At 45.3% G+C, this 273,858-nt stretch overlaps 8 protein-coding genes and 1 long non-coding RNA gene across 36 annotated transcripts in view; all 9 read left to right on the forward strand.

Annotated features, from left to right (window-relative positions):
* LOC308664070 overlaps window positions 1-3,448 on the forward strand; it is a 3,765-nt gene extending 317 nt beyond the window's left edge. Inside the window, exon 2 of the long non-coding RNA XR_014025590.1 lies at window positions 2,674-3,448. This is a non-coding gene — a long non-coding RNA (uncharacterized lncRNA). The remainder of the gene's footprint in view (window positions 1-2,673) is intronic.
* Window positions 3,449-39,877: 36,429 nt separating this feature from the next.
* LOC308664089 (uncharacterized protein) lies at window positions 39,878-111,324 on the forward strand. 16 transcript variants are annotated; one of them, XM_081321079.1, is made up of 4 exons: window positions 50,797-50,876; window positions 85,179-85,465; window positions 87,710-88,329; window positions 106,035-111,324. In XM_081321079.1, the coding sequence occupies exon 4, from the start codon at window positions 106,768-106,770 to the stop codon at window positions 108,469-108,471; it is 1,704 nt and encodes a 567-aa protein (XP_081177205.1). In that variant the 5' UTR covers window positions 50,797-50,876; window positions 85,179-85,465; window positions 87,710-88,329; window positions 106,035-106,767; the 3' UTR covers window positions 108,472-111,324. The 16 variants fall into 16 exon arrangements, 13 of the variants coding, with proteins under 13 accessions (XP_081177204.1, XP_081177205.1, XP_081177203.1 ...); XM_081321080.1 differs by lacking the exon at window positions 50,797-50,876 and adding an exon at window positions 83,867-83,918; XR_014025601.1 differs by lacking the exons at window positions 85,179-85,465; window positions 87,710-88,329; window positions 106,035-111,324 and adding exons at window positions 51,603-51,706; window positions 51,799-51,906 and having other exon boundaries at window positions 50,861-50,876.
* Window positions 111,325-112,090: 766 nt separating this feature from the next.
* On the forward strand, window positions 112,091-214,715 carry LOC308664077 (uncharacterized protein). Of its 2 annotated transcripts, none has more exons than XM_081321046.1 (2): window positions 112,091-112,163; window positions 115,075-119,089. In XM_081321046.1, the coding sequence occupies exon 2, from the start codon at window positions 115,806-115,808 to the stop codon at window positions 118,011-118,013; it is 2,208 nt and encodes a 735-aa protein (XP_081177172.1). In that variant the 5' UTR covers window positions 112,091-112,163; window positions 115,075-115,805; the 3' UTR covers window positions 118,014-119,089. The 2 variants fall into 2 exon arrangements, with proteins under 2 accessions (XP_081177172.1, XP_081177173.1); XM_081321047.1 differs by lacking the exon at window positions 115,075-119,089 and adding an exon at window positions 211,208-214,715 and having other exon boundaries at window positions 112,108-112,163.
* On the forward strand, window positions 120,630-139,222 carry LOC308664094 (uncharacterized protein). 3 transcript variants are annotated; one of them, XM_081321090.1, is made up of 3 exons: window positions 120,630-120,712; window positions 134,936-134,973; window positions 135,268-139,222. In XM_081321090.1, exon 3 carries the CDS (start codon window positions 136,005-136,007, stop codon window positions 137,121-137,123), a length of 1,119 nt encoding a protein of 372 aa, XP_081177216.1. In that variant the 5' UTR covers window positions 120,630-120,712; window positions 134,936-134,973; window positions 135,268-136,004; the 3' UTR covers window positions 137,124-139,222. The 3 variants fall into 3 exon arrangements, with proteins under 3 accessions (XP_081177216.1, XP_081177217.1, XP_081177218.1); XM_081321091.1 differs by lacking the exon at window positions 120,630-120,712 and adding an exon at window positions 132,539-132,583; XM_081321092.1 differs by lacking the exons at window positions 120,630-120,712; window positions 134,936-134,973 and adding an exon at window positions 132,567-132,583.
* On the forward strand, window positions 121,668-127,784 carry LOC308660915 (uncharacterized protein). Of its 2 annotated transcripts, none has more exons than XM_081315549.1 (2): window positions 121,668-121,725; window positions 124,764-127,784. In XM_081315549.1, the coding sequence occupies exon 2, from the start codon at window positions 125,373-125,375 to the stop codon at window positions 127,590-127,592; it is 2,220 nt and encodes a 739-aa protein (XP_081171675.1). In that variant the 5' UTR covers window positions 121,668-121,725; window positions 124,764-125,372; the 3' UTR covers window positions 127,593-127,784. The 2 variants fall into 2 exon arrangements, with proteins under 2 accessions (XP_081171675.1, XP_081171674.1); XM_081315548.1 differs by lacking the exon at window positions 121,668-121,725 and adding an exon at window positions 121,856-121,929.
* LOC308662161 (uncharacterized protein) lies at window positions 141,257-145,578 on the forward strand. Of its 4 annotated transcripts, none has more exons than XM_081317676.1 (2): window positions 141,257-141,287; window positions 143,603-145,578. In XM_081317676.1, exon 2 carries the CDS (start codon window positions 144,366-144,368, stop codon window positions 145,398-145,400), a length of 1,035 nt encoding a protein of 344 aa, XP_081173802.1. In that variant the 5' UTR covers window positions 141,257-141,287; window positions 143,603-144,365; the 3' UTR covers window positions 145,401-145,578. The 4 variants fall into 4 exon arrangements, 3 of the variants coding, with proteins under 3 accessions (XP_081173802.1, XP_081173803.1, XP_081173804.1); XR_014025116.1 differs by lacking the exon at window positions 141,257-141,287 and having other exon boundaries at window positions 142,431-143,739; window positions 144,366-145,578; XM_081317677.1 differs by lacking the exon at window positions 141,257-141,287 and having other exon boundaries at window positions 142,524-143,817; window positions 144,366-145,578.
* LOC308664096 (uncharacterized protein) lies at window positions 149,544-155,792 on the forward strand. Of its 4 annotated transcripts, none has more exons than XM_081321094.1 (2): window positions 149,544-149,574; window positions 151,890-153,888. In XM_081321094.1, the coding sequence occupies exon 2, from the start codon at window positions 152,653-152,655 to the stop codon at window positions 153,685-153,687; it is 1,035 nt and encodes a 344-aa protein (XP_081177220.1). In that variant the 5' UTR covers window positions 149,544-149,574; window positions 151,890-152,652; the 3' UTR covers window positions 153,688-153,888. The 4 variants fall into 4 exon arrangements, 3 of the variants coding, with proteins under 3 accessions (XP_081177220.1, XP_081177221.1, XP_081177222.1); XR_014025602.1 differs by lacking the exon at window positions 149,544-149,574 and having other exon boundaries at window positions 150,718-152,026; window positions 152,653-155,792; XM_081321095.1 differs by lacking the exon at window positions 149,544-149,574 and having other exon boundaries at window positions 150,811-152,104; window positions 152,653-153,888.
* LOC308664092 (uncharacterized protein) lies at window positions 170,388-175,211 on the forward strand. Its single transcript, XM_081321087.1, has 2 exons — window positions 170,388-170,412; window positions 172,773-175,211. Exon 2 carries the CDS (start codon window positions 173,484-173,486, stop codon window positions 174,852-174,854), a length of 1,371 nt encoding a protein of 456 aa, XP_081177213.1. The 5' UTR covers window positions 170,388-170,412; window positions 172,773-173,483; the 3' UTR covers window positions 174,855-175,211.
* LOC308664240 (uncharacterized protein) lies at window positions 178,814-193,745 on the forward strand. 3 transcript variants are annotated; one of them, XM_081321277.1, is made up of 2 exons: window positions 178,814-178,851; window positions 180,039-182,135. In XM_081321277.1, exon 2 carries the CDS (start codon window positions 180,887-180,889, stop codon window positions 181,925-181,927), a length of 1,041 nt encoding a protein of 346 aa, XP_081177403.1. In that variant the 5' UTR covers window positions 178,814-178,851; window positions 180,039-180,886; the 3' UTR covers window positions 181,928-182,135. The 3 variants fall into 3 exon arrangements, 2 of the variants coding, with proteins under 2 accessions (XP_081177403.1, XP_081177402.1); XM_081321276.1 differs by having other exon boundaries at window positions 178,817-178,851; window positions 179,934-182,135; XR_014025631.1 differs by lacking the exon at window positions 180,039-182,135 and adding an exon at window positions 190,641-193,745 and having other exon boundaries at window positions 178,823-178,851.
* Window positions 214,716-273,858: the final 59,143 nt, after the last annotated feature.

Consider the following 273,858-nt stretch of genomic DNA (forward strand, 5'->3'; position numbering starts at 1 on the left):
CCCCCCTCCTGCCCCGCAGCCCCCCCTCTTGGCGCAGCCCGGCTCCCCGCCTGGGGGCTCCCGGGGATTCCCGGAAGGTTGGGCACCCCCGTTCCCACGTTCCCCTCTCGCTGCTGGGGAGGGTCAGCCTGCCAGTGCCTGGAGGGGAGGAGGAGGAGGGAGACGACGGGGGGAGCTCTGGGCTGGGAGGGAGCGTGGCTGGAGGGGAGGGCGGGGACCCTGCGAGGAGGAGCTGAATGGCGTCTGGAAGGCGGGTGAGGGAGAGCCGAGAGGTCCAGGTGGGCTTGGCCAATGGGCAGCCCTGTCCAGGTGGGCTTCCTTTGAGATGGAGCTCCTGAATCTTAGTGGCTTTCCTTTCCCAGCCATCCGGATAGATCCAGCCCTCCTGGAAGGGGTTTCCAGGATGCTCTCCCCTAAGCCTCGATCTCTTCCTCGGTCGCTCCCTTGAGACGACATTGTTTGTATGGTTCCTAAACAATGTTTCCTTTCCAGGTTAACCACCACTGCAGACCCGGCTTAATGTCAAATCTGCCCCAATCTGATCCCTTAGAAACAAAAGCCTTGGACTCCATTTGATTAAAGCAAAGGGCTCTTTTGCCAAGAGCGTTGGTTGCCATAAATTCAAGCCAGCTCTGAAATGACCGTGCTCGCTGGATGCAAAATAAGGGGTAGGTTTGCCCGCAGCCCATCTGTCCCCCCATGACCAGTCCATTTCCAGCCAACTGGAGCTCCTCAAGATGTTTTGAGACCACTGAGATGTTTGGGGATAATATGCATATTTCTTAGGGTGCCTGGGCATGGAATATAATATTATAACAGAATTGGAAGCGACCTTACAGGTCATCTAGTCCAACCCCCCCCCCCACCTGAGCAGGAGACCCTACACCATTTCTGACAGATGGTAGTCCAGTCTCTTCTTGAAAGCCTCCAGTGTTGAAACTCCCACAGTGTCAGAACCCACCTCAACCCACATTTTATGAAAGAAGAACTCTCGGAGACAGGATTGTCCAAGAAGGAACTTTTACTAAAACATAGTTGGTAGTGGATAATCTAGGCAGGATCTGGAAAGTGGGTCACAGATCGATACTTTTAAAGTGTCCCCAAGTAAAACCCCTCCCTTCTGTCCATTTGGTCAGTCCCGGATCTGTTAAGTTTCATGTGTCGAAACCCTTCTTGGGAAAAGAGAAGCTCAATGCAGTCAGAGATGTAAATCAGAATCTGCCCCCCCCTCTTGCTTTTGTTCAGTTCAAAGGTTCTTCCTCTGGTCTTTGATGATGGCTTCTAGGCAGGCTGAAGAGACAAGCTTGCATCTAATGGATAAGGTTGGCCAACTGATATCTTCTCTCCCTCTCCTTGTGGATGGTAGAACCCAGTAAGGGGGTGAGATTTAGGATTGCGCAGATAGGAAATTAGGAGTGGAATATAAATGGAATATAATTGGATTCAGTTTCCATCTTTTATGCCTTGCCTGGCCTTCAGGTGCTTTCTGTGACAGCCGCTCAAATATTGGATGCCTGCTATCATGTCTCCCCTGGTCCTTCTCTTCACTAGACTAGCCATGCCCAGTTCCTGTAACCGTTCTTCATGTGTTTTAACCTCCAGTCCTCTAATCCTCTTTGTTGCTCTTCTCTGCACTTTTTCTGGAGTCTCAACATTTTTTTTATACTGTGGAGACCAAAATTGGTTGCAGTATGCAAAGAAGGATTACAGAGAGGTAAGTGGTAACTGAGAAATGCACTCTTCTGCCTAGCATCCCCTGCTGGAGGAGAAAATCCAGGTGCTTTTTACAGCAAGGTCATGCAGTGATCTACTCCCCAAGTGTAGTAGTAAGAAACAGTCACAAGATAAAATTTTTATCTTTAGAATTAATCCATTGGGTGAGCGAAGAGAGACAGGAGCTTGACCAGCAAGGTCAAAAGGAAGACATTTTTTTTTCTTTCACCCTTTTCTTTTACTTCTTTTGCCATCCACAACGTGAGATCTTGCTTAACTAAATGGGCTACTTTCTTGGCAAGGTCCATGTCACTGCGTTTTTTCTGTTTTGTCAGCTCAGCACCTCTCACTCTGTTTTTCTGCCAGCTGTATTGTACTCTTATCATTGTAACCAAGGTGATTGTCACTTGTCCAGCCATGTTTTGGTTTCATGTCTGGATCTACTATGATGTGCGCATGTCCAGCCACAAAAGTTTACTTCTACTACTTCTGTCCTTCGCTTTGTGCTGTCTGGTGATATAGACATGTAGTCATGAGTCTTTCTTTGTAATTAAAAGTTTTATAGTAGAATATATGCTTCGGGTTTTCTTTATTTTTACCTGATGTTCACCATGCATCAAATGAACCACGGTTCATTGCCCTCTGATAGGGAGTTTTTTGATTTTCTCCCTGACAGTCCAAGCCTTACATACTCCATGTTCAGCGCTGGCCTACACTTTCTGTGAAACCCTTTCCATCTTCTACTGTCAGGTGATCTTTATTCTCAGCTGCAACATCTTCATTTGCAATAATACCTTTATTCAGACAATGCCAACTATTTCAAAACCATACAACCTCTTAATTTAATTGGGAAGAATTAATTGTATTAATTAATAGTAATGTATACTTTTTTCTTTTTCTCACATCTTCTGAAGCCATTTTATAAACAACTAAAGTTACACTTTTCTTTGAATCTTATAGATAAAGAGGATGGCAATAAGAGCACCCTGGACAACTGAGAATAACAAGCAGCTTTTAAAAGGAAAGGAAATCAAGCCAGAAATTCAAATATTTTCCATTTCCTTCAGAAAGCCACAAAATTCTACACTTTCCTCAGCAGGCGAGAGAGAAACAAGAGAAAAGCAAGAAGATATTTGAAGCAGGTAAAAGTACACTTCAGAAAACTCCATGATACATTACACAAAAAAAATCAAGGAAGCTTATTTTTGATTCCGAAAAAGAGGGAAATATCTGGAATTCAGTGGCAAGAAAAGGCCAATTAGACAGGCATGTACAGCATACAGTAAGGCAGGCCTCAACCTGTGCAGAAAAAAACCGACTTGAATCAAAGCACTACTAAATAAGGAATCGCCCATATTTTTGACCCCCTCAAGAATATCATTGGTGGAAAAGCTGCATGGATGTGCCAATTGTGGAAAAAACCCTAATGGTACATAACAACTGATTATGCACGAGAAGATCCACACTGTAGAAAAGCCATTGAAATGCTAGAACTGGGACAAAAGGTTTAGTCTGAACAGCTTTCTTGTGGTTCGTGGAAAGACACAGGACAGATGCCCTACAAATGCTCTCACTGAGGTAAATGCCTTAGCAACTAGAGCAACTTGGTGATACGTCAGAGGACTCACATCAAGGAGAAAGTGTTGAGTGTCCAGTTTGGGGAAAAGTTTCATTAGACATTCCCACCTCATGAGTCACCAAAGGCCTCGAAAAGGAGATAAATTCTTTGAATGTCTGGACTGTGGGAAACGTTTCAGTCGGAATTCCCACTTGGTGATACACCTGAGGAGTCACACAGGAGAGAAACCCTTTGAATGTCCTGATTGTGGGAAACGTTTCAGTCGGAATTCACACCTGGTGATACACCAGAGGACTCACACAGGAGAGAAACCCTTTAAATGTCCCGACTGTGGGAAAGGTTTCATTGACCATTCCAGCCTGGTGAAACACCAGAGGACTCACACAGGGGAGAAACCCTATGAATGTCCTGATTGTGGGAAAGGTTTCATTGACAATTCCAACCTGGTGAAACACCAGAGGAGTCACACAGGAGAGAAACCCTATGAATGTCCTAATTGTGGGAAAGGTTTCAGTCACAGTTCCAGCCTGGTGAAACACCAGAGGACACACACAGGGGAGAAACCCTTTGAATGTCCTGATTGTGGGAAAGGTTTCCGTCAGAATTCACACCTGGTGATACACCAGAGTGTTCACACAGGAGAGAAACCCTATGAATGTCCCGACTGTGGGAAAGGTTTCCGTCAGAATTCACACCTGGTGATACACCAGAGGACTCACACAGGAGAGAAACCCTTTGAATGTTCTGATTGTGGGAAAGGTTTCATTGACCATTCCAGCCTGGTGTCACATCAGAGGATTCACACAGGAGAGAAACCCTATGAATGTCCTAATTGTGGGAAAGGTTTCAATCACAGTTCCAGCCTGGTGAAACACCAGAGGACACACACAGGGGAGAAACCCTTTCAATGTCCTGATTGTGGGAAAGGTTTCCGTCAGAATTCACACCTGGTGATACACCAGAGTGTTCACACAGGAGAGAAACCCTATGAATGTCCCGACTGTGGGAAAGGTTTCCGTCAGAATTCACACCTGGTGATACACCAGAGGACTCACACAGGAGAGAAACCCTTTGAATGTTCTGATTGTGGGAAAGGTTTCATTGACCATTCCAGCCTGGTGTCACATCAGAGGATTCACACAGGAGAGAAACCCTATGAATGTCCTAATTGTGGGAAAGGTTTCAATCACAGTTCCAGCCTGGTGATACACCAGAGGACTCACACAGGAGAGAAACCCTTTGAATGTGCTGATTGTGGGAAAGGTTTCATTGACCATTCCAGCCTGGTGTCACATCAGAGGATTCACACAGGAGAGAAACCCTATGAATGTCCTAATTGTGGGAAAGGTTTCAGTCACAGTTCCAACCTGGTGAAACACCAGAGGACACATACAGGGGAGAAACCCTTTGAATGTCCTGATTGTGGGAAAGGTTTCCGTCGGAATTCACACCTGGTGATACACCAGAGTGTTCACACAGGAGAGAAACCCTATGAATGTCCCGACTGTGGGAAAGGTTTCCGTCAGAATTCACACCTGGTGATACACCAGAGGACTCACACAGGAGAGAAACCCTTTGAATGTTCTGATTGTGGGAAAGGTTTCATTGACCATTCCAGCCTGGTGTCACATCAGAGGATTCACACAGGAGAGAAACCCTATGAATGTCCTAATTGTGGGAAAGGTTTCAGTCACAGTTCCAGCCTGGTGATACACCAGAGGACTCACACAGGAGAGAAACCCTTTGAATGTTCTGATTGTGGGAAAGGTTTCATTGACCATTCCAGCCTGGTGTCACATCAGAGGATTCACACAGGAGAGAAACCCTATGAATGTCCTGATTGTGGGAAAGGTTTCAGTCACAGTTCCAGCCTGGTGATACACCAGAGGACTCACACAGGAGAGAAACCCTTTGAATGTTCTGATTGTGGGAAAGGTTTCATTGACCATTCCAGCCTGGTGAAACACCAGAGGACTCACACAGGAGAGAAACCATTTAAATGTCCTGATTGTGGGAAAGGTTTCAGTCACATTTCTAGCCTGGTGATACACCAGAGCACTCACACAGGGGAGAAACCCTTTGAATGTCCTCATTGTGGGAAAGGTTTCAATCACAATTCCAGCCTGGTGATACACCTGAGGACACACACGGGAGAAACCCTATGAATGTCCTGATTGTGGGAAATGTTTCAGTCGGATTTATAACCTGGTGTTACACCAGAGGATTCACACAGGAGAGAAACCCTTTGAATGTCCTGATTGTGGGAAAGGTTTCAGTCACAGTTCCAGCCTGGTGATACACCAGAGGACTCACACAGGGGACAAACCTTTTCAATGTCCTCATTGTGGGAAAGGTTTCATTTCCAATTCCACCCTGGTGACACACCAGAGGACTCACACAGGGGAGAAACCCTATGAATGTCCTGATTGTCGGAAAGGTTTCAGAGACTATTCCAGCCTGGTGAGACACAAGAGGACTCACACAGGGGAGAAACCTTATAAATGTCCTGATTGTGGGAAAAGTTACAGTGACTATTCCAGCCTGGTGAAACACCAGAGGATTCACACAGAACAGAAATCTTTTGAATGTCCTCATTGTGGGAAAGATTTCAGTCGCAATTCCAGCCTGGTGAACCACCAGAGGACTCACACAGAAAAGAAATCATATGTGTGTCCAGATTGTGGGAAAGGTTTCAGTCAGAATTCCCTCCTGGTGAGACACCAGAGGACTCAGACAGGAGAGAAACCCTTTGAATGTGCTCTCTGTGGGAAAGGTTTCAGTCACAGTTCCAGCCTAGTCATACACCAGAGGTCTCACACAGGAGAGAAGCCGTATGAGTGTCCAGATTGTGGCAAAAATTTCACTGACAATTCCCACCTCATGAGACACCTGAGGACTCACACAGGAGTGAAAGCCTTTGAATGTCCTGATTGTGGGAAAAGTTTCAGTGAGAATTATGAACTAGCGATACACCAGAGGATTCACACAGGAGAGAAACCATATGAGTGTCCAGAATGTGGTAAAAGTTTCACTTGGAATTCCAGTCTGGTGATACACCAGAGGACTCACATAGGAGAGAAACCTTTTGAATGTGCTCTCTGATGGAAATGTTTCAGTGAGAATTTCAGCCTGGTAATACACCAGAGGTCTCACACAGGAGAGAAGCCGTATGAGTGTCCAGATTGTGGCAAAAGTTTCACTCACAATTCCAACCTGGTGAAACATCAGAAGACTCACACAGGAGAGAAACCATATGAATGTCCAGGTTGTGGGAAAAGTTTCAATTACCGTTCTAGTCTGGTGAGACACCAAAGGATTCACACAGAGAAATCATTTGAATGTCCTGATTGTGGGAAAAATTTCAAGGAAAATTCCTACCTGGTGAACCACCAGAGGACACACATGGGAGGGAAACCGTATGAGTGTGCAGAATGTGGTAAAAGTTTCAGTCGGAATTTCAGTCTGGTGATACACCAGAGGTCTCACACAGGAGAGAAACCTTTTTTTATTGAAAAGTTTTAAAATACATTTTATCTTTAACAATCCCCCCTCCCCCCCTACCTATCCCTCCCTACCCCTCCCCCCCCTCTCTCCCCTCCCCCCCCTCCCGACTTCCCAGAGCTAAGTACAGGGTATAAAAACAAAGAACAATCATAAACATCCATATGCTACCAACAATAAATTCTTAAATCTATCACTCTCTAGCTCATATAAGATAACTACAAGCAATACTAATATTCCATATAAAAAAAAAGAAAATAGAAAGGAAGACTTATTCAAATGCTAAATGAAACTTTGTAGTCCCATATTTGTTCTGGATATATTCAATCCATTTTTTCCACTCCATAATATAACCTTTTGAACGTCCCGATTGTGGGGAAAGTTTCATTACATCTTCACACTTGGTGATGCACCAGAGAACTCACACAGGAGACAAACCCTTTAAATGTCCTTTTTGTGGGAAAAGTTTCAGTCATACGTACAACCTGTTGATGCACCAGAGGATTCACATGGGGGGACACCTGTCAAATATCCAATCTGTGGATGGTACCTCAAGCGTAAATCACCCCTTATTGAATACAAGAAATTTGACATGAGGCAAAAGTTGATGAATTTAAAGAAGGTTTCATTTTCATTTCAGATCTCCCATTGAGAGTGTAGGTGAGAAATTGACTATTTAATTCTGGCCTAATACTTTTTAGTCCACATCTCAGGATTAGACCAGTTGGCAGAGAGAAATAAGTGGAAATTATTATGAGTGTCCAGATTGTGGTTTCTGGTTTCTGGTTATCAGCAGAAATTACTGGATATTTCCTTTTGCAGAAGTTGTGCAATTTGTGAAAAAGGCTTTTGGGTGGTATTTTTTGTATATTGATTATCTTCTACCTTGGTGTCCTCCAGATTTTGAGCTCCAGAATTCCCCAGCCAACATACAAATAGTCCTCGAGATAACAATTTTTATCTCAGTTACGGTTGCATCTTGCAATGGTGGTTAAACAAGACTCCCTTGATGAACTATCCCACCTCCTTCTCTCCCTGATGAAGCCGTTAATCAAATTGCAAGTCCTCTATACCTTTTGAACCTCAAGTTTGTGAAGAAGAGCAGGACATGCATCCGTGGGCTATGTTAGTATGTCATGAAAGCACAGACCCAGATTTGCCTTCCAAAGACCTCCTTACCCTTTTAGTTCCCTCCAGGCCTTTCCCTTCCCCACAGGATCCCCACAATCTTTTTCCCACTTCCATTGGATCCTTTCAATCCTTAATCTTGACTCTCACCACACCACGCCTCACAGCCTCCTCCTCCATACCTTTTGAAGATCTCTGAACCTCAAGTTGGTGAAGGAACACAGGTGCCATATGGTGGACTTGTGGAAGAAGCTGCTATTTTGCCACGCCTGCCTCTGGGGCAAATTGGTGGCTGCATCTTGGTTACTGTCGCCTGGGAGTGTGACCGACCGTTCAGTTCTGCTACCTTAACCCTTTGTAGACTGTGTTAAGAGATTGTGGGCACAGTGAAAATGATGGCTGCCTCCAGGAGGTCTCCAAAAAGGCAGACTATGTATCCCTGGGGCACCAGATAAGTGGACAAGTACCACTTGCGCCATTATTGTGCTGCAGCTGCCAGAAAAAGCCAATGCTGTCCTAGATTGCAGCAACAGAGGAATAGTGTCAAGACAACAGGAGGAGATAGAATTGCTTCACACAGTGTTGGTGACATCACTTCAAATACTGTATCCAGTTTTGGTCACCACGATAACGAAAAGTTTTTGAAACCCTGGAAGTTATGCAGAGAAGAGCAGTAAAGATGATAAAGGGTCTGGACACTAAATCATATGGTGATCAGTTGTGGGAGCTAGGTATATCTAGGCTATCAAAGGTCATCATACTTGAGGGAGACGATAGCTGTCTTCCAGTACTTGAGGGGCTGTCACCAAGAAGAGGGGATTGACTTACTCTCTAAGGTACCTGAGGGCAGGACAAGAGGTTTCTTAAAATGAGATCCCACTTAGAAGTAAAGAGAAATTTTCCATCACTGAGAGCAATTAATCAATGGAATAGCTTGCCTCCAGAGATTGTGGCTGTCTCGGAGTGGACAATCACTTAAATATGAGCCAGCAGTGTGCTGCGGCTGCCAAAAAAGCCAACACTTTGCAACTTCTGAAGATAAGCTATTTCACTTGTTAACTGTTCTCACTCTTAGGATGTTTGTCTTTAGTTCTGGGTTGCTTCTTTACTTCATTAGTTTCCTTCCATTATTTTTTATCTCACCTTCTGGTGCTTTGGAAAATAGGTTGGTCCCCTCGTTTTTGTGGCAGCCCCTCAAATTTTGGGAACACGGCTATCATATCACCCCTGGTCCTTCTTTTTACTAGACTAGCCATACCCAAATCCTCCAACCGTTCTTCATTTGCTTTAGTCACCAGGCCTTTAATCATGTTAGCTGTTCTACTCTGCCCTCTTTTCAAAGTCTCATGATTTTGTGCCTATGATGGAAGAAAATGAAATTTGGCTTTTCCTGATTAGATCAGGGGTCCCCAACCCAGGCGTGATTGGCTGCCCAGGGCACGCACTCATCCCCACTCATGCGAGCACTGCCGCCCTGGCAAAATTGGGGTGGGGCCTGGGCAAAATGTTTGGGCGCATAGCAAACAGGATGGCACTAGCGCCTGTACGGCAAAAATGGGGCGGTCCTAGCTAGTGTCATCTGGGTGCTAGCACCGCCCCGTTTGCGTCGCAGGTGCTCGTGGCCCCTTTTATGTGCGTGCACGCACGCGCATAAAACTCTTCCCCCTCTTTCCCTCCAGTCCGCCAACCAAGAATAGTTGGAGACATCTGGATTAAATAGGTTAAGTAAGAAATGGCTAGTATAAACGACTGTGTAAAAGTAAAGTTGAAGTTGTAACCTTATTATATTTTACTATGCTAAAAAGAGTCGGAAGTCAACATTTTTCTCCTCCCTCTATGCCATTTTCCTTCTTCCCTTTTTCCTACCTTTAGTTTCCCACTATTTTCTTTGTATTTTGTATTTTGAATAATAAAAATAATAAAAAATTGAGCAAAAAACCCACTGAACCCTGCAGTGATTCACTTCACAACTATGGCAAGAAAGGTCATAAAATGGAACAAACAGGTGCACATTTATAATGGTTTCAGCATCCCACACTCACGATCCCCATTTCTTACTGTCCAACTAGCTTCTGACAAGAAACGTAAGTGGGGAATGCCGGCAGGAATCTGCAAGTCACGATCATGCTTTGCTTAACAACTACAGAGGAACGGATGTAAGTTGACACTGTCATGTGATGCTTAACATGCTTAATGACCGGCTGCTTAGTGATGGGGATGCCAGTCCTATGCCCTGAGGCCTCCAGGGCAGAGAGTAAAGAAAATAGCCTTAGGGCAGAGGTCCTCAACGTTTTGGGCACCAGAGACCGGTTGTGTGGAGAAAAGTTTTTTCACGCACCAGAGAGTGTGTGGTTTTCTGTGCTGCCTGCATCCCACAGATGGCTTCAGCTAAGATATGCTGAAGCTCACAAAAATTGAATTACGGGATCAGTGGAAAAGAGTATTATGCAATGATGAATCCAAGTCTGAAATTTTTGGATCCAATTGTCAACAATATCTGACATACAGGAACCAATTCCGTTGCATACTTGGGAGGTAATCTGGGTCAGAAATGTTAAATTTACTCAGGCTCAAAATTTAAGAGAAAATTTTTATAAAATGTTTTATAGATGGCATTTGGATCCCAAAAAGTTGTCTAACATGTACCCTAACCTACAGCCTAAATGCTGGAGATGTGGTAGTTTAGATGCTACTTATTTTCATATGTGGTGGACTTGTAGAAATATAAAAGCTTTTTGGATTAAAATTTGGTGGAACATTCAAAAGATTTTTAAGAGAAAGATAAAGTTTTCTCCACAATTGTTTTTATTGGGTATTGTTGTAGATTGTGATACTAAAAAAATTAATTTGATGTTGAACTTGATAACAGTGGGCCTTCTCAGGGTGCCGCCGGTAAAAGAATGCCGCTGGATAACACCCAGGGGGAGGGCCTTCTCTTTGGGGGCGCCTGCCCTTTGGAACCAGCTGCCCGTGGAGCTTAGGACTGCCCCCGACCTTCGATCATTTCGCCGAGACCTGAAGACCTGGCTCTTCAAGCTTTCCAGCCCAGGCTGAGTTCTAATTGGGGTTTTAACTGGGGTTTTATATTTTTCAGGGATTTAGTTTAATCTTTTTTAATTGCTCTTAATTTTTGTATTGATGTTTTATATACCCTGTAAACCGCCCTGAGTCCTACGGGAAAGGGCGGTATATAAATTCAATAAAATTCAAATTCAAACAGCAGCACGGTTATTGGTAGGGCAATATTGGAAGAAGGATAGTTTGCCTACTATAGAAGAATGGGTACTTAAGGTATCGAATCTTGCAGAAATGTCTAAGATTTCTGCTTATTTGAAGGATCATTCACAAGAAAGATATATTTCAGTTTGGAGGAGATGGATAGATTATATTCAGAATAAATATGGGACTAAAAAGTTCCATTTAGCTTATGAGTAGATTTTAGATTATTATTAATTTTAGTATTAGTATTGATTATATTTTTGTTTAAGTTATTATTATGTTTTTAATAATTTGAATGTATCTATGTTAAAGGGGAGTTAAAGCACATTATGAATTTGGTTAATATTATTTATTTATTTATTTATTTATTTACATTTATATACCGCCCTTTCCAGAAGGACTCAGGGCGGTTTACAGGGAATTAAAAACAAAAGTACAAAAGTTAAAAACCAAGTTTAAAAAAGATTAAATTTATCCCTGTACAAATAAAACCCCAATTAAAATAAATTAATCCTCAGCCTGGGCCAGAGAGCTCGAAGAGCCAGGTCTTCAGGCCCTGGCAGAATGAACGGAGGTCGGGGGCAGTCCTCAGCTCCACTGGCAGCTGGTTCCACAGGGCAGGCGCCCCCACTGAGAAGGCCCTATCCCTGGGTGTTACCTGCCGGCAATCTCTTACCGGTGGGACCCTGAGAAGACCCTCCCTGTGGGAGCGCACTGGACGAAGGGAACTTGATGCCGGCAGCAGGTGTTCCCTCAGATACCCCGGACCCAAGCCATGTAGGGCTTTATAGGTCATCACCAGCACCTTGAATTTCACCCGGAGGGCAACTGGAAGCCAATGCAGCTCGCGGAGTAGAGGTGTTACATGGGAGTATCGGGAAACCCCCATCACAACTCGCGCGGCCGCATTCTGCACCAGTTGAAGCCTCCGAGTGGTCCTCAAGGGCAGCCCCATGTAGAGAGCATTGCAGTAGTCCAAACGGGAGGTCACGAGCGCATGAGTAACTGTGCGTAGGGCATCGCAGTCCAGATAGGGTCGCAACTGGCGCACCAGGCGAACCTGGGCAAAAGCCCCCCTGGTCACGGCTCCTATATGGTCTTCAAAATTGAGTTGTGAATCCAGGAGGACGCCCAAGTTGCGAGCCCTATCAACGGGGGGGTAATACCTCACCCCCTATCGTTAGAGATGGAATAGTCTGGTTGACCCGAGATGCTGATATGCACAGCCACTCAGTCTTGGCGGGATTGAGACGAAGCCTGTTTCTCCCCATCCAGACCTGGACCGCCTCCAGGCACCGGGACATCACGGCGAGGGCATCGCTGGGTTGGTTCGGGGTGGAAAGAAAAAGTTGGGTATCATCAGCGTACTGATGATACCCCACCCCGAAACCACGAATGATCTCACCCAGCGGCTTCATATAGATGTTGAACAGGAGGGGCGAGAGAACCGACCCCTGAGGAACTCCACAAATGGGAGGCCTCGGGGTGGATCTCTGCCCTCCCGTCAACACCGACTGCGAGCGGCCCAGGAGATAGGAGGAGAACCACCGTAAAACGGTGCCTCCCACTCCCAGCCCCCTGAGACGCCGCAGCAGGATACCATGGTCGATGGTATCGAAAGCCGCTGAAAGATCTAATATAATGGATTATAATGGATAATATTAGTTAGAATATGATTATTATATTTATAACCCTGTATTGCGTTCCCACAGAGAGGGCCTCCTCAGGGTGCCACCGATCAGAGAATGTCGATTGGTGGCCCCCAGGGGGAGATCCTTCTCTGTGGGCGCTCCGGAACTATGGAATCAGTTACCGGTAGAGCTCTGGATGGCGCCCGATCTTCGCTCCTTTCGTCGCGATCTTAAGACGTTTTTGTTTGTACAAGCCGGCCTAGCCTGATGGGGGATTGGTGGGTTTTTTTATTTTTGTATTCTTAATTTTATCTTTGGGGTTTTATAATTGTATATCAATTGTTTTAAAATTGGGCAATTATTTAATTTCCTTTTAATATTTGTATTTTGTATTTTACTCTTGCCCTGTGAACCGCCCTGAGTCCTCAGGGAGAAAGGCGGTATAGAAATATTATTAAATTAAATTAAATTAAATTAAATTAAATTAAATTAAATTAAATTAAATTATTCAGCTCTGGGAAGTGGGGGGGGAAGGGTGGTGGTTTGGGGAGGGTGGGTTTGGGGGATATGTATTGTAAAAATTTTTTTTGTAAAACTCTTTAATAAAAAAAAACAATATCTGAGAAGAGATGGAGAAATGAACATTTGCAGCCTTCAGGGAAACCTGGTGGATGGTCTGTCCTGGTTTGGGGCTGCATTTCTGCTTTGTGCTGTCGCCCCCTCCCCCATTGGCTTCCACCAAGGGGTTAAAGGCAGAGAGCTTCTCTCTGGCGCCTAGAGAGGCCGGAAACGGGAACAAGGCTGTGGGAGTGACTTTCCGGCCCCTTCCTCCCCTTTTCCTGCTCTCCCAACCTTTCTTACGGCAGCGCTGCGGAGATTCCCCTCGCGGGGAGGGTCGCTGAAAGGGCGCCAGGTGGGCGAGGAGGCTCCGAGAGGGGGAGGGCAATCAGGAGGGGGGAATCCCCGGGGGGGGAGGGGAGGGGGGATTCCTGGGAGAGCCAGGTGGGTTTCCCCCAGTTGCGCCCCCTCCCCTTCCGAGTCTCCGCCTTTCCTCGCGGGCTTTTCTGCTCCGTGGGAAGCGCTGCGCCTTCGCTTCTCCTCCTCCTGGGTTGCGGCTTCCGCGAACGGCTCTCCGATCCCCTCCAGGTCCTTCCCCCGAGCCCCCCTCCTGCCCCGCAGCCCCCCCTCTTGGCGCAGCCCGGCTCCCCGCCTGGGGGCTCCCGGGGATTCCCGGAAGGTTGGGCACCCCCGTTCCCACGTTCCCCTCTCGCTGCTGGGGAGGGTCAGCCTGCCAGTGCCTGGAGGGGAGGAGGAGGAGGAGGAGGACGGGGGGAGCTCTGGGCTGGGAGGGAGCGAGGCTGGAGGGGAGGGCGGGGACCCTGCGAGGAGGAAGAGCTGAATGGCGTCTGGAAGGCGGGTGAGGGAGAGCCGAGAGGCGTCCAGGTGGGCTTGGCCAATGGGCTGCCCTGTCCAGGTGGGCTTCCTTTGAGATGGAGCCCCTGAATCTGCCTCTCTTACGTGCTCAGATTCCCTCTTTGGTGACTGCTGCGTCCCTGTTTCTCTCTGCCCATGTAAGTGAACAACCCTACATGGATGATGGTATTTTGACTGGGCTTTTTTTTAAGGGAAGGGCAGAGGTCCATTATCCCCAGCACACTGCTGGCTCATATTTAAGTGATTGTCCACTAGGACTCCGAGATCCCTCTCGCAGTTTCTACTATTGAGCAAGGTACCACCTATACCAGGGGTCGGCAACCGGAAAAAGGAAAAGAGCCACTCAGAACCGGTTCCGTCGCACAAACAAAAAAGTGGGAGCCGCAAAATGCGCGCGCGTGCGTCCACTCACGCGCATGTGGAAAAAACATTTTGCGCATGCGCAAAATGGGAGGCACCTGCGCGGCGATGGGTCTCCCCTTTGGAGAGGTGCGCGCTGTCCCGTCCGGAGACCTGCCGCGTTCGTCAAACGGGGCCAGGCCGGCGCGTGCAGGGGGGAGGGGGCGACGGGGGCTTTTCTCCTAAGAACAGCGGCTTTTAAAAGTGGGAGGGTCGGAGCGCTGCGGGCAGGTCCGGAGAGTCGGGGGACGAAGCCCCGCTTGCCTGGGGGGGGGCAGAGTAGCGAGTTGCTGCAGCCCACCTTGGGCGGCTCCCGCCCTTTGTTCAGGCGCCAGCATCCCAAAGAAGCCCAGCCAGGAAGCCCACCCCCCGCCCGCTTTTCCGGAGGGGGGCAGAAGGAGGGAGCACGTCCCTCCCTTCTTTGTCTGCTCCGTGGCTGCCCTGCGGGAGGGGAACAACGCCTCGCGTGCCCAGCCTGGCCCCTGGCCCCGGCGCAGGGGGCGAGAGAGGCGGCGTTTGGGCCGGGCCAGAGGACGAAGCCGGACCGTGTGAGCTGTGCTCCCTCCGAGCAGAAACCCGGTCCTTGCCGCTCTCGAGGATCTGCGAGGCTGGGGGAGCCGCCCTTCCCCTCGTTTGCCCCGGCGGACGCTCCTGGCGCTGCTGCTAACGGGTGCGATTCCAGCCGGAGGCGTCAGAAAGCCGCCACCGTCCTTGGGAGAGGTGCGCGCACACTCTCCAAACTGCCGCCATCCCGTTTGCACAGCTGCCGTGTTCGTCAACACGGCAGGTCTCCGGGCTTCCTTCAGGGGGCCTTTCATTCCTGTACAAGGGGGAAGGGGAATTCTCTGTGCTTTTGTGTGTGCGTGTGTGTGTGTGTATGTAAAGCACGAGAGAGGGACGAAGAGGGCGGGGAAGCGAGATCTCAAGCCCCGATGTTTCCTGCCTTCCACTGCCGGCGGCCGCCCCGCATTCTTACCATTCCTAGGCTGTGACTCCGAGGTCGTCGTCGCCGTCTCCGCTGAGCAGCGCCGCTTGGAACAGAAAGGGAGCAGGACAGGCACGCTCGCCCCAGCGGAGTGGCCGGCCCTCGTTTTAGTAGCGAGACAGTAATCGCTCCCCTCTGCCCCCCCCAATGCTCCCGGTTCTCTCGCCCACCTTTCGGGCTGAGTCTGGCGGCCGGGGACTCTGCTTCCCCTGTTTGGCGGAGCGGACTCGCTCTCTCGCTCGCTCCATACCGGAGTCTAGCCAAAGCGAAGTGGCGTCAGAGCCAGGCTTCAGCAACCTGCGTGGCAAGGAATACCCTGTGTGGCCGCGGCTCTCGGGGAAGCCCTGGCTGTCCGCTTCCTCGCTCCACGCTGCCATTCGGGGCCCATGCGTTCCCCGGGCAAATCGCGGTGCCCAGCAGGCGAGGAAACACATCCGCTCCAGTCGCCCCCCCTTCCCTCAGGAGACGCGAAGCAAGTGACCGCCCAGAGCGCGGGCTCTCCGGGAGCCGCCTCCGCTGCCCCAGTCCTTGCGGTTCCCGCTTGCTCGGTAGGGATCTTTCCCGGGACTGGCTCGCTGGCTTTTCCCTCAGCCAGACATTGTGGAAACGCTTTCCTCAACCTCCCCCCCCCCTCGGTTCTGCTCTCTCCATGCCTTCTCTGGAGAAAGTGAGGGGAAGGGAGCATCTAACCTTAAATCCTTAACCCTCCCCATTGAATCCACCCAATAAGACCCCCGATCGGGGGAGGGAGGCAGCCGGCCAGAAACCAGGAGCTCATAAAATAATAATTTCAAAAAAAAAAATTAAAAAAAGAGGGAGAAACACCCTTTATAGCACAAGCGAGTCAGTCAGCCAGTCCTCCCGCCGTCCCTCCCCGAGTGAAGGACAATAGCTCTCTCCTTCACCACCACCACTACTCGCAGCCCCTTGACACCAGAGCCCCGGGAAGGAGGGGGGGGAGTCCATTGTGTATGCCCGGGCTCGACAATTTACGAAACAAAAACAAAACCACACACGCACACACACACACACACAAAAATACAAGAGAGGGAAACGAGAGAGTGGCTCCTCCTCCTCCTCCTCTTCTCCAAAAAGGCCTGTTGGAAAACTGCACAGAGCAGAAGCGGCAGCCAGGAGCCCACCATCTCTCCTCTCCCGCTCGCTCTCGCCGCTCCAGCCCTGGCGAGCCAAAGAGACGAAAGGCCCTGAGCGATAAGAAGGGGATCTCTGCCCTAGAGCGGGGGGGGGAGGGAAAGGGGGGGGAGGAAAGGCCCGATCGCTTTGTGTTACCTGCCGTGAAACCAGTCCTTGCAGGCGTCGCACTCGATCATGAAGCGGGTTACGTCGTAGGGCAGCCTACAGATGCAATAGACGGGCACCGTCGCCATGTTAGCTCCCTTCAAAACAACACTGGATCCCAAGGCAAGCAAGCCGTGCGGGAGAGTCAGCCAGCCCAGCCAGCCCAGCCAGGCAGCGGAAAGAAGCAGGCAGGCAGGGCGCGGAGGTACGGAGACCTGCCGACGTTTGGGGAGGTTTGGGGAGGTGCACGCGCACCTCTTGGAATGGGTAGCGGCCCTGCTTCTTACGAAAGATGCCGCGGCCCGTCTGCTTTGCAGACGGGCCGCGGCAGCTTTCCCAAGAAGCGGGGCCGCTGCCCGTTCGCGCGGAGGTACGGAGACCTGCCAATGTTTGGGGAGGTGCACACGCACCTCCCCAAACTTCGGTAGGTCTCCGAACAGCGGCGGCTTGGTAGAGGTGCGCGCGCACCTCTGCCCTTCGGAAAGGTGCGCGCGCACCTCTCGGAACGGGCGGTGCCACTCTCCATTTGGAGAGGTACGCGCGCACCACTGCCCGTTCGAAGAGGTGCGTGCGCACCGGGCGGCTGGAAGCTGCAGGAGACGGCTAATGGATAGGGGTGGCCAGTTGACATCTTCTCTCCTCCTTGTGGATGGCAGAATCCAGTAAGGGGGGTGAGATTTAGGTTTGCGCAGATAGGAAATTAGGAATGGAATATAAATGGATTCTGACACAACTTCTGAAGGCAATCTGTTCCATTGGTTGATTGTTCTCACTGTCAGAAAATTTCTCCTTATTTATAGGTTGAATCTCTCCTTGATCAGTTTCCATCTGTTATGCCTTGTCTGGCCTTCAGGTGCTTTCTATGACAGCCCCTCAAATATTGGATGCCTGCTATCATGTCTCCCCTGGTCCTTCTCTTCACTAGACTAGCTATGCCCAGTCCCTGTAACTGTTCTTCATGTGTTTTAACCTCCAGTCCTCTAATCATCTTTGTTGCTCTTCTCTGCACTTTTTCTGGAGTCGCAACATTTTCTTTAGACTGTGGAGACCAAAATTGGTTGCAGTATGCAAAGAAGGATTACAGAGAGATAACTGGTAACTGAGAAATGCACTCTTCTGCCTAGCATCCCCTGCTGGAGGTCAAAATCCAGCTGTTTTTTACAGCAAGGTCATGCATTGATCTACTCCCCAAGTGTAGTAGTAAGAAACAGTCATAAGATAAAATTCTTATCTTTAGAATTAATCCATTGGATGAGTGAAGAGAGACAGGAGCTTGACCAGCAAGGTCAAAGGGAAGACATTTTTTTTCTTTCACCCTTTTCTTTTACTTCTTTTGCCATCCACAACCAGAGATCTTGCTTAACAAAATGGGCTACTTTCTTGGCAAGGTCCATGTCACTGCGTTTTTTCTGTTTTGTCCGCTCAGCACGTCTCGCTCTGTTTTTCTGCCAGCTGCATTGTACTCTTATTGTAACCAAGGTGATTGTCACATGTCCAGCCATGTTTTGGTTTCATGTCTGGATCTACTATGATGTGCGCATGTCCAGCCACAAAAGTTTACTTCTACTATTTCTCTCCTTCGCTTTGTGCTGTCTGGTGAGATAGATATGTAGTCATGAGTCTTTTTTTCTAATTAAAAGTTTTATAGTAGAATATAATATGTCCCAGTGCCTGGAGGCGGTTCAGGTCTGGATGGGGAGAAACAGGCTTCGTCTCAATCCCGCCAAGACTGAGTGGCTGTGCATATCGGCATCTCGGGTTAACCAAGTTATTCCATCCTTAATGATGGGGGGTGAGGTGTTACCCCCCGTCGATAGGGCTCGCAACTTGGGCGTCCTCCTGGATTCACGGCTCAATTTCGAAGACCATATAGGAGCCGTGACCAGGGGGGCTTTTGCTCAGGTTCGCCTGGTGCGCCAGTTGCGTCCCTATCTGGACCGAGACGCCCTACGCACAGTTACTCACGCGCTTGTGACCTCCCGTTTGGACTACTGTAACGCTCTCTACATGGGGCTGCCCTTGAAGACCACTCGGAGGCTTCAATTGGTGCAGAATGCGGCCGCGCGAGTTGTAATGGGGGTTTCCCGATACTCCCATGTAACACCTCTACTCCGTGAGCTGCATTGGCTTCCGGTTGCCCTCCGGGTGAAATTCAAGGTGCTGGTTATCACCTATAAAGCCCTACATGGCCTGGGTCCGGGATATCTGAGGGAACACCTGCTGCCGGCATCAAACGCCCTTCGCCCAGTGCGCTCCCACAGGGAGGGTCTGCTCAGGGTCCCGCCGGTAAGAGATTGCCGGCGGGTGACACCCAGGGATAGGGCCTTCTCGGTGGGAGCGCCTGCCCTCTGGAACCAGCTGCCGGTGGAACTGAGAACTGCCCCCGACCTCCGATCATTCCGCCGGGGCCTGAAGACCTGGCTCTTCGAGCTCTCGGGCCCAGACTGAGGAGAAATTTTTAATTGGGGTTCTTTTTAATTGAGTACAGGGTCAATTTAATATTTTTTAATTTGGTTCTTAACTTTTGTATGTTGGATTTTTAATTCCCTGTAAACCGCCCTGAGTCCTCAGGGAATAGGGCGGTATATAAATGTAACTAAATAAAATAAATAAATAAATAAATATGCTTCGGGTTTTCTTTATTTTTACCTGATGTTCACCATGCATCAAATGAACCACGGTTCATCGCCCTCTGATAGGGAGTTTTTTTATTTTCTCCCTGACAGTCCAAGCCTTACATTTTCCATGTTCAGCGCTCGCCTAGACTTTCTGTGAAACCCTTTCCATCTTCTACTGTCAGGTGATCTTTATTCTCAGCTGCAACATCTTCATTTGCAATAATACCTTTATTCAGACAATGCCAACTATTTCAAAACCGCACAACCTCTTAATTTAATTGGGAAGAATTAATTGTATTAATTAATAGTAATATATACTTTTTTCTTTTTCTCACATCTTCTGAAGCCATTTTATAAACAACTAAAGTTATACTTTTCTTTGAATCTTATAGATAAAGAGGATGGCAATAAGAGCACCCTGGTTAACTGAGAATAACAAGCAGCTTTTAAAAGGAAAGGAAATCAAGCCAGAAATTCAAATATTTTCCATTTCCTTCAGAAAGCCACAAAATTCTACACTTTCCTCAGCAGGCGAGAGAGAAACAAGAGAAAAGCAAGAAGATATTTGAAGTAGGTAAAAGTACACTTCACAAAACTCCACAAAAAATCAAGGAAGCTTATTTTTGATTCCGAAAAAGAGGGAAATATCTGGAATTCAGTGGCAAGAAAAGGCCAATTAGACAGGCATGTACAGCATACAGTAAGGCAGGCCTCAACCTGTGCAGAAAAAAACCGACTTGAATCAAAGCACTACTAAATAAGGAATCGCCCATATTTTTGACCCCCTCAAGAATATCATTGGTGGAAAAGCTGCATGGATGTGCCAATTGTGGGAAAAACCCAAATGGTACATAACAACTTGGTCATATGTCAGAGGACTCACATCAAGGAGAAAGTGTATGAGTGTCCAGTTTGGGGAAAAGTTTCCTTAGACATTCCCACCTGATGAGTCACCAAAGGGCTCAAAAAGGAGATAAATTCTTTGAATGTCTGAACTGTGGGAAACGTTTCAGTCGGAATTCCCACTTGGTGAAACACCTGAGGAGTCACACGGGAGAGAAACCCTTTGAGTGTCCTGATTGTGGGAAAGGTTTCCGTCAGAATTCACACCTGGTGATACACCAGAGTGTTCACACAGGAGAGAAACCCTTTAAATGTCCCGACTGTGGGAAAGGTTTCAGTCACAATTCCAGCCTGGTGAAACATCAGAGGACTCATACAGGGGAGAAACCCTATGAATGTCCTGATTGTGGGAAAGCTTTCATTGACCATTCCAGCCTGGTGAAACACCAGAGGACTCACACAGGGGAGAAACCCTATGAATGTCCTGATTGTAGGAAAGGTTTCATTGACCATTCCAGCCTGGTGAAACACCAGAGGAATCACACAGGAGAGAAACCCTATGAATGTCCTAATTGTGGGAAAGGTTTCAGTCACAGTTCCAGCCTGGTGAAACACCAGAGGACACACACAGGGGAGAAACCCTATGAATGTCCTGATTGTGGGAAAGGTTTTAGTCACAATTACAGGCTGGTGATACACCAGAGGACACACACAGGGGAGAAACCCTATGAATGTCCTGATTGTGGGAAAGGTTTCAGTCACAGTTCCAGCCTGGTGATACACCAGAGGACTCACACAGGAGAGAAACCCTTTGAATGTTCTGATTGTGGGAAAGGTTTCATTGACCATTCCAGCCTGGTGAAACACCAGAGGACTCACACAGGAGAGAAACCATTTAAATGTCCTGATTGTGGGAAAGGTTTCAGTCACATTTCTAGCCTGGTGATACACCAGAGCACTCACACAGGGGAGAAACCTTTTGAATATCCTCATTGTGGGAAAGGTTTCAGTCACAATTCCATCCTGTTGAATCACCAAAAGAATCACACAGGGGAGAAACCCTTTGAATGTCCTCATTGTGGGAAAGGTTTCAATCACAATTCCACCCTGGTGATACACCTGAGGATTCACACAGGGGAGAAACCCTATGAATGTCCTGATTGTGGGAAAAGTTTCAGTCGGATTTATAACCTGGTGTCACATCAGCGGATTCACACAAGAGAGAAACCCTTTGAATGTCCTGATTGTGGGAAAGGTTTCAGTCACAGTTCCAGCCTGGTGATACACCAGAGGACTCACACAGGGGACAAACCTTTTCAATGTCCTCATTGTGGGAAAGGTTTCATTTCCAATTCCAGCCTGGTGACACACCAGAGGACTCACACAGGGGAGAAACCCTATGAATGTCCTGATTGTCGGAAAGGTTTCACAGACTATTCCAGCCTGGTGAGACACAAGAGGACTCACACAGGGGAGAAACCCTATAAATGTCCTGATTGTGGGAAAAGTTACAGTGACTATTCCAGCCTAGTGAAACACCAGAGGATTCACACAGTACAGAAACGTTTTGAATATCCTCATTGTGGGAAAGATTTCAGTCACAATTCCAGCCTGGTGAACCACCAGAGGACTCACATAGAAAAGAAATCATATGTGTGTCCAGATTGTGGGAAAGGTTTCAGTCAGAATTCCCTCCTGGTGAGACACCAGAGGACTCACACAGGAGAGAAACCCTTTGAATGTGCTCTGTGTTTGAAAAGTTTCAGTCACAGTTCCAGCCTAGTCATACACCAGAGGTCTCACACAGGAGAGAAGCCGTATGAGTGTCCAGATTGTGGCAAAAATTTCACTGACAATTCCCACCTCATGAGACACCTGAGGACTCACACAGGAGTGAAAGCCTTTGAATGTCCTGATTGTTGGAAAAGTTTCAGTGAGAATTATGAACTAGCGATACACCAGAGGATTCACACAGGAGAGAAACCATATGAGTGTCCAGAATGTGGTAAAAGTTTCACTTGGAATTCCAGTCTGGTGATACACCAGAGAACTCACACAGGAGAGAAACCTTTTGAATGTCCAGTTTGTGGGAAAAGTTTCAGTCGGAATTCCAGTCTGGTGATACACCAGAGGACTCATACAGGAGAGAAACCTTTTGAACGTCCCGATTGTGCGGAAAGTTTCATTACATCTTCACACTTGGTGATTCACCAGAGAACTCACACAGGAGACAAACCCTTTAAATGTCCTTTTTGTGGGAAGAGTTTCAGTCATACATACAACCTGTTGATGCACCAGAGGATTCACATGGGTGGACACCTGTCAACTATCCAATCTGTGGATGGTACCTCAAGCGTAAATCACCCCTTATTGAATACAAGAAATTTGACATGAGGCAAAAGTTGATGAATTTAAAGAAGGTTTCATTTTCACTTCTGATTTCCCATTGAGAGTATAGGTGAGAAATTGACTATTTTAATTCTTCTTAGTCCACATCTCAGGTTTAGACCAGTTGGCAGAGAGAAATAAGTGGAAATTATTATTTTGATAAAGACTAGCTTTTTATTTCTGGTTTTCAGCAGAAATTATTGGATATTTCCTTTTGCAGAAGTTGTGCAATTTGTGAAAAAGGCTTTTGGGTGGTATTTTTTGTATATTGATTATCTTCTACCTTGGTGTCCTCCAGATTTTGAGCTCCAGAATTCCCCAGCCAACATACAAATAGTCCTCGAGATAACAATTTTTATCTCAGTTACGGTTGCATCTTGCAATGGTGGTTAAGCAAGACTCCCTTGATGAACTATCCCACCTCCTTCTCTCCCTGATGAAGACGTTAATCAAATTGCAAGTCCTCTATACCTTTTGAACCTCAAGTTTGTGAAGAAGAGCAGGACATGCATCCGTGGGCTATGTTAGTATGTCATGAAAGCACAGACCCAGATTTGCCTTCCAAAGACCTCCTTACCCTTTTAGTTCCCTCCAGGCCTTTCCCTTCCCCACAGGATCCCCACAATCTTTTTCCCACTTCCATTGGATCCTTTCAATCCTTAATCTTGACTCTCACCACACCACGCCTCACAGCCTCCTCCTCCATACCTTTTGAAGATCTCTGAACCTCAAGTTGGTGAAGGAACACAGGTGCCATATGGTGGACTTGTGGAAGAAGCTGCTATTTTGCCACGCCTGCCTCTGGGGCAAATTGGTGGCTGCATCTTGGTTACTGTCGCCTGGGAGTGTGACCGACCGTTCAGTTCTGCTACCTTAACCCTTTGTAGACTGTGTTAAGAGATTGTGGGCACAGTGAAAATGATGGCTGCCTCCAGGGGGTCTCCAAAAAGGCAGACTATGTATCCCTGGGGCACCAGATAAGTGGACAAGTACCACTTGCGCCATTATTGTGCTGCAGCTGCCAGAAAAAGCCAATGCTGTCCTAGATTGCAGCAACAGAGGAATAGTGTCAAGACAACAGGAGGAGATAGAATTGCTTCACACAGTGTTGGTGACGTCACTTCAAATACTGTATCCAGTTTTGGTCACCACGATAACGAAAAGTTTTTGAAACCCTGGAGGTTATGCAGAGAAGAGCAGTAAAGATGATAAAGGGTCTGGACACTAAATCATATGGTGATCAGTTGTGGGAGCTAGGTATATCTAGGCTATCAAAGGTCATCATACTTGAGGGAGACGATAGCTGTCTTCCAGTTCTTGAGGGACTGTCACCAAGAAGAGGGGATTGACTTACTCTCTAAGGTACCTGAGGGCAGGACAAGAGGTTTATTAAAATGAGATCCAACTTAGAAGTAAAGAGAAATTTTCCATCACTGAGAGCAATTAATCAATGGAATAGCTTGCATCCAGAGATTGTGGCTGTCTCGGAGTCCTAGTGGACAATCACTTAAATATGAGCCAGCAGTGTGCTGCAGCTGCCAAAAAAGCCAACACTTTGCAACTTCTGAAGATAAGCTATTTCACTTGTTAACTGTTCTCACTCTTAGGATATTTGTCTTTAGTTCTGGGTTGCTTCTTTACTTCATTAGTTTCCTTCCATTGTTCTTTATCTCACCTTCTGGTGCTTTGGAAAATAGGTTGCCCCCTCTTTTTTGTGGCAGCCCCTCAAATTTTGGAACACGGCTATCATATCACCCCTGGTCCTTCTTTTTACTAGACTAGCCATACCCAAATCCTCCAACCGTTCTTCATGTGCTTTAGTCGCCAGGCCTTTAACCATGTTAGCTGTTCTACTCTGCCCTCTTTTCAAAGTCTCATGATTTTGTGCCTATGATGGAAGAAAATGAAATTTGGCTTTTCCTGATTAGATCAGGGGTCCCCAACCCAGGCGTGATTGGCTGCCCAGGGCACGCACTCATCCCCACTCATGTGAGCACTGCCGCCCTGGCAAAATTGGGGTGGGGCCTGGGCAAAATGTTTGGGCGCACAGCAAACAGGATGGCACTAGCGCCTGTACGGCAAAAATGGGGCGGTCCTTGCTAGTGTCATCTGGGTGCTAGCACCGCCCCGTTTGCGTCGCAGGTGCTCGTGGCCCCTTTTATGTGCGTGCACGCACGCGCATAAAACTCTTCCCCCTCTTTCCCTCCAGTCCGCCAACCAAGAATAGTTGGAGACATCTGGATTAAATAGGTTAAGTAAGAAATAAACGACTGTGTAAAAGTAAAGTTGAAGTTGTAACCTTATTATATTTTACTATGCTAAAAAGAGTCGGAAGTCAACATTTTTCTCCTCCCTCTATGCCATTTTCCTTCTTCCCTTTTTCCTACCCTTAGTTTCCCACTATTTTCTTTGTATTTTGTATTTTGAATAATAAAAATAATAAAAAATTGAGCAAAAAACCCACTGAACCCTGCAGTGATTCACTTCACAACTATGGCAAGGAAGGTCATAAAATGGAACAAACAGGTGCACATTTATAATGGTTTCAGCATCCCACACTCACGATCCCCATTTGTTACTGTCCAACTAGCTTCTGACAAGAAACGTAAGTGGGGAATGCCGGCAGGAATCTGCAAGTCACGATCATGCTTTGCTTAACAACTACAGAGGAACGGATGTAAGTTGACACTGTCATGTGATGCTTAACATGCTTAATGACCGGCTGCTTAGTGATGGGGATGCCAGTCCTATGCCCTGAGGCCTCCAGGGCAGAGAGTAAAGAAAATAGCCTTAGGGCAGAGGTCCTCAACGTTTTGGGCACCAGAGACCGGTTGTGTGGAGAAAAGTTTTTTCACGCACCAGAGAGTGTGGTTTTGTGTGCTGCCTGCATCCCACAGATGGCTTCAGCTAAGATATCCTGAAGCTCACAAAAATTGAATTACGGGATCAGTGGAAAAGAGTATTATGCAATGATGAATCCAAGTCTGAAATTTTTGGATCCAATTGTCAACAATATCTGACATACAGGAACCAATTCCGTTGGATACTTGGGAGGTAATCTGGGTCAGAAATGTTAAATTTACTCAGGTTCAAAATTTAAGAGAAATTTTTTATAAAATGTTTTAGAGATGGCATTTGGATCCCAAAAAGTTGTCTAACATGTATCCTAACCTACAGCCTAAATCTGGAGATGTGGTAGTTTAGATGCTACTTATTTTCATATGTGGTGGACTTGTAGAAATATAAAAGCTTTTTGGATTAAAATTTGGTGGAACATTCAAAAGATTTTTAAGAGAAAGATAAAGTTTTCTCCACAATTGTTTTTATTGGGTATTGTTGTAGATTGTGATACTAAAAAAATTAATTTGATGTTGAACTTGATAACAGTGGGCCTTCTCAGGGTGCCGCCGGATAACACCCAGGGGGAGGGCCTTCTCTGTGTGGGCGCCTGCCCTTTGGAACCAGCTGCCCGTGGAGCTTAGGACTGCCCCCGACCTTCGATCATTTCGCCGAGACCTGAAGACCTGGCTCTTCAAGCTTTCCGGCCCAGGCTGAGTTCTAATTGTGTTTTTAACTGGGGTTTTATATTTTTCAGGGATTTAATCTTTTTTAATTGCTCTTAATTTTTGTATTGATGTTTTATATACCCTGTAAACCGCCCTGAGTCCTACGGGAAAGGGCGGTATATAAATTCAATAAAATTCAAATTCAAACAGCAGCACGGTTATTGGTAGGGCAATATTGGAAGAAGGATAGTTTGCCTACTATAGAAGAATGGGTACTTAAGGTATCGAATCTTGCAGAAATGTCTAAGATTTCTGCTTATTTGAAGGATCATTCACAAGAAAGATATATTTCAGTTTGGAGGAGATGGATAGATTATATTCAGAATAAATATGGGACTAAAAAGTTCCATTTAGCTTATGAGTAGATTTTAGATTATTATTAATTTTAGTATTAGTATTGATTATATTTTTGTTTAAGTTATTATGCTTTTAATAATTTGAATGTATCTATGTTAAAGGGGAGTTAAAGCACATTATGAATTTGGTTAATTTTATTATTTATTTATTTATTTATTTATTTATTTATTTATTTATTTATTTATTTTATTTTATTACATTTATATACCGCCCTTTCCCGGAGGACTCAGGGTGGTTTACAGGGAATTAAAAACCAAAAGTACAATAGTTAAAAACCAAGTTTAAAAAAGATTAAATTTAGCCCTGTACAAATAAAACCCCAATTAAAATAAATTAATCCTCAGCCTGGGCCAGAGAGCTCGAAGAGCCAGGTCTTCAGGCCCCGGAGGAATGAACGGAGGTCGGGGGCAGTCCTCAGCTCCACTGGCAGCTGGTTCCACAGGGCAGGCGCCCCCACTGAGAAGGCCCTATCCCTGGGTGTTACCTGCCGGCAATCTCTTACCGGTGGGACCCTGAGAAGACCCTCCCTGTGGGAGCGCACTGGACGAAGGGAACTTGATGCCGGCAGCAGGTGTTCCCTCAGATACCCCGGACCCAAGCCATGTAGGGCTTTATAGGTGATGACCAGCACCTTGAATTTCACCCGGAGGGCAACTGGAAGCCAATGCAGCTCGCGGAGTAGAGGTGTTACATGGGAGTATCGGGAGACCCCCATCACAACTCGCGCGGCCGCATTCTGCACCAGTTGAAGCCTCCGAGTGGTCCTCAAGGGCAGCCCCATGTAGAGAGCATTGCAGTAGTCCAAACGGGAGGTCACGAGCGCATGAGTAACTGTGCGTAGGGCATCTCGGTCCAGATAGGGTCGCAACTGGCGCACCAGGTGAACCTGGGCAAAAGCCCCCCTGGTCACGGCTCCTATATGGTCTTCAAAATTGAGTTGTGAATCCAGGAGGACGCCCAAGTTGCGAGCCCTATCAACGGGGGGGGGTAACACCTCACCCCCTATTGTTAGAGATGGAATAGTCTGGTTGACCCGAGATGCCGATATGCACAGCCACTCAGTCTTGGCGGGATTGAGACTAAGCCTGTTTCTCCCCATCCATACCTGGACCGCCTCCAGGCACCGGGACATCACGGCGAGGGCATCGCTGGGTTGGTTCGGGGTGGAAAGAAAAAGTTGGGTATCATCAGCGTACTGATGATACCCCACCCCGAAACCACGAATGATCTCACCCAGCGGCTTCATATAGATGTTGAACAGGAGGGGCGAGAGAACCGACCCCTGAGGAACTCCACAAATGAGAGGCCTCGGGGCGGATCTCTGCCCTCCCGTCAACACCGACTGCGAGCGGCCCAGGAGATAGGAGGAGAACCACCGTAAAACGGTGCCTCCCACTCCCAGCCCCCTGAGACGCCGCAGCAGGATACCATGGTCGATGGTATCGAAAGCCACTGAGAGATCTAATATAATGGATTATAATGGATAATATTAGTTAGAATATGATTATTATATTTATAACCCTGTATTCAGCTCTGGGAAGTGGGGGGGGAAGGGTGGTGGTTTGGGGAGGGTGGGTTTGGGGGATATGTATTGTAAAAATTTTTTTTGTAAAACTCTTTAATAAAAAAAAACAATATCTGAGAAGAGATGGAGAAATGAACATTTGCAGCCTTCAGGGAAACCTGGTGGATGGTCTGTCCTGGTTTGGGGCTGCATTTCTACTTTGTGCTGTCGCCCCCTCCCCCATCGGCTTCCACGAAGGGGTTAAACGCAGAGAGCTTCTCTGGCGCCTAGAGAGGCCGGAAACGGAAATAAGGCTGTGGGAGTGTACTTTCCGGCTCCTTCCGCTTCCTTTTTCTGATCTCCCGACGTCCCTTAGGCCAGGGCTGGGGAGATCCCCTCGCGGGGAGGGGCGAGCAAGCGGCGCCAGGTGGGCGAGGAGGCTCCGAGAGGGGGAGGGCAATCAGGAGGGGGGAATCCCCGGGGGGGAAGGGGAGGGGGGATTCCTCGGGGGAGGGAGGGAGGGAGAGCCAGGTGGGTTTCCCCCAGTTGCGCCCCCTCCCCTTCCGAGTCTCCGCCTTTCCTCGCGGGCTTTTCTGCTCCGTGGGAAGCGCTGCGCCTTCGCTTCTCCTCCTCCTGGGTTGCGGCTTCCGCGAACGGCTCTCCGATCCCCTCCAGGTCCTTCCCCCGAGCCCCCCTCCTGCCCCGCAGCCCCCCCTCTTGGCGCAGCCCGGCTCCCCGCCTGGGGGCTCCCGGTGTTTCCCGGAAGGTTGGGCACCCCCGTTCCCACGTTCCCCTCTCGCTGCTGGGGAGGGTCAGCCTGCCAGTGCCTGGAGGGGAGGAGGAGGAAGAGGAGGACGGGGGGAGCTCTGGGCTGGGAGGGAGCGAGGCTGGAGGGGAGGGCGGGGACCCTGCGAGGAGGAGCTGAATGGCGTCTGGAAGGCGGGTGAGGGAGAGCCGAGAGGCGTCCAGGTGGGCTTGGCCAATGGGCTGCCCTGTCCAGGTGGGCTTCCGTTGAGATGGAGCTCCTGAATCTTAGTGGCTTTCCTTTCCCAGCCATCCGGATAGATCCAGCCCTCCTGGAAGGGGTTTCCAGGATGTTCTCCCCTAAGCCTCGATCTCTTCCTCGGTCGCTCCCTAGAGACGACATTGTTTGTATGGTTCCTAAAGTAGAGACAGTTTCCTCTCCAGGTTGACCACCACTGCAGACCTGGCTTAATGTCAAATCTGCCCCAATCCGATCCCTTAGAAACAAACCTTCAATTCCATTTGATTAAAGCAAAGGGCTCTTTTGCCAAGAGTGTTGGTTGCCATAAATTCAAGCCAGCTCTGAAATGACTGTACTCGTTGGATGCAAAATAAGGGGTATGTTTGCCCCCAGCCCATCTCTTCCCCCCCCCCCATGACTAGCCCATTTCCAGCCAACTGGAGCTCCTCAAGATGTTTTGAGACCACTGAGATGTTTGGGGATAATACACATATTTCTTAGGGTTCCTGGGCATGGCATGGAATAGAATAGAGTAACAGAATTGGAAGGGACCTTACAGGTCATTTAGTCCAAACCCCCGCCTGAGCAGGAGATCCTATACCATTTCTGACAGATGGCAGTCCGGTCTCTTCTTGAAAGCCTCCAGTGATGAAACTCCCACAATGTCAGAACCCACCCAATCCACATTTTAGGAAAGAAGAACTTTCGAAGACAGGATTGTCCAAGCAGGAACTTTTACTAAAACTTAGTTGGTAGTGGATAATCTAGACAGAAACTGGAAACTGGGTCACAGATGGATACTTTTAAAGTGTCCCCGAGTGAAACCCCTCCCCTCAGTCCATTTGGTCAGTCCCGGATCAGTTAAGTTTCATGTGTCGAAACCCTTCTTGGGAAAAGAGAACCTCAATGCATTTACAACATCGTCCGTTACTTCCTCCCCTTCACATTAGGCAGGCTGAATAAACAACCTTGCGTCTAATGGATAGGGGTGGCCAGTTGACATCTTCTCTCCTCCTCCTTGTGGATGGCAGAATCCAGTAAGGGGGGTGAGATTTAGGATTGCACAGATAGGAAATTAGGAATGGAATATAAATGGAATATAAATGGATTCTGACACACAGCTTCTAAAGCAGGGGTGTCAAACATTGAGGGCCACATCAGCATTGTCCTTGTGCTCGGGGTGTGTGTGTGGCTAGGATAGGTGTGGCCTACTGGGTGGATGTGGCTAGGATGGGCATGGTCTACTGGGTGGGTGTGGCTAGGGTGGGTGTGGCCTACTGGGTGGGCGTGGCCAGCTCTACATCACTTGCTTCAGGGGTTCCTGGGTAGGACTGGGGCAGATCTGAAGGTCTCCGGCAGAGGAGGATGGGACCAAGGTGAGTGCCGGGACATTGTCCCTCCCTCCCTCCCATCCTCTGTTCTTTCCTCCCTCTCTCCCACCCTCCATTCCTTCCTTCCTCTGTTCCTTCCTTCTTCCCTCCCACTCTCCATTTCTTCCTCCCTGTTCCTTCCTTCCTCTCTCCCTTTTTCCCACCCTCCCTTCCTTCCTTTGCCTTCTCATCTCGAGGTAGGAAGGCAGAAAGGCTTTTTATTCTCTCTCCAAAGAATAAAGTTCTTACCTCGCTCTCCCTCTTTCTGGCTTGTCTCTCCAGAAAAGACAAAGTAAAATCTTCTACCCCCCCCCCCACGGTCAATCTCCTCTTCCCCTTTAAAAATCCCTCCCCAAGAGCCCCGCCCTGCCCCCAGCCACTGTGGAAGCCTCTGGAGCTCCCGACCTCTCTGCTGAATCCTCAGAGCTCTGGCAAAGCCTCTCAGCCAGCGCTGATCCCCCCTAATTCCCCTCTCCGCTACACTTCCTTCCTTCCTTCTCTCCTCATCTTTCCTTCCTCCACGCTTAGGAAGGGGTGCCGGGAGGGGGAGAGATTGCCAGCACTGCCATCTTGCTGCCGGTCTTGCTATCCTGCGTTGGGTGTGTGTGTCTGTCCCAGTGAAAGGAAAGCCTCATGGCTGCAAGGCTGGAAGTGCCGGTGGGTGTGGGGGTTGGTGCTGATCTACAACCGGGTTCTGTCCATCAAAGTCAGAATGCACTCAGCCTAAGATCCACTGGAATCAGCAAGGAGCTACCTTGCCACCTCTGCCCCACCCCCTGAGTGTGCGCACAGCAGACGGCCAGCGCTGGCATCCTGGGTGAAGTCAGCATGCGTGACAAGACAGCCAGCAGGGACACTGGACTCTGCTTGCGCGCGCACGCAGGAGGCGGGGCGGGGCTGCCCCATAGATTTAACACTGAGCGCGTTCTGGCTTTGATGGATGCAATCAGGTTGTAGATCAGCGCCCAGTTGGCCTGGCTGTTCTGTACCAGCCTGCTACCGGCCCTGCAGAAAAGGCAGGGACAACCCCTCCACAAACGGCAAGAGGCTGGAACTACACCTGCCAAATTTATAGCTACAAAAACAAACAAGACACGAACCAAGAAACCGGAGCTTTAAGAAACATGAACCATCCAAGCGGTTGCCTTCAGCAAACCAGCCCTCCCAGACATTCCCCTTATATAGAGTTCAGGGCGTGGCTTCTCTCTGCCTCCTTCCGAGAAGCCCCATTGCCTTCCTCTGTTTACTCCTAATTGACTGCCTCCTGCGTCGGGCGTCCTTGAACAGGGCCAGCTGTGGGTCATCTTCATCCACACTGTCAGGCTCACACAGCTGGGTCTCCGTGGTGACCAAGTGGGAGGGGCCTGGCTGAGGGCTATCATCAGCAAGATCTTCAACCCCCTCAGCAAGGTCTTCAACACCCCCCTCCTCCTCTGAGTCGTCCGACCCAACTGCCGAACCCACAGGCTGACCCTGAATCACAACACTGGCCTGGGCTGGGCCAAGATGCAGCGGGCCAGTCCTTCGCTTTTTTCAGAGCAGGTCCCCGGGCCAGATGGAACCACATGTCAGGCCTCATTCGGCCCGCAGGCCTTGTGTTTGACATGTCTGTTCTAAAGGCAATCTGTTCCATTGGTTGATTGTTCTCACTGTCAGAAAATTTCTCCTTATTTCTAGGTTGAATCTCTCCTTGATCAGTTTCCATCTGCTATGCCTTGTCTGGCCTTCAGGTGCTTTCTGTGACAGCCCCTCAAATATTGGATGCCTACTATCATGTCTCCCCTGGCTCTTCTCTTAAGGTTAAAACACATGAAGAACGGTTACAGGAACTGGGCATGGCTAGTCTAGTGAAGAGAAGAACCAGGGGAGACATGATAGCAGGCATCCAATATTTGAGGGGCTGTCACAGAAAACACCTGAAGGTGCCAACTATTTCAAAACCGTACAACCTCTTAATTTAATTGGGAAGAATTAATTGTATTAATTAATAGTAATGTATACTTTTTTCTTTTTCTCACATCTTCTGAAGCCATTTTATAAACAACTAAAGTTACACTTTTCTTTGAATCTTATAGATAAAGAGGATGGCAATAAGAGCACCCTGGACAACTGAGAATAACAAGCAGCTTTTAAAAGGAAAGGAAATCAAGCCAGAAATTCAAATATTTTCCATTTCCTTCAGAAAGCCACAAAATTCTTCACTTTCCTCAGCAGCTGAGAGAGAAACAAGAGAAAACCAAAAAGATATTTGAAGCTGGTAAAAGTACACTTCACAAAACTCCACGATACATTACACAAAAAAATCAAGAGAGTTCATTATTGAAATGCTAGGAATTTGACAAAAGGTTTACTCTGAACAGATTTCTTGTGGTTCATGGAAAGACACAGAGAGGATAGATGCCCTACAAATGCTCTCACTGCGGTAAATGCCTTAGCAAATAGAGCAACTTGGTAACACGTCAGAGGACTCACACCAAGGAGAAAGTGTATGAGTGTCCAGTTTGGGGAAAAGTTTCCTTAGACATTCCCACCTCATGAGTCACCAAAGGCCTCAAAAAGGAGATAAATTCTTTGAATGTCTGGACTGTGGGAAACGTTTCAGTTGGAATTCCCACTTGGTGATACACCTAAGGAGTCACACGGGAGAGAAACCCTTTGAATGCCCTGATTGTGGGAAACGTTTCAGTCGGAATTCACACCTGGTGATACACCAGAGGATTCACACAGGAGAGAAACCCTTTAAATGTCCCGAGTGTGGGAAAGGTTTCATTGACCATTCCAGCCTGGTGAAACATCAGAGGACTCACACAGGGGAGAAACCCTATGAATGTCCTGATTGTGGGAAAGGTTTCATTGACCATTCCAACCTTGTGAAACACCAGAGGAGTCACACAGGAGAGAAACCCTATGAATGTCCTAATTGTGGGAAGGTTTTCAGTCACAATTACAGCCTGGTAATACACCAGAGGACACACACAGGGGAGAAACCCTATGAATGTCCTGATTGTGGGAAAGGTTTCAGTCACAATTCCACCCTGGTGATACACCAGAGGACACACACAGGGGAGAAACCCTATGAATGTCCTGATTGTGGGAAAGGTTTCAGTCACAATTCCAGCCTGGTGATACACCAGAGGACACACACAGGGGAGAAACCCTATGAATGTCCTGATTGTGGGAAAGGTTTCAGTCACAATTCCATACTGGTGATACACCAGAGAACTCACACAGGGGAGAAACCCTATGAATGTCCTGATTGTGGGAAAGGTTTCAGTCGCAATTCCAGTCTGGTGAAACACCAGAGGACTCACACAGGAGAGAAACCCTTTGAATGTCCTGATTGTGGGAAAGGTTTCAGTCGCAATTCCAGCCTGGTGATACACCAGAGGACTCACCCAGTAGAGAAACTTTTTGAATGTCCTGATTGTGGGAAATGTTTCAGTCACAATTCCATCCTTGTGATACACCAGAGGACTCACACAGGGGAGAAACCCTATGAATGTCCTGACTGTGGGAAAGGTTTCAGTCACCATTCCAGCCTGGTGAAACACCAGACGACTCACACAGGGGAGAAACCCTTTGAATGTCCTGATTGTGGGAAAGGTTTCAGTCAGAATTCCAACCTGGTGAGACACCAGAGGACTCACACAGGAGAGAAATTATATAAGTGTCCAGATTATGTGAAAAGTTTCATTCAAAAATTCCAGCTCACGAGTCACCAGAAAATACACACAGGTGGTAAACCATTTGAATGTCTTGATTGTGGGAAAAGTTTCAGTCAGAATTCTAACCTGGCAAGACACCAGAGGACTCACACAGGAGAGAAATTATATCAGTGTCCATATTGTGGGGAAAGTTTCATTAAAAAATTCCAGCTCATGAGTCACCAGAAGACTCACACAGGAGACAAACCCTTTGAATGTGCTCTCTGTGGGAAAGGTTTCAGTGAGAATTTCAGCCTGGTAATACACCAGAGGTCTCACACAGGAGAGAAGCCGTATGAGTGTCGAGATTGTGGCAAAAGTTTTACTGAGAACTCCAACCTCGTAATACATCAGAAGACACACACAGGAGAGAAACCCTTTGAATGTCCTGATTGTGGGAAAGGTTTCAGTGACAATTCCAGCCTGCTGAAACACCTGAGGACTCACACGGGATAGAAACGTTTTGAATGTCATTGTGGGAAAGGTTTCAGTCACAATTTCATCCTGGTGAAACACCAAAGGACTCACAGAAAAGAAATCATGTGAGTGTCCAGATTGTTGGAACAGTTAGAATACTGTGTCCAGTTTTTGTCGCCACTATACGAAAAGTTGTTGAAGCCCTGGAAATTGTGCAAAGAAGGGCGGTAAAGATGATAAAGGGTCTGGACACTAAATCACATGGTGATCAGTTGTGGGAGCTTGGTATATCTAGGCTATCAAAGGAAATCATACTTGAGGGACATGATAGCTGTATTCCAGTACTTGAGGGGCTGTCACCAAGAAGAGGGGATTGACTTACTCTCTAAGGCACCTGAGAGCAGGATAAGTAGTAATGGGTGGAAGTTTAGGACAAGAAGTAATGGCTGGAAGCTTATTAAAATGAGATCTAACGTAGAAGTAAGGAGAAATTTTCTGTCAGTGATGGCAATTAATAATAGCTTGCCTCCAGAGATTGTGGCTGTCCCATTACTGGTGGTTTTCACAATTAGGCTGGACCGTCATTTGAGTGGGATGGTGTAAGTCTCCTGCCTTGAGCTGCGTGTTGGACTAGAAGACCTCCCAGCTTCCCTTCCAAGCCTATGATGCTATGTTTCCATGAATTTGGAGACAGTTTATAAAATAGGTGCAAAACAACCCCATGAACTTGCTTCTGATAAAGGGGCTTATTTTTTAAAAAATATTTTATCCACAAAATATTTTTTTCCAAAATAAAGCAAGCACAGACAAAACCTTTTAAAATGAAAGTTTTGTTTTAGATCTGGTATCCGCAGACTATACCTTTGCAAAGATCTTACCTGGAAAGTGAGTACAACCCAGGTGGCCAGAAAGGCCCAACAGAGACTTCACTTTCTCAGGAAGAACAGGGTAGAACAACGGCCAATGACCCACTTTTACCGGTCTACTATAGAGAGCGTCCTCTCGTACTGCATTGTGGTTTGGTGTGCTGGCCTGACAGCCACAGATAGGAAAGCATTACAGAGGGTGGTGAGCACAGCACAAGACATTGGGGGCTGTCCCCTGACACTACTGGATGACTTCGCCAGGGCTCGCTGATTGGAAGAGTGAGGAAAATTCTCAGGGATGAGTCACACCCTAGACGGTATTTCTTTACTCTCCTACCATCGGGTAGGAGATATAGGAGTATAGCCAGCCATACCAACAGGCTGAAGAACAGCTTTTATCCATGGGCTGTTAGGCTTTTGAACGGGAAATAATTTTATAAACTTTATGCATGATTGACGTGCGAGGCTGGTGTGTTGTGCAATTAGCTCACGTGGTGTAATAAGATGGAGGGTTTGTGTCACTGTGAGTTGGGGCGGGGACACGAAGGGAGGATCAGCAATGTGCGGCAGCAGCCAAAAATAATAATAATACAGTCCTAGGTTTTATAAACAGGCATAGAATCCTAATCACATGAAATATTACTACCACTTTATAAAGCCTTAGGGCACATGGAATACTGCGTCCAGTTTTGATCAAATTACACAAAAGATGTTGAGACTTTGGGGGAAAAGTGCAAAGAGCCACTAAGATGATTGAGGGCCTGGAGGCAGAAACATGAAGAACGGTTGGAAGAATTGGGTATGGCCTGTCTAGAGAAAAGGACTACTAGGAGTGACATAATTGTAATCCGGTAATCCAGCCACAAAGAAGGGGGGGGAGTTATTTTCCAAAGCACCAGAAGGCAAGACAAGAAACGATGGAAACAAATCAAGGAGAGAAGCAACCTGGAATTAAGGAGAAACTTCCTAACAGGACAGTTAGCCAGTAGAACGGTTTGCCTTCAGAAGTTGTAGGTGCTTCCATCAATGGACGGTTTTCAGAAAGGACTGGAAAACATACTTTCTGAAATGGTATGGGGTCCCCTGCTTGAGTAGGGAGTTTGGAGCTGAAGACCTCCAGGGTCCCTTGCAACTCGGTTCTGATTGATTGATTGATTGATTGATTGATTGATTGATTGATTGATTGATTGATATGAGCCAGTAGTGTGCTGCAGTTGCCAAAAAAGCCAATACTATCCTAGGCTGCATTAGTGGATAGACTCAAGATTAATGTGAAGTATTATAAAGCCTTTATAAGACCACACTTGCAATACTGCATTCACTTTTGCTCACACCATATAGTGAATGTAGAGTGCAGAGAAGAGCAACAAGAACAATTAGAGGGCCATAGGCTAAAACATGAATGGTTGCAGGAATTGGGTATGTCTAGTGAAAGGAAGGACCAGGGGTGACATGATAGCCGTGTTCATTATTTGAGTGGCTGTCACGAAGGAGGGAGGGTCAACCTATTTTCTCAAGAAGGAGAAAATGTACTATTTCAGACAAGTAGTTTTCCAGTCTCTTAAAAGCCTTCAGTGATGAAGCACCCACAACTTCTGAAGATGAGCTGTTTCACTGGTTAATTGTTCTCACCGTTAGGAAGTTTCTCCTTAGTACTGGGTTGCTTCTTTACTTCATTAGTTTCCTTCCATTGTTTTTTGTCTCACCTTCTGGTGGTTTGGAAAATAGGTTGCCCCCTCTTTTTTGTGGCAGCCCCTCAAATTTTGGAACACGGCTATCATATCACGCCTGGTCCTTCTTTTCACTAGACTAGCCATACCCAAATCCTCCAACCGTTCTTCATGTGCCTTTGTAGCCAAACCCTTAATCATGATATCTGTTCTTCTCTGCCCTCTTTTCCAAGTCTCATCATCATTTTTATAATGTGACCAAAACTGGATGGAGTGTTCCAGATGTGGTCTTACTATGTTTTTATATAGTGGTACTAATACTTCACATCATCTTGACTCTCTCCCTCTGTTTATGCAACCAAGGATTGTATTAGCTTTTTTGGTGCTGCTGCACACTGCTGGCTCATATTTAAGTGACCGTCCACTAGGCTTGAAGATGACTGTTTAAACCTCTCAGTGCAATTCAAAGTAATTGTTCCAAGTAAATTTGAAAGTCTTTCGGGCAGAGTTCCCCATCTTTGCAGGTTGGCAGCTTGGACGGGGTGGGATGATTTTGTCGGAGGGGCCGGTGAATATGAGACCACGAGTGCTGGCTATGAGGCTTAGACAAGTGGGGCCACAAGGGCCTGCAATAAGGTTCACACACCTTCGGCTGTCCACACACACCGGCCAGTCATTCACGTGTCTCAGTGGCAATTAGGCCACTGCCCATGAATGGGCCACACTGTCACGTGATGCTTAATATGCTTAATGACCGGCTGCTTAGTGACATGGATGCCAGTCCTATGCTCTGAGGCCTCCAGGGCAGAGAGTAAAGAAAATAGCCTTTGGGCAGAGGTCCCCAATGTTTTGGGCACCAGAGACCAGTTGTGTGGAGAAAGGATTTTCCACGCACCAGAGAGTATGTGGTTTTGTGTGCTGCCTGCATCCCACAGATGGCTTCAGCTAAGATATGCTGAAGCTCACAAAAATTGGATTACGGGATCAGTGGAAAAGAGTATTATGCAGTGATGAATCCAAGTTTGACATTTTTGGATCCAATTGTCAAGAATATCTGAGAAGAGATGGAGAGAGATGGACAAATGAACATTTGCAGCCTTCAGGGAAACATGGTGGATCGTCTTTCCTGGTTGGGGGCTGCATTTCTGCCAGTGATGTTGGCGATAATTGACGGGATCATGAATGCAGAAAGGTACAGAGAGGTTTTAACTTATCATGCCATTGTTTCTGGAAAGAGCCTGAATGGGAATAAACAAGCAAAAAGCTTCTTTAATGAACCTTTTTGGATTTCTTTGTAAGGAAGCCATTCCACCTTTTCTTCTTGTGATTTTTCCTTTCAAGGTATACTTTGCAGCAGTAGAGTTCCAGCATTACCAGCAAGCTATGAAATGAAATCCTGAGGGCAGAGTGCTTCTCCCAAAGCTTGTCTTTGTGAGACTACAAACAGTAGGGAGCTTCCGTGCAGACTCAATAACAACCAAACAGGTACAGAGATGAAAATAAGTGTAGAAGCTGCTTGAAACCTCCCTCAGCACTAAACAGTTAAATATGTTGCTGGCAATAAAACAAGAAAGAAACACTGTGCCTTGTGGCTTCCCCTTGATCGTCAGGATCCCTCTCCATTTGAAATCTCTGACTGCATCTGCAGATAGCAGTTAGGAAAGGAGGTTGCATGAAATTCCCTTAGACCAGACATGTCAAACACAAGGCCCCGGGGGCCAGATCCCGCCCGCGAAGTGGTTTCATGTGGCCCCCCGAAGGCATCCTGGAAACAGTGAGGGAACGGTCCCCGCTGCCTTCGCCCTGGCCCAGAGACCCTCCTTCTGCCAGAGACCCCCAGATCTGTCCCACTGCTGCCCAGGCCTCCATAGGCACCCTTGATGCCAATGACGTAGAGCTGGCCATGCCCACCCAGTAGGCCATATGCACTTTAGCCACGCCCACCCAGTAGGCCACACCCACCCTGGCCATACCCACCCGTCCCGCCCCCCCCAGGGCAACCACAATGCTGATGTTGCCCTCAATGAAATTGAGTTTGACACCCCTGCCTTAGACTGACATTGTGATGTAGAGCTTTGTTGTGGCTAATTTCTTTTTATCCTTGGGGAAGCTGGAAAGGGGGAATCATGTTTTGGGGGTGCAACTTCCAGTTTAGACAAGAAAACCCTTAAAACAGGAGAAGCAAGGCAGGGATTGCATCCCCTAACTCAGAAGAAGTTGATTTTGCATATTTTTTTGGAAGGAGAGCCGTACGGCAGCCAAAAATCAGACGAGTGAAAAGTGACTAGCCCTTTTGCAGACTAAATGATGCATTTTAATGCGATGTGTTAGTCAGAAAAAGTGCTTCCAGGCTCCTTTCAACATACAGTATAAGGGTAGATATTGTGTTTTTTTTAATAACGATGAATTCCTAATGTGCATTTAGAGATCCAGATTAACATATGCAAGTATCTTTTTTTAAAAAAAAACCTCGATCCCTGTCTTTGAATTTTGGAGGTTTCCTTGGGGGAGACGGTCTTTTGCGGGGGCCCCACTGGAGCACTTTGGCATTGCCGGCGGAGCCCCAGTCGCCCCCTCCCCGCAGCGGCTTCCACGAAGGGGTTAAAAGCAGAGAGCTTTTCTCTGGCGCCTAGAGAGGAGGCCGGAAACGGAAATAAGGCTGTGGGAGTGCAGTTTCCGGCTCCTTCCGCTTCCTTTTCCTGCTCTCCCGGCCTTTCTTACGGCAGCGCTGCGGAGATTCCCCTCGCGGGGAGGGTCGCTGAAAGGGCGCCAGGTGGGCGAGGAGGCTCCGAGAGGGGGAGGGCAATCAATAGGGGGGAATCCCCGGGGGGGGAAGGGGAGGGGGGATTCCTCGGGGGAGGGAGGGAGGGAGGGAGAGTGCTTTGCAAGGATTAATCACTGTGTAGATAGATTATTTTGAACAGAAAACATTTCTCTAAATTTAATAGCAAGCCAGCTCTGAAATCACCGCCCTGGAGGTGAGGGAGACCCGAGAGGCGTTCAGGTGGGCTTGGCCAATGGGCAGCCCTGTCCAGGTGGGCTTCCTTTGAGATGGAGCTCCTGAATCTTAGTGGCTTTCCTTTCCCAGCCACCCGAATAGATCCAGCCCTCCTGGAGGGGGTTTCCAGGATGCTCTCCCCTAAGCCTCGATCTCTTCCTCGGTCGCTCCCTTGAGACGACATTGTTTGTATGGTTCCTAAAGTAGAGACGTTTTCCTTTCCAGGTTGACCACCACTGCAGACCTGGCTTAATGTCAAATCTGCCCCAATCCGATCCCTTAGAAACAAAAGCCTTGGACTCCATTTGTTTAAATCAAAGGGCTCTTTTGCCAAGAGCGTTGGTTGCCATAAATTCAAGCCAGCTCTGAAATGACCGTGCTCGCTGGATGCAAAATAAGGGGTAGGTTTGCCCGCAGCCCATCTGTCCCCCCATGACCAGTCCATTTCCAGCCAACTGGACCTGTCCAAGATGTTTTGAGAACTCTGAGATGTTTGCCCCCAGCCCATCTCTTCCCCCCCTATGAGTAGCCCATTTCCAGCCAACTGGAGCTCCTCAAGATGTTTTGAGACCACTGAGATGTTTGGGGATAATACGCATATTTCTTAGGGTGCCTGGGCATGGAATATAATATTATAACAGAATTGGAAGCGACCTTACAGGTCATCTAGTCCAACCCCCCCGCCTGAGCAGGAGACCCTACACCATTTCTGACAGATGGTAGTCCAGTCTCTTCTTGAAAGCCTCCAGTGTTGAAACTCCCACAGTGTCAGAACCCACCTCAACCCACATTTTAGGAAAGAAGAACTCTCGGAGACAGGATTGTCCAAGAAGGAACTTTTACTAAAACATAGTTGGTAGTGGATAATCTAGACAGGATCTGGAAAGTGGGTCACAGATCGATACTTTTAAAGTGTCCCCAAGTAAAACCCCTCCCTTCTGTCCATTTGGTCAGTCCCGGATCTGTTAAGTTTCATGTGTCAAAACCCTTCTTGGGAAAAGAGAAGCTCAATGCACTCAGAGATGTAAACCAGAATCTGCCCCCCCCTCTTGCTTTTGTTCTTCTCAGTTCAAAGGTTCTTCCTCTGGTCTTTGATGATGGCCTCTAGGCAGGCTGAAGAGACAACCTTGCATCTAATGGATAAGGTTGGCCAACTGATATCTTCTCTCCCTCTCCTTGTGGATGGTAGAACCCAGTAAGGGGGTGAGATTTAGGATTGCACAGATAGGAAATTAGGAGTGGAATATAAATGGAATATAATTGGATTCAGTTTCCATCTTTTATGCCTTGCCTGGCCTTCAGGTGCTTTCTGTGACAGCCCCTCAAATATTGGATGCCTGCTATCATGTCTCCCCTGGTCCTTCTCTTCACTAGACTAGCCATGCCCAGTTCCTGTAACCGTTCTTCATGTGTTTTAACCTTCAGTCCTCTAATCCTCTTTGTTGCTCTTCTCTGCACTTTTTCTGGAGTCTCAACATTTTTTTTATACTGTGGAGACCAAAATTGGTTGCAGTATGCAAAGAAGGGTTACAGAGAGGTAAGTGGTAACTGAGAAATGCACTCTTCTGCCTAGCATCCCCTGCTGGAGGAGAAAATCCAGCTGTTTTTTACAGCAAGGTCACACAATGATCTACTCCCCGAGTGTAGTAGTAAGAAACAGTCACAAGATAAAATTTTTATCTTTAGAATTAATCCATTGGGTGAGCGAAGAGAGACAGGAGCTTGACCAGCAAGGTCAAAGGGAAGACATTTTTTTTCTTTCACCCTTTTCTTTTACTTCTTTTGCCATCCACAACGTGAGATCTTGCTTAACTAAATGGCCTATTTTCTTGGCAAGGTCCAGGTCACTGCGTTTTTTCTGTTTTGTAAGCTCAGCACCTCTCACTCTGTTTTTCTGCCAGCTGTATTGTACTCTTATCATTGTAACCAAGGTGATTGTCACAGCCATGTTTTGGTTTCATGTCTGGATCTACTATGATGTGCGCATGTCCAGCCACAAAAGTTTACTTCTACTACTTCTTTCCTTCGCTTTGTGCTGTCTGGTGATATAGACATGTAGTCATGAGTCTTTCTTTGTAATTAAAAGTTTTATAGTAGAATATATGCTTCGGGTTTTCTTTATTTTTACCTGATGTTCACCATGCATCAAATGAACCACAGTTCATCGCCCTCTGATAGGGAGTTTTTTGATTTTCTCCCTGACAGTCCAAGCCTTACATTTTCCATTTTCAGCGCTCGCCTAGACTTTCTGTGAAACCCTTTCCATCTTCTACTGTCAGGTGATCTTTATTCTCAGCTGCAACATCTTCATTTGCAATAATACCTTTATTCAGACAATGCCAAGTATTTCAAAACGCCACAGCCTCTTAATTTAATTGGGAAGAATTAATTGTATTAATTAATTTTAATGTATACTTTTTTCTTTTTCTTACATCTTCTGAAGCCATTTTATAAACAACTAAAGTTACACTTTTGTTTGAATCTTATAGATAAAGAGGATGGCAATAAGAGCACCCTGGACAACTAAGAATAACAAGCAGCTTTTAAAAGGAAAGGAAATCAAGCCAGAAATTCAAATATTTTCCATTTCCTTCAGAAAGCCACAAAATTCTTCACTTTCCTCAGCAGGTGAGAGAGAAACAAGAGAAAACCAAGAAGATATTTGAAGCTGGTAAAAGTACACTTCACAAAACTCCACGATACATTACACAAAAAATCAAGAGAGTTTATTTTTGATTCCGAAAAAGAGGGAAATATCTGGAAGTCAGTGGCAAGAAAAGGCCAATTAGACAGGCATGTACAGCATACAGTAAGGCAGGCCTCAACCTGTGCAGAAAAAAACTGACTTGAATCAAAGCACTACTAAACAAGCGATCGCCCATATTTTTGACCCCCTCAAGGATATCATTGGTGGAAAAGCTGCATGGATGTGCCAATTGTGGGAAAAACCCAAATGGTACATAACAACTGATTACGCACGAGAAGATCCACACTGTAGAAAAGCCATTGGAATGCTAGAAATGTGACAAAAGGTTTAGTCTGAACAGTTTTCTTGTGGTTCATGGAAAGACACAGACAGGACAGATGCCCTACAAATGCTCTCACTGCGGTAAATGCCTTAGCAACTAGAGCAACGTGGTCATATGTCAGAGGACTCACACCAAGGAGAAAGTGTATGAGTGTCCAGTTTGGGGAAAAGTTTCCTTAGACATTCCCACCTGATGAGTCACCAAAGGACTCAAAAAGGAGATAAATTCTTTGAATGTCTGAACTGTGGGAAATGTTTCAGTCGGAATTCCCACTTGGTGATACACCTGAGGAGTCACACGGGAGAGAAACCCTTTGAATGTCCTGATTGTGGGAAAGGTTTCAGTCACAATTCCAGCCTGGTGAAACATCAGAGGACTCACACAGGGGAGAAACCCTATGAATGTCCTGATTGTGGGAAAGGTTTCATTGACCATTCCAGCCTGGTGAAACACCAGAGGAATCACACAGGAGAGAAACCCTTTAAATGTCCCGACTGTGGGAAAGGTTTCAGTCACAGTTCCAGCCTGGTGAAACACCAGAGGACACACACAAGGGAGAAACCCTATGAATGTCCTGCTTGTGGGAAAGGTTTCAGTCACAATTACAGGCTGGTGATACACCAGAGGACACACACAGGGGAGAAACCCTATGAATGTCCTGATTGTGGGAAAGGTTTCAGTCACAGTTCCAGCCTGGTGATACACCAGAGGACTCACACAGGAGAGAAACCCTTTGAATGTTCTGATTGTGGGAAAGGTTTTATTGACCATTCCAGCCTGGTGAAACACCAGAGGACTCACACAGGAGAGAAACCCTTTGAATGTTCTGATTGTGGGAAAGGTTTTATTGACCATTCCAGCCTGGTGAAACACCAGAGGACTCACACAGGAGAGAAACCATTTAAATGTCCTGATTGTGGGAAAGGTTTCAGTCACATTTCTAGCCTGGTGATACACCAGAGCACTCACACAGGGGAGAAACCTTTTGAATGTCCTCATTGTGAGAAAGGTTTCAGTCACAATTCCATCCTGTTGATTCACCAAAAGAATCACACAGGGGAGAAACCCTTTGAATGTCCTCATTGTGGGAAAGGTTTCAATCACAATTCCAGCCTGGTGATACACCTGAGGACACACACAGGGGAGAAACCCTATGAATGTCCTGATTGTGGGAAAAGTTTCAGTCGGATTTATAACCTGGTGTTACACCAGAGGATTCACACAGGAGAGAAACCCTTTGAATGTCCTGATTGTGGGAAAAGTTTCAGTCACAGTTCCAGACTGGTGATACACCAGAGGACTCACCCAGGGGAGAAACCCTATGAATGTCCTGATTGTCAGAAAGGTTTCAGAGACTATTCCAGCCTGGTGAGACACAAGAGGACTCACACAGGGGAGAAACCCTATAAATGTCCTGATTGTGGGAAAAGTTACAGTGACTATTCCAGCCTAGTGAAACACCAGAGGATTCACACAGAACAGAAACCTTTTGAATGTCCTCATTGTGGGAAAGATTTCAGTCACAATTCCAGCCTGGTGAACCACCAGAGGACTCACACAGAAAAGAAATCATATGTGTGTCCAGATTGTGGGAAAGGTTTCAGTCAGAATTCCTTCCTGGTGAGACACCAGAGGACTCACACAGGAGAGAAACCCTTTGAATGTGCTCTCTGTGGGAAAAGTTTCAGTCACAGTTCCAGCCTAGTCATACACCAGAGGTCTCACACAGGAGAGAAGCCGTATGAGTGTCCAGATTGTGGCAAAAATTTCACTGACAATTCCCACCTCATGAAACACCTGAGGACTCACACAGGAGTGAAAGCCTTTGAATGTCCTGATTGTGGGAAAAGTTTCAGTGAGAATTATGAACTAGCGATACACCAGAGGATTCACACAGGAGAGAAACCATATGAGTGTCCAGAATGTGGTAAAAGTTTCACTTGGAATTCCAGTCTGGTGATACACCAGAGGACTCACACAGGAGAGAAACCCTTTAAATGTCCCGAGTGTGGGAAAAGTTTCAATCAGATTTCTAATCTGCTGACACACCAGAGAACTCACACAGGAGAGAAACCTTTTGAATGTCCAGTTTGTGGGAAAAGTTTCAGTCGGAATTCCAGTCTGGTGATACACCAGAGGACTCACACAGGAGAGAAACCTTTTGAACGTCGGAAAGTTTCATTACATCTTCACACTTGGTGATTCACCAGGGAACTCACACAGGAGACAAACCCTTTAAATGTCCTTTTTGTGGGAAGAGTTTCAGTCATACGTACAACCTGTTGATGCACCAGAGGATTCACATGGGTGGACACCTGTCAACTATTCAATCTGTGGATGGTACCTCAAGCGTAAATCACCCCTTATTGAATACAAGAAATTTGACATGAGGCAAAAGTTGATGAATTTAAAGAAGGTTTCATTTTCATTTCAGATCTCCCATTGAGAGTGTAGGTGAGAAATTGACTATTTTAATTCTGGCCTAATCCTTTTTAGTCCACATCTCAGGATTAGACCAGTTGGCAGAGAGAAATAAGTGGAAATTATTATGAGTGTCCAGCTTGTGGCAAAAATTTCACTGACAATTCCCACCTCATGAGACACCTGAGGACTCACACAGGAGTGAAAGCCTTTGAATGTCCTGATTGTGGGAAAAGTTTCAGTGAGAATTATGAACTCGTGATACACCAGAGGATTCACACGGGAGAGAAACCATATGAGTGTCCAGTTTGTGGGAAAAGTTTCAGTCAGAATTCCATTCTGGTGAAACACCAGAGGATTCACACAGGTGAGAAACCATATGAGTGTCCAGTTTGTGGGAAAAGTTTCAGTCAGAATTCCAATCTGGTGATACACCAGAGGACTCACACAGGAGAGAAACCTTTTGAATGTCCCGATTGTGGGAAAAGTTTCAGTACAACTTCATACTTGGTGATTCACCAGAGAACTCACACAGGAGACAAACCCTTTAAATGTCCTTTTTGTGAGAAAGGTTTCAGTCATACTTACAACCTGTTGATGCGCCAGAGGATTCACATGGGTGGACACCTGTCAAATATCCAATCTGTGGAAGATATTTCAAGCGTAAAGCACCCCTTATTGAACGCAAGAAATCTGACAGGCAAAAATTGATGCATTTAAAGAAGGTTTGATTTTCATTTCTGATTTCCCATTGAGAGTGTAGGTGAGAAATTGACTATTTTAATTCTTTTTAGTCCACATCTCAGGTTTAGACCAGTTGGCAGAGAGAAATAAGTGGAAATTATTATTTTGATAAAGTCTAGCTTTTTATTTTTGGTTATCAGCAGAAATTACTGGATATTTCCTTTTGCAGAAGTTGTGCAATTTGTGAAAAAGGCTTTTGGGTGGTGTTTTTTGTATATTGATTATGGAATTCCCCCCTGTGGAGTTTCATTCTTCTACCTTGGTGTCCTCCAGATTTTGAGCTCCAGAATTCCCCAGCCAACATACAAATAGTCCTCGAGATAACAATTTTTACCTCAGTTACGGTTGCATCTTGCAATGGTGGTTAAACAAGACTCCCTTGATGAACTATCCCACCTCCTTCTCTCCCTGATGAAGCCGTTAATCAAATTGCAAGTCCTCTATACCTTTTGAACCTCAAGTTTGTGAAGAAGAGCAGGACATGCATCCGTGGGCTATGTTAGTATGTCATGAAAGCACAGACCCAGATTTGCCTTCCAAAGACCTCCTTACCCTTTTAGTTCCCTCCAGGCCTTTCCCTTCCCCACAGGATCCCCACAATCTTTTTCCCACTTCCATTGGATCCTTTCAATCCTTAATCTTGACTCTCACCACACCACGCCTCACAGCCTCCTCCTCCATACCTTTTGAAGATCTCTGAACCTCAAGTTGGTGAAGGAACGCAGGTGCCATATGGTGGACTTGTGGAAGCAGCTGCTATTTTGCCACGCCTTCCTCTGGGCCAAATTGGTGGCTGCATCTTGGTCAGTGTTCCCTGAGCGTGTGACTGACTGTTCTGTTTTGCGACCTTAACCCTTTGTAGACTGTGTTAAGAGATTGTGGGCACAGTGAAAATGATGGCTGCCTCCAGGAGGTCTCCAAAAAGGCAGACTATGTATCCCTGGGACCCAAGATAAGTGGACAAGTACCACTTGCGCCATTATTGTGCTGCAGCTGCCAAAAAAAGCCAATGCTGTCCTAGATTGCAGCAACAGAGGAATAGTGTCAAGACAACAGGAGGAGATAGAATTGCTTCACACAGTGTTGGTGACATCACTTCAAATACTGTATCCAGTTTTGGTCACCACGATAACGAAAAGTTTTTGAAACCCTGGAATTTATGCAGAGAAGAGCAGTAAAGATGATAAAGGGTCTGGACACTAAATCATATGGTGATCAGTTGTGGGAGCTAGGTATATCTAGGCTATCAAAGGTCATCATACTTGAGGGAGACGATAGCTGTCTTCCAGTTCTTGAGGGACTGTCACCAAGAAGAGGGGATTGACTTACTCTCTAAGGTACCTGAGGGCAGGACAAGAGGTTTATTAAAATGAGATCCAACTTAGAAGTAAAGAGAAATTTTCCATCACTGAGAGCAATTAATCAATGGAATAGCTTGCATCCAGAGATTGTGGCTGTCTCGGAGTCCTAGTGGACAATCACTTAAATATGAGCCAGCAGTGTGCTGCAGCTGCCAAAAAAGCCAACACTTTGCAACTTCTGAAGATAAGCTATTTCACTTGTTAACTGTTCTCACTCTTAGGATATTTGTCTTTAGTTCTGGGTTGCTTCTTTACTTCATTAGTTTCCTTCCATTGTTCTTTATCTCACCTTCTGGTGCTTTGGAAAATAGGTTGCCCCCTCTTTTTTGTGGCAGCCCCTCAAATTTTGGAACACGGCTATCATATCACCCCTGGTCCTTCTTTTTACTAGACTAGCCATACCCAAATCCTCCAACCGTTCTTCATGTGCTTTAGTCGCCAGGCCTTTAACCATGTTAGCTGTTCTACTCTGCCCTCTTTTCAAAGTCTCATGATTTTGTGCCTATGATGGAAGAAAATGAAATTTGGCTTTTCCTGATTAGATCAGGGGTCCCCAACCCAGGCGTGATTGGCTGCCCAGGGCACGCACTCATCCCCACTCATGTGAGCACTGCCGCCCTGGCAAAATTGGGGTGGGGCCTGGGCAAAATGTTTGGGCGCACAGCAAACAGGATGGCACTAGCGCCTGTACGGCAAAAATGGGGCGGTCCTTGCTAGTGTCATCTGGGTGCTAGCACCGCCCCGTTTGCGTCGCAGGTGCTCGTGGCCCCTTTTATGTGCGTGCACGCACGCGCATAAAACTCTTCCCCCTCTTTCCCTCCAGTCCGCCAACCAAGAATAGTTGGAGACATCTGGATTAAATAGGTTAAGTAAGAAATAAATGACTGTGTAAAAGTAAAGTTGAAGTTGTAACCTTATTATATTTTACTATGCTAAAAAGAGTCGGAAGTCAACATTTTTCTCCTCCCTCTATGCCATTTTCCTTCTTCCCTTTTTCCTACCCTTAGTTTCCCACTGTTTTCTTTGTATTTTGTATTTTGAATAATAAAAATAATAAAAAATTGAGCAAAAAACCCACTGAACCCTGCAGTGATTCACTTCACAACTATGGCAAGGAAGGTCATAAAATGGAACAAACAGGTGCACATTTATAATGGTTTCAGCATCCCACACTCACGATCCCCATTTTTTACTGTCCAACTAGCTTCTGACAAGAAACGTAAGTGGGGAATGCCGGCAGGAATCTGCAAGTCACGATCATGCTTTGCTTAACAACTACAGAGGAACGGATGTGAGTTGACACTGTCATGTGATGCTTAACATGCTTAATGACCGGCTGCTTAGTGACGGGGATGCCAGTCCTATGCCCTGAGGCCTCCAGGGCAGAGAGTAAAGAAAATAGCCTTAGGGCAGAGGTCCTCAACGTTTTGGGCACCAGAGACCGGTTGTGTGGAGAAAAGTTTTTTCACGCACCAGAGAGTGTGTGGTTTTCTGTGCTGCCTGCATCCCACAGATGGCTTCAGCTAAGATATGCTGAAGCTCACAAAAATTGAATTACGGGATCAGTGGAAAAGAGTATTATGCAATGATGAATCCAAGTCTGAAATTTTTGGATCCATTTGTCAAGAATATCTGACATACAGGAACCAATTCCGTTGGATACTTGGGAGGTAATCTGGGTCAGAAATGTTAAATTTACTCAGGCTCAAAATTTAAGAGAAATTTTTTATAAAATGTTAGAGATGGCATTTGGATCCCAAAAAGTTGTCTAACATGTATCCTAACCTACAGCCTAAATCTGGAGATGTGGTAGTTTAGATGCTACTTATTTTCATATGTGGTGGACTTGTAGAAATATAAAAGCTTTTTGGATTAAAATTTGGTGGAACATTCAAAAGATTTTTAAGAGAAAGATAAAGTTTTCTCCACAATTGTTTTTATTGGGTATTGTAGATTGTGATACTAAAAAAATTAATTTGATGTTGAACTTGATAACGGGGCCTTCTCAGGGTGCCCCCGGTAAAAGAATGCCGCCGGATAACACCCAGGGGGAGGGCCTTCTCTGTGGAGGCGCCTGCCCTTTGGAACCAGCTGCCCGTGGAGCTTAGGACTGCCCCCGACCTTCGATCATTTCGCCGAGACCTGAAGACCTGGCTCTTCAAGCTTTCCAGCCCAGGCTGAGTTTTAATTGGGGTTTTAACTGGGGTTTTATATTTTTCAGGGATTTAGTTTAATCTTTTTTAATTGCTCTTAATTTTTGTATTGATGTTTTATATACCCTGTAAACCGCCCTGAGTCCTACGGGAAAGGGCGGTATATAAATTCAATAAAATTCAAATTCAAACAGCAGCACGGTTATTGGTAGGGCAATATTGGAAGAAGGATAGTTTGCCTACTATAGAAGAATGGGTACTTAAGGTATCGAATCTTGCAGAAATGTCTAAGATTTCTGCTTATTTGAAGGATCATTCGCAAGAAAGATATATTTCAGTTTGGAGGAGATGGATAGATTATATTCAGAATAAATATGGGACTAAAAAGTTCCATTTAGCTTATGAGTAGATTTTAGATTATTATTAACTTTAGTATTAGTATTGATTATATTTTTGTTTAAGTTATTATTATGTTTTTAATAATTTGAATGTATCTATGTTAAAGGGGAGTTAAAGCACATTATGAATTTGGTTAATTTTATAATGGATAATATTAGTTAGAATATGATTATATTTATAACCCTGTATTCAGGTCTGGGAAGTGGGGGGGGGAAGGGTGGTGGTTTGGGGTGGGTGGGTTTGGGGGATATGTATTGTAAATTTTTTTTTTGTAAAACTCTTTAATAAAAAAAACAATATCTGAGAAGAGATGGAGAAATGAACATTTGCAGCCTTCAGGGAAACCTGGTGGATGGTCTGTCCTGGTTTGGGGCTGCATTTCTGCTTTGTGCTGTCGCCCCCTCCCCCATCGGCTTCCACGAAGGGGTTAAACGCAGAGAGCTTCTCTCTGGCGCCTAGAGAGGCCGGAAACGGAAATAAGGCTGTGGGAGTCCACTTTCCGGCCCCTCCCGCCCCTTTTCCTGCTCTCCCAACCTTTCTTACGGCGGCGCTGCGGAGATTCCCCTCGCGGGGAGGGTCGCTGAAAGGGCGCCAGGTGGGCGAGGAGGCTCCGAGAGGGGGAGGGCAATCGGGAGGGGGGAATCCCCGGGGGGGGAAGGGGAGGGGGGATTCCTGGGGGGAGGGAGGGAGGGAGGGAGAGCCAGGTGGGTTTCCCCCAGTTGCGCCCCCTCCCCTTCCGAGTCTCCGCCTTTCCTCGCGGGCTTTTCTGCTCCGTGGGAAGCGCTGCGCCTTCGCTTCTCCTCCTCCTGGGTTGCGGCTTCCGCGAACGGCTCTCCGATCCCCTCCAGGTCCTTCCCCCGAGCCCCCCTCCTGCCCCGCAGCCCCCCCTCTTGGCGCAGCCCGGCTCCCCGCCTGGGGGCTCCTGGTATTTCCCGGAAGGTTGGGCACCCCCGTTCCCACGTTCCCCTCTCGCTGCTGGTGAGGGTCAGCCTGCCAGTGCCCGGAGGGGAGGAGGAGGAAGAGGACGGGGGGAGCTCTGGGCTGGGAGGGAGCGAGGCTGGAGGGGAGGGCGGGGACCCTGCGAGGAGGAGCTGAATGGCGTCTGGAAGGCGGGTGAGGGAGAGCCGAGAGGCGTCCAGGTGGGCTTGGCCAATGGGCTGCCCTGTCCAGGTGGGCTTCCTTTGAGATGGAGCCCCTGAATCTGCCTCTCTTACGTGCTCAGATTCCCTCTTTGGTGACTGCTGCGTCCCTGTTTCTCTCTGCCCACTAAGCGAACAGCCCTACATGGATGATGGTATTTTGACTGGGCTTTTTTTTTAAGGGAAGGGCAGAGGTCCATTATCCCCAGCACATTGCTGACTTACATTTAAGTGATTGTCCACTAGGACTCCGAGATCTCTCTCCCAGTTACTACTATTGAGCAAGGTACCACCTATACTATACCTGTGCATTTGATTTTTCCTGCCTAAATGTAGAACCTTACTTTTTTCACAATTGAATTTCATTTTGTTAGACAGTGCCCAGTGTTCAAGTCTGTCCAGATCCTTCTGTATCTTAAGCCTATCTTCTGGAGTATTGGCTATTCCTGCCAGCTTGGTGTCATCTGCAAATTTGATGAGTTCCCCATCTATCCCCTCATCCAAATCGTTGATGAAGATGTTAAAGAGCACTGGGCCCAGAACAGAGCCCTGGGGCACCCCACTACACCCTTCCTTCCATGTAGATGCGGTTCCATTGAGGACCACACGCTGAGTACGGCCTGTCAGCCAGCTACGAATTCATCTGGTGGTGATGCTATCTAACCCACATTTTTCTATCTTATCAAGTAGTAGGTTGTGATCGACTTTATCAAATGCCTTACTGAAGTCCAAGTAAATTATATCTACAGCGTTCCTCTGGTCCACTAGTTTTATCACTTGGTCAAAGAATGCAATAAAGTTTGTCTGGCATGATCTGTTTTTGACAAAGCCATGTTGGCTTTTAGTGATAACTTTGTTTGCCTCTAGGTCAGGGGTCAGCAACCCAAAACAGCAAAGGAGCCACTCAGAACCGGTTCCGTCATACACACAAAAAAGTGGGAGCCGCAAAATGTGCGCGCGCATGTGGGCATGCACATGGGCACGCACGCGCATGCGCAGAACAAAAACATACACCACCCCTACACCCGCACCACATCCTGAGCCGCACACACCTGTCGCTGCCCAGTGCCGCCAGCTTACACGGGGGGGGGAGGGACGGACTCACAGGCGACAGGCACTGGGTTGCTGCAGCGCCTTCCGCCCGGGTGCCACCGGAGCCACCCGAATGCCCTGCCCCTCTCCCGGGACCTCCAAACCTCTGCGTTTGATGAATGCAGCAGCTCTCCAAACCGCCACCGCTCCATTTGCAGAGCTGCTGCATTCCTCCGTGTTTGAAAGAAACTGAAAGAAACACGAACGCAGCAGCTGTGCAAAGAGGACGGTAGCAGTTTGGAGAGGTGCGCGTGCACTCTCCAAACCGCTGCCGTCCCATTTGGAGGTCTGCCACGCTCATCAAACATGAAAGAACGCGGCAGCTGTGCAAACGGGACGGTGGCGGTTTGGAGAGTGCGCGCGCACTCTCTCTCTTTCTCTTCCCGTCAGCTGGCTCTGGTGGGGCTGCCTGCCATCCTCTCGTTACTCGGCTCCGCTCTGCCCAGCTCGCCTCTGCCTCCCTCGCCCCCCATTACCTCAGGCAACATCCTCACTAGTCCGGAGGCGGCCACTGGAGCGGGGGTTTTAACGCCTCGCCCCCTCCCTTATCCTTCTCTCTCTTCCCCGCCGCTGCCAGAGAGAAAGAGAGAGAGAGAGAACTTCAATCTGCGCATGCCACTTCTTCCCCGTCCTGCCAAAAGCGCCCAAGCAGAGCGACGGCGCTCCATCCCAACCACCCCAGGACTAGCACCGGCAGAGATTCCCGCAGCGCCTCGCTTGCTCCTCCGCAGACTGAGGAGGGCCTGACTAGGCGCTCCCTGCCCAGAGCAGAGCGGAGGCGGCCATGGCGGGGATTTTAGCGCGGGGATCCGAGCAGTCCCACGCTGGTCCAAACAGCGAAGGAGAGGCGAGACGTGGCAGCAGCAGCCCCGGCAAGCTCCTGCCACCTCCTCTCATAGGAAGGGGAGGGCATATCACCCCTTCTCCCTGCCGGGGCTGCTAGCCTCGGCGAGAAGGAAGGGGGGAAGCGCGCCTTCTTGCTCGCCCGACGAGAAGGAAGGGGGGAAGCGCGCCTTCTTGCTCGCCCGACGAGAAGGAAGGGGGGGAAGCACGCCTTCTTGCTCGCCCGACGAGAAGGAAGGGGGGGAAGCGTGCCTTCTTGCTCGCCCGACGAGAAGGAAGGGGGGGAAGCGCGCCTTCTTGCTCGCCCGATGAGAAGGAAGGGGGGAAGCGTGCCTTCTTGCTCGCCCAACGAGAAGGAAGGGGGGAAGCGTGCCTTCTTGCTCGCCCAACGAGAAGGAAGGGGGGAAGCGCGTCTGTTCTGTACCAGCCTGCTACCGGCCCTGCAGAAAAGACAGGGACAACCCCTTTTACAAGAAGGCAAGAGGCTGGAATTACGCCTGCCAAATTTATTGCTACAAAAACAAACGGAACAAGACAAACCAAGAAACAGGAGCTTTAAGAAACAGGAACTATCCAAGCGGTTGCCTTCAGCAAACCAGCCCTCCCACACATTCCCCTTATATAGAGTTCAGGGCGTGGCTTCTCTCTGCCTCCTTCCGAGGAGCCCCATTGCCTTCCTCTGTTTACTCCTAATTGACTGCGTCGGGCGTCCTTGAACAGGGCCAGCTGTGGGTCATCTTCATCCACGCTGTCAGGCTCACACAGCTGGGTCTCCATGGTGACCAAGTGGGAGGGGCCTGGCTGAGGGCTCTCATCAGCAAGATCTTCAACCCCCTCAGCAAGGTCTTCAACACCCCGTCCTCCTCTGAGTCGTCTGACCCAACTGCCGAACCCACAGGCTGACCCTGAATCACAACAGCGCCTTCTTGCTCACCCGATGAGAAGGAAGGGGGGAAGCGCGCCTTCTTGCTCCGGCGATGAGAAGGAAGGGGGGGGAAGCGTGCTTTCTTGCTCCGGCGACGAGAAGGAAGGGGGGGAAGCGCGTCTTCTTGTTCGCCCGACGAGAAGGAAGGGGGGGAAGCGCGCCTTCTTGCTCGCCGGGGCTGCTAGCCCCGGCGATGAGAAGGAAGGGGGGGGGAAGGAAGCAGATCTCACCTTTTAGTTCTCCCGTCTCTTCCTCCACTCTGCCAAGTGCAGTTAAAAAAACAAAGAGGTTTGTGGGTAGCCCACAAACGGTTTGTGGGCGGTCCCACAAACGGTTTGAGGGCGGTCCCACAAACCAATCAATTTAAACTTTTCAAGTCTTTTGGGAGAAGTTTAAATTGATTAAGTTTTTTTAGTGCCACTTTTTTCCCCAAAAGTAAACATGGCAGAGGGAGGAGGCCTGGGAGCCGCATGGGACGGCTTAAAGAGCCGTATGAGGCTCCGGAGCTGCGGGTTGCCGACCTGTGCTCTAGGTGCTCGCTGATTCGTTCTTTGATTATCTTTTCCAGAATCTTCCCAGGTATTGAGGTCAGGCTGATCGGTCTGTAATTTCCTGGATCCATTTTTTTCCCTTTTTTGAAGATGGGAACTGCATCAGCTCTCTTCCAGTCCTCTGGTAGTTCCCCAGTGTTCCAGGATCTTTGAAAAATATAGTTCAGTGGTTCTGAGATCATGTCTGCCAGTTCCTTGAGAACCTTGGGGTGTAATCCATCTGGTCCTGGTGATTTGAACTTGTCTAGGCTGGACAGGTGCTCACTTACCATTTTCTTGCCTATCTTAACTTGCATTTCTATTCTGTTTTTTATGGCACTGGTTTTGGTAGGTTGGACTGTTTTTTCCCTTTGTGTGAAGACAGATGCAAAAAACGAGTTAAATAGTTCTGCTTTCTCCCTGTTGCTTGTCACCTTCTTGCCACTTTCCCCCACTAATGGACCAATCATTTCCTTAACTTTTTTCTTGTTTCTTATATGTTGAAAGAAGCTTTTTTTGTTATTTTTGACTTTGGTTGCAAGCCTTAGTTCATTTTGAGCCTTAGCTTCCCTCACTTCATCTTTGCAGGCATGGGCTATTTGCTGATATTCTGCCTTAGTTATGTGCCCCTCTTTCCACTTCTTATACTTGTCCTTTTTATCTTTCAGTTTATCAGAGAGTTCTGTATGCAGCCATGCTGGTTTCTTTTGAAAGCTGTTATTTTTCTTCTTTGTTGGTATTGTGCTAGACTGTATTGTGCTACCTTTTTTCAGACAATGCCAAGTATTTCAAAACCGTACAACCTCTTAATTTAACTGGGAAGAATTAAGCACTGCATTATCTTTCAAAGGCATTCTTTGCCCTGCCCTGCCCTGCCCTAGCTTTTGTTTTTGGGTAGGGGTGGTAAAGTCTGGAATCTTACTTGCAGTAATGTCCGGGTGCTGCACCAATCCCCCAAAAGCATGCTGTGGCAGAGTAGCTTTAATATTCTTAAACATGGACTCTGTTTTGGAAAGGGAACAAAATTAAACTACCAACTTCAGTTCTATTCTTCAAAAATGAAGATGTGTTCCCAATTGCAGCATTATTTGTAGCTTCAAAAAACATGCCGTGCTCCAAAGTAATACTGATGTTTCTCACCCCCCCACACTTTGTTAATACAAACAGGATCTGGCTGCTCTGGTCCTTCTCACCTGTCATTCCCCTCCTTCTCCATTTCCTATCATGTACACACAAACATTTATTGCCCTTTCAACTTTTCCCTTTTCATTCTCCCCCCCTTCTTGTTTTGATGACAGAATGCCTGTGAGGCCCCAGCCAAGCCAGGCAGAGCTGACACTGGTGCTTTACATCTTGCTAATGTCATGGTTCCAACAAACAGTCCCAACCAAATCCGAACTCCGAGGCTAGCAGTTTCCTCAAAGAACATTTATTTATTTATTTATTTTATTACATTTATATACCGCCCTTTCCCTGAGGACTCAGGGCGGTTTACAGGGAGTTAAAAAACCAGCAATACAAAAGTTAAAACCAATTTAAAAAAGATTAAACTAACCCTGTGCAAATTAAAACCCCGATTTAAAATAAATTACTCCTCAGCCTGGGCCCGAGAGCTCGAAGAGCCAGGTCTTCAGGCCCCGGCGGAATGACCGGAGGTCGGGGGCAGTCCTCAGCTCCACTGGCAGCTGGTTCCAGAGGGCAGGCGCCCCCACTGAGAAGGCCCTATCCCTGGGTATAACCCGCCGGCAATCTCTTACCGGTGGGACCCTGAGCAGACCCTCCCTGTGGGAGCGCACTGGGCGAAGGGCATTTGATGCCGGCAGCAGGTGTTCCCTCAAATACCCCGGACCCAGGCCATGTAGGGCTTTATAGGTAATAACCAGCACCTTGAATTTCACCCGGAGGGCAACCGGAAGCCAATGCAGCTCGCGGAGTAGAGGTGTTACATGGGAGTATCGGGAGACCCCCATTACAACTCGCGCGGCCACATTCTGCACCAGTTGAAGCCTCCGAGTGGTCTTCAAGGGCAGCCCCATGTAGAGAGCGTTACAGTAGTCCAAACGGGAGGTCACGAGCGCATGAGTAACTGTGCATAGGGCATCTCGGTCCAGATAGGGACGCAACTGGCGCACCAGGCGAACCTGTGCAAAAGCCCCCCTGGTCACGGCTCCTATGTGATTTCAAAATTGAGTCGTGAATCCAGGAGGACGCCCAAGTTGCGAGCCCTATCAACGGGGGGTAACACCTCACCCCCCATCGTTAGAGGTGGAATAGTCTGGTTAGCCCGAGATGCCGATATGCACAGCCACTCAGTCTTGGCGGGATTGAGACGAAGCCTGTTTCTCCCCATCCAGACCTGAACCGCCTCCAGGCACCGGGACATCACGGCGAGGGCATCACTGGGTTGGTTCGGGGTGGAAAGAAAAAGTTGGGTATCATCAGCGTACTGATGATACCCCACCCCGAAACCACGAATGATCTCGCCCAGCGGCTTCATATAGATGTTGAACAGGAGAGGCGAGAGAACCGACCCCTGAGGGACTCCACAAATGAGAGGCCTCGGGGCGGATCTCTGCCCTCCCGTCAACACCGACTGCGAGCGGCCCTGGAGGTAGGAGGAGAACCACCGTAAAACGGTGCCTCCCACTCCCAACCCCCTGAGACGCCGCAGCAGGATACCATGGTCGATGGTATCGAAAGCCGCTGAGAGATCTAATAGGACCAGGACAGAGGAGCAACCCCTGTCCCTTGCCCTCCAGAGATCATTCACCAGCGCGACCAATGCCGTCTCCGTGCTGTGTCTGGGTCTGAAACCCGATTGGTACGGGTCCAGATAATCAGTTTCCTCCAGGAACAGAGGAAGCTGATGCGCCACCACACTCTCAACAACCTTCGCCAAAAAGCGAAGGTTGGAGACTGGACGATAGTTATTTAAAACAGCCGGGTCAAAAGCAGGCTTCTTGAGGAGGGGTCTCACCACCGCCTCCTTCAAGGCGGCAGGGAAGACACCCTCCTTCAAAGAAGCAGTTATTACTGCATGGAACCAGCCTCGTGTTCCCTCCCGAGCCGCATAAGCTAGCCAGGAGGGGCACGGATCCAACAAACAGGTGGTGGTGCTCAGTCTCCCCATGATCCTGTCCACATCATCAGGGGAAACAGGGTTGAACTCAGTCCAGATAACGTGCTCAAGACCGCCCGATTCCTCCACATCAGACTCTGCCCAGTCAGAGTCCAGACCGGTCCGGATCTGAGCGATTTTGTCCGCCAGATGATGACTAAACTCCTCGGCTCGTCCCCGCAAGGGATCCTCTCTCACCTCCTGGTTAAGGAGGGAGCGAGTCACCCTAAACAGGGCGGCCGGGCGATTATCTGCGGACGCGATAAGGACAGCAAAGTAGTTAGACTTCGCCGTCCTTATCACCGCAAGATAAGACCTTATAAAGGTTCTTAACTGCAATCGGTCGGATTCGGATCGGCTGGACCTCCAACCGCTCTCTAGACCTCGTCTCCGACGCTTCATCTCCCGGAGCTTATTGGGTACATCGTATCGGCACGTTCAAAAGTGAAACCAACTCTGAATATTTCCCACGGGTTCAGCATAGTTAAAAATATCAAATCCCTTTCCCCCAAGTGTCACAAATCACGCTGTCCAATGGAGTTAATTGGTGGGCTCTTAGTCACTCCTCCCCATCTCCCATTGACACTTCTGCAGATGACCTTGGTTCCCACGGTCGTTCTATGTTATGCCTAGCAATACGTCCAGTCTCATTCCCCCTTCCCCCTTCTAAAGTGTGTGGCAACTGTGTACAAAAGAAAATCGCTTCAGCCATGTTCATTGCAGAAATTGACAGCTTTTAGGCATCATTTCATCAGTTAAAGTCCCCACATCTCTAAAAGTACCTTAGAACGTTTGACTAACCAACTGGGAGTGAGAGAGCTACTTCAACTGAAATACCGGAAGCAACATTCCAAACAAACCAAATATAATTCAAGCCGCACTGAAGATGTCTCCCCGGAGATGAAACATTTGCAACCTAATTAACAAGCCAGAGATCAAACCAACAGCCCACATTTGTATGTTTGTATATTTCTATTTTTCTCTGTACACATATATCTACAACTGTATAATTCCCAGCATATCCAGATATATTTGATGATAACGGTTTGCATTGCTAAGCATTTGTGATTGACCCAAGTCAAAAAGAGTATTTCATGATTGAATGGATATTTGAACTTGGATCTCACTAGTCTTCCGTGTGTCAAATGAATCATAATGTAGAAAGTTTTTCTTGTATTGTGGCATGTTTGCTTATTTGTAATGTATACTTTTTTCTTTTACTCACATCTTCTGAAGCCATTTTATAAACAACTAAAGTTACACTTTTCTTTGAATCTTATAGATAAAGAGGATGGCAATAAGAGCACCCTGGACAACTGAGAATAACAAGCAGCTTTTAAAAGGAAAGGAAATCAAGCCAGAAATTCAAATATTTTCCATTTCCTTCAGAAAGCCACAAAATTCTTCACTTTCCTCAGCAGGTGAGAGAGAAACAAGAGAAAACCAAGAAGATATTTGAAGCTGGTAAAAGTACACTTCACAAAACTCCAGGATACATTACACAAAAAATCAAGAGAGTTTATTTTTGATTCCAAAAAAGAGGGAAATATCTGGAATTCAGTGGCAAGAAAAGCTCAATTAGACAGGCATGTACAGCATACAGTAAGGCAGGCCCCAACCTGTGCAGAAAAAAACGACTTGAATCATAGCACTACTAAATCAGGGATAGCCCATATTTTTGACCCCCTCAAGAATATCATTGGTTGAAAAGCTGCATGGATGTGCCAATTGTGGGAAAAACCCAAATGGTACATAACAACTGATTATGCACGAGAAGATCCACACTGTAGAAAAGCCATTGAAATGCTAGAAATGTGACAAAAGGTTTAGTCTGAACAGTTTTCTTGTGGTTCATGGAAAGACAAACACAGGACAGATGCCCTACAAATTCTCTCACTGCGGTAAATGCCTTAGCAACTAGAGCAACTTGGTGATACGTCAGAGAACTCACACCAAGGAGAAAGTGTATAAGTGTCCAGTTTGGAGAAAAGTTTCATTAGACATTCCCACCTCATGAGTCACCAAAGGACTCAAAAAGGAGATAAATTCTTTGAATGTCTGGACTGTGGGAAACGTTTCAGTCGGAATTCCCACTTGGTGATACACCTGAGGAGTCACACGGGAGAGAAACCCTTTGAGTGTCCTGATTGTGGGAAAGGTTTCCGTCGGAATTCACACCTGGTGATACACCAGAGTGTTCACACAGGAGAGAAACCCTTTAAATGTCCCGACTGTGGGAAAGGTTTCAGTCACAATTCCAGCCTGGTGAAACACCAGAGGACTCACACAGGGGAGAAACCCTATGAATGTCCTGATTGTGGGAAAGGTTTCATTGACCATTCCAGCCTGGTGAAACACCAGAGGAATCACACAGGAGAGAAACCCTATGAATGTCCTAATTGTGGGAAAGGTTTCAGTCACAGTTCCAGCCTGGTGAAACACCAGAGGACACACACAGGGGAGAAACCCTATGAATGTCCTGATTGTGGGAAAGGTTTCAGTCACAATTACAGGCTGGTGATACACCAGAGGACACACACAGGGGAGAAACCCTATGAATGTCCTGATTGTGGGAAAGGTTTCAGTCACAGTTCCAGCCTTGTGATACACCAGAGGACTCACACAGGAGAGAAACCCTTTGAATGTTCTGATTGTGGGAAAGGTTTCATTGACCATTCCAGCCTGGTGAAACACCAGAGGACTCACACAGGAGAGAAACCATTTAAATGTCCTGATTGTGGGAAAGGTTTCAGTCACATTTCTAGCCTGGTGATACACCAGAGCACTCACACAGGAGAGAAACCTTTTGAATGTCCTCATTGTGGGAAAGGTTTCAGTCACAATTCCATCCTGTTGAATCACCAAAAGAATCACACAGGGGAGAAACCCTTTGAATGTCCTCATTGTGGGAAAGGTTTCAATCACAATTCCAGCCTGGTGATACACCTGAGGACACACACAGGGGAGAAACCCTATGAATGTCCTGATTGTGGGAAAAGTTTCAGTCGGATTTATAACCTGGTGTTACACCAGAGGATTCACACAGGAGAGAAACCCTTTGAATGTCCTGATTGTGGGAAAAGTTTCAGTCACAGTTCCAGCCTGGTGATACACCAGAGGACTCACACAGGGGAGAAACCTTTTGAATGTCCTCATTGTGGGAAAGGTTTCAGTCAGAATTCCAGCCTGGTGAAACACCAGAGGACTCACACAGGAGAGAAACCCTATGAATGTTCTGATTGTGGAAAAGGTTTCAGTGACCATTCCAGCCTGGTGAAACACCAGAGGACTCATACAGGGGAGAAACCCTATACATGTCCTGATTGTGGGAAAGGTTTCAGACACTATTCCAGCCTGGTGAAACATCAGATGATTCACACAGGACAGAAACGTTTTGAATGTACTCATTGTGGGAAAGATTTCAGTCACAATTCCATCCTGGTGAAACACCAAAGGACTCACACAGAAAAGAAATCATATGAGTGTCCAGATTGTGGGAAAAGTTTCATTAGAAAATTCCAGCTCAGGAGTCACCAGAAAATACACACAGGAGAGAAACCATTTGAATGTCTTCATTGTGGGAAAGGCTTCAGTCAGAATTCCCTCCTTGTGAGACACCAGAGGACTCACACAGGAGAGAAACCCTTTGAATGTGCTCTCTGTGGGAAAACTTTAAGTCACAGTTCCAGCCTAGTCATACACCAGAGGTCTCACACAGGAGAGAAGCCGTATGACTGTCCAGATTGTGGCAAAAATTTCACTCACAATTCCAATCTGGTGAAACATCAGAAGACTCACACAGGAGAGAAACCCTTTCAATGTCCTGATTGTGGGAAAAGTTTCAGTCAGAATTATGAACTAGTGATACACCAGAGGATTCACACAGGAGAGAAACCATATGAGTGTCCAGAATGTGGTAAAAGTTTCACTCGGAATTCCAGTCTGGTGATACACCGGAGGACTCACACAGGAGAGAAACCCTATGAATGTCCTGATTGTGGGAAAGGTTTCATTGACCATTCCAGCCTGGTGATACACCAGAGGACTCACACAGGGGAGAAACCTTTTGAATGTCCTCATTGTGGGAAAGGTTTCAGTCAGAATTCCAGTCTGGTGAAACACCAGAGGACTCACACAGGGGAGAAACCCTATGAATGTCCTCATTGTGGGAAAAGTTTCAGTCAGAATTATGAACTAGTGATACACCAGAGGATTCACACAGGAGAGAAACCATATGAGTGTCCAGAATGTGGTAAAAGTTTCACTCGAAATTCCAGTCTGGTGATACACCAGAGGACTCACACAGAAGAGAAACCCTTTAAATGACCTGAGTGTGGGAAAAGTTTCAGTCAAATTATGAACTAGTGATACACCAGAGGATTCACACAGGAGAGAAACCATTTGATTGTCCAGTTTGTGGGAAAGGTTTCAGTCGGAATTGCATTCTGGTGATACACCAGAAGATTCACACAGGAGAGAAACCATATGAGAGTCCAGTTTGTGGGAAAAGTTTCAGTCAGAATTCCAGTCTGGTGATACACCAGAGGACTCACGTAGGAGAAAAACCTTTTGAATGTCCCGATTGTGGGAAAAGTTTCAGTACAACTTCATACTTGGTGATTCACCAGAGAATGTACACAGGAGACAAACCCTTTAAATGTCCTTTTTGTGGGAAAAGTTTCAGTCATACTTACAAACTGTTGATGCATGAGAGGATTCACATGGGTGGACACCTGTCAAATATCCATTCTGTGGATGGTACCTCAAGCGTAAATCACCCCTTATTGAATACAAGAAATTTGACATGAGGCAAAAGTTGATGAATTTAAAGAAGGTTTCGTTTTCATTTCGGATCTCCCATTGAGAGTGTAGGTGAGAAATTGACTATTTTAATTCTGGCCTAATCTTTTTTAGTCCACATCTCAGGATTAGACCAGTTGGCAGAGAGAAATAAGTGGAAATTATTATTTTGATAAAGACTAGCTTTTTATTTCTGGTTTATTTCTCATTTTCATTCAGCAGAAATTACTGGATATTTCCTTTTGCAGAAGTTGTGCAATTTGTTAAAAAGGCTTTTGGGTGGTGTTTTTTCTATATTGATTATGGAATTCCCGGTTATGGAGTTTCATTCTTCTACCTTAGTGTCCTCCAGATTTTGAGCTCCAGAATTCCCCAGCCAACATGCAAATAGTTCTCAAGATAACAATTGTTATCTCAATTACGGTTGCATCTTGCAATGGTGGTTAAACAAGACTACCTTGATGAACTATCCCACCTCCTCTCCCTGATGAAGTCATTTAACAAATTTAAGTTCTCTGTACCTTTTGAATGTGAAGAAGAGCAGGACATGCATCCGTGGGCTATGTTAGCATGTCATGAAAGCACAGACCCAGGTTTGCCTTCGAAAGACGACCTTTCCCTTTTAGTTCCCCCCAGGCCTTTCCCTTCCCCACAGGATCCCCACAGGGTTGTCCACTCTCCCCACTTTTATTTATTTTAACTTTAGAACCCCTATTGAGAATAATAAGGAAAGATGAGGAGATTACCGGGCTTCAGATAAGAGACCGAATTTATAAAGTGCAGGCGTTTGCAAATGATATGGTCTTTGTTTTGGAAAACCCTCTGGAATGCATCACGGAATTACTGAAAAGGATTGAGGAATTTGGAAATGTGGCTGGTCTACAAGTAAATAAAGATAAAACGAAGTTATTTCACCTGTTAATTGTTCTCACTCTTAGGATGTTTCTCTTTAGTTCTGCATTGCTTCTTTACTTCATTAGTTCCCTTCCATTGTTTTTTTATCTCACCTTCTGGTGCTTTGGAAAATAGGTTGGTCCCCTCGTTTTTGTGGCAGCCTCTCAAATTTTGGGAACACGGCTATCATATCATCCCTGGTCCTTTTTTCACTAGACTAGCCATACCCTGGGCAAAATGTTTGGGCGCACAGCAAACAGGATGGCACTAGCGCCTCTGTGGCAAAAATGGGGCGGTCCTAGCGAGTGTCATCTGGGTGCTAGCACCGCCCCGTTTGCGTCGCAGGTGCTCGTGGCCCCTTTTATGTGCGTGCACGCACGCGCATAAAACTTCCCCCTCTTTTCCTCCAGTCCGCCAACCAAGAATGGTTGGAGACATCTGGATTCAATAAGTTAAGTAAGAAATGACTAGTATAAACGACTGTGTAAAAGTAAAGTTGAAGTTGTAACCTTATTATATTTTACTATGCTAAAAAGAGTCGGAAGTCAACATTTTTCTCCTCCCTCTATGCCATTTTCCTTCTTCCCTTTTTCCTACCTTTAGTTTCCCACTATTTTCTTTGTATTTTGTATTTTGTATTTTGAATAATAAAAATAAAAAATTGAGCAAAAAACGCACTGAACCCTGCAGAGATTCACTTCGCAACTATGGCAAGAAAGGTCATAAAATGGAACAAACGGGTGCACATTTATAATGGTTTCAGCATCCCACGCTCACGATCCCCATTTGTTACTGTCCAACTAGCTTCTGACAAGAAACGTAAGTGGGGAATGCCGGCAGGAATCTTCAAGTCATGATCATGCTTTGCTTAACAACTACAGAGGAACGGATATAAGTTGACACTGTCATGTGATGCTTAACATGCTTAATGACCAGCTGCTTAGTGAGGTGGATGCCAGTCCTATGCCCTGAGGCCTCCAGGGCAGTGAGTAAATAAATTGCCTTAGGGCAGAGGTCATCAACGATTTGGGCACCAGAGACCGGTTGTGTGGAGAAGTTTTTTCACGCACCAGAGTGTGTGTAGTTTTCTATGCTGCCTGCATCCCACAGATGGCTTCAGCTAAGATATGCTGAAGCTCACAAAAATTGAATTACGGGTTCAGTGGAAAAGAGTATTATGCAATGATGAATCCAAGTCTGAAATTTTTGGATCCAATTGTCAACAATATCTGAGAAGAGATGGAGAAATGAACATTTGCAGCCTTCAGGGAAGCCTGGTGGATCGTCTGTCCTGGTTTGGGGCTGCATTTGTGCTTTGTGCTGTCGCCCCCTCCCCCATCGGCTTCCACGAAGGGGTTAAACGCAGAGAGTTTTTCTCTGGCGCCTAGAGAGGAGGCCGGAAACGGAAATAAGGCTGTGGGAGTGTACTTTCCGGCCCCTCCCGCCCCTTTTCCTGCTCTCCCAACCTTTCTTACGGCAGCGCTGCGGAGGTTCCCCTCGCGGGGAGGGTCGCTGAAAGGGCGCCAGGTGGGCGAGGAGGCTCCGAGAGGGGGAGGGCAATCAGGAGGGGGGAATCCCCGGGGGGGAAGGGGAGGGAGGGAGGGAGAGCCAGGTGGGTTTTCCCCCAGTTGCGCCCCCTCCCCTTCCGAGTCTCCGCCTTTCCTCGCGGGCTTTTCTGCTCCGTGGGAAGCGCTGCGCCTTCGCTTCTCCTCCTCCTGGGTTGCGGCTTCCGCGAACGGCTCTCCGATCCCCTCCAGGTCCTTCCCCCGAGCCCCCCTCCTGCCCCGCAGCCCCCCCTCTTGGCGCAGCCCGGCTCCCCGCCTGGGGGCTCCCGGGGATTCCCGGAAGGTTGGGCACCCCCGTTCCCACGTTCCCCTCTCGCTGCTGGGGAGGGTCAGCCTGCCAGTGCCTGGAGGGGAGGAGGAGGAGGGAGAGGACGGGGGGAGCTCTGGGCTGGGAGGGAGCGAGGCTGGAGGGGAGGGCGGGGACCCTGCGAGGAAGAGCTGAATGGCGTCTGGAAGGCGGGTGAGGGAGAGCCGAGAGGCGTCCAGGTGGGCTTGGCCGATGGGCTGCCCTGTCCAGGTGGGCTTCCTTTGAGATGGAGCCCCTGAATCTGCCTCTCTTACGTGCTCAGATTCCCTCTTTGGTGACTGCTGCGTCCCTGTTTCTCTCTGCCCGTGTCAGTGAACAGCCCTGCATGGATGATGGTATTTTGACTGGGCTTTTTCTTAAAGGGGAGGGCAGAGGTCCATTATCCCCACGTGCAGGGGTAGGCAACCTCGGCTCTTTTATGACTCATGGACTTCAACTCCCAAAATTCCTGAGTCAGCTATGCTTCTTGCTTTTTTTAATTTATTTTTTCTGTTTCATTTTTTATTAAAAAAGTTTTGTAAAAATTACAATATAATCCCCAAAACCAACCCACCCAAAAAACCCCTCCCTCCCACACTTCCCAAAGCTAAATATAGGGTTACAAATATAATAATCATAATCTAACTAACATTAACCAACTATATAAATAACCAATTTCATAATGCGCTTTAACTCCCCTTTAAACAAAATAAAATGAACATAATAATAAAAACAAAGAAATTAATATCCAAGTTATTAAACAATACTAATACTAAAAATAATAATACCATATAATTAAAACTAATAAAAATTCCGCTATAATAAACTATTAATAATAATAACAATCTAAAATTTACTCATAAGCCAAATGGAACTTTTTGGTCCCATATTTATTCTGAATATAATCTATCCATCTTCTCCAGACCGAAATGTATCTTTCTTGTGAATGATCCTTCAGATAAGCAGAAATCTTAGCCATTTCTGCTAAATTTGACACTTTAAATATCCATTCTTCTATAGTAGGCAAGCAATCCTTCTTCCAATATTGCCCTACCAATAACCTTGCAGCTTTTATCAAGTTCAACATCAAGTTAGTTTCTTTAGTATCACAATCTATAATAACACCCAATAAAAATAGTTGTGGGGTAAACTTTATCTTTCTCTTAAAAATCTTTTGAATGTTCAACCAAATTTTAATCCAAAAGCTTTTATATTTCTACAAGTCCACCAGATATGAAAATAAGTGGCATCCAAACTGCCACATCTCCAACATTTGGGCTGTAAGTTAGGATACATACAAGACAACTTTTTAGGATCCAAATGCCATCTCTAAAACATTTTATAAAAATTTTCTCTTAAATTTTGGACCTGGGTAAATTTTACATTTCTAACCCAAATTACCTCCCATATATCCAATGGGATCGGTTCTTGAATATTTTGGGCCCACTTTACCATACAATCATTAACTAATTCCATTTCCGAATCCAATTCTATTAAAGCATTGTAAATTCTCTTTATATGCACTCAATTTTGATCTTTGATCTGTTTTACCAAATTTTCGTCCAGTAGTGTAATGCCAACCTTCTGATCTAACTTCCACCTAACTTGCAATTGAATATACTGGAACCAGGACTGTACAATATTTTCTTGTTTTAACTGAACTAATGACTTTAATTGCCAATCATTCCCTACCAATCTAAGTAATTCCTTATAAGAAATCATATCCAAACTCACACCCATAAATACACCTTCTATCGCGTATCCAGGAATCCCCCAAATTGGTATTTTATAATTTAACTTATAATAATAGTTTTTCCAGACACGCAATAAAGCACTTCTTAAAATATGAGATTTAAAAGCCTTGTCAACTTTTTTGTCATAAATTAAATATTCATGCCACCCATATAATAAGTCCCATCCCTCAAGATAAAGTGTTCTTTTATTTGTTAAATTAAGCCAATCACTAACCAATGTTAAAACCACCACATCATAATATACCGTATTTTTCGGACCATAAGACGCACCTGACCATAAGACGCACCCAGTTTTTAGAGCAGGAAAACAAGAAAAAAAATATTCTGAACCAAATAGTATCAGTATACTAAAACAGGTCTTTTCAACCTTTTCATCCATTGTACCACTTTTAGGAGAAGGCAATGTCCGAGTACCACCAGTTACCCAGCAAGGTGTCAAAAACTTGACACCCCCCCCAAAAGGAAAAAAAATGATAAAGTACAGGTAGTCCTCGACTTACAACGATTTACTTAGTGCCTGTTCAAAGTTACGATGGCACTGAAAAAAGCAACTTATGACCATTTTTCACACTTATGACCATTGCAGCATCCCCAAGGTCGTGTGATTTACATTCGGATGCTTGGCAATCGATTCATATTTATGATGGTCACATTGTTCCAGGGTCATGTGATCGCCTTTTGCAACCTTCTGACAAGCAAAGTTAGTGGGGAAACCAGATTCGCTTAACAACCATGTTACTAATTTAATTTCTCTCTCTCCTTCTCTTTCTCTCCCTCTCCCCTCTTTCTTTCTCTCTCCTCTCTCTCCCTCTTTCTCTCTCTCCCTATTTTTCTCTTTCCCTCTATTTTTCTCTTTCCCTCTATTTCCCTCCCTTTCTTTCTCTCTCCCTCTTTCTCTCCCTCTATATTTTTCTCTTTCCCTCTATTTCTCCCTCTCCCTTTCTTTCTCTCCCTCTCTCTTTCCCTCTCCCTTTCTCTCCCTCTATTTATCTCCCTTTCTTTCTCCTTCTCTCTCTTTCCCTCTTTCTCTCCCTATCTTTCTCCTCTCTCCCTTTCTCTCCCTTCCTATTTCTTTTTCCTTCTCTCTCTCCCTATCTTTCTCTCTCTCTCTATTTCTCTCCCTCCCTCTCCCATTGTTCCTTCCTTCCTTCCTTCCTTCCTTCCTTCCTTCCTTCCTTCCTTCCTTCCTTCCTTCCTTCTCTCCCTCTTTGTCCTTCCCTCTCTGTGTTAGAGCAGTACCCACAGAGGCGGCCCTGCAGCCCGGCTTTCTCTTGCAGAAAGCAAGCTGAAACGGAGCGAGGGAGATTGCCAGGAACGCGATCTCGCGTGGTTTCAGTTTCCCTTGCTACAAGAGAAAGCAGGCTGAAACAGAGCAAGGGAGATTGCAGCAGTGCAAGATCGCGTTCCTGGCAATCTCCCTTCCTCCGTTTCAGCCTGCTTTCTCTTGTAGCAAGGGAAGCTGAAACCAAGCGAGGGAGATTGCAGGAGTGCGAGATCGGCGTTTCTCAGCACGTGCCGATTTGTGCTCCTGACAATCTCCCTTGCTTTCCACTTGCGGAGGTTGGGGCTGGCCATACGGATCACCTTTAGACCATAAGACGCACCCTCGTTTTCCCCCTCACTTTTGGGGGGAAAAAGTGCGTCTTATGGTCCAAAAAATATGGTAATTTCATGTTAGGCACCTTAAGTCCCGTGCGTCTTGTAAAATCTTAAGTTTAGCTCTTGGTTTTTTCTCCACCCAGATAAATTTATTAATACCCTTCTGCCATTCATCCAGATTAGCATCTTTTTTCAATCTTTTTTCACTCATGCGCTCGTGACCTCCCGTTTAGACTACTGCAACGCTCTCTACATGGGGCTGCCCTTGAGGACCACTCGGAGGCTTCAGCTGGTGCAGAATGCGGCCGCGCAAGTTGTGATGGGGGTTTCCCGATACTCTCATGTAACACCTCTACTCCGCGAGCTGCATTGGCTTCCGGTTGCCCTCCGGGTGAGATTCAAGGTGCTGGTGATGACCTATAAAGCCCTAAATGGCTTGGGTCCGGGATATCTGAGGGAACACCTGCTGCCGGCATCAAGTTCCCTTCGTCCAGTGCGCTCCCACAGGGAGGGTCTTCTCAGGGTGCCACCGGTAAGAGATTGCAAGCGGGTAACACCCAGGGATAGGACCTTCTCAGTGGGGGCGCCTGCCCTTTGGAACCAGCTGTCAGTGGAGCTGAGGACTGCCCCCCGACCTCCGTTCATTCCGCCGGGGCCTGAAGACCTGGCTCTTCGAGCTCTCTGGCCCAGGCTGAGGATTAATCTTATTTTAACTGGGGTTTTATTTATGCAGGGACAAATATAATTTTTTAAAAAAAATTGTTTTTAACTTTTGTATCTTGGTTTTTTAATCACCCTGTAAACCGCCCTGAGTCCTTCGGGAAAGGGCGGTATATAAATGTAATAAAATAAATAAATAAATAAATAAAATATAGGTATCATTTGAAACAAAAAGAGAAACTTTGGTAAAACATTCATTTTAACAGCTGCAATTTTCCCCAGCAAATATAATTGTAGTTTTTTTCCAATTATTTAAATCCTTTTGTACTTTTAGCCATAATGTGTCATAATTATTCTTATATAATTTCACATTAGAGGCTGTAATATATACTCCCAAATATTTAACCTTTTTCACTATTTCATAACCTGTCAATTTTATTAACATTTCCTTTTCATTCATGGTCATATTTTTAGATAATATTTTAGTCTTATTATTATTTACCTTAAAACCAGAAACTTTCCATATTGAGTTATAATTTCCATCAAGTCTATAACCAATTGAATCATCCGCAAAAGCTCTTAACCTATAATCATTCTGTTTTATTTTTATTCCCTTTATTATAGTTGATTCACGAATTTTAATCAATGAAATCTCCAATGTTAAAACAAACAACAATGGTGATAGGGGACATCCCTGTCTTGTGCCTTTTTCGCTTTTAAATGCCTCTGTTAATCCCACATTAATTATAATTTGTGCCAATTGATGTTGATATATAGCCCTAAGAGAATGTAAAAATTTATCCCCAAAATTCATTTTATCAACAACTTTCAATAAAAATTGCCAATTCAACTGATCAAAAGCTTTTTCAGCATCCAAAAATATCAATGCCGCGGGGACTTGGTTGTTCTTGTCCAAATTTAATTTAATAATAATAATTTAATAATTTGATTTCTATACCGCCCTTCTCCCGAAGGACTCAGGGCGGTGAACAGGGCAATACACAATAAAAATCGAATACAAAAATTAAAAAGCCATTAAACATCATGCCCATAAAATCAATACATATTAAAGTTAAAACAAGTTTTAAAAACCCAACCCGATCCCGTCAGACCAGGCCAGCTTGTTCGAAAATGAATGTTTTGAGATTGCGCCGGAAGGAGCGAAGGTCGGGGGCCATCCGGAGCTCAACCGGTAAGCGGTTCCAAAAGTCTGGCGCGCCCACAGAGAACGCTCTCCCCCTGGGGGTCACCAATCGGCATTCTTTGATCGGCGGCACCCTGAGGAGGCCCTCTCTGTGGGAGCGCACTGGACGGAGGGAAGTTGACGCTGGCCGCAGGTGTTGCCGTAGGTAATCCGGACCCATGCCATGAAGGGCTTTGTAAGTCATAACTAACACCTTGAACCTCACCCGGAGAGCAACCGGTAGCCAATGTAGCTCGCGGAGCAAAGGTGTAACATGGGAGTATCGGGAAACTCCCAAGACAACTCGCGCGGCTGCATTCTGCACCAGTTGGAGTCTCCGGGTGGACCTCAAGGGCAGCCCCATGTAGAGAGCATTACAGTAGTCTAGACGAGAGGTCACGAGCGCATGAGTGACTGTGTGCAAGGCATCCCGGTCTAGATAGGGCCGCAACTGGCACACCAGGCGAACCTGGGCAAAGGCCCCCCTAGTCACAGCTCCAATATGCTCTTCCAAAGAGAGCTGTGAGTCTAGAAGGACTCCCAAGTTGCGGGCCCTATCTACGGGGGGGTAATAGCTCACCCCCCATGGCCAATGATGGAATAATCGGAATTTCCCGGGATGCCGGCACGAACAGCCACTCAGTCTTGTCAGGGTTGAGTCGAAGCCTGTTCCTCCCTATCCAGACCCGAACCGCCTCCAGGCAGCGGGACATCACGTCGAGGGCATCACTGGGGTGGTTTGGGGTCGAAATAAAAAGCTGGGTACTTTTGATCTTTTGCAGCAATGTGAGTCTCCTGTAAGCAGACAATGTCATTTTTATGTTGATTCAGGTAGTGAAATTCTTTCTTTTTGTGGTGAATTCAGGCCATTAACATTCCATGTCAGGAGCTTTGCCATCCTTAGTGGCCTGAAGCCTCTGGAACACTGCCTGAAGATCTGCCGTCGGTCTCTTCGGTCGTGCCCCTCCCATAGGCTCTGTATTAACCGGGCCTTGTGTTGTTGGTCCAGAATCAGCCTTCTGTTTTTGCTCCTTTTCATTATGTCTATACGCAGCCCGAGTCATCCTCTCTTCCTTTGGATCATCCTTTAACAACAAACTCTGTTCAATAGGCTCTGCCTGCGGTAAATCTCCAACAGCCAGTGACATTGCACCTTCAACTGGTTGTTTATCTTCCAGCCTTTCTTCTATTCTCTTAAGTCGTGGAGATGGTGGTGAACCTACTTTCAGGACATGTATAGAAATCTTTTGCCTTTGAAATTGTATTAAGTCTATATCATGTCCCTGCATAATTCACCACTATTCCAATAGGTATTTCCCATCTAAACTGGACCTGTCGGTTTTTAAGCTCCTCAGATAAAAAAGCAAAATCTTTTCTTTTTCTAAGAATTTTTGGAGGTATTTCTTTTAAAATTATAATGTTTTGATCTGCAATTTGGAATCACTGTTGGTAAAAAGCCTGAATAATTGCATTTCGAAGTGATCTCCTGGAAAAATAAATAACCACATCTCTAGGTAAATTTTTCTGCCTCGCAATCCAGGGATTAACCCTAAATATCTTATCCATCTCTCTTGATAACTCCTCAGGTTCACATCCCAAAATGGGAGCTATAGCTTTTGCCACCTCCTTTTTCAGATCTTCTCGTGGGTCCTCCTTTAATCCTCTTATTCGCAAGGCAAATTCCATATCTCTATATTGTGAGATGGTCACTTCGTCCTCTGTTCTATCAATCTTGTTTTCAACTTTAACAACTCTGCTTTCTAATTTTTCAGTTTTTTCCACAACTTCATCCACCCGATCATCCAAGCGTTCAATATGTGTAGCTAACCCTTGAAGTGCAAGCAGTGTGTCTTCCCTCATCTCTCTATTTTTATTCTCAAGGAGGTCAGCCATCTCCTTCACTTTACTGTCAAGAAGATCAGCCATCTCCTTCTTTATTTCTTGTGTTGCTTGCTTTAAAGCATCTTGAATATCTTTAAGCGTAAATGCAGGTGGTGGGGGAGAGGGTGGAGGGGATTTACGCTTAGCTGTAGATTGCACCGCAGGTTGTACTACAGGAGAGGAGATTGTACTTTTAGAAACAGCAGAAATTCTCAAACGCTTTGAAGCCATTTTCCTGCTTGTAAAAGTCCACTTCTTATAAATTTCACTTTCCCCTTCAACAAAATCAGCAATTAAAAAACAAAGTCCCAGAGAAAAAAAAAGAATATTCTGTAAGAATTCTTTCTTTTAAAAAGAAAGAGAAGCTCTAAATACACAAAGTCTGATAAGTTGTTTAAACTTTGTTGCAAAATGTATCTCTTTCTTGACACTGTCCTTTCACACAAAGAAACAGCATTCCGGCGCCATTTTTCCCCTTTAAGTCAAATTAAAATATGAAGAAGATTAATTCTGCCCGAGTTAAAGTTCCCAGCACTTGCAATTTTAACTTCTCCTGGTCAGCTCTGTCTGCTTTTAAATCACTCACAAGTCACTTTAAATGGGGGTGAGGTTTAGGTTTGTGCAGATAGGAAGTTAGGAATGGAATATAAATGAAATATAAATAGATTCTGACACACAACTTCTGAAGGCAATCTGTCCCATTGGTTGATTGTTCTCACTGTTGAATCTCTCCTTGATCAGTTTCCATCTGTTATTCCTTCTCTGTCCTTCAGGTGCTTTCTGTGACAGCCTCTCAAATATTGGATGCCTGCTATCATGTCTCCCCTGGTCCTTCTCTTCACTAGACTAGCCATGCCCAGTTCCTGTTTTGATGGCAGAATGCCTGTGAGGCCCCAGCCGAGCCAAGCAGAGCTGACACTAGTGCTCTACATCTTGCTAATGTCATGGTTCCGACTAACCATCCCAACCAAATTAGAACTCCGAGGCTAGCAGTTTCCTCAATGAACATGTTTATGGGGTACATCGTATGGGCACATTCAAAAGTAAAACCAACTCTGAATATTTCCCGCAGGTTCAGCATAATTAAAAGTATCAAACCCCTTCCCCCCAAGTGTCACAAATCACACTGTCCAATGGAGTTAATTGGTGACCTCTTAGTCACTCCTCCCCATCTTCCTCCGACACTTGTGGAGATGACCTTGGTTCCCACGGTCGTTCTGTGTTATACCTAGCAATATGTCCAGTCTCATTCCCCCTTCTAAAGTGTGTGGCAACTGTGTATAAAAGAAAATGGCTTCAGCCAGGTTCATTGCAGAAATTGACAGCTGAGACTTTAGGTATCATTTCATCTGTTAAAAGTCCCCACATCTCTAAAAGTACCTTAAAAGGGTTGACTGTAACCAACTGGGAGTGAGAGAGCTACTTGAACTGAAATACTGGAAGCAACATTCCAAACACAATTCAAGCTGCACTGAAGATGTCTCCCTGGAGATGAAACATTTGCAACCTAGAGATCAAGCCCAGAGATCAAACCAACAGCCCACATTTGTATGTTTGTATATTTCTATTTCTCTCTGTATGCATATATCTACAACTGTATAATTCCCAGCACTTCCAGATATATTTGATGATAACGGTTTGCATTGCTAAGCATTTGTGATTTACCCAAGTCAAAAACAGTATTTCATGATTGAATGGATATTTGAACTTGGATCTCAGTAGTCTTCCGTGTGTCAAATGAATCATAATTACTGTAACAAGTTTTTTCTTGTATTGTGGCATGTTTGCTTATTTGTAATGTATACTTTTTTCTTTTTCTCACATCTTCTGAAGCCATTTTATAAACAACTAAAGTTACACTTTTCTTTGAATCTTATAGATAAAGAGGATGGCAATAAGAGCACCCTGGACAACTGAGAATAACAAGAAGCTTTTTTTAAAAAAGCAAATCAAGCCAGAAATCAAAACATTTTCAATTTTCTTCAGAAAGGCACAAAATTCTTCACTTTTCTCAGCAGGTAAAAGAAAACCAAGAAGATAATTGAAGCTGGTAAAAGTAGATATCACAAAACTCCAAGATACATTACAGAAAAAATCAAGGGAGCTTATTTTTGATTTAGAAAAAGAGGAAAATATCTGGAAGTCAGTGCCAAGAAAAGGTCAATTAGACAGGCACGTAGAGCAGACAGTAAGGCAGGCATCACAAGACAAAGTGTATGAGTGTCCAGTTTGGGGAAAAGTTTCATTAAAAATTCCCACCTCATGAGTCACCAAAAGACTCAAAAAGGAGATAAATTCTTTGAATGTCTGGACTGTGGGAAACGTTTCAGTCAGAATTCCCACCTGGTGATACACCTCAGGAGTCACACAGAAGAGAAACGGTTTAAATGTCCCGAGTGTGGTAAAAGTTTCAGTCAGATTTCTAACTTGGTATCACACCAGAGGATTCACACAGGAGAGAAACCCTTTGAATGTCCCGAGTGTGGTAAAAGCTTCAGTCAGATTTCTAACTTGGTGTCACACCAGAGGATTCACACAGGGGAGAAACCTTTCGAATGTCCTGATTGTGGGAAAGATTTCAGTCGCAGCTCCAGCCTGGTGGTACATCAGAGGACTCACACAGGGGAGAAACCTTTTAAATGTCCACATTGTGGGAAAGTTTTCAGTCACAATTCCAGCCTGGTGGTACACCAGAGGACTCACACAGGGGAGAAACCTTTCGAATGTCGTGATTGTGGGAAAGATTTCAGTCGCAGATCCAGCCTGGTGAAACACCAGAGGACTCACACAGGGGAGAAACCCTATGAATGTCCTGATTGTAGGAAAGGGTTCAGTGACCATTCCAACCTGGTGAAACACCAGAGGATTCACACAGGGGAGAAACCCATTGAATGTCCTGATTGTGGGAAAGGTTTCAGTCACAGTTCCAGCCTGGTGATACACCAGAGGACTCACACGGGAGACAAACCTTTTGAATGTCCTCATTGTGGGAAAGATTTCAGTCACAATTCCAGCCTGGTGAAACACCAAAGGATTCACACAGGAGAGAAACCCTTTGAATGTCCTGATTGTGGGAAAGGTTTTAGTTACAGCTCCAGCCTGGTAATACACCAGAGGATTCACACAGGGGACAAACCCTATGAATGTCCTGATTGTGGGAAAGGTTTCAGTTATAGTTCCAGCCTGGTGATACACCAGAGGACTCACACAGGGGAGAAACCCTATGAATGTCCTGATTGTGGGAAAGGTTTCAGTGACCATTCCAGCCTGGAGAAACACCAGAGAATTCACACAGGAGAGAAACCCTTTGAATGTCCTGATTGTGGGAAAGGTTTCAGTCACAATTCTACTCTGGTGAAACACCAAAGGACTCACACAGAAAAGAAATCATATGAGTGTCCAGATTGTGGGAAAAATTTCATTCGAAAATTCCAGCTCACGAGTCACCAGAAAATACACACAGGAGGTAAACCTTTTGAATGTCTTGATTGTGGGAAAAGTTTCAGTCAGAATTCCAACCTGGTGAGACACCAAAGGAGTCACACAGGAGAGAAACCCTTTGAATGTCCTGACTGTGCAACAAGTTTCAGTCAGAATTGCCACTTGGCGAGACACCAGAGGATTCACACTGGAGAGAAATCATATCAGTGTCCATATTGTGGGGAAAGTTTCATTAAAAAAATTCACCTCATGAGTCACCAGAAGACTCACACGGGAGACAAACCCTTTGTATGTTCTCTCTGTGGGAAAGGTTTCAGTGAGAATTTCAGCCTGGTAATACACCAGAGGTCTCACACAGGAGAGAAGCCGTATGAGTGTCCAGATTGTGGCAAAAGTTTCACTCACAATTCCAACCTCGTCAAACATCAGAAGACTCACAAAGGAGAGAAACCCTTTGAATGTCCTGATTGTTGGAAAAGTTTCAGTGACAATTCCAGCCTGCTGAAACACCTGAGGACTCACACGGGATAGAAACGTTTTGAATGTCATTGTGGGAAAAGTTTCAGTCACAATTTCATCCTGGTGAAACACCAATGGACTCACAGAGAAAAGAAATCATGTGAGTGTCCAGATTGTTGGAAAAGTTAGAATACTGTGTCCAGTTTTGGTCGCCACTATACGAAAAGTTGTTAAAGCCCTGGAAATTGTGCAGAGAAGAGCGGTAAAGATGATAAAGGGTCTGGACACATGGTGAGCAGTTGTGAGAACTTGGTATATCTAGGCCAGACATGTCAAACACAAGGCCCGGGGGCCGGATGCGGCCCGCGAAGTGGTTTCATGTGGCCCACGAAGCCATCCTGGAAACAGTGAGGGAACGGCCCCCACTGCCTTGGCCCTGGCCCAGAGTCCCTCCTTCTGTCAGGGACCCCCAGATCTGTCCCACTCCTGCCCAGGCCCCCATAGGCACCCTTGATGCCAATGATGTAGAGCTGGCCATGCCCACCCAGTAGGCCATACGCACTCCAGCCACGCTCACCCAGTAGGCCACACCCAGGCCACACCCACCCGGCCCCCCCAAGGGCAACCACAATATTGATGTGGCCCTCAGTGAAATTGAGTTTGTCACCCCTGATCTAGGCTATCAAAGGAAATCATACTTGAGGGACATGATAGCTGTATTCCAGTACTTGAGGGGCTGTCACCAAGAAGAGGGGATTGACTTACTCTCTAGGGCACCTGAGGGCAGGATAAGTAGTATTGGGTGGAAGTTTAGGACAAGAAGTAATGGGTGGAAGCTTATTAAAATGAGATCTAACGTAGAAGTAAGGAGGCATTTTCTGTCAGTGATGGCAATTAATCAATAGAATAGGTTGCCTCCAGAGATTGTGGCTGTCCCATTACTAGTGGTTTTCACAATTAGGCTAGACCGTCATTTGAGTGGGATGGTATAAGGCTCCTGCCTTGAGCTGCATGTTGGACTAGAAGACCCCCCCCAGCTTCCCTTCCAAGCCTATGATGCTATGTTTCCATGAATTTGGAGACAGTTTATAAAATAGGTGCAAAACAACGCCATGAACTTGCTTCTCATAAAGGGGCTTATTTAAAAAATATTTTGTCCACAAAATATTTTTTTCCAAAATAAAGCAAGCATAGACAAAAACTTTTAAAATGAAAGTTTTCTTTTAGATCTGGTATCTGCAGAGTCTACCTCTGCAAAGATCTTACCTGGAAAGTGAATACAACCCAGGTGGCCAGAAAGGCCCAACAGAGACTTCACTTTCTCAGGGTCTTCCGGAAGAACAGGGTAGAAAAACAGCCAATGACCCTCTTTTACCGGTCTACTATATAGAGCGTCCTCTCGTACTGCATTGTGGTTTGGTATGCTGGTCTGACAGCCACAGATAGGAAAGCATTACAGAGGGTGGTGAGCAAAGCTACTGCTAAGTTTGTAAAGCTGCCCTGAGTCTTCGGAGAAGGGCGGGATATAAATGGAATTAAAATAAAATAAAATAAATAAGATATTGGGTGCTGTCCCCTGACACTACTGGATGACATCGCCAGGGCTCGCTGCCTTGGAAGAGTGAGGAAAAGACTGGAGAAGCCAAAGGTACAAGTGCAGATTAGGCAAAACCTGTGTCAAAAACAGTAACTGTGAGAGGGACCTAGGAATCCTAGTGGACGAGTACTTAAATGTGAGAGAGCAGTGGGCGGCAGCAGCCAAAAAAACATACAATCCTAGGTTTTATAAACAGGCATAGAATTCAAGTCACATGAAATATTAGTACTGCTTTATAAAGCCTTAGGGCACATGGAATACTGCATCTACTTTTGATCAAATTACACAAAAGATGTTGAGACTTTGGGGGAAAAGTGCAAAGACCAACTAAGATGATTGAGGGCCTGGAGACAGAAACATGAAGAACGGTTGGAAGAATTGGGTATGGCCAGTCTAGAGAAAAGGACTACTAGGAGTGACATAATTGTAATCTGGTAATCCAGCCACAAAGAAGGGGGGGGGGAGTTATTTTCCAAAGCACCAGAAGGCAAGACAAGAAACGATGGAAACTAATCAAGGAGAGAAGCAACCTGGAATTAAGGAGAAACTTCCTAACAGGACAATTAGCCAGTTGAACGGTTTGCCTTCAGAAGTTGTAGGTGCTTCCATCAATGGACGATTTTCAGAAAGGACTGGAGAACATACTTTCTGAAATGGTATGGGGTCCCCTGCTTGAGTAGGGAGTTTGGACCAGAAGACCTCCAGGGTCCCTTCCAACTCTATTCTGATTGATTGATTGATTGATTGATTGATTGATATGAGCCAGTAGTGTGCTGCAGTTGCCAAAAAAGCCAATACAATCCTAGGCTGCATTAGTGGATAGAATCAAGATTAATGTGAAGTATTATAAAGCCTTTATAAGACCACACTTGCAATACTGCATTCACTTTTGCTCACACCATATAGTGAATGTAGAGTGCAGAGAAGAGCAACAAGAACAATTAGAGGGCCATAGGCTAAAACATGAATGGTTGCAGGAATTGGGTATGTCTAGTGAAAGGAAGGACCAGGGGTGACATGATAGCCGTGTTCATTATTTGAGTGGCTGTCACGAAGGAGGGAGGGTCAACCTATTTTCTCAAGAAGGAGAAAATGTACTATTTCAGACAAGTAGTTTTCCAGTCTCTTAAAAGCCTTCAGTGATGAAGCACCCACAACTTCTGAAGATAAGCTGTTTCACAGGTTAATTGTTATCACTGTTAGGAAGTTTCTCCTTAGTCCTGGGTTGCTTCTTTACTTCATTAGTTTCCTTCCATTGTTTTTGGTCTCACCTTCTGGTGCTTTGGAAAATAGGTTGCCCCCTCTTTTTTGTGGCAGCCCCTCAAATTTTGGAACACGGCTATCATATCACGCCTGGTCCTTTTTTTCACTAGACTAGCCATACCCAAATCCTCCAACCGTTCTTCATGTGCCTTTGTAGCCAAACCCTTAATCATGATATCTGTTCTTCTCTGCCCTCTTTTCAAAGTCTCATCATCATTTTTATAATGTGACCAAAACTGGATGGAGTGTTCCAGATGTGGTCCTACTACGTTTTTATATAGTGGTACTAATACTTCAGAAAGGACACGGTGGCTCAGTGGGTTAGGACACTGAGCTTGTCGATCAGAAGGTCGGCAGTTTCGTGGATCAAATCCCGAGTGCCGCGTAACAGAGTGAGCGCCTGTTACTCGTCCCAGCTTCTGCCAACCTAGCAGTTTGAAAGCACGTAAAAATGCAAGTAGAAAAATAGGGACCACTACGGTGGGAAGGTAACAGCGTTCTGTGCTAGTCATGCCGGCCACATGACCACGGAGGCGTCCTCGGACAAGCGCTGGCTCTTCGGCTTTGAAACGGAGATGAGCACCGGCCCCTAGAGTCGGAAACGACTAGCACGCATGTGCGGGGGAACCTTTACCTTTACCTTTACTAATACTTCACATCATCTTGACTCTCTCCCTCTGTTTATGCAACCAAGGATTGTATTAGCTTTTATGGTTGCTGCTACACACTGCTGGCTCATATTATTTAAGTGACCGTCCACTAGGCATGAAGATGACTGTTTAAACCTCTCAGCGCAATTGAAAGTAATTATTCCAAGTAAATTTGCAAGTCTTTAGTGCAGAGTTCCCCATCTTTACAGGCTGGCAGCCTGGGGGGGGGAAGGGGATGATTTTGTGGGAGGGGCCGGTGAATATGAGTCCATGAGGCTCACACGAGTGGGGCCACAAAGTCCTGCAATGAAGTTCATAAACCTTGGGCTGTCCACACACACCGGCCAGTCATTCACGTGGCTCAGTGGCAATTAGGCCACTGCCCGATAATGCGCTGCACTGTCATGTGATGCTTAATGACCGGCTACTTAGTGATGTGGATGCCAGTCCTATGCCCTGAGGCCTCCAGGGCAGAGACTAAAGAAAATAGCCTTTGGGCAGAGGTCCCCAACATTTTGGGCACCAGAGACAGGTGTGTGGTTTTGTGTGCTGCCTGTATCCCACAGATGGCTTCAGCTAAGATATGCTGAAGCTCACAAAAATTGGATTACGGGATCAGTGGAAAAGAGTATTATTTTTTATTTATTTATTTTAATTCCATTTATATCCCGCCCTTCTCCGAAGACTCAGGGCGGCTTACAAGCTTAGCAGTAGCCTTCATTCTATGTATATGCCTGCTTATTAGGGCTTTCACACACCCCCCCAAGAGGCATTATTACAAAGTCAGCTTAATTGCCCCCAACAATCTGGGTGATGAATCCAAGTTTGACATTTTTGGATCCAATTGTCAACAATATCTGAGAAGAGATGGAGAGAGATGGACAAATGAATATTTGCAGCCTTCAGGGAAACATGGTGGATCGTCTTTCCTGGTTGGGGGCTGCATTTCTGCCAGGGATATTGGTGATAATTGACGGGATCATGAATGAGAAAAGTACAGAGAGGTTTTAACTTATCATGCCATTGTTTCTGGAAAGAGCCTGAATGGGAATGGGAATAAACAAGCAAAAAGCTTCTTTAATGAACCTTTTTGGATTTCTTTGTAAGGAAGCCATTCCACCTTTTCTTCTTGTGATTTTTCCTTTCAAGGTATATTTTGCAGCAGTAGAGTTCTAGCATTACCAGCAAGCTATCAAATGAAATCGTGAAGGCGGAGTGCTTCTCCCAAAGCTTGTCTTTGTGAGAGTACAAAGAGTAGGGAGCTTCTGTGCAGACTCAATAACAACCAAACAGGTACACAGATGAAAATAAGTGCAGAAGCTGCTTGAAACCCCCCTCAGCACTAAACAGTTAAATATGTTGCTGGCAATCAAACAAGAAACACTGTCCCTTGTGGCTTCCCCTTGATCATCAGGATCCCTCTCCATTTGAAATCTCTGACTGCAACTGCAGATAGCAGTTAGGAAAGGAGGTTGACTGGCATTGTGATGTAGAGCTTTGTTGTGGCTAATTTCTTTTTATCCTTGGGGAAGCTGGAAAGGGGGAATCATGTTTTGGGGGTGCAACTTCCAGTTTAGAGAAGAAAACCCTTAAAACAGGAGAAGCAAGGCAGGGAATGCATTCTCTCAGTACTTTTTTTTCTTAAAAAAAAGTGCCAGAACTCTCATCTTGGTGGTGGGGGGCACTGCTGTGGCGGGCTGCCCCCCCGGGGGCGGAGCCGGGGCTCCTGGTGCTGTGGGAGCAGTGGGGCCCGCTGTATAAGGTGGGGCTGTGCAAGCTACATTAATTGAACACATGGCACACATCACAAATTGGATTCCTCTTTAATGCACTCACTGTTCCTTTGCATGACCGTGGGACATTTAGAAATGCAGTTTCGTTCTCATGCTTCCAAAGCATTCTTCCTTATCTTCCTGGTACATTGATCACCATAAAAATACTCAAGGTCTCTTGGCATAAGAATAAGTATGGTATTTAAGGAACGCAATAGAAAGCATTCACAATGCACAATGTATTGAAATTTCATTTTGTTTGAGGCAACTTCTTATAAAAGAATTGCCATTCATTTGTTTTAAAAAAATAAATCAATTTTTCACTTGATTTCAAATTAAATGAATTATATTGGTTGACAGTGAGATTTTTTTTAGAACAATTGCCAAATGCAATAAACTGGTTTTAGGTATACGTGTGCACTAATTATTTCAAAACCAATACATTTTAACAACATATTCTAAATGTAAATGAATGCAAGTGCAAATTATACATTTTTTGTGCAAAAATAAAATAACAGATTTAAGAGCTGTTATCATTAGTTATCCTTAGATAAAAAATAATTCCATCATCCAAAACTTTGTTATACTGTATTTAATGAACAGATGCCTTGGGATTAAAAAAAAGACCTTGACTACATTTAATTGTGTACCACTATGGCATTAAAACAAAATTCGAACAGTGTATGAAAAATAAAGGTTCCCTAAACGTCTGCTGGCTATATCCATACATTTTCCTTGATAGCACTCTAAAGGTTCCCCTGCATATGCGTGATAGTCGTTTCTGACTCTAGGGGCCAGTGCTCATCTCCGTTTCAAAGCCGAAGAGCCAGCGCTTGTCCGAGGACGTCTCCGTGGTCATGTGACCGGCATGACTAGATGCCAAAGGCACACGGAACGCTGTTACCTTGCCACTGTACTGGTCCCTATTTTTCTACTTGCATTTTTACATGTTTCCAACTGCTAGGTTGGCAGAAGCTGGGAGGAGTAACAGGTGCTCACTATGTTACGCGGCACCCAGGATTCGACCTGCCAAACTGCCAACCTTCTGATCGACAAGCTCAGCGTCCTAACCCACTGAGCCACCGCATCCCTTCTTGATCGGACTCTATTGCCTTCTTTTTACCATTTTTTTCAACTTCCCAGCTTAAAAAAGGCAAGGCGTCCTGCACCAGGAGCTGAAAGTTTGTTTAGGTAGGTTGCTAGGCAACCTGTCCACACTTGGCCCTTCTTACCCTCCCACTTTTGAATTAGCCCGTACAGAACGCGTTTCCTTCGATTTGAGCGATCTGAGGGCCTGTCGCTGCGATGCATTCTGCTACTCTGCAATCTGGCTGCCTCGTTGGTGTGCTGCTAAGAGAATTTGGCTCTCCGGAACAGTTTCTTTAAACTTTTTTTTTGTTTGTGTGTGTGCAAAAAACAAAAAGTGGCAGAACGCCGTTCTGAGCGTTCTATGGGGAAAGAAACCCCTGCATCCTCTTACTCAGAAGGGATTTTGCATAGTTTTTGGAAGGAGAACCGTGGGCGACTACGGCAGCTAAAAATCAGATTAGTGAAAAGTGACTAGCCCAGGGGTCTTCAAACTTGGCCCTTTTATGACTTGTGGACTTCAACTCCCAGAATTCCTCAGCCAGCATGGCTGGCTGAGGAATTCTGGGAGTTGAAGTCCACAAGTCATAAAAGGGCCAGGTTTGAAGACTCCTGGACTAGCCCTTTTGCAGGCTTACGTTATGCATGTTAAAGCGATTTGTTAGTCAGAAAAAGTGCTACCAGGCTCCTCTCAACATACAGTATAACGTTAGATATTGTTTTTTAACAGCGATGAATTCCTAATATGCATTTAGAGATTCAGATTAACATATGCAAGTATCTTTTTTTTCTTAAACCTCGATCCCTGTCTTGGGATTTGGGGGCTTCCCTTGGGGGAGACGGTCTTTTGCGGGTCCCCCACTGGAGCACTTTGGCATTGCCGGCGGAGCCACACTCGCCCCCTCCCCGCAGCGGCTGCCACGATGGGGTTAAAGGCAGAGAGCTTTACTCTGTCGCCTAGAGAGGAGGCCGGAAACGGAAATAAGGCTGTGGGAGTGCACTTTCCGGCCCTTCCCTCCCCTTTTCCCGCTCTCCCAAACTTTCTTACGGCAGCGCTGCGGAGATTCCCCTCGCGGGGAGGGTCGCTGAAAGGGCGCCAGGTGGGCGAGGAGGCTCCGAGAGGGGGAGGGCAATCAGGAGGGGGGAATCCCCGGGGGGGGAAGGGGAGGGGGAATCCCCGGGGGAGGGAGGGAGGGAGAGCCAGGTGGGTTTCCCCCAGTTGCGCCCCCTCCCCTTCCGAGTCTCCGCCTTTCCTCGCGGGCTTTTCTGCTCCGTGGGAAGCGCTGCGCCTTCGCTTCTCCTCCTCCTGGGTTGCGGCTTCCGCGAACGGCTCTCCGATCCCCTCCAGGTCCTTCCCCCGAGCCCCCCTCCTGCCCCGCAGCCCCCCCTCTTGGCGCAGCCCGGCTCCCCGCCTGGGGGCTCCCGGGGATTCCCGGAAGGTTGGGCACCCCCGTTCCCACGTTCCCCTCTCGCTGCTGGGGAGGGTCAGCCTGCCAGCGCCTGGAGGGGAGGAGGAGGAGGAGGACGGGGGGAGCTCTGGGCTGGGAGGGAGCGAGGCTGGAGGGGAGGGCGGGGACCCTGCGAGGAGGAGCTGAATGGCGTCTGGAAGGCGGGTGAGGGAGAGCCGAGAGGCGTCCAGGTGGGCTTGGCCAATGGGCTGCCCTGTCCAGGTGGGCTTCCTTTGAGATGGAGCCCCTGAATCTGCCTCTCTTTTAACGTGCCCGGATTCCCTCTCTGGAGACTGCTGCGTCCCTGTTTCTCTCTCTGCCCACGTATGTGAACAGCCCTACATGGATGATGGTATTTTGACTGGGGGTTTTTTAAAAGGGGAGGGCAGAGGTCCATTATCCCCAAGTGCTGTGAAACGATTAATCACTGTCTAGATTGATCATTTTTAACAGAAAACAAGGGCATTCCCCACACATGTTCCCACATATTGTAGATATATGATAATTTATTTTAACCTCTCCAAGATGTTTTGAGAACTGAGATGTTTGGGAGTAATACGCATATTTCTTAGGGTGCCTGGCCATGGAATAGAATAGAATAATAGAATTGGAAGGGACCTTACCCCGCCCCCCTTCTTGCTTTTGTTCTTCTCAGTTCTTCCTCTGGTCTTTGATGATGGCCTCTAGGCAGGCTGAATAAACAACCTTGCATCTAATGGATGGGGGTGGCCAATTGACATCTTCTCTCTTCCTTGTGGATGGCAGAATCCAGGGAGGGGTGTGAGATTTAGGTTTACGCAGATAAAAAAATTAGGAATGGAATATAAATGGATTCTGACACACAACTTCTGAAGGCAATCTGTTCCATTGGTTGATTGTTCTCACTGTCCGAAAATTTCTCCTTATTTCTAGGTTGAATCTCTCCTTGATCAGTTTCCACCTGTTATTCCTTGCCTGGCCCTCAGGTGCTTTCTGTGACAGCCGCTCAAATATTGGATGCCTGCTATCATGTCTCCCCTGGTCCTTCTCTTCACTAGAGTAGCCATGCCCAGTCCCTGTAACCATTCTTCATGTGTTTTAACCTCCAGTCCTATAATCATCTTTGTTGCTCTTCTCTGCATTTTTTCTGGAGTCTCACCCTTTTTTTATACTGTGGAGACCAAAATTGGTTACAGTATTTAAAGAAGGATTACAGAGACGTAAGTGGTAACTGAGAAATGCACTCTTCTGCCTAGCATCCCCTGCCTAGCATGAATGTCCTGCCTAAATTTTTATTTTTATTTCAAATGATACCGATTCTTAAGAAAGATTCTAATTTGGAGGAATGGCAGCGAGGTATCAATAAATTTGTGTGGGCAGGGAAAAAACCACGAGTTAAACTTAAGATTATGCAGGATACTCGTGAGAGAGGTGGCCTTAAATTGCCTAATTTTAAATTATATTATGAAGCTGCTGCATTAGTAGGAATAAGTGATTGGATTAACTTGACGCAAGGGAGGTTATTAAATCTTGAAGGCCATGATTTGTTGTTTGGCTGGCATGCATATTTGTTGTATGATAAGAAGGTAGACAACGTGTTTAGGGTGCATATTTTAAGACAGGCATTGCTGAGAGTTTGGAAGAAGTATAGACATAAGTTAAGTTGCAAGATACCATTTTGGGCAATTCCAAAACACGCAATAGAAAATATACATGCTGGCTTCAAACATGATGTGACTACGTACAAGGAGATCCTCAGTTTGGAAAGAAATGTTTGGTGTTTGAAATCATATAGCCTCTTGCGAGAAGAGAAGGTTGTTCAAAATTGGTTTCAATATACTCAGTTACGGGCCAGGTGGAAAGAAGACCAGAAAAATGGATTTGCAATGACTGATGAAAATTTGATAAAGCAAATTAGAAATCAGGGACCAGCACATATCAAACGGATATATCTTGCATTGATAGAGATTGACTCAGAACCAGAGCTTGTTAAGGATTGTATGATAAAATGGGCCCAAAACATCCAGGAAGTTATCACAATGGACATGTGGGAAAAGATTTGGGTGAGGAATGTAAAATTTACTCAAGCTCAAAATCTAAGAGAGAACTTTTACAAAATGTTTTATAGATGGCATTTAGATCCTAAAAAGCTTGCAAGTATGTATCCGAATTATCAGCCTAAATGTTGGAGGTGTGGTGATGAAGAGGCAACATATTTTCACATATGGTGGACATGTAAGAAGGTTAAGGCTTTTTGGATAAAAGTCTGGTGGAATATGCAGAAGATTTTTAAACAGAGGATAAAGTTTTGTCCGCAACTTTTTTTGTTGGGAATAATTGCAGACGCTACAGTTGTGGACACTAAGTTGATGTTGAACTTAATTACGGCGGTAAGACTTTTGATAGGCCAATATTGGAAGAAAGAGGAACTGCCGACCATAGAAGAGTGGACTTTAAAGGTTTCCGACCTGGCAGAGATGGCGAAGATTTCGGCCTATTTGAAAGATCATTCGCAAGAACGCTATATTATGGAATGGAGAAAATGGATTGAGTTTATCCAGAACAAGTATAGGGTTAAGAAGTCTTATGTAGCATTTGAATAAGTCTTCTTTCGTTTTTTTTTCTTTTCGTTTTTTCCTATCTTAGTTTCTTTTTATACATATTTAATATTATTAAGGCTTGTTTTATCATATATAAGCTAGAGAGTGATGGATTTTAGAGTTTATAGTTGTTAGTATATGATTGTTTATGATTGCTTTTTATATATATACCTTGTATTTAGCTCTGGGAAGTCGGGAGGGGGGGAGGGGGGGAGGTAGGGGGGGGAGGAGGGAGGGGGAAGGGGGGATTCTTAAAGGAAAATTGTATTTTAAAACTTTTCAATAAAAAAAAAAAGAAATGCACTCTTCTGCCTAGCATCCCCTGCTGGAGGAGAAAATCCAGCTGCTTTTTACAGCAAGGTCACGCATTGATCTACTCCCCAAGTGTAGTAGTAAGAAACAGTCACAAGATAAAATTCTTATCTTTAGAATTAATCCATTGGGTGAGCGAAGAGAGACAGGAGCTTGACCAGCAAGGTCAAAGGGAAGACATTTTTTTCTTTCACCCTTTTCTTTCACTTCTTTTCCCATCCACAACCAGAGATCTTACTTAACAAAATGGGCTACTTTCTTGGCAAGGTCCAAGCCTTTCATCTTCCATGTTCTGCGCTCGCCTAGCACCTTCTGTGAAACCCTTTCCATCTTCTACTGTCAGGTGATCTTTATTCTCAGCTGCAACATCTTCATTTGGAATAATACCTTTATTCAGACAATGCCAACTATTTCAAAACCGCACAGCCTCTTAATTTATTTGGGAAGAATTAATTGTGTTAATTAATTGTAATGTATACTTTTTTCTTTTCTCACATCTTCTGAAGCCATTTTATAAAAAACTAAAGTTACACTTTTCTTTGAATCTTATAGATAAAGAGGATGGCAATAAGAGCACCCTGGACAACTGAGAATAAGAAGCAGCTTTTAAAAGGAAAGGAAATCAAGCCAGAAATTCAAATATTTTCAATTTCCTTCAGAAATCCACAAAATTCTTCACTTTCCTCGGCAGGTGAGAGAGAAACAAGAGAAAACCAAGAAGATATTTGAAGCTGGTAAAAGTACACTTCACAAAACTCCACGATACATTACACAAAAAATCAAGAAAGTTCATTTTTTATTCCGAAAAAGAGGGAAATATCTGGAATTCAGTGGCAAGAAAAGGTCAATTAGACAGGCATGTACAGCATACAGTAAGGCAGGCCTCAACCTGTGCAGGAAAAAACCGACTTGAATCAAAGCACTACTAAATCAGGGATAGCCCATATTTTTGACCCCCTCAAGAATATCATTGGTGGAAAAGCTGCATGGATGTGCCAATTGTGGAAAAAACCCAAATGGTACATAACAACTGATTATGCACGAGAAGATCCACACTGTAGAAAAGCCATTGAAATGCTAGAACTGGGACAAAAGGTTTAGTCTAAACAGCTTTCTTGTGGTTCGTGGAAAGACACAGACAGAACAGATGCCCTGCAAATGCTCTCACTGAGGTAAATGCCTTAGCAACTAGAGCAACTTTGTGATACGTCAGAGGACTCACACCAAGGAGAAAGTGTATGAGTGTCCAGTTTGGGGAAAAGTTTCATTAGACATTCCCACCTCATGAGTCACCAAAGGACTCAAAAAGGAGATAAATTCTTTGAATGTCTGGACTGTGGGAAACGTTTCAGTCAGAATTCCCACTTGGTGATACACCTGAGGAGTCACACGGGAGAGAAACCCTTTGAATGCCCTGATTGTGGGAAACGTTTCAGTCAGAATTCCCACTTGTTGATACACCTGAGGAGTCACACAGGAGAGAAACCCTTTGAATGTCCTGATTGTGGGAAAGGTTTCAGTCACAGTTCCAGCCTGGTGAGACACCAGAGGACTCACACAGGGGAGAAACCCTATGAATGTCCTGTTTGTGGAAAAGGTTTCAGTGACCATTCCAAGCTGGTGAAACACCAGAGGACTCACACGGGAGAGAAACCCTTTGAATGCCCTGATTGTGGGAAACGTTTCAGTCACAGTTCCAGCCTGGTGATACACCAGAGGACTCACACAGGAGAGAAACCCTTTAAATGTCCCGAGTGTGAGAAAAGTTTCATTCAGTTTTCTAACCTGGAGACACACCAGAGGACTCACACAGGAGAGAAACCGTTTAAATGTCCCGAGTGTGGGAAAAGTTTCAGTCAGATTTCTAACCTGGTGTTACACCAGAGGATTCACACAGGAGAGAAACCCTTTGAATGTCCTGATTGTGGGAAAGGTTTCAGTCAAAGTTCCAGCCTAGTGAAACACCAGAGGACTCACACAGGGGAGAAACCTTTTGAATGTCCTCATTGTGGGAAAGGTTTCAGTCAGAATTCCAGCCTGGTGAAACACCAGAGGACTCACACAGGGGAGAAACCCTATGAATGTCCTTATTGTGGAAAAGGTTTCAGTAACCATTCCAGCCTGGTGAAACACCAGAGGACTCATACAGGAGAGAAACCCTTTGAATGTCCTGATTGTGGGAAAGGTTTCTGTCACAGTTCCAGCCTGGTGATACACCAGAGGACTCACACAGGAGAGAAACCCTTTGAATGTCCTGATTGTGGGAAAGGTTTCAGTCACAGTTCCAGCCTGGTGATACACCAGAGGACTCACACAGGAGAGAAACCCTTTGAATGTCCTGATTGTGGGAAAGATTTCAATCACAGTTCCAGCCTGGTGATACACCAGAGGACTCACACAGGGGAGAAACCCTATGAATGTCCTGATTGTGGAAAAGGTTTCAGTGACCATTCCAGCCTGGTGAAACACCAGAGGACTCACACAGGAGAGAAACCCTTTGAATGTCCTCTCTGTGGGAAAGGTTTCAGTGAGAATTCCAGCCTAGTGAAACACCAGAGGACTCACACAGGAGAGAGACCATATGAGTGTCCAGTTTGTGGGAAAAGTTTCAATTACCGTTCTAGTCTGGTGATACACCAGAGGACTCACACAGGAGAGAAACCTTTTGAATGTCCCGATTGTGGAAAAAGTTTCATTACAACTTCACACTTGGTGATGCACCAGAGAACTCACACAGGAGACAAACCCTTTAAATGTCCTTTTTGTGGGAAAAGTTTCAGTCATACTTACAGCCTGTTGAGGCACCAGAGGATTCACATGGGTGGACACCTGTCAAATATCCATTCTGTGGATGGTACCTCAAGCGTAAATCACCCCTTATTGAATACAAGAACTTTGACATGAGGCAAAAGCTGATGAATTTAAAGAAGGTTTGATTTTTATTTCGGATCTCCCATTGAGAGTGTAGGTGAGAAATTGACTATTTTAATTCTGGCCTAATCCTTTTTAGTCCACTTCTCAGGATTAGACCAGTTGGCAGAGAGAAATAAGTGGAAATTATTAGTTTGATAAAGGCTAGCTTTTTATTTCTGGTTTTCAGCAGAAATTACTGGATATTTCCTTTTGCAGAAGTTGTACAATTTGTCAAAAACGCTTTTGGGTAGTGTTTTTTTGTATATTGATTATGGAATTCCCCCCTGTGGAGTTTCATTCTTCTGCCTTGGTGTCCTCCAGATTTTGAGCACCAGAATTCCCCAGCCAACATACAAATAGTCCTCGAGATAACAATTTTTACCTCAGTTACGGTTGCATCTTGCAATGGTGGTTAAACAAGACTCCCTTGATGAACTATCCCACCTCTTTCTCTCCCTGATGAAGCCATTTAACAAATTTAAGTCCTCTGTGCCTTTTGAATGTGAAGAAGAGCAGGACATGCATCCGTGGGCTATGTTAGCATGTCATGAAAGCACAGACCCATGTTTGCCTTCCAAAGACCTTTCCCTTTTAGTTCCCCCCAGGCCTTTCTCTTCCCCACAGGATCCCCACAGTCTTTCCCACTTCCCTTGGATCCCTTCAATCCTTAAGCCCACCACACCACGCCTTACAGCCTCCTCCTCCATACCTTTTGAAGATCTCTGAACCTCAAGTTGGTGAAGGAGGGCAGGGGCCATATGGTGGACTTGTGGAAGCAGCTGCTATTTTGCCACACCTGCCTCTGAGGCAAATTGGTGGCTGCATTTTGGTCACTGTTGCCTGGGCCTGGGACTGACCGTTCAGTTCTGCTACCATAACCCTTTGTAGACTGTGTTAAGAGACTGTGGGCACAGTGAAAATGATGGCTGCCTCCAGGAGGTCTCCAAAAAGGCAGACTGTATCCATGGGGCACAAGTGGACAAGTACCACTTGCGCCATTGTGCTGCATTTGCCAATAAAAACCAATGCAGTCCTAGGTTGCAGCAACAGTGTCAAGACAACAGGAAGAGATAGAATTGCTTCACACAGTGTTGGTAACATCACATTTCACATGCTGTATTCAGTTTTGGTCACCACGATAACGAAAAGTTTTTGAAATCTTGCAAATTGTGCAGAGAAGAGCGGTAAAGATGATAAAGGGTCTGGACACTAAATCATTTGGTGATCAGTTGTGGGAGCTAGGTATATCTAGGCTATCAAAGGGCATCATACTTGAGGGACATGATAGCTGTCTTCCAGTACTTGAGGGGCTGTCACCAGGAAGAGGGGATTGACTTACTCTCTAAGGCACCTGAGGGCAGGACAAGAAGTTTATTAAAATGAGATCCAACATAGAAGTAAAGAGAATTTTTCCATCACTGAGAGCAATTAATCAATGGAATAGCTTGCCTCCAGAGACTGTGGCTGTCTAGGACAATCACTTAAATATGAGCCAGCAGTGTGCTGCAGCTGCCAAAAAAGCCAACACATTGCAACTTCTGAAGATAAGTTATTTCACCTGTTAATTGTTCTCACTCTTAGGATGTTTCTCTTTAGTTCTGCATTGCTTCTTTACTTCATTAGTTTCCTTCCATTGTTTTTTATCTCACCTTCTGGTGCTTTGGAAAATAGGTTGGTCCCCTCGTTTTTGTGGCAGCCTCAAATTTTGGGAACACGGCTATTATATCATCCCTGGTCCTTCTTTTCACTAGACTAGCCATACGCTGGGCAAAATGTTTGGGCGCACAGCAAACAGGATGGCACTAGTGCCTGTGTGGCAAAAATGGGGCGGTCCTAGAGAGTGTCATCTGGGTACTAGCACCGCCCTGTTTGCGTCGCAGGTGCTCACGGCCCCTTTTATGTGCGTGCACGCACGCGCGTAAAACGTCCCCCTCTTTTCCTCCAGTCCGCCAACCAAGAATGGTTGGAGACATCTGGATTTAATAAGTTAAGTAAGAAATGACTAGTATAAACGACTGTGTAAAAGTAAAGTTGAAGTTGTAACCTTATTATATTTTACTATGCTAAAAAGAGTCGGAAGTCAACATTTTTCTCCTCCCTCTATGCCATTTTCCTTCTTCCCTTTTTCCTACCCTTAGTTTCCCACTATTTTCTTTGTATTTTGTATTTTGAATAATAAAAATAATAAAAAATTGAGCAAAAAACCCACTGAACCCTGCAGTGATTCACTTCACAACTATGGCAAGAAAGGTCATTGTGGGTTTTTTCGCACCCGGCGGGCTCCTCATGATCTTGCCAATGAATGAGGACACATCTCTCTGAGCTTTCTCGGGATGAGGGCCCAGACCGAAGTCCCAAGCTCTCTTTTATTGAGATACCAGCAACGCATCAGCAACAAGCAATTAGCAACAAACAATTATCTAAGCGTTCAGCTATCCATGAAACCGTTATCTTAAGGTTGCGAATGGTTACATCTCAGCCATGCACTAAGCAATTATCTTAAGGTTATAAATCAGCTACTGTCTGTATGGAATGTCTTTGTTCTTGTAACTATCTTGTATGTGTTACTTTCTTTTTTTTTTTTTTATTGAAAAGTTTTAAAATACAATTTTCCTTTAAAAAACCCCCCTTCCCCCTCCCTCCTCCCCTCCCTACCTCCCCCCTATCTCCCCCCCTCCCCCTCTCCCTCCTCCCTCCCCTGCCTCCCCCCCCTCTACTTCCCCTCCTCCCCCCCTCCCCCCCCCCCGACTTCCCAGAGCAAAATACAAGGTATATATCTAAAAAGCAATCATAAACAATCATATACTAACAATTATAAACTCTAAAATCCATCACTCTCTAGCTTATATAGAGTAAACCAATCCTTAACAATACTAAATATGTATAAAGAACTAAAATAAAAGAAAACTAGCATCATTCCCATCTATTTTCTTCCACAATTCACTATTACCTAGACATATTCTCACTTACACATCACAAGCGCCTATCCCTATTAACCTCTCTAGCCAAAATAGGCTATAATAGATAGTTCTTACACAAATTAACCCGCATTAACCCACAAAACTTTCTTCCTCTTCCTCTGTAGTAAATTATCCATTAATTCCAAATTGAAAATTCTGTTACCATACATATCATCCCAAAACTCTTAAAAACACAACTACCACTTGACTATAAGTATATTGTGGAAGTTCCATAGATTTCTACTGGTCTTATTTTTTTATCTTTTTTGAGCGTTTTAAGGCAGCACGCGTCACCCTCTGTTCTCTAGGATCATCCAAAAGAGTTGCAGCTTGATCTCCTCCTGTACCCTTCTGGTCTATCTGTCCATCTTCATCCTCTTGATGTTCTCCTTCTCCAGATCCCTCTGCAGCTTCCAGAAGTGTTGATGGGGTTGCTTTTAAAACATTGTTGTAAAAATCATGCGCTTGCTTCACAGTACCCAAACAGTACCTTTTGCCATCATACATGAAGCTCAACCCAGCTGGGATCTCCCATCTAAACCTTATATCTCTTTGCTTGAGCTCTTGCACAAGAAATATAAAGTCCTTCCTTCTCTTTAAAATCTTTGGAGGAATTTCTTTTAGAACCAAAACTTCTTGACCAGCAATCACAACTTTAGTATCATAGGCAGCTTGTATAACTTCATCTCTAATTTCCCTTTTTACAAAATAAACCACCACATCTCTAGGCAACTTTCTCTGCTTAGCAATCCACAAATTCACACGAAACACTTTGTCCATGCCTTGTTTTATTTCAGATGCTGGATGGTTCAATACCCCCTCAAAAGCCTCAGAAACCAGCTGCTTTAAATCTTCCTTAATATTCTCTTTTAGGCCTCTAATTCTAACAGCAAACTGCATCTGGTAAAATTGAGCCAGACTCTGTTCGCTATCCATTTTGTCTTTTAAATCTTCAATTTCCAATACTTTTGCTTCTAATATAGCATTCTTTTGAGTCAAGTCTTCCACTTGGTCATCCAGCACCTCCACACATTTAGCTACTTTATGCACTGAGGACAAAATGTCTACCTTCATCTCTCTAAGTTTCTGCTCCATCCTTTCTTCCATTCTCTGCTCCAATTTCTCCAATTTCTCCTCCATCTGTACAAATTTAACACCCATTGACTCCAAAATTAACTGGGTATGTTTTTCAAGATCCTTCGATGTCAATACATCAGGAGAATGCAACGCCTGCAGTAATGATTGTTGTTGCACCGGAGAATTTCCAGCACTCCGAAAAGTTCTAGGGGGAGGTTTAGCCGCCATCTTTTACTTACAATTGTGACGCACTTTCACTTTAAGTTTTAAGCAAAGTCCATCAAGCTTGAGAGTAAAATAAAATAATCCTCTTCATCTCTTCATCTTTCCCTCTTGTACTGCTCTGCCTGCTCTTTTCCTTTCATAGTCTCTCCTTCAAGCAGGGATGGTCGCAGACGCCTGGCTCTGCTCCATAAAGTCCGGAGCAGAGACACTAGCCAGCTGGGAGCAGCCCAGGCTACGGGGGAGTTCAATCCTTCAGCCGCCCAAGCTCCAAGCTCAGGCGGCCCCGGAGAACTCGACCCCTACCTGGGGGCTCACCCCCTCCTCTTCTCCCGAGGAGGGGGCTTCAAATTCGCCCGAACAGCTGATCGGCGCTGTTTCGGGCGAAAAATCACACAGCTGAGCCGCGGGCAGCCCGGGAAGGCTGTCTCCGGCGCCGCGGAGCCACCGGAAGTCGTATGTGTTACTTTCTTGTACGTGTTCCAACGGGTGTCCGTCTGCACGTAGCAAGGTCATCTGATTTTTGGTAAAACACAACTTATGAACAGAAACGAAACTTATCTCTGCCCTGAGCCAGACCTGCGCCATTTTATGTGAGCCTAAGGTGGAAATATCACAGGTTTCCTACATCTCCTTCCTTTTTGTTTTTTGACCCAAGGGGCTCAGGAGGACAGAGATGTGGTGCATTCCGTTGCTAAGCATAAGGCTTTCTTTTGGCCCTCCTCGCCATCTGTGTCTAATACGAAGGAGGCCTTTTCAATGGCACGGTCTAGTATTTGACTCAAGGTCTTCTTGAGGCAATAACTGATATTTCTTTTCCCACAAGGCATTTACATGCTTGATGGCACGTTGTTCTGCTATAAATGAAATGCTATTAGAAATAGTTCTAACAAAAATAGGTAAAATACAAGGCAAAATAATACATCCTAAAGCAATCATACTAATTAAAGCTACAATAGCTTGCAAACCAGGTAATTTGGGAAACCAGGAGCCAAATAATTCCTGAAAGTTAAAACCATTCCATGTTTGAACAGGAACATGAGCTACTTTAATCATTTTATCTGTGATCTCCTGAATCACTTTCCCACTGTCATCAATTTCAATACAACAATTTGTAAGATTAAATTTTCCACATACCCCCCCTTCTTTAGCTAAGAGATAGTCCAGGGCCAATCGATTTTGCATAATATAAATGTTTTGGTTATTGTTGTACTTAGCTTGGTGGTAACCATACAGAGTTCACATTGTCCCTCAGTCTGAGTATCAGTGGAACGTTGACACCGGGACAAAACTTTATACATGCTCATCTGTCTTGCCTTGGTCTTATAACGATGCGTGTAAACAAACAAGTCCTGGGAGAGGGGAGGTTTAGCAAAGTTATCAGTGGAAGCAAGTTCTACCCAGTCTTTAAATTGGCGTCCTCTACTGAAACCTTGACAATAATAGAAGCCAGTGGTCCTGGGGCTAACAAGAAGTTGAAGCAAAACTCGACATGGATGATAATGATAAATGACCATAGACTCGTTGTTGACAACAGGTTGTTCCTTCTGGGTCCATGTGATGGGGCAATAAGGTTGAGAGTGATCTGAACAATGAAAATAATATCTCCAGTATGTCCATAAACAAAGATAGGGCCAAGCATCACTCCATGGTGTGGGGATCGAGAGGGGCGAGGATGTGGCTGCCAAATGTCTCGAACCCCTATCCAATAATGTTCAAAATTATCAACGATGTCTTAGCCAAAACACCAATAGTTGGCGGTTTGATTGATCATGGGTGGAAAAAGAATCAAGGTTAGCACTGAGTCTTGAATAAAAACAGTGTGAAAAGAGTCATTTTTGACTGAAACCAATGTCAAAGGTGTGAGCCATTGTAAAGAACGGGATGGGATAACTGGTGAAGTGGAGGCACAATGAAATACTGCAGGCTGAGTAGACGGCAAAACTTGACATCTGGGGTAAGCTTTCAGATGGAATTGTGTTTTAGTGGCATCAGTCAGTGGTGTTAGAACAAGGCTGAAAAAAGTCACAAACCATTCTGTCGTCTTTAGCGGGGTCCGTAGTTGTTTTTGTGGAGGCATGATATGGGCGAACATGACGACCAGGGATCCACAGCACTTTGTCTGGCAGTTGGACTGTAGCATAGCCTCTGCCCCAGGTGATAAGGTCTGCGGGGCCTTGCCAAGTCAGGTCTGGAAGTTGTCGGTACCAAACCTGTGGCTTAGGGAGATCTGAAGAAGAAGAAGAAGAAGAAGAAGAAGAAGAAGAAGAAGAAGAAGAAGAAGAAGAAGAAGAAGAAGAAGAAGAAGAAGAAGAAGAAGAAGAAGAAGAAGAAGAAGAAGAAGAAGAAGAAGAAGAAGAAGAAGAAGAAGAAGAAGAAGAAGAAGAAGAAGAAGAAAAATGCCGCTCTGCAGCTGTGGTTAAGGGATGGCCAGTCAAGTTTGAAAAGTTCAGAGTGTAGAGGCAAAGGTTAAGAGTTTCTTGCACTGCTGGGAGGTTGGGGTTTCGTTTTCCCCCGTTCTGATTTTTATAGCGATCTAAAGCATGTTTCAAAGTTTGGTTAGCTCTTTCCACCAAGGCTTGGCCTTGGCTATTATATGGAATTCCAAATTTGCGTGTGATTTGCCAATGATGACAAAATTCTGCCATGGCTTGACTGCTATAAGCAGGGCCATTATCTGTTTTGAGTTCTTTTGGACATCCCAGCACTGCAATGCTGGACGAATACAATGATTAATGACATGTTTGGTGGCTTCTCCCCTTTGGGGGGTAGCCATGATGAATCCTGAAAAGGTATCAATTGAAACATGCAAATACTTCCATGGGGCAAATGGTACATATTGTGTGACATCCATTTGCCAAATTTGGCAAGGCTCCAATCCCCTGGGATTGACACCCATAGGGATTGCAGTTGCTTGTTTACTGCAGGTTGGACACTGCTGGCGAATTGCAATAGCTTCTGCAGCGGTGATGCCACACTGCTTTTGCAAAGCTTTGGAATTTTGATGAAAATATGAATGACTTTCCCAGGGGGTGAGGGGTTGCAAAGAACAGGCTGAAGGTCCGGAGGCAGCCTGATCTGCAACATTGTTTCCTTCTTGCAAAAAACCTGGAAAAGGCTGATGACTACGAATGTGAGCAACAAAAACAGGATGTTGGCGTTCAAAAAGCAAATTTTGCAAGGTTAAAAAAAGTTGTAACAAATCTGGTTGAATGGATGGGGATAAATAAGATCCATAAATCACTTGAATTGTGTGATAAACATAAAAGCTATCTACAACAAGATTCAAAGGTTGAAAGGAAAAAAGTTGACAAGCCAAAATTGAAGCAGCCAGTTCAGCTTTTTGAGCTGACCGCTGGGGTGTTGTTTGCTTGGTTCTCCATTGACCATTTTCCAACCAGGCACAGGAGCCACACTCCTTGCTCCCATCTGCAAAAACTGTAACAGCCGAATGTAGGGGGTGAGGAGACAAGGGTGACAACCAGTCAATGGGTACAGTGCGAACAATTTGCAAACGATAATCGGGTGGTCGGTGGCAAGAAACCTTGCCATGCCAATCAGCTAAGGAAAATTGCAATTCACTCGTTTGAAAAAATGATTCCCAAATTTGCAAAGACATAGGCACAAAAAGAGTGTCTATCTCCAGCCCAATCAAGGCTTTCGTTCGGTGACGAATTTTAAAAATCAATTGAGCCAATTGTGCTTCTCTGGTTAAAATAGAAACTTTGGACGTATGGGATAAATGAATCCACTCCAAAATTTTCAATTGGTTAAACAATAGCAACATCCGACTCCCATCATGCAACATCTACCTCTCACTTTCTTCTACTTCCCATGTTTCTCCCTATCCATATTTCTATAGTACATTCTTGTTCCTTCAGCATTCTAAGGCTTGTGTTAAGGCATACAATTCACACGTTTAGGATGATCCCGTTAGTGGCAATCCCCTTGTTTCCAACAATTTTAATGCATGCAATTCACAAATCTGTGCAAACCAAGTTAAAAACCACTTTTCTGTTTCTCCCTTCTATTATCCATTCATTCACTGCCCTTCTGCCATTCTGGCCTAACTTCTGTCTTTTCTGCTTCCACAGCTTCTATCAACTTTTGCATGAGCCAACTGTTTCCCTTAGCTATTAATCAATCCTCTACATTTCTCTTCTCCAAAAGTATTGAAGATTCCATGATCATATTTGGAGTCAGTGTATATGTTCCCCTTTTCCTTTATTAACAATCTCAGAGCCTGTTGTAAGGTATAAAATCCACAGGTTAGTGCTGATTAAGGGAGGGAAATTCTCCCAGATATCACCTTCCATCAATGTGTCCTGCACACAGACACAAAAACATCAAAAACAAAAAAACAAAAACAAAAAACAACTCCACAAAAAGATCAGAGTAATTTCTTTTGGGTGATGTTTAACTAAAACTCAAAGAATTCAAAAAACTTGTCCAACAAATAATCTCTCCTCTTTCGAGTAAAAAAAATTGCAACCTGAAACTGCAAGAGTGGGTATCAAGTTTCACATCCACCCCCCTTTCTCAGACTGGAATTCTAAGCAGAGAAAAAAAAATGGTTAAAAGGACCAGCCACCCCCCCTTTCTGGCTGTCTCTCCCTTTCTCACTCTTAAAGTAACACAGCGGGGTTGGGGGGGAGTAAAAGAAACTGTACAAAAATCTCACCACTAAAAAAAAATAGTTTGCTCTCCTTTACATGCATTTTCTCTCACACATCATCCATGGCTTTTACAACAATAAAATCTGCAGTTTACTGTTCCTTTCACAGCCTGGGACGGGGTGGGGGGTGGTAGCTGGGTTTGAGGGCTAACACACTCACATTTACATATCAGCAACTTAACTCATTCACTTCCATTCTGACTGCTTGCATAAACAATTTCACATACAAAAATTCCATTTCATACTTTCTCCAGACAAACCATACATTGTTAAATAAGGCCTTTTTGTTTGGTGTTATCAGAGAGGATTTTGACCCTCTTCCAAGTCTTGGAAATAACACAGAACAACACAGACAGACATATATACACACATACTATTAAAACAACATTTATTTAAAACAGAACAAAACACACATATCAATTTGGGGTTTTAGGCCAAAACAATAGTCCAAAAAGCTAGATTAAAAGAAAAAGTTAGAAGAAAAACTTGGTTTTATTTCTTTGATTTTTCTTTTCTTTAGGTTTACAACAACTACTACTTTCCTATTCTTTGATTTGGTAGACCAGAATTGTCAATTTAGCTTGGCTCGGAGCCTGCAATGGGAAGCTAGATCTCAGACAAGTCCAGGCAGTTGAAATCAACAGGCGCGCCCCTGGATTTTACTGAGAACAGCTCGCCCCAAGAGGCTCTTTCAAGCCCCACATAAGCCAATTTTAACAGGAGTTCATTTCAGGCATATTTGTTGTCTATTTCCCTTGTTATTTCTTCCTGCAGTCTATCCACAAATTCTGAATAAGCCTGATTGGGACCTTGATAAACTTTTGCAAAAGACATTTTAGCTTTTCCGTGAGGATCATCTATCTTGCGGAAAGCAGCTAAAGCCCCTTCCTGTATCAAATTAAAAGCCTCCCTTGGGCTTTGAGCCTGTTGGTCATTTGTAACGAATTGTCCTGTGCCAAATAATTGATCCCTATCTACTCCTTGAGGTAATCCAGCAAGAATTTTTTTTCTCTATTTCTTTTTTTTTATACTCAGATTCCCAAACTACATATTGTGAAGGTGTCAGTATCATGTGTGCAATGGACTTCCAGTTCCTCCAGCTGCCGGAGCTGGTTAGATGTTTACTGGATAGCAAGACAAATCTCCCAATGTTAGCTGTCCTGATCAGGCGGCTTGTCTAACAGAATTTGCCACCATTCCTTCTTAGGATAATTGTTAATTACTTCTGGCTGAGCCTGAGGGGCACTGGGAGCCGCAGCTGAGGTGCCCTGCTGAGTTTCTCCCGGCTGAATAGGTTCCTCATAAGGAGGGGGAGCCGGAGAAACGGAAAAGGCTTCTTTAAGTCCCTTTTCGTGAATCCACAAACTTTCCATTAAGACTCGCCAGGCTGTTAACATTTTTGGAGGTGCTCGAGGAGGTTCGTGGAGCCATTCTCCAATTTTTCTCCAAGTCCCTGTTTTCAACGAGCCCTTTTCCGGATAAGCCGGAGTATTTTCCCAAATATATTCCATTAAAGCAATCAACTCCTTTTTTGAAACTGCTGGTAATTGTTTGCCACTACTTTTAAGTAAAATATTAGAAGTTCTGACTATTTCCTTTCAGGTGCGCTGCCTGTTGCTTAGAAAATTTGTTCCCCATACTCACGAATGGATCGTCATCTTCATGAGGCGAGATCGTGTGCACAGCCTATTCCAGACGATGAGTATGGAGACCGTCAGAGACGTATAGACTCGCAGCAGATCACGTTGGGGTGCTGGGAACCCGTTGCTTGAAGCAGCCGGGTTGCTGGGAACCTGCTGCTTGTGAACAGCCAGGTTGAGCACGGCCACCATCGGGTGAATGAGGATGGACGGCTGAAGACGTATTCCGCAGAATCACGTCGGGGTCACCAGTTGTGGGTTTTTTCGCACCCGGCGGGCTCCTCATGATCTTGTCAATGAATGAGGACACATCTCTCTGAGCTTTCTCGGGATGAGGGCCCAGACCGAAGTCCCAAGCTCTCTTTTATTGAGATACCAGCAACGCATCAGCAACAAGCAATTAGCAACAAACAATTATCTAAGCGTTCAGCTATCCATGAAACCGTTATCTTAAGGTTGAGAATGGTTACATCTCAGCCATGCACTAAGCAATTATCTTAAGGTTATAAATCAGCTACTGTCTGTATGGAATGTCTTTGTTCTTGTAACTATCTTGTATGTGTTACTTTCTTTTTTTTTTATTAAAAAGTTTTAACATACAATTTTCCCCGTACAAATCCCCCCTCCCCCTCCCTTCTCCCTCCCCCCCTTCCTCTCCCCCCTCCCCCCCTTCCCCCCCACTTCCCAGAGCTAAATACAAGGTATATATAAGAAAAAAAGCAAACATAAACAACCATATGCTAACAACCCTAAACTCTAAAATCTATCACTCTCTAGCTTATATAGGATAAAACAAACCTTAATAATATTAAATATATATATAAAAAAAAACCCAAGATAAAAAGAGAAGAAAAGAAAAAAGAGTTATTCAAATACTACATAATACTTCTTAACCCTATACTTGTCCTAAATAAACTCAATCCATTTTCTCCATTCCATAATATAACATTCTTACAAATAATCTTTCAAATTGACCAAAATCTTCGCCACCTCAACCAGATCGGAAAACTTTAAAGTCAACTCTTCTGTAGTCGGCAGTTCCTCTTCCAGTACTGAGCTATCAAAAGTCTTGCTGCCGTAATTAAATTCAACATCAACTTAATATCCAGAACTGTAACATCTGTAATTATTCCAAGCAAAAAAGATTGCGAACAAAACTTTAACCTCCATTTAAAAATCTTCTGTATATTCCACCAAACTTTCATCCAAAAAGCCTCAACCTTTCCACAAATCCACCACATATAAAAATATATTGCGTCTTCACCCAAATCTTTTCCCACCTCCCATTACTTGACTATAAGTACGTTGTAAAAGTTCCATAGACTTCTGCTAATCCTACTATTTTCTCTTTTTGGATCGTTTTAAAGCAGCACGCGTCACCCTCTGTTCTATAGGATCATCCAACGAAGTTGTAACTTGATCTCCTCCAACACCGTTCTCTTCTATCTGTCCATCTTCAGCCTCTTGATGTTCTCCTTCTCCAGATCCCTTTGCAGCTTCCAGAAGTGTTAATGGCGTTGCTTTTAAAACATTATTGTAAAAATCACGCGCTTGCATCACAGTAACCAGACGGTACCTTTTACCTTCATGCATCACCATCAACCCAGCTGGGATCTCCCATCTGAACCTTATATCTCGTTGCTTGAGCTCTTGCACAAGAAATGTAAAATCCTTCCTTCTCCTTAAAATCTTTGGAGGAATTTCTTTTAGAACCAAAACTTCTTGATCAGCAATCACAACTTTAGTATCATAAGCAGCTCGTATAACTTCATCTCTAATTTCCCTTTTTGCAAAATAAACCACCACATCTCTAGGCAACTTTCTCTGTCTAACAATCCATGAATTCACACGAAACACTTTATCCATGCCTCCTTTTATTTCAGATGCTGGCTGTTTCAATACTACTTCGAGAGCCTCAGAAACCAGCTGCTTTAGATCTTCCTTAATATTCTCCTTTAAGCCTCTAATTCTAATGGCAAACTGCATCTGGTAATATTGAGCAAGACTCAGTTCTTTATCCATTTTGTCTCTTAAATCTTCATTCTCCAATACTTTTGCTTCTAATATAGCATTCTTTTGAGTCAAGTCTTCCACTTTTTCCTCCAATTCTTCCACACATTCAGCCACTTTATACACTGAAGACAAGATGTCTGCCTTCATCACTCTGAACTTCTGTTCCATCCTCTCCTCCATTCTCTCCTCCAATTTCTCCAATTTCTCCTCCATCTGTGCAAATCTATCATTAATTAATTCCAAAATTACCTGGGTATGTTTTTCAAGAGCAAGTATGTGTTACTTTCTTGTACGTGTTCCAACGGGTGTCCGTCTGCACGTAGCAAGGTCATCTGATTTTTGGTAAAACACAACTTATGAACAGAAACGAAACTTATCTCTGCCCTGAGCCAGACCTGCGCCATTTTATGTGAGCCTAAGGTGGAAATATCACAGGTTTCCTACAGGTCATAAAATGGAACAAACAGGTGCACATTTATAATGGTTTCAGCATCCCACACTCACGATCCCCATTTGTTACTGTCCAACTAGCTTCTGACAAGAAACGTAAGTGGGGAATGCCGGCAGGAATCTGCAAGTCACAATCATGCTTTGCTTAACAACTACAGAGGAACGGATGTAAGTTGACACTGTCATGTGATGCTTAACATGCTTAATGACCAGATGCTTAGTGATGGGGATGCCAGTCCTATGCCTTGAGGCCTCCAGGGCAGTGAGTAAATAAATTGCCTTAGGGCAGAGGTCATCAACAATTTGGGCAACAGAGACCGGTTGTGTGGAGAAGTTTTTTCACGCACCAGAGAGTGTGTGGTTTTGTGTGCTGCCTGCATCCCACAGATGGCTTCAGCTAAGATATGCTGAAGCTCACAAAAATTGAATTACGGGTTCAGTGGAAAAGAGTATTATGCAATGATGAATCCAAGTCTGAAATTTTTGGATCCACTTGTCAACAATATCTGAGAAGAGATGGAGAAATGAACATTTGCAGCCTTCAGGGAAACACGGTGGATCGTCTGTCCTGGTTTGGGGCTGCATTTCTGCTTTGTGCTGTCGCCCCCTCCCCCATCGGCTTCCACGAAGGGGTTAAACGCAGAGAGCTTTTCTCTGGCGCCTAGAGAGGAGGCCGGAAACGGAAATAAGGCCGTGGGAGTGCACTTTCCGGCCCCTCCCGCCCCTTTTCCTGCTCTCCCAACCTTTCTTACGGCAGCGCTGCGGAGATTCCCCTCGCGGGGAGGGTCGCTGAAAGGGCGCCAGGTGGGCGAGGAGGCTCCGAGAGGGGGAGGGCAATCAGGAGGGGGGAATCCCCGGGGGGGGAAGGGGAGGGGGAATCCCCGGGGGAGGGAGGGAGAGCCAGGTGGGTTTCCCCCAGTTGCGCCCCCTCCCCTTCCGAGTCTCCGCCTTTCCTCGCGGGCTTTTCTGCTCCGTGGGAAGCGCTGCGCCTTCGCTTCTCCTCCTCCTGGGTTGCGGCTTCCGCGAACGGCTCTCCGATCCCCTCCAGGTCCTTCCCCCGAGCCCCCCTCCTGCCCCGCAGCCCCCCCTCTTGGCGCAGCCCGGCTCCCCGCCTGGGGGCTCCCGGGGATTCCCGGAAGGTTGGGCACCCCCGTTCCCACGTTCCCCTCTCGCTGCTGGGGAGGGTCAGCCTGCCAGTGCCTGGAGGGGAGGAGGAGGAGGGAGAGGACGGGGGGAGCTCTGGGCTGGGAGGGAGCGAGGCTGGAGGGGAGGGCGGGGACCCTGCGAGGAGGAGCTGAATGGCGTCTGGAAGGCGGGTGAGGGAGAGCCGAGAGGCGTCCAGGTGGGCTTGGCCAATGGGCTGCCCTGTCCAGGTGGGCTTCCTTTGAGATGGAGCCCCTGAATCTGCCTCTCTTAGGTGCCCGGATTCCCTCTCTGGAGACTGCTGCGTCCCTGTTTCTCTCTCTGCCCACGTATGTGAACAGCCCTACATGGATGATGGTATTTTGACTGGGGGTTTTTTAAAAGGGGAGGGCAGAGGTCCATTATCCCCAAGTGCTTTGAAAGGATTAATCACTGTCTAGATTGATCATTTTTAACAAAAAACAAGGGCATTCCCCACACATGTTCCCACATATTGTAGATATATGATAATTTATTTTAACCTCTCCAAGATGTTTTGAGAACTGAGATGTTTGGGAGTAATAGGCATATTTCTTAGGGTGCCTGGCCATGGAATAGAATAGAATAATAGAATTGGAAGGGACCTTACCCCGCCCCCCTTCTTGCTTTTGTTCTTCTCAGTTCTTCCTCTGGTCTTTGATGATGGCCTCTAGGCAGGCTGAATAAACAACCTTGCATCTAATGGATGGGGGTGGCCAATTGACATCTTCTCTCTTCCTTGTGGATGGCAGAATCCAGTGAGGGGTGTGAGATTTAGGTTTACGCAGATAAAAAAAATTAGGAATGGAATATAAATGGATTCTGACACACAACTTCTGAAGGCAATCTGTTCCATTGGTTGATTGTTCTCACTGTCCGAAAATTTCTCCTTATTTCTAGGTTGAATCTCTCCTTGATCAGTTTCCACCTGTTATTCCTTGCCTGGCCCTCAGGTGCTTTGTGTGACAGCCGCTCAAATATTGGATGCCTGCTATCATGTCTCCCCTGGTCCTTCTCTTCACTAGAGTAGCCATGCCCAGTCCCTGTAACCGTTCTTCATGTGTTTTAACCTCCAGTCCTCTAATCATCTTTGTTGCTCTTCTCTGCATTTTTTCTGGAGTCTCACCCTTTTTTTATACTGTGGAGACCAAAATTGGTTACAGTATTTAAAGAAGGATTACAGAGAGGTAAGTGGTAACTGAGAAATGCACTCTTCTGCCTAGCATCCCCTGCTGGAGGAGAAAATCCAGCTGCTTTTTACAGCAAGGTCACGCATTGATCTACTCCCCAAGTGTAGTAGTAAGAAACAGTCACAAGATAAAATTCTTATCTTTAGAATTAATCCATTGGGTGAGCGAAGAGAGACAGGAGCTTGACCAGCAAGGTCAAAGGGAAGACATTTTTTTCTTTCACCCTTTTCTTTCACTTCTTTTCCCATCCACAACCAGAGATCTTGCTTAACAAAATGGGCTACTTTCTTGGCAAGGTCCAAGCCTTTCATCTTCCATGTTCTGCGCTCGCCTAGCACCTTCTGTGAAACCCTTTCCATCTTCTACTGTCAGGTGATCTTTATTCTCAGCTGCAACATCTTCATTTGGAATAATACCTTTATTCAGACAATGCCAACTATTTCAAAACCGCACAGCCTCTTAATTGGGAAGAATTAATTGTGTTAATTAATTGTAATGTATACTTTTTTCTTTTCTCACATCTTCTGAAGCCATTTTATAAAAAACTAAAGTTATACTTTTCTTTGAATCTTATAGATAAAGAGGATGGCAATAAGAGTACCCTGGACAACGGAGAATAAGAAGCAGCTTTTAAAAGGAAAGGAAATCAAGCCAGAAATTCAAATATTTTCCACTTCCTTCAGAAAGCCACAAAATTCTTCACTTTCCTCAGCAGGTGAGAGAGAGACAAGAGAAAACCAAGAAGATATTTGAAGCTGGTAAAAGTACACTTCACAAAACTCCACGATACATTACACAAAAAATCAATAGAGTTTATTTTTGATTCCGAAAAAGAGGGAAATATCTGGAAGTCAGTGGGAACAAAAGGCCAATTAGACAGGCATGTACAGCATACAGTAAGGCAGGCCTCAACCTGTGCAGAAAAAAATGGCTTGACTCAAAGCACCACTAAATAAGGAATCGCCTATATTTTTGACACGCTCAAGAATATCATTGGTGGAAAAGCTGTACGGAGGTGCCAATTGTGGGAAATACCCTAATGGTACATAACAACTGATTATGCACGAGAAGATCCACACTGTAGAAAAGCCATTGAAATGCTAGAACTGGGACAAAAGGTTTAGTCTGAACAGCTTTCTTGTGGTTCGTGGAAAGACACAGACAGGACAGATGCCCTACAAATGCTCTCACTGAGGTAAATGCCTTAGCAACTATAGAGCAACTTGGTGATACGTCAGAGGACTCACACCAAGGAAAAAGTGTATAAGTGTCCAGTTTGGGGAAAAGTTTCATTAGACATTTCCACCTCATGAGTCACCAAAGGACTCAAAAAGGAGATAAATTCTTTGAATGTCTGGACTGTGGGAAACGTTTCAGTCGGAATTCCCACTTGGTGATACACCTGAGGAGTCACACAGGAGAGAAACCCTTTGAATGCCCTGATTGTGGGAAACATTTCAGTCGGAATTCACACCTGGTGATACACCAGAGGACTCACACAGGAGAGAAACCCTTTAAATGTCCCGAGTGTGGGAAAAGTTTCATTCAGTTTTCTAACCTAGAGACACACCAGAGGACTCACACAGGAGAGAAACCGTTTAAATGTCCCGAGTGTGGGAAAAGTTTCAGTCAGATTTCTAACCTGGTGTCACACCAGAGGATTCACACAGGAGAGAAACCCTTTGAATGTCCTGATTGTGGGAAAGGTTTCAGTCACAGTTCCAGCCTGGTGATACACCAGAGGACTCACACAGGGGAGAAACCTTTTGAATGTCCTCATTGTGGGAAAGGTTTCAGTCACAATTCCAGCCTAGTGAAACACCAGAGGACTCACACAGGGGAGAAACCCTATGAATGTCCTGATTGTGGAAAAGGTTTCAGTGACCATTCCAGCCTGGTGAAACACCAGAGGACTCATACAGGAGAGAAACCCTTTGAATGTCCTGATTGTGGGAAAGGTTTCAGTCACAGTTCCAGCCTGGTGATACACCAGAGGACTCACACAGGAGAGAAACCCTTTGAATGTCCTCATTGTGGGAAAGGTTTCGGTCACAATTCCACCCTGGTGAAACACCAAAGGACTCACACACAAAAGAAATCATATGAGTGTCCAGATTGTGGGAAAAGTTTCATTAGAAAATTCCAGCTCACAAGTCACCAGAAAATACACACAGGAGAGAAACCATTTGAATGTCTTGAGTGTGGGAAAGGTTTCAGTCAGAATTCCCTCCTGGTGAGACACCAGAGGACTCACACAGGAGAGAAACCCTTTGAATGTGCTCTCTGTGGGAAAAGTTTCAGTGAGAATTTCAGCCTGGTAATACACCAGAGGTCTCACACAGGAGAGAAGCCGTATGAGTGTCCAGATTGTGGCAAAAGTTTCACTCACAATTCCAACCTGGTGAAACATCAGAAGACTCACACAGGAGAGAAACCCTTTGAATGTTCTGATTGTGGGAAAAGTTTCAGTCAGAATTATGAACTAGTGATACACCAGAGGATTCACACAGGAGAGAGACCATATGAGTGTCCAGTTTGTGGGAAAAGTTTCAATTACCGTTCTAGTCTGGTGACACACCAAAGGATTCACACAAGAGAGAAACCATTTGAATGTCCTGATTGTGGGAAAAATTTCAAGGAAAATTCCTACCTTGTGAACCACCAGAGGATGCACATGGGAGGGAAACCGTATGAGTGTCCAGATTGTGGTAAAAGTTTCAGTCGGAATTCCAGTCTGGTGATACACCAGAGGACTCACACAGGAGAGAAACCTTTTGAATGTCCCGATTGTGGGAAAAGTTTCATTACAACTTCACACTTGGTGATGCACCAGAGAACTCACACAGGAGACAAGCCCTTTAAATGTCCTTTTTGTGGGAAAAGTTTCAGTCATACTTACAACCTGTTGATGCACCAGAGGATTCACATGGGCGGACATCTGTCAAATATCCATTCTGTGGATGGTACCTCAAGCGTAAATCACCCCTTATTGAATACAAGAAATTTGACATGAGGCAAAAGCTGATGAATTTAAAGAAGGTTTGATTTTTATTTCGGATCTCCCATTGAGAGTGTAGGTGAGAAATTGACTATTTTAATTCTGGCCTAATCCTTTTTAGTCCACTTCTCAGGATTAGACCAGTTGGCAGAGAGAAATAAGTGGAAATTATTAGTTTGATAAAGACTAGCTTTTTATTTCTGGTTTTCAGCAGAAATTACTGGATATTTCCTTTTGCAGAAGTTGTGCAATTTGTCAAAAAGGCTTTTGGGTGGTGTTTTTTGTATATTGATTATGGAATTCCCCCCTGTGGAGTTTCATTCTTCTACCTTGGTGTCCTCCAGATTTTGAGCGCCAGAATTCCCCAGCCAACATACAAATTTCCTCGAGATAACAATTTTTACCTCAGTTACGGTTGCATCTTGCAATGGTGGTTAAACAAGACTACCTTGATGAACTATCCCACCTCTTTCTCTCCCTGATGAAACAATTAAAGAAATTTAAGTCCTCTGTGCCTTTTGAATGTGAAGAAGAGCAGGACATGCATCCGTGGGCTATGTTAGCATGTCATGAAAGCACAGACCCAGGTTTGCCTTCCAAAGACCTCATTTCCCTTTTAGTTCCCTCCAGGCCTTTCCCTTCCCCACAGGATCCCCACAGTCTTTCCCACTTCCCTTGGATCCTTTCAATCCTTAATCTTGACTCTCACCACACCACGCCTCACAGCCTCCTCCTCCATACCTTTTGAAGATCTCTGAACCTCAAGTTGGTGAAGGAAGGCAGGGGCCATATGGTGGACTTGTGGAAGCAGCTGCTATTTTGCCACGCCTGCCTCTGGGCCAAATTGGTGGCTGCATCTTGGTCACTGTCGCCTGGGCCTGGGACCGACCGTTCAGTTCTGCTACCTTAACCCTTTGTAGACTGTGTTAAGAGATTGTGGGCACAGTGAAAATGATGGCTGCCTCCAGGAGGTCTCCAAAAAGGCAGACTATGTATCCCTGGGGCACAAGTGGACAAGTACCACTTGCGCCATTATTGTGCTGCAACTGCCCAAAAAAGCCAATGCAGTCCTAGATTGCAGCAACAGAGGCATAGTGTCAAGACAACAGGAAGAGAGAGAATTGCTTCACACAGTGCTGGTGACACCACATTTCAAATACTGTATCCAGTTTTGGTCACCACGATACAAAAAGTTGTTGAAACCCTGGAAATTGTGCAGAGAAGAGCGGTAAAGATGATAAAGGGTCTGGACACTTAAGTCAAAAACGTTACTAACTAAACCCTGCAGTATATCTAGGCTATCAAAGGCAATCATTAGGAGGGACATGATAGCTGTATTCCAGTACTTGAGGGGCTGTCACCAAGAAGAGGGGATTGACTTACTCTCTAAGGCATCTGAGGGCAGGACGAGAAGTTTAGTAAAATATCTTGGAGATTGTTCCAAGGAAATTTGCAAGTCTTTAGGGAGGAGTTCCTTATCTTTGCAGGTTGGCGGCCTGGAGGATAGTGGGAAAGGGGATGATTTTGTGGGACGGGCCAGTGAATGTGAGACTGCGAGTGCCGGCTACGAGGCTCACACGAGTGGGGCCACGAGGGTCTGCAATGAGGTTCACACACCTTGGGCTGTACACATTCACGTGGCTCAGTGGCAATTAGGCCACTGCCTGTTAATGGGCCGCAGCCCACAGGTTGGGGACCTGTTTTAGGATACATTTTTGGACTACATGGACACTAACAAAGTGGAGAATACTTTGATAAATAGAGCTTCATATTTATTTAATAGACATTCTAGAGAAGAAAAAGAGTTTATGAGAATAAATTCAACCGACTAAAATTTAATGAGCTAATTGGAGTTTCTTGGATTTTTATTGGCCTGATATGTGTAATAGAAAGCTTTAATACAGTTTTGTATTTTAAATTGGGTTTGAAAATGTTTTTTCCCCTTCATATATAATACTTCAGTAATTTTTAAGTTTGTAAAATAGAACTGAAAGTGAACTTCAAAGTGCGTATATTAAAATGAAGTTAAAAAAAAGATATACTAGAACATTGATTTTAGAAATGTTTTAAAGGAAAAGTTTAGTGTTTTAAAATGGATGTTAAAAAAATCTTAAAGGATCTTAAAGAGTTGCGTGAATTTTGTTAACAGAAATGATAGTATACAAAGATTAATAAGCCTAAGCAGAAACATATATTATTATTTCCCAAAGCAAAGAAAAAAGTACAGATGCTTAGACTGATCTCTTTATCTGAAGAGGAGTATATATGTAATTATGTTTTTATTTGGAAATTGCTTCTGGATTTTGTGCCTACGATGGAAGAAAATGAAATTTGGCTTTTGCTGATTAGATCAGGGGTCCCCAACCCAGGCGGGACAGGCTGCCCAGGGTACGCACTCATCCCCACTCATGCGAGCACTGCCGCCCTGGCAAAATTGGGGTGGGGCTTGGGCAAAATGGTTGTGTGTGCAGCGAAGACAGGGTGGCACTAGCGCCTGTGCGGCAAAAATGGGGCGGTCCTAGCGAGTGTCATCTGGGTGCCAGCACTGCCCTGTTTGCATCGCAGGTGCTCGCGGCCCCTTTTATGTGTGTGCACGCGCATAAAACTCTTCTCCCTCTTTCCCTCCAGTCCGCCAACCGAGAATGGTTGGAGACATCTGGATTAAGTAGGTTAAGTAAGAAATGGCTAGTATAAACGACTGTGTAAAAGTAAAGTTGAAGTTGTAACCTTATTATATTTTACTATGCTAAAAAGAGTCGGAAGTCAACATCTTTCTCCTCCCTCTATGCCATTTTCCTTCTTCCCTTTTTCCTACCCTTAATTTCCCACTATTTTATTTTTCTTTGTATTTTGAATAATAAAAATGTTAATGCAAAATAACCCCAACCCCGTTACTAACTAAACCCTGCAGTGATTCACTTCACAACTTTGGCAAGAAAGGTCATAAAATGAAACAAACGGGTACACATTTATAATGGTTCCAGCATCCCACGCTCACGATCCACATTTGTGACTTTCCTACTAGCTTCTGACAAGAAAAATAAGTGGGGAATGCTGGCAGGAATTTACAAGTCACAGTCATGCTTTGCTTAACTACACTGTTATGTGATGCTTAACATGCTTGGCTGCTTAGGATGCCAGTCCTATGCCCAAAGGCCTCCAGGGCAGAAAGTAAAGAAAATAGCCTTAGGGCAAAGGTGCCAGAGACGAGTTATGTGGAGAAAGGTTTTTCCACGCACCAGAGAGTGTGTGGTTTTGTGTGCTGCCTGCATCCCACAGATGGCTTCAGCTAAGATATGCTGAAACTCACAAAAATTGGATTACGGGATCAGTGGAAAAGAGTATTATGCAATGATGAATCCAAGTTTGACATTTTTGGATCCAATTGTCAACAATATCTGAGAAGAGATGGAGAGAGATGGAGAAATGAACATTTGCAGCCTTCAGGGAAGCCTGGTGGATCGTCTGTCCTGGTTTGGGGCTGCATTTCTGCTTTGTGCTGTCGCCCCCTCCCCGCAGCGGCTTCCACGAAGGGGTTAAAGGCAGAGAGTTTTTCTCTGGCGCCTAGAGAGGAGGCCGGAAACGGGAATAAGGCTGTGGGAGTGCACTTTCCGGCCCCTCCCGCCCCTTTTCCTGCTCTCCCAGCCTTTCTTACGGCAGCGCTGCGGAGGTTCCCCTCGCGGGGAGGGTCGCTGAAAGGGCGCCAGGTGGGCGAGGAGGCTCCGAGAGGGGGAGGGCAATCAGGAGGGGGGAATCCCCGGGGGGGGAAGGGGAGGGGGAATCCCCGGGGGAGGGAGGGAGAGCCAGGTGGGTTTTCCCCCAGTTGCGCCCCCTCCCCTTCCGAGTCTCCGCCTTTCCTCGCGGGCTTTTCTGCTCCGTGGGAAGCGCTGCGCCTTCGCTTCTCCTCCTCCTGGGTTGCGGCTTCCGCGAACGGCTCTCCGATCCCCTCCAGGTCCTTCCCCCGAGCCCCCCTCCTGCCCCGCAGCCCCCCCTCTTGGCGCAGCCCGGCTCCCCGCCTGGGGGCTCCCGGGGATTCCCGGAAGGTTGGGCACCCCCGTTCCCACGTTCCCCTCTCGCTGCTGGGGAGGGTCAGCCTGCCAGTGCCTGGAGGGGAGGAGGAGGAGGAGGAGGACGGGGGGAGCTCTGGGCTGGGAGGGAGCGAGGCTGGAGGGGAGGGCGGGGACCCTGCGAGGAGGAGCTGAATGGCGTCTGGAAGGCGGGTGAGGGAGAGCCGAGAGGCGTCCAGGTGGGCTTGGCCAATGGGCTGCCCTGTCCAGGTGGGCTTCCTTTGAGATGGAGCCCCTGAATCTGCCTCTCTTACGTGCTCAGATTCCCTCTTTGGTGACTGCTGCGTCCCTGTTTCTCTCTGCCCACGTCAGTGGACAGCCCTGTCTGCAGCGTCTTTCAATATTAATTTTTGTTATTTTATGAGCTGCGTAATCTACACTGAAAAAGAAGCTTTGTTTGTTTTTTTACAAACAGCTTTCCAATGAGATCAAGAGGGTTCTGTGATAATATTCAGAAAGATAACAGAATTTCCGGTCAAGGGACAGGCCTGGGAGCTCCAATAACTGCCTGCAGGGCATTTGGGGGAACAGAGACTGGTGTGCAGAAGAGCCAGTTTATTGGTTGGGCTTCAGAGAGGCTTCAGTTGTTGGACTAAAATGCCGCATGGAGAGTTTGTCTTTAGATGATGGCACTCTTTCAAAATTGGAGGGGCTGTCACATAGAAGAGGGGATTGACCTGTGCTCCAAAGTGTGGGACCAGAACAGGAAGTAACAGATGGAGACTAGAATTAAGAGAAAGTTACTGTCAGTGAGAACAATTAATGAAACATTTTGCCTCCAGACGTTGTGGCTGTTTCATCACTGGAGGTTTTTAAGAAGAAATTGGACGGCCATTTGTCCAGAACGATAAAGGTTTCCTATTTAAATGGGATTCGACTAGAAGACCTCCGAGGTCCCTTTCAACTCTCATTATTCATTTGTGGACCTGCTGTTTTCTTATCAACAATATCAGACTGAAACTGCCACTATTTTCTTCTGGGATTTTTATTTTTATTTTTTATTTATAGCAAACAAGCATGGTATTTCCTATTGTCGCCCCATACGTGTATTAACAAGGCTCAATTGTGCTTAAGCCAGCAGTTTTTAAATAATAATAATAATAATAATAAAATTAATAATAATAATAATAATAATAATAATAATAATAATAATAATAATAATAATAATAATAATAATAATAATAATAATTTTATTTGTATACCGCCCTTCTCCCGAAGGACTCAGGGCGGTGAACAGGGCAATAAATACTAAAATGCAAAGATACAAAAATTAAGAAAAGATTAAACATAATGCCCAATACAAAACAACAATAAATACAGTACGTTAAAAGCAATAATAAAACCCAAACCCATCAGGCCAGGCTGGCTTGTTCAAACAAGTAGGTCTTTAGATAAATAGCTATTGAAGACCTTTCAGGATGTTCAGTCGAATAAGTAGTCCACATTTACCACTTCTTCACTGAGCCTATGATTATGAATATGCAGGAAAAGGGTGTTGCACCAATTCAGATGCTGCCAATTGTATCTTTATGGTGGCTGCAGTATCCCAAATTCAGGATCCCCATTTGTGATTTCCCAGCTAGCTTCTTACAAGCAGAATCAATGGATATACTGGCAGGAAATTGTAAGCCACAGTCATGTGAAATTGCCTTTAACAACCTACGGTGACTTGTTTAATGACTACAGAGAAACTGATAAAAGCTTGCTAACGTCAAGCTTAATAATCAGGCTGTTTAATAACATAGATATCAGTCACAATTCCTGTCAGTAAGTGAGGATTACTTCAATTGGGATGTCAGCAGAGAGACTCCGGGGAGTAGTTTTTGCCCTTATTTGTAGCTGAGGACTTCCATGTTCAGGGGTCAGCAACCTGAAACAGTGAAAGAGCCACTCGGAACTGGTTCCCTCACAAAAGGAAAAACTGGGAGCCGCAAAAAATGTGTGCAGATGCACGTACATGCGCGCATGCGCAGAGCAGGGTTTGACTGAAGAGTGGAGCCAAGGCGAGATATGCACCTACCCCACATATTTGAATTGATTGGTTGAACTTTTTTAGTCCCACTTTTTTTGGGGGGGACTGCACATGGCAGAGGACTGGAAGCCGCAGATGGCTGAAAGAGCCGCATGTGGCTCCGGAGCCGCGGGTTGCAGACCTGTGTCCATGTTCAAATCGTGCACATCATTTCATCAGTTAAAGCCTCTCTAAAAATTAGCTCAGAAGGTTTGACAGCAATCTTTTTTTTTAGGATTAAAACATGAATTTTCCACATAGATATAGTTATATGTATTTATATTACTCTTTCCATATATCTGGAATTTTATGATAACCCATAGTGCTTTGAGTTTATGATTGATGCAAGTCAAGGGAATTTCATGATTGAATGGATATTTAAACTTGGATCATTGGAAGGTCCAATGAATCGTACTTAGTGTAAGAGGTTAGCATTGTGGCATGTTTGCTTTTTAAATGTAATGTATATTTTTTCCTTTTTTTCACATCTGCAAGCATTGTATCAACAATTAAAGTTACACTTTTCTTTCAATCTTATAGATGAAGAGGATGGCAATAAGACCACTCTGGTGAAGTCAGGATAAGTTTTGAAAAGAAAAGCAAATCAAGCCAGGAATAAAAATATTTTCCATTTCCTCCAGAAAATTACACAATTCTCTTATCCCAGCAGGAGAAAGGCAAGAGAAAATCAAGAAGAGATTTCAACCTGTAAATAGTAGAGTATGCGGAACACAAGGATAGGTTACATGACAAGGCGAAGAGGATCATTTTTCCGTTCAGAAAAAGAGGGAAATATCTGGAAGTCAGTGGGGAAGAAAAGGTCAACTGGATACTCAAATAGGGGAGACAATAATGCAGAACTCCCAATAGGAGGAAGAAAACAGTAGGTGAAACCAAAGTGCCACTAAACAAGGGACCATCATATTTTTGACTTCCTCCAGCATATCATTGAGGGAAAAGCTCCACAGATGTCACTATTGTGTTATAAAGCACAGTTTTATACCAACTCTGGTATAAAAAGCATAGGTGATTATGTAGAAGACGATCCAAACTGGAAAAAAGCCATACAAGTGTTACTAATGTAACAAAATCTTTTGTCAGAATATCTCCCTTGTGGTTCATAAAAGGACCCACGCAGGACAGATGCCCTATAAGTGCTCCTAATATGGTAACTGCTTTACCAAGCAAAGTAACACACAGGAGAGAAACCATATGAGTGTCCAGTTTGTGAGAAAAGTGTCACTGTTAATTACTACCTGGTGGAACACCAGATGACTCATACCGGAGAGAAACCCTTTGAATATCCTGAGTGTGGGAAAAGTGTTGCAAATTCTGACCTAGTGAAACCCCAGATGATTCACACAGAAGAAAAACCCTTTGAATGTTCTGAGTGTGGGAAATGTTTCAAGAAGAATTCCTACCTGGTGATACACCAGAGGACTCACACAGGAGAAAAACGCTTTGAATGTCCTGATTGTAGGAAACATTTCGGTAGGTATTTCAACCTGGTGAAACACCAGAGGACTCACACAGGAGAGAAACCCTTTGAATGTCCTGATTGTGGGAAAAGTTTCAGTTTCAGTTTCAATCTGGTGAGACATCAGAGGATTCACACAGGAGAAAAGCCATATGAATGTCCAGTTTGTGGAAAAAGTTTTATTACAAATTCCGACCTAGTAAACCACCAGAGGACTCACACAGGAGAGAAACCCTTTGAATGTCCTGATTGTGGAAAAGGTTTCAGTTGCAGTTCCAACCTGGTGAGACATCAGAGGACTCACACAGGAGAAAAACCATATGAGTGTCCAGTTTGTGGGAAAAGATTTATTACAAAGTCCGACCTAGTAAACCACCAGAGGATTCACACAGGAGAGAAACCCTATGATTGTCCGGATTGTGGGAAATGTTACAGCCACAGTTCCAGTCTGGTGACACACCAGAGGACTCACACAGGAGAAAAACCTTTTGAATGTCCTGATTGTGGGAAAGGTTTCAGTTTCAGTTTCAACCTGGTGAGACATCAGAAGACTCACACAGGGGAAAAACTCTTTGAATGTCCTGATTGTGGGAAACATTTCAGTAGGTATTTCAACCTGGTGAAACACCAAACGACTCACACAAGAGAGAAACCCTTTGAATGTTGTTTTTGTGGGAAAGGTTTCAAGAAAGGTTGTAACCTGCTAAACCACCAGAGGATTCACACAGGAGAGAAACCGTATGAATGTCCAATTTGTGGGAAAGGTTTCATTGCAAATTCCCACCTCGTGAAACACCAAAGGACTCACACAGGAGAAAAACCCTTTGAATGTCCTGATTGTGGGAAACGTTTCAGTTTCAGTTCCAACCTGGTGAGACATCGGAGGACTCACACAGGAGAAAAACCCTTTGAATGTCCTGATTGTGGGAAACGTTTCAGTTTCAGTTCCAACCTGGTGAGACATCGGAGGACTCACACAGGAGAAAAACCGTATGAATGTCCAATTTGTGGGAAAAGTTTTATTACAAATTCCGACTTAGTAAACCACCAGAGGACTCACACAGGAGAGAAACCCTTTGATTGTTTTGATTGTGGGAAAAGTTTAAGTTCCATTTCTAACCTTGTCATACACCAAAGGACTCACACAGGAGAGAAACCGTATGAATGTCCAATTTGTGGAAAAAGTTTCATTGCAAATTCCCACCTGGTGAGACACAAGAGGATTCACACAGGAGAGAAACCCTTTGAATGTCCTGAATGTGGGAAAAGATTCATTGCAAATTCTGACCTGGTGAAACACCAGAGAATTCACACTCGAGAGAAACCTTTTGAATGTTCGGAGTGTGGCAAATCTTTCATAAACAATTCCAGCCTGGTGATACACCAGAGGACTCACACAGGAGAGAAACCCTTTGATTGTCCGGATTGTGGGAAATGTTACAGCCACAGCTCCAGTCTGGTGACACACCAGAGAACTCACACAGGAGAGAAACCATATGAGTGTCCAGTTTGTGGGAAAAGCTTTATTACGAATTCTGACCTATTAAACCACCAGAGTACTCACACAGGAGAGAAACCCTTTGAATGTCCTGAGTGTGGGAAAGGTTTCAAAAAGAATTCCCACCTGGTGACACACCAGAGGATTCACATAGGATTGAAACCATTTGAGTGTCCAGTTTGTGGCAAACATTTCATTGCAAATTCTGACCTGCTGAAACACCAGAGGACTCACACAGGAGAGAAACCCTTTGAATGTCCTGATTGTGGGAAAAGTTTCAGTCAGAATTCACACCTGGTGACACACCAGAGGACTCACAGAGGAGAGAAACCGTACGGATGTCCTGAATGTGGGAAAAGGTTCACTCAGAATTCACACCTGGTGACACACCAGAGGTCTCACAAAGGAGAGAAACCTTTGAATGTCCTGAATGCAGAACTTTTACAGCCACAATTTCCACCTGGTGACACACCAGAGGAATCACAAAGGAGAGAAACCCTTTGAATGTCCTGAATGCCGGAAAGGTTTCAGTCAGAATTCCCACCTGGTGATACACCAGAGGACTCACACAGGAGAGAAAACGCATGTGTGTCTAGAGTGTGGGAAAAGTTTCAGTTACACTTCTCTGCTTGTAAAACAGCAGAGGACTCATACAGGAGAGAAAAAGCATCCAGATTTTGGAAAAGATTTCAGTATTTGGTCTAACCTTATACATCATGTATCAGACGAGGGAGAAACATTTGAGATGTTCAATCTGTGAACAATTCTTCAGGCGTAAGTCATCTCTTATTGCACACAAGGAAGTGCACATGAAGCAAACAATGAGTTTAGAGAAATCTTGAATTTCATTTCTGATTTTCCATTGAGAGTACCGGTGAGAAATTGACTACTTCAATTCTGGCCTGATTCTTTTTAGTCAAAAGATCTCAGGATTAGACCTGAAGGTGGAGTGAAAAAATACTAATTATGATGGGGAGCTTGCTTGCTTAATTACCCCTATCCCTCCTGATGCATCTATTAAATGAATGTGGAAGTCATTAAACAACTGGCTACCTCACTTGTGGGAGAAAATCTTGGTAGTCCTGGTAGTCCTGGATTTACAACTGTAATTTAGCCTGCAGTTACAGTCGTAAATGAAGAGGGTCATTAATGGGTCATCACACAATGTGCCTAATTTTATACCCTATTTTGTGGCAGCACAGAAGGAAGTGCACATGAGGCAAACATTGATGAGTTTAGAGAAGGCTTGAATTTTATTCCTGATTTCCGATTGGGAGTGTACAAATTCTGGCTTGATTCTTTTTAGTCAATACATCCTAGGATTAGACCTAAGATGGAAATTGTTAGCTTCATAATGGCTAATGACCTGTTTCTGATTATCAGCAGACATTTCTGGATGTTTCGTTTTATAGAACTTGTGGAATTCCTCAAACAGGATTTTGTGTGTTTTTTGTATGTTGATTATGAAAATCCAACATACGGAGCTTCAGCCTTCTTTGTTGTGCTCCAGATTTTGAACCCCACATTTTCACAGCCAGCATACCAGTAGTCTTCAATTTACAAGTGTAATGGGGCCTGTCAGTTACCCCCCCCCCAAAAAAACTATTTTTACAATAATAGACCCCACAAAAAGTACTAACACCATGTGGCTAACAAAACCGAGCGAAATAAAACACAACCCCAAAGGCAGAGGAGCTGCTGCACAGGGCCAGACCAGAAGCCACCAGTCCCCAATCAGAGGAACACTCCATTTCCTGAATAGGAAAGTCTGAAGGTCAGATTGAAAGACGAAAAGATCCGTTATCTGGAGAGTAAGGGGGAGCCGATTGCAAAGAGGTTGGACTGGATCTTGAAAGCTGGAGCCTTGCATTTGCTGTTGAAGCAGGAGGAAAAGGTCTAATGGGTAGGTTCTGTGGGGAGGAAGAAGATCCAGGTTGTACTGGTGAAGGCACGAGGGTAGAGACTGGGAAATGCTCAGTTGCAGTCCTGCCTTACTGGCTAAGCCATCTGTGCAACTTTGGCTAATCCTACCAGGCCTATGCCTAAGCAGGAATCCACTTGACTGACTTGAAGGCATCAAAAACAAACGTGGTGTAAGGCTGGATGGAAAGCCGTGAGTTCTAATTCAGTGTTAGCTTAGGTGTGAACATTCCTTACAAGAGCTAGGGAATATTGAGGCAAAAGGTTTTGCTCCATTTTATCATGTTTTTCACACAGTTCTTCAGTGAATCTGACTTCCCCATTAGTTTTCCTTGTCAGAAGGTAGCAAAAGGAGATCACATGACCCTAACAACTGTCACAAATACATGGCAGCTGCCAACATCTGAATTTTATCACATGGCCATGGGGATGCTGCAACAGTTGTAAGAATGAAAAGCGGTCGAATTTTTTATAGTCGTCTTCCATGCAAGAAAATTTACAGACGCACACGGCATTTCGCATCAGCAGATGTAAAGTTTCCTCCTTCAGGAATGAAGCTTCATGGTGGGTGCTCTTGGTTGCAGCCCTGACAGGCAGGAGTGTAGATGCCCCTCCTATAGTGTCTCACCTGATGGTGCTTTCCTGTCCTAAGTCCTTGGGAGCCACAGGAAATCAGTCATAAAGATTTGGGGTGTAGAGAGGTTTTGATCTCCACTGAAAGTCTCCCCTAAGAAAGTGCTGGAATGTTTAGATCGGCTTTCTGCTAACTTGTGCCATCCGAGGGTTTTGCCTGCCTGGGAATAATCTACCTCCTCTGGAAACTGGGAAGGCTGCTCAGAGCTATTCAGCCCTCTAGCGAGATTTAGACTCTGCAAGAATGAAGACAAAAAGATATTACAGGTAGTCCTTGACATACAACTAAAACAGACCAAAATTTCCATTGCTAAGCAAGACAGTTGTTGAGTGAGTTTTGCTCCATTTTATCATGTTTTTCACAGAGTTGTTAAGTGAATCTGACTTCCCCATTAGTTTTCCTTGTCAGAAGGTAGCAAAAGGAGATCACATGACCCTAACAACTGTCACAAATACATGGCAGCTGCCAACATCTGAATTTTATCACATGGCCATGGGGATGCTGCAACAGTTGTAAGAATGAAAAGCGGTCGAGTTTTTCATAGTCGTTATAACTTTGAGCGGTCACTAAACAAATAGTTGTAAGTGGAGGACAACCTATATCACCTGACTAGATGTGGATGGGAACCAATATGGTGGCATGCTTCCAGGTTTGTACCGTATTTCATTATTCTAAATTATTAAGACAAAGGGAGAGAAGGGGGGGAATAGCCAGGCCTGGAACACTGGGCTCTTTAGATCAAAATGCAATTCAGTGGTGAAAAAGGAGGTTTTACACTTTGGCATGAAAAACTAAACACTCATATATGCAAGAGTTTGTATCTTTCTCAACAGCACTGACTGTGAGGGATCTAGGACTCCCAGTGGACAATCATCTAGGAGCTAGCGATGCGAGGCAGCAGCAGAAAAACTGAATGCAGTCCTACTCTGCATTACCAGCATAGTATCAAGGTCACATGAAGCCTTAGTGATGAATTACTGCTGCACTTAGAATAGTGCCTCCAGGTTTGGTCAGGATACAAAAAGATGTTGAGACTCTAGAAAGAGTGCAGAAAAGAGCAACAAAGATATTTAGCAGACTGGACGCTAAAACATCGGGTGAGCAGTTGCAGGAAGTGGATATGTCTAATATAATACAGAGAGGGACTAAGGGTAACCTGATAGCAGTATTTGAGGGGCTGATGCATTAAGAGGGGGTCCACCTATTCCCCAAAATGCCTTGGCACAGTAAAAGAAGTAACAGAAGGGAGACTTATCAAAAAGAAGATCCAACCTAGAATTAAGGGGAAAGTTCCTGTCCGTGAAACCAATTAATCAGTGGAACAGCTTCCCTCTAAAAGTTGTCAGTGCTCCACCCGTGGAGGTTCTTAAGAGGAGACTGGACAGCCATTTGTCCAGACTGGTGTAAGATCTTTGCTCGGAGAGTTACAACTCTTCTGTTTGAACTTCCTACACTTCTAGGGCTCAGCATGGAGCTAATCTTTGTAAACTAAGCAGCAGCATCATCACTTTTCACTGTTTCACTTGGCTCAGTTGCAAAGGCCGGTCGCCGGGAGGCGAAACCGACTGGAGAGCAAATAAATCAGCGAAAACTCGCAGGGACGCCAAAGGCAGAGACGGGACAAGCGTGACTTTCGGCCTCCTATCGCGAGATGTCGGTCAGGTAGGCGGCATCTTCGACTAGAAACCGGAGTCTGTGGTGGAGGTGAGAGGAGTTGCAACCAACGAATACTGCATTGCTAGAAAGGATGGGAGGCGAGGAGAAGATCAGAGCAGCTTCCTCTTCCGGGTCACTCAAGGGGAGGAAGGAGGCGTGCGGGTGGCGGGGCTTTTGTGCTCTTCCCGGGGTCGAAGCAGCGGCTGGCAGGTGAGTTGAGGGGCGGCTCGGAGAAGAAGCCGGGAGCGAGTCGGGCTGCTCGGTTCGGACGTTGCCAGCCGCTCTACGTTCACGAGGGTCGCCGCATCCCCGCTTGAGACTTTCCCAGCCAGCTTCTCCCAAGCAAAATCCCCGGAGAGGCTGGCAGGAGGTTGCGAGTCGCAGCCACGTGAAATTCCCTCTAACGACCCAGAGCGACTCGCTGAAGAGCTGCAGAGGAACAGCCCCCCTCCTGCCCCGCAGCCCCCCCTCTTGGCGCAGCCCGGCTCCCCCCTGGGGGCTCCCGGGGATTCCCGGAAGGTTGGGCACCCCCGTTCCCACGTTCCCCTCTCGCTGCTGGGGAGGGTCAGCCTGCCAGCGCCTGGAGGGGAGGAGGAGGAGGAGGACGGGGGGAGCTCTGGGCTGGGAGGGAGCGAGGCTGGAGGGGAGGGCGGGGACCCTGCGAGGAGGAGCTGAATGGCGTCTGGAAGGCGGGTGAGGGAGAGCCGAGAGGCGTCCAGGTGGGCTTGGCCAATGGGCTGCCCTGTCCAGGTGGGCTTCCTTTGAGATGGAGCCCCTGAATCTGCCTCTCTTACGTGCCCGGATTCCCTCTCTGGTGACTGCTGCGTCCCTGTTTCTCTCTGCCCATATCAGTGAACAGCCCTGTCTGCAGAGTCGTTCAATATTAATTTTAGTTATTTTATGAGCTGTGTAATCTTCCCTGAAAAAGAAGCTTTCCACTGTTTTTACAAACAGCTTTCCAAAGAGATCAAGAGGGTTCTGTGATAATATTCAGAAAGATGAACAGAATTTCCGGTCAAGAAACAGGCCTGGGAGCTCCAATAACTGCCTGCAGGGCATTTGGGGGAACAGAGACTAGTGTGCAGAAGAGCCAGTTTATTGGTTGGGCTTCAGAGAGGCTTCAGTTGTTGGACTAAAATGCCGCATGGAGAGTTTGTGTTTGAATGATGCCACTTTTTCAAAATTGGAGGGACTGTCACATAGAAGAGGCAATTGACCTGTGCGCCAAAGTGTGAGACCAGAACAAGAAGTAACAGATGGAGACTAGAATTAGGAGAAAGTTTCTCTCAGTGAGAACAATTAGTGAAACATTTTGCCTCCAGACGTTGTGGGTGTTTCACCATTGGAGGTTTTTAAGAAGACATTGGACAGCCATTTGTCCAAATGATATAGGTTTCCTACCTAAGCAGGGGATTGGACTAGAACACCGCCAAGATCCCTTTCAACTCTCTTTATTCATTTGTGGACCTGTTTTCTTGGCAACAATATTAGACTGAAACTGCCACTATTTTTTCTGTGATTTTTATTTTTTATTTTTATTTATAGCTAACAAGCACGGCATTTCCTATTGGTACCACATACGTGTATTAATGAGGTTCAACTGTGCTTAACCCAGCACTTTAAAAAAAAAAATATTGAAGTCCTTTCAGAATGTTCAGCTGTATAAGTAGTCCTCATTTACCATTTGTTCACATTCTGTGAATGTGAAAATGCAGGAAAAGGGAGTTGCACCAATTCGGATGCTGCCAATTGTTGCACATTTATGGTGGCTGCAATATCCCACATTCATAATTTGATTTCCCAGCTAGCTTCTGACAAACAAAATCAATGGGTATACCGGCAGGAAATTGCAAGCTACAGTCATGTGAAATTGCCTTTAACAACCCATGGTGATTTGCTTAACAAGTCCAGAGGAGTAGTTGTAAGTTGGCACTATCATGCCAATGTCATGCTTAATGATCGGGTTGCTTAATAGCCAAGATGCCAGTCCCAATTGCAGTCATTAAGTGAGGAGTACTTCAATTGGGATGTCAGCTGAGGGATTGTGGAGAGTAGTTTCTGCCCTTATTTGCAACCCAGGAGTTCCATGTGCAAATCTTGCAGAGGCTTTAGACATCATTTCATCAGTTAAAGCCCCCATACCTCTAAAAATTAGCTCAGAATGTTTGATAGTAATCTTTTTTCTTCAGGCTGAAAACATGAATTTTCCACATAGATATAGATATATTTATTTTTATTACTCTTTCCATATATCTGCAGTTGTATAATCTATCCACCAGACTTCCATATATATTTTATAATAACCCATAGCAGTGCTTACCGTTTATGACTGATGCAAGTCAAGGGAATTTCATGATTCAATGGATATTTGAAGTTGGATGTCTGATGAATTGTAATTAATATTTATTTTATTTTATTAAATTTATATAACGCCCTATTCCCGTAGGACTCAGGGCGGTGTTCAGGGAGGATTAAAAACAAACATACAAAAATTAAAATCAGATTAAAACAATTAATTAAATAAAGTCCCCGAAATTTAAAACTAAAACCCAATAAAGAATTAAAACCCCTCAGCCTGGGCCAGACAGCTCAAAGAGCCAGGTTTTCAGGTCCCTGCGGAATGAGCGAAGGTCGGGGGCAGTCCTAAGTTCCATGGGGAGTTGGTTCCATAGGGCCGGCGCGCACACAGAGAACGCTCTTCCCCTGGGAATAACCCGGCGGTATCCTGAGAAGGCCCTCCCTGTGGGAGCGCACGGGGCGAAGGGAGCTTGATGCCAGCAGCAGGTGTTTCCTCAGGTAACCCGGACCCAAGCCATTTAGGGCTTTATAGGTCATCACCAGCACCTTGAATCTCACCCGAAGGGCAACCGGAAGCCAATGCAGCTCGCAGAGTAGAGGTGTTACATGGGAGTATCGGGAAGCCCGATAAGAGGTTAGCATTGTGGCATGTTTGCTTTTTAAATGTAATATATATTTTTACCTTTTTTCACATCTGCAAGCATTGTATCAACAATTAAACTTACGCTTTTCTTTACATCTTATAGACAAAAAGGATGGCAATAAGACCACTCTGGAGAAATGAGAATAACTTTTGTAAAGGAAAACATATCAAGCCAGAAATCAAAATATTTTCCATTTCCTTCAGAAAATTACACAATTCTCCTATCCCAGCAAGAGAAAGGCAAGAGAAAAATCAAGAAGAGATTTCAACCTGGAAATAGTAGAGTATGCGGAACACAAGGATAGGTTACATGACAAGGCGAAGAGGATCATTTTTCCGTTCAGAAAAAGAGGGAAATATCTGGAAGTCAATGGGGAAGAAAAGGTCAATTGGATACTCAAATAGGGGAGACAGTAATGCAGAACTCCCAATCGGAGGAAGAAAACAGTAGGTGAAATCAAATTGCCACTAAACAAGGGACCACACACATTTTTGACTTCCTCCAGCATATCATTGGTGGAAGAGCTCCACAGATCTCACTATTGTGGTATAAAGCACAGATTGCAAAAGCATAGGTGATTACGTAGAAGAGGATCCAAACTGGAAAAAAGGCATATAAATGCTACTAATGTAACAAAATCTTTGGTCAGAATATCTCCCTTGTGGTTCATAAAAGGATCCACACAGAACAGATGTCCTACAAGTGTTCCCAATGCGGAAAAATGCTTTACCAAACAAATTGACACTGGAGAGAAACCATAGGAGTGTCCAGTTTGTGAGAAATTACTACCTGGAGAAACACCAGATGACTCACACTGGAGAAAAACCCTTTGAATGTCCTGAGTGTGGGAAAAGTTTCGTTAGAAATTCCCACCATGTGAGACACCAGAGGAATCACACAAGAGAGAAACTGTATGAGTGTCCAGTTTGTGGGAAAGGTTTTATTAGAAATTCAGACCTAGTAAACTACCACAGACCTTACACAGGAGATCAACCCTTTGAGGGTCCTGAATGTGGGAAAAAGTACCGTCAAAATTCCCACTTGGTGATACACCAGAGGACTCACACAGGAGAGAAATCCTTTGAATGTCCTGAATGTGGAAAACGTTTCAGGCAGAAATTCAGCCTGGTGATACACCAGAGGACTCACACAGGAGAGAAACCCTTTGAATGTCCTGAATGTGGAAAAAGTTTCAGGCAGAAATCCAGCCTGGTGATACACCAGAGGACTCACACAGGAGAGAAACCCTTTGAATGTCCTGAATGTGGAAAAAGTTTCAGTCAGAATTCCAGCCTGGTAATACACCAGAGGATTCACACAGGGAAGAAACCCTTTGAATGTCCGGATTGTGGGAAATGTTACAGCTACAGTTCCAGCCTGGTGATACACCAAAGGACACATACAGGAGAGAAACCCTTTGAATGTCCCGATTGTGGGAAAAGTTTCAGTAAGAATTCCAACCTGGTGATACACCAGAGGACTCACACAGGAGAGAAACCCTTTGAATGTCCCGATTGTGGGAAAAGTTTCAGTAAGAATTCCAACCTGGTGATACACCAGAGGACTCACACAGGAGAGAAACCCTTTGAATGTCCTGATTGTGGGAAAACTTTCAGTCAGAATTCCAACCTGGTGATACACCAGAGGATTCACACAGGAGAGAAACCCTTTGAATGTCCTGATTGTGGGAAAAGTTTCAACAGTAATTATGAGCTAGTGACACATCAGAGGACTCACACAGGAGAGAAACCCTTTGAATGTCGTGTTTGTGGAAAACGTTTCAGCTGCAGTTCGCACCTGGTGACACATCAGAGGACTCACACAGGAGAGAAACCCTTTGAATGCCCTGATTGTGGAAAACGTTTCAGTTTCAGTTCGAGCCTGGTGACACATCAGAGGACTCACACAGGAGAGAAACCCTTTGAATGTCCTGATTGTGGAAAACATTTCAGTCAGAATTCCATCCTTGTGACTCACCAGAGGATTCACACAGGCGAGAAACCATATGAATGTCCAGTTTGTGGGAAAAGTTTTGGTCACAGTTCTAGCCTTGTGATTCACCAGATGACTCACACAGGAGAGAAACCCTTTGAATGTCCCGATTGTGGGAAATCTTTCACTCGGAATTTCAACCTGATGTCACATCAAAGGTGTCACACAGGAGAGAAATTCTTTGAATGTTCGGATTGTGGGAAATCTTTCATACGCAATTCCAGCCTGGTGATACACCAGAGGACTCACACAGGAGACAAAAACTTTGAATGTCCTGATTGTGGGAAAAGTTTCAGTCAGACTTCCCACCTGGTTACACACCAGAGAACTCACACAGGAGAGAAACCACATGAGTGTCCAGTTTGTGGGAAAGGTTTCCGTCAGATTTCCCACCTGGTGACACATCAGAGGACTCACACAGGAGAGAAACCTTTTGAATGTCCTGAATGTGGAAAAGGTTTCAGGCAGAAATCCAGCCTGGTGATACACCAGAGGATTCACACAGGCGAGAAACCCTTTGAATGTCCGGATTGTGGGAAATGTTACAGCTACAGTTCCAGCCTGGTGATACACCAAAGGACACATACAGGAGAGAAACCCTTTGAATGTCCTGATTGTGGGAAAAGTTTCAACAGTAATTATGAGCTAGTGACACATCAGAGGACTCACACAAGAGAGAAACCCTTTGAATGTCCTGTTTGTGGAAAACGTTTCAGCTGCAGTTCGCACCTGGTGACACATCAGAGGACTCACACAGGAGAGAAACCCTTTGAATGTCCTGATTGTGGAAAACATTTCAGTCAGAATTCCATCCTTGTGACTCACCAGAGGACTCACACAGGAGAGAAACCCTTTGAATGTCCGGATTGTGGGAAATGTTACAGCCACAATTCCAGTCTGGTGACACACCAGAGGACACATACAGGAGCGAAATTGTAAAAGCGTCCAGATTTTGGAAAAGATTTCAGTATTAGGTCTAATCTTATACATCATGTAGCACACAGAGGAGTTAACATTTGAAATGTCCAATCTGTGAATTATTCTTCAGGTGTAAATCATCTTTTTTTACAGGATTTTATTGAATATTATAGGGTTAGGGGTAAAATAGGATCAGGTTAGGGATTAGCGTTTAGGGTGGGGTAGGGATCAGGATTGGGGTTGGGATCGGGACAGGGTTGGGATCAACACGGGTTGTCCCCCAATAACATTTTCATTCTTTAGCAAACAGGTTATTGTCCAGGTAGATTTGTTGAATTAACAATAGTTAATATAGTAATTGATAACTGTAGAGAGTGTAATAAACAATAATCAAAAACAGTATCAGTTAATACATGTCATTCTTCTTTCTAATATATATTCAAAATAACATATCACATTCATGTCTCACTAGTTTGTTTTACTAACCATTGGTAAAAATTATCCCATGTTCTATAATAAACTGAATCTTCTCTTTAATTTCTAACGTCAGTCTTATCCATTTCTGCACATTCTAAGATCTTAATTAAAACCTCTTCAGTTGGTAAGTTTTCATTTTTCCAGTATTGGGCAAATGCTATTCTCGCTGCTGTCAGTACATGCAATATTAAATATTCATTCTCCTTCTCATAATTAGATCCTAATATTCCTAACAAAAACAATTCCGGTTTAAATTCTGTATCTCTTTTAGTCATCTTTTCCAACCATGTATGTTATCTTAACCCAAAACTTTCTTGCTTTGGGGCATGTCCACCAGATATGATAGTAAGTACCTGGCCTTTGTTTACATTTCCAACAATTATTCAAAGTTTTTAAACATTTTCGTTAGTCTTAGGTGTCATATGCCATCTATGTTGTTGTTAGCTGCGAAGTCATGTCCGACCCATCACGACCCTATAGACAGCGTTCCTCCAGGCCTTCCTGTCCTCTACCATCTGCTGGAGTCCATTTAAGCTCACGCCTACTGCTTCAGTGACTCCATCCAGCCACCTCATTCTCTGTCGTCCCCTTCTTCTCTTGCCCTCAATCTTTCCCAGCATTATTTTATTTAATTAGGCTCTTCTCCAGTGAATCCTTCCTTCTCATTAGGTGGCCAAAGTATTTGAGTTTTAGCTTCAGGATCTGGCCTTCTAAAGAGCAGTCAGGGTTGATCTCCTCTAGGACTGACCGGTTTGATCGCCTTGCAGTCTTCTCCAGCACCATAGTTCAAAGGCCTCAATTCTTTGGCACTCAGTCTTTCTTATGGTCCAGCTTTCACTGCCAAACATTGCAACTGGGAAGACCATAGCCTTGGCTATATGCACTTTTGTTGACAGGGTGATGTCTCTGCTTTTTAGTGTGCTGTCTAGATTTTCATGGCTTTCCTCCCGAGGAGCAAGCGTCTTTTAATTTCTTGGCTACAGTCCCCATCTGCAGTGATCTTGGAGCCCAAGAAAATAAAATCTGTCACTATCTCCATTTCTTCCCCATCTATTTACCAGGAATTGAGAGGGCCGGATGCCATGATCTTGGTTTTCTTAATGTTAAGTTTCAACCCAACTTTTGCACTCTCCTTCTTTACCCGCAACACAAGGCTCTTTAGTTCTTCACTTTCTGCCATTAGAGTGGTATCATCTGCATATCTTAGGTTGTTGATATTTCTTCCGGGATTCTTAATTCCAACTTTATGCCATCTATAAAACATACAAATTTTCTTTATATGAGACTGCTTTAGTCAATCTGATATTTCTATCCCATAGTTTCTGCCAGTCTTCCAAGTCTATACATTATTCAATGCTTTTTTGCCCATTTTATTATTGTTTTTTACTTGTTCTTCTTCCATCTTTAAATTTAGCAGAAATCTGAAGCTTCCTAATCAAGATTTCATGTTTTCAATAATGAAATGAATGAAAAATTATTGTCAAAGTACAATATGTATACATTGAGATTGGCTGAGCCTCCCTTCGTGTCCCCACCACCACAGCTCACAATGACAACAAACCCACCTATTATACCATGTGAGGTAATAATAATAAGTTGGAAGGGACCTTGGAGGTCATCTAGTCCAACCCCCTGCTCAGGCAGGAAACCCTATACCATTTCAGACAAATGGCTGTCCAGTCTCTTTTTAAAAACTTCCAGTTTAGGATTCTCATCCATGGAATTCTTCCCATGGTCTCTCTAAGTTTATTGAAATTAGTTCTTTTAAAGTCCAAGACTCTAGTTTGGCTGTATTCTATTGCTTGTGCTTCCATAATGTTGAATTCCAATATTGCATGATCACTTCCCCCCAAGGTTCCTGTGGCTTTGACACTTTCTATCATTTCATCTCTGTTAGTGAGAATTAAATCCAATATGGCTAATCCCCTAGTTCCCTTCTCTGCTTTTTGGGAGAGAAAGTTGTCTGCTAGGTTTGTCAGGAATCTGTTAGATCTTCCACTTGGTGCAGAATTTGTTTCCCAGTTGATATCAGGGTAATTAAAGTCCCCCGTTACTATTGCGATGCGCTTTCTACATTCCTTAGTTAACTAACTAGCAAAAAGTTCATCTATTTCCTCTGCTTGGTTGGGCGGCCTATAGTATACACCTATGGCAATGTCATTTCCCCCCCCCCTTTTATATTGACCCAAATACATTCAAGTTTACAGTTTTCATCATTGTTGTACTCTATTTCTGTAGAGATAGTTATTTCTTATATATAGAGCAACTCTACCTCCTCTTTTGTTTAGTCTATTTCTTTTAAATAATTTAAATCCCTCTAGCTGTGTGTTCCATTTGTGGGTTTCGTCCCACCATGTTTCTGTATTGGCAACAATATCATATCCGCCCTCATTTACCTGAATTTCAAGTTTGCCCTGCTTACTGTTCATACTCTGCGCATTGGTGTACAGACATTTGAGTCCTTTATGACTGACCCTGTTTACTTGCTACATAACTTGTGTGGTGCCTAAGTTCCCCTATTTCCTTAGATTGCCGGGGACAGTGATGTTCTGTATCAATTAACTCACTGTCCCCGTTGTTTAGTTTAAGTATTGCACAACACACCGGCCTCGCAAGTCAGTCATACATAAGAGTTATTTCCCGTTCAGGAGCCTGATAGCCCATGGATAGAAGCTGTTCTTCAGCCTGTTGGTGTGGCTGGCTATACTTCTATATCTCCTACCCAATGTAGGAGAGTAAAAAGCTACCAACCAGGGTGTGAGTCGTCCCTGAGAATTTTCCTCACTCTTCCAAGGCAGCGAGCCCTGGCAATGTCATCCAGTGGTGTCAGGGGACAGCCCCCAATGTCTTGTGCTGTGCTCACCACCCTGTCATATCTTCCTATCTGCGGCTGTCAGGCCAGGATACCAAACCACAATACAGCGTGAAAGGACTCTCTATAGTAAACTGGTAAAAGAAGGTCATTAGCCATTGTTCAATCCTGTTCTTCCGCAAGACCCTGAGGAAGTGGAGTCTCTTGTTGGGCCTTTCTGGCCACCTAGGATGTATTAACGTTATGAAATTAGGCACATTGTGTGATGACCCATTAATGACCCTCTTGATTTACGACTGTAATTGCAGGCTAAATTACAGTTGTAAATCGAGGACCACCAAGAGTTTCCCCTAACAGTGAAGTAGCCAGTGTAGTTTAATGATTTGCACATTCATTTAACAGCTGCGTCAGGAACAGCAGGGATAGGGTTAGTTAAGCAAAGCAGGATCCCAATCATAATTGATAGGTCCCATTACAGTTGTATCCCAAGGACTAACTGTACACTAGCCGGGGAATTTCACAACTTCTGCAAACAGAAGCATCCAGAGACTACTGCTGATAATCAGAAATAGGTCGTTAGTCTGTATCAGTGGTGGAAAACATTTAGAGACCGAGTGCCCAAACTGCAACCCAAAACCCACTTATCTATTGCCGGGTGGAAATGGCCAAAAAAGGAGGGAAGGGGGTGAGAGAGAGAGGGAGAACTCGTGCACAGCACCCTCTATTTATTTATAATTAAACTCAAATCACGCCACCCCACACATATGTTTTCTGTGGGAATCGGTCCAAGTGGCTCTTTGCGTGTTCATGGTTGCTGGTGACCCTTGATCTAAACACAAACTCTCCATGAGGCATTTTAGTCCCAACAAGTGAAGCCTCTCTGCAGCCCAACCAATAATCTGGATCTTCTGCACACCAGTCTCTATTCCCCGCCTATCTGACCGTCATTTCACACTTGTCCCGTCTCTGCCTTTGGCGTCTCTGCAAGAGGTTTTCGCTGATTTATCTGCTCTCCAGTCGATTTCGCCTCCCGGCGACCTGCCTTTGCAACTGAGCCGAGCGAAACAGTGAAAAGTGATGATGCTACTTATTTTACAAAGATTAGCGCCATGCTGAGCCCTAGAAGTGTACGAAGTTCAAACAGAAATACAGACTAAGAGTTGGAGCTCTCCGAGCAAAGATCTTACACCAGTCTGGACAAATGGCTGTCCAGTCTCCTAAAAAACTCAACGGGTAGAGCACTGACAACTTTTAGAGGGAAGCTGTTCCACTGATTAATTGGTTTCACGGACAGGAACTTTTCCCCTTAATTCTCGGTTGGATCTTCTTTTTGATAAGTCTTCCTTCTGTTACTTCTTTTACTGTGCCAAGGCATTTTGGGGAATAGGTGGACCCCCTCTTAATGCATCAGCCCCTCAAATACTGCTATCAGGTCACCCTTAGTCCTTCTCTGCGTGAAATTAGACATAGCCACTTCCTCCAACCAGCTCATAAGATGTTTTAGCATCCTAAATATCTTTCTTGCTCTTTTCTGCACTGGAAAGCGGCGTCTGGGGTGCAGGTGAGAGGAGTTGCAACCATCGAGTACTGCATTGCTAGAAAGGATGAGAGGCGAGGAGGAGATCAGAGCAACTTCCTCTTCCGGGTCACTCAAGGGGAGGAAGGAGGCGTGCGGGTGGCGGGGCTTTTGTGCTCTTCCCGGGGTCGAAGCAGCGGCTGGCAGGTGAGTTGAGGGGCGGCTCGGAGGAGAAGCCGGGAGCGAGTCGGGCTGCTCGGTTCGGACGTTGCCAGCCGCTCCACGTTCACGAGGGTCGCCGCATCCCCGCTTGTGACTTTCCCAGCCAGCTTCTCCCAAGCAAAATCCCCGGAGAGGCTGGCAGGAGGTTGCAAGTCGCAGCCACGTGAAATTCCCTCTAACGACCCAGAGCGACTCGCTGAAGAGCTGCAGAGGAACAGCCCCCCTCCTGCCCCGCAGCCCCCCCTCTTGGCGCAGCCCGGCTCCCCCCTGGGGGCTCCCGGGGATTCCCGGAAGGTTGGGCACCCCCGTTCCCACGTTCCCCTCTCGCTGCTGGGGAGGGTCAGCCTGCCAGTGCCTGGAGGGGAGGAGGAGGAGGGAGAGGACGGGGGGAGCTCTGGGCTGGGAGGGAGCGAGGCTGGAGGGGAGGGCGGGGACCCTGCTAGGAGGAGCCGAATGGCGTCTGGAAGGCGGGTGAGGGAGAGCCGAGAGGCGTCCAGGTGGGCTTGGCCAATGGGCTGCCCTGTCCAGGTGGGCTTCCTTTGAGATGGAGCCCCTGAATCTGCCTCTCTTACGTGCCCGGATTCCCTCTCTGGTGACTGCTGCGTCCCTGTTTCTCTCTGCCCACGTCAGTGAACAGCCCTGTCTGTGGAGGTTTTCAATTTAAATGTTAGTTCTCTTATGAGTTGTGTAATCTACACTGAAAATGAAGCTTTCCACTGTTTTTTACAAACAGCTTTCCAAACAAATCAAAAGGGTTCTGTGATAATATTCAGAAAGATGAACAGAATTTCCGGTCAAGGGACAGGCCTGGGATCTCCAATAACTGCCTGCAGGGCATTTGGGGGAACAGAGACTGGTGTGCAGAAGAGCCAGTTTATTGGTTGGGCTGCAGAGAGGCTTCAGTTGTTGGACTAAAATGCCGCATGGAGAGTTTGTGTTTGAATGATGGCACTTTTTCAAAATTGGAGTCGATTGACCTGTGTGCCAAAGTGTGAGACCAGAACAGGAAGTAACAGATGGAGACTAGAATTAGGAGAAAGTTCCTGTCAATGAGAACAATTAATGAAACATTTTGCCTCCAGACGTTGTGGATGTTTCATCATTGAAGGTTTTTAAGAAGAGATTGGACAGCCATTTGTCCAAATGATATAGGTTTCCTTCCTAAGCAGAGGATTGGACTAGAAGACCTCCGAGGTCCCTTTCAACTCTCATTATTCTCTTGCGGACCTGCTGTTTTCTTGGCAACAATGTCAGATTGAATCTACTATTATATTTTTTTGGGATTTTTATTTTTTTAATTATATTTATAGCTAAAAGGTAAAGGTAAAGGTTCCCCCACACATGTGTGCTAGTTGTTTCCGACTCTAGGGGCCGGTGCTCATCTCCGTTTCAAAGCCGAAGAGCCAGCGCTTGTCCGAGGACGTCTCCGTGGTCATGTGGCCGGCATGACTAGACGCCAAAGGCGCACGGAACGCTGTTACCTTCCCACCGTAGTGGTCCCTATTTTTCTACTTGCATTTTTACGTGCTTTCGAACTGCTAGGTTGGCAGAAGCTGGGACAAGTAACAGGCGCTCACTCTGCTACGCGGCACTCGGGATTCGACCCGCCAAACTGCCGACCTTCTGATCGACAAGCTCAGCGTCCTAACCCACTGAGCCACCGCGTCCCATCATTTATAGCTAACAAGCACGGTATTTCCTATTGGCGCCCCGTATGTGTGTTAGCAAGGTTCAACTGTGGTTAATCCAGCACTTCTTAAAAAATAGCTATGGAAGACCTTTCAGGATGTTCAGTTGAACAAGTTACCCACATTTACCACTTCTTCACTGTGCCTATGATTATGAAAATGCAGGAAAAGGGAGTTAGACCAATTTGGATGCTGCCAATTGTTGCACGTTTATGGTGTCTGCAGTATCCCACATTCATGATCCCCATCTGTAATCTTCCCAGCTAGCTTGTGACAAGCAAAATCAATGGGTATACCGGCAGGAAATTGCAAGCCACAGTCATGTGAAATTGCCTTTAACCAGCCATGGTGATTTCTTTAACAAGTCCAGAAGAATAGTTGTAAATTGGCACTATCATGCCAATGTCCTGCTTAATGATCAGTCTGCTTAATAGCCAAGATGCCAGTCCCAATTGCAGTCATTAAGTGAGGAGTACTTCAATTGGGATGTCAGCTGAGGGATTGTGGGGAGTAGTTTTTGCCCTTATTTGTAGACGAGGACTTCCATGTGGAAATCATGCAGAGGCTTTAGGCATCCTTTCATCAGTTAAAGGCGCCACACCTCTAAAAATTAGCTCAGAAGTTTTGACAGTAATCTTTTTGTTTTCAGGCTGAAAACATGAATTTTCCACATAGATATAACTACAGGTATGTGTATTTATATTACTCTTTCCATATATCTCAATTGTATAATGTATACCCCAGACTTCCAGATATATTTTATGATAACCCACAGCAGCGCTTACCATTTATGACTGATGCAAGTCAAGGGAATTTCACGATTGAATGGATCTCTGGAATGTCCAATGAATCATAATTAATGTAAGAGGTTAGCATTGTGGCATGTTTGCTTTCTAAATGTAATGTATACTTTTTCCTTTTTTTCACATCTGCAAGCATTGTATCAACAATTAAAGTTACACTTTTCTTTCAATCTTACAGACAAAGAGGATGGCAATAAGAGCACTCTGGAGAAGTGAGAATAAGTTTTGAAAAGGAAAACATATCAAGCCAGAAATCAAAATATTTTCCATTTCCTTCAGAAAATTACACAATTCTCCCATCCCAGGAGGAGAAAGGCAAGAGAAAAATCAAGAAGAGATTTCTAACTGGAAATAGTAGAGTATGCAGAACACAAGGATACGTTACATGACAAGGCGAAGGGGATTATTTTTTGTTCAGAAAAAGTGGGAAATATCTGGAAGTCAATGGGGAAGAAAAGGTCAATTGGATACAGGGGAGACAGCAATGCAGAACTCCCAATAGAAGGAAGAAAACAGAGGGTGAAATCAAAGCGCCACTAAGCAAGGGACCACACACATTTTTTACTTCCTCCAGCATATCATTGGTGGAAAAACTCCAGAGATGTCACTATTGTGGCATAAACCACAAATTGCAAAAGCATAGGTGATTACGTAGAAGAGGATCCAAACTGGAAAAAAGGCATACAAGTGCTACTAATGTAACAAAATCTTTGGTCAGAATAGCTCCCTTCTGGTTCATAAAAGGACCCACACCGGACAGAGTGGTCCCAATGTGGTAAATGCTTTACCAAGCAAAGTAACTCACATAGGAGAGGAACCATAGGAGTATCCAGTTTGTGATACAAGTTTCGCTGTAAATTACTAACTGGAGAAACACAAGATTTATTTATTTTTATTTTAATCCCATAATCCCAGATGACTGACACCGGAGAAAAACCCTTTGAATGTCCTGAGTGTGGGAAATGTTACAGCCACAGTTACAGTCTGGTGACACACCAGAGGACTCACACAGGAGAGAAACCCTTTGAATGTCCTGATTGTGGGAAAAGTTTCAGTCAGAATTGCCACCTGGTGATACATCAGAGGACTCACACTGGAGAGAAATTCTTTCAATGTCCTGATTGTGGGAAATCTTTCACTGCGAATTCCAACCTGGTGATACATCAGAGGACTCACACAGGAGAGAAACCCTTTGAATGTTCGGATTGTGGGAAAAGTTTTAAGAGTAATTCTGAACTGGTGAAACACCTGAGGACTCACACAGGAGAGAAACCCTTTGAATGCCCTGATTGTGGGAAAAGTTTCAGTCAGAATTCCAACCTGGTGACACACCAGAGGACGCACACAGGAGAGAAACCCTTTGAATGTCCTGAATGTGGGAAAAGTTTCAAGAACAATTCTCACCTGGTGATACACCAGAAGATTCACACTGGGGAGAAGCCACATGAGTGTCCAGTTTGTGGGAAAAGTTTCATTGCAAATTCTGATCTGGTGAACCACCAGAGGACTCACACAGGAGAGAAACCCTTTGAATGTCCCGATTGTTTGAAACATTTCAGTTTCAGTTCCAGCCTGGTTAAACATCAGAGGATTCACACAGGAGAGAAACCCTTTGAATGTCTTGAGTGTGGGAAAGGTTTCAATCAGAATTCCCACCTGGTGACACATCAGAGGACTCACACAGGAGAGAAATTCTTTCAATGTCCTGATTGTGGGAAATCTTTCACTGTGAATTCCAAACTGGTCATACACCAGAAGACTCACACAGGAGAGAAAACCTTTGAATGTTCAGATTGTGGGAAACGTTTTATGAGTAATTATGAACTGGTGAAACACCTGAGGACTCACACGGGAGAGAAACCCTTTGAATGCCCTGATTGTGGGAAAAGTTTCAGTCAGAATTCCAACCTGGTGACACACCAGAGGACTCACACAGGAGAGAAACCCTTTGAATGCCCTGATTGTGGGAAAAGTTTCAGTCAGAATTCCAACCTGGTGACACACCAGAGGACTCACACAGGAGAGAAACTGTAACAGTGTCCAGATTTTGGAAAAGATTTCATTATTAGGTCTAAACTTATACATCATGTATCACACAGGGGAGAAACATTTGAAATGTCCAATTTGTGAATGATTCTTCAGGTGTAAATCATCTCTTTTTTAAAGAAAGGATTTTATTGAATTTTATAGGGTTAGGGGTAAAATAGGATTGGGTTAGGGATTAAGCTTTAGGGTGAGGTTGGGATCAGGATTGGGGTTGGGATTAGGACAGGGTGGGGATCAACATTGTTGTTGACCCCAATAACACTCATTCTTTAGCAAACAGGCTATTGTCCGGGTACATATGTTCAATTAATAGTTAATATAGTAATAGATAACTGTAGAGAGTGTAATAAGTGATAATCAAAAACTAACCCTTAATTAAAACCTCTTCATTTATTAAGTTTTAATTTTTCCAGTATTGGGCAAATGCTATTCTCGCTGCTGTCAGTACATGCAATATTAAATATTCATTCTCCTTCTCATAATTAGATCCTAATATTCCTAACAAAAACTGGCTTAAATTCTATCTGTCTTTTAGTCATCGTTTCCAACCATGTATGAATCTTAAACCAAAACCTTTTTGCTTTAGGGCATGTACACCAGATATGATAGTAAGTACCTCGCCTTTGTTTACATTTCCAACAATTATTCGAAGTGTTTTTAAACATTTTCACTAATCTTACTGTTGTCATATGCCTTCTATAAAACATTTTATACAAGTTTTCTTTATATGAGACTGCTTTAGTAAATCTGATATCTGCATCCTATAGTTTCTGCCAGTCTTCCAAATCTATAGAATATCCAAAGTTTTTTGCCCATGTTGTCATTGTTTCTTTTACTTGTTCTGCTTCCATCTTTAAATTTAGCAGAAATGTGTAGTTTCCTAATCAAGTTTTCATCTGTTTTTAACAATGTTTGATCAAATTCTGTCTGTTCTTTATAGAATCCTGTTGTCTTTAAATCTTTTTCATATGTTTGAATTTGCAACTATGGCCACCATCCTAAATCAATACCTTGTCATTGTAAATCTTGTCTGTCATTCAATTTCCCTTAGTTATCCAAGATAACTTTATAAGTCACGACTTTGTCATAGTTAATTAAATTTGGGCAAGCAAAAGCTTCCATTGTTGAAAGCCATTCAGGTAGCTTAGTATAATTTTTTTTCTTTATTCTTTCCCACTCTAAAAGAAGTATATTCTTTATAAGCTGGCTTTGGAAATATCTGCGTGTTTTACTTTTCCCGTAGCATAGGAAGGCATGCCAACCAATTTCTAAGTCATGTCCCTCAAGGTACAATAGACCTTTATTTCTCAGCGTTATCCATTCTTTAAGCCATGGTAGAATAGCTGCTTGATAATATAGTCTCCAATCCGGAAGTCTAAATCCACCACTATCTTTAGCTTCTTGTAACATTTTCACTTTAATTTGTGGTTTTTTCCCTTGCCAAATAAATCTCAGTACTATTGCGTTTAGCTCGTCAAAAAAGACCTTTCCCAATTTTACAGGAATCGTTTGAAATAATAAGAGTATTTTTGGTAAAATGTTCATTTTCACTGTAGCTATTCTTCTTAACAGTGACAGTTGGAGATTTTTCCACTGTACCAAATCCAGTTTTATTTGTTTTAGCAGTCTTTCATAGTTATCCTCTTTTAATGTTACACATCTTGCTGTTAAATAGATTCCTAGGTACTTAACTTTTTTTAGCTATTTGCAGTTTTGTCTTTTTTGTAAGTTGACTTTTCTGTTTAACTGTTAAATTCTTTGTTAATACTTTAGTCTTCTCTCTATTTATTTTCAAGCCTGCCACTTCTCCAAACTTTTCTATTGTCTCCGACAATTTAGTAGTAGTTTTAAGTGGCTCCTCCAAGACACAAACCAAATCATTCGCAAAGGCTTGTAATTTAGTGTTAGCTTGGGCCTGAAGACTCCTTCCAGGAGCTATGGAATATTGAGAGGCAAAAAGTACGTCTCGGGATGTAGGCAGGCTGTCTGGGGGACATTTCTCCTGTAAATTACACTATGCCACACAGGAAGTGCTTTGTATGCCACCATGAGTTCTTGAATGAAAAGGGAATCAATAAAATATACATTGGGGTTATTTTATTCCAGATTCCTCCATGCAACAGAGCTGAGAGCCAGTAGCTGAAATGGCCACTATCACCATCCATACCTTATTAGACCTGCATTAAAAATGGCAGTGCAGAGTGTCCCTCTAAAAAATTTAGCCTGGTGACCAGTCGGCCATGCGCTTTGGTGGGATATTCTTCCCTTTTGTTTTCTTTTTAAAAATATAGTCTAGAAACATTTCTTCTACCATATATAGGCTATCAGCCCCGCTTTCTTAGGTCCCGTTTTCTAGGCCCTGATGCATTTTTTCCCCTCTGTGACTTAATGGAGTCTTCCATGCAAGAAAATTTACAGACGCACACGGCATTTCGCATCAGCAGATGTAAAGTTTCCTCCTTCAGGAATGAAGCTTCATGGTGGGTGCTCTTGGATGCAGCCCTGACAGGCAGGAGTGTAGATGCCCCTCCTATAGCATCTCACCTGATGGTGCTTTCCTGTCCTAAATCCTTGGGAGCCACAGGAAATCAGTCATAAAGATTTGGGGTGTAGAGACGTTTTGATCTCCACTGAGAGTCTCCCCTAAGAAAGTGCTGGAATCTTTAGATCGGCTTTCTGCTAACTTGCGCCATCCGAGGGTTTTGCCTGCCTGGGAATAATCTACCTCCTCTGGAAATTGGGAAGGCTGCTCAGAGCTATTCAGCCCTCTAGCGAGATTTAGACTCTGCAAGAATGAAGACAAAAAGATATTACAGGTAGTCCTTGACATACAACTAAAACAGGCCAAAATTTCCATTGCTAAGCAAGACAGTTGTTGAGTGAGTTTTGCTCCATTTTATCATGTTTTCCGCAGAGTTAAGTGAATCTGACTTCCCCATTAGTTTTCCTTGTCAGAAGGTTGTAAAAGGTGATCACATGACCCTACAACTGTCAGAAGTGCACGGCAGCTGCCAAACATCTGAAATTTATCACATGACCACGGGGATGCTGCAAGAGTTGTAAATGAAAAGCGGTCACGGTTTTCATGATCATCATAACTTCAAGCGTTCACTAAACAAATAGTTGTAAGCTGAGGGTGACTTGACTAGATGTGGATGGGAACCAATATGGTAGCATGCTTCCAGGTTTGTACCGTATTTCATTATTTTAAATGATTTAAGACGAAGGGAGAGAAGGGGGGGAATAGCCAAACCTGGAACACTGGGCTCTTTAGAGCAAAATGCAATTCAGCGGTGAAAAAAGAGGTTTTACACTTTGGCATGAAAAACTAAACGCGCATCTATAGAAGATTATAGATTATAGAAGCCTTGGTGGAGCAGTGGGCTAATGCCTCCTTAAGTAACACCAGCTGCCTGCAATTAGTGGAGGTTCGCATCCCACCAGGCTCAAGGTTGACTCAGCCTTCCATCCTTCCGAGGTAGGTAAAATGAGGATCCAGATTGTTGGGGGCAATTAAGCTGACTTTGTAATAATGCCGCTTGGGGGTGTGTGTGAAAGCGCTAATAAGCAGGCATATACATAGAATGAAGGCTACTGCTAAGCTTGTAAGCCGCCCTGAGTCTTCGGAGAAGGGCGGGATATAAATGGAATTTAAAAAAAAAAGTTTGTATCTTTCTCAACATCACTAACTGTGAGGGATCTAGGACTGCCAGTGGACAATCACCTAAGTAGGAGCTAGCGATGCGATGCAGCTGCAGAAAAAGTGAATGCAGTCCTACTCTGCATCTGCAGAAGGATAGCATCAAGATCGCATGAAGCGTTACTGATGAATTAATGCTGCACTTAAAATACTCCATCCAGGTTTCCTCGGGGTGCCTTCTGCAGAGACGCCAAAGGCAGAGACGGGACAAGCGTGAATTTCGGCCTCCTATCGCGAGATGTCGGTCAGGTAGGCGGCATCTGCCACTAGAAAGCGGCGTCTGTGGTGGAGGTGAGAGGAGTTGCAACCATCGAGTACTGCATTGCTAGAAAGGATGGGAGGCGAGGAGAAGATCAGAGCAACCTCCTCTTCCGGGTCACTCAAGGGGAGGAAAAATGCATGGGGGGGGGGGGCTTTTGAGCTCTTCCCGGGGTCGAAGCAGCGGCTGGCAGGTGAGTTGAGGGGCGGCTCGGAGGAGAAGCCGGGAGCGAGTCGGGCTGCTCGGTTCGGACGTTGCCAGCCGCTCCACGTTCACGAGGGTCGCCGCATCCCCGCTTGTGACTTTCCCAGCCAGCTTCTCCCAAGCAAAATCCCCGGAGAGGCTGGCAGGAGGTTGCAAGTCGCAGCCACGTGAAATTCCCTCTAACGACCCAGAGCGACTCGCTGAAGAGCTGCAGAGGAACAGCCCCCCTCCTGCCCCGCAGCCCCCCCCTCTTGGCGCAGCCCGGCTCCCCGCCTGGGGGCTCCCGGGGATTCCCGGAAGGTTGGGCACCCCCGTTCCCACGTTCCCCTCTCGCTGCTGGGGAGGGTCAGCCTGCCAGTGCCTGGAGGGGAGGAGGAGGAGGGAGAGGACGGGGGGAGCTCTGGGCTGGGAGGGAGCGAGGCTGGAGGGGAGGGCGGGGACCCTGCGAGGAGGAGCTGAATGGCGTCTGGAAGGCGGGTGAGGGAGAGCCGAGAGGCGGCCAGGTGGGCTTGGCCAATGGGCTGCCCTGTCCAGGTGGGCTTCCTTTGAGATGGAGCCCCTGAATCTGCCTCTCTTAGGTGCCCAGATTCCCTTTGCTGACTGATGCATGCCTGTTTCTCTCTGCCCATGTCAGTGAACAGCCCTGTCTGTGGAGGTTTTCAATTTAAATGTTAGTTCTCTTATGAGTTGTGTAATCTACACTGAAAATGAAGCTTTCCACTGTTTTTTACAAACAGCTTTCCAAAGAGATCAAGAGGGTTCTGTGATAATATTCAGAAAGATGAACAGAATTTCCGGTCAAGGGACAGGCCTGGGAGCTCCTATAACTGCCTGCAGGGCATTTTGGGGGAACAGAGACTGGTGTGCAGAAGAGCCAGTTTATTGGTTGGGCTGCAGAGAGGCTTCAGTTGTTGGACTAAAATGCCACATGGAGAGTTTGTGTTTGAATGATGGCACTTTTTCAAAATTGGAGTCGATTGACCTGTGTGCCAAAGTGTGAGACCAGAACAAGAAGTAACAGATGGAGACTAGAATTAGGAGAAAGTTCCTGTCAATGAGAACAATTAATGAAACATTTTGCCTCCAGACGTTGTGGATGTTTCATCATTGAAGGTTTTTAAGAAGAGATTGGACAGCCATTTGTCCAAATGATATAGGTTTCCTTCCTAAGCAGGGGATTGGACTAGAAGACCTCTGAGGTCCCTTTCAACTCTCATTATTCTCTTGCGGACCTGCTGTTTTCTTGGCAACAATGTCAGATTGAATCTGCTATTATATTTTTCTGGGATTTTTATTTTCTTAATTATATTTATAGCTAACAAGCACGGTATTTCCTATTGGCGCCCCGTATGTGTGTTAGCAAGGTTCAACTGTGGTTAATCCAGCACTTCTTAAAAAATAGCTATGGAAGACCTTTCAGGATGTTCAGTTGAACACGTTACCCACATTTACCACTTCTTCACTGTGCCTATGATTATGAAAATGCAGGAAAAGGGAGTTAGACCAATTTGGATGCTGCCAATTGTTGCACGTTTATGGTGTCTGCAGTATCCCACATTCATGATCCCCATCTGTAATCTTCCCAGCTAGCTTCTGACAAACAAAATCAATGGGTATACCGGCAGGAAATTGCAAGCCACAGTCATGTGAAATTGCCTTTAACCAGCCATGGTGATTTCTTTAACAAGTCCAGAAGAATAGTTGTAAATTGGCACTATCATGCCAATGTCCTGCTTAATGATCAGTCTGCTTAATAGCCAAGATGCCAGTCCCAATTGCAGTCATTAAGTGAGGAGTACTTCAATTGGGATGTCAGCTGAGGGATTGTGGGGAGTAGTTTTTGCCCTTATTTGTAGACGAGGACTTCCATGTGGAAATCATGCAGAGGCTTTAGGCATCCTTTCATCAGTTAAAGGCACCACACCTCTAAAAATTAGCTCAGAAGTTTTGACAGTAATCTTTTTGTTTTCAGGCTGAAAACATGAATTTTCCACATAGATATAACTACAGGTATGTGTATTTATATTACTCTTTCCATATATCTCAATTGTATAATGTATACCCCAGACTTCCAGATATATTTTATGATAACCCACAGCAGCGCTTACCATTTATGACTGATGCAAGTCAAGGGAATTTCACGATTGAATGGATCTCTGGAATGTCCAATGAATCATAATTAATGTAAGAGGTTAGCATTGTGGCATGTTTGCTTTCTAAATGTAATGTATACTTTTTCCTTTTTTTCACATCTGCAAGCATTGTATCAACAATTAAAGTTACACTTTTCTTTCAATCTTACAGACAAAGAGGATGGCAATAAGAGCACTCTGGAGAAGTGAGAATAAGTTTTGAAAAGGAAAACATATCAAGCCAGAAATCAAAATATTTTCCATTTCCTTCAGAAAATTACACAATTCTCCCATCCCAGGAAGAGAAAGGCAAGAGAAAAATCAAGAAGAGATTTCAAACTGGAAATAGTAGAGTATGCAGAACACAAGGATACGTTACATGACAAGGCGAAGGGGATTATTTTTTTGTTCAGAAAAAGTGGGAAAAATCTGGAAGTCAATGGGGAAGAAAAGGTCAATTGGATACAGGGGAGACAGCAATGCAGAACTCCCAATAGAAGGAAGAAAACAGAGGGTGAAATCAAAGCGCCACTAAGCAAGGGACCACACACATTTTTGACTTCCTCCAGCATATCATTGGTGGAAAAGCTCCAGAAATGTCACTATTGTGGCATAAACCACAAATTGCAAAAGCATAGGTGATTAGGTAGAAGAGGATCCAAACTGGAAAAAAGGCATACAAGTGCTACTAATGTAACAAAATCTTTGGTCAGAATAGCTCCCTTCTGGTTCATAAAAAGACCCACACCGGACAGATGCATTATCAGTGCTCCCAATATGGTAAATGCTTTACCAAGCAAAGTAACTCACATAGGAGAGGAACCATAGGAGTATCCAGTTTGTGATACAGGTTTCACTGTAAATTACTAAGTGGAGAAACACAAGATTTATTTATTTTTATTTTAATCTCATTTATTTTAATCCCATAATCCCAGATGACTGACACCGGAGAAAAACCCTTTGAATGTCCTGAGTGTGGGAAATGTTACAGCCACAGTTACAGTCTGGTGACACACCAGAGGACTCACACAGGAGAGAAACCCTTTGAATGTCCTGATTGTGGGAAAAGTTTCAGTCAGAATTGCCACCTGGTGACACATCAGAGGACTCACACTGGAGAGAAATTCTTTCAATGTCCTGATTGTGGGAAATCTTTCACTGCGAATTCCAACCTGGTGATACATCAGAGGACTCACACAGGAGAGAAACCCTTTGAATGTTCGGATTGTGGGAAAAGTTTTAAGAGTAATTCTGAACTGGTGAAACACCTGAGGACTCACACAGGAGAGAAACCCTTTGAATGCCCTGATTGTGGAAAAAGTTTCAGTCAGAATTCCAACCTGGTGACACACCAGAGGACGCACACAGGAGAGAAACCCTTTGAATGTCCTGAATGTGGGAAAAGTTTCAAGAACAATTCTCACCTCGTGATACACCAGAAGATTCACACTGGGGAGAAGCCACATGAGTGTCCAGTTTGTGGGAAAAGTTTCATTGCAAATTCTGATCTGGTGAACCACCAGAGGACTCACACAGGAGAGAAACCCTTTGAATGTCCCGATTGTTTGAAACATTTCAGTTTCAGTTCCAGCCTGGTTAAACATCAGAGGATTCACACAGGAGAGAAACCCTTTGAATGTCTTGAGTGTGGGAAAAGTTTCAATCAGAATTCCCACCTGGTGACACATCAGAGGACTCACACAGGAGAGAAATTCTTTCAATGTCCTGATTGTGGGAAATCTTTCACTGTGAATTCCAAACTGGTGATACACCAGAAGACTCACACAGGAGAGAAACCCTTTGAATGTTCAGATTGTGGGAAACGTTTGATGAGTAATTATGAACTGGTGAAACACCTGAGGACTCACACAGGAGAGAAACCCTTTGAATGCCCTGATTGTGGGAAAAGTTTCAGTCAGAATTCCAACCTGGTGACACACCAGAGGACTCACACAGGAGAGAAACTGTAACAGTGTCCAGATTTTGGAAAAGATTTCATTATTAGGTCTAACCTTATACATCATGTATCACACAGGGGAGAAACATTTGAAATGTCCAATTTGTGAATGATTCTTCAGGTGTAAATCATCTGTTTTTTAAAAAAGGATTTTATTGAATTTTATAGGGTTAGGGGTAAAATAGGATTGGGTTAGGGATTAGGCTTTAGGGTGGGGTTGGGATCAGGATTGGGGTTGGGATTAGGACAGGGTGGGGATCAACATTGTTGTTGACCCCAATAACACTTATTCTTTAGCAAACAGGCTATTGTCCGGGTACATATGTTCAATTAATAGTTAATATAGTAATAGATAACTGTAGAGAGTGTAATAAGTGATAATCAAAAACTAACCCTAACCCTTAATTAAAACCTCTTCATTTGTTAAGTTTTCATTTTTCCAGTATTGGGCAAATGCTATTCTCGCTGCTGTCAGTACATGCAATATTAAATATTCATTCTCCTTCTCATAATTAGATCCTAATATTCCTAACAAAAACTGGCTTAAATTCTATCTGTCTTTTAGTCATCGTTTCCAACCATGTATGAATCTTAAACCAAAACCTTTTTGCTTTAGGGCATGTACACCAGATATGATAGTAAGTACCTCGCCTTTGTTTACATTTCCAACAATTATTTGAAGTGTTTTTAAACATTTTCACTAATCTTACTGTTGTCATATGCCTTCTATAAAACATTTTATACAAGTTTTCTTTATATGAGACTGCTTTAGTAAATCTGATATTTGCATCCTATAGTTTCTGCCAGTCTTCCAAATCTATAGAATATCCAAAGTTTTTTGCCCATGTTGTCATTGTTTCTTTTACTTGTTCTGCTTCCATCTTTAAATTTAGCAGAAATGTGTAGTTTCCTAATCAAGTTTTCATCTGTTTTTAACAATGTTTGATCAAATTCTGTCTGTTCTTTATAGAATCCTGTTGTCTTTAAATCTTTTTTCATATGTTTCAATTTGCAAGTATGGCCACCATCCTAAATCAATACCTTGTCATTGTAAATCTTGTCTGTCATTCAATTTCCCTTAGTTATCCAAGATAACTTTATAAGTCACGACTTTGTCGTAGTTAATTAAATTTGGGTAAGCAAAAGCTTCCATTGTTGAAAGCCATTCAGGTAGCTTAGTATAATTTTTTTTCTTTATTCTTTCCCACTCTAAAAGAAGTATATTCTTTATAAGCTGACTTTGGAAATATCTGCGTGTTTTACTCTTCCCGTAGCATAGGAAGGCATGCCAACCAATTTCTAAGTCATGTCCCTCAAGGTACAATAGACTTTTATTTCTCAGCGTTATCCATTCTTTAAGCCATGGTAGAATAGCTGCTTGATAATATAGTCTCCAATCCGGAAGTCTAAATCCACCACTATCTTTAGCTTCTTGTAACATTTTCTCTTTAATTTGTGGTTTTTTTCCCTTGCCAAATAAATCTCAGTACTATTGCGTTTAGCTCGTCAAAAAAGACCTTTGCCAATTTTACAGGAATCGTTTGAAATAATAAGAGTATTTTCGGTAAAATGTTCATTTTCACTGTACCTATTCTTCCTAACAGTGACAGTTGGAGATTTTTCCACTGTTCCAAATCCAGTTTTATTTGTTTTAGCAGTCTTTCATAGTTATCCTCTTTTAATGTTACACATCTTGCTGTTAAATAGATTCCTAGGTACTTAACTTTTTTAGCTATTTGCAGTTTTGTCTTTTTTGTAAGTTGACTTTTCTGTTCATCTGTTAAATTCTTTGTTAATACTTTAGTCTTCTCTCTATTTATTTTCAAGCCTGCCACTTCTCCAAACTTTTCTATTGTCTCCGACAATTTAGTAGTAGTTTTAAGTGGCTCCTCCAAGACACAAACCAAATCATTCGCAAAGGCTTGTAATTTAGTGTTAGCTTGGGCCTGAAGACTCCTTCCAGGAGCTATGGAATATTGAGAGGCAAAAAGTACGTCTCGGGATGTAGGCAGGCTGTCTGGGGGACATTTCTCCTGTAAATTACACTATGCCACACAGGAAGTGCTTTGTATGCCACCATGAGTTCTTGAATGAAAAGGGAATCAATAAAATATACATTGGGGTTATTTTGTTCCAGATTCCTCCATGCAACAGAGGTCAGAGCCAATAGCTGAAATGGCCAATATCACCATCCATACCTTACTAGACCTGCATTAAAAACGGCAGTGCAGAGTGTCCCTCTAAAAAATTTAGCCTGGTGACCAGTCGGCCATGCACTTTGGTGGGATATTCTATTCTTCCCTTTTGTTTTCTTTTTAAAAATGTAGTCTAGAAACATTTCTTCTATTATATATAGGCTATCAGCCTCACTTTCTTAGGTCCTGTTTTCTAGGCCCTGATGCATTTTTTCCCCTCTGTGACTTAATGGAGTCTTCCATGCAAGAAAATTTACAGACGCACACGGCATTTCGCATCAGCAGATGTAAAGTTTCCTCCTTCAGGAATGAAGCTTCATGGTGGGTGCTCTTGGTTGCAGCCCTGACAGGCAGGAGTGTAGATGCCCCTCCTATAGCATCTCACCTGATGGTGCTTTCCTGTCCTAAATCCTTGGGAGCCAGAGGAAATCAGTCATAAAGATTTGGGGTGTAGAGAGGTTTTGATCTCCACTGAGAGTCTCCCCTAAGAAAGTGCTGGAATGTTTAGATCGGCTTTCTGCTAACTTGCGCCATCCGAGGGTTTTGCCTGCCTGGGAATAATCTACCTCCTCTGGAAACTGGGAAGGCTGCTCAGAGCTATTCAGCCCTCTAGCGAGATTTAGACTCTGCAAGAATGAAGACAAAAAGATATTACAGGTAGTCCTTGACATACAACTAAAACAGGCCAAAATTTCCATTGCTAAGCAAGACAGTTGTTGAGTGAGTTTTGCTCCATTTTATCATGTTTTCCGCAGAGTTAAGTGAATCTGACTTCCCCATTAGTTTTCCTTGTCAGAAGGTTGTAAAAGGTGATCACATGACCCTACAACTGTCAGAAGTGCACGGCAGCTGCCAAACATCTGAAATTTATCACATGACCACGGGGATGCTGCAAGAGTTGTAAATGAAAAGCGGTCACGGTTTTCATGATCATCATAACTTCAAGCGTTCACTAAACAAATAGTTGTAAGCTGAGGGTGACTTGACTAGATGTGGATGGGAACCAATATGGTAGCATGCTTCCAGGTTTGTACCGTATTTCATTATTTTAAATGATTTAAGACGAAGGGAGAGAAGGGGGGGAATAGCCAAACCTGGAACACTGGGCTCTTTAGAGCAAAATGCAATTCAGCGGTGAAAAAAGAGGTTTTACACTTTGGCATGAAAAACTAAACGCGCATCTATAGAAGATTATAGATTATAGAAGCCTTGGTGGAGCAGTGGGCTAATGCCTCCTTAAGTAACACCAGCTGCCTGCAATTAGTGGAGGTTCGCATCCCACCAGGCTCAAGGTTGACTCAGCCTTCCATCCTTCCGAGGTAGGTAAAATGAGGATCCAGATTGTTGGGGGCAATTAAGCTGACTTTGTAATAATGCCGCTTGGGGGTGTGTGTGAAAGCGCTAATAAGCAGGCATATACATAGAATGAAGGCTACTGCTAAGCTTGTAAGCCGCCCTGAGTCTTCGGAGAAGGGCGGGATATAAATGGAATTTAAAAAAAAAAGTTTGTATCTTTCTCAACATCACTAACTGTGAGGGATCTAGGACTGCCAGTGGACAATCACCTAAGTAGGAGCTAGCGATGCGATGCAGCTGCAGAAAAAGTGAATGCAGTCCTACTCTGCATCTGCAGAAGGATAGCATCAAGATCGCATGAAGCGTTACTGATGAATTAATGCTGCACTTAAAATACTCCATCCAGGTTTCCTCGGGGTGCCTTCTGCAGAGACGCCAAAGGCAGAGACGGGACAAGCGTGAATTTCGGCCTCCTATCGCGAGATGTCGGTCAGGTAGGCGGCATCTGCCACTAGAAAGCGGCGTCTGTGGTGGAGGTGAGAGGAGTTGCAACCATCGAGTACTGCATTGCTAGAAAGGATGGGAGGCGAGGAGAAGATCAGAGCAACCTCCTCTTCCGGGTCACTCAAGGGGAGGAAAAATGCATGGGGGGGGGGGCTTTTGAGCTCTTCCCGGGGTCGAAGCAGCGGCTGGCAGGTGAGTTGAGGGGCGGCTCGGAGGAGAAGCCGGGAGCGAGTCGGGCTGCTCGGTTCGGACGTTGCCAGCCGCTCCACGTTCACGAGGGTCGCCGCATCCCCGCTTGTGACTTTCCCAGCCAGCTTCTCCCAAGCAAAATCCCCGGAGAGGCTGGCAGGAGGTTGCAAGTCGCAGCCACGTGAAATTCCCTCTAACGACCCAGAGCGACTCGCTGAAGAGCTGCAGAGGAACAGCCCCCCTCCTGCCCCGCAGCCCCCCCCTCTTGGCGCAGCCCGGCTCCCCGCCTGGGGGCTCCCGGGGATTCCCGGAAGGTTGGGCACCCCCGTTCCCACGTTCCCCTCTCGCTGCTGGGGAGGGTCAGCCTGCCAGTGCCTGGAGGGGAGGAGGAGGAGGGAGAGGACGGGGGGAGCTCTGGGCTGGGAGGGAGCGAGGCTGGAGGGGAGGGCGGGGACCCTGCGAGGAGGAGCTGAATGGCGTCTGGAAGGCGGGTGAGGGAGAGCCGAGAGGCGTCCAGGTGGGCTTGGCCAATGGGCTGCCCTGTCCAGGTGGGCTTCCTTTGAGATGGAGCCCCTGAATCTGCCTCTCTTAGGTGCCCAGATTCCCTTTGCTGACTGATGCATGCCTGTTTCTCTCTGCCCATGTCAGTGAACAGCCCTGTCTGTGGAGGTTTTCAATTTAAATGTTAGTTCTCTTATGAGTTGTGTAATCTACACTGAAAATGAAGCTTTCCACTGTTTTTTACAAACAGCTTTCCAAAGAGATCAAGAGGGTTCTGTGATAATATTCAGAAAGATGAACAGAATTTCCGGTCAAGGGACAGGCCTGGGAGCTCCTATAACTGCCTGCAGGGCATTTTGGGGGAACAGAGACTGGTGTGCAGAAGAGCCAGTTTATTGGTTGGGCTGCAGAGAGGCTTCAGTTGTTGGACTAAAATGCCACATGGAGAGTTTGTGTTTGAATGATGGCACTTTTTCAAAATTGGAGTCGATTGACCTGTGTGCCAAAGTGTGAGACCAGAACAAGAAGTAACAGATGGAGACTAGAATTAGGAGAAAGTTCCTGTCAATGAGAACAATTAATGAAACATTTTGCCTCCAGACGTTGTGGATGTTTCATCATTGAAGGTTTTTAAGAAGAGATTGGACAGCCATTTGTCCAAATGATATAGGTTTCCTTCCTAAGCAGGGGATTGGACTAGAAGACCTCTGAGGTCCCTTTCAACTCTCATTATTCTCTTGCGGACCTGCTGTTTTCTTGGCAACAATGTCAGATTGAATCTGCTATTATATTTTTCTGGGATTTTTATTTTCTTAATTATATTTATAGCTAACAAGCACGGTATTTCCTATTGGCGCCCCGTATGTGTGTTAGCAAGGTTCAACTGTGGTTAATCCAGCACTTCTTAAAAAATAGCTATGGAAGACCTTTCAGGATGTTCAGTTGAACACGTTACCCACATTTACCACTTCTTCACTGTGCCTATGATTATGAAAATGCAGGAAAAGGGAGTTAGACCAATTTGGATGCTGCCAATTGTTGCACGTTTATGGTGTCTGCAGTATCCCACATTCATGATCCCCATCTGTAATCTTCCCAGCTAGCTTCTGACAAACAAAATCAATGGGTATACCGGCAGGAAATTGCAAGCCACAGTCATGTGAAATTGCCTTTAACCAGCCATGGTGATTTCTTTAACAAGTCCAGAAGAATAGTTGTAAATTGGCACTATCATGCCAATGTCCTGCTTAATGATCAGTCTGCTTAATAGCCAAGATGCCAGTCCCAATTGCAGTCATTAAGTGAGGAGTACTTCAATTGGGATGTCAGCTGAGGGATTGTGGGGAGTAGTTTTTGCCCTTATTTGTAGACGAGGACTTCCATGTGGAAATCATGCAGAGGCTTTAGGCATCCTTTCATCAGTTAAAGGCACCACACCTCTAAAAATTAGCTCAGAAGTTTTGACAGTAATCTTTTTGTTTTCAGGCTGAAAACATGAATTTTCCACATAGATATAACTACAGGTATGTGTATTTATATTACTCTTTCCATATATCTCAATTGTATAATGTATACCCCAGACTTCCAGATATATTTTATGATAACCCACAGCAGCGCTTACCATTTATGACTGATGCAAGTCAAGGGAATTTCACGATTGAATGGATCTCTGGAATGTCCAATGAATCATAATTAATGTAAGAGGTTAGCATTGTGGCATGTTTGCTTTCTAAATGTAATGTATACTTTTTCCTTTTTTTCACATCTGCAAGCATTGTATCAACAATTAAAGTTACACTTTTCTTTCAATCTTACAGACAAAGAGGATGGCAATAAGAGCACTCTGGAGAAGTGAGAATAAGTTTTGAAAAGGAAAACATATCAAGCCAGAAATCAAAATATTTTCCATTTCCTTCAGAAAATTACACAATTCTCCCATCCCAGGAAGAGAAAGGCAAGAGAAAAATCAAGAAGAGATTTCAAACTGGAAATAGTAGAGTATGCAGAACACAAGGATACGTTACATGACAAGGCGAAGGGGATTATTTTTTTGTTCAGAAAAAGTGGGAAAAATCTGGAAGTCAATGGGGAAGAAAAGGTCAATTGGATACAGGGGAGACAGCAATGCAGAACTCCCAATAGAAGGAAGAAAACAGAGGGTGAAATCAAAGCGCCACTAAGCAAGGGACCACACACATTTTTGACTTCCTCCAGCATATCATTGGTGGAAAAGCTCCAGAAATGTCACTATTGTGGCATAAACCACAAATTGCAAAAGCATAGGTGATTAGGTAGAAGAGGATCCAAACTGGAAAAAAGGCATACAAGTGCTACTAATGTAACAAAATCTTTGGTCAGAATAGCTCCCTTCTGGTTCATAAAAAGACCCACACCGGACAGATGCATTATCAGTGCTCCCAATATGGTAAATGCTTTACCAAGCAAAGTAACTCACATAGGAGAGGAACCATAGGAGTATCCAGTTTGTGATACAGGTTTCACTGTAAATTACTAAGTGGAGAAACACAAGATTTATTTATTTTTATTTTAATCTCATTTATTTTAATCCCATAATCCCAGATGACTGACACCGGAGAAAAACCCTTTGAATGTCCTGAGTGTGGGAAATGTTACAGCCACAGTTACAGTCTGGTGACACACCAGAGGACTCACACAGGAGAGAAACCCTTTGAATGTCCTGATTGTGGGAAAAGTTTCAGTCAGAATTGCCACCTGGTGACACATCAGAGGACTCACACTGGAGAGAAATTCTTTCAATGTCCTGATTGTGGGAAATCTTTCACTGCGAATTCCAACCTGGTGATACATCAGAGGACTCACACAGGAGAGAAACCCTTTGAATGTTCGGATTGTGGGAAAAGTTTTAAGAGTAATTCTGAACTGGTGAAACACCTGAGGACTCACACAGGAGAGAAACCCTTTGAATGCCCTGATTGTGGAAAAAGTTTCAGTCAGAATTCCAACCTGGTGACACACCAGAGGACGCACACAGGAGAGAAACCCTTTGAATGTCCTGAATGTGGGAAAAGTTTCAAGAACAATTCTCACCTCGTGATACACCAGAAGATTCACACTGGGGAGAAGCCACATGAGTGTCCAGTTTGTGGGAAAAGTTTCATTGCAAATTCTGATCTGGTGAACCACCAGAGGACTCACACAGGAGAGAAACCCTTTGAATGTCCCGATTGTTTGAAACATTTCAGTTTCAGTTCCAGCCTGGTTAAACATCAGAGGATTCACACAGGAGAGAAACCCTTTGAATGTCTTGAGTGTGGGAAAAGTTTCAATCAGAATTCCCACCTGGTGACACATCAGAGGACTCACACAGGAGAGAAATTCTTTCAATGTCCTGATTGTGGGAAATCTTTCACTGTGAATTCCAAACTGGTGATACACCAGAAGACTCACACAGGAGAGAAACCCTTTGAATGTTCAGATTGTGGGAAACGTTTGATGAGTAATTATGAACTGGTGAAACACCTGAGGACTCACACAGGAGAGAAACCCTTTGAATGCCCTGATTGTGGGAAAAGTTTCAGTCAGAATTCCAACCTGGTGACACACCAGAGGACTCACACAGGAGAGAAACTGTAACAGTGTCCAGATTTTGGAAAAGATTTCATTATTAGGTCTAACCTTATACATCATGTATCACACAGGGGAGAAACATTTGAAATGTCCAATTTGTGAATGATTCTTCAGGTGTAAATCATCTGTTTTTTAAAAAAGGATTTTATTGAATTTTATAGGGTTAGGGGTAAAATAGGATTGGGTTAGGGATTAGGCTTTAGGGTGGGGTTGGGATCAGGATTGGGGTTGGGATTAGGACAGGGTGGGGATCAACATTGTTGTTGACCCCAATAACACTTATTCTTTAGCAAACAGGCTATTGTCCGGGTACATATGTTCAATTAATAGTTAATATAGTAATAGATAACTGTAGAGAGTGTAATAAGTGATAATCAAAAACTAACCCTAACCCTTAATTAAAACCTCTTCATTTGTTAAGTTTTCATTTTTCCAGTATTGGGCAAATGCTATTCTCGCTGCTGTCAGTACATGCAATATTAAATATTCATTCTCCTTCTCATAATTAGATCCTAATATTCCTAACAAAAACTGGCTTAAATTCTATCTGTCTTTTAGTCATCGTTTCCAACCATGTATGAATCTTAAACCAAAACCTTTTTGCTTTAGGGCATGTACACCAGATATGATAGTAAGTACCTCGCCTTTGTTTACATTTCCAACAATTATTTGAAGTGTTTTTAAACATTTTCACTAATCTTACTGTTGTCATATGCCTTCTATAAAACATTTTATACAAGTTTTCTTTATATGAGACTGCTTTAGTAAATCTGATATTTGCATCCTATAGTTTCTGCCAGTCTTCCAAATCTATAGAATATCCAAAGTTTTTTGCCCATGTTGTCATTGTTTCTTTTACTTGTTCTGCTTCCATCTTTAAATTTAGCAGAAATGTGTAGTTTCCTAATCAAGTTTTCATCTGTTTTTAACAATGTTTGATCAAATTCTGTCTGTTCTTTATAGAATCCTGTTGTCTTTAAATCTTTTTTCATATGTTTCAATTTGCAAGTATGGCCACCATCCTAAATCAATACCTTGTCATTGTAAATCTTGTCTGTCATTCAATTTCCCTTAGTTATCCAAGATAACTTTATAAGTCACGACTTTGTCGTAGTTAATTAAATTTGGGTAAGCAAAAGCTTCCATTGTTGAAAGCCATTCAGGTAGCTTAGTATAATTTTTTTTCTTTATTCTTTCCCACTCTAAAAGAAGTATATTCTTTATAAGCTGACTTTGGAAATATCTGCGTGTTTTACTTTTCCCGTAGCATAGGAAGGCATGCCAACCAATTTCTAAGTCATGTCCCTCAAGGTACAATAGACCTTTATTTCTCAGCGTTATCCATTCTTTAAGCCATGGTAGAATAGCTGCTTGATAATATAGTCTCCAATCCGGAAGTCTAAATCCACCACTATCTTTAGCTTCTTGTAACATTTTCACTTTAATTTGTGGTTTTTTCCCTTGCCAAATAAATCTCAGTACTATTGCGTTTAGCTCGTCAAAAAAGACCTTTGCCAATTTTACAGGAATCGTTTGAAATAATAAGAGTATTTTCGGTAAAATGTTCATTTTCACTGTACCTATTCTTCCTAACAGTGACAGTTGGAGATTTTTCCACTGTTCCAAATCCAGTTTTATTTGTTTTAGCAGTCTTTCATAGTTATCCTCTTTTAATGTTACACATCTTGCTGTTAAATAGATTCCTAGGTACTTAACTTTTTTTAGCTATTTGCAGTTTTGTCTTTTTTGTAAGTTGACTTTTCTGTTTAACTGTTAAATTCTTTGTTAATACTTTAGTCTTCTCTCTATTTATTTTCAAGCCTGCCACTTCTCCAAACTTTTCTATTGTCTCCGACAATTTAGTAGTAGTTTTAAGTGGCTCCTCCAAGACACAAACCAAATCATTCGCAAAGGCTTGTAATTTAGTGTTAGCTTGGGCCTGAAGACTCCTTCCAGGAGCTATGGAATATTGAGAGGCAAAAAGTACGTCTCGGGATGTAGGCAGGCTGTCTGGGGGACATTTCTCCTGTAAATTACACTATGCCACACAGGAAGTGCTTTGTATGCCACCATGAGTTCTTGAATGAAAAGGGAATCAATAAAATATACATTGGGGTTATTTTGTTCCAGATTCCTCCATGCAACAGAGGTCAGAGCCAATAGCTGAAATGGCCAATATCACCATCCATACCTTACTAGACCTGCATTAAAAACGGCAGTGCAGAGTGTCCCTCTAAAAAATTTAGCCTGGTGACCAGTCGGCCATGCACTTTGGTGGGATATTCTATTCTTCCCTTTTGTTTTCTTTTTAAAAATGTAGTCTAGAAACATTTCTTCTATTATATATAGGCTATCAGCCTCACTTTCTTAGGTCCTGTTTTCTAGGCCCTGATGCATTTTTTCCCCTCTGTGACTTAATGGAGTCTTCCATGCAAGAAAATTTACAGACGCACACGGCATTTCGCATCAGCAGATGTAAAGTTTCCTCCTTCAGGAATGAAGCTTCATGGTGGGTGCTCTTGGTTGCAGCCCTGACAGGCAGGAGTGTAGATGCCCCTCCTATAGCATCTCACCTGATGGTGCTTTCCTGTCCTAAATCCTTGGGAGCCAGAGGAAATCAGTCATAAAGATTTGGGGTGTAGAGAGGTTTTGATCTCCACTGAGAGTCTCCCCTAAGAAAGTGCTGGAATGTTTAGATCGGCTTTCTGCTAACTTGCGCCATCCGAGGGTTTTGCCTGCCTGGGAATAATCTACCTCCTCTGGAAATTGGGAAGGCTGCTCAGAGCTATTCAGCCCTCTAGTGAGATTTAGACTCTTGAAGAATGAAGACAAAAAGATATTACAGGTAGTCCTTGACATACAACTAAAACAGCCCAAAATTTCCATTGCTAAGCAAGACAGTTGTTGAGTGAGTTTTGCTCCATTTTATCATGTTTTCCGCAGAGTTGTTAAGTGAATCTGACTTCCCCATTAGTTTTCCTTGTCAGAAGGTTGTAAAAGGTGATCACATGACCCTACAACTGTCAGAAGTGCATGGCAGCTGCCAAACATCTGAAATTTATCACATGACCACGGGGATGCTGCAAGAGTTGTAAGAATGAAAAGCGGTCACGGTTTTCATGATCATCATAACTTCAAGTGTTCACTAAACAAATAGTTGTAAGCTGAGGGTGACTTGACTAGATGTGGATGGGAACCAATATGGTAGCATGCTTCCAGGTTTGTACCGTATTTCATTATTTTAAATGATTTAAGACGAAGGGAGAGAAGGGGGGGGGGAATAGCCAAACATGGAACACTGGGCTCTTTAGTGCGAAATGCAATTCAGCGGTGAAAAAACAGGAGGTTTTACACTTTGGCATGAAAAACTAAATGCGCATCTATAGAAGATTATAGATTATAGAAGCCTTGGTGGAGCAGTGGGCTAATGCCTCCTTAAGTAACACCAGCTGCCTGCAATTAGTGCAGGTTCGAGTCCCACCAGGCTCAAGGTTGACTCAGCCTTCCATCCTTCCGAGGTAGGTAAAATGAGGACCCAGATTGTTGGGGGCAATTAAGCTGACTTTCTAATAATGCCGCTTGGGGGTGTGTGTGAAAGCCCTAATAAGCAGGCATATACATAGAATGAAGGCTACTGCTAAGCTTGTAAGCCGCCCTGCGTCTTCGGAGAAGGGCGGGATATAAATGGAATTTAAAAAAAAGAGTTTGTATCTTTCTCAACATCACTGTGAGGGATCTAGGACTGCCAGTGGACAATTTAATTTAATTTAATTTATTAATATTTCTATACCGCCCTTCTCCCGAAGGACTCAGGGCGGTGTACAGAGCAAGAATAAAACGCAGAGATTTACAAAAGATAAAAGGTAATTAAATACATGCCCAATTAAAAATACAGTTAATACATACTAAAAAACCCCAATAAAAATAGTAAAAAACCCCACCAATCCCCCCTCAGGCCAGGCCGGCTTGCTCGAACAAGTATGTTTTCAGATCGCGGCGAAAGGAGCGAAGATCGGGCGCCGTCCGGAGCTCAACCGGTAACTGGTTCCATAGCTCCGGGGCGCCCACAGAGAAGGATCTCCCCCTGGGGGCCACCAGTCGACATTCTCTGACCGGTGGCACCCTGAGGAGGCCTCTCTGTGGGAACGCACAGGGCGGAGGGAAGTAGACGCTGGCAGCAGGTGTTCCCTAAGGTACTCCGGACCGCTGCCATGTAGGGCTTTAAACACCATTACTAGCACCTTGAATCTCACCCGGAAGACAACTGGTAACCAATGCAGCTCACGGAGCAGAGGTGTAACATGGGAGTATCGGGAGACTCCCAACACAACTCTCGCGGCTGCATTCTGTACCAGTTGGAGCCTCCGGGTGGTCCTCAAGGGCAGCCCCATGTAGAGAGCGTTGCAGTAGTCTAGACGAGAGGTCACGAGCGCGTGAGTGACCGTGCATAAATCATCCCGGCTTAGATAGGGCCGCAACTGGCGCACCAGGCGAACCTGGGCGAAAGCCCCCCTAGTCACAGCCACCATGTGATCTTCCAAGGTGAGCCATGAATCTAGGAGGACTCCCAAGTTGCGAGCCCTATCTACGGGGGGGGGGGGTGGGTAATAATCACCTAAGCAGGAGCTAGCGATGCCACGCAGCAGCAGAAAAAGTGAATGCAGTCCTACTCTGCCTCTGCAGAAGGATAGCATCAAGATCACATGAAGCGTTACTGATGGATTACTGCTGCACTTAAAATACTCCATCCAGGTTTCCTCGGGGTGCCTTCTGTAGAGACGCCAAAGGCAGAGACGGGACAAGCGTGACTTTCGGCCTCCTATCGCGAGATGTCGGTCAGATAGGCGGCATCTGCCACCAGAAAACGGCGTTGGTGGTGCAGGTGAGAGGAGTTGCAACCATCGAGTACTGCATTGCTAGAAAGGATGGGAGGCGAGGAGAAGATCAGAGCAACCTCCTCTTCCGGGTCACTCAAGGGGAGGAAAAAGGCGTGCTGGAGGCTTTTGAGCTCTTCCCGGGGTCGAAGCAGCGGCTGGTAGGTGAGTTGAGGGGCGGCTCGGAGGAGAAGCCGGGAGCGAGTCGGGCTGCTCGGTTCGGACGTTGCCAGCCGCTCCACATTCACGAGGGTCGCCGCATCCCCGCTTGTGACTTTCCCAGCCAGCTTCTCCCAAGCAAAATCCCCGGAGAGGCTGGCAGGAGGTTGCGAGTCGCAGCCACGTGAAATTCCCTCGAACGACCCAGAGCGACTCGCTGAAGAGCTGCAGAGGAACAGCCCCCCTCCTGCCCCGCAGCCCCCCCTCTTGGCGCAGCCCGGCTCCCCCCTGGGGGCTCCCGGGGATTCCCGGAAGGTTGGGCACCCCCGTTCCCACGTTCCCCTCTCGCTGCTGGGGAGGGTCAGCCTGCCAGTGCCTGGAGGGGAGGAGGAGGAGGGAGAGGACGGGGGGAGCTCTGGGCTGGGAGGGAGCGAGGCTGGAGGGGAGGGCGGGGACCCTGCGAGGAGGAGCCGAATGGCGTCTGGAAGGCGGGTGAGGGAGAGCCGAGAGGCGTCCAGGTGGGCTTGGCCAATGGGCTGCCCTGTCCAGGTGGGCTTCCTTTGAGATGGAGCTGTTAAATCTCCCTCTTACGTGCCTAGATTCCCCCTCTGGTGACTGCTGCGTCCCTGTTTCTCTCTGCCCATATCAGTGAACAGCCCTGTCTGCAGAGTCGTTCAATATTAATTTTAGTTATTTTATGAGCTGTGTAATCTTCCCTGAAAAAGAAGCTTTCCACTGTTTTTACAAACAGCTTTCCAAAGAGATCAAGGGGGTTCTGTGATAATATTCAGAAAGATGAACAGAATTTCCGGTCAAGAAACAGGCCTGGGAGCTCCAATAACTGCCTGCAGGGCATTTGGGGGAACAGAGACTGGTGTGCAGAAGAGCCAGTTTATTGGTTGGGCTGCAGAGAGGACTAAAATGCCCCATGGACAGTTTGTGTTTGAATGATGGCACTTTTTCAAAATTGGAGGGACTGTCACATAGAAGAGGCAATTGACCTGTGCGTAACAGATGGAGTAACAGATGGAGACTAGAATTAGGAGAAAGTTCCTGTCAATGAGAACAATTAATGAAACATTTTGCCTCCAGACGTTGTGGGTGTTTCATCATTGGAGGTTTTTAAGAAGAAATTGGGTAACCATTTGTCCACAATGATATAAGTTTCCTACCTAAATGAGATTGGACTAGAAGATCTCCGAGGTCCCTTTCAACTCCCATTATTCTCTTGTGGACCTGTTTTTTGTTTCCCCCCCCAACAATATCAGAATGATCTGCCACTGGTCTCATCTTTGATTTTTGTTTTTTTACTAACATACCTAGCCAACAAGCATAGTATGTGCTATAGGCACCCCATCCATGTATTAACAAGGTTCAACTGTGATGAAATAGCACTTTTCAAAAAAAAAAGCTATTGGGGACCTTTTGGGATGTTCAGTTGTAGGGGTAGTCCTCATTTACCACTTGTTCACTGAGCCCATGGTTATGAAGATGCAGGAAAAGGGAGTTGCACCAATTCGGGTGCTGCCAACCGTTGCACATTTATGACGGCCACAACATCCCACACTCATGACCCCCATTTGTAACCTTCCCAGCAAGCAAAAATCAATGGGTATACTGACAGGAAATTGCAAACCACAGTCATGTAAAATTGCCTTTAACAACCTATGGTGATTTGTTTAACAACTGCAGAGGAACTGATATAAGTTGGCTCTATAATGTGATATCATGCTTAATGATCAGGCCACTTAGTGACACAGATGCCAGGCTGGGATGTCAGCAGAGGGGTTGTGGAGAGCATTTTCTGCCCTTACTTGGAGCTGAAGATTTCCATGGGCAAAATCAGTGCTTCAAATCTTGCAGAGGCTTTAGGCATCATTTCATCAGTTAAAGCCCCCACATCTCTAAAATCTCTGTAATAATTGATGAATCATGTTTTATGTAAGAGGTTACTTTAGCATTTACCATGTTTCCTTTTTAAAAGTAATGTATACCTTTTCTCTTTTTTTCACATTTGTAAGCACTATATAAAAAAAGTTATACTTTTCTTTACCTTATAGACAAAGAAGATGACAATAAGAGCACTCCAGACAACTGAGAATAATTTTTGAAAAGAAAAGTAAATCAAGCCAGATTTCCTTCCGAAAATTACACAATTCTCCCTTCTCAGGAGGTGAAAAACAAGAGAAAATCAAGAAGACATTTCAAGCTGGAAAAAGAGTATGTGGAACTGCATTACATGAAAAGGTGAATGGGATTATTTTTCCGTTCAGGAAAAGAGGGAAATATCTGGAAGTCAGTGCGGGAGAAAAGGTCAATTGTATACTGAAATAGGCCAGACAGCAATACAGGACTTGCACTGGGAGGAAGAAAACAGCTTGAATCAAAGCATCACTAAATAAAGCATAGGTGATTATGCACAAGAAGATCCAGACAGGAAACAAGCCATACAAATGCTACAAATGTAACAAGTCCTTGATCAAAATAGCTCCCTTGTGATTCATAAAAGGACCCACACAGGACAGATGCCTTATAAGTGTGTCCAATGTGGTAAATGCTTTATCAAGCATGCCAACTTGGAGATACACCAGAGGACTCACACAGGAGAGAAACCCTTTGAATGTTCTTATTGTGGGAAAAGATTCAGTCAGAAATCCAACTTGGTGGTACACCGGAGGACTCACACAGGAGAGAAACCTTTTGAATGTCCTGATTGTGGGAAAGGTTTCAGTCAAACTTCCAGTCTAGTGATACACCGGAGGACTCACACAGGAGAGAAACCCTTTGAATGTCCTGATTGTGGGAAAGGTTTCAAGAAGAGTTCTAACCTGGTAAACCACCAGAGGATTCACAAAGGAGAGAAACCATATGAGTGTCCAGTTTGTGGGAAAGGTTTCATTACAAATTCCCACTTGGTGAAACACCAGAGGACTCACACAGGGGAAAAACCATGTGTGTGTTCAGAGTGTGGGAAAAGTTTTGGTTACCGTTGTACTCTTGTGATACACAAGAGGACTCACACAGGAGAGAGACCGTATGAGTGTCCAGAGTGTAGGAAAACTTTCAGTTACCGTTCTGATTTGATGACACACCAGAGAATTCATACAGGAGAAAAACTGTATGAGTGTCAAGTTTGTGGAAAACGTTTCACTGCAAATTCCCACCTGGTGAGACACCAGAGGACTCACACAGGAGAGAGACCCTTTGAATGTCCTGAATGTGGAAAAAGTTTCAGTCACAATTCCAACTTGGTGAAACACCAGAGAACTCACACAGGAGAAAAACCCTTTGTATGTCCTGTATGTGGAAAACATTTCAGTCAGAATTTCAACATGGTGATACACCAGAGAACTCACACAGGCGAGAGACCCTTTGAATGTCCTGAATGTGGAAAAAGTTTCAGTCACAATTCCAGCTTGGTGAAACACCAGAGAACTCACACAGGAGAAAAACCCTTTGAATGTCCTGAATGTGGGAAACATTTCAGTCAGAATTCTAGCCTGGTGATACATCAGAGGACTCACACAGGCGAGAAACCCTTTGAATGTCCTGATTGTGGGAAAGGTTTCAGTGAGAATTTCAGCCTGGTAATACACCAGAGGTCTCACACAGGAGAGAAGCCGTATGAGTGTCCAGATTGTGGCAAAAGTTTCACTCACAATTCCAACCTCGTAAAACATCAGAAGACTCACAAAGGAGAGAAACCCTTTGAATGTCCTGATTGTTGGAAAAGTTTCAGTGACAATTCCAGCCTGCTGAAACACCTGAGGACTCACACGGGATAGAAACGTTTTGAATGTCATTGTGGGAAAAGTTTCAGTCACAATTTCATCCTGGTGAAACACCAAAGGACTCACAGAGAAAAGAAATCATGTGAGTGTCCAGATTGTTGGAAAAGTTAGAATACTGTGTCCAGTTTTGGTCACCACTATACGAAATGTTGTTGAAGCCCTGGAAATTGTGCAGAGAAGAGCGGTAAAGATGATAAAGGGTCTGGACACTAAATCACATGGTGATCAGTTGTGGGAGCTTGGTATATCTAGGCTACCAAAGGAAATCATACTTGAGGGACATGATAGCTGTATTCCAGTACTTGAGGGGCTGTCACCAAGAAGAGGGGATTGACTTACTCTCTAGGGCACCTGAGGGCAGGATAAGTAGTATTGGGTGGAAGTTTAGGACAAGAAGTAATGGGTGGAAGCTTATTAAAATGAGATCTAACGTAGAAGTAAGGAGAGATGTAGGAAACCTGTCATATTTCCACCTTAGGCTCACATAAAATGGCGCAGGTCTGGCTCAGGGCAGAAATAAGTTTCGTTTCTGTGCATAAGTTGCAGTTTACCAAAAATCAGATGACCTTGCTACGTGCAGACGGACACCCCCGTTGGAACACGTACAAGAAAGTAACAAGAACAAAGACATTCCATACAGATATGTAGCTGATTTATAACCTTAAGATAATTGCTTAGTGCATGGCTGAGATGTAACCATTTGCAATCTTAAGATAACTGCTTCATGGATAGCAGAACGCTTAGATAATTGTTTGTTGCTAATTGCTTGTTGCTGATGCGTTGCTGGTATCTCAATAAAAGAGAGCTTGGGACTTCGGTCTGGGCCCTCATCCCGAGAAAGCTGAGAGAGATGTGTCTTCATTCATTGGCAAGTTCATGAGGAGCCCGCCGGGTGCGAAAAACCCACAACTGGTGACCCCGACATGATTCTGCGGAATACGTCTTCAGCCGTCCATCCTCATTCACCCGATGGTGGCCGTGCTCAACCTGGCTGTTCACTAGCAGCAGGTTCCCAGCAACAGGTTCCCAGCAACCCGGCTGCTTCAAGCAACGGGTTCCCAGCATCCCGACGTGATCTGCTGCGAGTGGATACGTCTCTGACGGTCTCCATACTCATCGCCTGGAATAGGCTGTGCACACGATCTCGCCTCGTGAAGACGACGATCCATTCGTGAGTATGGGGAACAAATTTTCTAAGCAACAGGCAGCGCACCTGAAAGAGCTTGAGGAAATAGTCAGAACTTCTAATATTTTACTTAAAAGTAGTGGCAAACAATTACCAGCAGTTTCAAAAAAGGAGTTGATTGCTTTAATGGAATATATTTGGGAAAATACTCCGGCTTATCCGGAAAAGGGCTCGTTGAAAACAGGGACTTGGAGAAAAATTGGAGAATGGCTCCACGAACCTCCTCGAGCACCTCCAAAAATGTTAACAGCCTGGCGAGTCTTAATGGAAAGTTTGTGGATTCACGAAAAGGGACTTAAAGAAGCCTTTTCCGTTTCTCCGGCTCCCCCTCCTTATGAGGAACCTACTCAGCCGGGAGAAACTCAGCAGGGCACCTCAGCTGCAGCTCCCAGTGCCCCTCAGGCTCTGCCAGAAGCAATTAACAATTATCCTAAGAAGGAATGGTGGCAAATTCTGTTAGACAAGCCGCCCGATCAGGACAGCTAACATTGGGAGATTTGTCTTGCTATCCAGTAAACATCTAACCAGCTCTGGCAGCTGGAGGAACTGGAAGTCCATTGCACACATGATATTGACACCTTCACAATATGTAGTTTGGGAATCTGAGTATAAAAAAGAAATATAGAAAAAAATTCTTGCTGGATTACCTCAAGGGGTAGATAGGGATCAATTATTTGGCACAGGACAATTAGTTACAAATGACCAACAGGCTCAAAGCCCAAGGGAGGCTTTTAATTTGATACAGGAAGGGGCTTTAGCAGCTTTCCACAAGATATCCTCAGGGAAAAGCTAAAATGTCTTTTCTTTTGCAAAAGTTTATCAAGATCCCAATCAGGCTTATTCAGACTTTGTGGATAGACTGCAGGAAGAAATAACAAGGCAAATAGACAATGAATATGCCCGAAATGAACTCCTGTTAAAATTGGCTTATGAAAATGCTAATGAAGACTGTAAAAAATTGTTAAAATCAATTATTGCCATGCCAAATGCCACTCTTGCTGATTATTTAAACGCATGTCTCACAATCTTGGCGACCAAATGTGGGGCTTGAAAGAGCCTCTTGGGGCGAGCTGTTCTCAGTAAAGTCCAGGGGCGCGCCTGTTGATTTCAACTGCCTGGAGTTGTCTGAGATCTAGCTTCCCATTAAATTGAGAAATCTGGTCTACCAAATCAAAAAATAGGAAAGTAGTTGTTGTTGTAAACCTAAAGAAAAGAAAAATCAAAGAAATAAAACTAAGTTTTTCTTCTATCTTTTTCTTTTAATCTAGCTTTTTGGACTATTGTTTTGGCCTAAAACCCCAAATTGATATGTGTGTTTTGTTTTGTTTTATATATATATATATGGACATTTGGAACATTAAGCTTGGACTTGGAATGGTGAGAAAAATAGGAGATGGTTAAAGGGCCCTATAGAAACCATGTTCGGTTGGAATCACCTCATGATTTTTCTCGTCTCTCATAGGACAAGCCATATGTCTAAATAAATGTTGTTTTAATAGTATCTGTGTATATATGTCTGTCTGTGTTGTTCTGTGTTATTTCCAAGACTTGGAAGAGGGTCAAAATCCTCTCTGATACCACCAAACAAAAAGGCCTTATTTAACAATGTATGGTTTGTCTGGAGAAAGTATGAAATGAAATTTTTGTATGTGAAATTGTTTATGCAAGCAGTCAGAATGGAAGTGAATGAGTTAATTTGCTGATATGTAAATGTGAGTGTGTTAGCCCTCAAAACTGCAGATTTTATTGTTGTAAAAGCCATGGATGATGTGTGAGAGTAAATGCATGTAAAGGAGAGCAAACTATTTTTATTTTTTATTTTTTTGGTGGTGAGATTTTTGTAAAGTTTCTTTTACTCCCCCCCAACCCCGCTGTGTTACTTTAAGAGTGAGAAAGGGAGAGACAGCCAGAAGGAGGGGGGGTGGCTGGTCCTTTTAACCATTTTTTTCTCTGCTTAGAATTCCAGTCTGAGAAGGGGGGTGGATGTGAAACTTGATGCCCACTCTTGCAGTTTCAGCTTGCAATTTTTTTTACTCGAAAGAGGAGAGATTCTTTGTTGGACAAGTTTTTTGGAATTCTTTGAGTTTTAGTTAAACATCACCCAAAAGAAATTACTCTGATCTTTTTGTGGAGTTGTTTTTTGTTTTTGTTTTTTTGTTTTTGATGTTTTTGTGTCTGTGTGCAGGACACATTGATAGAAGGTGATATCTGGGAGAATTTCCCTCCCTTAATCAGCACTAACCTGTGGATTTTATGCCTTACAACAGGTTCTGAGATTGTTAATAAAGATACACTGAATCCAAATATGATTATGGAATCTTCAATACTTTTGGAGAAGAGAAATGTAGAGGATTGATTAATAGCTAAGAGAAACAGTTGGCTCAAGCAAAAGTTGATAGAAGCTGTGAAAGCAAAAAAGACAGAAGTTAGGCCAGAATGGCAGAAGGGCAGTGAATGAATGGATAATAGAAGGGAGAAACAGAAAAGTGGTTTTTAAGTTGGTTTGCACAGATTTGTGAATTGCATGCATGAATTGTATGCCTTAACACAAGCCTTAGAATGCTGAAGGAACAAGAATGTACTATAGAAATATGGATAGGGAGAAACATGGGAAGTAGTAGAAAGTGAGAGGTAGATGTTGCATGATGGGAGTCGAATGTTGCTATTGTTTAACCAATTGAAAATTTTGGAGTGGATTCATTTATCCCACACGCCCAAAGTTTCTGTTTTAACCAGAGAAGCACAATTGGCTCAATTGATTTTTAAAATCTGTCACCGAACGAAAGCCTTGATTGGGCTGGAGATAGACACTCTTTTTGTGCCTATGTCTTTGCAAATTTGGGAATCATTTTTTCAAACCTCAAGTGAATTGCAATTTTCCTTAGCTGATTGGCATGGCAAGGTTTCTTGCCACCCACCACCCGATTATCGTTTGCAAATTGTTCGCACTGTACCCATTGCCTGGTTGTCACCCTTGTCTCCTCACCCCTTACATTCGGCTGTTACAGTTTTTGCAGATGGGAGCAAGGAGTGTGGCGCCTGTGCCTGGTTGGAAAATGGTCAATGGAGAACCAAGCAAACAACACCCCAGCGGTCAGCTCAAAAAGCTGAACTGGCTGCTTCAATTTTGGCTTGTCAACTTTTTTCCTTTCAACCTTTGAATCTTATTGTGGATAGCTTTTATGTTTATCACACAATTCAAGTGATTTATGGATCTTATTTATCCCCATCCATTCAACCAGATTTGTTACAACTTTTTTTAACCTTGCAAAATTTGCTTTTTGAACGCCAACATCCTATTTTTGTCGCTCACATTCCTAGTCATCAGCCTTTTCCAGGTTTTTTGCAAGAGGGAAACAATGTTGCAGATCAGGCTGCCTCCGGACCTTCAGCCTGTTCTTTGCAACCCCTCACCCCCTGGGAAAGTCATTCATATTTTCATCAAAATTCCAAAGCTTTGCAAAAGCAGTTTGGCATCACCGCTGCAGAAGCTATTGCAATTCGCCAGCAGTGTCCAACCTGCAGTCAACAAGCCACTGCAATCCCTATGGGTGTCAATCCAAGGGGATTGGAGCCTTGCCAAATTTGGCAAATGGATGTCACACAATATGCACCATTTGCCCCATGGAAGTATTTGCATGTTTCAATTGATACCTTTTCAGGATTCATCATGGCTACCCCCCAAAGGGGAGAAGCCACCAAACATGTCATTAATCATTGTATTCGGACCTTTGCAGTGCTGGGATGTCCAAAAGAACTCAAAACAGATAATGGCCCTGCTTATAGCAGTCAAGCCATGGCAGAATTTTGTCATCATTGGCAAATCACACACAAATTTGGAATTCCATATAATAGCCAAGGCCAAGCCTTGGTGGAAAGAGCTAACCAAACCTTGAAACATGCTTTAGAGCGCTATAAAAATCAGAACGGGGGAAAACGAAGCCCCAACCTCCCAGCAGTGCAAGAAATTCTTAACCTTTGCCTCTACACTCTGAACTTTTCAAACTTGACTGGCCATCCCTTAACCACAGCTGCAGAGCGGCATTTTTCTTCTTCTTCTTCTTCAGATCTCCCTAAGCCACAGGTTTGGTACCGACAACTTCCAGACCTGATTTGGCAAGGCCCTGCAGACCTTATCACCTGGGGCAGAGGCTACGCAGCTGTTCAACTTCCAGACAAAGTGCTGTGGATCCCCGGTCGTCATGTTCGCCCATATCATGCCTCCACAAAAACAACTATGGACCCCGCTAAAGACGACAATATGGTTTGTGACTCTTATCGGTTTTTCATTAACATTACCAACTCATACGACCGCGGTGCTTCAGACTAAAGGACAATGTGAACTTTGCATGGCAACCACCAAACAAGGCACCCTCATAACTAGAACATTGATTTTTCACACTCACCTATCTTGCAAAACCAAACTTTCACATCAATGCACCTATAATGGTACATCATACTCCATCTGTATTGATGCTGGTAAGATTCAATGTTTCAATCCAAAGGGACCCACTCATCGATACACAATTAAAATTGAAGCAGGGTCAGCTCTTCTGGTTAGTCATGATTTTTATAACAAAGAGGTTTCTCAATCTGTCATCTTTGATGCGTGCAGAGCCATGGACGAAGGGGCCAGTACATGCGGATCTTTAGAATGGCGGCGAACTTACTCCAACAATGAAAAGTATCTATGCGCCCGACGATCCGACTACCGTGACTCTTGCGGCAGAGGCACCTATTGTGGGGACTGGAAATGTGTGGATTTTCAGTCCCGAGGAATGACTGTCCATCCAGATACCATACCCAGGTATAATCAGCATAAAACACTTTATATTACCAGGTTGCCAGCAAACTCCTCCTGCCACCGGCATAATTGCAACTTAATAAATTTGACATTCCCGGTCCCACAAAATTGGTTGGGATCGCATTCCTGGAAAGGGGTCAACAATCAATATGGGCTAGGTATCGACGGAACAGGCTCAGACCCCAGTGTAATCGGCATTTCGCATCAGCAGATGTAAAGTTTCCTCCTTCAGGAATGAAGCTTCATGGTGGGTGCTCTTGGATGCAGCCCTGACAGGCAGGAGTGTAGATGCCCCTCCTATAGCGTCTCACCTGATGGTGCTTTCCTGTCCTAAATCCTTGGGAGCCACAGGAAATCAGTCATAAAGATTTGGGGTGTAGAGAGGTTTTGATCTCCACTGAAAGTCTCCCCTAAGAAAGTGCTGGAATGTTTAGATCGGCTTTCTGCTAACTTGCGCCATCCGAGGGTTTTGCCTGCCTGGGAATAATCTACCTCCTCTGGAAATTGGGAAGGCTGCTCAGAGCTATTCAGCCCTCTAGCGAGATTTAGACTCTGCAAGAATGAAGACAAAAAGATATTACAGGTAGTCCTTGACATACAACTAAAACAGCCCAAAATTTCCATTGCTAAGCAAGACAGTTGTTGAGTGAGTTTTGCTCCATTTTATCATGTTTTCCGCAGAGTTAAGTGAATCTGACTTCCCCATTAGTTTTCCTTGTCAGAAGGTTGTAAAAGGTGATCACGTGACCCTACAACTGTCAGAAGTGCACGGCAGCTGCCAAACATCTGAAATTTATCACATGACCACGGGGATGCTGCAAGAGTTGTAAGAATGAAAAGCGGTCACGGTTTTCATGATCATCATAACTTCAAGCGTTCACTAAACAAATAGTTGTAAGCTGAGGGTGACTTGACTAGAAGTGGATGGGAACCAATATGGTAGCATGCTTCCAGGTTTGTACCGTATTTCATTATTCTAAATGATTTAAGACGAAGGGAGAGAAGGGGGGGGAATAGCCAAACCTGGAACACTGGGCTCTTTAGAGCAAAATGCAATTCAGCGGTGAAAAAAGAGGTTTTACACTTTGGCATGAAAAACTAAACGCGCATCTATAGAAGATTATAGATTATAGAAGCCTTGGTGGAGCAGTGGGCTAATGCCTCCTTAAGTAACACCAGCTGCCTGCAATTAGCGAAGGTTCGCGTCCCACCAGGCTCAAGGTTGACTCAGCCTTCCATCCTTCCCAGGTAGGTAAAATGAGGACCCAGATTGTTGGGGGCAATAAGCTGACTTTGTAATAATGCCGCTTGGGGTGTGTGTGAAAGCCCTAATAAGCAGGCATATACATAGAATGAAGGCTACTGCTAAGCTTGTAAGCCGCCCTGAGTCTTTGGAGAAGGGCGGGATATAAATGGAATTTAAAAAAAAGTTTGTATCTTTCTCAACATCACTAACTGAGGGATCTAGGACTGCCAGTGGACAATCACCTAAGTAGGAGCTAGCGATGTGATGCAGCTGCAGAAAAAGTGAATGCAGTCCTACTCTGCATCTGCAGAAGGATAGCATCAAGATCACATCAAGCGTTACTGATGAATTACTGCTGCACTTAAAATACTCCATCCAGGTTTCCTCAGGGTGCCTTCTGCAGAGACGCCAAAGGCAGAGGCGGGACAAGCGTGACTTTCGGCCTCCTATCGCGAGATGTCGGTCAGGTAGGCGGCATCTGAGACTAGAAAGCGGCGTCTGTGGTGGAGGTGAGAGGAGTTGCAACCATCGAGTACTGCATTGCTAGAAAGGATGGGAGGCGAGGAGAAGATCAGAGCATCTTCCTCTTCCGGGTCACTCAAGGGAAGGAAGGAGGCGTGCGGGGGGCGGGGCTTTTGAGCTCTTCCCGGGGTCGAAGCAGCGGCTGGCAGGTGAGTTGAGGGGCGGCTCGGAGGAGAAGCCGGGAGCGAGTCGGGCTGCTCGGTTCGGACGTTGCCAGCCGCTCCACGTTCACGAGGGTCGCCGCATCCCCGCTTGTGACTTTCCCAGCCAGCTTCTCCCAAGCAAAATCCCCGGAGAGGCTGGCAGGAGGTTGCAAGTCGCAGCCACGTGAAATTCCCTCGAACGACCCAGAGCGACTCGCTGAAGAGCTGCAGAGGAACAGCCCCCCTCCTGCCCCGCAGCCCCCCCTCTTGGCGCAGCCCGGCTCCCCCCTGGGGGCTCCCGGGGATTCCCGGAAGGTTGGGCACCCCCGTTCCCACGTTCCCCTCTCGCTGCTGGGGAGGGTCAGCCTGCCAGTGCCTGGAGGGGAGGAGGAGGAGGGAGAGGACGGGGGGAGCTCTGGGCTGGGAGGGAGCGAGGCTGGAGGGGAGGGCGGGGACCCTGCGAGGAGGAAGAGCTGAATGGCGTCTGGAAGGCGGGTGAGGGGGAGCCGAGAGGCGTCCAGGTGGGCCTGGCCAATGGGCTGCCCTGTCCAGGTGGGCTTCCTTTGAGATGGAGCCCCTGAATCTGCCTCTCTTACAAGCCCGGATTCCCTCTCTGGTGACTGCTGCGTCCCTGTTTCCCTCTGCTCATATCAGTGAACAGCCCTGTCTGTGGAGGTTTTCAATTTTAGTTCTTTTAAGGTCTGTATAATCTACCCTGAAAAAGAAGCACTTCACAGTTTTTTACAAACAGCTTTCCAAAGAGATCAAGGGGGTTCTGTGATAATATTCAGAAAGATGAACAGAATTTCCGGTCAAGAAACAGGCCTGGGAGCTCCTATAACTGCCTGCAGGGCATTTGGGGGAACAGAGACTGGTGTGCAGAAGAGCCAGTTTATTGGTTGGGCTGCAGAGAGGCTTCAGTTGTTGGACTAAAATGCCGCATGGAGAGTTTGTGTTTAAATGATGGCACTCTTTCAAAATTGGAGGGAGTGTCACATAGAAGAGGGGATTGACCCGTCTGCCAAAGTGTGGTAGACCAGATCAAGAAGCAACAGAGGGAGACTTATCAAAAAGAGATCCAAGCTAGAATTAGGAGAAAGTTTCTGTCAGTGAGAACAATTAATGAAACAGCTTGCCTCCAGACGTTGTGGGTGTTTCATCACTGGAGGTTTTTAAGAAGACATTGGACAGCCATTTGTCCAGAATGATATAGGTTTCCTGCCTAAGCAGGAGATTGGACTAGAAGACGTTCGAGGTCCCTTTCAACTCTCATTATTCTCTTGTGGACCTGCTGTTTTCTTGGCAACATTGTCAGATTGAATCTGCCACTATTTTTTTTCTGGGATTTTTATTTATTTTTTTAAATTCCATTTGTAGCTCACAAGCACTGTATTTCGTATTGGCACCCCATGTGTGTATTAACGAGGTTCAACTGTTCTTAAGCCAGCACTTTTTAAAAAATAGCTATTGAAGTCCTTTCAGGAAGTTCAGTTATATAAGTAGTCCTCATTTACCATTTGTTCACAGTTTGTAAATGTGAAAATGCAGGAAAAGGGAGTTGCACCAATTCGGATGCTGCCAATAGTTGCATGTTTATTTTGGCTGCAATATCCCACATTCATAATACCCATCGGTGATTTCCCAGCTATCTTGTGACAAGCAAAATCAATGGGTATACCGGCAGGAAATTGCAAGCTACAGTCATGTGAAATTGCCTTTAACAACCCATGGTGATTTGCTTAACAAGTCCAGAGGAGTAGTTGTAAGTTGGCACTATCATGCCAATGTCATGCTTAATGATCGGGCTGCTTAATAGCCAACATGCCAATCCCAATTGCAGTCATTAAGTGAGGGGTACTTCAATTGGGATGTCAGCTGAGGGATTGTGAAGAGTAGTTTCTGCCCTTATTTGCAACCCAGGAGTTCCATGTTCAAATCTTGCAGAGGCTTTAGACATCATTTTATCAATTAAAGCCCCCACACCTCTAAAAATTAGCTCAGAAGGTTTGACAGTAGTCTTTTTTCTTCAGGCTGAAAACATGAATTTTCCACATAGATATAGTATATGTATTTTTATTACTCTTTCCATATATCTGCAGTTGTATAATCTATCCACCAGACTTCCAGATATATTTTATGATAACCCATAGCAGTGCTTACCGTTTATGACTGATGCAAGTCAAGGGAATTTCATGATTGAATGGATATTTGAAGTTGGATCTCTGGAATATCTGATGAATCATAATTAATATAAGAGGTTAGCATTGTGGCATGTTTGCTTTTTAAATGTATGTTTTTTTTCCTTTTTTCACATCTGCAAGCATTGTGTCAACAATTAAACCTACACTTTTCTTGAAATCTTACAGACAAAGAGGATGGCAATAAGAGCACTCTGGAGAAGTGAGAATAAGTTTTGAAAAGGAAAACATATCAAGCCAGAAATCAAAATATTTTCCATTTCCTTCAGAAAATTACACAATTCTCCCATCCCAGCAGGCGAAAGGCAAGAGTAAATCAAGAAAAGATTTCAAGCTGGAAATAGTGGAGTATGTGGAACACAAGGATAGGTTACATGACAAGGCAAAGAGGATCATTTTTCCATTTAGAAAAAGTGGGAAATATCTGGAAGTCAGTGGGGAAGAAAAGGTCAATTGGACACTCAAATAGGGCAGACAGTAATGTAGAATTCCCAATGGAAGGAAGAAAACGGTGAAATCAAAGCACCACTAAACAAGGGACCACACACATTTTTGACTTCCTCCAGCATATCATTGGTGGAAGAGCTCCACAGATCTCACTATTGTGGTATAAAGCACAGATTGCAAAAGCATAGCTGATTACGTAGAAGAGGATCCAAATTGGAAAAAAGGCATACAAATGCTAACTAATGTAACAAAATCTTTGGTCAGAATATTTCCCTTGTGGTTCATAAAAGGATCCACACAGAACAGATGACCTACAAGTGCTCCCAATGCGGTAAATGCTTTACCAAACAAATTGACACGGGAGAGAAACCATAGGAGTGTCCAGTTTTTGAGAAATGTTTTGCTGTAAATTACTACCTGGAGAAACACCAGATGACTCACACCGGAGAAAAACCCTTTGAATGTCCTGAGTGTGGGAAAAGTTTCATTACAAATTCCCACCTTGTGCGACACCAGAGGAATCACACAAGAGAGAAACTGTATGAGTGTCCAGTTTGTGGGAAAGGCTTTATTAGAAATTCAGACCTAGTAAACCACCAGAGGACTTACACAGGAGAGAAACCCTTTGAGTGTTCTGAATGTGGGAAAAAGTACCGTCAAAATTCCCACTTGGTGATACACCAGAGGACTCACACAGGAGAGAAACCCTTTGAATGTCCTGAATGTGGAAAAAGTTTCAGGCAGAAATCCAGCCTGGTGATACACCAGAGGATTCACACAGGCGAGAAACCCTTTGAATGTCCGGATTGTGGGAAATGTTACAGCTACAGTTCCAGCCTGGTGATACACCGAAGGACACATACAGGAGAGAAACCCTTTGAATGTCCTGATTGTGGGAAAAGTTTCAGTCAGAATTCCAACCTGGTGATACACCAGAGGACTCACACAGGAAAGAAACCCTTTGAATGTTCAGATTGTGGGAAAAGTTTCAACAGTAATTATGAGCTAGTGACACATCAGAGGACTCACACAGGAGAGAAACCCTTTGAATGTCCTGTTTGTGGAAAACGTTTCAGCTGCAGTTCGCACCTGGTGACACATCAAAGGACTCACACAGGAGAGAAACCCTTTGAATGCCCTGATTGTGGAAAACGTTTCAGTTTCAGTTCGAGCCTGGTGACACATCAGAGGACTCACACAGGAGAGAAACCCTTTGAATGTCCTGATTGTGGGAAACATTTCAGTCAGAATTCCATCCTTGTGACTCACCAGAGGACTCACACAGGCGAGAAACCATATGAGTGTCCAGTTTGTGGGAAAAGTTTCGGTCACAATTCTAGCCTTGTGATTCACCAGATGACTCACACAGGAGAGAAACCCTTTGAATGTCCTGATTGTGGGAAATCTTTCACTCGGAATTTCAACCTGATGTCGCATCAAAGGTCTCACACAGGAGAGAAACTCTTTGAATGTTCGGATTGTGGGAAATGTTACAGCCACAATTCCAGCCTAGTGATACACCAGAGGACTCACACAGGAGACAAAACCTTTGAATGTCCTGATTGTGGGAAAAGTTTCAGTCAGACTTCCCACCTGGTGACACACCAGAGAACTCACACAGGAGAGAAACCACATGAGTGTCCAGTTTGTGGGAAAAGTTTCTGTCAGATTTCCCACCTGGTGACACATCAGAGGACTCACACAGGAGAGAAACCCTTTGAATGTCCAGATTGTGGGAAATGTTACAGCCACAATTTCAGTCTGGTGACACACCAGAGGACACATACAGGAGCGAAATTGTAAAAGCGCCCAGATTTTGGAAAAGATTTCAGTATTAGGTCTAATCTTATACATCATATATTACACAGAGGAGTTAACATTTGAAATGTCCAATCTGTGAATGATTCTTCAGGTTTAAATCATCTTTTTTTTACAGGATTTTATTGAATTTTACAGGGTTAGGGGTAAAATAGGATTGGGTTAGGGATTAGCGTTTAGGGTGGGGTAGGGATCAGGATTGGGGTTGGGATCAGGACAGGGTTGGGATCAACACTGGGGTTGTCCCCCAATAACATTTTCATTCTTTAGCAAACAGGCTATTGTCCAGGTAGATATGTTGAATTAACAATAGTTAATATAGTAATAGATAACTGTAGAGTGTAATAAACGATAATCAAAAACAGTATCAGTTAATACATGTCTTCTTTCTAATATATATTCAAAATAACATATCACATTCATTTCTCATTTTCCTAACCATTGGTAAAAATTATCCCATGTTCTATGGGAGACATGTCAAACACAAGGCCCGGGGGCCGGATCCAGCCTGTGAAGTGGTTACATGTGGCCCGCGAAGCCAACCTGGAAACAGTGAGGGACCTGCCCCCACTGCCTTGGCCCTGACCTAGAGACTCTCCTACCAGAGACCCCCAGATCTGTGCCACTCCTGCCCAGGCCCCCATAGGCACCCTTGATGCAAATGATGTAGAGCTGGCCATGCCCACCCAGTAGGCCATATGCACTCTAGCCACGCCCACCCAGTAGGCCACACCCACCCTGGCCATACCCACCTGGCCTCTTGAGGGCAACCGCAATGCTGATGCAGCCCTCAATGAAATTGAGTTTGACACCCCTGTTCTATAATAAACTGAATCTTCTCTTTAATCTCTAACGTCAGTCTATCAATTTCTGCACATTCTAAGATCTTTTTAATTAAAATCTCTTCAGTTGGTAAGTTTTCATTTTTCCAGTATTGGGCAAATGTTATTCTTGCTGCTGTCAGTACATGCAATAATAAATATTCATTCTCCTCATAATTAGATCCTCATATTTCTAACAAAAACAATTCTGGCTTAAATTATATCTGTCTTTTAGTCATCTTTTCCAAGCATGTATCTTAACCCAAAACTTTTTTTTTTGCTTTAGGGCATGTCCACCAGATAGGATAGTAAGTACCTGGCCTTTGTTTACATTTCCAACAATTATTCAAAGTGTTTTTAAACATTTTTGCTAATCTTAGGTGTCATATGCCATCTATAAAACATACAATTTTTCTTTATATAAGACTGCTTTACTCAATCTGATATTTCTATCCCATAGTTTCTGCCAGTCTTCCAGGTCTATACATTATTCAATGCTTTTTTGCCCATTTTATCATTGTTTTTTACTTCTTCTTCTTCCATCTTTAAATTTAGCAGAAATCTGTAGTTTCCTAATCAAGTTTTCATCTGTTTTTAATAATGAATGAAATGAATGAAACTTTATTGTCAAAGTACAATATATATACATTGAGATTGGCTGAGCCTCCCTTTGTGTCCCCACCACCACAGCTCACAGTGACAACAAACGCACCATCTTATTACACCATGTGAGGTAATTGCACAACACACCGGCCTCACAAGTCAGTCATACATAAGAGTTATTTCCCGTTCAGGAGCCTGATAGCCCATGGATAGAAGCTGTTCTTCAGCCTATTGGTGTGGCTGGCTATACTTCTATATCTCCTACCCAATGGTAGGAGAGTAAAGAGATACCGACCAGGGTGTGAGTCGTCCCTGAGAATTTTCCTCACTCTTCCAAGGCAACGAGCCCTGGCGATGTCATCCAGTGGTGTCAGGGGACAGCCCCCAATGTCTTGTGCTGTGCTCACCACCCTGTCATATCTTTCCATCCGCGGCTGACAGGCCAGCATACCAAACCACAATACAGCGTGAGAGGACACTCTATAGTAAACCGGTAAAAGGTCATTAGCCATTGTTCAATCCTGTTCTTCCGCAAGACCCTGAGGAAGTGGAGTCTCTTGTTGGGCTTTTCTGGCCACCTGGGATGTATTAACGTTATGAAATTAGGCACATTGTGTGATGACCCATTAATGACCCTCTTGATTTACGACTGTAATTGCAGGCTAAATTACAGTTGTAAATCGAGGACCACCAAGAGTTTCCCCTAACAGTGAAGTAGCCAGTGTAGTTTAATGATTTGCACATTCATTTAACAGCTGCATCAGGAACAGCAGGGATAGGGTTAGTTAAGCAAAGCAGTATCCCAATCATAATTGGTAGGTCCCATTACAGTTGTTTCCCAAGGACTAACTGTACACTAGCCGGGGAATTTCACAACTTCTGCAAACAGAAGCACCCAGAAAGTACTGCTGATTTATTTGATTTTATTTATTTTAATCCCATTTATATCCCACCCTTCTCCGAAGACTCAGGGCGGCTTACAATCTAAAGCGCAATGTGTTTAGCAACAGCCTTCATTCTATGTATATGCCTGCTTATTAGGGCTTTTAGCCCCCCCCCAAGCGGCATTATTAGAAAGTCAGCTTATTGCCCCCAACAATCTGGGTCCTCATTTTACCTGATAATCAGAAATAGGTTGTTAGTCTGTATCAGTGGTGGAAAACCTTTAGAGACCGAGTGCCCAAACTGCAACCCAAAACCCACTTATCTATTTTATTTTTTTTATTTTAATTCCATTTATATCCCGCCCTTCTCCGAAGACGCAAGGCGGCTTACAAGCTTAGCAGTAGCCTTCATTCTATGTATATGCCTGCTTATTAGGGCTTTCACACACACCCCAAGCGGCATTATTACAAAGTCAGCTTATTGCCCCCAACAATCTGGGTCTTCATTTTACCTACCTCGGAAGGATGGAAGGCTGAGTCAACCTTGAGCCTGGTGGGATGCGAACCTGCACTAATTGCAGGCAGCTGGTGTTACTTAAGGAGGCATTAGACCACTGCTCCACCAAGGCTCTTATTGCCGGGTGGACATGGCCAAAAGGGTAGGGAAGGGTGAGGGAGAGAGAGAGAAGGCGTCCACAGCACCCTCTTATTTTTTTTAAATTAAACTCAATCAAGGCTCCCCCCCCCACTGACACAGGTTTTCTGTGGGAATCGGCCCAAGTGGCTCTTTGCGTGTTCGTGGTTGCTGGTGACCCCTGATCTAAACACAAACTCTCCATGAGGCACTTTAGCCCGAACAAGTGAAGCCTCTCTGCAGCCCAACCAATAATCTGAATCTTCTGCACACCAGTCTCTGTTCCCCGCCTATCCGACCGTCATTTCGCGATGGGATGCCGAAAGTCACGCTTGTCCTGTCTCTGCCTTTGGCAGAAGACTGCTATCAGTTCACCCATGGTCCTTCTATGTAATAATAATAATATAAAGTTGGAAGGGACCTTGGAGGTCATCTAGTCCAACCCCTTGCTCAGGCAGGAAACCCTATACTATCTCAGGCAAATGTCTGTCCGGTCTCTTCTTAAAAACCTCCAGTGTTGGAGCATTCACCACTTCTGGAGGCAGGTTGTTCCACTGGTTAATTGTTCTAACTGTCAGGAAGTTTCTCCTTAGTTCTAGGTTGCTTCTCTCCTTGACTAGTTTCCATCCGTTGCTTCTTGTCCTGCTTTCAGGTGCTTCGGAGAATGTTATATTAGACATAGCCACTTCCTCCAACCAGCTCATAAGGTGTTTTAGCACCCAGTCCGCTGAATATCTTTCTTGCTCTTTTCTGCACTCAGCGAAAACGTCTCGCAGAGACGCCAAAGGCAGAGACGGGACAAGCGTGACTTTCGGCCTCCTATCGCGAGATGACGGTCAGGTAGGCGGGATCTGCCACTAGAAAACGGCGTCTGTGGTGGAGGTGAGAGGAGTTGCAACCATCGAGTACTGCATTGCTAGAAAGGATGAGAGGCGAGGAGGAGATCAGAGCAACCTCCTCTTCCGGGTCACTCAAGGGGAGGAAAAATGCATGGGGGGGGGCTTTTGAGCTCTTCCCGGGGTCGAAGCAGCGGCTGGCAGGTGAGTTGAGGGGCGGCTCGGAGGAGAAGCCGGGAGCGAGTCGGGCTGCTCGGTTCGGACGTTGCCAGCCGCTCCACGTTCACGAGGGTCGCCGCATCCCCGCTTGTGACTTTCCCAGCCAGCTTCTCCCAAGCAAAATCCCCGGAGAGGCTGGCAGGAGGTTGCAAGTCGCAGCCACGTGAAATTCCCTCTAACGACCCAGAGCGACTCGCTGAAGAGCTGCAGAGGAACAGCCCCCCTCCTGCCCCGCAGCCCCCCCTCTTGGCGCAGCCCGGCTCCCCCCCTGGGGGCTCCCGGGGATTCCCGGAAGGTTGGGCACCCCCGTTCCCACGTTCCCCTCTCGCTGCTGGGGAGGGTCAGCCTGCCAGTGCCTGGAGGGGAGGAGGAGGAGGGAGAGGACGGGGGGAGCTCTGGGCTGGGAGGGAGCGTGGCTGGAGGGGAGGGCGGGGACCCTGCGAGGAGGAAGAGCTGAATGGCGTCTGGAAGGCGGGTGAGGGAGAGCCGAGAGGCGTCCAGGTGGGCTTGGCCAATGGGCTGCCCTGTCCAGGTGGGCTTCCTTTGAGATGGAGCCCCTGAATCTGCCTCTCTTACACGCCCGGATTCCCTCTCTGGTGACTGCTGCGTTCCTGTTTCTCTCTGCCCATGTATGCGAACTGCATTTATTCACTGAGCTTGTGGTTATGAAAATGCAGGAAAAGGGAGTTGCACCAATTCAGATGCTGCCAATTGTTGCACATTTATGGTGACTGCAGTATCCCACATTCGTGATTCCCATCTCCCTCTTCGCAGGGTGCGTACTGAAGTTCTGGTGCCTAGGGAGACCCACAGCTGGGGCGGGGCGGGGAGGGAGGGAATAACCCGGGTGAGTGTTGCAGAGACACTGCGGTCACTAGTAAGAACGAACTACTGCTGTGATGCTGTAATACTTATAATTTTGGGAGTTCTACGTAAGCACTAGGGGGCGCTCATCATGTAAGTTTGAACGAGTGTTCAAAGTGAACACCTATAATTACCTGTATTTTTTTTTCACATCTTCTGCAAGCATTGTATAAACAAATTTACTTTTTTAAAAAATCTTATAGACAAAGAGGATGGCAGTAAGAGCACTCTGGAGAAGTGAGAATAATTTCTGAAAAGTAAAGTAAAGCAAGTCAAGCCAGAAGTAAAAATATTTCCATTTTCTTCAGAAAATTACACAATTCTCCCATCCCAGCCGGCGAAAGACAAGAGAAAATCAAGAAGCGATTTCAAGCTGGAAAAAACAAGAGTATGCGGAACAGGATACATTACGTGAAAAGAGGAGGGGAGTCATTTTTCCATTCAGAAAAAGAGAGAAATATCTGGAAGTCAGTGGGGAAAAAAAGTCAAATGGTTACTCAAATAGGGCAGACAACAATGCAGAACTCCCAATGGGAGGAACAAAACAGGTGAAATCAAAGCACCATTAAAAAGACCACACATTTTTGACTTCCTCTAGAATATCAGGGATGGAAAAGCTCCACAGATGTCCCTATTGTGGTATAAAGCACAGATTGCAAAAGCATAGGTAATTACGTAGAAGAGGATCCAAACTGGAAAAAAGGCATACAAATGCTACTAGCGTAACAAAATCTTTGGTCAGAATAGCTCCCTTCTCGTTCATAAAAGGACCCACACCGGACAGAGTGGTCCCAATGTGGTAAATGCTTTACCAAGCAGAGGACTCACACAGGACATAAACCCTTTGAATGTTCTGATTGTGGGAAACTGTTTCAATTCCCGTTCTAACCTTGTGATACATGAAAGGATTCACACAGGAGAGAAACCCTTTGAATGAACTGATTGTGGGAAAGGTTTCAAGAAGGTTTCTAACCTGGTAAACCACCAGAGGATTCACACAGGAGAGAAACCGTATGAGTGTCCACTTTGTGGGAAAAGATTCATTGCAAATTTTGACCTGGTGAAACACCATAGCACTGACATAGGAGAGAAACCCTTTGAATGCACAGTTTGTGGGGAAAGTTTTGTTGTAAATTACTACCTGGTGAAACACCACATGATTCACACCGGAGAGAAACCCTTTGAATGTCCTGAATGTGGTAAAAGATTCATTACAAATTCTGACTTGGTGAAACACCAGAGGATTCACACAGGAGAGAAACCGTATGAGTGTCCTGAATGTGGGAAAAGGTTCACTCAAAATTCCCACCTAGTGGCACATCAGAGGACTCACACAGGAGAGAAACCCTTTGAATGTCCTGAATGCGGGAAATCTTACAGTCACAATTCGCAACTGGTGACGCACCAGAGGTCTCACACAGGAGAGAAACCCTTTCAATGTCCTGAATGTGGGAAAAAATTCATTACAAATTCCCACCTGGTGAAACACCAGAGGACTCACACAGGAGAGAAACCGTATGAGTGTCCTGAATGTGGGAAAAGATTCACTCAGAATTCCCACCTGGTGACACACCAGAGGTCTCACACAGGAGAGAAACCCTTCGACTGTCCTGAATGCGGGAAATGTTACAGCCACAATTCCCACCTGGTGACACACCAGAGGACTCACTCAGGAGAGAAACCCTTTGAATGTCCTGAATGTGGGAAATGTTACAGCCACAATTCCCGCCTGGTGATACACCAGAGAACTCATACAGGAGAGAAACCCTTTGAATGTCCTGAATGCGGGAAAAGTTACAGCCAAAATTCCAATCTGGTGACACACCAGAGGATTCACACAGGAGAGAAACCGTATGAGTGTCCACTTTGTGGGAAAAGATTTATTGCAAATTCTCACTTGGTGAAACACCGGAGAATTCACACAGGAGAGAAACCATATGAGTGTCCTGAATGTGGGAAAAGGTTCACTCAGAATTCCCACCTGGTGATACACCAGAGGACTCACTCAGGAGAGAAACCCTTTGAATGTTCTGATTGTGGGAAACATTTCAGTAAGAATTCCAACCTGGTGATACACCAGAGGACTCACACAGGAGAGAAACCCTTTGAATGTCCAGATTGTGGGAAATGTTACAGCCACAGTTCCAGCCTGGTGATACACCAGAGGACACATACAGTTCCGCTTCTTTGCTTGTGAAACACCAGAGGTCACCAGAGAAAAACTGTAAATGTATCTAGATTTTGGAAAAGATTTCAGTATTCAGTCTAGCCTTATAAATCATGTACTTTTACTCACAGGGGTGAAACATTTCAAATGTCCAGTCTGTGAACCATTCCTCATGCGTAAATCATCTCTTATTGCACAAAATAAGTGCATATGAGGCAAACGTTGATGAGTTTAGAGAAGGCTTGAATTTAATTTCTGATCTCCCGTTGAGAGTGTGAGAAATTGGTATCAACTTCAAACCTCATCGTTTTACTTTGCCAAATAATATAAACTAGCCATTTTGATAACATCAAATCTATCTAATTGGTAAAGCCCACTGGCAAAATGTAATTTTTTTTCCACCTCAAGAACAAAATCTAGAAGTGCTTTCCATGTGGCAATAAAAGTATTCGTATTTTTTTTCTTTAATTAGTACAGTTAATTTAGCCATCTCTGTTAGCTCCATGAGATTTGTAAGCATTCCTCCATTGTAGGAATCGATGTAGTCTTCCATTTCTGTGCCTAGAGTAATCTTGCTACTGTTGACATATATAACATCAAAGTTCCATATTTTCCCCCCAGGTTTTTGTCCATTAGCCCCAAGAAAAAGGTCTCTGGTTTTCTTTCTGTATTTAATTTATTTTCTGTATTAACATGAGTCGCACTCCAATATTTTCTTGCTTTATCACACGTCCACCCTAAATGGTAAAACGTCCCCTCTGCCTTTACATTTCCAACATTCATTTGAAATACCTCTCTACATTTTTGATAACGTGTCTGGTGTTAAATACCAATGATACATCATCTTGTAAAAGATTTCTTTTAGATCAGACAGGTCAAACATAAGGCCCGCGGGCTAGATGCAGCCCACAAAGTGGTTGTGTCTGATCTGCAGACCTGCTCTGGACACAGGGAAAGACCAGCCCACAGCACCTCGGCCAGCCCAGGCTGACCGGGCGCTGATCTACAACCTGGTGCCAGCCATCAAAGCCAGAATGTGATCAGCCTTAGATCCACGGGGCAGCCCTGGAACCAGCGACCGGTGCCCCCGCCCCACCCCATTGTGCACACTCAAGAGGCGGCGAGCAGGAAGAATTTTGTGCCCCTGTTGGCTGTCTTGCCCCGCAGGACAGCAGTGCTGGCCATCTCCTATGTGCACACCCAGAGGGCGGGCCAAAGGCGGTGCCCTGTGGATCTAAGGGTGAGCACATTCTGACTTTGATGGTCACAACCAGGTTGTAGATCAGCGCTGCCACCACCACCCCTCCCACCAGGAAGTCCATGGCCCGTTCGCTGACCTAGCCACTCAGCCACAAGGCTTTCCTTTCACTGGGACCAACCCCTCCTGTGTGGGATAGCGACGGCTGGTTGCACCATGGACATTGGCAGAACTGGCAATCTCTCCCTTCCCCTCGTTCCTGAGCGTGGAGGAAGGAAAGAGATGAGAAGGATGGGAGGAACGGAGGGGGGGAGGAAGGAAGGAGAGGTGACTTGGTTGGAGATGCCCCAGTTCACGCAGTTCTGCTTCAATCCTGTATCCATTGAGACTTGGGCTCAAAGGAGAAAGCAATTTTGTGTTCTGTTTTGTCACAGGGAGTACTTTATTGGCAATCCAAGTTAACATTGCTATTCTTGAATTGTGAACTCTTAGGAAAGTATCCCCTCCTTGTGTGTTGCTAACAGCCATTTCCAGTGGGGAAAATAAGGACAAAGCAGAGTGGGGAAAAATACTTTCCTTTGCTATATTTCCAGTCTCAATTAGACCATGGTAGGGTCCCCGCAGGGGAGCTCTTTTAAGGATTATGTATTCATAGAAAAGCAACTAAGCTACCTCTGTTCCTAAACGCTAAAGCTGTTGCACCTAAAAAACAGAGGAGCTCTGGTCAACTATCACAGCCACCATTTTGACAGTTTTGCTGTACTGTTGTCTGTGGAGGCCCCCACTAAATGCAAGAACGGGATAAACTGGGCCTGGTTTGTTCTCAGTCTTCGAAGTGGCCACAGACAACTAGCAAAAGTGGCATTTGACCACAAGGCGAGGAGGCATCGAGAAAAGTTTCCCCTTCTGCATTTGAGCATCCAAGAAGGGACAGGAAAGGAGAAAGGGAAAAGAAAAAGGGGGAAGGAAAAAAAAAGGAAAGGAGAATGAAGAGGGAAGGAAAAAGGAAAGGAGAAGGAAGGAAGGAAGGTTATAATGAGAGGGAGGGAGGTTCTGAGGGAAGTCCTGCCTTAGCACTTGGCCATAAGGAGCCCTGCTACCCTTTCGCCACCCCTTTGTCCCCTCCTGACCTCTCCTGGTGGTCTCCCATCCTAACGCTGAGGATGCTTTGGTTACAAAGCCAGGTCTCCTCACGGGGAGACGGGGTGGGTCCTCCCTCTGACCCACACATTTTGCCCTCCTGCACACACGCAACCGGGCCAAGGAGAGTAGGCCAATCAGCAGCAGCCTTGAGAAGGCAAGCACAGCCGGGCACCCCCTTGGGACAGGCTGGACTGGGCACTTGATCTTCACTGCCCAGGGCTCCAGGCAGCCTGCATCCCTGGGGGTCCTCTGCATGGCCTGAGGATCAGCAGTGCTGCTCTGGTGGGCAAGGGTATGGTGCTTGCCCTAGTCTCGCCTTCCTTGGCTGGTGTTCTGTACCAGCCTACTACCGGCCCTGCAGAAAAGGCAGGGACAACCCCTTTACAAAAAGGCAAGAGGCTGGAACTAAACCTGCCAAATTTATTGACATAAAATAGAGCAAAACCAAACACGAACCATGAAACAGGAGCTATTCAAACGGTTGCCTTCAGCAAACCAGCCTTCCCACACATTCCCCTTTTAAACAGTTCAAGGCGTGGCTTCTCTCTGCCTCCTTCTGAGGTGCCCCATTGCCTTCCTCTGTTTATTCCTGATTGACTGCCTCCTGCGTTGGGCGTCCTTGAACAGGGCCAGCTGTGGGTCATCTTCATCCACGCTGTCAGGCTCACACAGCTGGGTCTGCGTAGTGACCAGATGGGAGGGGCCTGTCTGAGGGCTCTGCGAAGCATCAGGGCTATCCTCTGCAGGCTCTCCAACACCCCCCTCCTCCTCCTCTGAATTGTCCGACCCAACTGCCGAACCCACAGGCTGACCCTGAATCACAACAGCTGGAGACAATGGATCCCCCAGTCCCGCCCAGGCGCCCCACCACCACAGGCAACGTTGAGCTGGCCATGCCCACCCCCCACCCCCGCAATGCCCCCCCAGGGTCAACCACAATCCTGATGTGGACCTCAATGAAATCGAGTTTGACACCCCTGCTCTATCGTTTCCTCCTGTTCCGTGGCTCTCAGCTCATGTCTCCCAGAACCTGCACACATGATTGTGTCTGTGTGGGTCTCACCTGCAGCCCCATGCTGTGAGGTTGGGGAGGAAAAGAACGGGAGGGGCGACAGAAACTGTGATGGGAGCTTCTTGCAGCCTTCCACAGGGCTGGGGGTGGGCGCTGAGGAGGGCAGGGCGCGATGCAATCTGCAGCACGTTGAGAGAAAAAAATACTCCAAAAAACCAGCTTTCATTAGTTTGCAGCCTGCCATTGCAGGAGGTCTCTGCTGAGGGTGTGGGGCTGCAAGGGATGACACAGTCAGAACCCACCCCAATCCACATCTTAGGAAAGTCCCAACAGGAACTTTTACTGAAACAGTTGGTGGTGGAAAATCTAGACAGGATCTGGAAACTGTGTCACAGATCGATACTTTTAAAGTGTCCCCGAGTAAAACCCCTCCCCTCAGTCCATTTGGTCAGTCCTGGATCAGTTAAGTTTCATGTGTCAAAACCCTTCCATGGGAAAAGAGAACCTCAATGCATTTACAGCGTCGTTACTCCCTCCCCTTCAAATTCCAGTCAGAGATGCAAACCAGAATCCCCCCCCCCTCTTCCTTTTGTTCTTCTCAGTTCAAACGTTCTTCCTCTCATGTTTGATGATGGCCTCCAGGCAGGCTGAATAAATATCTTTGCATAGGAGTGGCCAATTGGCATCTTCTCTCCCCCTCCTTGTGGATGGCAGAATCCAGTAATGGGGTGAGATTTAGGTTTGCGCAGATAGGAAATTATGAATGGAATATAAATGGATTCTGACAATCTGCCCTCCTCAAAAGAAAGATAGGTCTACCTGCAGGAATTAAAATATGTTAGCCCGGTTTGTTAGGATATTCTGTATAAAACTTAAGGTGTTTCCAAGCTACTAGATATTGAATTGCTCCATGGCGTTTCCTAGAATCCAGGATTTCTTTCACCTCAAAGTGTTGTTCTCCTTCCACCATGATAGGAAGTGTGTGTGTGGGGGAGGGGGGTTGTTCGTAGGGGTGACTGTTGTTCTTTTTAGTAAAGTGCAATGAAAAATTAGGTGTATCTGCCTAAGATTTTTGGGTTGTCCTAATTCTACTGTTACTGGGTTTATGACTCTTAATTGGAAAAGGTCAAATATATTTTGGTCTGAGTTTTTTACAGGCTTGTAGTGTTTTAAGGCATTTTGTTGATAAATATACTATCTCTCCCACCCTGAATGGTTTGGGATCGACTCTTTTTTTGTCTGCCTGTGTCTTGTATGTATGTTGCACACCGGTTGGCAGTACCCGTATTGGTGCAACTCCTTTTCTTGCACCTTCTTAACCAAAGGAAGTGCTGACATGTGGTCACAGAACAAGTGCTACGATGACCACAAATTTGTGGACGAAGTGTACGTCTGCTTTCACAGTGCCATTGTAACTTTGAAGGCTCATGAAATAAATGGAAAATAAGGACTGCCCATACAAATTGAACATCCCCCAAAAGTCCTCGGGAGGTATTTTTTAGTTGAACCTGGTTAATACATGGATGGGGCACCAATGGGAAATGCACTGCTTGTTGGTTAGACATGAAAAAACCAAAAATCTCAGAAGAGACAGTGGCAGATCAGTCTGATAATTTTGCCAAAAAAGACCCAACAGGTCCATATCCGAACAACAGAGTTGAAAGGGACCTTGGAGATCTAATCTAGTCCAAACCCCCTGCTTGAACAGGAGACCTTATCATTCCAGATCTTATCATTCCCCCCAAAAAATGTTCTCCAGGGACAAAGAGCTTTCTCTTTTGAAAATAGTTTCTTTTGGACTGGCATATAGAAAAAGGCACCAACCTATTTTCCAAAGCACTAGAAGGCAAGACAAGAAAGAATGAATGGAAACTAACCAAGGAAAGAAACAACCTGGAACTAGGGAGAAATTTCCTGACAGTGAGAACAATTAACCAGGGAAACAACTTTGCCTTCAGAAGTTGTGGGTGCTTCATCACTGGAGGCTTTTCAGAAGAGATTGAGCAGCCATTTGTGTGAAGTGGCATTAGGTTTCCTGCTCAAGCAGGGGGTTAGACTAGATGACCTCCAAGGACCCTTCCAACTGTTATTCTATAGTCTATATTCTGGTGACTTCTCTGCTGTGGAGGAAACCAAACAGACCTACTTGCTCCCAACATCTCCTCCGACCTGCCCTCAACTCACCTTTCAGCTGATGCTTCAACTCTTGGAAAAGCACAAAAGCCCCTTGCACCCCACCCCCCCTCCCATGAGCGATCCGGAAGAGGAAATTCCTCTGTGCTTCTCCTCTTCTTTGTAGCAATGCAGTACTTGATGGTTTTAAATCTTTTAAGCTCAAGCACAGATGCCGCTACTGTATAGATGGCTTCGACTGGCATCTCCAGACAGGAAGCTGAAAAATACGCTTGTCCCATCTCTGTCTAAGGCATTTGCAAGACGTTGTCTGTGATTATATGGTATCATGTTGTTTTTGACTCCTAGCAACTCCCATTCTCCCTCCATTTCTCTTTTCATTTCCTGTCTCCCAACTTGTGACATTTACCCTAGCACACGGGTCGGCAACCCGCAGCGCCAGAGCCGCATGTGGCTTTTTCAGCCATCTCCTGCGGCTCCCAGTCCTCCGCCATGTGCAGTCTCTCCCCCCCCAAAAAAAGTTCAACCAATCAATTCAAACTTCTCACGGAAAAAAAAAAAGAAATCTCACGGATTGGTTGAACTTCTTTGGTTTGTGGGACTGCCCACAAATATCTTTTCTTCTTCGGACTGCACGTGGCGGCAGCAGAAGAGACAGAGGACTGCTGGAAAGAAGGTGTGTGGGTCAGTCAGATGGGATGTGGGTGGGGACGCAGAGGCTGATTAAACACGTGGGTGAAGCAGAGGTGCTGCCCGGGGCCAGAGGGGAGGCCGGGCAGATTTCCCCCGCCTTGCCAGCCAAGTGGAGCCATGGCACTTTTCAGCAGGGACAAGCAACCCCGATCCCACTCTCCTCCTCCTCCCCTTGGAAGAGCTGCGGGGCTCAGGAGCTTCCCCCAATGCCCCACCCATGAGGGAAGAGATGCAGTAACCAGATTGACGCCGCCTCCTCCACCTCCTTCAAAGGTGCACCTCCCGGCTCCGAGGGATGGATGCAAGCTGAGAAACCAAGCTCTGCTTTGCCTGATGCTTAGTTTTGCTTTCCAAAGCGGCCTCGGCGTCACCTAGCCGGAGCTCAGCCTGGATCAGCTGGTGGGAAGGTCGTGCGTCCTCCTGGCCTGGCTGCTCTCCTCCCTCCCGCTCTCCTCCGGCCCGACCTGCTGCCCCAGTTGGCATGCTTGCATATCCCCAGCCCCAAATAAATAAATAGAAAAGGCCGTTTTCACAGGTTGTCCAGCTAAAAGAGCCTTGGTGGAGCAGTGGGCTAATGCCTCCTTAAGTAACAACAGCTGCCTGGAATTAGTGCAGGTTCGCATCCCACCAGGCTCAAGGTTGACTCAGCCTTCCATCCTTCCGAGGTAGGTAAAATGAGGACCCAGATTGTTGGGGGTAATAAGCTAACTTTGTAATAATGCCACTTGGGGGGGGGCAAAAGCCCTAATAAGCAGGCATATACATAGAATGAAGGCTATTGCTAAGCACATTTGATTTGTGCTTAGATTGTAAGCCGCCCTGAGTCTTCGGAGAAGGGCGGGATATAAATGGGATTAAAATAAAAAATAAAAAATAAATAAAAGGGAGGAAAGAAGCTGGGCTGGAGCACCCTGGAAAGGCGAGCAGGCAGCGCTTCTGCATGGACTGGTAGGGCTTTTGGCAGGTTTCGCCTGCAATTAAGGCAGGGCGAGTTTTTTGGCTCAGGAGAGGGGGATCTGCTTGTGGGGGCAGGTGTCTGGTCACATTCATGCAAATGTGTTTCTTTTGCATGGAAGCTGCTTTGCTGAAGGTTATATCTTGCTTCCTTTTCTTCCACATTCTTCCGCGCCCTCCACATTCTTCGCCTCTCTGCTTTGTTCCGCCTCTGGGGATGGAGGAAGACGCATTCGCCAACTGGCTCATCCTTCCCCTTCTCTGAGCTGGGCTGCAATCTTGCCTGCTGCTTCTCCGCCTCCTCCTTCCTCCTCCCTCCCTTGCAGAAAAAAAGGAGAAGGCAGGCGGTGGGGCAGGGGTTTCCTTCCTTGCCCAATTCCACTGTTTGCAAGAGAGGCAGAAGCGATCGCCCTTTTGCAAGCAGAAAATCTTGCGGGTCTCCTTGCGAGGAAGGAAACTTCAGATACGAGCAAGCCAGGGAAAGTGTGTGTGTGTGTGGGGGGGCAATTCCCACACACTAAGAGGCAGCTTTTTGCTTTAACTGTTGGGTTTTGAATCACTAAAGCGCGAGAGAAATGCTACCCAGATGTTTTGACAAGATAAGGGAGCCACTTCAGAAGGGAAGTGAAACTTCGTGTGTTGAATTAATTGGTAAATGTGATTCATGACATGTAAATAAGGAAGGAAAATTCTGCATGACGTGGGGGTCAAGAGGAGGAGAATTCAGATTCTGGCATCCATCCATGAGTGCCGATGCTTCGTTTCATTATTATAGACTTTTTAGATAAAACAATGCCTGAATGTTGTTTGAACTGTCTCATTAATCGGAACCATGAAATCACCAGTATCCGTAAGAGTAGATCAAAGTTTCCTCTAGTGTTCTGGTCTTTATACCCTTTATAATCCAATAAATTCCAAAGTGTAGGTTCAATCCTGAAAGCAATATTTTATAGTAATCCTTTGTCTTAAATATCCAAAAATTGTCAATCAGGCAAGGTTATAATCCACAAATTTTGAAGCATTCAAAATGTTTAACCTCTCTGAAAACAGCTCAAAAGTCTCTCCCAGCCAGGCATAGTCCAAGGTCAAATTTTTCTTTCTCTCCCACTAGCTCTCAAAGTTAAAAGTCCAAGCTCAGTTGGCATTTAGCATCCAAGAAGGTCAGTGTGATAAGTGTGCCAAAATATTTTCCTTTATAGTCAGCTATTCTTCTGAGCTAGGAATCACCAAGCAACCAGGAAGCAAATTATAATCCTATACACAAATCCACCAGTAGATGTCACTCAAAGTCCATTTTCACTCTTAAAACAAAGGACTGATTTCTTATATTTCACCTCAATGTTTTTTTCCCCAAAGAGAAAATCTTAACCGTTATCTCAGTTCTCAAATTTATCAAAACTGTAGCTTTATGTTACTTCCACTTCAGTATTTTATGTTTCTGTTCCCCATAAAATTAAAATACTGCTTCCGTTTGCATTCAAAGGTTTTTAGATTTTTGGGAGAGATTCCCAGGAAATCGAGTTGTAAAATGGTAAAGAAAGGATAGATATTTTCACCCAGTTCCAAACATGCTGTTTATGATGTATTAATTATTGCCTTTTTCTTCTTAGGTTGTGAACAAGAATATAGCCAGTCTTTTCCCTGACAGTTTGCAGGGCTTTCCTTGGATTGAACAGAAAGGCTGCCATCTCTCCATCATCAACAACCACCCTTCCTCTTCATCGCGCCTTTGGGGCTCTTTAAAGCCCTTTTTAGGGCCCCCAGAAGGGTGAAATCTGACTGAAATTCGTCCTACAATCAGGACATTCAAAGGGCTTGTCTCCTGTGTGAGTCCTCTGGTGTTTCACCACATGTGAATTTGTAATGAAACCTTTCCGTCAATCAGAATATTACTAAGATTTCTCTCCTGCGTGACTCCTCTGATGTATCACCAGGTGGGAATTTGCAATGAAACCTTCCCCACAAAGTGGACAGTGATACGGTTTCTCTCCTGTGTGAATCCTCTGGTGGTTTACCAGGTCAGAGTTCTTCCTGAAACTTTTTCCACATTCAGGACATTGAAAGCGTTTCTCTCGTGTGAATCCTCTGGTGTTTAACCAGGCTGCAATTGAGACTGAAATGTTTTCCACAATTAGGACATTCAAAGGGTTTCTCTCCTGTGTGAGTCCTCTGGTGGTTCACCAGGTGGGAATTCCGACTGAAACTTTTCCCACAAACTGGACACTCATATGGTTTCTCTCCTGTGTGAGTCCTCTGGTGTGTCACCAGGGCAGAATTTGTAATGAAACTTTTCCCACATTCAGGACATTCAAAAGGTTTCTCTCCTGTGTGAGTCCTCTGGTGTATCGCCATATAGAAATTACAACTGAAACTTTTCCTACATTCAGGACATTCAAAGCGTTGCTCTCCTGTGTGAATCCTCTGATGTTTCACCAGGCTAGAACGGCAACTGAAACTTTTTCCACAATCAGGACATTCAAAGGGTTTTTCTCCCGTGTGAGTCCTCTGGTGTATCACCAGGTGGGAATTCTGACTGAAACTTTTCCCACAAACTGGACACTCATACGGCTTCTCTCCTGTGTGAGTCCTCTGGTGTGTCACCAGGGCAGAATTTGTAATGAAACTTTTCCCACATTCACAACATTCAAAGGGTTTCTCTCCTCTGTGAGTCCTCTGGTGTTTCACCAGGTCAAAATTTGCAATGAAACTTTTCTGACATTCAAGACATTCAAAGGGTTTCTCTCCTCTGTGAGTCCTCTGGTGTTTCACCAGGTCAGAATTTGCAATGAAACTTTTTCCACAATCAGTACATTCAAAGGGTTTTTCTCCCGTGTGAGTTCTCTGGTGGTTTACTAGGTTGGAACTCTGACTGAAACATTTCCCACATTCAGGACATTTAAAGGGTTTCTCGCCTGTGTGAGTTCTCTGGTGTCTCACCAGGTAGGAATTTGCAATGAAACTTCTCCCACAAAGTGGACACTTAAACTTTTTCTCTCCTGTGTGAGTCCTCTGGTGTATCAGCAGTTGGGAATTCTGAGTGACCCTTTTCCCACATTCAAGACATTCAAAGCGTTTCTCTCCTGTGTGAGTCCACTGATGTCTCACCAGACTGGAAATGTGGTTGTAACATTTCCCACAATCCAGACATTCAAAGGGTTTCTTTCCTGTGTGAGTCCTCTGATGTATCACCAGGCTGGAATTGTGTATGAAAGATTTCCCACAATGAGAACATTCAAAGGGTTTCTCTCCTGTGTGAGTCCTCTGATGTTTTACCATGCGGCAATTCTGACTGAATCGTTTCCCACAATCAGGACATTCAAAGGGTTTCTCTCCTGTGTGAGTCCTCTGATGTGTCACCAGGTTGGAACTGGAACTGAATCGTTTCCCACAATCAGGACATTCAAAGGGTTTCTCTCCTGTGTGAGTCCTCTGGTGTTTAACCAGGCTGGAACTAAAACTGAAACCTTTCCCACAATCAGGACACTCATATGGTTTCTCTCCTGTGTGAATCCTCTGGTGTGCCACCAGAACAGAATTACTGTTGAAAAATTTCCCACAATCCGAACATTCAAAGGGTTTCTCTCCTGTATGAGACCTCTGATGTGCCATTAGTTGGCAATTCCAAATGAAAGATTTCCCACAATCAGGACATTCAAAGGGTTTGTCTCCTCTGTGAATCCTCTCATGTGTCATCAGGTGGCACTTCTGAGTGAAAGATTTCCCACAATCACAACATTCAAAGGGTTTCTCTCCTGTGTGAGTCCTCTGATGTATCACTAGATGGGAATTTGCAATGAAACTTTTCCCACACTCAGTACATTGAAAGGGTTTTTCTCCTGTGTGAATCATCTGGTGGTTTACTAAGTCAGACTTTGTAATATTTTTTCCCCCACAAACTGGACTCTCATATGGTTTCTCTTCTGTGTGAGTCCTCTCGTGTGTCACCAGGTAGGATTTGTTCTTGAAACATTTCCCACACTCAGGACATTCAAAGGGTTTCTCTCCAGTGTGAGTCATTTGGTGTTTCACCACGGAGTAATTAACAGCGAAACTTTTCTCACAAACTGGACACTCACATGGTTTCTCTCCTGTGTGAGTTACTTTGCTTGGTGAAGCATTTACCAGACTGGGAGCACTTATAGGGAATCTGTCCTATGTGGGTCCTCTTATGAACCACAAGGGAGATATTCTGACCCAGGATTTTGTTACATTAGTAGCATTTATATGCCTTTTTTCCAGTTTGGATCCTCTTGTACGTAATCACCTATGCTTTTGCAATTTGTGCTTTGTACCACAATAGTGACATCTGTGAAGCTTTTCCACCAATGATATGTTGGAGGAAGTAAAAAATGTGTGTGGTCCCTTGTTTAGTGGCGCTTTGATTTCAACTACTGTTTTCTTCCTCCTATTGGGAGTTCTGCATTACTGTCTCCCCTATTTGAGTATCCTTTTCTTCCCCATTGACTTCCAGATATTTCCCACTTTTTCTGAATGGAAAAATGATCCCCTTCACATTGTCATATAACATATCCTTGTGTTCCGCATACTCTACTTTTTCCAGGTTGAAATCTCTTCTTGATTTTCTCTTGCCTTTCGCCTGCTGGTATGGGAGAATTGTGTAATTTTCTGAAATGGAAAATATTTTGATTTCTGGCTTGATTTGCTTTCCTTTTCAAAAGTTATTCTCACTTCTCCAGAGTGCTCTTATTGCCATCTTCTTTGTCTGTAAGATTTAAAGAAAAGTGTAAGTTTAATTGTTGATACAATGCTTGCAGATGTGAAAAAAGGAAAAAAATATACATTACATTTAAAAAGCAAATATGCCACAATGCTAACCTATTACATTAATTACGATTGATCGGACATTCCAGAGATCCACTCAATCATGAAATTCCCTTGACTTGCACCAATCATAAACAGTAAGCGCTGCTGTGGGTTATCATAAAATATATCTGGAAGTCTGGGGTATACATTATACAATTCCAGATATATGGAAAGAGTAATATAAATACACACACCTATAATTATATCTCTGTGGAAAATTCATTGTTTTCAGCCTGAAAAAAAAAGATTACTTGTCAAACCTTCTGAGCTGATTTTTAGAGGTGTGGGGGCTTTAACTGATAAAATAGTGACTAAAGCCTCTGCAAGATTTCCACATGGAAGTCCTCGTCTACAATTAAGGGCAAAAACTACTCTCCACAATCCCTGTGCTGACATCCCAACTGAAGTACTCCTCACATAATTACTGCAATTGGGACTGGCATCTTGGCTATTAATCATCCAGATCATTAAGCATGACATTGGCCTGATAGTGCCAACTTACATCTCTTCCTCTGAAGTTAAGCAAATCACCATGGGTTGTTAAAGGCAATTTCACATGACTGTGGCTTGCAATTTCCTGCCGGTATACCATATTGATTTTGCTTGTCAGAAGCTAGCTGGGAAGGTAACAGATGGGGATCATGAATGTGGGATATTGCAGACACCATAAATGTGCAACAATTTGCAGCATCCGAATTGATGCAACTCCCTTTTCCTACGCTTTCACATTCACAGACTCAGTGAACAAATGGAAAATGAGGACTACTTATACAACTGAACATCCTGAAAGGACTTCCATAGCTATTTTTTAAGAAGTGCTGGCTTAAGCACAGTTGAACCTCATTAATACACATATGGGATGCCAATAGTAAATACCGTGCTTGTTAGCTATAAACAGAAGTAAAAAAATAAAAATCCCAGAAAAAAATAGTGGCAGTTTCAGTCTCACATTATTGCCAAGAAAACAGCAGGTCCAGAAAAGAATAATGAGAGTTGAAAGGGACCTTGGAGGTCTTCTAGTCCAATCCCCTGCTTAGGTAGGAAACCTATATCATTTGGACAAATGGCTGTCCAGTCTCTTCTTAAAAACCTCCAATGATGAAACATCCACAACGTCTGGAGGCAAAATGTTTCATTAATTGTTCTCACTGACAGTAACTTTCTCCTAATTCTAGTCTCCATCTGTTACTTCCTGTTCTGGTCTCATACTTTGGCGCACAAGTCAATCGCCTCTTCTATGTGACAGTCCCTCCAATTTTGAAAAAGTGCCATCATCCAAACACAAACTCTCCATGCGGCATTTTAGTCCAACAACTGAAGCCTCTCTGCAGCCCAACCAATAAACTGGCTCTTCTGCACACCAGTCTCTGTTCCCCCCAAATGCCCTGCAGGCAGTTATTGGAGCTCCCAGGCCTGTCCCTTGACTGGAAATTCTGTTATCTTTCTGAATATTATCACAGAACCCTCTTGATCTGTTTGGAAAGCTGTTTGTAAAAAACAGTGGAAAGCTTCATTTTCAGTGTAGATTATACAACTCATAAGAGAACTAACATTTAAATTGAAAACCTCCACAGACAGGGCTGTTCACTGACATGGGCAGAGAGAAACAGGGACGCAGCAGTCTCCAGAGAGGGAATCCGGGCACGTAAGAGAGGCAGATTCAGGGGCTCCATCTCAAAGGAAGCCCACCTGGACAGGGCAGCCCATCGGCCAAGCCCACCTGGACGCCTCTCGGCTCTCCCTCACCCGCCTTCCAGACGCCATTCGGCTCCTCCTCGCAGGGTCCCCGCCCTCCCCTCCAGCCTCGCTCCCTCCCAGCCCAGAGCTCCCCCCGTCCTCTCCCTCCTCCTCCTCCCCTCCAGGCACTGGCAGGCTGACCCTCCCCAGCAGCGAGAGGGGAACGTGGGAACGGGGGTGCCCAACCTTCCGGGAAACACCAGGATCTCCCAGGCGGGGAGCCGGGCTGCGCCAAGAGGGGGGGCTGCGGGGCAGGAGGGGGGCTCGGGGGAAGGACCTGGAGGGGATCGGAGAGCCGTTCGCGGAAGCCGCAACCCAGGAGGAGGAGAAGCGAAGGCGCAGCGCTTCCCACGGAGCAGAAAAGCCCGCGAGGAAAGGCGGAGACTCGGAAGGGGAGGGGGCGCAACTGGGGGAAACCCACCTCGCTCTCCCTCCCTCCCTCCCCCCAGGAATCCCCCCTCCCCTTCCCCCCCCCGGGGATTCCCCCCTCCTGATTGCCCTCCCCCTCTCGGAGCCTCCTCGCCCACCTGGCGCCCTTTCAGCGACCCTCCCCGCGAGGGGAACCTCCGCAGCGCTGCCGTAAGAAAGCCCCCCCGCCACGCCTACTTCCTCCCCTTGAGTGACCCGGAAGAGAAAGTTGCTCTGATCTTCTCCTCGCCTCTCATCCTTTCTAGCAATGCAGTACTCTATGGTTGCAACTCCTCTCACCTCCACCCCAGATTCCGGTTTCTAGTCGAAGATGCCGCCTATCTGACCGACATCTCGCGATAGGAGGCCGAAAGTCACGCTTGTTCCTATGCCGCTACTAGGCAGCAACTTCCTCTTCCGGGTCACTCAAGGGAAGGAAGGAGGCGTGCGGGTGGCGGGGCTTTTGAGCTCTTCCCGGGGTCGAAGCAGCGGCTGGCAGGTGAGTTGAGGGGCGGCTCGGAGGAGAAGCCGGGAGCGAGTCGGGCTGCTCGGTTCGGACGTTGCCAGCCGCTCCACGTTCACGAGGGTCGCCGCATCCCCGCTTGTGACTTTCCCAGCCAGCTTCTCCCAAGCAAAATCCCCGGAGAGGCTGGCAGGAGGTTGCAAGTCGCAGCCACGTGAAATTCCCTCTAACGACCCAGAGCGACTCGCTGCAGAGGAACATATTCAGAAAGATAACAGAATTTCCGGTCAAGGGACAGGCCTGGGAGCTCCAATAACTGCCTGCAGGGCATTTGGGGGAACAGAGACTAGTGTGCAGAAGAGCCAGTTTATTGGTTGGGCTGCAGCGGCTTCAGCTGTTGGACTAAAATGCCGCTTGGAGAATTTGTGTTTGGGTGATGGCACTCTTTCTAAATTGGAGGGACTGTCACATAGAAGAGGGGATTGACCTGGGTGCCAAAGTGTCGTAGACCAGGACAAGAAGTAACAGGTGGAGGTTTATCAAAAAGAGATCCAAGGTAGAATTAGAAGAAAGTTCTTGTCAGTGAGAACAATTAATGAAACATTTTGCCTCCAGATGTTGTGGATGTTTCATCATTGGATGTTTTTAAGAAGAGACTGGACAGCCATTTGTCCAAATGATATAGGTTTCCTACCTAAGCAGGGGATTGGACTAGAAGACCTCCAAGGTCCCTTTCAACTCTCATTATTCTTTTCTGGACCTGCTGTTTTCTTGGCAACAATGTCAGACTGAAACTGCCACTATTTTTCCTGGGATTTTTATTTTTTTACTTCTGTTTATAGCTAACAAGCACGGTATTTACTATTGGCATCCCATATGTGTATTAATGAGGTTCAACTGTGCTTAAGCCAGCACTTCTTAAAAAATAGCTATGGAAGTCCTTTCAGGATGTTCAGTTGTATAAGTAGTCCTCATTTTCCATTTGTTCACTGAGTCTGTGAATGTGAAAGCGTAGGAAAAGGGAGTTGCAGCAATTTGGATGCTGCCAATTGTTGCACATTTATGGTGTCTGCAATATCCCACATTCATGATCCCCATCTGTTACCTTCCCAGCTAGCTTCTGACAAGCAAAATCAATATGGTATACTGGCAGGAAATTGCAAGCCACAGTCATGTGAAATTGCCTTTAACAACCCATGGTGAGTTGCTTAACAACTTCAGAGGAAGAGATGTAAGTTGGCACTATCATGCCAATGTCATGCTTAATGATCGGGCTGCTTAATAGCCAAGATGCCAATCCCAATTACAGTCATTAAGTGAGGAGTACTTCAACTGCGATGTCAGCAAAGGAATTATGGAGAGTAGTTTTTGCCCTTAATTGTAGACGAGGACTTCCATGTGCAAATCTTGCAGAGGCTTTAGGCATCATTTGATCAGTTAAAGCTCCCACACCTCTAAAAATTAGCTCAGAAGGTTTGACATCAATCTTTTTTTTTTCAGGCTGAAAACAAAGAATTTTCCACAGAGGTATAATTATAGGTGTGTGTATTTATATTACTCTTCCCATATATCTGGAATTGTATAATGTATACCGCAGACTTCCAGATATATTTTATGATAACCCACAGCAGCGCTTACCGTTTATGATTGAGTGGATATTTGAAGTTGGATCTCTGGGATGTCTGATGAATTGTAATTAATATAAGAGGTTAGCATTGTGGCATGTTTGCTTTTTAAATGTAATTTATATTTTTTCCTTTTTTCACATCTGCCACCATTGTATAAATACAGTTACCTGTTTCTTTGAATCTTATAGACAAAGAGGATGGCAATAAGAGCACTCTGGAGAAGTGAGAATAACTTTTGAAAAGGAAAGCAAATCAAGCCAGGAATAAAAATATTTTCCATTTTCTTCAGAAAATTACACAGCAGGAGAAAGGCAAGAGAAAAATCAAGAAGAGATTTCAAGCTGTAAATAGTAGAGTATGTGGAACAAAAGGATACATTACATGAAGGGGATCATTTTTCTGTTCAGAAAAAGAGGGAAATATTTTGAAGTCAGTGGGGGACAAAGGTCAATTGGACACTCAAATGCTACTAATGTAACAAAATCTTTGGTCAGAATTTCTCCCTTGAGGTTCATAAAAGTTTCCGCACAGGACAATGCCCTATAAGTGCTCCCAGTGTGGTAAATGCTTTACCAAACAAAGTAATTCACACAAGAGAGAAACCATATGAGTGTCCAGTTTGTGGGAAAATTTCGTTACAAATTCTGACCTGGGGAAACACCAGATGACTCACACAAGAGAAAAAATATTTCAATGTCCTGCGTGTGGGAAAAGTTTCAGTCAGAATTCCAACCTGGTGGCACACCAGAGGATTCACACAGGAGAGAAACCCTTTGAATGTCCGGATTGTGGGAAAAGTTTCAGTCAGAATTCCCACCTGGTGACACACCAGAGGATTCACACAGGAGAGAAACCCTTTGAATGTCCCGAGTGTGGGAAAAGTTTCAGTCAGATTTCTAACCTGGTGTCACACCAGAGGATTCACACAGGAGAGAAACACTTTGAATGTCCTGATTGTGGGAAACGTTTCACTGCAAATTCCAACCTTGTGAAACACCAGAGGACTCACACAGGAGAGAAACCCTTTGAATGTCCTGATTGTGGGAAATGTTTCACTCAGAATTCCTACCTGGTGACACACCAGAGGACTCACATAGGAGAGAATCCCTTTGAATGTCTGGATTGTGGGAAATGTTTCAGTCAGAATTCCCACCTGGTGATACACCAGAGGACTCACACAGGAGAGAAACTGTTGGAATGTTCAGATTGTGGGAAATCTTTTATACACAATTCCAGCCTGGTGATACACCAGAGGACTCACACAGGAGAGAAACCCTTTGAATGTCCTGATTGTGGGAAATGTTTCACTGCAAATTCCAAACTTATGAAACACCAGAGGACTCACACAGGAGAGAAACACTTTGAATGTCCTGATTGTGGGAAACGTTTCAGTCAGAATTCCCACTTGGTGATACACCAGAGGACTCACACAGGAGAGAAACCCTTTGAATGTCCTGATTGTGGGAAACATTTCAGTCAGAATTCCCACCTGGTGATACACCAGAGGACTCACACAGGAGAGAAACTGTTTGAATGTTCAGATTGTGGGAAATCTTTTATATACAATTCCAGCCTGCAGATGCACCAGAGGACTCACACAGGAGAGAAACCCTTTGAATGTCCTGATTGTGGGAAATGTTTCACTACAAATTCCAACCTTGTGAAACACCAGAGGACTCACACAGGCGAGAAACCCTTTGAATGTCCTGATTGTGGGAAATGTTTCACTGCAAATTCCAACCTTGTGAAACACCAGAGGACTCACACAGGAGAGAAACCCTTTGAATGTCCAGTTTGTGGGGAAAGTTTCAGTCAGAATTCCTACCTGGTGACACACCAGAGGACTCACACAGGAGAGAAACCCTTTGAATGTCCAGTTTGTGGGGAAAGTTTCAGTCAGACTTCCCACCTGGTGACACACCAGAGGACTCACACAGAAAGAGAAACCCTTTGAATGTCCAGATTGTGGGAAATGTTACAGCCACAGTTCCTATCTGGTGAAACACCAGAGGACTCACACAGGAGAGAAACCCTTTAAATGTCCTGATTGTGGGAAAAAGTTCAGTCAGAATTCCCACCTGGTGATACACCAGAGGACTCACACAGGAGAGAAACCCTTTGAATGTCCTGATTGTGGGAAATCTTTCACTTCGAATTTCAACCTGGTGAACCACCAGAGGACTCACATAGGAGTGAAACTGTTTGTTCAGATTGTGGGAAATCTTTTATATACAATTCCAGCCTGCAGATGCACCAGAGGACTCACACAGGAGAGAAACCCTTTGAATGTCCTGATTTTGGGAAATCTTTCACTTCGAATTTCAACCTGGTGATCCACCAGAGGACTCACACAGGAGAGAGACCCTTTGAATGTCCAGTTTGTGAGAAACGTTTCAGTCAGATTTCCCACCTGGTGACACACCAGAGGACTCACACAGAAGAGAAACCCTTTGAATGTCCAGTTTGTGGGAAACGTTTCAGTCAGACTTCCCACCTGATGACATACCAGAGGACTCACACAGAAGAGAAACCCTTTGAATGTCCAGATTGTGGGAAATGTTACAGCCACAGTTCCAGTCTGGTGACACATCAGAGGACACGTACAGGAGAGAAACCATAAAAGCGTCCAGATTTTGGAAAAGATTTCAGTATTAGGTCTAACCTTATACATCATGTATCACACAGGAGAGAAATATTTGAAATGTCCAATCTGTGAATGATTCTTCAGGTGTAAATGATATCTCTCTTTTTTAAAATGGATTTTATTGAATTTCATAGGGTTAGGGGTAAAATAGGATTGGGTTACGGATTAGGGTTTAGGGTGGGGTTGGGATCAGGATTGGATTTGGGATTAGGACAGGGTTGGGATCAACATTGGGATTGTCCCCCAATAACACTTTCATTCTTAGTAAACAGGCTATTGTCTGGCTACATATGTTCAATTAACAATAGTTAACATAGTAATAGATAACTAGAGAATGTAATAAGCAACAATAAAAAAAGTATCAGTTAATCAATGCATGTCATTCTTCTTATTAATATATATTCAAAAAAACATCACGTTCATTTCTCACTAGTTTGTTTTCCTAACCATTGGTAAAAATCATCCCATGTTCTATAATAAACTGAATCTTTTCTTTAATCTTTGGCTTAAATTCTATCTGTCTTTTAGTCATCTTTTCCAACCATTTTTCTTAACCCAAAACCTTTTTGCTTTAGGGCATGTTCACCAGATATTATAGTAAGTACCTGGCCTTTGTTTACATTTTCAACAATTATTTGTAGTATTTTTAAACATTTTCGCTAATTTTACTGGTGTCATATGCCATCTACTGTATAAAACATTTTATACAAGTTTTCTTTATATGAGACTGCTTTAGTCAATCTGATATTTCTGTCCCATAGTTTCTCCCAGTCTTCCAAGTCTATACAATATCCAAACTTTTTGCCCATGTTATCATTGTTTCTTTTATTTGTTCTTCTTCCATCTTTAAATTTAGCAGGAATCTGAAGAGTTTCTTTATCAAGTTTTCATCTTTTTTTTAATAATGTTTGATCAAATTCTGTTCCTTAAGGAATCCTGTTGTCTTTAGATCTTTTTCATATCTCATTTGAATTTGCAAGTATGGCCACCATCCTAAATCAATACCTTGTCATTGTAAATCTTGTGTATCTCAATTTCCCTTCGTTATCCAAGATATCTTTATAAGTCACGACTCTTGTCATAGTTAATTAAATTTTTGTAAGCAAAAGCTTCTATTATTGAAAGCCATTTAGGTAGTTTGGTATAATTTTTCTTCTTTATTCTTTCCCACTCTAATAAAAGAAGTACATTCCTCATAAGATGGCTTTGGAAATATCTGTGTGTTTTAGTCTTTCCGTACCATAGGAAGGCATGCCAACCAATTTGTAAGACATGTCGCTCAAGGTACAATTGTCTTTAATTTCTGAGCGTTATCCATTCTTTAAGCCGTGGTAATATAATCGCCTGGTGCGCCAGTTGCGACCCTATCTGGACCGAGATGCCCTACGCACAGTCACTCATGAGCTCGTGACCTCCCGTTTAGACTACTGCAACGCTCTTTACATGGGGCTGCCCTTGAGGACCACTCTGAGGCTTCAGCTGGTGCAGAATGCGGCCGCGCGAGTTGTGATGGGGGTTTCCCGATACTCCCATGTAACACCTCTACTCCGCGAGCTGCATTGGCTCCCGGTTGCCCTCCGGGTGAGATTCAGGGTGCTGGTGATAACCTATAAAGCCGTAAATGGCTTGGGTCCGGGATATCTGAGGGAACACCTGCTGCCGGCATCAAGTTCCCTTCGTCCAGTGCGCTCCCACAGGGAGGGTCTTCTCAGGGTGCCACCGGTAAGAGATTGCCGGCGGACGACACCCAGGGATAGGGCCTTCTCAGTGGGGGCGCCTGCCCTTTGGAACCAGCTGCCAGTGGAGCTTAGGACTGCCCCCAACCTCCGTTCATTCTGCCGGGACCTGAAGACCTGGCTCTTCGAGCTCTCTGGCCCAGGCTGAGGATTAATCTTAATTTTAACTGGGGTTTTATTTATGCAGGGACAAATATAATTTTTTTAAAATTCGTTTTTAACTTTTGTATCTTGGTTTTTTAATCACCCTGTAAACCGCCCTGAGTCCTTCGGGAAAGGACGGTATATAAATGTAATAAAATAAAAATAAAATAAATAATGTCCTATCCGGGAGACCAAATCCACCACTATATTTAGCCTCTTGTAACATTTTCACTTTAATTCGTGGTTTTTTTCCCTTGCCAGATAAATCTCAGTACTATTGTGTTTAGCTCGTCAAAAAAGACCTTTCCCAATTTTACAGGAATCGTTTGAAATAGGAAGATTATTTTCGATAAAAAGTTCATTTTCACTGTAGCTAACAGTGACAGTTGGAGATTTTTCCACTGTTCCAAATCCAGTTTTATTTCTTTCAGCAGTCTTTCATAGTTATCTTCTTTTAATGTTACACATGTATTTAACTTCTTTAGCTATTTGCAGATTTGTCTTTTTTGTAAGTTGACTTTTCTGTTTATCTGTTAAGTTCTTTGTTAATACTTTAGTCTTCTCTCTCTATTTATTTTCAAGCCTGCCACTTCTCCAAACTTTTCTATTGTCTCCCAAGAATTTAGTAGTTGTTTTAAGTGGCTCCTCCAAAACACAAACGAAATCATTCGCAAAGGCTTGTAATTTATATTCTTGATCTTTTATCCTCAATCCTTTGATTTCTATATCCCGTCTTACAGTATATTTCTAGTCAATATTTCCAATGTTAGTATAAATAGCAACAGGGATAATGGACATCTCTCGATGTCAAAGCTTTCTGTATAATCTCCATTTAAAATTAGCCGTTTATGGTAGATTGTTTGAATTGCATTTATAAAGTTTTTTCCAAAGTCTATTTCCACCTATTGCTGGAATAAATTGCCAGTTTAGATTATCAAAAGCTTTTTGCACATCAAGAAATATTAATGCCATTTGTTTCCTTGGGTGGTTTTCATAATACTCTAAAACATCCAAAATCATTCTTAAGTTATTTTTTATCTGTCTTTTAGGTATTATTCTGACTGTGTTGTTTAATGATGTATCCCCTTGCTGAAACCCCTGTGCCTGGCCTGTATAAGTGGATACTATCACTGCTAACAGGAAGCCGAGCCTGCAGGTGGTCTACCAGGCCGTGCAGGCGCTCTACCACGACCTGGACCCCAGTGGCAAGGAGTGCTCCAACCTCTGGCTCAGGGAGCTGCAACGCTTGATGAGGGCGTCCGGGCCGGGCCCAGGCAGCCTCTGTGGCCTTGCTTGGTGGGGTGGGGGGGAAGCCTGACCTGAGCTCCTTCCGCCCCGGGGAGGGGAGGGGAGCTGGGCGGGGGTCGTTTGGGGTGGGGGCTGCTGCCCAAGAGGATAGGGGATGGGGGCGGGAGGGGGTCGCCTGCTGCAGGGGGAGCCTCGAGGCCTCCCCTGCACATTTGGGGAGGGTCTCCCTCCTGCCCTATTGAATGCAGAGGAGGAGGCCCCAGGGGTCCCTCTGCGGCGGGCGGCCCCCTCCCGCCTCCAGGTGCCGATCTTGATCTTCTCGAAGAGAGGCCCCCCTCTGAAAGGGCAGGGGGGTAGCGGGAGGGGGAAGGGAAGGTTGCAAGGGGACTGTCGAGGCCTTTTCCTCCTGCTCCTCCCTCGACATTTAAGGAGGGGAGAAGCATGAGGGTCTCCCCTCCCATTTTGAATGCAGAGGAGGAGGGGGAGGCCTCAGGGATCCCTCTGCCACAGGTGACCTCCACTGATCTTCTTAGGGGGAAGCCCCCCCATCCCAAAAGGAGCTCCCCCTGAAAGGGCAGGGAGGGGGTGGTGGGAGGGGGAAGGGAGGGTTGCAGGGGGATCCCTGAGGCCTCCTCCTCTTCCTCACCCTCTACATTTGGGGAGGGGAGAGGAGGAGGAGGGTCTCCCATCCTCTAGTGAAATGTGGAGGGGTTGGCGGAGGAGGGGGGGCCTTGAGGGTCCCTTTGCGGCAGGCACCCCCCCTCCTTTTCCCCAGAATTCCTGAGCCAGCCATGCTGAGGAGAAATAGAGAAATTTTCATGCTGAGTTATGCTGGCTCAGGAATTCTGGGAGTTGAAGTCCACGAGTCATAAAAGAACCAAGGTTGCCTACCCATGGACTAGACACTGACTTATCTGAAATTGTATAGGTCAGTGGTGGCGAACGTTTTAAAGACCGAGTACTCCCATATTACACCACTCCTGTGTGAGCTGCATTGGTTACTGGTTCTCCTCCGGGTGAGATTAAGAAAAACCATTCAATATCACAGTAGTCCAAGTCTATGCCTCAACCACCGGTGCTGAAGAGGATGAAATTGACCAGTTCTATGAAGCCCTACAGCACCTTATAGAACTAGCACCAAAAAATGATGTCCTTATCATCATGGGGGATTGGAATGCTAAAGTAGGAAGCCAAAAGATAACTGGAATAACAGGCAAGTTTGGCCTTGGAGTACAAAATGAAGCAGGGCACAGGCTGATAGAATTTTGTCAAGAGAATACGATGGTCATAGCAAACACTCTTTTCCAACAACCCAAGAGACGGCTCTACACATGGACATCACCAGACGGTCAACACAGAAATCAGATTGACTATATGCTCTGCAGCCAAAGATGGAGAAGCTCTATACAGTCAGTAAAAACAAGACCAGGAGCGGACTGTGGCTCAGACCATGAGCTTCTTGTTGCAAAGTTCAAACTGAAGAAAGTAGGGAAAAGCGCTAGGCCAGTCAGGTATGAATTAAATCATATCCCTGTTGAATATACAGTAGAGGTGACAAATAGATTTAAGGAATTAGATCTGATAGACAGGGTGCCTGAAAAACTATGGACAGAGGTTCGCAACATTGTACAAGAGGTAGCAACCAAAACCATCCCAAAGAAAAAGAAATGCAAGAAAGCAAAATGGCTGTCTGAGGAAGCTTTGCAAATAGCTGAGGAAAGGAGGGAAGCGAAAGGCAAGGGAGAAAAAGAAAGATACACCCAATTGAATGCAGAATTCCAGAGAATAGCTAGAAGAGATAAGAATGCCTTCTTAAATGAACAGTGCAAAGAAATAGAAGAAAACAATAGAATAGGGAGGACCAGAGATTTTTTCAAGAAAATAAAATAAACTAACTGCAACCTAAAACCCACTTATACGTCTGGTGCCGGGTGGGTGTGGCCCACTGAGTGGGTGTGGCTATGGTAGGGGGGCTCCGATGAGGATGTGGAAAAGAGTTTAAGCAAGCTTAGCAACCAGAGTGAAGATCCCCCCAAAACAAACGTGCTTTGTGGGTAACCTCAAAGACCAAAACCTCTTGCAATCACCCAGCAAGCAGATGGGAGGGGAATAAAAATGAAACAGCCCCCCCACCCCCAGCCAATCCTCAACAGAAATGCTATCAACAACAAAAGCCCCGGACAGGAGGAAGAGCGTAGGCAGGCCAGCATCTTGCTCAGCAGATGGCTTGGGGGTGGGGGAGGAAGGGGGCACCTACACCCCCTCCGAAACACTGCCCTCTCTCAAAAGCAAGATGAAAACTCCCAAAAGCGACAAGGAAAACAAGTTAAAACAGAAGAGTGTCTCCCAATGGTTTTCTTCCCCACTTCCTTCTAGCTGCAGTTTCAATATGTCTTTACATATTTAAACTGCAGCTAGAAGGAAGTGGGGAAGAAAACCATTGGGAGACAAGCACAAGAGAAAAAAAACTTGGCTTTCTCTCATTTTAATTCAGAAGGCAGGAACGGGAGGATTGGGGGGGGCTCTTTGTTTCAAAGGAAGGAAGGATGCTGGCTGAGGAATTCTGGGAGCTGAAGTCCACAAGTCATGTATTTATTGCCCTGTACACCGCCCTGAGTCCTTCGGGAGAAGGGTGGTATAAAAATGTAATAATAATAATAATAATAATAATAATAATAATAATAATAATAATAATAATAATAATAAAAGGGCCAGGTTTGAAGAGCCCTGTTGTAAAGCCAATGTTTGGAAACACCTCCATGAGAGCCAGGCTTTGCACACACATGTATGTTTGGGACTACATCACCCCGTTCCAGTTTGTTCCCTCCTGAAGATGGGTGTCCAATTAGGGACCTCCTATAACAAGGGTCTTCAAACTTGGCCCTTTTATGACTTGTGGACTTCAACTCCCAGAATTCCTCCGCCAGCGTGGATGGTGAATGATAGTGGGTGTTTATTTATTATTATTTATTATTATTTATTATTTATCTATTCCCCGTAGGACTCAGGGCGGTTTACAGGGAGAATTAAAATACATAGCATACAAAAATTAAAAGCAGTTAAAAACTATAATTAAATTACAGTCCCTGAAATTAAACTAAAACCCAATTAAATTAAATTAGTTAAAATCCCTCAGTCTGGGCCAAACAGCTCGAAGAACCGGGTTTTCAAGTCCCCGCATAATGAGCGAAGGTGGGGGGGGGAGCAGTCCTGAGTCCTGGGTGTTGTAGTCCAAACACATCTACAGGACTTTCTCGCCACTCTTCAATAGCGATAAATTCCTAATTTGCATGTAGAGGTGCAAATTAGCACACTCAACTATCTTTTTTAATCTGGGTCCCTGTTTTTTGATCTTTTGGCCTTCCCGTGGGGCAGGGGTCTTCAAACTTGGCCCTTTTATGGCTTGTGGACTTCAACTCCCAGAATTCCTCAGCCAGCATGTCTGGCTGAGGAATTCTGGGAGTTGAAGTCCACAAGCCATAAAAGGGCCAAGTTTGAAGACCCCTGCCGTGGGGTGACGGTCTACTGCTGGCCAGGCTGGAGGACTTCGGCATTGCCCGGCGGCGCCCCAGTCGCCCCCTCCCCGCAGAGGCTTCCACGAAGGGGTTAAACGCAGAGAGCTTTTTCTCTGGCGCCTAGAGAGGAGGCCGGAAACGGGAGGGAGGGGCTCTGAGAGCCAGTTTCCGGCTCCTTCCGCTTCCTTTTTCTGATCTCCCGACCTCTCTTAGGCCAGGGGAGATTCCCCTCGCGGGGAGGGTCGCTGAAAGGGCGCCAGGTGGGCGAGGAGGCTCCGAGAGGGGGAGGGCAATCAGGAGGGGGGAATCCCGGGGGGGGGAAGGGGAGGGGGGAATCCCCGGGGGAGGGAGGGAGGGAGAGCCAGGTGGGTTTCCCCCAGTTGCGCCCCCTCCCCTTCCGAGTCTCCGCCTTTCCTCGCGGGCTTTTCTGCTCCGTGGGAAGCGCTGCGCCTTCGCTTCTCCTCCTCCTGGGTTGCGGCTTCCGCGAACGGCTCTCCGATCCCCTCCAGGTCCTTCCCCCGAGCCCCCCTCCTGCCCCGCAGCCCCCCCTCTTGGCGCAGCCCGGCTCCCCGCCTGGGGGCTCCCGGGGATTCCCGGAAGGTTGGGCACCCCCGTTCCCACGTTCCCCTCTCGCTGCTGGGGAGGGTCAGCCTGCCAGTGCCTGGAGGGGAGGAGGAGGAGGAGGAGGACGGGGGGAGCTCTGGGCTGGGAGGGAGCGAGGCTGGAGGGGAGGGCGGGGACCCTGCGAGGAGGAAGAGCTGAATGGCGTCTGGAAGGCGGGTGAGGGAGAGCCGAGAGGCGTCCAGGTGGGCTTGGCCAATGGGCTGCCCTGTCCAGGTGGGCTTCCTTTGAGATGGAGCCCCTGAATCTGCCTCTCTTAACGTGCCCAGATTCCCTCTCTGGTGACTGCTGCGTCCCTGTTTCTCTCTGCCCGTGTAAGGGAGCAGCCTTGTTTGTGGAGGATTTTAATTTTAGTTCTTTTAAGGGCTGCATAATCTACCCTCAAAAAGAAGCTTTCCACTGTTTTTTACAAACAGCTTTCCAAAGAGAACAAGGGGGTTCTGTGATAATATTCAGAAAGATAACAGGATTTCCAGTCAAGGGACGGGCCTGGGAGCTCCTATAACTGCCTGCAGGGCATTTGGGGGAACAGAGACTGGTGTGCAGAAGAGCCAGTTTATTGGTTGGGCTGCAGAGAGGCTTCAGTTGTTGGAGTAAAATGCTGCATGGAGGACTTTGTCTTTAGATGACGGCACTCTTTCAAAATTAGAGGGGCTGTCACATAGAAGAGGGGACTGACCTGTGTGCCAAAGTGTCGGTAGACCAAAACAAGTAGTAACAGATGTAGACTTATCAAAAGAGATCCAAGCTAGAATTGAGGAAAAAGTTCCTGTCAGTGAGAACAATGAAACATTTTGCCTCCAGATGTTGTGGGTGTTCCATCATTAGAGGTTTTTAAGAAGAGACTGGACAGCCATTTGTCCAGAACACGGGTCGGCAACCCGCGGCTCCCAGCCACCCGGTGCGCGCGCACCTCTTCGAACGGGCAGTGGTGCGCACACACCTCTCCAAATGGAGAGTGGCACCACCCGTTTGGAGAGGTGCGCGCGCACCTCTGCCCGAACAGGCAGTGGCACTGCTCGTTGGGAAAGCTGCCGTGGCCCGTTTGCACAGCTGCCGCGTTCAGAGGAAGGCGGCAGTCTGCAAACGGGCCGCAGCAGCTTTCCCAACAAGCGGCGCCACTGCCCGTTCTGAGAGGTGCGCGCGCACCTCTCAGAATGAGCGGAGGTGTGCGCGCACCTCTGCCCGAACGGGCAGCAGTGCCGCTCTTTGGGAAAGCTGCCGCGGCCCGTTTGCAGGCTACCAAAGGCGGCAGCTCTGCAAATGGGCCGCAGCAGCTTTCCCAACAAGTGACGCCGCTGCCCATTCCGAGAGGTGCGCACGCACCTCTCCGAACGAGCGGAGGTGCGCGTGCACCTCCGCACGAACGGGCAGCGGCGCCGTTCTTTGGGAAAGCTGCTGCGGCATGTTTGCAGGCTGCCAAAGGCAGCAGCTTTGCAAATGGGCCGCGGCAGCTTTCCCAACAAGCGGCGCCGCTGCCCGTTACAAGAGGTGCGCGCAGTGGCGCCGCTTGTTGGGAAAGCTGCCGCAGCCCGTTTGCAGAGCTGCCGCCTTCCTCCGAAGGCGGTAGCTCTGAAAACGGGCCGTCGCACAACCGGTTCCATCTTACATTAAAAAAATGGCAACCGCGTGCGTCCGCGCATGCGTAAGAAAAAACATTTTGTGCATGCATGCGCAAAACATTTTTTGCGCATGCACATGCATGGACGCACGCATGCGGCTCCCACTTTTTGGTGTGTGTGATGGAACCGGTTCCCAGTGGCTCTTTTCCTTTTTCAGGTTGCCGACCCCTGGTCCAGAATGATATAGGTTTCCTACCAAAGCAGGGGATTGGACTAAGAAGACCTCTGAGGTCCCTTTTAACTCTTATTATCCTCTTATGGACCTGCTGTTTTCTTGACAACAATATCAGACTGATCCCGCCACGGATCTCACCTGGGATTTTTGTTTTTGTTTTTTTACTTTCATATGTAGCCAACAAGCATGGTATTTCCTATTGGAGCCCCATCCGTGTATTAACCAGGTTCAAGTGTGCTTCTTAAAAAGTTATCTATCGAGAACCTTTCAGGTTGTTCAGTTGTATAGGTAGTCCTCATTTACCACTCGTTCACTGAGCCTTTGGTTATGAAAATGCAGGGAAAGGGAGTTACACCAATTTGGGTTCTGCCAACTGGTATACATTTATGTTGGGTCACTTCATGATCCCCCATTTTTGATCTCCCCAGCCAGCTTCTGATAAGCAAAATCAATGGGTATACTGTCAGGAAATTGCAAGTCACAATCATGTAAAATTGCCTTTAACGAGGAACAGATGTAAGTTTGCACTGTCATGTGACATCACGCTTAATGTTCAGGGTGCTTGGTGACACAGATATCGGTCCCAGTTGTGGTCAGTAAGTGAGGACTACTTGAATGGGGATGTCCCCAGATCAGTTGTGGACAGTATTTCCTGCCCATACTTGGAGCTGAGGACTTCCATGGGCAAAATTCATCAGCTAAAGGACCCCCCCCCCAATACACACACACACACACACACACACACACAGACGGACGCGGTGGCTCAGTGGGTTAGGATGCTGAGCTTGTCGATCAGAAGGTCGGCAGTTTGCCGGGTTGAATCCTGAGTGCCGCGTAACAGAGTGAGCGCCTGTTACTTGTCCCAGCTTCTGCCAACCTAGCAGTTCGAAAGTACGTAAAAATGCAAGTAGAAAAATAGGGACCACTACGGTGGGTAGGTAACAGCGTTCTGTGCGCCTTTGGCATCTAATCATGCCGGCCACATGACCACGGAGACGTCCTCGGACAAGCGCTGGCTCTTCGGCTTTGAAACGGAGATGAGCACCGGCCCCTAGAGTCGGAAACGACTAGCACGCATATGCAGGGGAACCTTTACCTTTATATATACATATACATACACATACACACACACATACACACACTTGTATAATCTATCCCCAACACTTCCACATATATTGGATGATAACCCTTTGTAGTGCTAAGAATTTGTGATTGATTAAAGTCAATATGGGAATTTCATGATTGAATGGATATTTGAACTTAGATCTCTGTAATGTTCAATGAATCATAATTAATGTAAGAGGTTACTCTAGCATTGTAGCATGTTTGCTTTTTAAATGTAATGTATACTTTTTTTTCACATCTTCTGCAAGCGTTATATAAACAGTTACACTTTTCTTTGAATCTTATAGACAAAGAGGATGGCAATAAGAGCACTCCGGACAACTGAGAATAATTTTTGAAAAGGAAAGCAAATCAAGCCAGAAATCAAAATAGTTTCAATTTTCTTCAGAAAATTACACAATTCTTCTCCTATCCCAGCAGGCAAAAGACAAGAGAAAATGAAAAAGAGATTTCAAGCTGGAAAAAGTAGAGTCTGTGGAACTCAAGGATACATTACAGGAAAAGTCAAGGGAGATTATTTTTCCATTTTGGAAGTCAGTGTGGAGCAAAACGTCAGTTGTATTGTCACATAGGGCAGTGCGCTTTCACACTCACACACAGACACATGTAACTGGTTTAGTGGGTTTATTAATATTCCCCTGCAACTCCCTTCACCAAAAATTCAGAACTGTCCCAATTAAGTCCAGCCACAAGCAAACCAGTGCTAGTCCATAGAGCAATGGCCCATGAGCCCACAAGGCACTTGAAGGTTCCCAATCAAAATAAATCCACCAGGCAAAATTAAATCCACAATACAAGAAGGTTCACAAGGTAAGAAAACTCTAGAGTTCATAAGACAAGATCCAAGTCAAGGCAGTGTCAATCCAAAGCAAGGCAAGAATCACAACAACCAGAAAACACAGCTAGGAAATGAACAGGTCGTTCCCTGGACTGCTTCCATATGTGTGGTGCTAAGTGACCACCTTCCAGTGCAGCCCATGAAGAAGGGCGAGGCTTTCTCCTCGCGAGTAATCTGGCTAACCTTCTCTGCTCTTGCCTTTTCTCTGCCCTGTGGTCTTGAGTGAAGTGCAAAAGGTACTTCCTCTTCTTTCCTCACTGATTGGCTACAGTGTATGCTTTCCCCACCTGAAGCCTCAGGACTGTCCTGCTGCAGCTGTGCTTCAGCCACATCCTCCTCAAATGGTTGCTTGGAGCCACTGACCAACTTCCCTCCAGACGTGCCTGGAACTGGTTCATCTTCCAAGCTGACATCTGGAGAGGTATCTAGAGAGGCATCCAGAGGAGTCCACAGGCAGACAGTAACGTAGGCCTTGCGCTGGAAGGGAAAAAACAGTAGCTCCAATTAAAGCACCACTAAACAAGACATCACACTTATTTTTAACCTCCCCAAGAATATCAGAGGTGGAAAAGCTCCATACATGTGCCTATTCTGGGCAAATCACAGCTGATTATGCACAAGAGGATCCACACTGGAAAAAATCCACACAAATGCTACAAATGTGACAAAAGCTTTGGTCAGAATAGCTCCCTTGTGGTTTATAGAAGGACCCCCACAGGACAGATGCCCTACAAATGCCCCCAATGTGGTAAATACTTTAGCAAGCATGGCAACTTGGTGATACATCAAAGGACTCACACCAGTGAGAAATCATGTGAGTGTCCAGTTTGCGGGAAAAGTTTCATTGCAAATTCCCACCTGGTGATACACCAGAGGACTCACAAAAGAGAGAGAACTTTCAGATGTCCTGATTGTGGGAAAAGTTTCAGTAACAATTCCAGTCTGGTAACACACCAGAGGATTCACACAGGAGAGAAACCCTTTCAGTGTCATGATTGTGGGAAATGTTTCAGTCAGAATTCCAACCTGGTGATACACCAGAGGACTCACACAGGAGAGAAACCATTTGAATGTCCTGATTGTGGAAAAAGTTTCAGTGTCAATTCCAGTCTGGTGATACACCAGAGGACTCACACAGGAGAGAAACCCTATGAATGTCCTGATTGTGGGAAAAGTTTCATTCATAGTACCTACCTGGTGATACATCAGAGGACTCACACAGGAGAGAAACCCTTTGAATGTCCTGATTGTGGGAAAAGTTTCAATCAGAATTCTCACTTGGTGATACACCAGAGGACTCACACAGGAGAGAAACCATATGAGTGTCCAGATTGTGGAAAACATTTCAGTCATAATTCCAGTCTGGGGATACACCAAAGGACTCACACAGGAGAGAAATCATATGAGTGTCCTGATTGTGGGAAAAGTTTCAGTCATAATTCCAATCTTGTGAAACACCAGAGAACTCACACAAGAGAAAAACCGTTTGAATGTCCTGACTGTGGTGAAGGTTTCAGTCAGAATTATGACCTGGTGAACCATCAGAGGACTCACAAAGGAGAGAAACCATACGAGTGCCCTGATTGTGGTAAAAGGTTCAATTACCATTTTAACTTGGTGAATCATCAGAGAACTCACACCGGCGAGAAGCCGTACGAGTGTCCACATTGTGGGAAAAGTTTCAGTTACCATTGTAACCTGGTAATACACCAGAGGACTCACACAGGAGAGAAACCATATGAGTGTTCAGAATGTGGGAAAAGTTTCAGTCAGAATTCCAACCTTGTGATACACCAGAGGACTCACACAGGAGAGAAACCCTTTGAATGTCCTGATTGTGGGAAACATTTCAGTCAGAATTCCCAATTGGTGATACACCAGAGGACTCACACAGGCGAGAAACCTTTTGAATGTCCAGATTGTGGGAAAAGTTTCAGGAAGAATTCTGACCTGGTGAACCACCAGAGGACTCACACAGGAGAGAAACCATATGATTGTCCAGTTTGTGGGAAAAGTTTCATTGCAAATTCCCACTTAGTGAAACACCAGAGGACTCACACAGGAGAGAAACCTTATGAGTGTCCACAGTGTGGGAAAAGTTTCAGTCAGAATTCCAACCTGGTGAACCACCAGAGGACCCACACAGGAGAGAAACCCTTTGAATGTCCTGATTGTGGGAAAAGTTTCAGTTACCGTTCTAACCTTGTGATACACCAGAGGACTCACACAGGAGAGAAACCCTTTGAATGTACTGATTGTGGGAAATGTTTCAGCCTGAATTCCAGCCTGATAATACACCAGCGGACTCACACCGGAGAGAAACCTTTTGAATGTCCTGATTGTGGGAAACGTTTCAGTCAGAATTCCCACCTGGTGATACATCAGAGGTCTCACACAGGAGAGAAACCCTTTGAATGTCCTGAATGTGGGAAAAGTTTCAGTCAGAATTCACACTTGGTCATACACCAGAGGACTCACACAGGAGAGAAACCGTATGAATGTCCAGAGTGTGGGAAAAGTTTCAGTTATGCTTCTGTGCTTGTGAAACATCAGAGGACACATACCGGAGAGAAACCGTAAAAGTATCCAGATTGCGGGAAAGATTTCAGTACTAGGCCTAACCTTATAAGTCATGTTCTTTTTACACACAAGGAAGAAACATTTCAAAAACCTGGTCTGCAGTCTTTCAGAAGTAAATAATCTCTTATTGTATGCAATGAAATGCACATGAGGCAAAAGTTGATGAATTTAGAGAAGGTTTGAATTTCATTTCTGATCTCCCATTGGGGGATGGATGGACAGAATTCTGCCCTGCTTTTCTTTAGTCAACATATCTCAGGTGTTGGTGGAGAGAAGAAAATGGAAAATGTTGAGTTGTTAAAGGCTAATTACCCGTTTCTATAATAATAATAATAATAATAATAATAATAATAATAATAATAATAATAATAATAATAATAATAATAATAATAATAATAATAATAATAATAATAATAATAATAATAATATTATGAGGATGATGATGATGATAAAAGTTGGAAGGGACCTTGGAGGTCATCTAGTCCAACCCCCTGCTCAGGCAGGAAACCCTATACCATTTCAGACAAATGGGGGTCCAGTCTCTTCTTAAAAACTTCCAGTGTTGGAGCATTCACCACTTTTGGAGGCAGGTTGTTCCACTGGTTAGTTGTTCTAACTGTCAGGAAGTTTCTCCTTAGTTCTAGGTTGCTTCTCTCCTTGACTAGTTTCCATCCATTGCTTCTTGTCCTGCTTTCAGGTGCTTTGGAGAATAGCTTGACTCCCTCTTCTTTGGGGCAGCCCCTGAGATATTGGAAGACTGCTATCATGTCCCCGCTCGTCCTTCTCTTCATTAAACTAGACATACCCAATTCCAGCAGCCGTTCCTTATATGTTTTAGTCTCCAGTCCCCCAATCATCTTTGTTGCTCTTCTCTGTACTCTTAGTCTCGGCATCTTTTTTACATCGTGGTGACCAAAACTGGATGCAGTATTCCAAGTGTGGCCTTACCAAGGCATTGTAAATTCTGGTTTATCAGCAGATGCTTCTGAATATTTTCTTTTGCAGAAATGGTGAAATTACTAGCAAAGAGGCCTTTGGGTGGTGTTTTTTGTACATTGATTGTGGAATTTCCACATTTTAGCCTTCTACCTTTGTGACCTCCAGATTTTGAGCCTCAGAAGTCATATACTCCGAAGTCCCTGGCCAGTATACGAGTAGTTCTCGAGATACAAGTGTAATGGGGCCTACCAATTGAGACCTTGTTTCGCTTAACTACCCCTACTCCTGTTCCCAATGCAACCATTAAATGAATGTGCGAATTGTGAAGCAGAACACTGACTATCTCACTGATGGAAAAAACTCTTGGAGGTCTAGCGCAGGCCCAAGCTTGCCCTCCAAAGGCCTGTTTTATACCATGACCCTTGGGTTTTCCCAGGCCTGTCTCCCACACAGCATCCCTCAGGCTTCCCCTAAGCAGGGTTCCTTAGTCTTTCCCTTCCTCCGCTGAAAATGACAGCTGCCTCCAGGAGGTCTTCAACAAGTTAAACGTATGGTGGGTAACGGGCGTGTGGGGAGTAGGCCCAAGGCCCAGGGGGAAAAAAAACAATGTAAAATTTCACATGTAAAGGTTATTCTGCCTTGCTGATGAACCCGATGGAGAAGAGCCGTAGGAATATTGAGGAGAAAAGTGATCGTGGTTTTGATCGTAGGCTCTCCAGGTTTATTAGCCGCTTCTGCTGCGATCTCCTTTTCTTTTAAAGTGCCTGCTTGTTAGCCTTTGGTGGCTGCTGGGTGATAGTGGCACTAAGATGCTGGCATATTTGTTGCATTCCCCCTTGGTGGTGGCAATGTGAGAAAAGAAATGTACAGCGGGAAAGGTTTCATTTTTAAAAAGGCATTTTTTTTAAAAAAATATAACTTTTTGTAAGGAAAAAAAAGTGGGCAGTGTCCGTGTTGCTGTGAACTATAGGGCAAGGCTCAGAGTTGCCTCAAACTGCATGATGTGTGGCAAATAAAACTTTATTAATACGTACATTTAATAATAAAAAAGGTAACGTAAAGCCTCTTTTCTCAACTCTTGCTCAGTGGTGAGATCCCAACACATACAGTGGGTTTCTAACCGACTACAATTGTTAAACTACCTGAAGTCCCCGTGGACGGAGACAGTGAGTAGACAAAATTCTTTTGAAAAACCTGGGGATGAATTCCTTTCACATACGCGACCGGTTATATTAACACATGACTGTTCACTTTGTGGCCATTTGATGTTACGACAGACTCTCCAAAAGCTACTTGAGACCCGAATTCAAAGTTCCATCATCCCCGCCACGACGACATGACTGCATTTTTGATCGTTCAGCATCTGGCTCGCATTTGCAGTCATTAGCAGCACACTTTTTTTTATTAAAGAGTTTTACAGATACATTTTAAACATAAAAAACACAAACCCATCCCCCCCTAGTTCCCCCTCCCTCTCCCCCCCCCCGACGTCCCAGAGCAAATACAGGGCATTGACCATAACAATCTTAAACTATGATATGCAAACTAACTATAATAACACTTTGAATCCTATCGCACTTTAACTCTCCTTAAAAATAACTAAATAATAACAAATCTTCTAAATCTAATACTCATTCAAATGCTAAATGAAACTTTTTGGTCCCATATTTATTCTGGATATAATCAATCCATCTTTTCCATTCCAAAATATATCTTTGTTGCGAATGGTCTTTCAAATATACTAAGATTTTCGCCATTTCTGCCAGGTTCGAAACTTTTAAAGTCCATTCTTCTATAGTAAGGCAGCACACTATAATTTTGACCCCAATTTATTGAAATTGGTGCTTGCTTCCACTTTCTGGCAAAAACTGCCCCCATAGCAAACAATGGGCTTGTTTAACAACCACAATGCTTAAGGGCTGCCACAAAATCGGGTATGCTCATATGATAACTCATTTATGACCGTCATGACTTATGGCCATCAGTGGAGGGCTGCCTTTAATATAAAAGAAATATTGCATTCTGCAAGGATCCGGTTTCCAGGGATGTTTTAGATTTTTGACCGGTTTTAGGCATGGCGGCACCTGCTGGAAAGCTTCCTGCTTCCCCCCGCCCCGACACACACAGCTACCTCCTTCGGAGCCTTCCTGATCTCGATGGGCCTGCTGGCATGGTGGCGGGCAAGAGCACCGGGAGAGCTATGCTTTGCAGTACGAAGCTGACGGATCTGTGCCAGCAGGCCCATTGGGATCAGAAAGGTTCCGAAGGAGGTAGCTGTGGGTGGCAGGGGGGGCTTTCCAGCAGGTGCCACCAGGCCTGCAAACCCAGCGCTGCCCCCTCTACTTTCCAAGCCCAAAATTCCACAGTAAAGTTCCTTTGAGCACCGCTGACAAGCTGCAAAGCTGCTGTAGTCTCAGCTACTGCCTCCTGCCTTGGCAGGGTGAGGCTGGAGCGCACGGCCTTTAGTCAGGGCTGCCGGCATGGCAGCAGGAAGGAGCGCCGGAGGAGCACCGCTTTGCAATACGGAGGTACTTCAAGTCCTACCCCAGCCGTGTGTTGTGATTCAGGGTCAGCCTGTGGGTTCGGCAGTTGGGTCGGACGACTCAGAGGAGGAGGAGGGGGGTGTTGAAGAGCTTGCTGAGGGGATTGGACAGCTTGATGAGAGCCCCCAGCAAGGCCCCTCTCATCTGGTCATGATGCAGACCCAGCTGTGTGAGCCTGACAGCGTGGATGAAGATGACCCACAGCTGGCCCTGTTCAAGGACGTCCGACGCAGGAGGCAGTCAGGAGTAAACAGAGGAAGGCAATGGGACACCTCGGAAGGAGGCAGAGAGAGGCCACGCCCTGAACTGTATTTAAGGGGAATGTGTGGGAGGGCTGGTTTGCTGAAGGCAACCGCTTGGATTGTTCCTGCTTCTTAGCTCGTGTTTTATGGTTGGTGTCTTGTCTTGCTCTGTTTTATGTGAATAAATTTGGCAGGCTTTATTCCAGCCTCTTGCCGTTTGTAAAGGGGTTGTCCCTGCTTTTGCTGCGGGGCCAGTAGCAGGCTGGTACAGAACACCGTGATGAGGAACAGCGACTGCGAATGTGCCCAGGGGGCAAAGGGAAGAAACCGGAGGGGTGAAGTGGCTGGGCTGCCTTCTGGCCCCCTGGATTTGGGGTTTTCCTTTGGAGGCGTATGGCTTGACCCTGGCTGAAATGCAAATCGCTCCCTAAGCAAGGTTTGGGAGGCTGGAGGCCTCTATCTTTGTGGCCGTGCAGTTCTGAAATCAACGGGCTGTTGCTCTGGAGGAGAATCAAAATAGGGCAAAACAAGCGTACTCCACCATGGTTTGTTGATTGCAAAGTTTTCCTCGGGTTTTCCTATCCCTTCCTGGGCTATTAAAATCACATTGGCAAGGTCTGTACTGAGCATCCGGGTGCAAGTTACTCAACCAGATTTTAGTCCCTTGTTCAATCCCGGGCCACATTTTGGAGGTAAGAGGATGTTGTAACAAGAGAGAGCGGCAAAATTGATTCGTTCTTTATTCCTGCCTTTAGCCGCAATAACTACGTTGTTTGACGACTTTGCTAGCAACCCGCAGGCTGTGAACTTTCCCTCCTTGGGAAAGAATTCAGGAGTGCTAGATTTATTTTTCCCGATAATTACAGTCAGTGCTTTTTTTGTAAAAGAAAAAGGTGCCAGAACTCACACATGTCTTACAACCCGCCTTGCCTACCCTACAAGGTTCCATCCAAAAAAGGTGCCGGAACTCCATTCTGAGCGTTCTATGAGAAAAAAAGCCCTGATTACAGTATACCTTGTGGGGTTTTTAAGGAGCTTATGAGAAAAAGATGTGTCTGAAAATGAAAGGATGTATGGGTTGAGTTGTGAGACAGGGAAGTACATGGACTTACGCATTTCCAGTTGCTGACAGGCGTGCCACTAATATTCCGACTGGACACCTGCATGCTCTCAGGGCCCAAAGACTATCTTCCTACTTCATAGGGCGGTATTGTGGATTAACTAAATTTTCCTGGGTTGATTTTAAGGTGAGTGTCCTGATGAAAGGAATAAAAGTATTATTCAGAAATTTCTAATGAGTCTAAAGGTTGAAGCAGAAGCCAACTGAAGATCAGAAATAATATTTTATCTAAGTATTGACAGGTACAAATGTGAAAAGCAGAAGTTACAAATTGTAAGAGGAAATATCAAAACAATTATAGGGGACGGACTGTGCTAACAGAAAATTAGATGGTGAAAGATAGGATATGGACAAAGGGGCTTCTTGGAACATGGGAAGGACAGTGGTTTTAGGCGGTCCGGATTAGTTATTGGATGATTGGGGAAGGAGTGTTGAGTGCGATAGGGGAGGTGGAATCTGCGTCGGGGATAGGATATAAAAATGTGTCAAACAGCTCTGTAAGGTGTGGCTGAACTGTGTGTGTTCCAGTCCACCAAGGCTTTGCAAATGCTTCTTTTGAAATAAAATCTTTGTTGCTGGAATTCCAAGTGAGTTTGTTTTGTTTTGGATCTTGAGCCACATTCCAAACACCGAGCCATGGAGGCCTCTGCTCTTCTTAAATATAAAGGTAAAGGTTCCCCCACACATGCGTGCTAGTCATTTCCGACTCTAGGGGCCGGTGCTCATCTCCGTTTCAAAGCCGAAGAGTCAGCGCTTGTCCGAGGACACTTGTCCCCCAGCCTGCCATGTCTATTACTCTAAAAGCTTAGAAGTTTCCTTTCATATAGTCACTGGATCCATAACACACTGAACAATGAATAGAATAGAATAGAATAGAATAGAATAGAATAGAATAGAATAGAATAGAATAGAATAGAATAGAATAGAATAGAATAGAATAGAATAGAAGCTTAGAAGTTTCCTTTCATATAGTCACTGGATCCATAACACACTGAACAATGAATAGAATAGAATAGAATAGAATAGAATAGAACAGAACAGAATAGAAATAGAAATAGAAATAGAAATAGAAATAGAAATAGAAATAGAATAATAGATTAGACTAGACTAGACTAGACTAGACTAGACTAGACTAGAATAGAATAGAATCTGGAAGGGACCTTGGAGGTTTTCTAGTCCAGGACTTTTCAACCAGTGGTACGGGTACCACCTATGGTACATTGGCACCTAGCAGGTGGTACGCGACCATCCTAGAAAAGTGGTAGCAGGGGAGGGGAATGAGCTGAACCGGTGGCAGCACCGCACAAGCCTGAGCGAGAGACAGCTGGAGCTGCAGAGCTGTCAGGGCTCAGCGGAAGCGCCAGGATCAGTGCCAGGCTCCAGCTGGAGCTCAGTGGTGATCCTGGTGCTTCTGCTGAGCCCAGAAGAAGCGCCGATCAGCTGGAATGTTGCAGCACCTCCAGGGTCTTGTGATTTACATTCCGATGCTTGGCAACTGATTCACATTTATGATGGTCACAGTGTCCCAGGGTCCTGTGAAGTGCCCAAAACCTGCTGCAACCACCCAGCAGAGTGGGGGGGGAATAAAAACCAGACACCCACCCCACCCCACCCCTGCTGCCAATCCTCAACAGAAATGCTCACAACAATGAAAACCTTGGACAGGAGGAAGAGCGCTGCTGGGCGGGCAGGCAGGTGTCTTGCTCGGCTGTGGCTTGGGGGCCACTTTTTTCAGTGCCATTGTAACTTCGAACAGTCACTAAGCGAACTGTTGTAAGTCGAGGACTACCTGTACTGCATCGCTTTTTTCCTTTTTTTGTTGGATCATCAAGTTTTTGACACCTTGCTAGGCGACTGGTGGTACTCGGATGTTGCCATATCCTAAAAGTGGTACAATGGGTGAAAAGGTTGAAAACCCCTGTTCTAATCCAAACCCCTGCTCAAGCAGGAGAACCTATACCATTTCAGACAAGTGGCTGTCTAGCCTCTTTTTAAAAACCTCCAGTGAAGGATCGCCCATGATTTCTGAAGGCAAAGCTTTTCCACTGGTTAATTGTCCTCACTGTCAGGAAGTTTCTCCTTAATTCCAGGTTTCTTCTTTCTTTGATCAGTTTCCAATCATGGTTTCTTGTCCCGCCCTCTGGTGCTTTGGAGAATAATTTGACCCCCTCTTCTTTGTGGCAGCCCCTCAAATACTGGAATTCTGCTATCATATCACCCCTCTTTCTTCTTTTCTTTAGACTATCGGGTAGGCAACCTTGGCTCTTTTATGACTCGTGGACTTCAACTCCCAGAATTCCTCAGCCAGAGTGCCTGGCTGAGGAATTCTGGGAGTTGAAGTCCACAAGTCATAAAAGGGCCAAGTTTGAAGATCCCTGCTTTAGACTATCAGGGGTAGGCATCCTTGGCTCTTTTATGACTCGTGGACTTCAATTCCCAGAATTCCTGAGCCAGCATGGCTCAGCATGGAAGCCTCTCCCTTTCCCCTCAGCATGGCTGGCTCAGGAATTCTGGGAGTTGAAGTCCACGAGTCATAAAAGATCCAAGGTGGCCTACCCCTGGACTAGCCAAACCCAAGTCCTGCAGCCGTGCTTCATATGTTTTAGTCTCCAGGCCTTTGATCATCGTAGTTGATCTTCTCTGAACTTTTTCCAAAATCTTAACATCTTTTTTGCATTATGGTGACCCAAATGGGTTGCAGTATTCCAGTTCGAAAGCACGTAAAAATGCAAGTAGAAAAATAGGGACCACTACGGTGGGAAGGTAACAGTGTTCCGTGCGCCTTTGGTGTCTAGTCATGCTGGCCACATGACCACGGAGACGTCCTCGGACAAGCGCTGGCTCTTCGGCTTTGAAACGGAGATGAGCACCGGCCCCTAGAGTCGGAAACGACTAGCACACATGTGCGGGGGAACCTTTACCTTTACTAATACTTTGCGTGATCTTGATTCTATGCCTGTTTATACAGCCCAGCATGTGTAGTTTAGCAATTTTATGACAACAACAGGCACCTATTTATTGTCATGTGCACGGCTGGAAAGTCCTTCTGTACACAGATCCAGTTTAAACACATTTCAAAGTTTAGGATCAGTTCTGGACTCTGGTTACAGTTCTAACAAAGGCTAACTAAAGTCAATCTCTAGGGCTGGCGAACTTATTCCAAAATGGAATCATTATTGCAAATACAATCCGTATTGCTTGAATCTGTGCTGTAAAATCTGTTCTGCCTTCTGAATTCTGCATAAGGAAGCCGGATTGGTTTGGGAGATCATTTTACAATCATGTTAGTGAAACCGTGCAACTTTCCTAAAAGCTCAACGGGTTAAACGCACAAAGTTCTGTCGCTAGAGTAGATCCAGAAATTTAGACTCTTCTTTTTTTTTCTCTCCCCGCCCCCTTTCCTCTTACTGAATTCCTTTTCCTGCAGTTCCTTTGGATCAAACTTTGTAGTTTGCTGTTGTCACTGTTTAGTTTGGCTGGGCGAATTTCAACCGGTCGGAAAGGGTAAGTTAAATTTGAAAGTTTCTGGGGGAAAAAAAGAGAGATCAGACAATAAGAAATCCAGGAAGCGGCGGAGGGGCGGCGCGGGGAGTGGGGGAGGAAGGTAAAAGGGAAATTATCCTCGGAGTAAATAACTATTTTTTTTTAAGTGCGCCTATTTAACTCTCTCCTGGTAAAGACCCAAGCGAGCGTAGCACAGTTGGTTCTTCCAGAGTTCAATATTCCTATATAGTAAATCGAACCTCCATGTTCAAACATAGCACACCCTCGCAATCTGGATTGCAGGGGAAAGGCATTAAAAAAAAACAACAACGGCGCAAAGGCGTCAAGGAATGGTGTGTGTCTGTGTGTGTGTGTGTGTGTGAGAGAGAGAGAGAGAGATGACAAAAAGAGCATCGGGGCAATTTGAGTTGCAAGCGGCGGCTCTTTGATCGGCGAAACGATCCCGCGGAGATTCGAAAGGGGCGGGGTCTGGCGGGACGTCATGGCGACACCTCTACTGTCTCCTTCGCCAAAGCCTCGGATTTCTCCTCTTAATCTCCTGAAGCGGAGTTGCGGGGTTGACCTAAATAGAAAAAAAATAAAATAAAAATCGGAGGAATCTTCCGCTCTCGGATTTCGCTTGCCTGCCAGTCCCAGTCTTCTAAATTACAGGGGTCTTCAAACTTGGCCCTTTTATGACTTGTGGACTTCAACTCCCAGAATTCCTCAGCCAGGCATGCCTGGCTGAGGAATTCTGGGAGTTGAAGTCCACAAGTCTTCAAGTTGCCAAGGTTGGAGACCTCTGTTCTAAAAGCTCAAAGGTCAGCATGCCGCTTTAAAAAAAAAAAAAGAAAAACCGATTCCTCACGCGCGAAATTGTTCTTGGGAGATAGGCTGTTCCTGAGTCTGGAAGCTCCATTTTTCTTGGTTGTTTTTGCAGCCGTTATCTTGGAAAGTGCGTCTCCTAAGCTAGAAGCCAACGATGTCCTTGGGCTCTGCATCTGGAAGCAAGCCCTTGCGTGGATTCATTGTTCTGCTGCAATATTCCACCGCTGTTTGTTCTGGTTTTTTTAATCTTTTCCAGCAGCTCTTGTAAAACCAAGGATTTTCTGGATAGTTTTCTAATACAGGTGGTCCTCGACAGAACGACAGCTCATTTAGCGACCGTTCAAAGTTACTGAAAAAAGTGACCGTTTTTCACAGTTGCAAGCTTTTTTTAAAAATCCCATTCTCCGAAGACTCAGGGCGGCTTACAATCTAAAGCACAAATCAATGTGCTTAGCAATAGCCTTCATTCTATGTATATGCCTGCTTATTATTTTTATTTATTTATTTTTATTTATTTTAATTCCATTTATATCCCGCCCTTCTCCGAAGACTCAGGGCGGCTTACAAGCTTAGCAGTAGCCTTCATTCAATGTATATGCCTGTTTATTAGGGCTTTCACACACACACACACCCCCAAGCGGCATTATTACAAAGTCAGCTTATTGCCCCCAACAATCTGGGTCCTCATTTTACCTACCTCGGAAGGATGGAAGGCTGAGTCAACCTTGAGCCTGGTGGGACTCGAACCTGCACTAATTGCAGGCAGCTGGTGTTACTTAAGGAGGCATTAGCCCACTACTCCACCAAGGCTTTGCAGCATCCCCACGGTCACATGATCAAAATTCAGCCGCTTGGCAACTGATTCATATTTATGACGGCTGCAGTGTCCCAGGGGTCAGGTGATCACCTTTTGTGACCTTACAGGCAAAGTCAGTGGGGAAGCCAGATTCACTTTTCAACTGTGTTACTCAACGATTGCAGTGATTCACTTAATACTGTGGCAAGAAAAGATGTAAAATGGGGCAAAACTCACTTAACCAATGTTTCACTTAGCAACCTAAATTTTAGAGTCAACTGTGGTTTTAAGTCGAGGACTACCTGGATGCTGTTTTTTGCTACTAGATAACGCAAGGCCATGACTTTGGGCTCTTAGTTGCATTCATCTAACCCAGGGGTTCCCAACTATCTGAAAAGAATGCATGGTCATTTGTTGTTGTTGTTGTTGTTGTTAGTTGCGAAGTTGTGTCGCGACCCCATGGACAACGTTCCTCCAGGCCTTCCTGTTCTCTACCATCTTCTGGAGTCCCTTTAAGCTCACGCCTACTGCTTCAGTGACTCCATCCAGCCATCTCATTCTCTGTCGTCCCATTCTTCTATTGCCCTCAATTTATCCCAGCATTAGGCTCTTCTCCAGTGAGTCCTTCCTTTTCATTAGGTGGCCAAAGTATTTGAGTTTTAGCTTCAGGATCTGGCCTTCTAAAGAGCAGTCAGGGTTGATCTCCTCTAGGACTGACCGGTTTGATCGCCTTGTAGTCCAAGGGACTCGCAGGAGTCTTCTCCGGCACCATAGTTCAAAGGCCTCAATTCTTTGGCGCTCAGCCTTTCTTATGGTCCACCCCTCAGGGTGCGAGACGATATTCCAGGGGGTGCAAAAACCTGGGTTTTCAAAAATTATAGTGTAGGTGCATAATTCGTTGCCGTTATTTTGAGGTGCAAGAATATATCAGAAGCGTTTTAGGGGTGCGGGGTATAGAAAAGGTTGGGAGCCGCTGATCTAACCCCTGTACCCATGCTATGCCATATCCTCGGGACAGGACTTAATTTCACCCCCGGTTTCATGTTGTTAGAAGGGACCTTGAGATCTTCCAAGGCAGGAGACCTTATGCCATCCCAGTCAAATGGTTGCCCAATCTATCTTAGAAAAATCTCCAGTGATGGTGCACCCACAGCTCCAGGAGGCAAGACACTCCATTGATTCATTCTTCTCACCATCAGAAAATTTTTCCTGACTTCTAGGCTGGATCTCTCTATGACAAGCTTCCACCCATTACTTCTTATCCTACCCTGTGGTGCCCAAGGCCTAGAGAATAAGTCAATCCTCTCTTCATTGTGGCACCCCCTCAAGTACTGGAAGACAGTTGTCATGCTCCCCCCGCCCCAGCTCTTCTCTTCATTAGAACTAGACCAGGGATGGGGAACCTTGGCTCTTTTATGGCTTGTGGGCTTCAGTACCCAGAATTCCTGAACCAGCCATGCTGGCCCAGGAATTCTGGGTGTTGAAGTCAACAAGTCATAAAAGAGCCAAGGTTCCCTACCCCTGGATGAGACATACCTAGCTTAAGAAACACTGAATTAAATTAAAGGATGTAGGAATGCTCTCAGAGTCTTCTGCTGAAGGGACTTTTCAAGACATCATCATCATCATCATCATCATCATCATCATCATCATCATAATTTGGAAGGGACCTTGGAGGTCATCTAGTCTAACCCCCTGCTAAGGCAGGAAACCCTATACCATTTCAGACAAGTGGCTGTCCAGTCTCTTCTTAAAAACTTCCAGTGTTGGAGCATTCACCACTTCTGGAGGCAGGTTGTTCCACTGGTTAGTTGTTCTAACTGTCAGGAAGTTTCTCCTTAGTTCTAGGTTGCTTCTCTCCTTGACTAGTTTCCATCCGTTGCTTCTTGTCCTGCTTTCAGGTGCTTTGGAGAATAGCTTGGCTCCCTCTTCTTTGTGGCAGCCCCTGAGATATTGGAACACTACTATCATGTCACCCCTCACCCTTCTCTTCGTTAAACTACACATACCCAATTCCAGCAACCGTTCCCTATATGTTTTAGCCTCCAGTCCCCCAATCATCTTTGTTGCTCTTCTCTGTACTCTTTCTAGAGTCTCGACATCTTTTTTACATCGTGGTGACCAAAACTGGACGCAGTATTCCAGGTGTGGCCTTACCAAGGCATTGTAAAGTGGTATTAGTACATCCTCTCAGTCTCCCCCCCCACACACACACACACTGCAAGTCATATGTGGCCCCAGGAAGCCTAACATAGAACCCCAGATAGCAACTCAAGGGTCCATCTGAACTTTAGGGAAAAAGAATTAAAAGTATCCAAGTTGTCCAACATATGATCTCTGTAGCCCTAATTCCAATTCAGCAAACGGACCTTCCCGACTTTGGGGGTGCAGCCCCCCCCGAGGCCCCTAAGAGGAGAAATGTACGGGAGAGGGGCGCTGTGGGCCGCCCTTTGACATGGGAGACCCTCCTCGGTTCATTGATTCCTCCGCCCAAAGCAGAGCCGCGCCGCTGGATCGCCCTCCTCAACGCAGGGGGGGGGGGTAGGCAACCTCGTCTCTTTTATGACTCGTGGACTTCAACTCCCAGAATTCCTGAGCCAGCTATGCTGAGGGGGAAAGGAAGAGTTTCCAAGCTGAGCCATGCTGGCTCAGGAATTCTGGGAGTTGAAGTCCACCAGTCATAAAAGAGCCAAGGTTGCCTACCCCTGGCCTAGGCCGCTTTATGACTCGTGGACTTCAACTCCCAGAATTCCTGAGCCAGCTATGCTGAGGGGGAAAGGGAGAGGTTTCCAAGCTGAGCCGTGCTGGCTCAGGAATTCTGGGAGTTGAAGTCCACCAGTCATAAAAGAGCCAAGGTTGCCTAGCCCTGTGACCTAGCCATTTCTGTAACAACAAACGTATCTAATCAGCAAAACCCAAAGTCAAGAGTTTCGGGGGTTTTTTTCCATCTCAAGTTCAAAGTCCAGAAGCGGTTTCCAAGTGGAAACAGCTGTATTCTTTTCTTTGATTAGGGAAGTTAATTTAGCCACCTCTGTTAATTCCAGCAGTTTTGTGTCCACTTGTTTTGGCGTGCAATGTCCTATAGCAGGGGTAGGCAACCTTGGCTCTTTGATGACTGGAGGGCTTCAACTGGCTCAGGAATTCTGGGAGTTGAAGTCCACGAGGCATAAAAGAGACGAGGTTGCCTTATCCCCCGCAGTCTCTAAAGGGTTGAAACCATGAAGCTGGCGGGGCTAGAGGGGCAGGAGGTTTCAGGGTGGGGTGGAAGAATAAGGGGGAAGAGAGCTGGATCCCATAAATAAATACGGCACTTCCTGTCCGTCTCTCTGGCAAAAGTGGGGCTTTGAATTAAGCTTGGCGGGCGGGCGGGCGAGCGAGCCAAGGCAGGTGAGTGGCTGGCGCGGGGAGAGGAAGGCGGGGAGGGGGGGGGAAGGCGGCGATTTTGGGGCGGGGGAGAAGGAGAGGAAGGGGAGGGGGGGGACAGAGGAACCCCAAATTGCAAAGCGGGGTAAAAAAAATGCCAGCGTAGAAATAAACCACAGAGGAAGGCAGGAAATAAAATAAAATTGCTTTCTGATGCTGTCAATGGGCAAGGGAGGACTGCACGGGCGCGCCCCTCCCTGCTGATGTATTTATTGTGGCTACAAAAAAGCAACACGTACACACACCCGTCCCCCCAAAAATATATATATCTTACTGTAAAACCTTTCAATAATATATATATATATATATATATATATATATATATATATATATATATGTATGTATGTATATATATATATATATGTGTGTGTGTGTGTGTGTGTGTATATATATATATATGTGTGTGTGTGTGTGTATGTGTATGTGTATGTATATATATATGTGTATATATATATATATGTGTGTGTGTGTGTGTGTGTGTGTGTGTGTGTATATATATATATATGTTTTCTGAGGTTTTCGCGGGTGTTCGTATGTGGATCTTTGGTTATTCGGGTTTTCCCCCCGCGTAGAACTAAAGGTGTAGGAGCGACGTTTCGACGGAATCCCATATATATATATATATATATATATATATATATCCGATTTCACACCCGACGTTTTGCCTTTGGTTGGTTTCCGTGGCTTTTCCTATCGGAGGAGGGATCTTGCCCTTTTTAAAAACGTGGTCCTATTTTTCCTGGCTTTCCCACCTCCGGTAATGGGAACCTAAAAGTCGTAGGGGGAATCTTGCAAACCTCTTCAAGGATTCTGGGGAACTTCGGGGTTTTATCTTTAAAGTAGCGGGAGACTTGTGGGTTGCGGTATCTTCGACGTTGCCTGGTGAGGGCTGTTTGGTGATTTTTTAAAAAAACTAGGGGTATTAGGCGTGCACGGTGTGGACGCATACACCCACGGGTCAGTACTGTACAGAGGTTGGGTTCGTGTCCTGGACAAGGAACATTTTCCTTCCCGAAACACTTCTGAGTGCATAAATTTTTGGCTGTTAATCCTGTTGAGATTACATTTTTTATTAGTTTATCTAAGTATAAAATACGAAGAGAAAATTTCAAAAAGTAATAGAATAGGCAGGGGAGGGGGGGAAAAAGAAAATGTAAAGTAAAGGGGGGAAAGGAAAAAAAGGCATAGACTTCCAACTCTCTTTTAGCACAGTAGAAGACAACATTACAACCTCAACTTTTTACTTTCACACAACTGTATATGCTAGCCATTTCTATAGCAACAAACCTATCTGGCTGTTAATCCTGAAACTAACCTGAAATTTAATGTTATCACTTACTGTTTTATAGAAATCTTGTTTTGTAATTTCTTCTTACATATATTTTAAGTGTATTAATTTTCGCTTGCGTTGTAAAATGCTTTGTGTAGCTCATGCGTGTTCAGGCATGCACCGGGGGCATTACCGCATAACATTTGTAGATCTGGTATAGTTTGGGCATGCCTAGGCATGCTTAGGCTGGGATGGATGCTGCCTGGAAAGGCTATAAAGCAGCTTGCAGGCACAGATGCTATCGTTTTGTTGATATCGATTTCCAAGGATTTAGATACATGGCAAAACATTGTCTGTGTACATGTAATTTGCATAACAAGTAAACCGGTTCTAGATTTGTTATAGGTTGATTGGGATCAGCAGAAATGTCTGACCAATGTGGGAACAGCCATGATACATTCTGCTACATTTGTGGCGTCTACATGCTTAAGCCTCAAAAATGCGCCATGACTGGAATTGTTAAGAAAGTGTATGTTTTGATTGTAAGGTTGGGGATCAAGACAAGGCCTGGGCTGCTTTGTTGTGCAAGATGTGTTGTTGATCTTAGAGCTTGGCTCAGAGGAACTCAGAACTCAATGCTGGTACTTGTCCCAATGATATGGTGAAAACAGAATGTCTATGTGACAGACTACTACTTTTGTCTAACCCAGGGGTGTCAAACTCAATTTCATTGAGGGCCGCATCAGCATTGCGGTTGCCCTCAGGGGGCCGGGTGGGTGTGGCCTACTGGGTGGGCATGGCTAGAGTGCGTACAGCCTACTGGGTGGGCACGGCCAGCTCTACATCGTTTGCATCAAGGGTACCTATGGGGGCCTGGGCAGGAGTGGGACAGATCTGAGGGTCTCTGGCAGAAGGAGGGTCTCTGGGTCAGGGCCAAGGCAGTGGGGGCCGTTCCCTCACTGTTTCCAGGGTGGCTTCGCGGGCCACATGAAACCACTCGCGGGCCGGATCTGGCCCCTGGGCCTTGTGTTTGACATGTCTGATCTAACCTATGGTGTGGCCGGAACAATCTTGAACTGAACACACTCAGAACTTTAAAGATGATAGTAGATTTTAGGAGAAGCCCTCCTATTCTACACCTCTTGAATATGAGCCACCAGTGCGCAGCAACAGCCAAAAAAGCTAATACAGTCCTGGGTTGTATAAACAGAGGCATAGAATCAAGATCATGTGAAGTATTAGTACCACTTTATAAAACCCTAGTAAGACCACACTTGGAATACTGTAACCAATTTTGGTCACCATACTACAAAAAATATGTTAAGATTTTGGAAAAAGTTCAGAGAAGAGCAACTAAAATGATCAAAGGCCTGGAGACTAAAACATACGAAGAACGGCTGCAGGACTGGCGTTTGGCTAGTACAGGGGTGTCAAACTCAATTTCATTGAGGGCCGCATCAGCATTGCGGTTGCCCTCAAGGGGCCGGGTGGGTATGGCCAGGGTGGGCGTGGCCTACTGGGTGGGCGTGGCTAGAGTGCATATGGCCTACTGGGTGGGCGTGGCCAGCTCTACATCGTTCGCATCAAGGGTGCCTATGGGGGCCTGGGCAGGAATGGGATAGATCTGAGGGTCTCTGGCAGAAGGAGGGTCTCTGGGCCAGGGCCAAGGCAGTGGGGGCCGTTCCCTCACTGTTTCCAGGATGGCTTTGCGGGCCACATGAAACCACTTCGTGGGCCAGATCCGGCCCCCGGGCCTTGTGTTTGACATGTCTGGGCTAGTAGTTTAAAGAAAAGAAGAAACAGGGGTGACATGATAGCAGTATTCCAGTATTTGAGGAGCTTCCACAAAGAAGAGGGGGTCAAATTATTCTCCAAAGCACCAGAGGGCAGGACAAGAAACCATGGTTGGAAACTGACCAAAGAGAGAAGCAACCTGGAATTAAGGAGAAACTTCCTAACAGTGAGGACAATTAACCAGTGGAACAGCTTGCCTTCCGAAATCGTGGGCGCTCCATCACTGGAGGTTTTTAAGAAGAGACTAGAAGTAGCTTGTCTGAAATGGTATAGGTTCTCCTGCTTGAGTAGTGGGTTGGACTAGAAGATCTCCAAGGTCCCTTCCAGCTCTATTCTATTCTAAATTCTTATAATACTAAAGGTAAAGGTTCCCCCGCACATGCGTGCTAGTTGTTTCCGACTCTAGGGGCCGGTGCTCATCTCCGTTTCAAAGCCGAAGAGCCAGCGCTTGTCCAAGGACGTCTCCGTGGTCATGTGGCCGGCATGACTAGACGCCAAAGGCGCACGGAACGCTGTTACCTTCCCACCGTAGTGGTCCCTATTTTTCTACTTTCATTTTTTACGTGCTTTCGAACTGCTAGGTTGGCAGAAGCTGGGACGAGTAACAGGTGCTCACTGTTACGCGGCACTTGGGATTCGACCCGCCAAACTGCCGACCATCTGATCGATAAGCTCAGCGTCCTAACCCACTGAGCCCCCACGTCCCTTTTTCTGATAATAGTAGACAACATAATATCAACAATGCAGACCTTCAAGTTTTGGGGTTCTATAATCTCCCAGGATTTGAAATGGACACCTGACATCAAAAATGTCATCAAAAAAGCACAAGAAAAAATGTTCTTCTTGTGCCAACTCAGAAAGCTCAGCCTGGAGGAGCTGCTGATAACAGTTCTACAAAGGAATTATTGAGCCTATCATTTGCCCTTCTGTAAGTGCCTGGTTTGGCACAGCAGCCAAACGTGACCCAGACTTCAGCAAATAGTTAGGACTGCAGAAAACACAATTGCAGCCAGCCTGGTTTCCATTGAGGACTTGTGTCCTGCATGAGCCAGAAAGAGGACTGTGAAAATACCTACAGACCCCTCAGATCCTGGACATAAACTCTTTCAACGTCTTCCTTCAAACGATGCTATAGGACAGGGATAGGCAACCTTGGCTCTTTTATGACTTCTGGACTTCAACTCCCAGAATTCCTGAGCCAGTTGAAGCCCTCCAGTCATAAAAGAGCCAAGGTTGCCTACCCCTGCTATAGGACATTGCACGCCAAAACAAGTGGACACAAACAGTTTCCCCCCTACGCCCAATGCCATCAGTCTGCTAATTCCCACAACACAACACTATGCCCTGGGATGTCAAACCACGTACTAGGGCTGTATTACTATTGTCCTTCTCATCTTTCCTATCACCTATTCCTTTAGCATCTTATGACTATCATTTTATGGTTTGTATCTTATAATCCACGTTGATTGCTTTTAGTACTTTATGAGTAGCACAGAGTATTGTATCTTATGATTTATGATGATTGTATTTTATGATTATGATCATGATTTATCACTTGTCACTAGAATGTACAGAGAGCTTATGCACCAGAGACAAATTCCTTGTGTGTCCAATCACACTTGGCCAATAAAGAATTCTATTCTAACGTCGCTGGTTTCTCTGCTAAAAATAAGAAATCAATTAAATACCCCAACCTGCCTCCAGCCAGGACACCAGTGCCACGTGACAACAATCTGCCAGTACTGAAACCAGCAGAGAAGCGGAGCTTAAGACAAAACAGACGAAGATGCTGCAATGCACCAGCCAGGGATGAACAGTGATAAAGTTTTGGATTTTGAACTTTGTATGTTTGGTGAGCCTCATATAAAACACATGTAAATGACCTGGTCAAGGACTTAGGCTCCTGAAAATCAAAAGCAGAACTACTGGGTTCAAGACTGCAAGGACGGTTTTTGCTGTCACTAGGTATGAAAATTTCTGTCCTCCAAAGCCACCAAGATGATTTTGCAGATTTGTTCGCAAAGGTCGACAACCTTGTTTTCTGTGCTAACGTTGATGGTTTGTTCACAGCTTGGGATTGAGAGCATGACCCCCTAGAACAGTGCCTCTTTGTTGATTCATCAGGAATAAGCCTTGTAACGTAATGACAACGTACAGCCTTCAGTACCTGTTGGCTAAGCTGCACGCCTGAAAGAGACCTATAGAAACATGGAACTACTGTTGAAACACATGCAGTACACAAGTACAACTGGAATAACAAAATAACAGAGTTGGAAGGGAGCCTGGAGGTCATCTAGTCCAACCCCTGCTCGAGGAGGAAACCCTATACAATGTCAGACAAATGGTTGTCCGGTCTCTTCTTCAAAACTTCCTGGAGTGATCTAAAAGTAGTGGATCTGTTGCTTGGAATGCAGCTCAGATATACAAAATACTGTCGATACGCAAATGGGACAGCAGTGCAAAAGAAAGGTCATTCTGAAAGAATTTGGTTCCAGGATGGAAAAATATAGTATAGTTGACCTGACATAGTTGACCTGACAAAGATTTATTATTATTATTATTATTATTTTAATTCCATTTATATCCCGCCCTTCTCCGAAGACTCAGGGCGGCTTACAAGCTTAGCAGTAGCCTTCATTCTATGTATATGCCTGCTTATTAGGGCTTTCACACCCCCCCCAAGCGGCATTATTACAAAGTCAGCTTAATTGCCCCCAACAATCTGGGTCCTCATTTTACCTACCTCGGAAGGATGGAAGGCTGAGTCAACCTTGAGCCTGGTGGGATGCGAACCTGCACTAATTGCAGGCAGCTGGTGTTACTTAAGGAGGCATTAGCCCACTGCTCCACCAAGGCTCTGATTCATATTTATGATGGTCACAGTGTCCCAGGGTCATGTGAAGTGACCAAAACCTGCTGCAACCACCCAGCAGATGGGGGGAATAAAAACCAAACACCCCCCCCACCCCACCCCCGCTGCCAATCCTCAACAGAAATTCTCACAACAATGAAAACCTCGGACAGGAGAAAGAGCGCTGCCAGGTGGTCAGGCAGGTGTCTTGCTCTGTTGTGGCTTGGGGGGCACTTTTTTCAGTGCCATTGTAACTTCGAACAGTCATTAAGCGAGCTGTTGTAAGTCGAGGACTACCTGTACTTCATCACTTTTTTTTTCTTTTTGGTCATCAAGTTTTTGACCCCTTGCTAGGCGACTGGTGGTACTCGGATGTTGCCATATCCTAAAAGTGGTACAATGGGTGAAAAGGTTGAAAAGCCCTGGCATAGGACACAGTACAAATGAAAAACAACAGCAAAACATTTTTGGCCCTGTTGAACGCATGTATTGTGTTGGAAATATGTGATTAAGTACATTATAGTCATTAAAAGTTAATTTCGTGTTTCTCAGAATTCCTACGTACTACAGTCACACTGAAATTATATTTGTCTTGAGTTTGAAGGGGGTCTATCATAATCGCCAAATGTTTTTCAGGAAGTAAAACTTCCAAAAAAATTTTTTTTGTTGTCCAGTGAAATTGGTGGGTGTATGTGTGCATGCCTTGCACTCATACACACACGTATACGAAAGTTGGGTTCCTGCTTAACACTAAAAACCTATTTTCGTTGGTTTTACTGAATAATATACAGTTAGGTTGGGTTTGCTGGGGTTTGCATCTCTACAGTTTCCTGAAATAATCCCATTGGAATGTCATGACGGAATTAATCTGTTTTTCCAGGTTCAGTCCACTAGGCAACAAAGGCAGCCACTAGGTTTTTAATTTTTATGAACTCATATATCAATTTTTTTGGGGCGTGGGTGGCGGGACAACCCGTATTTCAGAACATCTGGAAGGAAAGAGATTCTTTTGGTGTAAAGCAGTGTTTTTTCAACCTTGGCAACTTTAAGCAGTGTGGATTTTAACTCTTGGAAATTCCTAGCCAGGCTGGGGAATTCTGGGAGTTGAAGTTCACACATCTTCAAAGATGCCCGAGTTTAAAAGCGCTGCTTTAAAGCAGTTATTTTTTCCAGGGATTTTTTTTTTCTAAACTAACAGGTTCTGCAGCCCAAACAAGTTTGAAAACATCTGATTTAAAGCATCTCCCAGGGAGTGGAGAGAACTGTAAACAGAAAGCTTTGCAAACAGAGAGCTAACCTATCAAAAGCGCATTTAATTCATAACATCCTTTCTGAAGAGATCTAATAAGAGCTGTAGAGTTTTCGAGTGGTTGTGTGGGTCTCAACTGTCAAGTCCTAGCATTCAAAAAGAGCTTTTTCCTCATTGAAATGGGGGCTTACAATCTGTTACAAGTTGCACGAAACGGGGCACTGATGTGCGGTGGGTGATGGGGAATGGCGTGGATCCCAAAGATGCTTTTTCAAGAGGCAACTGGGCGCTTTTTTCCCCCCTTGAAGACGTTTTGCTTCTCTCCCAAGAAGCTTCTTCAGTTCTGGAGGTTCTGAAGAAGCTTCTTGGAGGAGAAGCGAAACATCTTCAAGGAAAAGAAACAAAGAAGGGGGGGGGTTTAAGTTATTTTCCAAAGCACCAGAAAGCAAGAAAAAGAAACGATGGATGGAAACCAGTCAAGGAGAGAAGCAAACTTGGAATTAAGGAGAAACTTCCTAACAGTGAGGACAACTAACCAGTGGAACGGCTTTGCCTTCAGACGTTGTGGGCGCTCCATCACTGGAGGTTTTTAAGAAGTCACAGTCACTTCCAGCTCTATTCAGATGGATTGAAAAGCAGTTGCCTCTTGAAAAAGCACCTTTGGGGTCCACTCCATTCCCCATCACCCACTGCACATGGGTGCCCCCTTCCTTGCAACCCTACTGGGGCTTGTTAGTTTAATCTTTTTTTTAACGTTTGTATTATCGTGTTTTATTGTCGTTAGCCGCCCTGAGTCCTTCGGGAGATAGGGCGGCATATAAGTCCCAATAATAAATAAATAAATAAACTCGTAGCAGATTGTAAGCACCCACTTCAATGAGGCCAAAGCTCTTTTTGAATTTTAGAGCTTGACAGCTGAGACCCACACAACCACTCAAAACTCTACAGCTCTCATTAGATCTCCTCAGACAGGGATGGCATTAATTAAATGTGCTTCCAATAGGTTAGCTCTCTGTTTGCAAAGCTTTCTGTTTACAGTTCTCTCCACTCCCTGGAAGAGGCTTTAAACCAGATGTTTTCAGCCACGTGATGGATGACTGAGAATCTCTCCATAGAGGAATGGAGTTGATATCAGTAATGTATCGCCTAGCTCCCAGTGACTCTAGGAGAGATTTGCAAAAAGGTTTTCGTACTTTTAAAGTTATTTTAGTTTTCCCTCTGGGTTTTGGTGTTCCCTGATTCAAAAGGACAGTTCCCCCCCCACACACACACACAGACCCAGTTCCTGATGTTTTAGCAACTGATTTGAGCAAAGTCTAGGCCAGGGGTAGGCAACCTTGGCTCTGTTATGACTCGTGGACTTCAACTCCCAGAATTCCTGAGCCAGCCATGCTGAGGGGAAAGGCAGAGTTTCCAAGCTGAGCCATGCTGGCTCAGGAATTCTGGGAGTTGAAGTCCACGAGTCATAACAGAGCCAAGGTTGCCTACCCTTGGTCTAGGGCAGGCACTGCCAAAAAAGGAGAGTGCAGGGTCATGGAGAAGTGTGCCCTCAAATGATTCGTGGTGATTGTAAAAAAACAACAACATTCAAATCGTTGCTCAGGTATAAAACTCACTATAGGTAATCTTCAACTTGCAATCACAATTGAGCCCAAAATTTTATGTTGCCAAGTGAGAAATTTGTTAAGGGAGTTTTGCCCCATTTTTGTGACACTTCCTGCCACAATTGTTAAGTGAATCACTGCAGCTGTTAAGTTTAATAATTTAATTTAATTTAATAATTTTATTTATATACTGCCCTTCTCCCGAAGGACTCAGGGTGGTGAACAGGGCAGATATATAAAAAATACAAAAATACAAAAGTTAAAAGAAAATTAAACATATGCCCAACTAAAACAGTAAATACATATATTAAAAAATGACAATAAAATCCAAACCCATCACCCATCAGGCCAGGCCGGCTTGTTCAAATAAGAATGTCTTCAAATCGCAATGGAAGGAGCGAAGGTCGGGCGCCATCCGGAGCTCAACCGGCAACCGATTCCATAGCTCCGGGGCGCCCACAGAGAAGGACCTCCCCCTGGGGGCCACCAGTCGGCATTCTCTGATCAGTGGCACCCTGAGGAGGCCCTCTCTGTGGGAGCGCACAGGGCGGAGGGAAGTTGATGCCGGCAGCAGGTGCTCCCTGAGGTACTCCGGACCCATGCCATGTAGGGCCTTAAACACCATAACCAGTACCTTGAATCTCACCCAGAAGACAACTGGTAACCAATGCAGCTCACGGAGCAGAGGTGTAACATGGGAGTATCGGGAGACTCCCAACACAACTCTCGCGGCTGCATTCTGTACCAGTTGGAGCCTCCAAGTGGTCCTCAAGGGCAGCCCCATGTAGAGAGTGTTGCAGTAGTCCAGACGAGAGGTCACAAGCGCGTGAGTGACCGTACATAAGGCATCCCGGTCTAGATAGGGCCGCAACTGGCGCACCAGGCGAACCTGGGCGAAGGCCCCCCTAGTCACAGCTACTATATGGTCTTCCAGAGTGAGCCGTGAATCTAGGAGGACTCCCAAGTTGCGAGCCCTATCTACGGGGGGTAATAGTTCACCCCCATGGGTGAACTATTAGTAACACAGCAGAAGGTTGCAAAAGGGGATCACATGACCCTGAGACCCTGCAGCTGTCATAAATGTGAGTCAGTTGTCAAGCATCCAAATGTAAATCACCCGACCCTGGGGACGCTGCAACTGTCGGAAGTGGGGAAAATGTTCATATGTCACTTTTTTTCCAGTGCCATTGTAACTTTGAAAAGTCGCTAAGTGAACTGTCGTAAGTCAAGGGCTCCAGTCTGAACTGCCTCATGGAGTTATTCTGAAAATGTTAATAGTCCTGAAAGGACTCTAGATCAGGAGTTCTCTGTCTGCTTTACCTACAGAAGATGTTTGGCACTATTAATCGAGGCAGTCAAAAATCCTGGACAGATGGATTTGACTTATTATTAAAATGCCCTGTAAACCGCCCTGAGTCCTTTGGGGAAAGGGTGGTATATAAATCTAATAAAATCTAAATCTAAATTTATTAGTTCAATTCAAGTTGTATTTTTTTTTACTTATCATTTGTTCTCGCTTATGTATTCAGAGATATATTCCAGTAGAATCTGCCGGATTCCTATAATCAACCTTGCTCATGCAATAGAATAGAATAGAATAGAATAGAATAGAATAGAATAGAATAGAATAGAATAGAATAGAATAGAATAGAATAGAATAGAATAGAATAGAATAGAATAATAGGAATTAGAATAGAATAGAATAACAGAAGGATAGAATAGAATAGAATAGAATAGAATAGAATAGAATAGAATAGAATAGAATAGAATAGAATAGAATAGAATAGAATAGAATAGAATAACAGAAGGATAGAATAGAATAGAATAGAATAGAATAGAATAGAATAGAATAGAATAGAATAGAATAGAATAGAATAGAATAGAATAGAATAGAATAGAATCTGGAAGGGACCCTAGAGGTCTTCTAGTCTAGCCCCCTGCTCAAGCAGGAAACTACCATTCAGACAAGTGGTTCTCCACTCTCTTCTAAAAAAACCTCCGGTGCTGAAGCATCCAGAACCTCTGAAGGCAAGCTAACTGTGCCATTTTTTTTCCTGGAAGAAAGCATTTTAAAAACTATCTTTTGGTTTTCTGACTGGCTTTTTGATGGTTTGGCTGATGAGTGGAGTGTGTGCCTGGTTGGGGGAGCACTCTGTATGTTGCAATTACTCAGTCGGTCCTTTTATTAGATTAATAAAAGCAGTCTGTCTCCAGCTCTTTGTTAAGCACAGCCATAAAGAATTGGGACAGCAGACATAAATGCACCAAGCCATATGGCTTTTGATTTTATGTACGTGAGACGGAGAGTGATCCAAAATCCCCCCCAGTTGCATTTCTTGGGGCGGGGAGGAAGAAATGGGTCTAAATAGAGACCCATCATAGATATACCTATCCCTATATCTCTTGAGGCTATAAACAGAATTGGTTTGTATGGTGAATCTGCATTTAAGTTCTAGATAGCCAGTGTGTTGAAAATGGCCGGTGAAGGGAAGCTGATTGATTGCGGTAAAAGGCAATATGACAACCTAAACCTCAGGAAATAATGATAATCCTAAAGGTTCGGACAGATTTAAAAAAAAAGGATGATCGGATTCTGGTATCTTCCTTTGAAAAGAAAAATTGAGAGAAGGAAGTTTGCTAGAAATCTTGGCCAAGTCATATAGCGAGGCAGTGGGCCACGTTTGGCTGGCTGTGGAGCATGGGCTCCAGTGGGCGTAGTAATAATGGCTGATGGGAAGAGCTGCCTGCTGAGATGTTCCATTGTTTTCCTATTTGGGATAGATGCATTGTTTGTTTGTTTTTTTTAAAAAAAATGGTGTCGGACATAATTGCAGTGTGTGTGTGTGTGTGTGTGTGTGTGTGTACCAAACTGTCCTGCGTTTTTAGTTTAAAATATTTTTGAGGTGATTTAGTGTGAATTTTCCATGGCCTGTTCCCTTCTATTTCAGCAGAGGTTCCTGCATAAGACATTGTCAATATCTTGCCATAATGTTATTTTCTTTATTTATTAAATTTTTATCCCCCAATAAGGTAACTCTAGATCAGGGGTCTTCAAACTTGGCCCTTTTATGACTTGTGGACTTCAACTCCCAGAATTCCTCAGCCAGGCATGCTGGCTGAGGAATTCTGGGAGTTGAAGTCCGCAAGTCATAAAAGGGCCAAGTTTGAAGACCCCTGCAGATGGCTTACATGTTTGTAAAATAAATAAATAAAAATAAAATACTAAACTACACAGATTATGATCGTAAAGCTATACTGACACCAGAACCAAGAGAAAACATTTTAGCAGTAGTCTTCAGTGCTAATTGCTAATGATATCATTATAGCGAGATAGCCTATCTTTATTAAACTATCATTGAAAACAATTCTAAACTTTCTAAACATCTTGATAAAATGGCAAGAACTGGAAATTACCTTTTGGTTTAATCATTCCATTGAGAAATATTGTCGGCAGGACTACCTACCAGGTAGGGCTTGGAATGTGCTGGTACAGCATCCATTTTGACTTTTTTGACCTCTCCCCTGTGCCTCCATGCTTTGAAATTCCCTAGGCCCAGAGGTTTACGTAGCCCCCCCCTTCTAGTTTTCATAAAACAGTCTATATCTTTTTACTGTGCTGAGCTTTCAGCTGATTTTTTTTTTGTGGTCTCCATTTTGGGCTGTGTGTGTATGTGTGTCTTTGCCTGTGTGTGTCTTAATGCCGTTTGATGTTTTTACTTTGTTAAGCTGCCCAGCGTCTCTGAACAGGGGCAGGCTAGAAAAACGGCCAAGTAAGTGAATGAAATTTGAGCTGAAGGGGATCAGCTTTTGGAAAAGATCCACCTCTCGCTATCCAGTTAGCATTTGGGGCATTTTTGAGTGATGGGCAGAAATGCCGTAAACCTGATTTCAGGGCTGCCCTCTCACAAAGCCAGCAGACAAACGTGATTCAAAATGAACAAAATCAGTGTCCGAGCCGAGTGGTAATTTGGTTGTGGGGTGACTAAGAGGCCAGAGAATGGGCAGGGAATCTGGCTTTTATTTATTTCTCTCATTTAATGATCCTGTGCCTGGCTTTTCATATACAACCAACCAAAGGAGCCAGCAACGGTGAATAAACAGATTAAAGCAATCAATCATAAAGCAATAAAATCTGCAAAAAACAAAGAAAGCAAAGCAAAGGATTGGAGTCAAAGAAGGCGGCAGGATGTAGTTCAGTGGAGGGGGGGGGAAACTAGCAAAGGGGGAGGGAGCAGAAAAAGCAGAATGCCAGAAGCTGACAAACAAGATCTCAATAGCTCAGAGCAGAGATGGCGGATGGCCTTCCCGAGTTTATTCTAGCCCAGAAATGTGAGGTTTCTATGTCCCATCCTCCACATTTTGCAAGACGTTGACTTACTCACTTAGTGACCATTCAGAGTTCAAAACGGCACTGAAAGAAGTGACTTAACAACCTTTTTCAGGCTTATGACCATTGCAGCGTCCCCATGGTCACGTGATTTGCCTTCGGATACTTGACAACCGACTCACATTTATGACGGTCGCAGTGTCCCTGGATCCCTTCTGACTAGCAAAGTCCATGGGGAAGCCAGATTCACTTAACAACCGTGTTATTAATTTAACGACTGCGGTGATTCACTTCGCAACTGTGGCAGAAAAAGGTCGTAAAATGGGGCAAAAGTCACTTAACAAATGTCTCCCTTGGCGACATAAATTTTGGGCTCAATTATGGTCGTAGGTAGAGGACTACCTGTATTTTATCATAATTTTTATCACTAATTTAAATCAGTGTTTCTTAACTTGAGCAACTTTAGGATGGAACAATGTGCATTCATCACGTCAAGATCACGTGAAGTACTAATACCACTTTACAATGCCTTGGTAAGGCCACACCTGGAATACTGCATCCAGTTTTGGTCACCACAATATAAAAAAGATGTCGAGACTCTAGAAAGGGTACAGAGAAGAGCAACAAAGATGATTAGGGGGCTGGAGGCTAAAACATATAGGGAACGGTTGCTGGAATTGGGTATGTGTAGTTTCACGAAGAGAAGGGTGAGGGGTGACATGATAGCAGCGTTCCAATATCTCAGGGGCTGCCCCAAAGAAGAGGGAGTCAAGCTATTCTCCAAAGCACCTGAAAGCAGGACAAGAAGCAACGGATGGAAACTAGTCGAGGAGAGAAGCAACCTAGAACTAAGGAGAAATTTCCTGACAGTTAGAACAACTAACCAGTGGAACAGCCTGCCTCCAGAAGTGGTGAATGCTCCAACACTGGAAGTTTTTAAGAAGAGACTGGACAGCCATTTGTCTGAAATGGTATAGGGTTTCCTGCCTTAGCAGGGGGTTGGACTAGATGACCTCCAAGGTCCCTTCCAACTTCTTCTTCTTCTTCTTCTTCTTCTTCTTCTTCTTCTTCTTCTTCTTCTTCTTCTTCTTCTTCTTCTTCTTCTTCTTATTATTATTATTATTATTATTATTATTATTATTATTATTATTATTATTATTATTATCATTATTATTATTATTATTATGCCATGGTTTAGCCTTGGAAATCGTTGTCTTGGTGCAGGTATTGAGGTCAGGCTGATAGGTCTGTAGTTTCCTGGATCCATTTTTCCCCCTTTTTTGAAGATGGGAAGTACATCAGCTCTTTTCCAGTCCTCTAGTAGTTTCCCGGTGCTCCAGGATCTTTGAAAATTATAGTACAGTGGTTCTGAGATCACGTCTGCCAGTTCCTTGAGAACCTTGGGGTGTAATCTGTTTGGTCCTGGTGATTTGAATTTGTCTAGGCTGGACAGGTGCTCACTTACCATTTTCTTGCCTATCTTAACTTGTGTTTCTATTCTGTTTTTTATGGCACTGTTTTTGATAGGTTGCACTGTTTTTTTCCCTTTGTGTAAAGACAGATGCAAAAAACGAGTTAAATAGTTCTGCTTTCTCCTTGTTGCTTGTCACCTTCTTGCCACTTTCCCCCACTAATGGACCAATCATTTCCTTAACTTCTTTCTTGTTTTTTACATGTTGAAAGAAGCTTTTCGTTGTTGTTATTTTTGACTTAGTTATTTGCCCCTCTTTCCACTTCTTATACCTTTTTATCTTTCAATTTATCAGAGAGTTCTTTATGCAGCCATGCTGGTTTCTTTTGAGAGCTGTTATTTTTCTTCTTTGTTGGTATTGTGCTACACTGGGCCTTTATTATCTCACTTTTCAAAATTTCGATGGTAAGAATTGGCGGGCTGGAGAATTGGAGGGGAAGCCTGCATTTCAAACTAATTGGAGAATGTGATTTATGACTGTTAAATTGGAAGAGGGAATTGTGTTTTGATACTATACGCTCAGGGGAGGGGAACCCAGTTTTTGGCTTTGAGGGTGTATCTGCCAATGCTATGCTACTCAAATAAAGATCCTTTAAGGTAAACAGTGCCTCAAAGTTCTTTGAAGAGTTCCATCTGTCGGAACCATGACTGTCTGCCTATAAGCCTAGTGCAGGGGAAGACAACCTTGGCTCTTTTATGACTCGTGGACTTCAACTACCAGAATTCCTGAGCCAGCATGGCTCAGCTTGGAAACCTCTCCCTTTCCCCTCAGCATGGGTGGCTTAGGAATTCTGGGAGTTGAAGTCATAAAAGAACCAAGGTTGCCTACCCCTGGCCTAGTGTGACCAGTGGCTGTTCAGCCTTGTAGAGGCAGTCCTTGACTTACAACAGTTCATTCAGTGACCATTCAAAGTTACAACAGTACAGGGAAAAAAGCAACTTATGACCATTTTTCAGACTTACACAGCATCCCCATGGTCATGGGATCAAAACTTGGACATTTGGCAACTGGCATGTATTTGCGACAGCTGCAGGGTCCCAGGGATCATGTGATTCCCCTTTTACAATCTTTCTGACAAGCAAAGTGTCAAGTTTCTGACCTATGGGCTTTTCAAGTGATTCTGAGGCATTGTTTACCTTAAAAGTCCTTTATTAGCTTAATACACCGGCAAATGCTTGCTCGAAGGAAGCTGGAATCTGAAATCTCCGCCCCTTGCACAATTCAAGGTGCTGGTCATTACCTACAAAGCCCTATATGGCTTGGGTCCGGGGTACTTGAGGGAACACCTGCTGCCAGCATCAAGTGCCCTTCGTCCAGTGCGCTCCCACAGGGAGGGTCTGCTCAGGGTCCCACCGGTAAGAGATTGCCGGCGGGTAACGCCTAGGGATAGAGCCTTCTCAGTGGGGGCGCCTGCCCTCTGGAACCAGCTGCCAGTGGAGCTGAGGACTGCCCCCGACCTCCGTTCATTCCGCCGGGGCCTGAAGACCTGGCTCTTCGAGCTCTCTGGCCCAGGCTGAGGATTAATCTTATTTTAACTGGGGTTTTAGTTCCACAGGGTTAAATTTAATCTTTTTTAAACTGGTTTTAACTTTTGTATTTTTGGTTTTTAATTCCCTGTAAACCGCCCTGAGTCCTCAGGGAAAGGGCGGTATATAAATGTAAATAATAAATAAATAAATAAATAAATAAATAAATATATTAAAACACAATTCTCCACCTTACTAATTTTGTCATTAATCATATTCTCCAATTAATTTAAAGAATATATTTTCCCTTCCATTAGATGACCTGCCAAAGCCTTATCTTCTTAGTGAGAGAAATGGCCTTGAAGGTGCATTCCTACTCATCCCCCCTCCTAACCTTAAACTAAAGCAATGCGCTAGTCTTAAAGCAATACACAAGTTTAACATATGAAACAGCTACTTCTTCATCTCTTGTCAAGCAATAACATTTGATGTTAGCAGCGTTGACACAAAGTCAATGGGGAATCCAGATTCACTTAAGAAACAGGAGACTAATTTATCAACTACAGTGATTCAGTTAAGAGCTAGTAGCAAGAAAGGTCGCAAAATGGGACAAAACTCACCACATTTTACTTGGCAACCAAAATTGTGAGTTCAATTGAGGTTGTAAGTCAAGGACAACCTGTATTTCACCTGACAGTAAGGTGAAGGAAGGAAGGAAGGAAGGAAGGAAGGAAGGAAGGAAGGAAGGAAGGAAGGAAGGAATATTTGAGCTTGTATGGACACAATGCTACTTAGTCTTCCCTGAGGTTTGAAAGCTAGCTCTTGGAAACCTCACAAGGTTGTTGTTCGTGGGGACCATAGGAAGTGGAAACTTTTGAACTGTACAAAATGGAGTGGTAGATAATGACAACAACAGTGGTAGATGTGGCTGTAAGACATTAGTAGATTCTCCCAATCTCCCAATTTGTATTTGGGCACATGGTGCATTTTGTGGGAGTGGGGGGAGAAAGAGAAAGAAAGAAAAAGAAAAAGAAGGAAGAGATTATCATTTCACGCAAATGTAAAGAAATTAAAAATAAAGAAGAAAAGATGGAAGGAGGGAAAGAGAAAGAGGAATGGGGAAAGAAAGAAAGAAAAAAAAAGGAAGGAACAGATTATCATTTCACATTCAGGAGATTAAAGTCTTTTTAATCATGGTTTTCATTGTGCTTTGATTTTGCTTGTTATCTTTCCTGGTCGCTCAGCTGGCAAATGCCAGGCTCATCTATATTTCATGGGCACAGGATAAATGAATCAATACAGCACTTTTTTGCCCCGGCGTCTCATCCATCAACCAACGCGCCGCTCGCTGCTTGTACAGCTTGTGGGTAAGCTTGGTAAAATGTATATAAATCAACTACCCCTCCTCGCTCCACCCTGAGGTAGCTTGGGCTACAACATCCATCATCCCTGGCCAGCCTGCCCCTGGGCAGTTCTGCGTTTAAAAAAAAAGTGGGATGGACAAATTTGGCTCCCGGTTTCTGGGTCGTCTCTAACCTCGCCGGGATGAGTTTGAGTCCTTTCCGATTTGCTGAAGGGTTAAGTTGAGCAAGTTCTGCTTCCTAGAAAAGCAATGGAAATTTGATTCACAACTGGGAAGAGAGGCGAGTGGGGGGGTGGGCGTCCTCCCCTTCTCCTCCCCTTCTCCTCCCCTTCCCGCCCCGCCTCTTGCCTCCAGTGACATGAGAAACTGCCTTTTGCTTCTTGGTCCCCAATCTGGGAGCCATCAAAGAGCTGCAGCTGCAGCAGACACAAAGGCTGCAAGGCGGGGGTGAGTTTGGGCAGGCAAAAAAAAAGGGGGTTGGGGGGAAGCCTCCTGCAACAGGGGAGGGGGAACCCAGTGCTGGGGGGAGGGCAAGAGAGAGATGGAGGAAGCAAGGCTGGAGGGAACGGGGTGCCAAGACCATGGACAAACTTTCGCTGTGCCGTTAGATGGCACAGGAATAGATTGAGGGCGCTGGTCTAATAAATATACTAGTCCTTAAGATGCCTCAAGATGCTCTGTTGCTTTGCTGCAATGGACTGGCCCTGCGACTGGGCTGGGAATTGTGAATGCCCAGCTGCAGACCCAGCTTTTCATGGTTGCTGCACAGCTCCTTTGCCTGCAAAGGGACTCCTAGGGCACAAGGCCTCGGTGGGTGGGCTGCGGTGTCCTTGGGACTCCAGGCTAAGGGGTGAGTAACGGTGGAGAGACTTCCCTGGGGAAGCGAGCCTGTGGTCTGTGGCCGTTCTTCTCCTCCTCTTGATGTCTTTTAAGATGGAGCATGACTAAGGTGGCCTCTTCCATTTATTCCAGCATGAAAAAAGGGACAGTCGGGATTGGGGACCCAAAGGAAGGAGGGTGCTTAAGGAAAGGGTCCCCAGCACATCTTCCCAGATTTTGGGGTCCCCTAGTTGAATGTCAAAGGTTTTTGCAGCAGAAGAGGCAGCGTAGGGGGAGTCTAAAGCAGGGTTTCTCAGCCTTGGCTACCTGAAGATGGGTGGACTGCAACTCCCAGAATTCCTCAGCCAGCCATGTTGGCTGAGGAATTCTGGGAGTTGAAGTCCCAACAAATGGCCACCGTTGAGAAACATCCTCTAAACCTGGCCACGTTCCAGTTGCAGAGATGAGAAACAATGGAGGGGAAGTTAAATAGCCAGGTTTTGAAGATCTAGAATGCGACACATGGACAGACAGTCTGTCGCTTCTGAGTTGGTAGGGCAGATTCAGATAACCAGAATTTGTAGTTTAAATCCATGGGCCATTTCCTGATGACATGAGTTGTTTGGCAGGACCTCGCAAGACAGAAAAATCTGGCAGAATAATTTTGGCTGGACAGCCACCTACATCTCCATCTTTGCTTTATACCTCAGGGTAGATATAGGCTGCAGGAATTGGAGGAAACTCCCCTTTGGAGAAAGCTCCAATGTGACCTTGGTTCTAGGCACAAGGCACAAGGCACTCCTCCAGAGTAGAGCTACATTCTTCCAATAGTAAGTATGCTTAATCAAAAAAAAAGAAAGAAAGAAAAAAAGCTTGCTTACTCCGATTGCCCTGCCCAAGTTATCTAACATTCTTTAAAATTCTTGTTTTGTTTTAATTTAGGCCTGATTATTGGGGGGGGGGAAGAATTTCAGAGCATTTGGCCATTGTTTTTAAAGTAAAGCAAGTTTATTTTCTAAAAAAAAAAAGTTTGGAAGCAGCATATGTTAGGATAGATAAAAAGAATTTAAAACACTAGTATACATACAGCTAGTCCTCAACTTACCACCACAACTGAGCCCAAACTTGTATGTTGCTAAGTGAGAAATTTGTTAAGTGAGTTTTGCCCCATTATACGACGTTTCTTGCCACGGTTGTTAAGTGAATCACTGCAGTTGTTAAGTTAACAACACGGTTGTTAAGTGAATCTTGCTGCCCCCTTGACTTTGCTTGTCGGAAGCCTGCAAAAGGGGGATCACATGACCCTGGGACACGGCTTCCGTCATAAATGCGAGTCAGTTGCCAAGCGTCTGAATTTTGATCACTTGATCATGGGGATACTGCGGTGGTCACAAGTGTGAAAAATGGTCGTTAAGTCACTTTTTTTCATTGCCGTTGTACCTTTGAAGGGTGACTAAAAGAACTTGTAAGTTGAGGACTAACTGTACTGAAATATTAATAATAATAATAATAACAACAACTTTATTGTCACTTTGAATGTACACCAATCGGCGTACATCAAAATGATATTTTGTTGCATACAGCTCTCAAAGGGTCACCACCTCCGATATACACTCCTTGTTCGTGGCCAGCTCAAGTTTCAGATCGTCCATTTTAGTCTCTAGGGAGGGAACGATGGCAAACAGGACAGATGGAAATGGAGCTCCATGTGGATTAGCCCTCAAATTAGCTTGTATTCCTGCACGATAACCTCGCCTCCTTTCTTTTTTCTGATCCTGTCTCTTCCACCTTTTCCTTAAAGAGGCCTTGCTTCTTTTCTCCCCTGGAGTACGCTGCCGTCGCCAGCAACTCCTCCAAAAGCCTCTCTCTTTTCCTCTGGGCCTGCCGACAGCCTCATCCAGTTCCTTCGCTCCATAAGCCCCGGGACCTCTCCTGCGTCCTTTGGAAACAGCCCTGATTTGCAATAGAATCCGTCGCTGGGCCAGCAGTCAGATCTTGCTGGCAGAACAATTTAAAACAGCGCCAACGACTTTTAACGGTCTCACCAACAGTTCTGAAACAGCTAGAAACTCGCCATGCCAGCAAAGGTTGTCGGTCATATGTTGCCTTAGTTCCACCACGTTGCTCAAACACATCAAAACCTTCCCCATCATTTATTTTATTTATTTTAATTCCATTTATATCCCGCCCTTCTCCGAAGACTCAGGGCGGCTTACAAGCTTAGCAGTAGCCTTCATTCTATGTATACGCCTGCTTGTTAGGGCTTTCACACCAGCCCCCAAGTGGCATTATTACAAAGTCAGCTTAATTGCCCCCAACAATCTGGGTCCTCATTTTACCTACCTCGGAAGGATGGAAGGCTGAGTCAACCTTGAGCCTGGTGGGACGCGAACCTGCACTAATTGCATGCAGCTGGTGTTACTTAAGGAGGCATTAGCCCCTGCTCCACCAAGGCCCATATCCCTTAATATCCCTCCCCAAACTTTTCACCTTCGAGAGCCAATGCAATTGCAGCCAATCCAGGCGCCGCCATCTTAGAACTGGACAGCATTTTTTTTTTAAAAAGAATATGCTAGGCAGGTGAGAGTTTCAACAAATTAATGCATGTAGGCAGCCCTTGGCTTATGACCAAAATGTCTGTTGTTAAGTGAGACAATTATTAAGTGAATTTTGCCCCATTTTGCAGCCTTTCTTGCTACAGTTTGTTAAAGTAGTCACAGGATGGTTAACTGGCTCTGGGCTTTCCCCATTGACTTTGCTTGTCAGACGGTCGCCAAAGGGGATCACGTGACTTTGGGACACGGCAAACATCTGTTGCCAAGCTTCTGAATTTTGATCACGTGACCAGGGGGATGCTGCCACGGTCGTAAGTGTGAAAAGCAATTAAAAGTCACTTTTTTCAGTGCCATTGTAACTTCAGATGGTCACTAAATGAATTGTTGTACATTGAGGACTTACCTGTAGTTTGGGTGTTCTTATCTGAATGAAGAGAAGGACGAGGGGTGACAGGATAGCAGGGTTCCAGTATCTCAGGGGCTGCCACAAAGAAGAGGGAGTCAAGCTATTCTCCAAAGCGCCTGAAGGCAGGACAGGAAGCAATGGATGAAAACCAGTCAAGGAGAGAAGCAACCTAGAACTGAGGAGAAACTTCCTGACAGAACAATTAACCCAGGGGTGTCAAACTCAATTTCATTGAGGGCCGCATCAGCATTGTAGTTGCCCTCGGGGGGCCAGGTGGGTATGGCCTGGGTGGGCGCGGCCTACTGGGTGGGTGTGGCTGGAGTGCGTATGGCCTACTGGGTGGGCATGGCCAGCTCTACATAATTGGCATCAAAGGTGCCTATGGGGGCCTGGGCAGTAGTGGGACAGATCTGGGGGTCTCTGGGCAGAAGGAGGGTCTCTGGGCCAGGGCCAAGGCAGCGGGGGCCATTCCCTCACTGTTTCCAGGATGGCTTCAGGGGCCACACGAAACCACTTCGCGGGCCGGATCCGGCCCCCGGGCCTTGTGTTTGACATGTCTGAATTAACCAGTGGAACAACCTGCCTCCAGAAGTGGTGAATGCTCCAACACTGGAAGTTTTTAAGAAGAGACTGGACAGCCATTTGTCTGAAATGGTGTAGGGTAGTGATGGCAAACCTTTCAGAGACCAAGTGCCCCAAAACCACTGTGTGATGAAATAATAATAATAATAGTAAATAATAATAATAATAATAATAATAATAATAATAATAATAATAATAATAATAATAATAATAATAATAATAATAATAATAATAATAATAATGACAGATCGCCATTTGGAACACAACACGCCAGATATCGCAGTCGTAGAGAACCGAAGCGTACAGTTGATTGATATCGTTGTACCAGGAGATGCCAGAGTCAAAGAAAATGAACTGGAAAAAATTATGAAATACCGCAACCTGGCCATCGAAACTGGGTGATTATGGATGAAACGTGTAACAGTGATACCCGTTGTCATCGGGGCACTGGGAACTATGTCCAAAAACTTTGCAAAATACATCAAGAAGTTGCAGCTTCCTGCAATAACTCAAGCCAAGCTATGAAAAACTGCGCTACTCGGAACATCTTACATTTTAAGGAGATACATGGATTGATACCACAATTTTGGCCACTACTGTATTCAAGGTTACAATGGCACTGAAAAAATGACTTACAACTGGTCCTTATGACCGTTGCAGCATCCCCATGGTCAAGAGATGAAATTTCAGATGCTTGGCAACTGGCTCATATTTATGACGGCTGCAGTGTCCCAGGGTCGCCATTTGCCATCTTCCCGGCCAGCTTCCATCCACCAAAGCTAGCAGAGGAAAATGGTTCAGTCCGTAAGGGAAGCATCATGTGACAGTTACACATGCAAAGTCCGATCATACGTCACTTATTTCAGCACCAGTCACTAAATGAATGGTCATACGTAGAGGACTACTTGCAACAGGGATAATTCTGAATGTGTTGGAAAGAAAAAAAAGAGCATGCGACTCAGGGAGATTAATCCAATGAGAATTTTAGTAAGATTAAAATTCAACCGTATCCATATTTGGCGCTTGTCCCTGCCTTGCTCTCCTTTCTAAGCCTGCTTCTCTCCAAAGCCAAAATGGGACCCTTTGTTCTGTCCCAGCCTACGTGAGTCCTTGTTATGCTCGCAAGGAGAAACCCCTCTTCCAAGAAACAGGCAGGAACCGCAAGAAAAAAACAACCCCTTTTATTCTCACAGACCTGAGTCAATGTCCAAGGCAAACAAACACAGTCCACAGAAACTCGATCCTCAACACGAACGGTTTGAGCACTTCCCACACCTTCCCTTTTATAATTCAGCCAAGGCATGGCTTCCTCATGCCTTCTCCTTTGCCTTTGGAGCCACCCCATTGCATTCCTCTGTCCTACTCACTTCTCTTGCTGGCGCTTTCGTGCATCCTGGATTTGTCCCAACTGTTCTTCATCACTGTCCAACTCAGGCTCCCAGCACAGCTGTGTCTCAGCCTGAGCGTGAGTAGAGGGGCCAGGCTCCTTGTCCGACTGTAAGTCTTGGAGCTCCTCAGAGCCTTCCTCTGATTCTAATATCACTTCAGGCTCCTCCTCCTCATCTGATTCCTCAGACTCAGCTGCCGGATCCACTGGCTGGCGAGGAATCAGAACACCCTTAGACCTGAATTAAAAAGGAAAAAAATGATGTAAAGTTTAAACCCGTTGTCAAGCTACAGATAGTCTTCGACTTACAATGGTTCCTTTGGTGACCGTTCAAAGCTACAACAGCCCTGGAAAAAGTGACTTATGACCATTTTTTGCACATATGACTCTTGCAGTGATCAAAATTCAGACTCTTGGCATCTGGCTCACATTTATGACAGTTGCAGTGTCCTGGGGTCTTGTGATCCCCTTTTATGACCTTCTGGCAAGCAAAGTCAATGGGGAGGCCCAGATTCACTTAACAATCATGTCGCTAACTTAACAGCTGCAGTGATTCACTGAACTGTGCAAGAAAGGTTGTAAAATGGGGCAAAAGTCATTGATTGATTGATTGATTGATTGATTGGACTTATATGCCGCCCTATCTCCCGAAGGACTCAGGGCGGCTAACAACAATAAAAATACAACAATGTAAAAGTTAAAAAGAATAAACTAACAGCCCCAATAAAATAATTAAAATTAATAAGTTAAAATTAAAAAAACATTTTAAAAATCCCTATCGTCAGTCCAGGTCAGCCTGAGGGAAAAGGAATGTTTTAAGGCCGCGGCGAAAAGACTGGAGATCCAGGGCTGTCCGAAGCTCAAGGGGAAGTTGGTTCCACAGGGCTGGCTCTCCCACAGAGAAGGCCCTCCCCCCTGGAGGTCACCAGCCGACATTGTCTAGCCAACGGCACCCTGAGGAGGCCCTCTCTGTGTGAGCGCACTGGGCGATGAGAAGTCGTTCCCGGCAGTCCTGCAAATATTTAACAAATATCTCACACAGCAACAGAAATTTTGGGCTCAATAGTGATCATAAGACAAGGACTATCTGCACTTGGTTCATTTCCCCCCCCCCCAAATACCTAAGAAGAGTTGCATGTGGTTAATTATTGGATGGGAGACAACCAGGAAAAGTAAGCCAAAGAAATTACATCTCAGAAGAAGGCAACAGTAGGCCGTGTCTTAAGTTGCTTGCACAACAGAAGTCCAACTCAATTTTAGGGACGATCTGTTTTTGACAAACCCATGTTGGCTTTTGGTAATGAATTTGTTTGCCTCTAGGTGTTTGCTGATTCGTTACTTGATTATCTTTCCCAGGTATTAGGTCAGGCTAGTAGGTCTGTAGTTTCCTGGATCCATTTCCCCCCTCTTTTTTGAAGATGGAAACTACATCAGCTATTTTCCAGTCCTCTGGTAATTCCCCGGTGCTTCAGGATCTTTGAAAAATATAGTTCAGTGGTTCTGCCAGTTCCTTGAGAACCTTGGGGTGTAATCCATCTGGTCCTGGTGATTTGAACTCGTCTAGGCGGTGGCTCAGCGGGTTAGGACGCTGAGCTTGTCGATCAGAAAGGTCGGCAGTTTGGCGGGTCGAATCCCGAGTGCCGCATAACAGAGTGAGCGCCTGTTACTCGTCCCAGCTTCTGCCAACCTAGCAGTTCGAAAGCACGTAAAAATGCAAGTAGAAAAATAGGGACCACTACGGTGGGAAGGTAACACCGTTCCGTGCGCCTTTGGCGTCTAGTCATGCCGGCCACATGACCACAGAGACACCCTCGGACAAGCGCTGGCTCTTCGGCTTTGAAACGGAGATGAGCACCGGCCCCTAGAGTCGGAAACGACTAGCACGCATGTGCGGGGGAACCTTTACCTTTACCTTAGGCTGGACAGGTGCTCACTTACCATTTTCTTGCCTATCTTAACTTGCGTTTCTAATCTGTTTTTTACGGTACTGTTTTTGATAGGTTGGGCTGTTTTTCCCTTTGTGTAAAGACAGATGCAAAAAAACTAGTTACATAGTTCCGCTTTCTCTCTCTTGCTTGCCACCTTCTTGTCACCTGTTTGAACTGAAGAAGCCTCTTGGATGAGAAGCGAAACGGTTTAAGTAAAAATCAGAAAATCCAGCTGTCTTTAAAATAAAAGCCTCTTTGGGTCAGCTGCTCCCCTTTCACCATCAGTTCAGATTTCTAGCTTTCCTACATTTCCCGAATGTCTACAAACTTGGATAACATCTGTCTTCCCCAGATATATTGCAACCCACAAGTGCCAGAATTGTATTCCAACTGGGAAATTTGGATGTTGCCCTGTCTCACATGTCTGGAGAAGTGAGACTTAATAAAACTCCGGTTGAGACCCCCAGGACTCTTTTTTTTTTTTTTGCACACTTAATTTACTTGGCGCTTTCCTTGCGGTCAGTTTTGGGGTGGGGTCTAGATCCCTGTTTGGTATTGAGCTAACCCGATTTTTCATTTTCAATGCAGGAGCTGGATCCAGAAACCCAGATGGAGGAACAGGAAGCTGCTGGAGCTGAATCCCAGGAAGGTTTGGAAGGCAAAGCACCAGACCTCCACGTTGTTCAGGTCGGGGCCACCGGGGAGTTGCTGGAGGGGGCTGTGCCCCCCCAGCAGTTTAAGCAGGAGCCTGAGGACCAATGCTGGGAAAACCAATTACAAGACTTCTTGAAAACCATGCAGCCCTCCCGTTCGGGGTGGAGGAACCCCCGCTCCCCTCACTACATGTTAGGGGAAGACCCCAAGTATTGCCCAACCTCCTTCAAGAGAGGAGAAGAAGAAAAAAACCAGTGGCCGAAAGTAGAGTGCGTATCTGAAACCACACTGGGTGACAGTAAGCCCTACGGGAGCGGCCAGGATTCGCCCGTGAAGGTGAAGGAAGAGGTCCTGGATGAGGATCCCGTCCACGTGGAGGTGCGGAGACAACGGTTCCGTCTTTTCTGCTACGAGGAAGCTGAAGGGCCCCGGGAGGTTTGTAACCAGCTCTGGGAGCTGTGCCATCAATGGCTCAGGCCGGAGACCCACACCAAGGAGCAGATCCTGGAGTCACTGATCCTGGAGCAGTTCATGACCGTCCTGCCCCCCGAGATGCAAAGCTGGATCCGGGAGCAGGGGCCGGAGACCTGCACGCGAGCTGTTGCCCTGGCTGAACGTTTCTTGCAAGACTCCGAGGAGCCGGAGCAGAAGGTGAGTAAGCATGGGCCTTGGGAGTTGGCAGCTGTGATCCTGTAAAAAAGGGTGCCTTGCTTAATTTCAATTTGTCCTCGGCTTACAACCCCTTCATTTAGGGACTGTTCGGAGTTACAAGGGTGCTGGGAAAAAAGTGATCTATGACCCTTTTTCACACTTAACAACCATTGCAGCATTCCCCGTGGTCATGTGATCAAAATTCGGACCTTTGGCAAATGTCTCATATTTATGAAGGTTGCGGGGACATGCGATCACCTTTTGTGACTTTCAGACAAGCCACGTCAGTTGGGCAGCCGTCTTCACTTAACAGCTGTGTTATTATGCATTTAACAACTGTGGCAAAGGAAGGTTGTACAATGGGGCAAAACTCACTGAACAACTGTCTTGCTTGGCAAAATTTTGGGCTTAATTGTGGCCACAGGTTGAGGACTACCTGTATAGATTACAGTAGAGACAGTCATGGCATTTCAGAATAGAATAGAAAGAAATAATAGAAATAGAAATAGAAATAGAATAATAGAGTAGGAAGGGACCTTGAGATCTTCTAGTCCATCCCCCTCCTCAGGCAGGAGACCCTATACCATTCAGAATAGGATAGAATAGAGCTGGAAGAGACTTTGAGGTCTTGTAGTGTAACCCTGTGTACAGTCACTCATGCGCTCGTGACCTCTCGGATAGACTACTGCAATGCTCTCTACATGGGGCTGCCCTTGAGGACCACACGGAGGCTTCAACTGGTGCAGAATGCGGCCGCACGAGTTGTGATGGGTGTTTCCTGATACTCCCATGTAACACCTCTTCTCCGCGAGCTGCATTGGCTTCCAGTTGCCCTCCGGGTGAGATTCAAGGTGCTGGTGATGACCTATAAAGCCCTAAATGGCATGGGTCCGGATTACCTATGGGAGCACCTGCTGCCGGCGTCAACTTCGCTTTGTCCTGTGCACTCCCACAGGGAGGGCCTCCTCCGGGTGCCGTCGGTCAGGGATTGCCGGCTGGCGGCCCCCAGGGGGAGAGCATTCTCTGTGGGCACGCCTGCCCTTTGGAATCAACTGCCTGTTGAGCTCCGGATGGCTCTTCGCTCTTTCTGCCGTGACCAGAAGACTTGGTTGTTTGATCAGGCTGGCCTGGACTAAGGGTTTGGGTTTATTTTTAACCATTTATTGTTGGGGCTAAATTAATTTAATTTATTTTTAATTTTTGTATGTTGTGTTTTATTGCCCTGTACACCGCCCTGAGTCCTTTGGGAGAAGGGCGGTATAGAAATTTAAATAATAATAATAATAATAATAATAATAATAATAATAATAATAATAATAATAATAATAATAACCCCCTCCACAAGCAGGAGACCTCATACAGGGTAGGGTAGGGTAGGATAGGATAATAGAGTAGGAAGGGACCCTGGAGGTCATCTAGTCCAATCGCCTGCTCAAACCCTATACCATTTCGGACAAATGGCTGTCCTGTCTCTTCTTAAAAACTTCCAGTGTTGGAGCATTCACCACTTCTGGAGGCAGGTCGTTCCACTGGTTAATTGTTCTAACTGTCAGGAAATTTCTCCTTAGTTCTAGGTTGCTTCTCTCCTTGGTTAGTTTCCATCCGTTGCTTCTTGTCCTGCCTTCAGGTGCTTTGGAGAATAGCTTGACTCCCTCCTCTTAGTAGCAACCCCTGGGATATTGGAACACGGCTATCGTGTCGCCCCGAGTCCTTCATTTCATTAAACCAGACATGCCCAATTTTAAGTGTAAGGCTGTTCCTGCTATGGACTGTGAGAATCACCTTGGGAGGAGGAGCTGCAGCCTGGACAAGAGATCTCTCAGCCCACAGAAGGAAAGCGGGTGGTGGGTGGGGTGGAGAAAGGATCTCAGGACGACCCCATCCCCCAGTCCTTTAGAAATGTGCTTTCAGATTTGGAAGATTCTGTTACTATAACATTACAATAAAAATAGTGTCAGTGTTTGTAGTATGAGTTTCCTGCCTGGCCTACCTCGAAGGGTTGATATGCCTCCATGAAGCTTTAAGGTTTTCCATGTCCTTTGTGTTTTAAGAGAACAGTTAACACAGGTAGTCCTCGACTTACCACCATTCGTTTAGTGACTGTTCAAAGTTACCACGGCACTGAAAAATGTGACTTACGATCGTATTTCACACTTACGCCCTTTGCATCATCCCCATGGTCGTGTGATCAAAATTCAGAGGCTTGGCCTGCTGATGGTTACAGAAAATCTGGAAGCATAAACACATTCCGGTTGCTACAGCAGAGACTAGGCTGATCTCTAGCCAACAAGGTTTTTTTTTTAATTGAAAAGTTTTACAATACATTTTTGAATACAAAAAACCTCCCTCCTCCCCCTCCCCTCTCCCCAACCCTCCCCCCTCCCCGACTTCCCAGAGCTGAATACAGGGTATAATAATACAAACAAGCATAATCTAAAATATGCTAACAACAAAAATAAAACATTAAATTCTATCGCACTTTAACTCTCCATAGTCATAATATTAACGAAATAACTACTAACTAATTATACGTCATAGAAATCCACTACTTATTCAAATGCTAAGTGAAACTTTTTAGTCCCATATTTATTCTGAATATATTCAATCCATCTTCTCCATTCCACAATATATCTCTGTTGCGATTGATCTTTCAAATATGCTGAGATCTTTGCCATTTCCGCCAAATTGGAAACTTTCAAAGTCCACTCTTCTATAGTCGGCAGTTCTTCCTTCTTCCAATATTGCGCTACTAAAAGTCTCGCTGCCGTAATTAGATTCAACATCAGCTTTGTATCTATAACAGTAGTATCTGTAATAATACCCAGTAAAAACAGTTGCGGAGAAAACTTTATCCTTTTCTTAAATATCTTTTGCATGTTCCACCAAATTTTAATCCAAAAAGCTTTAACCTTTTTGCAAGTCCACCATATATGAAAATACGTTGCATCCTCACAGCCACACCTCCAACATTTGGGCTGGCAGTTCGGATACATGCTTGCTAATTTTTTAGGGTCTAAGTGCCACCTATAAAACATTTTATAAAAATTCTCTCTTAAGTTTTGGGCCTGTGTAAATTTTACATTTCTAACCCAGATCTTTTCCCAAGTGTCCATTGTTATAACTTCTTGAAATTTCAAGAAATTTCCAACAAGGTCCACTCGTTCAAATTTAAAACATAATAGAGAACCTCCACATTCAAGAGCAGCAGTTTTATCTTTTATGACCGGATGTTTGAGACTCTCAACAATTTTGATTGGGAGGCAGAAAGGTAAATGGCTGGTCTCTGTTTCTCCAATACTAACTATATATTCAAATGCATTTTTGCTTTGTTTTTGCATTTAGGTGTCAGGAACTTTAGAGCAGGGGTTTAATTCTCCCAAATCGGACCATTCTTCACCTCATGTCCTGAAGGTGCAGCTCCCTTTGGAAAAGAAGCAGGAGGATGACTGGGAGGCCACTTTGTCAGGCAAGTTAGCTTGAACCCTCAGTTTTGTTGGTGGTGTAGTTATTTTCTGCTATGGTTTCTTGGTGGTCTCTTTTTCCCCCCCTCCTTCTTCCATCGTCCCGGCAGAGTTCCCAGGCAGGAGTGCAAGCGCCTCCGTTGGATTTGAGATGTTCCTCCTTTTAACTTCCCCAGACACTCTAATAACAGAACAACAGAGTTGGAAGGGGCCTCAGAGATCTTCTAGTCCACAAGGTTGGCAACCCGCGGCTCGCCGACAAGCTTCTTGGGCGGGGCTCCTGCCTTTGCTGCGTCTCCACAGGAAGAAGCAGAAAGCAGCAGCTCTCAAGGGCAGGAGAGCCAGCCCAGTAAGAATGTGTGTCAGCTTGTCCAAGAACAGCGTGAAGCCAGCTTGCCAGGGGAGCAGAAGATCAGAGAGGCGAGGGGGCGAGGGAGGGAGGGAGGGAGAGAGAGAGAGAGAGACAGAGAGGGAGAGAGAGAACTCATGCACAGCAGCCTCTATTTCTTTTTAAACTTTTCAAGTCCCCCCCTCGCGTGTGCGCGCGTTTTGTGGCTCCCAGTGTTTTTTTTTCCCCTCTGGGAAACGGCTCCCAAGTGGTTCTTCGAGTATTTAAGGTTACCGACCCCTGTTCTAGTCCAACCTTTGTGGCTTGGTGGCCCAGCCGGGGGGGGGGAGAGAACCGAGCCGCTTAAGTGACTTATACGAGCAGCATGCTGGCGTGAACACGCAGCCCAACTAGTTGAGCTTGCCGCGTATGCTGGCCCGCCACTCATGTGGCCTGGTTCCCCTCTCCCCCCTCAGCCAGGTGAGCTGCAGTGTACAAGCTGCGAGCTCACGCGCCAGCCCGCCACTCGTGCGAGTTGAGCTTGCATGCATACATGCACACTGCTCTGCCGTTCACGTGGCCCGGTTGCATATAGGCCAGGGCTTGGTAGAGGGCCACGGTCTGGGGGTTGGGGACCTCTGTTCTAGTCTAACCCCCTTCGCAAGCAGGAAACCCTATTGCATTTCAGACAAATTCGCTGTCCGATCTCTTCTCCAGTGTTGGGGCACCCAGACTTCTCAAGGTCCCTTCTGATTCCTCTCTGATTCCTCAAGGTCGTCGTTCTGGGGAGCAGGAATTTCAGAGACACAGGGAGCAGGTGGATCAGCAACAGCCAGCCTTAGGCAAGGCTCTTAGCCTCTTAGAGCGGTGTCGCTCTGATTGGCAAAGCATTGTCCTGGAACAAAGTGTTGGGATTCCTCGCCAGCCTGTGGATACGGCAGCTGAGTCTGAGGACTCAGAGGAGGAGGAGGAGGGGCCTGGAGTGACATCAGAGTCAGAGGGAGGCTCTGAGAAGCTCCAAGACTTACAGTCGGACAAGGAGCCAGGCCCCTCTACTCACCCTCAGGCTGAGACACAGCTGTGCTGGGAGCCTGAGGGGGACAGTGATGCCTCACAGCTGGGTGATATCCAGGATGCAGGAAAGCGCTGGCAAGCTAAGAGAGCAGGACAGAGGAATGCAGTGGGGCGGCTCCAAAGGCAAAGGAGCAGGCATTAGGAAAGCCACGCCTTAGCTGAATAATCAAAGGGAAGGGGTGGGAGGTGCCGGTTGCCAAAGGCAACCGTTCGGGTTAAGAATCAAGTTGGGATGAACTGTGTTTGTTTTTCCTCAGGTCTGTGAGTAATAAAAGGGGTTTGGGTTTTTCCTGCGCTTTCTGCCTGCTTGATTTGAAGAGGGGTTTCTCCTCGTGAACTTAACAAGGACTCAAGTAGGCTGGGACAGAACACAAAGAATGTGGTTCTGCCTCAGTATTAGAGCATCAAGGTGGGCCTCAGTCAGCTTGCTTCAACAGCAATGGGTCCCAAGGCCTGTGCAGAGAAGCCCTTTTGTTGATGGAATCAAAGCGGTCTGGTTGCTTTGTGGTCCTCCGGCTTTGCTTCCAAGTTTTTCTTTTCAAAACATCCGCCCTTCCGCTTAGCGAGTATCTCCCCAGGAAGATTCCAAGGAGTTCTTTCCGAGTTCCAGTTTTTATTATTATTATTATTAGTTTACCAAAATATAAAAGAGAAAGAAAAAAGAGAATCGTGGCAAAGTAGGGGAGGAAAAGGGGATGAGGAAAAACTGTAGGGAAAAGGGGAAGGAAAAAGAAAAGCAGTGACTTCCGACTCCTTTTTGGCATGGTGAAAGGAGTTCCTGCAGGTTTTACTCCGTGAATCGTAGCTGACTTTGTGTGTTTGTGTGTGTGTGCGCGTGCACGCACGCGCTCACCTCCATTTCTTTTAAGCTATTGAGGCAGACGTTTCCACGGTCATATGGCCAGCATGGCAACATGCTGCAGCATGAAGCGTACAGCAAAACATGGAACGCTTGTTGACCTTCCCACCGAAATGGTACTTATTTACCTACTTACGTTTACATCCTTTCGAACTGCTAGATTAGCAGGAGCTGAGGCAAGTGATGGGAGCTCACTCTGCCACAAGGTGCTGGGACTTAGACTGCCAGAGTGTAGACCTTCTCTGGTTCTTAGTGCAGTAGATTAAGATAATAACATTACAGCCTCAGCTTTTTACCTTTATGTAATTATATATCCTACAAGGGACGCGGTGGCTCAGTGGGTTAGGATGCTGAGCCTGTCGATCAGAAGGTCGGCAGTTTGGCGGGTCGAATCCCGAGTGCCGCGTAACAGAGTGAGCGAGCGCCTGTTACTTGTCCCAGCTTCTGCCAACCTAGCAGTTCGAAAGCACGTAAAAATGCAAGTAGAAAAATAGGGACCACTACAGTGGGAAAGTAACAGCGTTCCGTGCACCTTTGGCGTCTAGTCATGCCGGCCACATGACCACGGAGACGTCCTCGGACAAACGCTGGCTCTTCGGCTTTGAAACGCAGATGAACACGCCCCTAGAGTCGGAAACGACTAGCACGCATGTGCGGGGGAACCTTTACCTTTTTAATTATATATCCTAGCGGCCCAGGGTAAGCAACCTTGGCTCTTTTATGACTCGTGGACTTCAACTCCCAGAATTCCTGAGCCAGCCATGCTGAGGGGGAAAGGAAGAGTTGCCAAGCTGAGCCATGCTGGCTCAGGAATTCTGGGAGTTGAAGTCCACCAGTCATAAAAGAGACAAGGTTGCCTAGCCCTGTGACCTAGCCATTTCTGTAACAACAAACGTATCTAATCAGCAAAACCCAAAGTCAAGAGTTTCGGGGGTTTTTCCATCTCAAGTTCAAAGTCCAGAAGCGGTTTCCAAGTGGAAACAGCTGCATTCTTTTCTTTGATTAGGGAAGTTAATTTAGCCACCTCTGTTAATTCCATCAGTTTTTCCAGCCAGTCATCCATTGTGGAATTAAAATATCTCTCCGTTTTTTGCGCATGGAGCAGTCTTGCTGCTGTCAGCCTATACAACAGCAAAGTTCCTATTTCCCCCCCCCCCCCAAGTCCTTTGTTCATTAAACCTAAAAAAGAAAAGTCCTTGGTTTTATTCTGTATATTCGCTTTAAGAATCTTCTGTACTCTAGACGTGAATCCTACTCCAAAGTTTTGTTGTTGTTTTTTTTGCTTTCTTGCAAGTCCACCAGAGATGGTAAGAAGGTCCTGATTTACCTTTACAGATCCCAAGGAGTTCTCGTGCTGCTGAAGGCCGAAGAGGAGGCAAAGCTTTTGTGATTTCCAGATTTGGTAAAGGTGGAGAGACTGTCCTAACTTTTACCTGTTTTCTGTCACCACAGGGAACGAGCAGGTGCAGGAAGAGGAGGAGGAGGAGGAACCTTTCCAGTCCAACCATCCCGAACCGACGATTAGTGGTGGGTTGTCCCTGGAAAGAGCAGCAGGGAAGGGTTTCCAAGGCCCCGAGTTGGACGAGAATCCCGAAGGTCACTCCGAAAACCATCCTGGAAAGGTGACCAAACGCTTTGAGGAGAGCAGCAGGGGCGCCCGGGAAAGCTCCTCCCAGGAGGGGATTCCCCGGCACGTCGACTCGGGGGAAAGTTCCTGCAAAAGCTTTGGCCCTCCGGAAATGCAGCCGATGGAGAAGCCCCACAAGTGCTCGTTCTGTGGGGCCAGTTTCTACGAGAGAACTCACCTCATCATCCACGAGAGGATCCATACCGGAGAGAAGCCCTACAAATGCTCGGTCTGCGAGACGTGGTTCTCTCACCCTTCCGAGCTGATGCGGCACGAGGAGACCCACATGCCCGAGAAGCCGCACAAGTGTGCCGTCTGTGGCAAGAGCTTCAACCAGAAAGCCTCCCTCATCACCCACGAGAGGACGCACACGGGGGAGAAGCCCTACGAGTGCTCCGAATGCGGGAAGAGCTTCAGCACCAGCTCCCAGCTCATCACCCACAAGAGGGTCCACACGGGGGAGAAGCCCTACAGTTGCTCCTACTGCGGGAAGAACTTCAACCAGAAGGCCTCCCTCATCACCCACAAGCGGACGCACACGGGCGAGAAGCCCTACGAGTGCACGCTGTGTGGGAAGAGCTTCAGCGCCTGCTCCCAGATCATCAACCACATCCGGGTGCACACGGGAGAGAAGCCCTACGAGTGCCTGGAGTGCGGGAAGCGTTTTGGCAGCAGCTCCCACCTGACGGATCACAAGCGGACGCACACAGGCGAGAAACCGTACAAGTGCCCCGACTGCGGGAAGAACTTCAGCCGGAGTTCCAACCTTACGGCTCACAGCCGGATCCACACAGGAGAGAAGCCATATATATGCTCAGGTTGCGGCAAGAGCTTCAGGCAAAAGGCCTCCCTCATCACACACAAGAGGACTCACACGGGGGAGAAGCCCTTCGAATGCACCGAGTGCGGGAAAAGCTTCATTTCCAGCTCGCGTCTCGTCAGCCATAAACGGGTCCACACGGGGGAGAAACCCTACGAATGCTTAGAGTGCGGGAAATGCTTTATCTCCAGCTCCCACCTTCTAAGCCATAAAAGGGTCCATACGGGAGAGGAACCTTTGCAATGCTCGTAGAACGGGAAGCATTGCCGATGTGGCACCGGGCTGGCTTCCATGTGACTCTAGCGGGGAATCCTATATCTCCGGGATGGCGTAGCATCTGTAGCTCTGAAGGCCGTTCCATTTCCTCGATGCACCCATTGAAAAGTTTTAAAAGAACTTTGGGGTTGTTGTTTTTTTTGTTGTTGTTTTTATAAGCCCAGGGATGTTCCTGCAAGATCTACCTTCTGTTTTTCTTGGTAAGGCCAGCTGACATGCATTCTGGCCATGATGTATCTCTGCGCACGTCACCATGTAGAAGATGCAGGCTTGGCTTGCGTGAACAGTGCTCTCTACTTCCCGAAAGAGGCAGAAGGGATCGCCCATGGATGTAAACACCACGTATGCAGGATACTGACCAAGCTGGTGGGGCCAAAGCATTGACTCAAAAAAAGCTCTGTCTCACAGTGTCCCACGTGACAGCTCTGCCAGCTTCACCGTCTGATAGTGTGAACCAGCCTTGCTATAAGATAGAGCAGGATGGGCAACTACGGCCCCTTTACGACCTGCGGACTTCAACTCCCAGAATTCCTGAGCCAGCCATGCTGGCTCAGGAATTCTGGGAGATGAAGTCCGCAGGTCGTAAAGAGCCCATAACTGCCCATCTCCGAGATAAGGGGAAATTTGACAATTGGAAGAGATTTTTCCAGACCTTGTGTCTTTCTGCCTGCCTGCCTGCCCTCAAAAAATTTTGTCCCTGTTTTTCCTATCAGAGAGAACCTAAAAAGTCCCTGAGTAGTCACTGCTCTGAATATTGTAAAAGATGTAGGAAATACTTAACCTGTGTACATTTTATACCTCTGAGCACAACGTTCTCAAGTGATTCCCCCTTTTCTGCCAAAAAAACCCTGCAGTTTGTGAAACGTGGCCCGACTAGATGCAGAGAAAACCTCAAGGCTGGGTTGATATAACACTCTAAACCAATGTTTCTCAGCCTTGGCAACTTTCAAGATGTGTGGACCTTAACTCCCAGAATTGTTAGCGATGGCGATACTGGCTGGAGAATTCTGAGTGTTGAGGTCCACATATCTTAAAAGTTGTTGAGATTGAAAAACAGTGGGCTAAACCCTAACTTCAGGTTGACAAAGCACAATTGCTCGGTGTTATTCATCTAACACACTAAACAAATAACTATGGCTTAATGAGGTGGCCCAGTTCACTCAGCTTTCCAAGACAAGGAGAGATTTACAGGTAGTCCATGACTTACAACCATAATGGAGCCTGCCCATCATGGTCATAAATCAGGAGTCCCTTACCTTGGCAACTTTATGACTGGTGGACTTCAACTCCCAGAATTCCTCAGCTAGCTAGCTGAAGTCCACCAGTCATAAAATTACCAAAGTTGGAGGCCCTTTCATAAACCATGATGATTGTAAAACAATTGTATGGCCTTTTAGCAGCAGTCCTATGCTACAGTCATAAAGTAAATGCCATGGTAGTTCAGCAAACATTGTGGACTTCAAGCAATCCAATGGGCCCTGTTTTGCCGAAAATTGGAAGCAAATGCCGGTTTTCACCATAACGGGTGCAAAACATGGTGACATGACTGTGGGACAGTACAAATAGCTGTAAATGTCACCCATGTTGCCAAGCTCCCAATGTTTGGTCACGTGACTGCAGGGGGGAAGCAACCACCAGCACTTTGAATCCGGGTTGTCAGTAGTCACAATGTAGGTCTGTCTTAACTTGTTGCTAAGCGACCAGTTGTAAGTTGAGGATGTCTGTAGCCTAATCTAGTTTGTTGTGCAAACTGAGCCCAGTTCAGGAGTACTGCTAGGATAGTTGGGCTTTTGTAACTGCCCAGACTAGCTGCTCTGAGAAGGAACAATGGCCTTTTTATGACCTGTGGACTTCAACTCCCAGAATTCCTGAGCCAGACATGTTGGCTCAGGAATTCTGGAAGTTGAAGTCCACAGGTCATAAAGGGGCCATAGTTGCCCACCCTTGCTCTCCCATCAGCATTGCAATTGGCCACCTAATGAGAAGGAAGGACTCACTGGAGAAGAGCCTAATGCTGGGAAAGGTTGAGGGCAAAGAGAAGAAAGGGACGACAGAGAATGAGGTGGCTGGATGGAGTCACTGAAGCAGTAGGCCTGAGCTTAAATGGGCTCCAGAAGATGGTAGAAGACAGGAAGGCCTGGAGGAACGTTGTCCATGGGGTCGCGATGGGGTCCATGGGGACACGACCTTGCAAATAACAACAGCACAATGTTTGGGGACTTATGGACTGAGTTGCCATGCAGGTTGTGTTTGGTCGATGATGGGAGGCAGAGTGCAGGAGTAGATGGCGCGAACTCGCAAAGTCCCTCTTCTTAATTTCTGCCATCTGCATATGAGGCAGTGCTGTACAAAATGGGTATCAGGAGTGCTGTACAAAATGGGTATCATACTTGCCAAAAAGTGTGTGCAAGAGAGAATTTTAGCAGTTTGTTGCATTTTGGGGAGAAAAAAACCCCATTCTCACATGATTCACACACACGTGGGCTGCAGACTTGAGCAGTGGTCTCATTGCAAAACATGGGGATATGGAAGAAATACAAGGTGGTGACATCTGGTCTCTAGTGAATCTTTTCACCCATACAAAGTCCTTATTTAAAGCTTCCTGGACCCAGCAAACATGTCGTTTGCATGTCTGAACTGCTCCGGGGGTGTGTGTTCTGTTTATGTTCTGGAGAATGGGGTGTTTTCCCCGTCCCCCATGCATGTGGGAAAACAGGGAGGAGAAGTTTCTGGATCCATTGGAAAGAAAGGAACTTATAGGCAAATAGGAAGGAAGAAGCTGGGATATGTCTATGTCAATATCAAATGGGTGTGACGGAAAGAGCAACATATATAATGGATGTAGAAAGTCTGCACCCCCTGATAAAATGCCAGATTTTCGAGATGTAAAAAAATCAGACCAAGGTTAATCATTTGAGATTTTTCCCCCCATAGAGTTCACTTGAAAAAATGAAGCAAAATTATTTAGTGGGGGGGAAAAATGAAAATTAAAAAACTAGAATAATGTGGCTGTGTTAAGCGTTCACACCCTTTTATAAGTAGGGATGTGGCTATGTTCAGAAGTAACCAGTCACATTCAAACTGAGGTTAAATAGCAGTCAGTACGGGCCTGCCATCAGTTAAAGTGACTCTGATCAAGCCCATTAATATTCAGCTGTCCTAATAGGATTTCTCCGACGTTTTTTACTCAGCTACCTATTACCGCTAAAGCCGTGGCCTGCAAAGAGCTTACAAAGCAACGGAGGAATCTTTTGTTGGAAGCTATCAGCCAAGATACAAATTCAAAAACTTCTTGAAGGCGTTGGATGTACCATGGAACACAGTGAAGAACAGTCTTCAACAGTGGAGAAAATACGGTACAACAGGGACATTACCAAGAACGGGATGTCCTTTCAAAATGGATGAAAAAGGAAAATTAATCTTGAGAGGCTGCCAAGAGGCTTACAGCAACATTAAAGGAGCTGAAGGAATTTCTGGCAAGTACTGGTTGTCTACTACATGTGAAAAACAATCTCCTGTTTTGAAAAACAATGGCCGGCCATCAACATCCCAAACAGCAGTTAAAAAGCCACATACCACAGGCACCATATAAATACCACACACACAACAGCATACATACTGCCAGAGAGAAGTTCCCTGAAGATGGGCTCCAGCATGGGTCCAAAAATAAAACTTCTGGTCCTGGTGAGCGACCCAGATTGGATCCTGCAACATTTTTCCTGGGACACGTATGTTTGCCTTCATTCATGACAAATCTCCCCATATTCTTCATACGTCTGGACTGTGGGGTAGGGTGGTAAGATGGAAGCCTTTTCTTACAACAACAACAACAATAATAATAAATCCCCCATCTAAACCTGGCTATATTTTGCAAAAAAAAAAACTACATTTAGTCTGTGACAAAAGCATGTGGGAAAACATGTTAAGTTCCGATGGGAGCAAGGCTGAACCTTTTCGCCATAATTGCAAAAAATATGATTGGCGCAAAAACCAACACTGCGCATTACCAAAAGTGTGGGGATGGCAGCCTTATGCATTGGGGCTGCTTTTCTTCAGCTGGAACTGGGGGCTTTAGTCAAGGCGGAGGGAATTACGAACAGTGCCAAATGTCAGCCTATTTTGGCAACCTAACTTTCAGGCCTCTGCTAGAATGCTAAAAGATGAAGACGAATTTTGACCTTCCAACACAACGACCCAAAGCATACCTCCAAATCAATAAAAGAATGGCTTCGCCAAAAGAAGATCCAAGTTTTGGAATGGCTCAGACCTGAATCCAGTTAAAAGGAGATGACAGATTAGGAGCATCCCAAGGCAAGAAGTGCCTATCCCGAAAGATGGCGTGCTTTCATAAAATCAAAAGGTGCTTCAACAAAGCATGAGTTTTAAGCGTGTGCATCTTTATGCAAGCAGGCTATTGTAAATTTTTCTTTGTTAGTTTTCCCTCTAGAAGATTTCAGTTTTTCAGTTGAGTTGTGCAACTCGTAAAGGTAAAGGTAAAGGTGGTGGGGCGGGGGGGAAATCTAAAGTGATTTATTTTGATCTGAGTTTTTTTTTGTTTTTTTTTACTTCTCAAAGCCTGGCATTTTAACAGGTGTGTAGACGTTTTATATCCACTGTACATGTGTAAAGCCTTGAGCCAGAGAGGAGCTGCAAAAACATATGTTCCCCCTTTTTAATAAGTTTTTTTTTCCTTTTCTCTGCAGTTAATGAACACAAAAGTGAGGAAACAGCTCTAAAATATTTCTTCCATTTTGGGGGTCAGTGAGATTGAAAACAGGGAGGATTCTGGGGGAAAAGAGAAGTTGATGTTGGCCATCTCTTCCTTCCTAGCTTCAATGTCTGGAAGCCAGGAATGTACCAAACTATGTAGGAAGTTAGGGAGTGGGCTTTCCGACTGTTCTTCCATAACATCTTCCCCATCCTCTGCATTAACACTGATTTTATCACTAATGGCAACCGTCCAAACTAGGTTAGACAGCAAAAGATACTCCCTGGGACATTTTTTTTTTACCAAGACTATAACTTTACCTAAGATTCCGTGTGGGTACAAAAGTAGAAAGGTTCTAACAATTTCGCGCGAGAAACAGCATGGGAAAACTTTCCCCCTTTGGACACCAGCCTATTGTCCGCCATCCACCGTCCACCAATCATTTGCACTCTCTTCGTTTTGGGAACGATTTGTCTGCCTCGGAATTGCCCAGCTGGTGACCTTGAGGTGTTGGGTCTGTCTCAGGCTTCCAGCCTGCACACCCGCATTCCAAATTTCCCTCCAAACCTCCCTTGCATTCCAATGCCTTCCCCCCCCCCCCACTCCCCCACTCCCATTACAGTTGTCTGACTGCAAGCGGAGCGTAGTGAGTCAACCATGACAATCGGGGCAATAAGATGTGGTGACTTCCAACTCCCAGAATTCTAGATTCGAAAAAACATGGGTTTATAAGCAGGGGGGTCTTCAAACGTGGCCCTTTTGTGACTTGTGGACTTCAACTCCCAGAATGCCTCAGCCAGGCACGCTGGCTGAGGCATTCCGGGAGTTGGAGTCCACAAGTCATAAAAGGGCCATGTTTGAAGACCCCTGGTTTATAGCTTCCTATAACTTCCCTGTGAAGCAGTAGACGTGAGCTTAAATGGACTCCAGAAGATGGTAGAGGACAGGAAGGCCTGGAGCAACGTTGTCCATAGGTTTGCGATGGGTCGGACACGACTTTGCAGCTAACAACAACAACAAATAGCTTCCCTGCTGGCTTACATAGATTTGGGTTCATTTAGAAATTGAGAACATGGACTCTTAATGTTCCGGGCAGAACATAGTTGGGTAAAATTGACGCTGGCCTATTCCATAAACAGTAATCTAATTTTATAGCATCTCAGGGCAACTTAATAGGTGAGAAGGGGGAAATCTTCATTTGTCTAACAGTAATCCTGCTGCTAGACTACACTAGAAGGATCTATGGGGCTACCTTCTCCTAGTCAGAAAGGAGGTGGAGAAGGGGTAGATTTATGACCCTGCAGTGTAGAGATTTATGACCTTGGTGGTTGTTAGAAAAACTAAGTCTTGGATGGGAACTTTGAGGAGATGCTAGGGCTGTAAGGTTGAGAGGTCAACCAGAAAGCACTTCTGCACTCAGCTCAGAAAACTGCATAGATCTGTCCATGAAGTCATCAGGAACTGAGCCTGGAGAGTTGATATCATTGGGTAGAGCATTTGACCATTCCAATAAAAAAGGGGTTGGGGTATCCTCCTTTGTCTCTTTTATTGTTTTGATCCAGAATTATGCGGAACCAGTACAGGCTCCTGAGCCCAAGTTCAATACAAACTCTGCATTTGAGAAATCCTTCAGACTGATTTGAGCCTCAACCAGTCTCAGCCGGCAATTTTGTACTTGAGATACTCCTAAGTGAGAAGGCTCTGCATACTTCTCTGTTTTTGCTTGGTATTCTTGAAATTCCTAGTTGGGTGGCTCTAATAAATTTAAATAAATAACCATAAATGATTGTAGGCATGCCTGTCCTCTTGTAATCCTAGGTTGTTCTTTCGCCAATGCTCGTCCTCTCCTCCGTTAAGAGGAAAATGGAGATCCCACGTAGGTATAATTCCATCCTATCTGATTTGGGGTTCTGTTTTATGAGTCAGGGAAGCTTTGAATACAGGTCTTGCCAGTCCAGGGGAAGTTCCACAAGAGCTTTACCAACCTGGTGCCCTCAAGATGGTTGGACAGGAACTCCCACCGTACCAGGCAGGCTGTCCTCCTCCAACGATGGGCATTATAATCTGATGTTGCTGGAGTGGTCCAGGTTGAAAAACTCTAGTGTTGGGCCCACCTGTGTCCCAGAATTCAAATTGTTTAGTGTCTGTCTAGCTAGAAGAAAATCTCTTTCTTCCATGAAAAACAACAACAACGTTCAGTTATGGTTCTGATTAAGCCGCTGTGTCTCGGAATCTGCCTTTCCTTCAAGTCCAGATTAGCCAGTGCTTCCTTCTGAGATGCTTGTGACACGACTGCCTTTTCTCCAGCCCTCTGTGGCTTTCTCTTTACACGAAACTTCACCTTTTGCGCCCGTCTGTAGCCCCTCAACCTGTATGCATGCCTGCTTTATTCGCACAGAGAGGCACTGCTTTCTTCCCATGAACATTTGTGATTCTGTAGTTGTAAATGCATTAAAAATATCTTTAATTTACCTTGGGGTGTTTTTTATCGGTTATATCTTAAACGTGTGTGTGAGTGTGTGTGTCTATGTCTTATTTCATTACATCAGGGGTAGGGGAGATGCCTGGCTTGGCTCTGTTGACTAATAAAACTCAACTAGAATAGAATAGAATAGAATAGAATAGAATAGAATAGAATAGAATAGAATAGAATAGAATAGAATAGAATAGAATAGAATAGAACATCAACAGGTAAATCAACACAGCAAAAACGATGATGATGATGATGGAAGGGACCTTGGAGGACATCTAGTCCAACCTCCTGCTCAGGCAGGAAAACCTATACCATTTCAGACAATCATGAGCTAACATCAGAAGAAAAAAGTGGGGGGAGGGGGAAGGGAAACTCCTCTTCCATACCCACAGTAACCAATCACAGTGCAGATTGCCTCATGCAGGAGCCAGCACTCTCCAATCAACCACAGCTATGTGTTCTGTCTCACTGCAGAAACCCCACTGCCCCAGCTACTAAATTTAGCAGAATGTTAAATTTTACAAGCAGTCCTTGATTTACGACTGTTCATTTAACAATGTTTCAGTTACGACAGGTGGGTGAGCTTTGTCCCAGCTTCCTTTCCCCCCCCTCGCAGCTTTGAGGCTCCCATTGTTGCCTGAGTGGCGAGAAGCTAAAAGGGGAAAAAAAATGAAGCTGGGAGAAATGGGAGATTCTCAGTCATCCCGGTTGTGGTTGTCCCAAAGGTGCTTTTTCATGAGGCAACTGAACTTTCTTGTTTTTCTCTGAAGACGTTATGCTTCTCATCCAAGAAACGTCTTCAGCTTCTCTCAGAACTGAATGTGCCTCCATGCTCGCCTGCCGTTTCCGTGGCCCGATTGCAAATGTGGCCCAGAGGTTAGGGACCCCTGAGCTAGAATTTTGTCGTGGTTAGCTTGGGAGTTTATGGCCTCCATGATGGCCATGGACCTGACCCAAGTAATTCAGGGCCCGACTCATGGGGGGGGGGTCACACACTCGATCTTATTTTTCTATCTGGACGGTGGCTTGATGATCTGGGAGGGGGATCTCCAGCTATTACACCCCTGTCATGGACCGATCATCACCTCCTGCAGCTGGCCTTCCGTTTCGCCCCTGCCGTTGCGGGGTTACAGAACCGACCAGGTGGTTCCATCCCAGGCGCCTAATGGACCCTCAACGGTTCCACGAGGCGCTTGGATCTGTGCCTGCCATCTTAGCTTACAGCCCGGTTGATGCCTTAGTGGAAGCCTGGGAAAGGGCGGCCACAGATGCACTCGACCGCGTTGTTCCCATGCAGCCCCTGATCCGGCGCAGATCCCGGTGGGCACCATGGTTCTCCATGGAGCTCCGGGAGATGAAGCGTCAGAGACGGAGCCTAGAGAGCTGTTGGAGGTCCAGCCGGTCTCAGTCTGATCGATTGCGGTTAAGAACTTTTACGAGGTCTTATCTCGCAGCGATGGAGGCAGCGAAGTCTAATTACTTCGCTGCCCTCAGCGCGTCTGCAGATAATCACCCGGCCGCCCTGTTTGGGGTGACTCGCTCCCTCCTGAATCAGGAGGTGAGGGAGGAGCCCCTGCAGGGTCGTGCCGTGGAGTTTAGTCAATATCTGGCGGATAAAATCGCTCAGATTCGGGCCGGTCTGGACTCCGACTGGGCGGAGTCTGACGATGGGGAATCGAGCGGTCTTGGGAACATTACTTGGGAAGAATTTGATCCTGTGACTCCGGAAGAAGTGGACAGGATCATGGGGAAGCTGAGTTCCACCACGTGTTTATTGGACCCGTGCCCTTCCTGGCTGGTTTATGCAGCTCGGGAGGGGACACGAGGCTGGCTCCAGGCGGTAATAACTGCTTTTTTGAGAGAGGGTAGCTTCCCTGCTGCCTTGAAGGAGGCGGTGGTGAGGCCCCTCCTCAAGAAGCCTGCCCTGGCCATTTTGAACAACTATCGTCTGGTCTCCAACCTTCGCTTTTTAGCGAAGGTTGTTGAGAGTGTGGTGGCACATCAGCTTCCTCTGTTCCTGGAGGAAGCGGATTATCTGGACCCCTACCAATTGGGCTTTAGGCCCGGGTACAGCACAGAGACAGCATTGGTCGCACTGGTGAATGATCTCTGGCGGGCTCGGGACAGGGGTTGCTCCTCTGTCCTAGTCCTATTAGACCTCTCAGCAGCTTTTCATACCATCGACCATGGTATCCTACTGCGGCGCCTCAGGGGGTTGGGAGTGGGTGGCACTGTTTTACAGTGGTTCTCCTACCTCCTGGGTCGTTCGCAGTCGGTGTTGGCAGGGGGGCAGAGGTCGGCCTCGAGGCCTCTCATTTCTGGAGTCCCTCAGGGGTCGGTCCTCTCGCCCCTTCTGTTCAACATCTATATGAAGCTGCTGGGTGAGATCATTCGTGGTTTTGGGGTGGGGTATCATCAGTACACTGATGATACCCCACCCCAAAACTGATGATACCCAGCTTTTTAGTTCCATCCCAGATCAACCCGGTGATGCCTTCAGCGTGATGTCCCGTTGCCTGGAGGCGGTGAGGGTCTGAATGGGGAGGAACAGGCTTCATCTAAATCCCGACAAGACCGAGTGGCTGTGCATACCGGCATCTCAGGTTGTCCACTCTATTCCATCTTTATCTATAGGGGGTGAGGTGTTACCCCCCATAGATAGGGCTCGCAACTTGGGTGTCCTCCTTGACTCACAGCTCAGTTTAGAAGATCATATAGGAACTGTGACCAGGGGGGCTTTTGCCCAGGTTCGCCTGGTGCGCCAGTTGCGGCCCTATTTGGACCGAGATGCCCTACGCACAGTCACTCATGCGCTCGTGACCTCTCGGATAGACTACTGCAACACTCTCTACATGGGGCTGCCCTTGAATACCACTCGGAGGCTGCAACTGGTGCAGAATGCAGCCGCGCGAGTTGTGATGGGGGTCTCCCGATACTCCCATGTAACACCTCTGCTCCGCGAGCTGCATTGGCTTCCAGTTGTCTTCCGGGTGAGATTCAAGGTGCTGGTGATGACCTATAAAGCCCTAAATGGCATGGGCCCGGATTATTTACGGGAGTACCTTTTGCTGGCGTTAACTTCCCATCGTCCTGTGCGCTCCCACAGAGAGGGCCTCCTCAGGGTGCCGTCGGTCAGGGAATGTTGACTGGCGGCCCCCAGGGGGAGAGCATTCTCTGTGGGCGCGCCTGCCCTCTGGAACCAGCTTCCTGTTGAGCTCCGGATGGCTCCCGACCTTCGCTCTTTTCGCCGCGACCTGAAGACTTGGCTATTTGAACTTGCCGGCCTGGACTGAGGGACTGGGGTTTTAGATTTTAAATTTTAAATTTTAGAACGTGTTTTATTGTTTAGGGCTACTTGGTTAAATTTATTTTAATTTTTGTATATTATGTGTTGTATATAGTGTTTTAATTGCCCTGTACACCGCCCCGAGTCCTTCGGGAGAAGGGCGGTGTATAAATCCAAATAATAAATAAATAATAAATAAACTTGCAGTCATGGAAGGGAGGTCTGAGAAGAGACTATGAAAAAGCATGCACTATTCACAAGCTTTTGCCAAAGCCCGGGGTTGAACCAGGGACCTTTAGATCTTCAGTCTAACGCTCTCCCAGCTGAGCTACTTTGGCTGTCTGCTAAAGTGTTTGTAACCCATCTTAAAGTGGCATCATCCAACTTCGAAAATAGTAGCACAAAATTCACTCCTGTTCAGTCAGTCAATCAGAATAGAACTGGAAAGGACCTTGGGGGTCTTTTATTCCAGGGCTTTTCAACGTTTTCACCCATTGTACCACTTTTAGGATATATGGCAACATCCGAGTACCACCAGTCGCCTAGCAAGGTGTCAAAAACTTGATGACCCAAAAAAAAAAAGGAAAAAAGTGATGCAGTACAGGTAGTCCTCGACTTACAACAGTTCGGTTAGTGACTGTTTGAAGTTACAATGGCACTGAAAAAAGTGCCCCCCAAGCCACAGCCGAGCAAGACACCTGCCCGCCCGCCCGGCGGCGCTCTTCCACCTGTCCGAAGTTTTCATTGTTGTGAGCATTTCTGTTGAGGATTGGCAGCGGGGGTGGTGTTGGGGGGTGTTTGGTTTTTATTCGCACTCCCTCTGCTGGGTGGTTGCAGCAGGTTTTGGTCACTTCAC

The sequence above is a fragment of the Vipera berus genome (assembly GCF_964194415.1).
Source record: "Vipera berus genome assembly, chromosome: 2".
NCBI lineage: Eukaryota > Metazoa > Chordata > Lepidosauria > Squamata > Viperidae > Vipera > Vipera berus.

Coding starts and splice junctions, on each gene's coding strand:
- LOC308664089 (XM_081321078.1), top strand. CDS start 74,813: ATGAGTCACCAAAAGACTCAAAAAGGAGATAAATTCTTTGAATGTCTG.
- LOC308664077 (XM_081321046.1), top strand. CDS start 115,806: ATGACTCATACCGGAGAGAAACCCTTTGAATATCCTGAGTGTGGGAAA.
- LOC308660915 (XM_081315549.1), top strand. CDS start 125,373: ATGCGGAAAAATGCTTTACCAAACAAATTGACACTGGAGAGAAACCAT.
- LOC308664094 (XM_081321090.1), top strand. CDS start 136,005: ATGACTGACACCGGAGAAAAACCCTTTGAATGTCCTGAGTGTGGGAAA.
- LOC308662161 (XM_081317676.1), top strand. CDS start 144,366: ATGACTGACACCGGAGAAAAACCCTTTGAATGTCCTGAGTGTGGGAAA.
- LOC308664096 (XM_081321094.1), top strand. CDS start 152,653: ATGACTGACACCGGAGAAAAACCCTTTGAATGTCCTGAGTGTGGGAAA.
- LOC308664092 (XM_081321087.1), top strand. CDS start 173,484: ATGACTCACACCGGAGAAAAACCCTTTGAATGTCCTGAGTGTGGGAAA.
- LOC308664240 (XM_081321277.1), top strand. CDS start 180,887: ATGATTCACACCGGAGAGAAACCCTTTGAATGTCCTGAATGTGGTAAA.